Source organism: Scyliorhinus canicula, chromosome 7 (assembly GCF_902713615.1).
Source record: "Scyliorhinus canicula chromosome 7, sScyCan1.1, whole genome shotgun sequence".
Taxonomy (NCBI): domain Eukaryota; kingdom Metazoa; phylum Chordata; class Chondrichthyes; order Carcharhiniformes; family Scyliorhinidae; genus Scyliorhinus; species Scyliorhinus canicula.
The window spans coordinates 173,274,252-173,562,609 of record NC_052152.1 but is presented as its reverse complement, the minus strand read 5'-3'; the positions used below and the strand labels follow the sequence as shown (position 1 = coordinate 173,562,609).

Below are 288,358 nucleotides of genomic sequence, written 5' to 3'. Positions count from 1 at the left end.
CCATTCCCGTATGCCCTGAGGCCAAATGTAGATGCTGAATTGGATCAGCTGGAGTGTTTGGGCATCATACGTGCCATTCAGTTCTCGGAGTGGGCTGACCCGGTCATCCCTGTGATGAAGGCTGATGGCTTTGTGCGCCTGTGCAGCGATTGTAAAATGACAGTGAACCGGATCTCTTGTTTGGACCATTATCTGCTCCCTCACATCGAGGACTTATATGTGAAGCTCAGTAGTGGTTGCACGTTCACAAAGCTGGACATGAGTCACGAATACCTCCAGTTGGTCTTTACCCTGACTCATGGCGTTTCTAAAAGGTTGACTTGCACTGGGGCCTGTACAAGTACACACACTTGCCGTTCAGGGTCTCCTAGGCATGCACCATTTTTCAACGGGTTATGGAGAACATCCTGCGCGGTTTTACCGGGTTACGGTTTATCTCGACAATGTCCTGATCATGAGCTCCTCTGACCAGAAACATTTACACTATTTGAGTGAAGTTTTGTTGTGATTCCAGGAAGCCGGCATCTGCCCATGATGGGAGAAATGCGTCTTCAACCCTCTTCTTCACTGTTTACCATCCTATCAACAATCTTGGTGTCCTCTGCAAAGTTACTTATTGTTCTCCCTACGTTCTCGTCTATATCATTTATATATAACAAACAATAACAATTTAGCGCTCCCAAATCCGTTCTGTTATTCAATTGGATCATGACTAATCTGATTGTGGCCTTAAATCCACTTTCTTGTCTGCTCCCCATAATCTTGACTCTCTTCTATTGATGAAAAATCTCTTTGGGGGCCATGTGACAAAGACACATGAGTGGCTGCGTTTACATGAATGTTCTTGTTACTCAGTTTTAAAACATTTTTTTTATCCTATTGCACAACCCATAATTATTTGATCCTGATGTTTATGATCTGCACTATGTTCTTGAAAGACCCTGGTTACATTTTGGCAATGGGCAGTTGAGTTAAGTCAATAAAATCCTTGATTGATTGAGGTAGTGGGAGGTGGCTGAGGTAGAGCCCATTTCGCTGTGGCTGCTTCGCTGGTGAGTGGATGTACTCTTCGGTCATGCCATTGTCTTCAAAATGATGGCTGCCATTGTGAGGGAATCTGTGGACGGTGGTCTTGGCTCTCTGGCACAGATTATTGGTGCTCATTTTGATGAACTGCAATATATCCTGAAATGAATGGATGAAACGGAGAAGAGAATCCTGCCAATCATTGGGCAGTTTCCTTGGCGAGAGCTCGCCGTTAATCCTTGAAATCCTGCTGAATGGTATATCGAACGTCCTGGTTGATTCGAGGACATGGGGCCGGAGAAGGAATATCCATCCTCCTAATGTCTCGAGGGGAGCTGGGGTGAATTCCTAGCACTGGCTGCCATGCTTTCACAATCCTGATTTGAAGGCTGGGTGTTTCGAGATCAATGGAGCACATTGTACCCGGTCTTCGAGTCCTGGTGTCGGCCAGAGACGACGACGACTGGACTTACGTTTTCTTGTCCTCAGTGTTCACCCAATATGCCAGATCTTCACCAACCGCCGGGGTCTAGATGTTTCTATACCAGGGCTTCTGGACAATGACATGGCGAAGGTGCAGGGGCTTCGGTGCCCTGTCTCTGGCTGGATGCTGGTTATTGTTCGATGACATGGCTTTGGCCTTTCCAAGTTCCGAGGATGGTTATATTATCCTGCAGTTCATCACTAATCCTGAACTTTGTTCCCTTGTGATTATACTCCTGATTTCATGTTATTGCCTTTTATTCTGACAAGGGTGTATTTACATATCAGCACAGACCCATTTGTCATCTGTTATCCTGTTATACTGTGAAAATCGTGCTGAGATGGTTTTATGACATAAAGGTTGTGCAGTATTTACCTAGTGTTTTTTATGTGCTGTAATCCATCCTTTTACGCTGAGGGAGTACATTTGTCGGTATCCTTCACTTTAGTTATAGATGAGTAACGCCACAGCAGGGTAGGTGGTTTGGTGTAGAGGCGGTTGGCACGGTCATATAAGTCCTCATTGTGGGTGAGAAAGACCGCAATTAGAGCTATTGATATTGTGTTTTTCTTTTGCACTTTCGTTATTTTGGAAGTAAGCATTCCTTGCTTGTCTCCTGTGAAAGTACAGACAGATCATGTATCCTGGAAAAGACCGGGTTCCTTTTGTTTCTGTTATTGGCGCCTTGGTGTTGTCGGAGTAGGGGGAAATATGTACTAGCACACACCCAGGTGCGGTTTGTTAATCCTGGGGTAACTTGCCCCTTCTTGGGTTGGTCTTTTATATTCACTTGGCTGCACAGGCAGTGACAGTGGTTACTTGTAAATCCTAATGGGTGGGGTCAGAACGTGGGAGGGACATTTGGTTCCCATTCTTATTCTGGCATATCTTACCTCCTCTTTTCTGAGGTGTATGCGTTGTTGCCCTGTGGAGGAGGACAGGCACCATAATGTCACGTGCTTTATACTGGCATCCTGCTATCCTGACATCCCTTAATCCTTTCGGTATCCTTTCATCCTTTCACTTTCCATATGGACGGAGATGCCAACCACGATTACAATCCAATAGTATGAATATTTGCTGATCTTTTCCGTATTTGAATGTGGAATAATGATCACTCTGTACTGTACTTGATTTGGGAGACTTCTTGTGTCTTGTCTCTTGTCTCTCCGAAATGGAGGCAGAGTGTCCGCGCCGTCGTGAACGCCATCGCGTTTCACGATGGCGCAAAACGGGGCGAACACCACCGATTCTGGCCCCCATAGGGGGCCAGCAAGGCGCTGGAGTGGTTCACGCCACTCCAGCCTCCCTCCTGCGCCAACTGGGTGCCGCGCCAACTGGGCGCCACGCCAACCTGCGCATACGCAGTGGCATCACGCAAACCCGCGCATGCGCAGTGGCGCAGCGCCAACTCGCGCATGCGCTTGGGACTTCCTCCACATGCGGCCCCGACGCAGCATGGCAAGGGGGTTCAGGGGCCAGCCGTGTAACAAAATAGAGCCGGGGCTGTAGAGGCCGGCCCGTAGATTGGTGGGCCCCGATTGCGGGCCAGTCCCCATCGAAGGCCCCCCCCCGCTGAAGGAGCCCCCCTCCCCCCCACAGGCTGCCTCCCGACCATGCGCGCAGAGTTCCCGCCGGCTGCAAGCAGGTGTGGACGGTGCCGGCGGGACTCTGCCATTTCCGCACGCCCGCTCGGCCCATCAAGGCCGGAGAATCGGTGGCCCAGCCCTGGACAGCGGCCCGCAACCGCGCCGTGCCAAACACGCTGGTGCATATGGCGCCGATTCTCCGCTCCTCGTGGCGTGGTTGCGGTGATTCTCTGGCATGGGGCTCGGAGAATTCCGCCCAAGATATCCCCATATACCTAATGGGCTGGATTCTCCAGTCCCCCACTGCGTGTTTCTCGGCAGTGACCGATGGGATTCCTTCCTCCCGCCGCTTGTCAATGAAGCCACAACATGTTGCCGGGAAACCCACGGGTGGGGGGATGCTGCCAGGAAGAAAAGAGAACCCTAACGGTCAGATAGCTGTCTTTTCCTTTGTCCTGGTGTTAAGGAATTGATGATTGGCTCCTGAAAAGGTACAGGCAAGTCTTATATCCGAGAAAAAGACATTATAATGTATCACTGGTGCCTCTGGTACAATTGGAATCGGGGGTGGTATGTTTTGGTGAATGCCCGAACAGGGCGCAAAAATCTTCTCCTACCTTTCTCTCGGCTGTAATTGCTACATATGAAAGTGTGAACCTATTACCATCTTTTCATGGATTTACCCTTTTCTAACCTATTCTCTGTCTTATCCATTCACTGTTTGTTCCTGAATAATGACTAAGTTGAACCAAATCTCTTGGTGTTCTCCTGCACACATGTTTGTAGAAACATTTATGCTGCACTGTATCGGCTTTCAGGGTTTCTTTCATTATTTGTAACAATGAAAAACTCTAATATAAAAAATATATTTAAAAAAGTCTAACTCAGCCTTGAATATATTTTATGACCCAACCTCCAGTGCTGTCTGCAAAAGAGAATTCCACAGACTAACAATTCTCTGAGAGAAGAATTTTCTCCTCATCTCCGTCTTAAATGCAAGATCCCTTATTTTCAAACTGTGCTCCTTAGATTCCCCCACAAGGGGAAACATCCTTTTAGAATATACCCTGTCGCACTCCCTCAGAGTCTTGTATCTTACAGTAAGATCACCCCTCATTCCTCTAAATGCCAGTGAATATAGGCTCAACCTTTACTCATAAGACAGTCGCTACATCCCAGGAATTAGCCTAGAGCAGTGTTCTTCAAACTTTTTTTCCAGTGACCCATTTTTACCAACCGGCCAACCTTCGGGACCCAACCCGGCCGACCTTCGCAACCCATGCTGGCCGACCTGCGCAACCCACCATTTTCTCGGCGCAGGCTGGGAGGGCCGAAAGGCCTGTTCCTGTGCTGTAATTTTCTTTGTTTGCTGCTGATAAAAATGGAGGAAATGGTTTTGGGTCCCTTTGGCCCTCGTACACGCTCCTCCAATGGAACCTGTTGGATGAAGGTGAAGCCTTCTGGTGTCGGAAAGTATAGAGTCTCCATCTGTCTAAAGTTCTGAATTTTTTTCCTGTAAAATTTTATCAAATAAATCCCCCCCGAACTTGTAAAAAAAATAAAAATAAAATGAGTAAAATAAATGAAAAAAATGAATAAACCCCCCCCCCACTTGAAAAAAAATAAAATGAATAAAGTAAATGAAAAAAATATAAATTAAATGAATAAAATAAATGAATATATGAATAAAAACCACTACAGAACTTGTAAAATAAAAGGCTGCAACCGTTAAAAAAAATAGCGGCCGCACTGCGCATGCGCGCCGATCATCTTGCGCGCATGCGCAATGCAGCCAAATCTTTTTTACATGTTTGCGGAATGCGCATGCGCGCCGATCATCGTGTGCACATGCGCAATGCGGCTGATTATTTTTTTCCCACATGTTCGCGGCCGCTTGCAGCCGGCATTATGAAAAGCGGGCTGCTGCGCGGGGATTTGCGCGATCGGGAACGCCGCAGACAACGGCTCCACGACCCTCCCGACACCCACCCGCGACCCACCCGCCCCCGACTTTGAAGAACACTGGCCTAGAGAACATTCTTTGAAATGCTTCTTATGCAACTATATGCCTCCGTGAGTAAGGAGACCAAAACTGTACACAATACTCCAGGTACGGTCTCACCCGTGCACTGTACAGTTGTAGTATGATTTCCCTATTTTCATACTCAACACGCTGTACAAAAGAGGCCTTCATTCAAATTACCTTCCTAATTACATGTACAAGGACCATACCGTACCAGCCTCCTGAACAGGCGCCGGAATGTGGCGACTAGGGGCTTTTCACAGTAACTTAATTTGAAGCCTACTTGTGACAATAAGCAATTTTCATTTTCAGTACATTTCAAGGACATCCAAATCCCTTTGTAACACAAATTCCTTCAGCCTCTTTCATTTAATAAAATTCCGCTTTTTATTCTTCCTGCCAAAGTGGACAATCTCACACTTTCCCATATTATACTCTGTCGGCCAAATTTCTGCGAACCCCTTCACCTATCTACATCTCTTTGCAAACTCTTAGTTGCCTCTGAACAATTTGCTTTTGTACCTAATTTTGCAAATTTACGATTAGGGTAGTGGGGCCCTGAAGAGTCCAGCATAAGTTTGTTGAGTCAAACAGAAAGTAACCTTTATTTCCAACAATATTTATACAGGAAGAGTAGTTCACTATTGACCCTGTCTCTAGCCGGTACCATACAGGCCGGCTCTATTCAGACAGCTGGAAGGTTAAAGATTTCCCCGCCCCCTTATTGGGGGAGCTCACATTCCACATTCTCCGGGTGGCTGCAGGTTGTGTTTTTTATGTGCTCCTGTTTTCAGCAGCAAACTGCCTACAGGCCTAGTTTCTGTTTTCTGTCCCTTCTACTTCTTTGACCTGGAGTGAGGCAAGGCAATCGGGAGGTATTGGCTGGACTGCTACCGGACTGAAGAAAGGAGACTGGTGCTTCCTCAGTGCTAGAAGAAGAGGGAGAGGAGGAGTGACTCTGATACTATTGCAGTTACCAGGGGACTGTGTCTTCTGGCTGCAGAACTTTCTGCTTCTTTGACCCAGAGTGAGCCAATGGGAGGTATTGGCTGGCTTGCTACCTGAATAAAGAAGTAGGAGGGGCACCTTCTCCCTCCTTTGCTATGCTCTTTGTTGGTGTGGCTTTCGGTAATGATTATTGCTGCCTTGGGAATATGCTGCTGGAGCTGCCAGAGAGGGACAGAGAGGAAGAGTGCTGCTGCAAGTACCTGAGACTCTGGGCGCGATTCTCCCAGTCCCGCGCTGGGCCGGAGAATCGCCTCAACCCGGCACCGGCGCGCAATTCTCCGCCGCCCCCAGTCCACACCAGGATGTAAGGCTGGAATGGCGTGAACTGCTCCAGCGCTGTGCTGGCCCCCTCTGCCAGAACCCCTACTGCCCACGCCTGTTACGCGCCGTCGTGAAATGCGACGGTGTTCACGACGGCGCGGACACTTAGTCCCACGATCGGTGAATTGCTCCCTCTGTGTCTGCTCGCTGCTATCCCTTCTACTTCTTTGACCTGGAGTGAGGCAAGGGGAAGATTTGGCCAACCCTACTACCAGTCTGAAGATCTGAAGACTGGGGAGGGTCTGTTCTTGCAGTTTGCTGGTATTTTTGTTGTAACATTAATTGTTTATTGACTATTCACTACTTCATGTTTAGAAGTGTATGTTGTTTGCTACTGCCTCCATTATTCCTGTGGCCCGGGCGTTGGACTAGGTGGTGTCAGGTGACTGGATGCCGGTACAGCAGAGAGGAGGCACGGCTGCTCGATTCCACCGAACAACTTGAATGTTGTGTCGAGCTACCTTTGTAGACTACTGGTGACTTCATTGTGCTGGTGGCTATTTACTGCTCCTGATTTGGAAGCCGTGTTATTGCTGGTGCTTTTTTGTATTGTTGCCTGTTTACATTTCATGTTTGGAGGTTGTATGCTTGTTCTTGTATTGTTGTTGTTTACTATTTACTGCCTAGAGACTGTGGGCTTGTCTGCTGTGGCCCTTCTTCTGTGGCCTGGAGTTTCAGGAATCACGGCCAGTGCTGGAGAGGTAGTGGGGGTGATACTCTCTCTCCTGCCATGCTCTGTGTCAGTGTGACTTTTCTTGTGTATTGCTATGTTCACCCTAAGTGACTTTCCACTGATGCGGGTCTACCGCCTGGGAGAGGAGGAGAGGTTTTGTATTATTGATTGTGTATTGTTTGAAATCTGGAGGCCATGAGTTTGTCAGTTGCTGCCCCTTTTATCTCTTCCACTATGCCCCGTGGCCGGGTGCTGTGGGAGGGGAGGGAGTTGATTTAAGTGCTGGTATCCTTATTGTACTGTTAACTCCACTGTTACTATTTAGAGGCCGTGTGCTTATCAGCTACAGCCCCTTTCATCTGTGGCCTGGCTCCCATTGGGGGGTCTCTTGCTCTTCCATCTATCCTCCATGACAGTGTAACTTCCCGGTGTATCATCACGTCACCCCCAAGGGGCTTTCCACTGAAGAGAGTCTGCTGTTGGGAGCTGCGGGTTTGGGGGTGGGGGCGGTGGGATGATTTGGATGCTGGTAACTTCATTATACTATTACCTGTTTTCTTGTTCATGTCAGTATTCTGTCGTTTGTTTTGTCACCTTTGTAAAGGTGATACGTTGGTAACTCCCTTATATTGTTACCTCTTTACTGTTTCATGTCATTGTTCTGCAATCTGCTTTGTTTTTTTTTGTACAGTGGAACTGTCACTAAACTAAAACAATATCTGTGAGCTAACCAATTTTCCCTACCCAATGGGATCCAGGCAGATTACCACAGTCTGCGATTTCACAGCTCTCCAGTGGTGAACTGGTTACTGTTCTCTGTTTGCTGTCCCTTCTGCTTCTTTGACCTGGAGTGGGTCAGCAGAGCTCTTTGCCCTACTATCGAACAGAAGATGAGAGAGGGCTGTCTTTCTCAGCGCTAGAGAAAATGGTCGAGGAGGAGTGACTCGAATACTACTGCAGCTACCTGGAGGCTGTGTGTTTGCTTACTGTTCTGCTGCCCAATCACTGTTTCCCGTTACTGTTCTGTGAATTGGTTTGTCTCCTTTATAATGGTGATATGTTGGGAACTTTATTATATTGTTACCTGGTTACTGTTTTATGTTATTGTTTTATAATTTGCTTTATCTTTTTGCATAAAGGAACTGTCAATAAACTAAAATAAAGTCCAAGGGTAACCAATTGCCCCTACCCAATAGGATCCAGGCAGGTTAGAACTGTCTGTTCTGTTCATCCAAGTAATTAATCTAAATGAGAAACAGTTGAGGCCTCAGCGCTCATCTCTGTAGAATTCCACTAGTGACAGATTGGCAAGTTAAAAATTACCCATCTATCCTAACTCTCTGTTTCCTGTTAGTTAGACAATCCTTTATCCATGCTAATATATCACCCCCCACACCATGAACTCTTATCTTGTGTGTAACCTTTTATGTTACACCTCATTGAATATCTTTTGGAAATCCAAATACACTTCATAATCTGGTTCCCCTTTATGATTCCTGTTTGTTATATCAAAGAACTCTAAGAAATATGTCAAACACAATTTCCCTTTCACAGAACCATGTTGACTCTGCCTAATTGTATAATCATTTTCTAAGTATCCTGTTCTACTTCCTTAAAAAGGATTCTAGCAATTTCCCAATTGCAGATGTTAGGCTATAGTTTCCTGATTTTTGTCTTTGTTCTTTCTCTTTTGAGTAGAAGGGTTACAACTGCAGTTCGGTAGAATTTTAGGAGATGCATCCTGGATCTCTGTGGTCACTTCTTTTAAGATCCTTGAATGCAGGCCATCAGGTTCAGGGCACTTGTCAACTTTTGTGTCATTAGTTTACCAAGTGGTTTTTCTCTGTGATTCTGATTGTCTTAAGTGCTCTCTCTCTTTTGCCTGCTGAATTTCTGATAAACGTGGGGTGCTGTTTGTCACTTCTACTGTGACGAGAGGTTCAAAATACTTGTTCAAAGTCTCTGCCATTAACTTGCTTTCGATTATTAAATCTCCAGCCTTGTCCTGTAAGGGACTGATACTTGTTTTTAATATTCTTTTCTTTTTCACATACTTGTCAAAACCATTATTGGTTGTCTCATATTTCTTGCTAGTTTTCTCTCATACTCTAATTTGTCTCTTTTTGCTTTTGTCATTAGAACCATGGAATTCCAACAGTGCAGAAGAAGACCATTCATACAATCGAGTCTGCGCCCAACCTCTGAAAGAACTCCCTAGCCTCGTAACCCTGTAACCCCACCTAACCTGCTGGACACTAAGGGGCAATTTTAGCCTGGCCATTCCACCTAACTTGCACAAAGATCACAGATCATAGAATTTACAGTGCAGAAGAGGGCCATTTGGCCCATCAAATCTGCATCGGCCCATGGAAAGATCACCCTACCTCAGCCCCCACCTCCACCCTTTCCCCGTAACCCAGTAACCCCATCTAACCTTTTTGGACACTGAGGGCAATTTACCCTGGCCAATTCACCTAACCTGCACATCTTTCAACTGTGGGAGGAAACCAGAGCACCCAGAGAAAACCCACGCAGACACCGACAGAGCGTGCAGACTCCGCGCAAATAGTGACCCAAGCCGGGAATCGAACCTGGGACTCTGGAGCTGTGAAGTAACTGTGCTAACCACTGTGCTACCGTGCCTCCACTTCTTTGGACTGTGGGAGGAAACCGGAGCACCCTGAGGAAAACTATGCAGACACAGGGCGAACGTGCAGACTCCGCACAGCCAGTCACCCAAGGCAGGAATTGAACCCGGGTCCCTGGAGCTGTGAGGGCAGCAGTGCTAACCACCCTGATCGCCGGTTTGTAAATATTTCCCAATCTTCTGGTCCATCACTAATCTTCACAGCATTGTACACCTTTTCTTACAATTTGATATCATCTTTCACTTCCGTAGTTAGCCACAGATGATCTATCTTTCTCATACTATTTATTTTTTTAATGGAATGTATTTTTTTAGGGTGATGAAGAATCTCCTTAAAGATTTGTCACTGCTTCTTTCCCGTCTTGCTTTTTAACCTATTTTGCCAGTCCACGTTAGTCAACTTTGTCTTCCTATTCTTATAATTGCCTTTATTTAAGTTTGAAGCACTGATTTTAGACTCAACGTCTTACTCTCAAACAGAATGTGAAGTTCTTTTTATGTTGTAATCGCTCTTGCCTGGAGGATCATTTACTATTATGTCATTAATTAATCATATCACATCACACATTACCTGGTCAAATATGGTCTGTTCCCTAGTTGGTTTCAGAACATATTGTTCCAAGAAACTCCCGAATACATTCTATGAACTCTTCCTCAAGGCAACCTTTTTAGGTGTACAGATCACCAACAGCCTGTCTTGGTCCCCCCATGCCGACACTATAGTTAAGAAAGCCCACCAATGACTCTACTTTCTTAGAAGGCTAAGGAAATGTGGCATATCAGCTACGACCCTCAGCAACTTCTACAGATGCACCATAGAAAGTAGTCTTTCTGGTTGTATCACGGCTTGGTATAGAGCCTGCTCTGCGCAAGACCGCAGGGAACTACAAAAGGTTGTGAATGTAGCCCAGTCTATCACGCAAAGCAGCCTCCCATCCATTGACTCTATCTATAATTCCCGCTGCCTCAGAAAGGCAGCCAGCATAATTAAGGACCCTACGCACCCCTCTTCCACCTTCTTCCATCAGGAAAAAGATACCAAAGTTTGAGGTCACGTACCAACCGACTCAAGGACAGTTTCTTCCCTACTGCGATCAGACTTTTGAATGGACCTACCTGGTATTAAGTTGATCTTTTCTCCACACCTTGCTATAACTGTAACATTATAATCTGCAGTCTCTCCTTCCTTCCCTATGTATGGTATGCATTGTTTGTACAGCATGCAAGAAACAATACTTTTCACTGTATACTAATGCATGTGACAATAATAAACTAAATCAAATCAAAAGACCTTTGCCAATTTGATTCCTTCAATCTAGGTGAAGATTAAAATTGCCCACAATTATTGCAGTAGCTTTCTTACATCTGATATTTATTGGTTGATACTTTCCACATTTCCAGCATGGATCATTGGATGGTGATCAGGAATGGTGATCACGGATACTGGCCCAAGGACGCTCATACCAGCTGTAGCACCCCACTACCATTGTGCAATTAAGAATTTATGTAGCAATGGACATAAAGAACTTTGCACCACCATACCTCGGCCCTACCCTGGGAACACAACCTGCTGCTCCAAGAATGGGGATTTTAGTCTGGTTCCAAGAGGTTTTACCCTGCAAGAGCTAGGCCTAATCATGGGGGACTTCAATATGTAGGTGGACTGTGAAATTCAGATTGGTAGTGGATCCCAAAAAAAGGCATCTGCGGACAGTTTAAGAGATGTTTTTGTTTTGGAGCAGTTTGTGGTAGAGCCCACTAGGGAACAGGCAATTCTGGATTTGGTGATGTGTAATGAGGCAGATTTGATTAGGGATCTTAAGGTGAAGGAACCCTGAGGGAGCAGTGACCACAATATGATACAGTTTACCCTGCAGTGTGAGAGGGAGAATCTGGAGAAAGATGTAACGGTTGTACAATTGAGTAAAGGTAACTACAAAGACATGAAAGAGGAGCTGGCCAGATTTGATTGGAAAAGGAGATGAGCACAGAAGACAGTGGAACAGCAATGGCTGGAGTTTTTAGGGGTTATTCGGGAGGCACAGCAGAAATTCAACGCAAGGAGGAGGAAACATGCTAAGGCCAGGATAAGGCATCCACGGCTGACGAGGGATGTCAAGGGCAGCATAAAAGCAAAAGAAAAAGCATACAAAGTGGCTCGGGTGAATGTGCTAAATTGGGGGAAGGCTAATTATAACCATATTAGGTGGGAACTGAAGAACATAGATTTGGGGCAGATGTTTGAGGGTAAATCGATATCTGACATGTGGGAGGCTTTCAAATGTCAGTTGAAAGGAATTCAGGACCGGCATGTTCCTGTGAGGAGGAAGAATAAATATGGCAAATTTCGGGAACCTTGGATAATGAGAGATAATGTTGGTCTCGTCAAAACGAAAAAGGAGGCATTTGTCAGGGCTAGAAGGATGGGAACAGACAAAGCCTGTGTGGAGCATAAGGAAAGTAGGAAGGAGCTTAAGCAAGGAGTCAGGAGGGCTAAAAGGGGTCACAAAAAGTCATTGGCAAATAGGGTTAAGGAAAATCCCAAGGCTTTTTACACGTACATATAAAGCAAGAGGGTAGCCAGGGAAAGGGTTGGCCCGCTGAAGGACAGGAAACAGAATCTATGTGTGGAGCCAGAGGAAATGGGCAAGGTACGAAATGAATACATTGCATCAGTATTCACCAAAGAGAAGGAATTGGTGGATGTTAAGTCTGGAGAAGGTTGTGTAGATAGCCTGGGCCACATTGAGATCCAAAAAGACGACGTGTTGGGCATCTTAAAAAATATTAAGGTGGATAAGTCTCCAGGGCCTGGTGGGATCTACCCCAGAATACTGAAGGACGCAAGAGAGGAAATTGCTGAAGCCTTGACAGAAATCTTTGGATCCTCACTGTCTTCAGGTGATGTCCTGGAGGACTGGTGAATAGTCAATGTTGTTTCTTTGTTTAAGAAGGGTAGCAAGGATAATCCAGGGAACTACAGGCTGGTGAGCCTTACGTCAATGGGAGGGAAATTACTGGAGAGAATTCTTCGAGACAGGATCTACTCCCATTTGGAAGCAAGTGGTCATATTAGCGAGAGGCAGCATGGTTTTGTGAAGGGAAGGTCGTGTCTCATTAATTTGATAGAGTTTTTCGAGGAGGTCACAAAGATGATTGATGCAGGTAGTGTAGTGGATGTTGTCTATATGGACTTCAGTAAGACCTTTGACAAGGTCCTTCATGGCAGACTGGTACAAAAGGTGAAGTCACACGTGATCAGAGGTGAGCTGGCAAGGTGGATACAGAACTGGCTAGGTCATAGAAGGCAGAGAGTAGCAATGGAAGGGTGCTTTTCTGATTGGAGGTCTGTGACTAGTGGTGTTCTGTATGGAATAGTGCTGGGACCTTTGCTGTTACTAGTATATGTAAATGATTTGGAGGAAAATGTAACTGGTCAGATTAGTAAGTTTGCGGACGACACAAAGGTTGGTGGAATTGCGGATAGCGATGAGGACTATCAGAGGATACAGCAGAATTTAGATCGTTTGGAGACTTGGGCGGAGAGATGGCACGTGGAGTTTAATCTGGAGAAATTAGAGTTAATGCCTTTTGGATGGTCAAATACAGGTAGGGAATAAACAGTGAATGGTAGAACCCTCAAGAGTATTGATAGTCAGACATATCTTGGTTTCCCGGCCCACAAGTCACTGAAAGGGGCAACACAGGTGGAGAAGGTAGTCAAGAAGGCAGATGGCATACTTGCCTTCATTGGCCAGGGCATTGATTATAAAAAATGGCAAGTCATGTTGCAGCTGTATAGAACCTTATTTAGGCCACACATGGAGTATAGTGTTCAATTCTAGTCGCCACACTATCAGAAGGATGTGGAGGCTTTAGAGAGGGTGTAGAAGAGATTTACCAGGATGTTGCCTGGTATGGAGGGCATTAGCTATGAGGAGAGGTTGAATAAACTTGGTTTGTTCTCACTGGAACGAAGGAGGTTGAGGGGCGACCTGATAGAGGTCTAAAACAATTATGAGGGGCGTAGACCGAGTGGATAGTCAGAGACATTTTCCCAGGGTAGAGGGGTCAATCACTCGGGGGCATAGGTTTAGAGAAGATGTACGAGGCAAGTATTTTACACAGAGGGTAGTGGGTGCCTGGAACTCGCTGCCAGAGGAGATGGTGGAAGCAGGGACGATAGTGACGTTTAAGTGGCATCTTGACAAATACATGAATAGAATGGGAATAGAGGGATACGGACCCAGGTAGTCTGGTAGATTTTAGTTTAGACGGGCAGCATGGTCGGTGCAGGCTTGGAGGGCCGAAGGGCATGTTCCAATGCTGTACTTTTCTTTGTTCTTTGTTCTTTGATTAGTGGGAAGCTAGAGGATTGGGAATCATTCAAAAGCGAGCAGAGGACAACTAAAAAAGCAGTAAGGGGAGAGAAGATGAAGTATGAGTGCAAGCTATCTAGTATTATAAAAGAAGATAGGAAGAGTTCTTTTCAATATATAAAAGGTAAGAGAGAAGCAAAGATAGACATTAGACCACTGGAAAACGTGGCTGGAAAAGTAATAATAGGAAACAAAGAAATGGCAGACGAACTGAATAGTTACTTTGCATCAGTCTTCACGGTGGAAGACACTAGTGGGATGCCAGAGCTCCAGGAGAATCAGGGGGCAGAGGTGAGTGCAGTGGCCATCACTAAACAGTGGCCATCACTAAGGAGAAGGTTCTGGGGAAACTGAAAGGTCTGAAGGTGGATAGGTCACCTGGACCAGACGGACTATAGCTGAGGAGATGGTGGGGGCATTGATGGCAATCTTTCTGGAATCACTGAAGGCAGGCAGGGTCCCAGAGGACTGGAAAGTGGCTAATGTAACACCACTGTTTAAGAAGGCAGAAGACAGGAAATTATAGGCCGGTTAGCCTGACTTCGGTCATTGGTAAGATTTTAGAGTCCGTTATTAAAGTTGAGGTAGCGACGTACTCAGAAGTGCTTGGCAAAATAGGACTGAGTCAGCACGGCTTTGTCAAAGGCAGGTCATGTCTGACAAACCTGTTAGAGTTCTTTGAGGAGGTAACAAGGATGTTAGACAAAGAAGAACCAGTGGAGGTGATTTATTTAGACTTCCAAAAGGCCTTTGACAAGGCACCAGATAAGAGATTGTTAAATAAGTTAAGAGCAAGATCCTGGCATGGATAGAGGATTGGCTGACTGGCAGAAGGCAGAGAGTGGGGATAAAGGGGTCTTTTTCAGGATGGCAGCCGGTGGCTAGTGGTGTGCCTCAGGGGTCTGTGCTGGGACCACAACTTTTCACAATATACATTAATGATCTGGAAGAAGGAACTGAAGGCACCGTTGCTAAGTTTGCAGATGATACAAAGGTCTGTAGAGGAACAGGTAGTATTGAGGAAGCAAGGGGGCTGCAGAAGGAGAGTTGGCAATGAAATGGCAAATTAATACAATGTGGAAATGTGTGAGGTCATGCACTTTGGAAGGAGGAAATTAGGCATAGACTATTTTCTAAATGGGGAAATGCTTAGGAAATCAGAAGCACAAAGGGACTTTGGGAGTCATGTTCATGATTCTCTTCAGGTTAACGTGCAGGTTCAGTCGGCAGTTAGGAAAGCAAATGCAATGTTAGAATTCATGTCAAGAGGGCTCGAATACAGATCTAGACCCAGCAGGGTCGGAGAATCGCCTGGGGCCGCCGAAAATCCCGCCCCCGCCGTGGCAGAGATTCTCCTCCACCCGGGAATTGGCAGGGGCGGGAATCACGCCACTCCGATCCGCGAGGCCCCTGCGGCGATTCTCCGGCCTGGATGGGCCGAAGTCCCGCCGCTGGGAGGCCTCTCCCGCCGCCGAGGTTTGAACCACCTCTGGTGGCGGCGGGATCGGTGGCGCGAGTGAGCCCCTGGGGTCCTGGGGGGAGCGCGGGGTGATCGGACCCCGGGGGGTGCCCCCACGGTGGCCAGGCCCGCGATCGGGGCCCCCCGCTCAGACTCCGGGCCAGTGCCCTGGGTGCACTCTTTTCCTCCGCCGCCGCCACGGCCTCCGCCATGGAGGAAGCGGAAGAGAAACCCACATCGCGCATGCGCCGACCGGCGAAAGCCTTTTTGCGCCAGTCATCTGGTGCCAACTGCTCCGGCGCGGGGCTAGCCCCCAGAGGTGCGGAGAATTCCCCACCTTTGGGGAGGCCCGACCCCGGAGTGGTTGGCGCCACTCCCCTACGCCGGGACCCCCCGTCACGCCGGGTAGGGGAGAATCCCACCCCCTATTTGGAGTATTGTGAGCAGTTTTGGGCCCGCATCTAAGGAGAGATGTCCTGGCCTTGGAAAGGGTCCAGTGGAGGTTCACAAGAATGATCCATGGAATGAACAGCTTGTTGTATGAGGAACGGTTGAGGACCCTGGGTCTGTACTTGTTGGAGGTTAAAAGGATGAGGGGGGATCTTATTGAAATTTACAGGATACTGCGAGGCCTGGATAGAGTGGACGTGGAGAGGATGTTTCCACTTGTAGGAAAACCTAGAACCAGAGGACACAATCTCAAACTAAAGGGGTGATCCTTTAAAACAGAGATGAGGAGAAATTTCTTCAGCCAGAGGGTGGTGAATCTGTGGAACTCTTTGCACAGAAGGCTGTGGAGGCCAATTCACTGAGTGTCTTTGAGACAGAGGTAGATAGGTTCTTGATTAATAAGGCGAACAGGGGTTATGGGGAGAAGGCAGCAGAATGGTGATGAGAAAAATATCAGCAATGATTGAATGGCGGAGAAGACTTGATGGGCCTAGTGGCCAAATTCTGCTTCTATGTCTTATGGTCTTATGGAAGGAGATGGTGAGGAGAGGATGATGCCCCCTGCAGCATGCAGGTCTCCACTTGGGATAGGGAATAATTAGCAGGTAGCAGAACCTCATCTACCATCTGTCAAATGTATAAATTCCTCAGTCAGCATTAACCCCCTCTGGCTGTCAGTGTTTTCTCTCCACTTCCAGTCAGCCTGAGTGACGGCCTCTGTATTTGAGTTTAAATCCTGTCAGGCTTCCATGGATTGGCCACCACACTCTGCAAACCAGAGCACTGTACCTCACTAGACAATTCTGGTGGGGGCTCCATATTTGGCTGGAAATCCAAGGCATGGGTATTGGATATTATTCCACCCTTACCTGTCGCTGAAATCAAGTAACTCAAAACTAATCACCAATAAGGCCTGACACCCTCCCAATTTGTATAATTATGCTTCACATTGTATCTGGTGAGATGCTGAGGGAGCTCAATAAAATTGATCTTGAACATTTTTAAAATATTAATGCCACTCAAGTACATTTAATGATTACTGATGATCAGTTTTTGCAGTTTCAAAAATGTGTCGAAAGAGGAACAAAAGCAATTTTTTTTATTGGATGCATATCCCTAAAAAATGTGTTTTAATAGTTATTTTTAAAATTTAAAGTACCAAATTCTTTTTTTCCCAAGTAAGGGGCAATTTAGCGTGGCCAATTCACCTTCCCTGCATATCTTTGGGTTGCGGGGGGTGAGACCCACGTAGACACGGGAGAATGTGCAAACTCCACACAGACAGAGACCCAGGGCCGAGATCGAACCAGGGCCCTCAGTCCCACGAGGCAGCAGTACTAACCACTGTGCCACCATGCCACCAGGTGTTTTGATGTTAAGTGAAAGGATTCTGTCACGACCATATGGAAATACTTTAATTGACTTAGGTAGTTCTCATTACAGCTATGCACAGCTTAGTTAAAGTTCAACACCTGAGAAAAATAATTCTGGACCACAATAGTAGTCAAACAAGTATTTTTAAAATTAGATCCTACTGCACTGTGAGAATATCCACAGAGAACGTTCATTCAAGGAAAGAGATACGGACCACTTAGGAGTTGACATGGACTGAGTTCCGAACTGCACCTGAACTATGTTATACCCTTCCAGGAGAGCTTTATATTATTACTTGGTGAAAAGAGAAAAGAATGTTTCATTTCTGAACCATATCATTCATCATTTTGACAAGCATGAAATTCATTCCCCCGAAAATCAATACCTAAATAAATAAAAATAAAAATTACCTTTGCTGAGAAAGGGCATTAGTTGAAGGCCAATCAATTACTTCTAGATATCCAAGCTTTATCCATGGAAAATTGATGGATTCCTCTTAAGACTGAGAGCCCCTGAAATGTAGTAGGTGATATACTTCCAGGATTCTTATCTGACCACTGAACAAAGTGACAATTTGAGCACCAATGGACTGCGATATGAAGGTTGGGTTCGATGAATCTTTAAAGGAGCCTCTTTTTTAAAATTTCATTTCCAGCGGACCCAATAATGTTCATTGGAACGCAACTTAAAACCTTTCATAAATGAGGGGATTAACATGTTGGATTATATTGAAGTTAGGAGGATTCTAACGTATGAAGCAAATGAAATGTAGCTAGCTTTCTATGTCGAGTTATGTGGGTGAAATACCTTTCTTAATAGAAACATTTCTATTTTTCTCTGTAACGAATGGCCTGCTGACTAAATTGCATTCTCAGGAACCACACATTTAATTGCTGGAATTTCCTGTGACTTTGTGGGTTGTACTTGTGAATAATAGCACACATTCTATCATTCTGTGTTTCAAAAATAATCACCCTATTATTGTCACTGAGCTTACTTGCTATGTGATCTTTTAAGTAAAGCTAGCTTTTAGTGGTAACTGAAGTCAGTTTGCATGTATTCTAGTTAATGCCACAGAGGCATTATATAAGGTGAAATCCAAAGTATAAAAGATATACACAGTAACCTTGTGGCAAAGCAACACTAAGGCGGGGTAAAACAGTTTTTCGTTAGTACAGTAATGTGATTGATTTTCTTCGAGACCATTTTACTTTACTGGGGAAGACAAATTTCACCTTCTATTTAACTTGTAATACTTGCTAGATGTTGGCTCTGTTTGAGGTCAAATGTCGGGGGCCTGCCAAGGAAATGATGCACATTCAAAGTGGAGAATGGACTGTGGCAGTGGGTGATTTGCGGAATCCTTTGCAGTTGCAGGAAATTTATATTCTCACCAGAGCAACAAAGGTATTCTACCTGCTCCCCCGACCCGGTATTGTATTCTCTTTATATGTGTGACACTCCTTCATCCAAAAGCATCTGCTCTAGGGCTATATTGTAAAACCCTGAAGGAAGGAAATGCGACTTCCATTACAGCATGCCTTGTGTGAACAAGCCTTCCGATCTCATCCCGTCTTTCTCATCTTGATTTTTGTCCCTAAAAATAACCGGATCTGCCAAACTGTTGAACTGCTCTGTCCAGGCTCTGCTGCAGTACTCGTGTCTTCCCTTTCTCTCGCAGGGAAAGATGATGAGACTTTGCCTCTGTTCCCCTCATGATTGTCAGGAGCCATGTGGCTGAACGTTCGAATGGAGATGAAGGAGAAATAGTGACAGCTGTGGGTTTGTCTACACTAAGCAACTTATCTGTGCAATGGTTTGTGAACACAAACTCACCTAGGTTTTTAAAAATGTTTTTATTGGATATTATACAAGTTATACTTACAAATGTACACACAGAAAACAAAAAACAGAGGAAGTAAAAAATTCATAACACACAGCAGAAAAGGGAGTCTTTCTCCCCCCACCCCCCTTCTCTCTTTTTTTAACATTTCAAAAACAAACAAAACAAATCAGGGTGGAAGGGGCACCTGGGTGGTGCCTCTGATGCCATTTGCATTTCTTGGTCATTTTTTTTGTTTTTAGGTGGTGCTGCTGGCCATCAGTCGAGCAGGATTCTACAGTGGGTGGTCAGGGAGGCAAAGGCAAAAGCATCCACCCTCTCCCCATGAAGAGATCTGGCTGATCTGATACCCCAAAGACCGCCACTTTTGAGCATGGCTCCACCCTCATCCACACCACTTTAGACATTGCCTCAAAGAAGGCTGTCCAGTACCCAGCAAGTCTGGGGCAAGACCAGAACTTGTGGGTGTGGTTGGCCGGGCCTCCTTGGCACCGTTCACATTTGTCCTCCACCTCCGGGAAGAACCTACTCATTTGGATTCTTGTTAAGTAGGCTTATGTACTACTTTTAATTGTGTTAGGTTGAGTCTTCTACACGTGGAGGTGGAGTTGACCATATGTAGTGCTTCGCTCCAGAGTCCCCACCCTATTTTGAACCCCAAGTCTTCCTACCATTTCCTCTTCGGCACATCCAGTACAATGTCGGCCCTTTCTATCAGTTGTCCATTCATGCCGCTACAGTTCCCTCTGTCTAGAATGTCTGCGTCCAGTAGTTCTTCTAGTAGCATCCATTGCGGTGATCGTGGTTATGTCCTTGTCTCCTTCCGTAGGAAGTTTTTAAGCTGCAGGTATCTGAACTCGTTGCGTTTTGCAAGTTGGAATCTCTCTGTCAGTTCATCCAGTGTTGTGATCCTACCGTCAGTGTACAGGTCCCTGACAGCCAGTGTCCTCCTGTCCTTTCTCCACCTTTTAAAGGTGGCGTCAGTGTGTGCTGGCGTGAACCTATGGTTGTTGCAGATGAGGGCTTTGTCGGACATTTCGGTCAGGCTGAATTGTTGCTGTAATTGGGCAAACTCATTAGTAAGAGGCATGATCTTCAAGAGTTACAGAGGAACTGCATTAGAGTCATGTGACATTATAATATTACTTAATTTTCTTTCCTCTGGACGGTCTGAGGCAAGATATTGTTCAACAGGAAAAGGTGAGTGTTTATCACTTCTGTTCAAACAGCCACATCGCCATTTACACAAACAGCCACATCTCCATTTACACAATCAGTCCTTGCTGCCTAATGGGCAGTCTGCTGAAATTCTCACAAGTGAGGGGGTTTGAGGAGAACATAATTCCATCGAATTTGTCAGCATAAATTTTAAACAGGTATAACCAAGGAATCTGAGGTGAATAAGGAATTTAACAAAGGGAAGCAAAGCAGCAGAAATGAATCTACGACTCCAAAGCTTGCAGTCTCAGATCTTGGTCTTGCTCTGAAGGAAAGGATATTGGAGGATTGTTACATTTGGATGGGAGCACTGAGCGCCATCTTGGAGCTCCAGTGGTCTATGGCAAGAATCAGACAAAGTCCAATACCATCCTTAACATTTGAAAAAGATTCTAACCAATGCAGGGAATCGATCCCAGAAACTACGAACATCTGCAAAATTTCCCTGGGAGGACTACCTTTATTTTTACCAAAAGAGGTGAACAACAGTTCAGTGAACAGATGAGTTTTATGTTCGTTAATGCAATGCCGCATGATGCAGCAATGGCTGCAGCACTATCAAGTGGAAAGAAGGTAAACTACACCCGCATTTTCTCGGTTTGAAATGAAAAAGATTTGATTAAAATGATAATTATCAGTACACTTCTAGACTATTAGAACCAAGATGGATTTTAAAATTAAGTGTTTTAGATTAATAGTTAATATTAATATCTGTGCTTTTTGTGTTGTTGACATCAAATATTTTATTGGAAACAAATTTTTAAAATTCTGCTTGGTATGGTAGTTTATGAATTCATTTGAGGCACTTAGCCAGTTTAACGTTCTGTATGATATTTCCTTTGGTCTCTAAGAAGCATCTGCTCATATACATAACAGTTTCCGTTGAAAATGTTTCAAAAAAGCAAACCTTTTATTGAGAGGCAGAGTGCAAAGGATTTCATTCAGTCTCATAGGTGAAAGGATAGCACCACACAGTGGCACAACATACTGCTGCACTGTTCCATGGAATGCCAGTGCCTGCATTTCTCTATGCAACATCGTCCCTGTGTAGTTGTGTTACTTCCTCAAAGGGAGTTCAGGAATACTGACAAACATTGAAAACACTAGCAACAGCTCTGCTCCTAATGGCCCCGGGGAAATACTCAGGGAGTCCGGTAATAATAGCTTCATTGAAAATTTGGAGGCAGTTTCGCCAACACTTCGGGTTGGGGGCAGGGTCAAGGAAAATGCCGATTTGAGGGAACCACAGATTTGAGCCAGGGAAGTGGGATGGAAATTTTCGGAAATGGGAGGAGAAGGGAATTAAGACACTAAAAGATTTGTTTCTTAGGGGTCGGTTTGCAGGATTGAAGGAGCTGGAAGTGAAGTGTGGGCTGGAGCAGGGGGAAATGTTTAGATACATGCAGGTTTGAGATTTTGCCAGAAAGGAGATACAGAGCTTCCCGGTGGAGCCGGCATCCACATTGCTGGAGGATGTGCAGACGACAGGGGGACTAGAGAAGGGGGTAGTGTCGGTGGTTAACTGAGCTATTTTGGAAGAGGACAAGGCACCACTGGAAGGGATCAAAGCAAAGTAGGAGGAAGAGTTGGGAGAGGATATAGAGGAGGGGTTCTGGAGTGAGATGTACCGGAGAGTGAACGCCTCCACCACGTGCGCGAGGTTGGGGTTGATACAGCTGAACGTGGTATACAGAGCACACCTCACAAGCGCGAGGATGAGCCGATTCGTTGAAGGAGTAGAAGATGTGTGTGAACATTGCAGGGGGGGGGGGGGGCGCGAATCACATCCATATGTTTTGGTCCTGTCCAAAACTGGAGGATTGCTGGAAGGAGGTTTTTAGGGTAATTTCTAAAGTGGTGCATGTGAAACTGGACCCGGGCCCCCGGGAGGCCATATTCGGGGTGTCGGACCAGCCAGGGTTGGAAATGGGTGCGGAGGCAGCTGTAGCTTTTGCCTCGTTGATCGCCCGAAGACGGATCCTGATGGATTGGAGAGCAACCTCTCCACCCTGTGCCCTGGCGTGGTGGGGGGACCTGTTGGAATTCCTGACTCTTGAGAATGTTAAGTTTGAACTGAGGAGAAGGATGGAGGGGTTCTACAATTCATGGGCGTCATTCATTATGCACTTTCAAGAATTGGATAACATTGAACATTAGTTGGGTGGGGGTGGGTGGGAGGGTTGGGGGAGGGGGCTGTATGTGTTAACGGTGACTATGGGCGATTCCTGATTCCTTTTTGTCATTTGTTTGTGTGAACATGCGGGCTAATGTTTGGGATTTGGTGGGAGGATGGGATTGTTGTTAGTGATATGGGGATTGACATATTTGTTACTGTTTATTGTTTATTTGTTTATTGTTGGTGGGTGTAAATTTGGGAGAAAATGTGAAAAAAGAGGAGAATAAAAATATTTTTTTTAAAAAAGGAATACTGACAAACAAGAGGGTCAGTCTTTCATCACTCCTTAATCATCAATTCAGAAACAACTTTAACCAGACTTTTCACTGCAGAATGATGCCTGAAATGAGAAGATCTAAAAAGGAGGAATCAAAATAAAAATAGATTAAGAAACCATAGACTATAATATTGTTGGAAAATGTAAGAACTCAAAGTAATCAGCACTGTAATGTTTGCCGAATTGTTTCGCTGGCATATCTGTGATGTGGTCTTGAAAGTTTGGACCTTTTTCATTCAACCTATACACAATATGGAGTGATATGATCGAAGTATTTAAAATTCTGAAAGTGTGGGATAGAAGAGGTAGAAGCAGATTGATGCCAACTGAGGGTCCATAGATACCCATCACCTGGGTCCTGACATGGAAAGGTTTATGTTCCTGGCAGTATGAGGGAGATGAGTTAATGTACATGGGCTGTTAATGAACTCAAACCATGGCTCATAAGCCATAGACTATGATCAGCTCAGGCTATTAGGCTCGGAATGCATTGAAATCCAGGGGTTGCAGTAGTTGATGGACAGTAGAAGGAAGGATTTTGAGCACCATTTATGGGGAATAGTTGGAGTTAGAGGCCCAACCTTGACAGAGAAGGTAGGTTGGATGTCATATCGCTGCCAGTCACCAGGAGAAAGATTGTTTTATTACAAGGGCATCCACTGTTAATCACAGTGGATGATAGTCATATTACAGTTTAGCTCGTAATTTAAATCTTCCTTGTGACCTTATCGAGTCGTACAAATGGCTTGTGCACTATGTACGGATTGACCCATATAACTTGATACTGAAATGCAACTGCTGCATTTTTAAGTTGTTGCTCTTGGCAAAGCTTTTAAATTCAGTAATTAAGTTGTGCTAGTATTCCTAATAATATTATCAGTATTCATAATTCATATAAAAATACTCAAAGTAAGACAAATGGATGCAATAAAGTATAAAGTGTATTAATTGTTAATGTAACAATTTGAATTTTTCTAAAAGAAACCACGATGATGAGTTTAAGATTTATCCTGCCACTCCACACACTTTTATTTGAGTAATGGTTGTTCCTCGAACAGTGACTTCGTACTCACCAGATTCATTGACATCTCCCAGCACCTTGAACTGTGCTAAAACCCATACCTACCCAGATTCATGGGGGTGACTGTGAGAATCCAGCCTCCGGCAATGGATACCTAACCTAGTTGTGTTCTGGAAGTAAACTGGCTAAAAGGCAGCCCGTCTTAACAAAGATACCTCACTAGCCTTGGGAAACTTTGAGCAAAGTTTGGATTGTAACATTGTAATTGGCACCTCCTTAGTAGCAGCCAGGTTAAAGGTTAGGGACTTTTTTCATGAACATCCTTGAAAAACATGCTAATGATGCAAGATCCAACAATCGAGGCAACTATTAATGGAGTAGTTATTACTGGAAACAGCTTTGTGGGAGGCAGTTCGCTAGTCAAATCTCACAAGGGTCCTTGTTTGGGTTGTTGCTCATCAGCATTGATCAGGGAAATACTTCACAAGTTGGTTGATTATGAAGTTACAACCATAGTACGCAGGTGAATAGGCCCATGTGTGACAGATGTGAACACCAAAATGTGGTGTGACAAAGTAGATAGAACGTACAAGAAGGACGGAATTGGAATTAATACCGAATTAGGTGAGATCATAGAAAATACAAAGCAGTCTAAGATTTGTTTGGAACGCATTTTTGTAAATGCACAAAATGTGGATAATAAGGTTCATGTGTTGCAGGTACAAAAGCCACACGGCAATATGATGCGGTGGCAATAGCGTAAGACCTGGTTCAAAAAAGGGAAAGATTAGATGCTTCATATTCTTAGACGCAAAACATTCAGGAAATATAGAGTTGCATAAAAAAGGAGGGGGTAATGCTTTTGATTAATGAAAATATTGCACTCCTGGAAAAAGACAACATCCTTGAGGGGCCAAAGACAAAAACTCTTTCACTGGAGATAAACAATAGAGCAGCAATTTGTTTTATTTTATAGACTACACAATAGTGGGAAGAATACAGAGGAGCAGATTTGCAAGGAAATTACTGAGACGTGCATGGAATACAGAGTAGTGATTCGGGGAGACTTTGATTATGACCGTGTTCAGAGCAGCGGAGGGGAAGGAATTTCTGAAGCATGCTCAGGAAAAAGCTCTTGATCAGTATGTTTCCTGCCCATCAAGGAAGGAGGTCTTGCTGGATTAGTTCTGGGGAATGAAGTGGGTCAAGTTCTAATGGGGGAGCATCTTGGAATAGTGACATTAATATCATGGATTAGTTAGAGAGTAAGACAAGGAGTAATCTAAAATAAAAATATTTTTCTGGAGGTTGGTTAATTTCAGTGAATTGAGGAAGGATTTGTCCCAGGTAAATTGAAGTCAAAGACTGGCAGGCAGAAGTGTGATGGAACAATGGGTGGCCTTTAGGGAGGAGATAGTCTGGTAGAGGATGAACGCATCCACAAAAGGGGAAAAGGAAGGGTAACCAAAGTTAGAATTTTTTTGATGCCAAAAGATTTAGAGTAGATGAAGCAGAAAAAAGGGATTATGCGGCAGGTTTCTATTTGATAATACAAGGGAGAACATAGGAACTGTAGTGGAAAAATGTAAAAGGAAGTCAGGGTCAAAGTGATAGTATGATAAAAGATTGGGAACCAAAGTTCTTCCGTAGACATATTAACAGGAAAAAGATTGTCAGACGAGTAGTGGGGCTGCTTAAGGACCAAAATGGAAAACTATTTTTGGAAGCAAAAAGCAAGGTTGAGGGTGTAAATTAAAACTTTACCAAGGAAGATGGCTTTACCAAAGCTACAGTAAATGAGAAGGTTGTTGAGATGCTGGATAAGGACGAGGGCCTAAAAACACTGTTGCTATGTCATTGAATCATTTATAGCACAGAAGGAGGTCATTGAGCTGTAAAGTGATTTAAATCACCCAATACGGATGGGATGCATTCTAGAAACTATGGATATAACTTGTGGATGCACTGAACACTATTTTCCAATCCGTCTTAGATACAGGAGTGGTGTCAGAGGCCTGAAGGAGTGCAAATGTTTCAGCCTTATTCACAAAAGAGCGAAGGATAAGCCAAACAACTAGTTAAAATTTTGATCGTGGAGAAAACGTCCTGGAGAAAGTTAGCAGCCACTGGGACAAGCATGGACTAATTGTGGTATATTACAAGATCTAAGCATTTTGCTGTACCACTTTTTTGGTTAATATGTAAATAAAGTTAGTTCAATAAAGGGTGGCAAGGTGGCACTGTTGCCTCAGTGGCAGGGACCCGGGTTCAATTCCAGTCTTGGGTGACCGTCTGTGTGGAGTTTGCACTTTCCCTGCGTGTCTGCGTGGATTCCCTCCGGGCTTCTCCCACAGTCCAAAAGGTGTGCAGGTCAGGTGGTTTGGCCATAATTAAATTGCCCCTTGGTGTCTGGGTTAGATAGGATTACAGTGTTATGGGGATAGGGTGCGGAGTCGGGTAAGGTGCTCTTTCAGAGGATCTGGATGGGCCGAATGGCCTCCTTCTGCACTGTAGGGATTCTAAGTAAGTTCTAAAAAGCTGCCCAAAGTTGAGCGTCTTACTCTCTGAATACATAACAGAAAACTCATGACAAGGTAACTATCAGCCACTTAAATTCCTTCACTCCCAAAAGAACCTCAGGTGCAAAAATCACTGACATTTTGTAAAAGACGAATTATGTCACAAAAATAATTGTCTCTTGTAATTGCAGTCTTACATGAGTTTCAGCTGCACCCCTGGAACTTCAAGATCACCGTCAAACATTTCTGCCACACAGCCACAGATACCAGCAAATGACTCATATATATATATATTTTTTATAAATTTAGAGTACCAAATTATTTTTTCCAATTAAGGGGCAATTTAGTGTGGCCAATCGCCTACCCTGCGCATCTTTGGGTTGTGGGGGTGAAACCCATGCAGACACTGGGAGAATGTGCAAACTTCACACGGACAGTGAGCCAGGGCTGGGATTCGAACCCAGGTCCTCAGCGCCGAAGGCAGCAATGCTAACCACTGTGCCACTGTGCTGCCCAATTCTATATTTTTTTACCATTCCGCATTGAAATTTAATTTGATTAGTAAGGTAACTACCTATTGTATAAACTGAAAATGTTGCATGATTGAGTGTGTGTGAATGTGAGCTGCAACGGTTGAGATATAAGTTTACCTTGAATATTTGCTTGGGTACGATTTTTTAACTCAATACAAATTAACCACTTTTAGTTTTAAAATCAAGAAGCTTGCCTGACTAGTTTCTTCACAGTCAGCATGTAAATGGTTCAGCACAGACATTGAGTAAATACCTTTACCCTCTCTAAATTCACAAAAAACCTTTTTACAGTCAGACTTGGAGACATGCTTTTTTTTTACCCATCTCATGTGGCTGTGACAGAGGAAGGAGACCAAGTGATAAATTTGGTATCACAAGGCTGAAGTCAAAATAAAGGACAATGCCATGAATGACTGGCCTAAAGAGTGTGATGATGAGAAATTTCAGGAGTATTTCATAAGTAGAAATGAGCTGAGTCTAGACCAAGGCTGTCTCCTATGGGGTTTAAGAGTCATTATTCTGCCAAGGTTTCTAGATAGATTGTTAGATGAAGCTCATCATAAGCACACAGGCATAATCTGTATGAAAGCAGTAAAAAGCTATTTTTGGTACCCAAGGGTAGATGGGGAAATTGAGGAATCATAGAATCATAAAATCCCTACAGTGCAGAAGGAGGCCATTCAGCCCATTGAGACTACACTGACCCTCTGAAAGAACACCATACCTAGGCCCAAACCCCCCGCCCCATCCCAATAACCCCATAGCCTAACCTAATCTTTGGATACTGAGGGGCAATTTAGCATGGCCAACCCACCTAACCTGCGCTTCTTTGGACTGTGTGAGAAAACCTGGAGGAAACCCCTCCAGACACGGGGAGAATGTACAAACTCCACACAGTCAACCAAGGCCAGAATTGAACCCGGGTTCCTCACGTCAAGAGACAACAGTGCTAACCACTGCATCACAGTGCCGCCATAGTTAGTGAAAAGTTGTGAAGTGTGTCTCAGATCGAAAAATGATCTAACCAGGTTTCCTTTAATTTCATGGTCAAACATAAGAAAACTGGGGGAACTAATATGTGTCCATTTCCTTGAAATGGAAGTGGAAGAATACTTTGTTTTGTCGACAGCTGTAGTGAATGGATACCGGAGTCTATTCCCAATACCACAAGGGTTAAAGCTATTGAGGTTTTGAGAAGTTAGTTTGCAATTTATGGGTTGCCAGACGTGTTGGCGTCAGATAATGGCCCACAATTTATATCAGAAAAGTTTGAAAAATTTCTGAGTTGGAATAGAGTTGAACACAATCTAGTATCACCATATCATGCAGCATTGAATGGTGCTGCAGGATAAAGTGTATAGATTGTGAAGAGGTCTTTGAGGAAATGCTGGATGTCAGGCTAGGCAGTGTTTTCCATGTTCTTTTTCGAGACGGTCAGGATAATTTTCTATTCTCCGACAGAATAACCTCACAGTCTACAACAGGTTGCTCATCTTATAAGTTAGTATTTAAACACATGTCCCAAACAAGGTTTAGTTTGTTTAAGCCTGACGTCAATGGCAAAGTAAGAGAAAAATAAGAGAAAGTGAAAATGAGTCTTGGTACACAAGACTTGAAACTAGAGCATTCCAGACTGGTCAGAAGATCATGATGAAAAACCACCAAGGTAATAAAGAGAAGTATGTGTTTAGAGATGTAAAGAGACTCGCTGCATTCATATATCTAGTGACGATTGAAGATAAACCTTGTCAGTATCATATTGAAGAGGAAATCTGACAAAGCACGAGCAGAAGAAACCTCCTCCTACAGCCCAAAGCGAAGGTCAAAAAGAAAGTGAAGGTCAAAAAGAAACTAAATGTTGCCATTGCCACAGAATCCATCAGCAGAACAAAGTAAGACAGGCTATTTGATGAAGAGAAATCAATCAAAGTCCCAACTATTAAGTGCAGTTGGTAGTAAAAGTCAAAGTTCAGATTTGTCACAGTCAGAGACGTTGAGAGAGGAAATGGAAGGAGATACCCAGGCAGAAAGAGAAAGAAGCCAGGTAGGTTCAGTGAAAGTATGAAAGAAGGAAGAAAAAATAACTTGCTGTTCTCATTATTTCTTTTTCTTAAATATATTTTTATTCCAAAATGTAGCAAAAACAAAACAAAGACAATACAACTCATGAAGAACGGGTAAATGTAGTGCAGTTTGTCACTTTTTGGCTTGAAGAGTAAACAAAGCCTACACCCCACGCCCCCCAGCTACCATCCCCCGACCCCTCTCCTTGCCTCACTCCCTCCCGCCCCCTCCCTCCCTATCCCCTTCCTCTGACCCTCTGATAGCAAATTTGATTTTCTCCTATCTTAGGAATTCTGCCAGCCAGTCTGAGACCCGAGGTGGCATCACCGATCTTCACCCAAGCAGGACTCAACACTGCACTACCAGACAGGCGAAGGCCAAAACGTCAGCTCCCTCCCCTTCAAGCAGCTCCACGGTGGCCTGGCCCACGATCAGGGCCCACCGATCGGCGGGCGGGCCTGTGCCGTGGGGACACTCTTTTTCTTCCGCCTCACCATGGCCTTCACCATAGCGGAGGCAGAAGAGACCCCCTCCCCTGCGCATGCGCCGTTATGACGTCAGCAGCCGCTGACGCTCCGGCGCATGCGTGGACTTACGCCAGCTGGCGAAGTCCTTTTTGGCCCCGGTTAGTGTGGCGCCAAAGGCCGTTCATGCCAGCCGGCGGAGTGGGAACCACTCCGGCGTGGGCCTAGCCCCTGAATGTGAGGGCTTGGCCCCTAAAGGTGTGGAGAATTCCTCGCCGCGTAGCGGAGAATCCCGGCCCATGTCTCTAAACCTCACCATCCCCTTCTCCCTCTTTCAAGTTTTATCGGTGCTGTCCATTCCAGCTGGAATGAATCTGATAATAATAATAGCTTATTGTCACAAGTAGGCTTCAATGAGGTTCCTGTGAAATTCCCTGGTCGCCACATTCCGGCGCCTGTTCGGGAATCTTATGACTTCCCAAATTGGTGCCAAGACGGACATGCCCCACAACCTAAAATGCTGCCTGAATTGGTTCTGGGCTTTCAACGATGCTACCACCACCTGGTTTGTCCAGAACCTGGCCGGGGGAAATGGGAGAGGGGAAGCAGCCAACGCCAGCAAGGATGTCCCTCCATACGATGCTTCCTCCATCTGCACCCACCCTGCTCCTGGCTCCCCAAGCCAGCCCCACACCCTTTCCACATTCGCTGCCTATTAATAGTACATAACCTTTGGCAGTGCCAGACCTCACATGTGCCATGACCTCTGCAGGATGGTTCTATGAATCTTGGGGTTCTCCCCGAACCACACGAAGGCCGAGATCAATCTATCCACCTTGGTGAAGAATGATTTGGGGAGAATAATCGGCAGCGACCGAAACATGAACAGAAACCTTGATAGGACGTTCATTTTTATCGTCTGCATTCACCCCAATTGGGAGAGTGCGAGCGAGTCCCAACTTCGAAGGTCCCCTTTCTCCACTTCCACAAACTAGCCAGGTTCAATCTGCGCCCAGTCGTCGGCCATCTGGGTCCCCAAGTACCGAAACTAGGTTTGGAATAGCCTGAACAGCAGCGCTCCAAGCTCCGCCTCCTCTCATCGGCGGTTAATCGGGAAAATTTCACTTCTACTCAGGTTTAGGTTTTATAGGGCGAAGGCTACAAACTCCCTCAGGAGCTCAATTATCTTTCCCATGCTGGCTAAGGGGTCTGAGACCTAGACCAGCAGATTGCCCACATAGAGGGACACCCTATGCTCCCTGCCTCCTCTCTCGATGCCTCTTCACCCATCTGATGACCTGAATGCGATTGTCAATGCCTCAACAGTTGAAGTTACCCCTCCATGTTCAGTTGGTGGGAGTCGAGGTCAGGATTGCCATCAATGTTTTCTTGATAAACTCTGCATCATCCCATTTCGGGCTGTACATGTTCACCAATACCACCGGAGCCACTCCAAAGCCACACTCACCATTCTATAACGTTCCCCTGGGTCCGTTACCATGTTGGTCACTGTAAAGGTTACCCACTTATTCAACAAGATTGCCACCCCTCTCTTACATTCATGTCAAATTTGATTGATACTTTTGTCCCACCCAGCTCTTCCTTACCCTCATCTGATCCTTGGCATCAGATGTGTCTCTTATAAAAAGATTACATCAGCCCTCAGGCTTGTCTTGTGGCTTAGACTCAGGATCTTTTGACCAGATCGTTAAGCCCCCTCACATTCCAGGTACCATCCTGACTGAGGTTGACCATAACATGCCATTGCATGCCCAGGCTAGCCTTTTTCTCAGGGTGTCCAAGATGGCCACCGCCACCACCCTCGTTCAATCCATCCAACCATGAAACTTCTGGGGCCATCATTCTACGCCCCCCCCCCCCCCGAGACTACTCAGTGCCCCCACTTCCTCTCCCTTCCTCCTTTCGATTGGGCAGCCAACCAGCCCCCTCATCTACAGGCAACACCCCCGCCTTCCAAGTATTCTGGCTGATACCCCCAACCCTGCCAGATGCCACCGCCCTCCCTGGAGACCCATTGTAGCCCCCCCTCTCATTACTCCCGTTTGCTAGCATGTCCGCTAGCATGGTGCACCCCCACCCCCTGAAATGAAGCCCAACATCTCTGACCCGAACGATCTCCAACAGCTCTGTACACCCACTTTCCCCATTTAAAGTCACCCATGTTGGAAGGGGCACAAAATAAAAACCCAAAGAGGAGTTCCAAATTCTCCTTAGCCGAGATGGATCAACCCCAAACAGCAAAAACCAATGAGATCGCAAAGAGAAATAACAAAACTAACAGTTTGTTTACTCTGTCAAACACAGACGTTCCTGAATAAAGAACACCCATGACATTGTGTGCCCATGCTCAGTTCTTTCCCAATCCATTCTTCTGTACAAAGCCGTTTGTCTCCTCTGGCATGTTAAAGAAATGATCCCTGTCCTTGAAAGTGTCCCAAAGTTTTGCTGGGTATTACATGCCAAATCGAATTTTACTTTGGAATAGTGCCATTTTGGTCTTAATAAATTCCACTTGGTGTTTAGCCAGATCAATGTCCTGTTTTATATGAATGGAGTGTCCCTCCCAGTCGCACGTCCACGTCGCCATCATTCCTTGTCCTGGGACTTATGGAGACTTACTATTACAGCCCTCAGGTGATGGCTTCTGGCAAAGTGACCTGTGGGCCCGGTCCACCTCTGGGGTTTAGTGAAAACCCCCCTCCCCGACCAGCTTCTTGAGCATCTTCGAGAAGTACTCGGTTGTACTCTTGCCTTCTGTGCCCTCTGGTAGCCCGACAATCCAAAGGTTCTGGTGCCGAGATTGGTTCTCCTCGTCGTCAACTCCGGACTTCCGAGATATGTTGGCCTCTAATGACGCAATTTGCCTGGCCTGCTCCATGATCATCCTCTCCATGACCAGGATCGTCGCTCCTTGTGACTCCAGCTACCGCTCCACTCAATACATCGACCCACGGAGGGGGCGCCCCGCCACTTCGCTGGCCATCTGCATTGCCGACAACATTGCTTTTCTGTCTTGTGCTTTTGGAGTTCTACCGCAATGAACTCCATCTCTGTCGAGGACTGGGATGGCGTCGACGACCCTGCAGGATCCGCCATGTTCAACTTTGCGCTGCCACATGGGTCCACTCACTCCGACGCAGGGGCATCACTGTTTATTTTTATTCCCTTTGTCTCGTCTTGTAGCCTGCCAACATTCCCAACTGGCAGAGCTATTGACGAGGATCAGGTTTGTTTGCAATTTTCAATTTTGGTGCTCGTTGATCTGGTTAAAGAAGCCCCAAAACAGGTTTCCAGGCAGGAACCAACTTTAGTGCCGCAGCTTCGCTCATAGCCACCACCAGAAGTCTATTTTCTTTATTTCTTGTCCGATGATGATATTTTTGCGAAACACATGCCGGTGTTAAGGAGAAACATTTTTCAACATGCAAATTACTCTGACTGTATCATTCATATATATTTTGGTTGTGATTACAGTAAAAACAGAAGTGCAACCCAATGTGCTGAATATTCCACTATTGCTGATATTGGTTTAGTCATACTATATTCTGAAAACTTATATACATGTGCCATTTTACATTTTAAGTGGGGAAGGAGTGTAGTATATTGAAAGATCAGAGACTTTTGTTATATCCCCCTCCCCCTCTGCTGCCCTCTCTGTTGGGGAGGTGTAAATACAGTTAGTTCAATAATGGCTGCCTGCAGTTGAGCACGTGAAGCATGTGTTAGTCTTACTCAGTATAATACATAACACTAATAAAGGAGAGCCAGGATAGATTTGTTATGGGCAAATTATGTTTGACTGACTTGATTGAGTTTAATGATGAGGTGACAGAGATGATCATGGCATTGCAGATCACACAGGCGTTCAAAAGGCTTACGATTAAATATTGCACTCGGCTTCTTAACTCGAAGCCCGTTGAATAAAAGATGCTCAGGTAGTATGGATTCAAAATTCACGCAATGATAGAAAACAAAGAGTTGCCATGAATTGCTGTTTGCGGATCGGGCAATTGGAGTTCCCCAGGGTTCAGTACTTCTGGATATGATGTATCTTAATAACATGGACTTAAGTGGGTGCAGGGCACAATTTGGAGCATTAAAATTGGAAGTGTAGTGAACAATGAGGAATATAGTAATGCTTGTCAAGCAGACAAAGACATGACAGATAAACTTCAGTGCAGAAAAGTGTGAGATGATCCATTTTGGTAGAAAGAATAAGGACAGATAATACATGCTGAAAGGACACAATTTTATAGGGGGTGGAAGAAAAGATAGACCTTGGGATTTTGGTGTACATATCTTTGAAGATGGCAGAGATTAACAAAAAAGTTCATAAAGCTTATGGGGTTCTGAACCTCTGTAGTCCATTTGGTGTAGGTACACCCACAGTGCAGTGAGGGTGTTCCAGGATTTTGACCCAGTGACAGTGAAATGATGCTGATATAATTATAAGTCAGGATAGTGAGTGACTTGGAGGAAGCCTGCAGGGGGTGATGCTCCCATGTGCTCCACCCTGTTTTCTCGGCAAAGAGGTCACAGGCTTAGAGGGTGCTGTCACACAAGCCTTGGCAAGTTGCTGCAGAGTATCCTTTGGACAGTATACGCTGCAGCAACAGTGCACCAACGGTGGAGGGAGTGAATGTTTAAGGCAGTTGATGGGGTACCAACCAAGTGGGTTGTTTTGTCCTGGACAGTGTTGAGCTTCTTGAGTCGCATGCATCCAGGGATAATGGAGACCTTTCCATCACATTCTTGACTTGAGCCTTCAATATGGTGGAAAGGGTTTGGCGAGTCAGGAGGTGAGTTAGTCAGCTCAGAAAACCAACCTCTGATCTGCTCTTGTGGCCATGATTTTTATATAGGTGGTCCAGTTCAGTTTCTTGTCAATGGTGATCTTTGAATGTTGATGGTGGCGGATTCAGTAAAGGTAATCCTGTTAATTTCAGATCGAGGTGTTTTGACTCTCTCTTGTGAGAAAATTGTCGTCACTTGTGTGGCCTGATGTTGCTATCCACATGCCAGCCCAAGTTTAAATGCTGTCCAGGTATTGTTGAAAATAGGAATGGACGGCTTCAGAATCTGAGGGGTTACCGATGGAAATGAACACTGTGTGCAATCATCAGTTAACATCCCACTTCAGACGATACGATGGAGGGAAGATCATTGCTATAGCTGCTGAAGATATTTGGGCCGAGGGAACTGTCCTGTGGAACTCCTAAAGTGATGTCTTGAGCCTGAGGTGATAGGCCTCCAACAACAACAACCCATCATCCGTTAAGCAAGGTATGACTCTATCCACTGCAGTTTTTCACATGGTTTTTCATTGACTTCATTTTTACATGGGCTCCTTGATGCCACACTCTGCCTGGATGTTAGACGTTTGGCTGCTATTGTATAAAGAGTCAATGGTATTGTTCCTTTTACAAACCCTTTATTTCACTTTAACAGACTCTGCACAAAACAATATATTTGCATCACCTGACACAAAAGGCCACCTGAAGCCTCTTTATATAATCAGTGTCAATTATTGGATACTTAACATAAATGAGACAACTAATTGGAATGTCTCTTAACCCATTACTTAACAGTCTCCCCTTCCTTGGAAAAAATAAAATAATTAGGTGAAAACAAAATTACAAGAAACTCAAAAACACACACGCAATTTCCCCCCCCTTTTTTTTTCTTTTTTTTCTAAGAAAAAAACAGTCACAGAAACAGGTGCCCTTCATTAACAATATCTAAAAGTTTCTCTGAACAGCCCCTCTTTTTATAAAACAGTCTGACAATTAATAGCTCCTGTCGACCCATTTAATTTTTGCTATTTCCCCTCTGTCCAACATCTGCTTCAAACTTGCGATGTCTAACCTTAACCTTTTTTCATTGACACTTTTTGTTAAGTGAACATTTTCCCATAGGGATTTATTGTCAATGTGACATTTAATAGGTATATTACCCAAATCCCCTAATCCCAAAGTTTCTGTCAATATCTGAGATATATAAAAGGCCATATCCACCGCCTCTACAAGGTTTAACCTCTCAGCAGCCAAAGTGCTTTTGACCACTCTCCTTATTTCTTTGTTTCCCACACAAGAGGGCCACATTTAGCATTGTTCCCCAAAAGGAAAATTATAAAACCTCCTGCGCTTGAAACTCATCACATAAATTTGCATAGGACGCATCACTAAACTATGAGTTTCAAATGCCTGCATTTTTAGTTTGACCAATGCTTTATTTGCTCTTATTATGTTTTCCACTTTGGGATCATTAATTTTTGTACTCAACTCTAAGACATCAAAATTCACATCCGGTCTAGTCTGTCTACCTAACCAATTCAATTGCCCAATTAAACTTTGCATTGCTCTTTTTCCATCTTTGAAATCATTGCGTCTTTTTGTGAAACCCGGCCACGACTAATTGCTATTGGGCTGATGCATTCCTAATATGATTGCTGATGTAAAGTTGCCCCTAACGTAGTCTGTCCGATTTTCAGTCCAATGTATTTAAATGCACCGGGCGCCAGACTTCTAACCCTGAATTCTGTCCTCAAACCAGAGATTACAATAGCTTCAAAATCACTAGTCCCACCCCACAAAATATCATCTACATGCATCATAAAGATGCCAGAAAGATTTCCTTTATAGTGGCAGTAAAACATTGCTAGGTCTGCTTTCAGCTGGCAACAGCCTAATTTTAACAAAACTGACCTTACCGAAAAGTACCAGATCTAGACGCATCATTCAATCCATATACAGATTTGTTCAACTTCCAGAGTACCCCTTCTGTGTTAGCTGCCTCTTTAGGAGGACAGAGAAAAATGTCTCTCTGGAGCTGATACCCCTGCAAGAAGACAGCTTTTATACTGATAGATTTGCATTCCCATGCCTTTGTGGCTAATAGAGCCGAGAAGGTCTTTAAAATAACCATTCCTGCCGTAGGTGAATCTACCCTTAAATCCTGATCTTCTAAGTTTTCTTCAAATCCCCTTGCCACAAGCCTGGCCTTTGCCTTATAAGTTCCATCCAGAAGAACCTTTTCTCTGCAAATCCATCTGTGGGATAGAGCTCTTTGTCCCCTATCCGGTACCTCTGTGTATACCCCAAATTCACTCCAACTATGCAGTTATTGCTGTTTGGCATCTTTGATAACTTTCTCATCTAATTTATTGGAAGCCACCAAAATCTCACGTGCATGTGGGCTTCTACTATTAATATTTGTAGTCTTACTCATGTTCTGAGATCTTGATAAACAACGTCCCCGCTCCCGCCTGGTATCTTGTTCTGTACTGCTACTGCTAGATCTTTCCCTTCTGCTGTGGAATGTCCTTTCAATAGTTCTCGACCTTTTCCTGTTGACCTGTTCACTATCCGATGTATTATCTGAACTGGCACTGCATTTCTGTGCCCTCCATTTTTGAACTATGTGTTCCCAATCCATTGTCTTGACTCCTTCCCCCGAATGCTGTACATTCAACCAATGTTTATACTTTCCAGTGGCCTTCCCTGCTCTACTAATAACATTTGCATCCTTCCATTGACTCGACCCTTCAGGCAAGTATGTCACTTTTGTACCAACTTTTGGCAGTTCTCCTTTTGGGAAAATGGACTGTTCTAATTCATCAGAAGTGTTGTGGTTCTCTACAGAAACCCTGTCTATGTCAGTTAACTGGTCCTCATAGTTCTGTAACACATGCGGACCAGGTGACTCTGGTTCCTCGTCATGTCTGTCTGTTCTGTCTAAATTTGAAAGTTTGTAATCTGTACCCATTATCCTTGATGAATGTGCCCTAACAGTTTGATTGCCATGTTGCAAAATAATTGTTTTGCCATCTCTGCCTATGATCTTCCCTGAGCCTTTCCAGTCATTAAAATTGTCTCTCTTATAGTATACTATGTCTCCTTGCTGAAAAACGATATTTGATGGCCATACATTGTCTTAAAACTCTGCAAATTCTTTCAGAGACGTCTGCTTCCAAAAAAGCATTTCTACTGCTATGTAATGCATTTAAATGCTCAGCAAAGGCAGAGCTAATTGTAGTCCCTCCCCAAACTGGAGGCTGGTCATCTAAAATGGACAGAATTATAGGATTTCTATCAAACACTAATTGATAAGGTCTATAGCCCCCAACCATCTGCAATAAATTCTTTGCATGTACCGCCCATGCTAAAGCTGAATTTAGCGAGCAGTTTGGTTTATCTGCCAAGATTTTCCGGAGCATGTCATCTATTACTGCATGGTTTCTTTCACACACACCATTACTAAATGGGCTTTCCCCAGCCGTATTCATAACTGTAATATTCATGTTTTCCCACATATCCCTGAACTCATCATCAGCAAATTTTCCCCCATTGTCCGTAAGGAATTTTGCCGGTGGGCCCATTCCTGTCCCTATCCATTTTCCACAGTTCGACCCAGAATTACTCTCTTTTCTTTACTTCATACAATCGTTGATTGACTAAATCTGGTTGCTAAATCTACAAAATGCCAAATAAATATATTATTGGCTTTATCCCAGATCTTAAGGTCCATGGCCACAATGTTGTTAAAATCTCTGGCCAAAGGTAGGGTTACTATTGGTTGTGCTGGTGTCCTTCTGTACTTCTTACAAACTTCACAGTGATCACTAACCTGTTCTATCAGTTTAGTATAGGCTTCATCCCTTACCCCTGCATCATTCAATAAATTTTTCAGCCTACAAGGAGACGGTTGCGCAAATTGCCTATGCAGTTTTAATACAACAAGCTTTTTATCAGCTAAAGTCCCATTTTCAACTGCCATTAACACATCCTTAACAACTGTACTTGCAATGTTATTTGTCAGTAATGGAATACAATGGTGTCCCAACTGTGTACATTGTAAGTCCACCGTCTTTCCAAAAACTGTTGCCGTATCCTGTTCCATATCCAATTTCATGTGTACTTTCTTTATCGACAGTCTGCTCAGAAGCAAAAGTATCTAATTTGATACAACATCCGTGCCAATGAAATGATTTACTCTGGCATATTGCAAGGGATCACCACTCTTTTCAGCGACTTCAGAGTATTATCATCCCCAAACCTGAAACTTATGGAACTTTCAAATTCCTTAACCTCGTTACGATTTTCAGCCTTCAAGGAGTCCAGGTAACATTTTAACCAGTCAATTCCACACACAGTAGATGTGCAGCCACTGTCCAATACAGCACAATTGAAGGATTCTGCAACCAACACCCTCATTACCGGCATAAAACTGTTTGTTAATAGGACAATGCCTTCTTTCTGGTCACTATCTTTTTCCTCTACTGACTCTTCCGTGTCATGTGTCGCTGCTAATTAACAAGGTTGGATTTGTCTTATTTTTTTACAGACATTGTCAGGTTGATATCAGTCTCACAGCTGTATATAAACAGATTGCCGGAGATGCGGCCAGTTCTGGAGTACAAGTCTTCAGCACAATGATTGGGATATTGTTGGAGCCTTTAGCCTGTGCTGTATCCTGTGCACTTGGTATCATTTTTTATATCATGGAGTGAATTGAATTGACTAAAGGCTGGCATTCATGATTGCGAGGACTTCAGGAGGTTGAGTTGGATCAATAACTTGGCACTTTTGGTTTAAGACGGTTCCTTTGTCTTTTGTTCTTTGTTTCATGATCATTGAGGAAGGGGATATTCAAGGACCACCTCCTTCCATTAATTGTTCAATTGTTCACCACCATGCATGATGAGATGTGGCAGAATTCCAGAACTTTGATTTGATCCATTGGTTGTGGGGTTGCCGAGCTCTGTCAACAGCATGTGGCCTCCATTGTTTAGCATGCAAGTGGTGCTGTGCTGTAGCTTCAACGGTTGACATTCCATTTTTAGGTACTCCAGATGCTACTCTTGACATGCTTTCCTACCCTTCTCACTGAACCAGGGTTGGTCCCCTGCTTTGATGGTAATGGCAGTTCGTGAAGTTCTGGATTGCAGTGGAATACGTTGCAATTGACCCTGATAACACACAGCACCCCATTTATTCCAAACTTTGAACTGCTAGATCTGTTCTGAATCTACACATTTAGCATGCCGCAATGCTGTCCAGCACCATGGAGTGTGCATTGAGTCTGCACAAGGACTGTGCAGTGTTTACTGCTGCCAATACTGTCATGGAAATTTACAATCAGTACTCTGCATTTTGCAAACAGCCGAAGGGACATGATACAATCCGTCGGTCATTGAGATGTACCTAATATCACACCTGCACTGAAATTCATGTCACAGTTCTGTAACTGTGCTCAACCGGCCTGCGCATGCAAAACTTGTAGAGTTGTTCAAAACATAGAATCATAGAATTTACAGTGCAGAAGGAGGCCATTCGGCCCATTGAGTCTGCACCGGCCTTGAAAAGAGTACCCTATCCAAGCCCAAACCTCCACCTGCCTATTCCCGTAACCCAGTAACCCCACCTAACCTTTTTGGACACTGAGGGCAATTTATCATGGCCAATCCACCTAACCTGCACATCTTTGATCTGTGGGTGGAAACTGGAGCTCCCGGAGGAAACCCACACAGACACGGGGAGAACATGCAGACTCTACACGGACAGTGACCCAGCGGGGAATCGAACCTGGGACCCTGGAGCTGTGAAGCAACTGTGATAATCACTGTGCTACCGTGCCACTCAGAACATAGTATACAACATACAACACCTACTCATTAATCCTGATTGTGCTAAGAATTCGACATAGAACCGATGCAAGATTATCGGTTTGGCTCACAAAATGACTCACTGGAACGTACATCTATTCATACGCGGGACGCTGCCCTGTGCAAGCAGGACAGACATTGTGCCTTTTTCAATTAAATAAAAGCGTGGGGCAACTGATCCCTGGTGTATTCCCCATGGCAGTACTTCAACCAATTAGAGTCCACTTGCCAACTGATCAGCGCCCATTTCTCATGCAGTATGAATTGTTGTTCCCTTAGAAATTCAGTGTTCTTGCATCTGTCCTGATGAGTGCAAGATGAAAACTTTGATGGCATGTCTCTTCTTTTCAGCGATATTCAAGTGCTATACTACCAAGCGATTAATGAATAGTGTTAGGATCCACTGATACTCCTTCTGAGGCTGGTAAATAGGATTCTATTTCATATATACATGCAGCAAGTATTTCAGAGCGCAGTTGTGGTTTCTATCCACAAGGTGGCGGACTCTGGTAAAATCAGAAACCAGTGAGTATTTAATTGCTACGAATGGCTATCAAGGGGGTTTGTCAGGTTGTTATGGCGTATAGATGTCTCGGAGCAATCAAAGGAAAATGATTTTGCTCTAGTAAGTAATGCCTCAGTCAAACTGAGACTTTGTATGAGATATTAGAATGTCACAAGACTCCAGGGTAATTCATTTTTAACTGACTTACATAAGGCTTTTGGCCTGTACTGCCCCATGGCTTTGTGACCCCTTGGGCGCAATCCAATGGACACCCCGCACCGGAAAAACAGCTCGCCATGGCGCAGCGAGGCCGATGGCAGCCGGGAGACCTCGCACCCGAGATCTGCCCGGCTGCCCACGGCTCCAACGAGATCCAATCCAATCTCGGGAGGTATTGCGATGTAACTCCTGCCCATTGTGCGCGGGATCACATTTTGGCAAATCTGCAGATTCCTGAGGTACCTGAGGCTTTGGGATTCATCCCCCTCACCTCAGATACCTCAAGCAAGCGCCATTCAGCACAGTTCCCCACAAACAGGGACTGGCACTTGTAGAGGCCTCCCGTAGGGATCGGGGGGGGGGTGAGAATAGGGGGCGAGGAGTGGCCTTTGACGCCGTCGTGAAACACTCCGGGTTTCACGACGACGTAGGCCGTTGCGGAGAATTCCGCCCCTACTTCCTCAACCATTTCTTTGTTCCCTTTTATGAATTCTCCCATTTCTGACTGTAAGGGGCCTGCATTAGATTTTATCAATATTTTTCTCTTTACATACTTATAAAAACTTGTACAGTCAGTTTTTATGTTCCCTTCTAGTTTACTTTCAAATTGTATTTTCTCCTTAGTCAATGCCTTGGTGAATATTTTTGCTGAATATTAAATTGTTCCCAATCCTCAGGTCTATTGCTTTTTCTTGCTAATTTGTATGCCTCTTCTTTGAATCCAATACTATCTCTAATTTCCCTTGTAAGTCATGGTTTGGACACAGTTCCCTTTCTACCCCTTGCGCCAAATAGGAATAAACAACTTTTGGAGTTCACCTATTCGTTCCTTGAATACCTGCCATTGCCTGTCCCCTGTCCTTCCTTTCAGTAATGTTTCCCAGTCCGTCATAGCCAACTCATGCCTCATACCATCATAGTTTCCTTTATTGAGGGTCAAGACCCTGGCCTCAGATTTATTCACCATGATAAAGAATACTACCATATTATGGTCACTCATCCCCAAGGGTTCTCTCACAATTAGATTGCCAACTAATCATTTCTCATTGCACAACACCCAGTCCAAGATGGCCTGTTCCCTTGTTGGTTCCTCAACATACTGGCCTAGAAAACCACCCCGTATACACTCCAGGAATTCCTCCTCTATTGTACTGTGTCTAATTTGAGTCACCCAATCTATATGCAGATTGAAGTCACCCATAATCACAGATGTTCCGTTATCACATGTATCTCCGATTTCCTGTTTAATGCTATTCCCAACATTACCACTGCAACTTGGTAGTCGTTATACCACCCCTACGAATGTTTTTGCCCCTTGATGTTTCTTAGCTCGACCCAGACAGATTCCAAATAATCTGTACTGATATCTGTGATGATATGTAGTAACAGTGTATATAATAGTGTGTATGACAAGTGTATATAGCCTCTGACCGCTAGGTGTCATGCAAGATGAACAGGACACTGGAACTGGACAAAACCAGTCTTGGTCAGAGTTACAGAAGCTGTTAGTAACATGGTTAGAAGCTCTGCAGTTTGGTTGGCAATAGTTCAGTCTACCCACAGTTTTTTCAACATTAAATAACTAGTCTTGAACAAGATGTTCTGTTGTACACTGATTCATTTATTATCATAGTACACTAACATAATAACATCCTTCCGCGATATTGCATCAATATCTTCTTTAATCAACAATGCAAGAATGCAAAACCACCTTTTTCCTTCTTGTTTGTCCTTCCTAAAAACTGAATAGCCCTCAATGTTTAGTTCCCATCATTGATCACATTGGAGCCATGTCTCCGTAACCTCAACGATATCATATCCTTTTACATCCATTTGTGCAACTAATTCACCCACTTTATTTTGAATGCTGCCTGTGTTCAGGTATGAAACGTTAAGACTAGTCCTTTTAACTTTCCTTGTCCCGCCCCTACTATCTTTTACAGTGTCATTATCTGATACAGTCCCTTTATTTCCCTGCCTATTACTTATTTTATTCTCCTTTGTCCCTTTTTCTCTTGCTCATGATTCCTCTTGCTCTGAATCCTTACATAGGTTCCAATCCCCCTGCCACATTAGTTTAAATCCTCCCCAATTGCACTAGCACGCACCACCCAAGGACATCAGTCCCGGTCCTGCCCAGGTGTAACCCGTCCTGTTTGAGCAGGCCCCACCTCGCCAAGACCCAGTCCCAATGCCCCAGGAATCTGAAACCCTCCCCCTCACACCATCTCTTCAGCCACGTATTTATCCGATAATAAATTTTCATGGCATGGACTACGGAATTGCTTCCTGATTTGTGCTCCCAGGGGGACTGTAAATTTGTTGAAATTCTCCTCTAGTAGGAGAACATTGTCCTACAAATGGAGAATTCCACCCTCCATTTCTATGTTGTCATTCTAGGCAGTGTGAGAGTGCTCCCTGTTGGGGCCTCTGAGCCCAGCCGTGGGTTCCTCCCACACTGCCTCCGTCCCTTCCCTTGCCGATTCTTTTCCAGTTTTGATTTTGAATAATGTCACAACTTTGTCGTGTCTCAATATGACTGTGCTGCACTTTTACTTTCAGACCATAAGGCCATAGGCCGCAGAAGCAGAAGTAGCCCATTTGGCCCATCGACTCTGCTCCGCCATTCAATGAGATCTAATATAATCCTCAACTCAACTTATCCCTTAACCCTTGATTTCCTTACTGATTGAAGATCTGTCTATCTTAGCCTTGAACATACATAATGACCCAGCCTCTACAGCTCTCTGCGGTGAAGCATTCCACAGATCCACTACCCTCTAAGAGGAGAAGTTTCTCCTCATCTCTGTCTTTGATTATGCTGTCTGGTCCTAGACTCTCCCGCAATAAGAAACATCTTCTCAGCATTTACCCTGTCAAGCCCCTGAGAATCCTATGGCCGTGATTCTCCGCCTTGTTGTAATCTCGCTCGAGTGAAACAAAGTTGGTGAATAGCATGAGTGGCAGAAAATGAGAATGGTGGCAAGCGCTAAACAATTTGTGATGCAACCAACCCGCTCCCATAGGCAAAATCGGGATCTCACACCTGCATGGCGAGAAAGCAACTATCACACTTAAGCCCTATTTCCATACAATTAACAAGAGTCGTCCCTTATCCAATGGCCTCCCGTTATTCAGCAGCCTCTGCAGCAAGTGGTCATGCTGGCGCCGATTAGTACTCCTTTAAAAAAAAATGTGAAGTTGATGGAAGGACGTCTGGTGAGCCGAGGAGGTGAGCCATCTTTTCTCACAGGCAAAGAGCCCGGGAGTGCGGGGCCTGCCCAACCCAGTGCTTGGCGGGGTGTGGGGGACCCTCGGCTGGGGTTGGGGACCCTCTGCAGGGGTGGGCCGCCATAAGGGGGGTGGGGGAGGAGGCATTAGGGGTCAACCGTGGGCAATTGCGCATGGCACCAGCATTGTTCCTGCCCGTCTGCTCCACTGACCACCCATAACCCCCACAGACTGCCGAGGTCTCTGGCCGTGCGGCTGAAGGATATCGCTAATAGGGAATTGGAAATCGTGGTTAAGTGAGCACTTCACACAACTCAAGTGGCTTCCCGTGGATAGGCGGGCATGTAGCATGTGCAGCTCATTGCCTAATCAATCACACCTTGATGCTTGGGCACTGTGGTTGAACACTGCGTGAGGCAACACCACACACGCAGCAGGCAACATCTGAACCCCCAGGGGATGGGTTACAGCCCTGGAGAGTGGGTGAGTGCCACGGGGAGGGGGAGATGCCTGGAGAGAAGGACTAAGGATTCAGAGGTCAGCCCACATTGTGGACGAAAGTGACAGAGGCATCATACTGGCTGTGCACAAAGGTGCTTATTGTGTGGAACAATTCCGCCCTCTCCCGATGGTGCTGCACTCCCTCCCGCAACACGGCCGCACACCCTAACTACCCTCCCAACCCCTCCCCCTCCTCTGGTTTCCTCAATGTGCCTTGTCTTTCTAGCTCTACCACTATGTCTAGGCGTGCCCCCAGAAGGCACATCTGAGGTGGAGGCAGCCAGCTGCTTACCACATCCCATGGTTTTTGATGTCACTGGCCGGTGTCTTCTGGGGGGGTCTGGAGCCGGTGGGCCCCGGCTCACTTGTTGGTGGCACATGCACAGTCCCCCTCCTCCCGCTCGATGCCCATAGAGCCCTGGGATCCACCGTGGGACGGGGTGGCAACTGGTTCGCGCCCGGGCTGCCCCTGCATCACCTGGCTCAGCGAACCCTGGTGGTTCCCCGATATCTGCACAAAGGGGTGTTGCCCTCAGCGACGCTCCTCCGTGACTGGGCCACACTCTGCAGAGCCTCAGCAATGCCCACCTGCCACTGCGACAAGCTCCACAGCGGCTCAGCCATTCCCATCTGAGAGCGGGATATGGTCATCAAGGTCAACCTGGTACTGGGTCACATCGCACAGCGAGGCGGACATTCTGTCATGACACTCAGCCATGGCCATCACCGACTGCACGGCGCCTTGGACACCTTCAATAATTGTGCCGGCGTCATGCATCAGGCTCTCCACTGCAGCCGCCACCCTAGCAGTGTTAGCCTCGGTGCCATGCATTGCCAGCGATATCCCCGGCGCCCGTAGCCTCTGGAACTCCTCCATGCAGCTATGGACCTGCTGGAATGTTGTTGACATCTCCCTCTGAATGTCCCAGCTAATCCCTAACGTCTCCATCAGCTCCGGAATAGCCTGTTCCAGAGGCTCAGCATCAGGCTGGGACCCAGCTGGGTCCTGGGATCCAGCAGACCTCCGAGTGCTGTCTTGCATGGGTTTCCTGCCTCCACCTGATGTACACCAGCAGAGTGTGGTGCTCACCAGAGTGTCTATTCACTTGTGCTGCCCGATGTAGGTAGTTCAACTTTTTCCAGCACGGTGGCACAGTGGTTAGCACTGCTGCCTGACAGCTTCAGGGGCCCAGATTCAATTCCGTCCTCGATGTCTGTGTGGAGTTTGCACTTTCTCCCTGTGTCTGTGTGGATTTCCTTCTGGTGATCCAGTTTCCTCCCACAGTCCAAAGACTGCAGGTCAGGTGGATTGGCCATGCTAAATTGCCCATAGTGTCCAAAAAGGTTGAGTGGGGATACTGGGTTACGGGGATAGGGTGGAGGTCTGGGCTTAAGTAGGGTGCTCTCTCCAAGGGCTGGTGCAGACTCGATGGGCAGAATAGCATCCTTCAGCACTGTAAATTCTATGACTGATTCTATGGATACCAGCCATGCTGATCACACCCCCTGTGCTCACAGCCACTACCACCTCATCCCAGGCAGCACTGGCCGTTCTATGGCTGACCGTTCAGGACCCTGCTAGGAACAGGACAACCCTCCTGGCCTCCACTGCCTCTAGCAGCCACCCCAGGTCTGCGTCCCCGAATTCTGGGGCCAATCTCCCTGTTGCCCTCCAATATTTTTCTGCTCAGGTGCTTATCCAATTCCCTTTTGGATCTGACTCCACTAGACTCTCAGGCATTTCAGAGCTTAATATCACTGCATTAAAAACAATTCCTCGGAACACCATTCGTTCTTCTGCCATTCACCTTAAATCTGTGTCCTCTCCTTCTTGACCCTTCTGCCAATGAGAACAGCTTCTCTCTATCTACTCTGTCTAGGCCTCATGATTCTGGACAATTCAATAAAATGTCTTCTTAAGCTTCTCTTATGGGAACCACTCCAGCTTTTTCCAGTTTATCCATGTAACTGCTGTCCCTCATCCCCAGAATCACACTCTTAAAACCTTCACATTGGAAACAGGCTGGAATATTGCCCTACATTGCAGCTTTCAAATATGTTAAGCGTTAACTTCAGAATATCAGACAATATTGCTTATGCTGCAAAAGCAGAAAAGTCTGGAAATATACAGCATATCGCACTGCACCAGTAAAGAGAAAAGGCATGTTAAAATTTTGGGTGCAGCCCTTTGTCAGAACAATTTCTGTGAGGGGGTGACACCTGAAACATTAGGTTGTCTTTTCCTTTATATGTGCTGACTGACCTAATGTATACTTCCATCAGCCTGTTGTGTTTTTACTTTAGATTTCTGGCACCAACAGATGTTCTTTTCTTATTTTTAACAGCCAATGGCCATTAAATGTAAATGTATTTGATATTATTTGATGTAAATAGCTGCAACAAAGGGCTGGATTTTCCCAACACCATGGGAATGTGGTTGAAGCTGGTGGTTGGAAGAAGGGGAGAGGCAGGTAAATTGTGGGGGTACCACATTGGGATGGTTCCTTGACAGATTCCCATCTTTGGGGTACTTTCAGTGCAGACTGTGTACTGGGTCACATACCTGCTCTGCAGAGGCAGACAGCCAATTAGTCCAATTAGGGCTCACTTAGGGGCCATGTGGCACCGACACCTGTATTTTACCAAGGTCAGAGCGGCCATGCAATGATGTGGCTTCGGGAATGAAGGACCACAGCTCTGTCTGTGTTCATTTATAACTTCAATGCCGGCTGTGCGTGGGTTTCCTCCGGGTGCTCCGGTTTCCTCCCACAGTCCAAAGATGTGCGGGTTAGGTGGATTGGCCATGCTAAATTGCCCGTAGTGTCCTAAAAAGTAAGGTTAGGGGGCGGGGGGGGGGCACAACATGTGCTGTACTGTTCTATACCTATATCTATAACCGAGGGTGCCTCTATGTTGAGGTGGAATTGCGCTCGTCTGCCAGCCTCAGCAGCGCCCACCTCTCCCGGTGAGGCTGCCATTGTTGCGGGTCCTCTGATTGGGCTCCCCATGCTGCAGGCCCATCAAGGACAGCGAGCACAGAAGTGGGCATTGGGAGGCTGCCACCCGGAAGCTTGTGCGTCGATGCAATGGCTGTGCTTGGGACTTCCATATGGGCCTGACGTCGGGGTCCTGACACCCACCAGAAAATCCATCCCATTTTATCAGAAGATCAATTCCTCCTTTCGATTTATCCAGTATATTTCAAGGAAAATTCAGAAAATCAACAGGCTGAGATTAGCTAATCTCTTATTTTTATTTCCTGACCATTTCATTGTAACTAAACATTGCTCTTTCTCATTATCTTGCGGTGTTCTTTTTTATTGCTTCTCAAGAAAGTATAATGTTTATTTTTATGTTTGTTCTCAGAATGTGATATGGCAAGGTTGCAATTATTGCCCATTGCAAAGTCAGACATTAAGGTCCTTGAAAGGCGTGTTCATGTACATTTTCCACCAGATGGTTACCTGAACTGTTTCTGTCCATACATATCATGTTTTTTGTGAGATTGGGATCCAGTCATTGCATTGCGGTATAGGCTTTCCCAATTGGGGTTTCTGGAGTCTAGAAGGTTCATGTTGAAATCCCATATTATAGAATTTACAGTGCAGAGGGCGAGGTGGTGGCAGTAGAAAGAAGTGAGAATTCCCAAGACACGAAGCCATGGTGCAAGCCTCACATGAGTTAACTTTCTCCCATCATTTGTCCCACATTATGCACTAATGCCATCCCATTTCTTTTGCAGGCCAAAGTTCTACCAGCCCAGACCATCCTCGCCCCCTCTGGAGACCGCAGACCAGAGCAGCTCCGAGGGAGACATCTCAGAGACAAGCATTAAGGAGGCATCATAGCTGTCACCCGCACCCTCCACCAGCGCAGATACTCACACCTCGGTAGACTGAGCTTCTGGGTCACTCACTGGTGAGCACCTCACAGCTGAAGATCCACAGCAGGAGGATGAAGGGATGTCCCAGGGATCAGGCACTCAGGAGGGATTCCGGAGCCCAGAGCTCTGCTGAACACATGGCCGATGAGAGGCCCCAGGGTCCAGTCATTCCAGAGTTTCTGGAGCCACAACGGCAGAATCGTAAGCACAGGAAGGGATGACAGCATCCATCCTTGGACTGGAAGGTTGACTGGCGGAGCACCTTCGCTTTCTATCCGAGGAGATGGTGCCATCACTACAACGCAACAAAAGAAGTACTGCGAGGATGGCGCCCACAGTGCAGAACGTGATGCAAGATGTGCATTCTATGATGGGGGTGTGCACTCTATGGTTCAGCTCATGACCTCAGTGGCTGAGGACTTGAGCTCCAGGGTGCAAGCACGAGTGGAAATCCACGAGTGTCGGTGCCAGAAGACAGTGGGACTTTTAAATCTTACTCCAGCTGCCCCTAAGCCCAGGGGCCCAAGGCACCTTAATTAGAAGCTGATAGGCAAGAACCAAACCTCAACCTTCTATCCAGGAGGTCCTGGGGTTTTTCAGCCCCTCTCCCTGTGACCGACATACCTCCAGTCCTGCACACCGAGGAGGGCTGCACTGCAATCATGCAATCCGAAAGTAGGCCCAAATCCTCAAGGTCCAGGCCTCCCAGGGGACTCCAACCAAGGTCATCTCATGCAACAGGGCATGGAAGGCAGCAGGCCGCATCAACCTCAGGTGTGGATCCTGCGAATACATCTAGATGTAGCAGGGGAGTGAAGAAGAATAAGAAACTATACACACCTTGTGGGCACAGATCAATGAGGCACTAGTAGAGATAAGTCACTATTGTAATATTGTGTTAAATTCACTTTGTTCACCCTTACAGATCCTCCAGGCAGTCATATCATGGCGCCGTGCTCTGCTCAGATTGTCCAGAATCAAAAACTGAAAGGAAGAGAACATTAAAGTGAGCGATGAGGAGTCCTGATAATGCCCTGGTCCTCAGCCCTCTCAGGATCTGGGACATTCACTCATGCGTATCCCCCTATGTGAGCACCTTTCCACTGAACCTCACTGGCTTCTCTGTCACACTGAAAACTGAAAACTGAAAATCGCTTATTGTCACGAGTAGGCTTCAATTAAGTTACTGTGAAAAGCCCCTAGTCGCCACATTCCGGCGCCTGTCCGGGGAGGCTGGTACGGGAATAGCCACTTCCTCACAGTTGCACCTCTCAACTTCACCTGAATGAAGTGCTTCAACCCTTGAAAGCCTTAGCGGTCTATGTACCCTGCCCATGGGTGAGGAGTGAGGGCAGTTGAGTGTATTCAATGGACTTGCATTCTAACTTCACGGGGAACAAGACTCTGCCCCCTGTCATCCTCGAACAGGGTGACTGATGAGCAAATTCACCATAACGCCTTTCATTGAGGATCACATTTGTGTCATCTTTCTGTTATGTTGATGTATGAGCATGAGCCTTGGAATTTAGTGCTTTAGCTCAGCTTTCGGGCTGTTACAAAGTGGCCATCAATCAGTGGCCACTCATGCAGTGCAATGCTGACTAAATTGGCAAAACTGTCTTGTCAAAGAAGGGTCAGATACCTGATTAGGCAACTGGCTTCAACTTGTGCAGACAAGGCACACCTGATGCATGTGAAGGCTGAAATTGGCATGTCAACTTCACCCTTCGAGGGCACCTTCATTCTCCCAGCTCTCACGGGCTGTGGATTAAATGAGCCATCCAACATGAATCCCTGACAACCTGGCCGCCGCAGACAGTCGCCTTGTACTTCCTGCAGATCATGCCCCCTGGCTTTAAAGTGCTGCCTGAGTGTGGGGGTTAATTCTCCCTGTACCCGCCCTCCCCCTGTCCTTTGAGAGGGTCTTCAGGCCTCATGAGGCTGGAAAACAGCACTTGTCAGAGTCAGCCACTCTGCCCATGTAGCCTGGATCTAATGGGACCCCACCCAGGGACTTCACAGTGCTGAGCCTGTGAATTCATCACCTCACACCCATTTTCCAGCTGCCACTCTGGAAGGGCAATCCCTCAGCAGTGATACAGCCACAATCCCAGCGGGGAGGGCACAGGAAGTGAGGCCAAAAGCCAAAGATCTGCCATCTGGCACCCTTTTAAACCCACAGGTTTCGCAGCCATGAAGGGCCAGCAAGGCCTGTGAGCGATCCCACCTCCAGGATGTCGATACTGAATACTGAACTCCCCCCACCCCCCCGGCCCCGAGTCAAACTTATCTGGGTCCCTTGCATCCTCTCCGGGGTGTGTTCTGCAACTGGCACCCTAGTGGGTGATGGCGACCTAAGCGCTCAGCTCAAATATCCAATATCTCCTTCGGAGGTGATTTAAATCGCACTAGCGTGACGTCATGTCCCTAAAGGACATTATTGAACCAGATGGTTTTTTACAACAACTGTCAATGATTTTATGATCATCATTCGACTTTTAGTTCCAGATTTTACTTGAATTCAAATTTCACGAGGGCAGATGGTAAAATTTGAATTTAAAAAAAGAATAAAAAATTAAAAAGTCTAATGATGAGTATATATCCATTGTTGATTGTCGTAAAACCCACTTGGTTCACTAATGTCCTTTTGGGAAAGAAATCTGCCATCATTATCTGGTCTGTCCAAATGTGACTCCAGATCCACAGCAATGTGGTTGATCTTTAAATGCCCTGTTTAATAGGAACGGGCAATAAATGCTGCCCCAGCCAGCGATGCCCACATCCTGTGAACAAATTAGAAAAAAAAAAATCTGCTATAGTGGAATACGAACCTGGGTCCCCAGCAGATTTCCCTTGGTCTCTGAATTACTAGGCTAGTGACAATATCACTATACCACTCCCCCCCCCCCCCCCCCCCACCACCACCAATCCCCAGCGAGGGCAACTCTGCAGGGGTGGGGTAGGGAGTGGCCCAAGTACCTTTAAATATGTCACCCAGACATGATAACGGGTCAATTGACTTCCTGCCCGAATCGCCATGAAATTCGACATGAACGTTGCGTCTGCAAAATTAATTAACTAAGCATGGCATGATTCAGCAGGTTTACTGTTACACTGTACATCGAGATTCCCTCCAATACTTCACACTCGCCACAGGAAATATTCCTAGAGTGGCAGATTCCACCCAATGGAATTCTTAAAATAGACAAAATCTTCATTTATATCAATTTAATAGCACGTTATAATGAAAGCTCACTTATAAAGAAATTTGGCACAGCAAAAGTAAATTTAAATTTATAGTAAATATGAGTCCTGGATTTTTTTCCCAAGTTGGGGCCATTCAGTTATGTTGCCGTTATGAATACAATACATGTTAATTGTATTATCAATGTTAAGGACACACAAGTTAGGGGCATTGATTAATTTTGTATCTTGAGCACCACCCATTGTGGAGGGGAGTGGGAAGGGAGGAGGCACTCCTCGTAAGCCTGATCCTGGAATAAGCCAAGTTGGCCATCTACAGGTCCAGGCAGCGGGCGGTCCAGGGGACATCTGCCCCAACTGTCTGCCCTTCTATTATGGCTGTGCTCGCGGCCGGGAGGCGGGGGGGGGGGGGGGGGGGGGGGGGGGGGTGGAGACTGGGGAGGTAAATATACATTCGGGTGCCAGAGAAACAATTACAGTGGGTAATACTCAAATGGGTTTGGTGTTGGTGTTGTCGCTTGCTTATAGAATTTACAGTGCAGAAGGAGGCCATTCAGCCCATCGAGTCTGCACCGGCTCTTGGAAAGAGCACCCTATCCAATGTCAACAACTCCACCCTATCCCCTGGACGGATCTCGCTGCCGTTTCGCGCTCACCTCCGCTTCTGCCGTTCCTCCCGTCTTTCGTCTTTATTCTCCTCGTTCCCTACTCCTGGAGATGCCATGTTCGTTGGAGAGGGAGCACACAGTGTCCACCAGTACCCTTCAGGCCTTTCATGACTGGTGGGCGCAGCAGGGGCTGGGGTACATTATCACCCCAAGGAATGATATTTTGGTTCAGTTAGTTAAGTTTCTTTTGGGTGTTTAATTTTAGTTACATTGCCCCACCAGGGACTATCACCCCCCTCTCCTTAGTATAACTTTTGTTTCTTAAAAAGAGTATAGAGAAAGACATCTGGAAGACTGTATCCTGGTAGTTAGGAGGCCGACAAATGACATGTTGCTTCTGAAAATAGACCAAATATTAGGAAAAGGATTTGTGTCTAGTTTCATTTTTCACCATCTGGGATCCATTTCATAATACATTACCACCTACTGTGGCTAAGACTGATCTTCACAAAACCATGTTCAGCTTTCAAAAATACATTTCACTGGTAGCCATTCATATCCAACCTGAAAAGTAATTGGCTCTTTGATTTTTTTTAAATAAATGTTTTTTATTGGGCTTTTGAACAAAGTATATTTACCGTTATGGACAAAGGATAAGAAACATATATATATATATATATATACACATATATAGAAGAGAAGGGCCCACCCCAACATACCAAAGGAAATAAAATAGTGAAGAATAAAAAAAATACAATAAAAAATAAAATACAATAACGGGTAGGGTATTGTGCACCAGCTCAATAGCAGCAACTCTGTACACCTGACAAAATTATTTACAACACATAAGTAGGCAACTATTTGTGGCGGGGGAGGGGGGGGGGGGAGGGGGGAGTGGAGACTGGGGAGGTAAATATACATTCGGGTGCCAGAGAAACAATTACAGTGGGTAATACTCGAATGGGTTTGGTGTTGTCGCTTGCTTCTTCTGGACGGATCTCGCTGCCGTCTCGCGCTCACCTCCGCTTCTGCCGTTCCTCCCGTCTTTCGTCTTTATTCTCCTCGTTCCCTACTCCTGGAGATGCCATGTTCGTTATTGTAGCCCGTGCCTTCCTTCCGGCTCTCATTTCCCTGCTTCCCTCCTTCCTCCCTGGTTCTCCTCTGTTGTTCCCTGTCTCTTCCCCCCCCCCCCCCCCTCCTGTGGTTCGCCTTTCTTTCCTCTTAGGTTTAGCTGAACCCCCCCCCAGGTCTATCTCTCCCTCTCATGCTTTGGCCACATTCCCCTGATTCTTGGCTACCTGGCTATTCTTCCGCTTGTTCGTTGGCCACAAACAGGTCCCGGAACAATTGTGTGAATGGCTCCCACGTTCTGTGGAAGCCGTCATCTGACTCTCGGATGGCGAATTTGATTTTCTCCATTTGGAGAGATTCTGAGAGGTCGGACAGCCAGTCTACAGCTTTGGGTGGTGCTGCTGACCGCCAGCTGAACAGGTTTCTACAGATTCAGGATTCTACATTTAATTTATAAATTTGTTCTTTCCATCACAATCTTGTATATTCCAAACTGTTATGTTTATGAAAGCATTTGAAATGCCAATACATCCCCCAAATTCTTTTAAATTGCTGCTTGTTTTGAGCTACATGAAAATTAATTTATATTAGTTGTATGTCGTAACGGCAGCCAAAGAAATGTCAAACATTTGGGCGGCTTGGTGGCACAGTGGTTAGCACTGCTGGTTAGCCTCACAGCTCCAGGGTCCCAGGTTCAATTCCAGTCTCGGGTGACTGTGTGGAGTTTTCACTTTCTCCCTGTGTCTGCGTGGGTTTCCTCCGGGTGCTCCAGTTTCTTCCCACAGTCCAAAGGTGTGCAGGTTAGGTGGATTGGCCATGCTAAATTGCTCCTTAGTGTCCAAAAGGTTATATAGGGTGCATGAGTTACAGGGATAGACTGGAGGCTTGGGCTTAAGTAGGGTGCCCTTTCCAAGGGTCGGTGCAGACTCGATGGGCTGACTAGTCTCCTTCTGCACTGTTAATTCTATGATTAGGCAGCTTGATTTATTCAGAATGGAAAGATTAGAGAGAAACAAGATTAAAGACAGTAGTGAATTACTTATTTCTTATGTGCTCCCAGAATTAAAACTGTCATGGAGCCTCACATGCTGAGAGCACGGGATGAGAAATAACTCACGTGCGCATCCCTTGTTCTGTCATCTCCAAGGGAAAACTTTGTTACAGGCAACAATGCTAACACAACTCCATCTTCAGCCTGTCTGAAACAACCTGCCTCATATCGACTATAGACCTGACACAAGGATAACATCGGTCAAGGAACGCCTCTGAATTACATATTGAACATTGATGCTAAAGTAATGGAACATTTAAAAAATCTCATACAGTATCACTGCAGATTGTTAAGGATAATTAGTCATTGCCTGATACATTGCAGTTTTAATGAAATAACATTTCAGAAAATAACTGAGCAGGTAGAAAACATGTCAAAATTAGCAGGACTGGAAATAAATGCAGTTCTAGTTTCAATATTGCTAAACGTTTGAATATGTTTGATTTCAATATTTTGATGTGCTCTGTAAATTGGCTCAGTGCACCTACTGGCAAGACTAGTAGTATCAACTTCTTTTAAGGTTTAATTACATTTAGTTAAAGTAACATAAATTTTAAAAGACAACTGTGATAATTTATTGATACAGAATAGCTGCAGGGTAATGTACTTCATTAACCAGACTAAGCAACTTTCTGCCCTTTAGTAGCACATGATTTGTCAGTCTTTCAATATAGAAGCAAGAGCAACTTAGCTTGTGATGTGAAAAGATTTCATGCGTCATTTACTTTCAAGAAGCACAAAAATTTTGGCACAAGACATTGTAAAAATAAATATTACTTCTCTCGTTTTTTTTTTGCTCGCATTTACAAGTTTTATCACAAGCTACAAAACATGACATGTTTAATCCTGTGACAGTTGGTGCTCAGCAGAATTATTTTCGGGTTGGAAAACTGCTAATCTTGTGATCTGAAAGAGACTTCTCTGTCACTGAAGCGTGGCTCCAGTTCAGCTTCACCGCCCATAACCTCAACGTCAATGTGAGAGTCACAGAATAATGAAGAACATGTCCAACCACAAAAGAACAGGCTATCTTCTTCCGGTCAAACCGAACTAACCTAGAAACACAAAGTTATAAAGTTATATTGCATGACCACCCAATGTGCATCACAACCAATCTAATGCTTTTGGAAGTACAGCAAGCCCCTGTAAGTGAAATGAAAGTCACCAAAATCCCCGAGGACCAGAGGCTGCTCTCCTCCTTTGAGAGAGCGCTGACTGGTGGTGATTTAACCTGAGGGTCACCACACATGTGATGAGGGACAAGGTTGAGAAGGAAGGGTTTTAATGGATAATGTGAAGTAGTAAGTCGCAATATAACAGACAGATAATTTGTTTTAGACTTTGGTTGAGGGATGCAGTGTAGTGATATGCATGAACAAATGTATGTGTAAATAGGTATAGCCTCCAACCAGTAGGTTTCAGGCAAGTAATAGCATGTGACACTGTAACCTGGAGGGAGTCTGGAGGAGAAATCATCATGGTCAGTGGTGTTTGTATTAGTTCCAGTTTGATAACATTAGTTTCCTACCCACAGTATATTATACAATAGTAAAATTAACTAGTCTTGAACTAGATGTTCTTTAGTGCGCCGATTCAGTTATTGTCTCAGTTACAAGAATGTAACATGGTACCAAGGTGTGTGACAATTTGAAAGACACAGTTTTCAAATTTGGTGAAACGGTGCTACAAGGAAATCGTGAAACATCAAAGGTAATCTCGGAAAATGCAACACTAGTGCAAGAAGATGAATACTTTAAAAACTCCTGATCAACTTATAATAACTGGTAATATTGATGGCAATTGGTGCACATTTAAACAATATTCAGCAATAATAATCTCGGATCACTCTCCACACTACACGGATGTTAGGTTGGAGTCAGGCTGGGCCCAGCACCCCGCATGGAGGCATTCTGCAAAAGAAAGTCACAAGCCATCGCCAGGTATGTAACCCGCAACCAAAATGGGGAAGTCTCAACCTTCACATTCTGGGAGGCATTGAATGCGGCAATCGGGGGGGGGGGGGGGGGGGGGGGGGGGAGATAATAGGGACAGGGCTCTTAGAGACAGGAAGGAAATGGCGGCTAGGCAGCGGCTGATCGACTCCATATTGGAAGTGGATCAATGGTATCTACGGCCCCAACCAAGGAGCTGCCGACAGAGAGAAAAATACTACAAATGGAATCTGACCTGCTCTCCATGGGAAAAGCAGTGAACCAGCTCTGCCAGACCTGGGGGGCCTTCTATGAGCATGAGACAAGGCCAGCCATCTACTGGCATACCAGCTGAGGAAGTAGGCTGCCACACGAGAGATGGCACAGCTAAGGGAGGAGAACAGTAAGGTGGTCACAATTCCAGATGAGAGCAATGGAGCCTTCGCAACCTTTTATCGAGTACTGTAAACCTCTGAGCCTCCGCAGGGGGACTCATAGATTAAACAGTTCCTCAAAGGGCTGGATGTACCAATTGTGGGGGGGGGGGAAATAGACAGGGACTGGAAGCACTGCTAGGATTGGCAGGAATCATGGGATGCTTTAATTCCATCAAGTTAGGGAGTACACTGGGACTGGACGGGTTCCAAGTGGACTTCTGCAAGAAGTTCACAGCAGCACTGGCCCCGCACTTGTGGGAGATATTCAGTGACATGCTATTGAGACAGGTCCTGCCGCCCATGCTGGCTCAGGCCTCGATCCCACTGATCCCCAAGAAAGACAAAGACCCGACGGAGTGCGAGTCATACAGACCCATCTCACTCCTGAACACTGACATCAAAGTCTTAATGAAAGATCTGGCGAGGCAACTGGAGAGCTGCTTGCCAGAAGTAATCACAGAAAATCAGACTGGGTTTATCAAGGGCAGACAGCTAACGGCAAACATCAGATGCCTGCTGAACGGGATAATGACCCCACCCCGGGGACAGGTTACCAGAAGTGCTCATTATCCTGGAAGCTGTGAAGGCCTTTGATCGAGTAGAATGGAGGGAATTACTGGAGGTATTTGGATGGTTTGGGTTGGGGCCAGAGCTTGCCTCATGGGTGAAACTATTGTACAGCGCTCCCATGGTGAGCGTATAGACGAACACCACCAGCTCTGAATATTTCTAGCTGGACAGAGGCACGAGGCATGGATGCTGCCAGCAACACAACACACAAATGGCGTCATTTTGGTTGTGTATAATAAAATGATGCAATTTATTTATGTGGGTCCATTTATTGAGATTATCACATGGGAACATTTACACAGAGGTGCGTCAGCGCCATGCCCAATCTCATCTGCTGGGCTGGATTCTCCACTCCGCCGCACCACATTTCAGCCCCGACCCGCCGGCGGGATTCTCCGTTACGCCGGCCGGTCAATGGAGTTTCCCATTGTGGCGCAGCCCCATGCTGTCGGGAAAGCCCCGGGCACTGGCAAAACGGAGCATCCCGCCGGCGGAGAATCCGCCCACTGTTTTGCATCTTTCTGGGGTGCGGTACTCGGTGGGTATCCGTCACCTCAGGCTACAAAGGTATAGCTCTGACTCTATCTTGACCACACTGGTTATTACAATGTATATAGACCACCTTTCTTTTCTTTTGATCACGCTTTAACACAAGTGTAAATTTCAATCACATTTTGGTTGTGTATAATAAAAAGGATGCAATTTATTTATGTGGGTTCATTTATTGAGATTAGCACATGAGAACATTTACACAGAGGTATGGAACCTGGAGCCGCCAGAGCTGCAGAGGGCTATATGTAAGCTCTGCTGAAAAAGCTGAAGTAAAACCGAACATGGAACACATCAAACACTTCCTTTCCATTGACGTCATGTTGCAATTGCTTAAAGGCACATTACAGCACTGTGGGATCTTTTACATCCACTGAGAGAATAGTTGGAGCCTTGATTTAATGTTTCATCCAAAGGGCTGAAATATTTACCTATATACTGTTTGTTGATGAATGTGCAGCATTCAGTAATGTGCTGAGCAAGGAGGAAGATTAATATTAGAATCTTTGATTTAGCTTTTCAAAAAAGTGAAGGTTTTCTTCTTTCAATGTTGAACATTTAAAATAACTCCTTTCCTGCCCAAAGTGTTAATACTTGATTAAGTGGATTTAATTTTAGAAAGAAGTTTAATGTGGCCATTATAATATTTGTATCTTTAATACTAAGGAGGAGATAGATAGGTTTTTAATTAGTAATGGGATGAAGGGTTATGGGTAGCGGGCAGGAAAATGGAGATGAGGCGGAGGTGACATCAGCAATGATCATATTGAATGGCAGAGAAGGCACGAGGGGCTGAATTGCTTAATCCTGCTCCTAGTTATTACGTTCGTATTTAAAGTTAATAAGTTACCTTCTTGTTTTCAGAAGGAATTATTTTTAATTGGATCAAGTTACGCTCATTATAAAATGCGTTACGACAACTGATAATATTCAACTTATAGGGCACGATTTACTGGCCTTTATTTATTGATTATCCTGCTGGAATCGGGACAGGACATGGCTGGAAGATCCCGGGAGAGGCCTCTCCGGGATTCCCAATGGTCATTATGCCTTGTGAGATCCAATGAAATTTCACAAGATGTTGTGATCTGGTGGGTGGGACCCAGACTCACAGAGTTGAGTGAGTTTAAAACTTACTTAACTCTGCCGACACCAAATCGAACCAACTCCTGGGATCTACCGGCCTTGTCGAGGAGACTGCAGCTGGGCGCCGTTCAGCTCTGGTCCACACAAATGGGAACTAGGCACAAGGGTACTTGGGTTTCCCAGCCAATCGGAGGCCCCAGGATGGTTGGTCTCTTGACAAGGGGCACCCTGGCATTGCTAATGCCACTAAGGTACCTCAGCACTGCCAGTCTCGCACCCTGGCAGTGCCACCTGGTCACCCTGGTAGAACCACCTGGGTGCGAGCCTGGCACTGTCAGGCTGGCATGGGCACTGTCAGGATCCCAGGCTGGTAGCACCAAAGTGCCCAGTGGCTTTTTGCCCATGCTAGAGATCAGGTCCTGGGATGCCCTGCCTCTGTCCGTATGGGGTGGGGTGCATGGCACTCAAGGGCTTCCTCCAAAGGATGAGTTAGGGGTGTCTGGGGGTCACGTGGGGATCAAGAGATTTGGCGCCCTGCTCTCTTCCTACACTGAGGAGGTACGCTAGTCCGAACTTCTCAGTGAAAGAAATGAGGCTGAGTCCGGCCTTGGAGGGTCAATCCCCTTTGCGACCTGAAAAAGAACGAGTGCCATTAGATAATGGGGTCATTTCTGGTACTACAAGCGCTGGGAACGACCCCTCGATACCTGCCAGTACTTCCTGGGTTTATTTGTTAGATCGCGCCCATAGTTATTGAACTTTAATGTTCAGCAACGTGTTTGGTGTTAGGTTTTTATTTTAAGTTTTAATCCTGAACACTCCAAACTGCAACCATACAAACTGACTTTTAAAAAAATCATGATGAATACAATTAAGACTCCAAATGTTTTCACAGTGACGTTATTGCAGTGTTAATGTAAGCCTACTTGTGACAATAAAGAATATTATTTTTATTAAATGTAGTTACAACAAATAAATCTGATATGTGTGACAATCTAGAAGAAATACAAATGTAATCAGTGGCTACATAATTTATTTTCATCTTCACAAATAAAAAAAATATTCTATGGCTGTGGTTTATGGAAAAAAATAACTGAGAATGTTTCAGTATATTAATTCAGCATACTAACTGGCACAGAAATAGAGAGATCAGGAAGATAAACAGATGGCTGAAAGAGAGATACAGGAAAACAGGATCCCATTTCATTGGGCACTGGGACAAGGACCGGCACATGGAGGAGCAATATGACTGGAACGGACTACATCTAAGAACCAGTGTTCTGGTGGAAAGGGTAAAAAAGGTTACGGATAGATCATGGACTCTCAATTTACTCTGGGTCTAATTTGTACTTAAATATTCTCAATCTTTCTCAATTTGTGCTTAAGATTTTGCATTCTTTCGTGCTGCCTTGGCCAATTTTGGATGAGTTTCACTGAAAGAGGCAATTGAAAATTCTAGATCCATAACTATAAAATCCCATCACTTTATTTCAAACAATTACTGATAACACATGAAATTGCCCGCACAGCAATGTGCTCAGCATCTAACTAGAATGCAGAAACTGAAGGCAATTATTGGTACAAAAGAACAAAATGTAGCCAGGGTGACTGAAACATGAATACATAAAGAACAGGGAAAGGAAGAAGGGGTTGAGATAGCTGTACTAGTTAGATACCACATAATGACAATTGAATAAAGGAGCATAATGAACATTAAGATAGAAACAGTATCCACATGGATGGACATACATTAGTGGGAGTATTCTACAGAACACCTAATTGCAGAAGGGAAATGGATGAAGAGGTTTATGGAGAAAGCTATGAAATGAGTAAAAACATCATGCAAGATTTCAACCACCTCAAAATAAACTGGCAAGAAGAGATAGGGGGAAAAGGATTGGGATTTTGAATGGTGTGCTCAGTACTTTCCTACCCAACCACAGCACAATCGCTGCTAAATGTAGAAATAGGAAATGAAACAGGACAGATAACAGAAGTAAATTTTGTGGAGCACCTAAGCATCAGCAACCATAATGTAAAAAGGTTTTAAATATCTGAGCTCCCCAGTGTTGTATTTGTGGGTGAGAGTGGCAGGGGGATGGGGGGAGTGCACCATAGAGGCGTGGGTAATCACCTTTGAAAATTCCAAAGTTAGGTTTACATGGCAAATGCTCTGAAGTGACAACATCCCCTATCAAGCCAACCCCCAGCAGACCATACCTGTCCCAACCCAAGGCACTCCCTCCTCCTTCCCCCAACCTTCCCCTCACAAAAGGCCCTACTAGAATCGAAGGCCAACGCCCACCCCCTCACCTGCCCAACTTGACCAGAGAACTGACATCTCCCTTTCCCCTTGACCCGACAGCCTCTTTCTACATCTATCCCAGGCGCACAGTGGTAAGCACTGTTGCTTCACAGCGCCAGGGTCCCAGGTTCGATTCCCGGCTTGGATCACTACCTGTGTGGAGACTGCATGTTCTCCCCGTGTCTGTGTGGGTTTCCTCCCACAAGTCCTGAAAGACGTGCTGTTGGGTAATTTAGACATTCTGAATTCTCCCTCTGTGTGCCCGAACAGGCGCCGGAATGTGGCGACTATAGGCTTTCCACAGTAACTTCATTGCAGTGTTAATGCAAGCCTACTTGTGACAATAAAGATTATTATTATATACAGACCACAAGACAAATCAAAAGGTGCTTTAAATTGCAAGAGTAAAAGAAAAAAACTTCCAAAAGTGAAATTCAAATAATAAAATGTCGGCCTTTCGGCCAGTGTTTAAAAGCTGCTGCGCTCTCTGCTGGAGGGAAAAGTGGAAGGCAGCATAAATAGTAATTGATCTAGGTGTAGTTGGATGATGGACAACAGCAGTCGAGCTCCAGTAGATGTACGACGTTTCACAAGACATAGCCTGAAGCAAATACCCTGGCAGGAGTCGTTACAAACTGGACAGGAGGCAGAATATCTTTCCCAATATGACTTAGTAAACATAAATTTTATAGTTCTGTTTTCCATTCCAAACCTTTCTTCCAAACATTTCTGCACGTATAATTTGCCCAAACACCTATAGCAACGATTTATTTTGTCCATATCCACGTGTACTGTTATTTCACAATAACATTCTTGCAAAGGATTAAAAATGGGGAAAAACTGACTTTCTGAGCTTCAGAAAAATGATGCACACCACAGAGCTGGACATCTTGTCGTCTGGAACGGTTAACTGGATTTTATGCTGGTAAAAGAATGATTAGCATCAATGCATTGTGACTACCTACTTTTCATGCTCCCACTAATGAAATTGCACTCTACAAGATCACACCCATACAAACTGCTTGTTTCTGCCATTTTAGTACTGGATTGCGACCCATTTTGCAACAAGGTAGAAAATGTATCCTTTTAGTGAGCCGACCGCTTTTTGGAACATCTAATTTGGTGTGAAATTTTGATTCTCAATATTCATGCATTTCAAGAAGGGAATTTTTCACTTCCTGCTGAATATAACTGGGACCCAAAAACATTTCTTACCCTGTGCTGTAATATGATTTGTCTACATTTCTCAAAAGCGTTTAATGTTTTAAAGGTACAAATTATCAGTGATAATTTAATTCTAATCATCCATACTAGTCACAAAATCATTTTAGATGCACGCTCAGACAAGTATTCTTCATATTTTTGGTGGGTAATATTTAGTGTCATCAAGGTGACAGATGTTGGTTCTGTAAAATGAGACATTTTCCCTACATTTTTGGCATTGAGTGGTAGTAATAAACATGCTCATGTTAAGCAGACGCTGAGCCAAATGTAAGGAAAGCCTGTATCTGCTCTGCCTCAGCAATTTGGCTTAATCCCAACCTCAGCAGAACATTGTCACTATATCAATGTGAATGTTTAATTTCTCACATTCCCTATGTTTGTGAGTGAGACAAAGAATTATGTGCAATTGCTTTGTTGTAGAAACTGGCTTGAGACGACTTTCATACATCAATTTATTTCAGGAACCTTAAAGCCATTTGTGACAGACTCTGAGCTTATTAGGCAGATTCATAATGGATAATGTTAAAAATTCACTGTTTCACCCAGCGTTTGAAAACACTTTAATTTTTATTCCTAATACTAATATTAGTTCTTTTAGGATGAAAAGGAATAATGTTGATATGGTGATAATTACCTTTAAGCCTTTTCCACTGAATAGAATCTCCCTCTTCAAATGACTTGCTTTATTTCTGTAATGACCGAATCTAGCTAGAACAATTGGAAAGACAATTTGTAACATATACTTATTTTAATGTCTGGCTTCTACCAATATCACTGGGGCCAATACTGTTGTCCCACATAGCAGGACCTCTGCCTGTGCCCAAATTAACATATCTTGTTGAAATTATGCCTCATCTACTCATTTGACTATTTTAATGTTGCTCCCAGTGTGTTGGTTGTGATGTGTTGGGGTAGTCCCACAGTTTTCAGGGAAACATTACTTACAATACAAATAAAACATAAATAAAATGTTTAAGAAGAGACTGAGGATGGTGCCGGATCAAAATTGTCCTTTTCAGCCCCCACTGTGCTGCACCAGTTAAGACACGTTGTACGAGTCAAGGCCACCAAGTCATTGCACTGCTCATTTGCAATGGATGCCATCAGACAGATAAAACTTCTTATCTGCGCCAGTCTTTGTTATCGGGAGAAGGGCGCACTTATGTTGTACATTGCCCTTTGATCTTGTGCACAACTTGCACCCAGTTTTCAACCACCCTATACATTTCCACCTGCAATACTTCATGGAGCACAGAAAATGCTGAAAACCTTTCTGTTTGTTAACATGGTGTGCCAGATCTCAAAGCGGCATAACATTTTAATGCTGCAGGCTGCATTCGATTTTTGGTGTATAGATTTTCAATTCTCACTGAGGTTCAAAAAGGATTAGAAACACAGTTCTACAGTGTAGCCACCGAAGTTGGCCATTCCCTCAATACAAAATGGAGGAACGCAAAGCTTGCAGGTTAAAATGGACAATGTTTGCAGCACAAGCAGGCTGCACCAAGCCAATGTGTATTCTGTCTGCTAAGAGAGCAGACAGCACCGAAACGAACATTCCTCATACTAATGAAGCAATCTCCCGGACAGTTAACATAGCAATGGAACGATCCCAGGGACAATGGACACAAATAGAGAAGTGATTGCAACAGTGTATGGGAAACCAGACACCCCAGCACCAGTGGGGTTCAAAAACAAAGCACCTGAAGGCCCGCCCAGTAGCCGAGAGATAGCCTCAGTATTGGGGGGATTCAAACAAATTGATTGGGAAGAGACCCAATCGATTCCGAGCAGGTGAAGAGTCCGCCCAAAAGGGTGCAAAGCCCTAGGACCTATAAAAGACAGGTTCCACACTTAGTTCGCTCTTCTTGACCAGCCCTACTCTCTGGACCAGCCCCTCGACCAGCTTTTACCAAAAAAGACCTTGAACGAGAGAGTGGAGAGGTTTGGGACAGCAGCCGCCATCAAGTAAGTGTCTCACAATGATCGCTACCAGAGATAGACACTCCTGACCCCTTTTTAACTCGTACCAACCTGAAGTCTGCAGACCAGAGCAGAGCATGAGGCCTTGTCCCCTGATCCGGCAGTTCCCTTTGAGATAAGTATTGGTTTATTTAGCGGTAGGAATAGTTTAATCCTCTTAGCGTGCGCATGGGTAGTATTATAATTGTTTTTTAACAAACTCAGTTGTTCGAACTTACTAATTGGTGTATGGTTTTATTGCTTTGAACTTGACCTTGAAACTTGTGGCGGTATCTTAACGATACCTGGCGACTCCAGAGCTAAGTAACAAAACAGAGCCAAATTGAGTGTTAAGCACACTCACCCAGAACGAGCAACAACAGACATGAGCTCGCAAAAAGACTTAGGAAATGAAAAATGTCTTCTAAAACAAGTGAGACAATTAAACTGAAGTGGAAGCAAAACAACAAAAGTATTACGTAAATTTTTTGTCGTTTATATGCCAAGTCAACCTAAACCTTCTCTGTTCAATGAATGTGTGGAACAACTCAGAAAATGCAATTTATGTTAATTAATGCAAAAATAGTCAAAGATATTCTGACACCTGGGGCGGAATTCTCCGACCCCCCGCAGGGTCGGGGCATTGCCTGGGGCCGGCGAAAATCCTGCTCCCGCCGTGGCCGGAATTCTCCGCCACCCGGGAATCGGTGGGAGCGGGAATCACGCCCCGCCGATCGCCCCCTACGGTGATTCTCCAGCCCGCAATGGGCCGAAGTCCCGCCGCTGACAGGCCAATCCCACCGACGTGGTTTAAACCACCTCTGTGCCGGCGGGATTGGCGGCGCGAGCGGGCCCCGGTGTCCTGGGGGGGGCGCAGGGCGATCAGACCCGGGGGGTGCCCCCACCGTGGCCTGGCCTGCGATCGAGGCCCACCGATTGGCGGGCGGGCCAGTGCTGTGAGGGTACTCTTTTTCTTCCGCCACCGCCACGGCCTCCGCATTGGCAGAGGCGGAAGAGACCCCCTCCACCACGCATGCGCTGGTGGTGATGTCAGCGGCCGCTGGCGCACCGGCGCATGCGCGGACCGGTGAAGGCCTTTCGGCCAGCCCCGACACTGGGTCGCATAGTGCCAAAGGCCATTGCCGCCAGTTTTGGCGCCATCGGCGGAGCAGGAGCCACTCCGGCGCGGGCCTAGACCCAAAACATGCGGAGAATTGGGGAGGCCCGACGCCGGAGTGGTTGGCGCCACATTGCTACGTCGGGACCCCTCGCCCTGCCCGGTAGGGGAGAATTTTGCCCCTGGGGCGGAATTCTCCTACCCCCCCGCAGGGTCGGGGATTCGCCCGGGGCTGGGGTAAATCCCGCCCCCGCCGTGGCCGGAATTCTCCGCCACCCGGGAATCGGAGGGAGCGGGAATCACACCCTGCCGATCGGCGGGTCCCCCGCAGCGATTCTCCGGCCCGCGATGGGCCAAAGTCCCGCCACTGACAGGCCAATCCCGCCAACATGATTTAAACCACCTCTGTGCCCGTGGGATTGGTGGCACGAGCGGTCCCCCGGAGACCTGGGGGGGACGCGGGGCGATCGGACCCCGGGGGGTGCCCCCATGGTGGCCTGGCCCGCGATCAGGACCCACCGATCGGCCGGCGGGCCAGTGCCGTGGGGGCACTCTTTTTCTTCCGCCGCCGCCACGGCCAGTTTTGGCACCATCGGCGGAGCGGGAACAACTCCGGCGCGGGCCTAGGCCCTAAAGGTGCAGAGAATTCCGCACTTTTGGGGAGGCCCGACGCCAGAGTGGTTGGCGCCACTCCGCTACGCCGGGACTCCCCGCCCCGCCGGGTAGGAGAGAATTTCGCCCCTGGTTAGGATATATTTTTTTATTCATCTATGGAATGTGGACGTCACTGGCTGGGTCAGCATTTATTGCCCATCCCTAATTGCCCTTGGACTGAGTGGTTTGCTCGACCAATTAAGAGTCAATCTGTGTGTCTGGAGTCACATGTAGGCCAGACCAGGTAAGGATGACAGATTTCCTTCACGAAAGGGCATTACTGAACCAGGTGGGTTTCAGATGCTTTACTACGTTAGGTGTGGTGCATAAACACACATTGTCATTGTTGTTGATTCTTTTTTTGTAATGCAATCACTGCTATGCCACAAACATGCCAGCTATCTTTAAACAGACCCATAAAGTAAAAATTAATGAATATCCAGTTCATCTGATTGATAATGTTGGTTGAGAGATTGATGTTGTTTAAGGTACTTGCTGACATTCTTGCATTCATTTGAATCGTGCCATGAGTTATTTTGCATGTTCCCCGCGTAGATAACTTATTTATAACTTATTTACTGGAAATAGGCTCTGCTACAATGTAATGCTTCTCAGTACAGGAACAGAGGGACCTGGGAGTACATTTGCAACAATTTTTGTAGGTAACAGGATTTACAAATATAAAAATTAGAAGCAGGAGTAGGATATTGTAGTCCTTGAGCCTGCACTGCCATTCAATAAGATCATAGGAATTCTCCCATCTGTGGCCAAGTTCTCTGGAAAGGGTTTGGAACAGGGAATAGAACATAGAACATAGAAAAATACAGCACAGAACAGGCCCTTCAGCCCACGGTCTTGTGCCGAACTTTTGTCCTAGATTAAGAACAAATTAATCTACACCCCAACATTCTACCGTAATCCATGTACCTATCCAATAGCCACTTGAAGGTCCCTAATGTTTCCGACTCAACTACTTCCACAGGCAGTGCATTCCATGCCCCAACTACTCTCTGGGTAAAGAACGCACCTCTGACATCCCTCCTATATCTTCCACCATTCACCTTACATTTATGTCCCCCTGTAATGGATTGTTCCACCCGGGGAAAAAATCCTGACTGTCTACTCGATCTATTTCCCTGATCATCTTATAACCACAATCAAGTCGCCCCTCATCCTTTTCCATTCTAATGAAAAAAGGCCTAGCACCCTCAACCTTTCCTCGTTAGCTCTACTCTCCATTCCAGGCAACATCCTGATAAATCTCCTTTGCAGCTTTTCCAAAGCTTCCACATCCGTCCTAAAATGAGGCGACCAGAACTGCACACAGTACTCCAAATATGGCCTGACCAAGGTTTTGTACAGCTGCATCATCATCTCACGGCTCTTAAATTCAATCCCTCTGCTAATGAACACTAGCACACCATAGGCCTTCTTCACAGCTCTATCCACTTGAGTCGCAACTTTCAAAGATCTATGACCATAGACCCCAAGATCTCTCTGCTCCTCTACATTGCCAAGAACCCTACCGTTAACCCTGTATTCCGCATTCATATTTGTCCTTCCAAAAAGGACAACCTCACATTTTTCAGGGTTAAACTCCATCTGCCACTTCTCAGCCCAGCTCTGCATCCTATCTATGTCTCTTTGCAGCCGACAGCAGCCCTCCTCACTATCCACAACTCCACCAACCTTCGTATTGTCTGCAAATTTACTGACCCACTCTTCGACTCCCTCATCCAAGTCATTAATGAAAATCACAAACAGCAGAGGACCCAGAACTGATCCCTGCGGTACGCCACTGGTAACTGGGCTCCAAGCTGAATATTTGCCATCCACCACCACTCTCTGACTTCTATCAGAAGATCCCACAGGAAATTTACGCTGGACTAAAACTGATTTTTGGGCCTTCCACCAAATTCTTTACCTTCCCCGACTGTCATTAAACCCTCCATTGGGGGCACAGGAGAATTCCACCACATTGTTGGGCTGATTGTACTCCCTCCTACCCTGAATAATCTTTGACTCTCTTGTTAGTCAAGAATCCATTTACAATATAAAATGTTGAAAGTACTCAATGACCCTGCCTCTACCACTCTCTGGGGAAGTTAGTTCCAAAGGCTCATGACCCTGTGCCAGAAAACATGTCTCCTCATCTCTGTCTTAAATGGGAGTGTACTTATTTTAGACTGGGCCCTCTAGTTCTATTCTCTCACACGAGGATAGATATTCTTTCAGCCTCCAAACATCCTCTCAGCATCCAAAACTTATTTTCAGCATCCATATTGAGAGAGTGGTTAGCAAAGCTTAGGCCCTAGATTTCATAATTAGAGGCATTGAGAATAAAAGTAGGGAAGTTGTGCTGAACCTACATAGGTAAGGCCCCAACTAGAGTATGTCATCTAGTCTGATCACCGCACTATAGGAAAGATATCAAGGTCCTTGAGATGGTGCAGAGGAGATTTACCAGAATGGTTCCAGGAATATGAGTTAGAAGGCTAGGTTGGCCAGGCTAAGGTTATCCCCAAGGAGCAAAAAAGATTTAGGGGAGATTTGATAGAGGCATAGAAGATTATGACAGGCTTAGATAAGTTAGACAAGGAGAAACTCTCCCCATTAGTTGATTGTGCAAGGACTGGGGGGGCAAATATTTAAGATTTTGTGTAAGAGATGTGGGGGCACGGATATTGGATATGGACCATTTTTTTTTTTAAATTTAGATTACCCAATTATTTTTTCCAATTAAGGGGCAATTTAGCATGGCCAATCCACCTACTCTGCACATTTTTGGGTTGTGGGGGCGAAACCCACGCAGACACGGGGAGAATGTGCAAACTCCACACGGACAGTGACCCAGAGCCGGGATCGAACCTGGGACCTCAGCGCCGTGAGGTGGTTGTGCTAACCACTAGGCCACCGTACTGCCCTGGATATGGACCATTGATTAGAACCATAGAATTTCTACAGTGCAGAAGGAGGCCATTCAGCCCATCGAGTGTTTACTGAGCCTCTGAAAGAGCACTCAAGCTAGGCCCACCTTCCCGCTATATCCCCGTAACACCATAAGCCCACCCAACCTGCGCACCTTTGGACACTAAGGGGAAATTAGAATGGCCAATCCACCTAACCTGCACATCTTGGGACACTAAGGGACAATTTAGCGTGGTCAATCCACAAACCTGCACCTCCTTGGGCTGTGGCGGCTCCTGACACAAAGGACGCAATCTAATGACCCCGCCCAAATTTGAGCAGGCCTGTTACAGTGAAATCAAGAAGCACACCAAAGGCCGATTAGTTTTCGATCTAACCGCCCGCTCCCATTGGCGAGATAAAGAGCCCGCCGCAACGTGGCGAGAAACTGATAATCACCAATTGAGGCCAATCTCCATCCCATTAACGGGAAGGACGCCCTATCTAATGGTCTCCCATGATCTAAATGGCTCCCAGCGAGTGGTCACATGGGCGCACTTCAGTACACCTATTCATAATCACTTATTGTCACAAGTAGGCTTCAAATGAAGTTACTGTGAAAAGCCCCTAGTCGCCACATGCTCTTTCAGAGGGTCAGTACAGACTCGATGGGCTGAATGGCCTCCTTCTGCACTGTAGAAATTCTATGGTTCTATTCTATGGTCCTTATCCAATATCCCTGCCCCCACATCTCTTACCCAAAATCTTAAATATTTGCCCCCCCCCCCCCCCCCCCAGTCCTTGCACAATTAGCTAATGGGGAGAGTTTCTCCTTGTCTAAAGTATCTAAGCCTGTCATAAAAAGTGAGCAAAATGGCTGCTGTGGGGATCAGAGAAGGTGAGTAGCCATCTTGGTAAATCGGCAGTCAGCCCAGGGAGTTCCAACAGCCACTGGTGGGGGGTCGCCCCGAGGTTTGGGGCCGGGGATCAGTGGGAGGGTGGAGCACCCAGAGTTCCCAGATGCCATCCCCCGGATTGTGTATACCTGTACCAACTCTGCCTCTACATGTAGGCATGTATTCCCCAGGATGCACATCAGAGGTGAAGTCAGCCTGCTGGTTACTGCGCCCTGTGGCCTTTGAATTCAAGACGTCCTCTGGAGGACCTGGGGCCGGTGGGCCCCAGCCACCTTAGTGACAGCATATGCCTTGACGTGCCACCCTGTTCTGCCCACTGACCCCAAGACACACTATTGTCAGGAGGGGAGGATTCGGGAGAGCTGCTGAACACCGTTGCCTTCCTGTCGAGAGGCTACGGGTTGGCCGTCAGCATTCCCTCCTCCCATCGGTGCCCGTAGGGGCCTGGGGGTCACCTTGGGACAGAAGGGCAGCTGGATTGAGCTCCAGAGACCGCGGCATCATCTGGCTCTGCCAGTCTCGACTGCTTCCTTTTGTCCACACCATGTTGTCAATGCCCTCAGCGATGCCCCTCTGCGTCCAAGACACACATTGTAGTGCCTCAGCCATACCCACCTGCATCTGGGACACGGCTCTGAGACTGGGGAATGCTCCATAGTGTCTCGGCAATGCCCACATGAGACTCGCTCATGCTCCGCAGCGCCTTGGCAACGTCCACCTGCATCAGGGACACGTCATCCAGTGAATGGGACATGCCATCAAGGGCTCAACCATGGCTGTCATTGACTGAGCAACACCTTGGGCATCCACTTATGATGCTGATTTCAACCACCCTAGCAGTGTTGACCTCAGTGCCGCACAATGCCGGTGCCATCTCCTGCACCCATAGACTCCTCCAATCAGCTATGGGCCCGCCGGTGTGTCATTGAGATCCCCCTCTGAATATCTGCAACAGCTCCAGAGGCTCAGCATCTGAATGGGCCCCAGCTGGGTCGTGGAATCCAGCAGATCTTTGACTGCTGTTTCCCCTTGGATGTTCCTGCCTCCACCTGATGTACATCAGCAACTGTGCGGTGCTCACCAGATTGTGCCCAGATGCTTGTCCACTAATTTTGCCCATTGTGGTGTGTGTCTCTGTGCTGGTGGCAGATGACAGCTATGACACCTCAACTGTGCCATCTTCAGACCTCTCCTCCGAGGTGTTCTCATGGCTGCAAGTGGGGGTGGGGGTCATCCTGGATGGGGCAGCACCATCAGATGGCATGAACAACTCACATGTGACGGGTCGTCTGGGTGGAACCAGTGGATGCTCACCTCTGCGGTGCAGGCCAATCCCGACATTGATAACTGATCTGTTATCGTCCACCGCCACAACCTCCAGGACCTGTTTCTCATGGGGATCGAGGGCTCTGTTGCCCAGCACTCCATTATACATCTGGGCCCTTTCCCATCTGTTGTGGGCCAACTTCTCCTGATAGAGAGGGCATTGTGAGTCGCACACTTCTTGCATCACGGGGCGGGGGGTGGGAGAGTATGGTAGGGGTCAGGTGTGGGCACTGCTTCTGGGAATGAGTGGGGTGTACAAATGGATGCCAGGGTGTGCTGGGGCACAGGTATGGAATTGTGTTGGAGGGTGCCGCGAACCACTGGGCATTATGGTGTGGTGTTGGGGGGGTGGCAGCCAAGATTGGTGCCAGGGTGTCGATAAAAGTTATTTATTCATTTATTATTTTAGGATGCCATCCAGATAGATAACCATTTTCGGGGTGCCCTGGAAGAGATTCTCCATTGTGCGCTGGAAATGCGGCACAGGCCGAGGAAATGCCAAAAGGCAATCTGGTGTATTGAAACAGCCTTTGTGCGTGTTAATTGTCACAAACTTTCAGGAATCTTCATCCAGTTCTGGCTGCAAATAGGTATGACTTTGGTTTATGGGACACCCCTCCCCGCCAACTTTGCACAAAGGTCTTCAATGGGTATTTATCTACTTGGGCTACCTGGTTTATTGTAAGTGTGTAGTCCCTGCATATCCTAACAGATCGGCCCACCTTTAATACAGGAACGATGGGGCTGCCTATTCTGAAAATTGTACAGGTCTGATAATTCCCAGTTCTCCCAGACATTTAAGTTCAGCTTCCACTTTGTGATGCAAGGTGGAAGGGATCGGTCTTGCTCTGAAAAACTTTGGTGCTGAGTTGGGTCGACATAAATCCTGGCTTCTACTCCCTTTATTTGACCCAAATCATGCTGGTGCATGTCCTTATATCTGTACAAGACTTCCTGAAAGACACTGAACAAGACTTAACAAATTTCCAACCAGTTCAACTTGATTTGGCACAACAAATTCTGCCCCATCAGTCTTGGTCAATGTCCCTTGACAATGGTCATTGATATAACACTGCAGTCACCGTTGTTCCCAAAATGTTTTGGGTTTCCCCCCTATTTGTGTCCAATTTGGCTGTTGTCTCATTCAAGTCCAAAAACCGAATACCTCCTTGGAGATATTTAACGTTTGTTGACCCACACCGGTGGCCGACAGCTCGGAGTCGACATCCACCTTTAGATGTCTTCCATTTACCGCGAGGATGATCTCAAATGCGGCTGTTTTGCTCACTCTCACCATGTTTAATCTGTATGTTTCAGGTTCATCTGAATTCCTCTCCACTTTATTTACTGGAGCTATGGTTTACTGCTTTTTAAGATAAAATCAGCGCGCTCTGGCAGGCAAGGCAACGTGTCTGGATAAGGCCCTTCCTATTGCACCGAGAACAAATAAACTCTCTGCAGTGGCACAATTCCTGGAGGTAATCTGCTCCACACCGATAACAATCATCCTGACTCCTAGGCTGAAGGCCCAATTTTTTTCCAGCCAGTGACTACGATCATGTTCCTGAGATTGTGGCTGGACTTCCTCTGTGCCTGTTGACCTGGCTGCACAGCTTGCAGCCAGACCACCCCACAACTGGTTCACCGTGCCCTTCTGCCTGCTTTGAAGCTCTGGCCCTCCCCTCTCAGTGCACTCGTATCTTACTTCTTGAAGGACAAGGTAGGGTAAGAAGAGATTTTGAAGTTGTCCTTGGGATTTTAAGTCAGGTGCAGCCTATGACAACATGTGCAAAGAACAGAACTGGCTGGCTCCATTGCCTTTTCATTTCATGTATTGTCATGCTTTAAATCAAGTAATTAAAGTTGTTTAATACTTTGGTTAGAAACAAGGACAAAAAGGCATAAGTTAAAGAAATCATTTCTGGGTGATAGATATAATTGCATTTATTGTTTTCATAATAAATGTTTTTTGAACAATTTGAACAAAATCAAATTATAAACAGTTTAAGCTTTGTGTTTGCAATGTCCACATGTTACTGTGTTAAATGCAGTAATTGCTTTTCTATCAAAATAATGAACTTACTTGATGATATAAACATTAGCCTATGACTTCTTCAAATACCTAGCCTTCCATTAATATTTGAGAAATAACACCAACGTCCTCTAATTCCATTGTGCTGTGTATCATTGCCTTGGAAACAAAAATAGTCAGACCAAGTGATACAATATTATGTCATGTTATCCTACTTTAGGGGATTTATTTACGATTTTGTCTCAGCCATCAACATTTTTAAAGAGAAGGGAGAATATTTTTACACACATTATGTGAAGAAATCAGAAACCCACTTTGTACAAATGTTCTTTCCTGATGTCCGCATGTTCCAGTTGGACATTGACAAGCAGCCAGGATAGGATTGCAGTTGCAAGGGGTGAGGGGCAGGGGGTGTGTGGGTGGGTGAAATTCAGGGTCAGGAGACTTGGAAGAGCAGTTCTTCCAGGCCCTGCCAAATTTAATAGCAGAACCTAATTAACATTTCATGTCGCCCAGCCGCAGCTAGCCAGATTAAAAGGCCAGCCAGCTAGCTGTCAGCTGGTTAAGCTTTCGGCACAAGGCTACAGCCAGATGTGGAGAGCAGAGAGGAAGGGTTCATGAAGCCAGGAATAAGATTGGAATCTGAAATTGGGGTGCTGGGATGAAGATTAGTGGCTGGTGTTGGAGGAGGTGATGGAAATCCTGGCTTGGGATGTGATAATTGGGGGTCAGGGGGATGGGGGATTGGGGGGGGGGGGGGGGGGGGGGGGGGTTTCTGGTTACAGAAGATCGGAGCTTGTGAGGAGAATGGCCAAATGCAGTGAGGAACAGATTAACATTGGTGGGCCAGGTGGAGGCACACCTGCTCTCCCTGACTCACAAGCAGTGCTGAAAAGACCCTTCCATGAAGCAATCTTCACCTTCCTTTATCTGCCAGGTATCCAACTGCTGACAAAACTCACAGGTCAGGGTTAAACTTAAATGCATGTTTCTAAAAATTAATTCATGGAATGTGGGCAGCGTTTATTGCCAATTCCTAATTGTCCTTGAGAATGGGGTTCTAATAGTTGATACTGGGGGATTCAGTGATGTTGATGCCATTCAGTATCAGGCGGCGATTTCCTCTTGATGGCGATGACACTTTTGCAGAGTGAATGTTACTTGACTCTTGTCAGCCAAAGCCACGTTATTGTGCAGGTCTTCCTGCATTTGAACACGTGCCAAAAAATGTCATAAATCTGATACAACTGAAAAATTCCCAAGTCGGTTTCGGGAGCATTTAGCAGGGTGTTTCTTGGTGGTTGCAGTGCCGAGATTGACACCGCTTTGAATGGCACTTAGCCATCTTTTTGGACCTTGGGAATTTTCTCCCCGCCAAGGCCACACTGAGAAACATTTCCTGCACTGGGGAGCTGAGCTCGCCAGCACGGCCAGCTCCTCACAGATTGGGGTGCCATTCTGGAAAGCATCTCCGATCTCTAACCCTCCCCCCCTCCCCCCCTGCTCCCCAGAACCCCCTTTGCCCACCCCAATCTTTCTTTAGCCCCCTCAAACACCCCCTCACCCTCCCTCTCATGGGCATGGCCCCCAGACCTCAACCCTTGGCAGTGCCAACCTGGCACCTGAGCATCTTGGCAGTCCCAGCCTGGCACACTGGCAGTGCCAACTGGGCACAATGGCAGTGCCAGGTTGGCACTTTCAGAGTGCCCAGCTGGAACTGCCAGAGTGCTAGCCTGGCAGTGCCAAGGTGTCCTTGTGCCAGTCAACTGCCAAGTTACTACCCCGTCCGATCACCTGGAGGGCTCTCATGGCTCGTTTAAGTATCACGATCTGGATCATGCCCAGTGAGGGCATGATCCAAATCGTGCTGGGCGCCACGTGTCAGGTGACTCGTACGAGTTTTCAGATCCAGTTCCGAGCCCGATTTGGGGTTCTCCCGTGCAAGGCATGATGCATTGTGTGCTGAAGTGGGTGGTGACAGATGCACCATGAGCTATCAGTAAGAAGACACACTGTAACACTGGACAGTAGCCAATTGTCTTAAGACAAAAGTAAATTGCGTCCTGGTAATCTGCAAGGGCTGCTCTATATTGAAAGACTTAATCATACAGCCACTGAAATTGACAATGCAGAAGTAAATGTGTCTGTGCCAACGTTTTGCCAGAATAGTCCTTAAAACCTATTCTTTCCCTCAAGCCTTGTTTCATCCTCTGCTTCAAAGATCCACTTTCCTGTAATTGACTTCAATAATCTGCGTTATTTTCTTACATAACACAAATACATTCAAACCTAAAACAAGAATTTTCATATTTGTTCAATTAAAAAGAAATTATTTATTCCATGTGAATAAAAATACATGATTCACAATACCCACAAACTGAAGATACAACACGCTCTCTGCTTCTCCGCCACTTCCACTTTCTAATCATATTCTGCTTCACACAATCATATAGTTGATATTAAAATACTTGCAAATATTTCAAACTTTAACCAACAGTCTCTTCTCATGGTCTCCACCATGTGGGCTAACAATGGCATTGCAGGACATTTTGTTGCACAAAATATACAACTTCTGTGTCATAATTGATGATTAAATGATGTTGTAAACCTCCACCTTTTTAAAATATAAATTTAGAGTACCCAATTTCTTTTTTCCCAGTTAAGGGGCAATTTAGCAAGGCCAATCCACCTACCCTACACATCTTTGGGTTGTGGAGGCAAAACCCACGCAGACACGGGGAGAATGTGCAAACTCCACACAAACAGTGACCCAGGGTTGTGATCGAACCTGAAACCTCGGCGCCGTGAGGCAGCAGTGCTAACCACTGCCCCACCGTGCTGCCCATAAACTTCAATCTTACATTAAACTACAACTTGATTAGATTTCCTCTGCATTGAGTAAGAAAACAAAATCAGAAATTTGTTTTTTTTTACATATAGCGTATGGAGAATACCTTGCTCCAATAACCTTAAAATGAGTAGTTAGCAAGCACTTTATCAACAATTTCCAATTGTTTGTTGATTGGCAGATTGCCTAATGGAAGGATGGTAATATCATGCATGGCTGACACCATTTAAAGGCAGGCAGGCAGAAGTTTGTAAAGGGAGGATGTTGTTTGGCTGCCGGCAACTTTAAATGAAGATAACGGCCAATGGTTGGAATTAGGCCATTCCGAGACCGGGATCATCCCACTCTAAGATTTCAGATACTGCTATGATGGTTTTGGTAAAGAGGGGTATCTCCATCCACCTAGGGCAGGAACATACCCAGATAAATAACCACCACAAGTAGCCAGAGGTGCAGTACATGAGAAGTATCACCCCAGCACATGGCTGCAATATCGGAAATCATTCAATAATGTGACAAAATCTCTCATTATTCTCAGTTTAGACTTAAAATACTTTGCCTTGATTATCAGCACTCTCCTCTAATCACTGCGGCACTCTTCACTCGCCATCCTTTTGCTCCTATTCTAGCACCCAGCTGTGCATCTGCATCTCTCCTCACTATCACTTCCTTCATCTCCTTAACCCCTCTGCCAACTTTCACGCATCAGTACCGCTATTCTTCCCTAAAACCCATATCCTCAATACATCTCACTACATTAACACGATGATGCTGGAGGATGTGTGTTATAGGATTTTAAACCACTTTCCTCGCCTTCCCTTTCCAATTAATTCCTTCCTTCACACATAATAAGACCATAAGACATAGGAGCAGAATTAGGCCACTCGGCCCATCGAGTCTGCTCCGCCATTCAATCATGGCTGAAACACCCCGCTAAATGCATGTTAACCTTAAGAGAATCGTGAACAAGGACTCCCAAGTCCCTTTGTGCTTCTGATTTCCTAAGCATTTCCCCATTTAGAAAATAATCTATGCCTCCATTCCTTCTTCCAAAGTACATAACCTCACACTTTTCCACATTGTATTCCATCATTGCCCACTCTCCTAGCCTCTCCAAATCCTTCTGCAGCCCCCCTGCTTCTTCAATACTACCTGTCCCTCTATAGGGGAGGATGTTGGTGAAGAGTGATATATGAAGTGGTTACAGGTAGCTGTTGTAATATGCCTTTAAGGACACCATGGCATCATTAGCAGCATGGCATCACTAGAAGGGAAGTTTGTTGTGTGATCCAGTTTTACTTTCACTTTTGACAGCAGAGCTCTGATGTCTTCAAGCTTTCTACCTTTGACTCAAGTTCCCATGTGCCTGGTCTAAATGAATGAACCCACAATGTGTCTACCCAATTCCTTCTGAGTAAGTATTAGTATAACAACACAACATTAATCTCATCCACGATTGACATGATGGCAAGGTTGAGAGGGTGTAGAAATCACTGAGGGCGAACAGTTACTTGGTGCCAAAGCAGAGGAAGCAAAGCAGGAACAGTGTCACGGTTTAACGATTTTGGTGCGGTACTTGCGTGGGTGGTCAAGAACAAGGATTTTAAAGGGCAAGCAAGAAGGGTAGAACAAATGGGGTGGCACGGTGGCGCAGTGGTTAGCACTTCTGCCTCACAGCGCCAAGGACCCGGGTTCGACTCCGGCCCCAATTCACTTTCCGTGTGGAGTTTGCACATTCTCCCCGTGTCTGCGTGGGTCTCACCGTACAACCCAAATTGGCCACACTAAATTAGCCCTTATACGAAAAGAGAGAAGGGTAAAAAAGGTTGAGTTGCTCACAGGAGGAGAAGGTGCCAGAGGAGTAGGAAATAGACCAACATGTGATAAGAGGCAGACTGTCAAAGTGACACTTTGGTTGGGACAAATGCTGTTAAGTATAACCAGAAGGGGAGGCTTAATTAAGGAATGTGTTAGAGCAGGATTTTGTCAGAACCATGATGTTGATGCCATCATCCACAATAAACTTATTGACGGCAAGGACCTTGTTCACATTGAAGGGAAAGAAACACACGGAGTGGCGGTGTTAGCCAATCAGCTGTCACGTTGTCAGCATCAGGGTTGGAGCACCATGGGGGGGGGGGGGGGGGGGGGTTGGGGGCTGAGCCACCTTCCCAATTTCCTGGACCCAGATTTGGACTTACTTGATTCGCAAAGCCTCTGTTTAGATGGTTAGATACATTTCACGCTGGTGTTGAAGATTGGAACCAGTACGTAGAAAGGGTGTGTTACTTCTTCAGGGCCAACCACATCACTGAGAACGAGTGGAAGGAGGTTATACTGTTGACTGCATGCAAAGTAAACATGTTCGGGCTGATCGGAGTCCCACGTACTCGGTGGCTTCAGATAAGCAATCGTTTAACCAACTCATGGCACTTGTGGCGCAACACTTTAACCCGATCCTGTCGGTAATCATTCAAAGATATCGGTTTAATACGGTGGAGATGTCCCCCAGTGAGTCCGTCACCAAGTTTGTATCATGCCTATTGAAGACAGCCAGGTTTTGTGAGTATGGAACTGCTTTATCAGATATGCTCTGCGAACGTTTGGTCTACAATCAGCTGGCACGTTGTCAGCATCAGGGTTGGGGCACCATGGGGGGGGGGGGGGGGGGAGTTGGGGGAGAGGGGGGGGTGTTGGGGGAGAGCGGGGGGGGGGGGGGGGATAGCTGGGGTCAGGAGGATGTTGGAAAGACTAGCCCCCAATCGACAAACTGGGTGGAAAGGTCAGCAAGAAAGTAAGATGGGAATTTAGTGCCTTTGTTCCTAAGAAGGCAGTGATGAATTTTGCTTCGCGAACGTTTGGTCTACGGTATAAACAATATGGAAACACAAAATAAATCTCACTGACCTTTCAGCATACACTGCTGATCCCGTGTCCCGGGAAAGTGTGAAACCCGGCGTCCAAAGGGTGTAAGGGATGGAGGTGAATATTTTGGGGTGTCATGCCTCACATGGTACCCCCGTAGCCTGGACTGAACACCATGGTGACACCAGCTGCTGGGCAAAGAGCCAGCTACCGTGATGTGCAGTGTCACCAAACTCAGCTGAAGCCGAGACGTACTCACAGTCAGCAGGAAAGCCAGTGTCCAGGCGCCCAGCTTGCGGTAAGCGTCAGTCAGAGGTCCAGCGGGCAGTGGTCAAGATCCAGGTGGACCAGAGGCCCAACCTCGATACTTTTGTGTCCATCTGGTTCCTTACTCTTCAGTGGGGAAAGTAGAGTGCAAACGTCGATGTTTAGAGAGTTTGGGCATCATTAGGCTTGTGCGCTTCACCGAGTGGGCAGCGTCGGTGGTCCCCATAATGAAGCCAGATAGGTCAGACCGTCTCTGTGGAGACTATAAATTGGCAGTGAACACGGCTTCGAGGTTAGACCATTATCTTTTACCATGCATCGATGATCTGGATGCTACATTGGCCAGTGGCTGTACATTTATAAAATTAGACATGAGCAATGCTTACCTACAGCTGGAGCTCGATGAATCATCTTTTAAAAAAAATTTATATTACCCAATTATTTTTTCCAATTAAGGGGCAATTTAGCGTGGCCAATCCACCTACTCTGCACATTTTTGGATTGTGGAGACGAAACCCACGCAGACACGGGGAGAATGTGCAAACTCCACACGGACAGTGACCCAGAATCGAACCTGGGACCTCAGCGCCTTGAGGCAGCTGTGCTAACCACTAGGCCACCGTGCTGCCCACTCGATGAATCATCTTGACAGTATGTAACGATCAATACATACAAGGGACTCTATTAATATACCCGACTTCCGTTCGGAGTATTCTCAGTGTACACAGTGCTCTGGTGCGTCATAGAGAACATCCTGCATGGATTGCAGTTTACTTGGACTATGAGCTGCTCACCGGACCACAGAGCAAGAATATTTGCAGAACCTCGAGGCGGTATTAAAAAGTTTTTCGGAGTATGGGGTCCGCCTGGGCCATGCAAAGTGTTTCATACAAAGAAAGTGGTATATTTGGGGTATCAGGTGCACTGGGAAGGCCTACACCTGGTCATCGAGAAGGTGAGAGGCATTAAAATGGCCCCCGCCCCACAAAACGCCACCGAGCTTCACTCTGTTCTTGGATTAGTAAATTATTATGGTTCATTAATTTACAATTCAGCAACCATCCTGGTCCCCCTCAGGGAGAACCCAGCCATGGGAATGCAGCAAGGCCCAGAAAGGTGAAAAGGTGATTGTCAGCTTCGGGGTGCTGGCAGATTCTGACCCTTCAAAACCATTATACATCATCTGTGATGCCTCGCCATACAGGATTTGGGGCAGTTCTGTCTCATCAGTTGAACGATGGCCTTGAACGTCAAACCGCCTTTGCCTTCTGGACAATGGCTGCGGCTGAGAGAAAGTATGCCCAGATAGCGAAGGAAGACCTGGTGGTCGTGTGTGGGCTAAACAGTTTCATCAGTGCATCTATGGTTTCCATTTCTTTATCATCACGGATCACAAGCCATTGCTGGACCTCTTCCTTGAAGACCAGGCCATCCTGTGAACTTCATCTGTGAGGAGTCAGTGCTGTGCCTGCTCCTTGACTGCTTACGGATATTCTTTTAAATACCACCCAGGGACCAGATTGTGCACGCTGATGCGTTGAACTGGCTTCCCCTGCAGATTGATTCCGCAACCTCCTCTGAGACGGAAAAAGTAATGATGGCTCTGAATTTTATTGACTCCTTGTCCATCATTGCATCGTCTATTTGTGACTGGACACAGAGTGACCCCAACCTAGCCAAAGTGCAGCATTTGGTGCTATACGGTGGCAGCATCAACAGCTATAAGACCATAAGATATAGGAGCAGAATTAGGCCACTCGGCCCATCGAGGCTGCTCCGCCATTCAATCATGGCTGACATTTTCTCATCTCCTGAGATAGTGTCCTCTGTTCTAGTTTTTCCTACAAGTGGAAACATCCTCTCCACGTCCACTCTATCGAGACCTCACAGAATCCTGTAAGTTACAATAAGATCCCCCGTCACCCTTCTAAACTCCAATGAGTACAGGCCCAGAATCCTCAACCATTCCTCATACAACAAGCTCTTCATTCCAGGGGTCATTCTTTTAAACCTCCTCTGGACCCTTTCCAAGGCCAGCACCACCTTCCTTAGATACAGGGCCGCAAACTTCTCACAATACTCAAAATGGGGTCTGACCAGAGCCTTATACAGCGCCGGCCCTAGGATTGCTGGCGCCCCGGGCAAGCTGAACTTCGGCGCCCTTGGGGGGGGGGGGGGCGAGAGGGGGGGGGGGGCCGAGAGGGGGGGGGTGAGGGGGGGGCCAAGAGGGGGGGGGCGGGGCCAAGAGGGGGGGCCGAGGGTGGCGGGGCCGAGGGGGGCGAGGCGGGGGTTGCGGACCCGAGGGGGGGGCGGGGTGGGGGGGGCGGACCCGAGGGGGGGTCGGGGCGGGGGGGGGCGGACCCGAGGGGGGGGCGGGGGGACGGACCCGAGGCGGGGGGACGGACCCGAGGCGGGGGGGGGGAGTGGACCGAGCGGGGGGGCGGACCGGGAGGGGGCGGACCGAGGGGACGGACCGGGGGGGGGCCACCCTGGGGGAGTGCGGCCACCCTGGGGGAGTGCGGCCACCGCGCATGCGCTGGTTGGCGCCGGCCCAACTGCGCATGCGCGGGACCCGAGTCTGGCGCCCCCTAGCACATGGCGCCCCGGGCGACTGCCCGAGTTGCCGGTGCCTTGAGCCGGCCCTGGCCTTATACAACCTTAGAAGTACATCCCTGGTCTTGTATCCTATCCCTCTTGACATGAAAACTAACATTGCATTTGCCTTCCTAACTGCTGACTGAACCTGCACATTAACCTTAAAAGAATCATGAACTAGGACTCCGAAGACCCTTTGTGCTTCTGATTTCCTAAACATTTCCCCATTTAGAAAATAGTCTACACCTAAATTCCTCCTTCCAAATTGCATAACCTCACACTTTTCCACATTGTATTTCATCTGCCACTTCATTGCCCACTCTCCTAGCCTCTCCAAATCCTTCTGCAATCCCCTTGCTTCCTCAATACTACCTGTCCCTCTACAGATCTTTGTATCATCTGCAAACTTAGCAACAGTGCCTTCAGTTCCTTCTTCAAGATCATTAATGTGTAGTGTGAAAAGTTGTAGTCCCAGCACAGACCCCTGAGGCACACCACTAGTCACCGGCTGCCATCCTGAAAAAGACCCCTTTATCCCCACTCTCTGCCTTCTGCCAGTCAGCCAGTCCTCTATCCATGCCAGGATCTTACCCTTAACATCATGGGCTCTAAACTTATTTAACAGTTTCCTATGCGGCACCTTGTCAAAGGCCTTCTGGAAATCTAAATAAATCACATCCACTGGTTCTCCTTTGTCTAACTTCCTTGGTACCTCCTCAAAGAACTTCAACAGATTTGTCAGACACGACCTCCGTCTGTCAAAGCTAACAGGGTAGTTGAAAGCTTTCTCCTCCCAGCTCTCGGAGTTGACTGTAGAAGATGGTATCCTCCTGTGGGGCACCAGTGTTGTTGTTCCAACGAAGAACCAGTGTAGCCATCTGGAATGGCCACTTCCAGAATACAAAATGGATGTTTGCAAAGACTATTGGGAACTATGGACAATGCTAAGAAAGCAGGCAGGCACAGAGCCTGTATGTGTATTGGAACCTCAGCCCCCAGACGAGACTGAAACTGTCAGGCAATTAGCATATTGATGGCCCATCTCCGGGAACAAAGGAAAGACACTCAAGTAACCGATACTATTGCAGACAGCCCGGCGCCAGAAAGACACAGACAAAGCAAGGCCAACGGCCACCAAAGACACGCCCAGCCATCAGTGCACCCACCCCTTTATTCGTCAAGATCATACGAGTGATCAAGATACTGCCCAATTAATTGGGGCCAAGTTCAAGGCCCACCCAAAAGCGCGCGAAGCCCGTTCGGGAATAAGAAGAAGCCCCCGAGAGAGAATTGCTCTCTTGGACTCGGCTTTCGAAGCGGGGAGACCTGTCCACCAGCTGCACCAGAAGCAAGTAAGTCCAAGGTCAATGCTCGCCATCAGATGGACGACCTTAACTGTTCTCCTGTAACCTCTTCGTACCCAGCAGCCTCAGATCCGAACAACGGCCATTGTTCCTCTGACTGAGTGGGCACCCGACGTTAAGTATAGGCGTTAGCGTTAGAGATAGTTTAGTTTATGGTATTTTGTGCATGAGTAGATATTACTGTGTGTATAAATAAATAGTATTGACTTTGAACTAACTAACTGGTGCATTGGTTCTTTGATCAGTATACGGGTTCGAAACTTGTGGCGGTATCGAAAGATACCTGGTGACTCTAGAGCAAACATAATTAGGATTAAGGAAGGCGACCATATTGACCGCTGTATTTATAACCAGATAAACAACAACACCAGGCAATCGTGTTGAAGGACCTTCACAACGGCACCCCGGAGTGTCCAAAATGAAGGATGCTGGCGAGAAGCTATGTCTGGTGTTCGGGTTTGGAGAAGGATATCGAGGCTTGTGCCCAACAGAAGTCGAGAGCGGCAGAAACACCCTACGGTGGCATCCCTCTACCCTAGGAAGTGGACAGGGCACCCCTGGGCTCGCGTGCATGCCAATCTGACCGGTCCATTACTGTGATCGATGTTCCTCATGCTGCTGGATGCCCACTCGAAGTAGCTGGAGGTCACAAAATGGCGACGATCACCTCCCGTGCAACCGTTGAGAGCAATTACGCATTTCTGTTCCACTCGCGGAATATCTGAGGTGCTCGTGATAAATAACAGGGCCTCTTACACAAGAAGAATGTACCGTTTTTTTTTTAAAACACCAGGATTCGCCATTTCAGCACTCTTGCATATCATCCTTTTCATTCACCTGAGGAAGGAGCCGTGCTCTTAAAGCTAGTGTTTGAAACAAACCTGTTGGACTTTAACCTGGTGTTTTAAGACTTCTTACCATATCATCCAGCATTCAATGGCTCGGCAGAGACAGCCTTGCATATGGTCAAACGGAGGTTACAGAAATAGACTTTGGGCTCGATGGAAACCAGGTTGGCAAGATTTTTGTTCTCCTACAGGACCACACCGCACGGAGTAACGGGTGTCCCCCACTGAGACGTTAATGGGCATAGGCTTCATACACAACTGAGTTTCATTATCCCAGACATCGACAGAAAGGTGTGCCGTAACTAAGATTGGCAAGGGCATTCAGTTTGACGTCGATCTCTTCAACACTTCACACCTGATGATGCAGTGTTCATCCATAACATCAATGATGGTTCTCCTCAACACCGACATGCCCGACGACGTGTTATCTGACTCCAAACTGGAGGCGCAGATCTCTGAGATCTTGGATCCTGATCAGCCACCTCCCACTGATTGTCCATCACGGCGTTCTTGCCGCAGACAACATTCCCCAGAATGTATACACTGACCGAACCGGCGCATCATCTGAATGATGAATTGTCGGGGCCGAAAATAATCTTACATCCTCTGTCTGCTCCTCCCTCTCTGCCTCCTCAGTCATCAGGGGGGTCTTCAGGCTTTTGGGGGAGGAATATAATAGGCCGCATGGGGCCCAAGGAGTGGGAATGATTATCTTCCCTGTGATCCTTGCGGAGTACGAGCTCCCCCGTCACGGATGGGGGATCTCCATTAACCTCTGCGTAAAAGGCTGGCCAGTAAGGCACCAACCAGAGAGGAACCCGGTCGGGATCTACGGGACTGTGTATGGATTGTGCTGTAATGAAAAACTTTATTTCTTTATTTTGACCCGGTGTGGACTCCCCGTGTTCTTATTAAAAAGGAATAAAAGAAAGCAGTTCTCATGAAAAGTCACACGTGAACTCTTTCTCTCCACGGATGCTGCTGGACCAGTTGAATATTTCCAACATTTTCTGTTTTAATTCCAGATATCCAGAATCTGCAGTAATATTACTATTGAACTAAATAATGCATTATTTTTCACTCATTCATGGGGTGTGTGAGCTTCTTTGACAAGGCCACATTTAATGTCAATTCCTAATTGCTTTGGAGACGTTGGTGATGACCTGCCCCTTGAACCACCATTGTCCATATAATGCAAGTACTTCATCGCTGGTCAAATACCTCGAAATCCCACCTAACAGCAATATTGATGAAGGGACAGAGACGTGACATCAGGAATGAGGGGCCTGGGAGGGATAAAGAGTAAAAAAGGACAGATTTTTCTCTCCGCAAGCAGTGTGTGGGCATTTTACAGTGAAACACTTGCAAAACAAAGTAAAACTTGTTCCACAAGCACACCAGAAGCCTTAAATGGCTGACCAGAGGGTAATCTTAATGGAGGTGAGGAACCCTTTAATAACCACCTCTGACAGCTGACTATCAGTTATTCTCCTCGTGATTTGCTGGATTAAGGAAATAATGGTTCAGGAATGCACAGATGCTAAATTAAATAAACAGCAGAACTCTTATGAACAAATTTAAATGATGCCTAGATCAGTTCTAATCAGCCACCAGGGGTAGGTACGGAGGGCCTAAATACATTGTGCCTTGCACACCTAGTGGAGAACGCCTCGCAGAATTTTGGTGCCATTTCAGACTCTCAATATGTGCAAGTCACATCAGAATCTCTACCCCACAGTCTTACCAGCTACTCCCTTCCTACTTCGGCCATCCATTATCAATAGCTGATTTAGAATACACCTTCTGTTATTTGCCCCAGCAATATACCATCGCCCCCTTCAGTTGAGTCAACTTATAGCTAAGATCCACACACATGAGTACGGCCTCAACCGGGACCTTGGATTCATGTCACATTACATTCACCCCCTACCATCTGGCCTGGGCTTGCGAAATCTTACCAACTGTCCTGCCTTGAGAGAATTCACACCTCTTTAACCTGGGATTACCCCTCTCTCTGGATCTGTAAAGACTTAATTACCTGCAAATGCTCACATTCAAAGCACTGTCTTCCATCTTTGACTTTGTCGATATATATGTTTCTGGAACCCACCTCTTCATTCACCTGAGGAAGGAGCAGTGCTCCAAAAGCTAGTGATTCAAAACAAACCTGTTGGACTTTAACCTAGTGTTGTAAGACTTCCCAGTCCAATGCCGGAATCTCCACATCACCCGTTCAACTGAGTTTACGTGGCCATTTCGAACAAAGCCAAAGATGACTAAAAGCAAAGGTAACTTGGGCAAGCACATCAGCCCAGCTGATAATCCTACATATGATTTATGAATCACCATTCTTTGTGAATGCAGCAAAATTCATTCTTTATCAATTGCTTCATGTCCACTCATATGCTGGTATTTCAATTATTTGCTCTTTGCCCCAAGCTGTTCCCTCTGTGCCTGGCTAAATTAGACGATATCGAGTATCAGTGAGACCAGGAGCTTGCTTGAACGCAGCAATCATGCCAAAATTGGAATTACTGCTTCAGGTTAAAAATCAAATTAAATATTGCCATAAGGTTTTTGAAAAATCAGGTGGGATACTCTAGAGACTTGGGGGGGAAATGGTATCCTCTCAGCTAGAGACACCAGACCCAACCTGTGAGTTATACGAGGAATATCTAAGGTTTATATGTTTGACCATCTCACTAAGAATTTGTTTTGTGATAGAGCAAGAACGTGCAGTGAACAACCCCACAAAAGATGTGTGCCAAGTGAGTCACAGTGGTCTTCGCTTAAGGCAGAATTCTATAAACATGTACACAGTACGTCCTCAATCGCTCATTTTACGTTTACGTTTAGCAGCAAAGGTCAATTACCCCATCGTGACTTCATTTTAGCCTCACAATGGCAAATATTCTGCCAGACCTCCTGAGGTATATCTCCAAAGGAGATCAGAATAAGTCAAGCAGATAAAGAAGTAGTTTCTTGATGCAAATCTTTTTAAACAATTTACCATACATTTAATGCTTCATTTACAATTTGAACCAATATTCTAGCCTGATGTATCCAATGTACCATGGAGGAAATGTTGCATTGTCAGAGATGCCATCTGCTAGATGGCACATTGAACAGAACCTTTGCCTGTCTGTTCAGGTAAAATATCTCAGTACTATTTGAAGAAGATAAGGAATTCTCCTGCTGTCCTCGCCAACATTCCTCAAGCAATACCGCAAAAATAGACTGACTAGTTATGTATTCCTCTGCTGTTTGAAGGATCCTGCTATGCAGGAATTTGTTACCGACACAACAAGAATGATTACACTTCAAAAAGCATTATTTGTGGTGTTTTATAAATGGAAGTTCTTTATTTCTTTGATTTAAACAATAAAATCCAGTATCCGATTTTGAAACACAACTCATCTATCCATGTTTAGAAAGATTTCCAAACATTCATTAATCAAACATTTTAAGTACTCTTGTGAAATTAAGCATTATACAAATTCTACTTATGTGTAATTGCTGTAACCAAAACCTTTAAGTTCAATATTTAACTGTGACACTCAAACCTAATAGATCATCAGAGCTAAACATCAACATGCTAGCACATGAACATATGGATTAGGAGCAGGAGTAAGCCACTCAGCCCCTCAAGCCTGCTCCGCCATTCAATATGATCAAGGCTGAACTGATTTTAACCTCAACTCCACATTCCCGTCTACCCCCTGTAACCTTCCACCCCCTTTCTAATTAAGAACCTCTCTATCTCTGCCTTAAAAATATTTAAAGACTCTGCTTCCACTGCCTTTTAAGAAAGAGAGTTCCAGAGACACACGAGCGTCTGTGAGAAACAAAACCCCCCCTTCCTTGTTCTGAATGGGCAACACCTTATTTTTAAGCAGTGCTGGAAGAAACATTCTCTCCACATCAACCTTGTCAAGACCCATCAGGATATTACATGTTTGAGACTTCCGGTGACGGCAACGCGGAGCTAAGCCGCACATTCGGCAGCTCCCGCTGAAAACGAACTTTGGGGCTCTTTTCAGGGCCCCCAACGGAACTTTATCGGCAAACCCCGACGTGGGAAGAGGACAGGAGTCGACCCCTACGGTCCTATGGTCTGGACCAGGAGTGGGGTAAGGAGAAAAACGGTGGAAGCACCCCTGGAAAAGCGGGTGAAGAAAGACAAAATGGTGGCCGGCGGAGGCCCGGAGGACTGGAGGCAGTGGGCGCAGGAGCAGCAGGCGACTCTGCTGCACTGCTTCCAGGAGCTTAAGGTGGAGCTGCTGGAGTCGTTGAAGGTTACCACCAGAGAGCTGATGGAGACCCAGACAGCCCAGGGAGCCGCGATCCGGGAGCTGCAGAAGCAGGCCTCCAAAAGGTAGGATGAGGTCATGGCCGTCGTGGGGAAGGTGGAGATGCACGTGGCGCTCCACAAAAGATGGCAGGAGCGGTTCGAGGAGCTGGACAACCGGTCGAGGCGGAAGAATTTGCGGATCCTGGGCCTCACGGAGGGGCTGGAGGGGTCGGACCTGGCGGCCTATGTGGTTGTTATGTTGAACTCGCTGATGAGGGCTGGGTCCTCCCAGGGGCCCCTGGAGTTAGAGGGGGCCCACAGAATTCTGGCTAGGAGGCCCAAGCCGAACGAGCGGCCGCGGGCGGTGTTGGTGCGGTTTCATCGGTTCGTGGATCGTGAATGTGTGCTCCGGTGGGCCAAGAAGGAGCGGAGCAGCAAGTGGGAGTACACGGAGGTGCGGATCTTCCAGGACTGAAGTGCGGAGGTGGCGAATCGGAGGGCCGGGTTTAACCGGACGAAGGCGGTGTTCCACAGATGGAGCGTGAAGTTTGGCATGTTGCAGCCGGCGCGTCTGTGGGTCACCTAAAAGGATCGGCACCATTATTTTGAGTCCCCGGAGGAGGCGTGGGCCTTTGTGCAGGCCGAAAAATTGGACTCAAACTGAGGGTCTAAGTTGGGGGATGCTGTATAATACTGTACTTGTATTTGCTTGGTTTAATGTAAGATGTGGGTTGGCCTTAGGGTGGGTGGGGGGTGTCGTTATGTCTTCTTTTTTGTATGGGTTTTTTGTATGGGTCTGGTGGACGGGTTCGGGCAGGAGGGTAAACGGGGAGTTCGGGGAGCTGGTGGGGGGGGGGACTGACAATGGGAGTAGCCCTGGAGGAGGCGGGGCTGGGCAGGGCGAAAGGGCGGGCTTTTCCCGTGTTTCCCGCGCTGGGAGATGGTGGGGGCGGAGTCGGAGCTGTGATGCGCGGGCCGTTGCTGGCTGTTTTCTTTTCCCGCGCAAGAGCGGGGGGGGGGGGGAGGAGGACCCGTTGACGGGCACAATGGAGGAGGGGTAGTCCCATGTGGGGAGGAGTCGGAGGTAGGGCAGGAGTCGGCGGGGTCAGCAGAAGTTAGCTGGCTCACGGGAGTGCTATGGAGGGAGGGGCGTGGCTAGGAGGGGTCCTAGCCTGGGGGGGGGGGGGGGGGGGGGGGGGGGGGTGGCGGTACCAGGATGCTGCTGAAACGGTCAGGAAGGAGCTGGAGGCTGCAGGGGATGCTGGAGGGGCGGAGTTGCCTCCATGGGGAACTGGCAGAGCGGGGGATGCTGGCCGGTGGTGGGCAAGGGATGGGTTATGGCTAATCGGCAGGGGAGGGGGGCAGGGAGCCCTCTGATCCGGCTGATAACCTGGAATGTGAGGGGGCTGAATGGGCCGGTCAAACGGGCCCGCGTATTTGCGCACCTGAAGGGGCTGAAGGCGGACGTGGCTATGCTCCAGGAGACACACCTGAAAGTGGCGGACCAGGTTCGGCTGAGGAAGGGATGGGTGGGCCAAGTATTTCACTCAGGGCTGGGTGAGGATAGTCGGGGGTTTCCGGTGGAATTTTATAAAAGGTATGTGGACCTTTTGGGCCGCCTGTTGGTCCGGACCTTTAACGAGGCAAGGGAGGGGGGGGGGGCTTTGCCCCCAACTATGTCACGGGCGCTGATTTCCTTGATCCTGAAGCGGGACAAGGACCCTCTGCAGTGCGGGTCATATAGGCCAATTTTGTTGCTAAATGTCGACGCCAAGCTGCTGGCAAAGATCCTAGCCACAAGAATAGAGGATTGTGTGCCCGGGGTCATTCATGAGGACCAGACGGGGTTTGTGAGGGGAAGGCAGTTGAATACGAACATGCGAAGGCTCCTCAACATTATTATGATGCCGGCTGTGGAAGGGGAGGCGGAGATAGTGGTGGCATTGGATGCGGAGAAGGCCTTTGGTAGAGTTGAGTGGGAGTATCTGTGGGAGGTGTTGGAGAGGTTTGGGTTTGGGGAGGGGTTTATCCGTTGGGTGAGGCTGCTCTACGAGGCCCCGATGGCGAGTGTAACCACAAATAGGAGGAGGTCGGAGTGCTTTTGGCTGTACCCCCCCCCCCCAGGCTAGGACCCCTCCTAGCCACGCCACTCCCTCCATAGCACTCCCGTGAGCCAGCTAACTTCTGCTGACCCCGGCGACTCCCGCCCTACCTCCGACTCCTCCCCACATGGGACTACCCCTCCACCATCATGCCCGTCAACAGGTTCTCCTCCCCCCCCCCCCCCGCTGTTGCGCGGGAAAAGAATACAGCCAGCAACGGCCCGCGCATCTCAGCCCCGACTCCGCCCCCACCATCTCCCAGCGCGGGAAACACGGTACCCCCTGTCCCCCTTGCTCTTCGCGTTAGTGATTGAGCCCCTGGCCATGGCGTTGAGTGAGTCAGGGAACTGGAGGGGCCTGGTGCGGGGCGGGGAGGAGCATCGAGTGTCGCTTTATGCGGACGACTTGTTGCTGTATGTGGTCAACCCGGTGGGAGGGATGCCGGAGGTGATGAGGATTCTTAGTGAAATTGGGGGTTTCTCTGGGTATAAGCTGAACCTGGGCAAGAGCGAGTTGTTCGTAGTGCATCAGGAGGAGGGGATTGGTAGGCTCCCACTGAAGCAGGCAGGGAAGAGCTTCAGGAACCTAGCTGTCCAGGTGGCTGGGGGTTGGGGGGCCCTGCACAAGCTCAATCTCACAAGGTTGGTGGAGCAATTGGAGGAGGCGTTCAAGAGGTGGGATATGTTACCGCTGTCACTGGCGGGGAGGGTGCAGTCCGTTAAGGTGACGGTGCTCCCGAGGTTTTTGTTCCTGTTCCAGTGCCTCCCCATCCTTATCCCAAAGGCCTTTTTTAGGCGCGTCAACAGGAGCATCACGGGATTTGTGTGGGCGCATGGGACTCCGAGGGTGAGAAGAGTGTTGTTGGAACGGGGCAGGGATGGGGAGGGGGGCTGGCGCTGCTGAACCTCTATGGGTATTATTGGGCTGCCAACGCAACGATGGTGCATAAGTGGGTAATGGACGAGGAAGGGGCAGCTTGGAAGAGGATGGACGTGGCATCATGTGTGGGCACGAGCCTGGAGGCACTGGTAACGGCGCCGTTGCCGCTCCATTCAACGAGGTATACCACGAGCCCGGTGGTGGCGGTTACCCTCAAAATTTTGGGGCAATGGAGGCGGCATAGGGGAGAAGTGGGGGGCTCGATGGAGGCCCCGATACGGGGGAACCATTGGTTTGTCCCAGGGAGCATTGATGGCGGATTTCTGGGCTGGCACATGGTAGGGGTTAGGAGGTTGAGGGACCTGTTTGTGGAGGGGAGGTTCGTGAGCTTGGGGGAGTTTGAGGGGAAGTTTGGGCTTCCCCCAGGGAACATGTTTAGGTACATGCAGGTGAGGGCGTTTGCCAGGCGGCAGGTTGAGGGGTTCCCCTTGCTGCCCCCACGTGGGGTGCGGGACAGGGTGCTCTCGCGGGTGTGGGTTGGAGAAGGGAGGATTTCGGACATATACCGGGTGATGCAGGAGGTAGACGAAGCCTCGGTGGAGGAACTAAAGGGTAAATGGGAAGAGGAGCTGGGTAAGGAGATTGAGGAGGGGACATGGGCGGATGCCCTGGAGAGAGTGAATTCCTCCTCTTTCTGTGTGAGGCTTAGCCTCATACAGTTCAAGGTGCTGCATAGGGCCCACATGACTGGGACGAGGATGAGTAGGTTTTTTGGTGGCGAGGACAGGTGTGCTATAGGTGCTCGGGGGGCCCAGCGAACCACGCCCATATGTTTTGGGTGTGCCCAGCGCTGGGGGAGTTTTGGAATGGGGTAGCAAGGACGGTGTCGAGGGTGGTGGGATCTAGGGTCAAGCCAGGCTGGCGACTCGCAATTTTTGGGGTTGCAGTGGAGCTGGGAGTGTAGGAGGCGAAAGAGGCCGGTGTTCTGGCCTTTGCATCCCTAGTAGCCCGGCGGAGGATCTTGCTCCAATGGAAGGATGCGAGGCCCCCAAGCGTGGAGGCCTGGATCAATGATATGGCGGGGTTCATTAAATTGGAGAAGGTGAAATTTGCCCTGAGGAGATCAGTACAAGGGTTCTTTAGGCGGTGGCAGCCTTTCCTGGACTTCCTGGCGGAACGGTAGGGAAATAGGCCGGCAGCAGCAGCAACCCGGGGAGGGGGGGGGGTGGGGGGGAGGGAGGGAGGGAGGAGGGGGGGGGTTTGGTTAGGGGGGAGGGAGTACTGTGTACATGGGTTTGTGGGATGTGGCGGGTGTTATTTCTTTCCCTTTTGTTTGGGTGTTCTTTTGTTTTTTCTTTTGTTTGTAGTTGCTTTTGAAGTTGGGTGGGGGTTGTTACCGCGGTTGTTTTGTTAATATTGCTGTGATGTTTATATTTTGTAAAAATTTCAATAAACATTATTTTTTAAAAAAGGATATTACATGTTTCAATCTAGCCGCCTCTTACACTTCTAAACTCCAGCGGATACAAGCCTAGCTAGGCCAACCTTTCCTCATAAGACAATCCGTCCATTCCAGTTATTAGTCTAGTAAACCGTCTCTGAATTCTTCCAATACACTTACATCCTTCCTGAAATAGGGGGACCAGTACACTACACAATACTCAAGATGTGGTCTCACCAATGTCCTGTATGACTGAAGCATGACCTCCTCACAATTACATTCACAGAATGCCTACAGTGCAGAAGAAGGCCATTTGGCCCATCAGGTCAACACCAACCTTCTGAAAGAGCACCCTACCTAGGCCCACTCCTCGCCCTATCCCCACAACCCTACCCAACCTTTGGACATTAAAGGGGCAATTTAGCATGGCCGATCTACCTAAACTGCACCTCTTTGGTGTGGGAGGAAACCGGAGCACCAAGAGGAAACTGACTCAGACACAGGAAGAACTCCACACAGTCACCCAAAGCTGGAATTGAACACGGGTCCCGGGCGCTGTGAGGCAGTAGTGCCACTGTTTCACCCCATTCTATTAGCTTTCCTAATTACTTGCTGCACGTCCATACTAACCTGTTGCAATTCATGCACTGGGACACCCCATCCCGTTGTACCTCAGAGCTCCAAATTCTCTTACTATTTAAGTAATATGCTCCTTTTTAATTTTCCAGCCAGCACGGTAGCATTGTGGATAGCACAATCGCTTAACAGCTCCAGGGTCCCAGGTTCGATTCCGGCTTGGGTCACTGTCTGTGCGGAGTCTGCACATCCTCCCCGTGTGTGCGTGGGTTTCCTCCGAGTGCTCCGGTTTCCTCCCACAGTCCAAAGATGTGCAGGTTAGGTGGATTGGCCATGATAAATTGCCCTTAGTGTCCAAAATTGCCCTTAGTGTTGGGTGGGGTTACTGGGTTATGGGGATAGGGTGGAGGTGTTAACCTTGGGTAGGGTGCTCTTTCCAGGAGCCGGTGCAGACTTGATGGGCCAAATGGCCTCCTTCTGCACTGTAAATTCTATAAATGAAAATTTTGCACTTTCTGACATTTTAATCACTTTGCCAGGTCTTTACCTATTCACTTAACCTATCTATATATACCTTTGTAGTTTCCTAGTGTCCTCTTCACATCTTACTATCCTACCTATCTTTGCGTCATCACATTTCACAACCAATCATACCTTTTGCCTCTTCATCCAAGTCATGGATATAAATTGTAAAAGGTTGAGGCCAGCACTGATCCCTATGGCACGTCACTCATTTCATCTTGCTAACCAGAAAAATACCCATTTATGCCATTTAGCTAGCCAATCTGCAATAGGGGGCATCTTATCCCCTATGAGCTTTTATTTTCTGTAGTAATCTTTGACGTGGCACCTTCTCAAATGCCTTCTGGAAATCTAAGTACAGTGCCTCATTTACTCTCCCTTTAGCACACGTTACTTCTTCAGAGAACTCCAATAAATTGGTTAAGCATGATTTCTCTTCAGAAAACCATGTTGACTCTGTCTGATTACCCTGAATTTTTCAAAATGCCCTGTTGTAATGTCTTTAATAACAACTTTTAACATGTTCCCTCTGACAAATATTAAGCTAACTGGCCTGTAGTTTCCTACTTTCCCCCTCCCTTTTGTGAATAAAAGAGTTACATTCGCTATTTTCCAAACTGATGAAACCCTGCCTGAATCTAGGGAATTTTGGAAAATTAAAACAAACGCATTTAATGGCTACAATTTCCTTCATTTACTTGGGGTCATTACATCGTGCAGCAACAAATTTGCGGTTGATTAATCATGCAGTGATGATAATCATTGACATTTTGGGGACAGTATCAAGCTTGATGGTTGGTGAGTAAATTACTCATCCAGATTTTGTCAGAAAGTACTGATAGATTGATAACTCAGCCTTTTGTATAAAATATAATGGAACTGAGCTATGCAGACAGTGTCAGGTCCACACGATATGTACTGGTAAGGCATGAAGTGTTTTCACTTCCTCTTCGTTCACCAAAGAAAGCACTGAGCAGCTTTTGATGTGGTAAGAAGCTGTCAATCATAGCAAGAATGTTTAGAAACATTGTGGTTAGCATCAAAGCAGGGTTCTTAAGATGCATTCAAGCATGAAGAGAAAGATAGATAAAGAATACACCAAGCACCTGTCTTGGGACTAATAAAACTGTCAATCACTGGCTAGTGAAATGTATTCCTGTGTGAAATTGAATGCGAGTTTTGAATTTCAACGGCTGCAAAGGGATTTGAAGCCCTTTCGAGAGCCCTTTCGAGGAAGCTTCTGACACTTGTACCAGCTGCTGTTTTATCCACGTTTGCCTGAGGCAGCAGATGTTAGAGAAGGTAAGTGAAAATGCAGGGATCTTTCACTGTACTGCCTAGACCTCTCTTCAGATTTCAGGCTGGGGTGACAGATGGCTGTCTCTGATGGAGGTATCAGATGGGAGCACTTCATGGGGGTCTGATGAGGGGGTCTGATGGGGGGTCTGTTGGATGGTCTGATGAGGGTGTCTGATGGGGATCTGTTGGATGGTCTGATGAGGGGGTCCGATGGGGGGGGTCTGTTGGATGGTCTGATGAGGGGGTCTGATGGGGGGTCTGTTGGATGGTCTGATGAGGAGGTCTGTCGGATGGTTTGATGGGGGGCCTGATGGACTGTCTGATGGGGGGGCCTAATGGGGGTGTCTGATGGATGGTCTGATGAGGGGGTCTGATGGGGGGGTCTGATGGGGAGTCTGTTGGGTGGTCTTATGAGGGGGTCTGATGGGGGGGGGGTCTGATGAGGAGGTCTGATGTGAGTGACTGATGGGGAGGTCTGATGGAGTGTTTAGGGGCACACTCCATTCTCCGCCCCATTGGGAATCTCAATCACAGTGTCAGACAATGGAGAACCCACTGTTTTCAGTTTCTAACTCAAGATAGGAAGAAATCTGTTCAGCAGCACTGATACTGGCTGAAACAATAGGGCTACCGGGGCAGTCTTTTTGTGGATCTTAGGTCTTGGGAAGGAGGTAGAAGTGGAATGTTTGGAGTTGGGGGACTGTGAGGTTGGTGGCCATGGAGGGAAGACCTCCAGAACCCATAAAGTCCATGAGAGACAAGGGGATGATGGCTTGATGTTTGGTGGCAGAATCAGGTCCCTGCAGAGGTAGGAGGAAGTGTCAGGGATCTGACATTTGGCCATTGCAAGACAGAGAGGTCAATTAGTCAAAAAGTAGAAACTCCATCCTTGTCAGCAAGTGTGATGCCAATGTGCAGATTGGATGTCAGAAAATGGAATGCAGCAAGTGTTTTTTGAATATAAGCAAAATATTGCGATGCTTGAGATCTGAAATAAAGACGTTTGGTTGGCTGGATGTTCAGATATTTTGTAAATATTGAAAAATTAAATAATTAAACCATGTTCAAAATTGGCCAGTAAAATAGGAGCTATTGCAAATAGTTATTAATGCTTTAATTAGTGATTTCATTGGCAAAGGTACAATAATTGTGTTTTATATAAATAGGGCCCAGAGGAACAGGTTAGTTTACTATTTCCCAGTGATAATCTATACAATTGTTCAAATCATCGATTGCAGACAGCTGAGAGTTTATTTTGTGTGCTTCAGTTCTCTATGTGGATCCTCATTGGAAAGAAGGTTGGATTGGGAATCAAGACCATAAAATTATGATGTTGATTTTGTTGTGATTCACACTTGCATCTAGTGAGGTTCTACACAGGGAGTGGAGTCACATAAAATTAAAATTATGTTGAATACAAGAACAATTGTACCATAACTATGGTTGTTATTAAGAAACATTCAGGACCAGATGCCAGCTACTTAACTGGAATACAGCAGGGAAGGAAATGAGATACAATTTAGTGCACAAAGCTGTTTATTATTTTTTTTTCACAAAGCACTGATTAAATGGCAGCAAATAATTTGAGTTCATAGTGTTAAGTTGAAACTTCTTCATATGAAGATCGGTATCCCCTCGGGATTTATTCCTCTTTGTTTAATTTCTCGCTCACCAGAAAAGATTTGATGTAACTTGTTCTGTCATCGAGGTCCTAAATTTGTGCCGATTAATAATTGAAATTTTGTTGCACAATAAATCATATGGGGTAGAATTCTCCATTCCTGAGACTAAGCGTTGATGCCGGATCAGGATTCGTGGACGTCTACGACAGTAAAACTGGTGCTGTACCTGGACCAATTCAGCGACTGTTGAGGGGCTAGCACTGGCACCACATGGAACACAATCGATTCCAATGGTGCCAGATTCACTGGGTCCGTGATTGGCTGACAAACTGCAGCTGCATATATACATTACACTCCCCGTGCACACCATCCCAACCAACAAGATGGTACTGGTTGCGTTGGGAGCGCACCCATCCCGCTGATAAGTTGGCTGAGGCCAGAAGGCAGCTAGTCGGGATGGCCTGGCGAGACACCCATACAACCCATGGCACTAAGTCCCCAGTGGGCGGTATGAGAAGCTGCATGGCCGCCTTGCAGGTTGCGGCAATGGTGTTAAGTCCTCGTTCACCCCGACCCCACAGCCTACCTCCTGGCCACACCCCCCACTACTCCCCGCCCTGGCAGAAGCCCCCCGGCCAGCGGCGCAACTGTCAGCACACTATGGCGATGTTGGACACTTTCTGTACCCCCTCTCTACCCCTCAGCATCCACAGTGCCTGTTTCACGATTTTCGAAAACACAAGTGAACCTCGCTGTCGGGAATTCCCGCTGCTGGAGATGGAAAATTGCGGAGGCCCTGGAGAATACCGGGTCAGGCCAGCTAATGATATGCAAAAGGTGTTTACTGTATGCGCAGAGTGGAACGCATTGACTCCACTGTCGAGGCACTGGAGAATTGCGATTTGGTGTGAACCCAGCGCTTGCCACCATTTCGCTGTCAAAACCGATTCTCCGCCCAATTGCATTTCCCGATTTCAGCATCGGCCCATAATCTATACTGAGTGGGATGTTAGTTTTAGATCTTTCATGGGATATGGGCATACTGCCAAGGCCAAAATTACTTGTCCCTGCCTAATTTTTGTTGAAAGACAGTGATAAGCCACCTTCTTTGTCCATACTGCTCTTAAGAAGGGAATTCCAGGATTTTAATTCAGCAATAGTGAAGAAACAGTGAATTGTTTCAAGTCAGCATCCTGTGTGACTTGGTGAGTAAATTGCTGATGGTGGTATCCCATGAGTCTGCTGCTCTTGTTCTTCTAGACGATGGAGATAAACAGAACCACATTTGCTTGATGTCACATTGAAAGCTTGATGATAGGCAGAAGGACCTGGACAACGTCAAGTCTTGGGTGGACGTTTGGACCACACAAGTGCGAGATGGTAACCATCTCCCTTTGACATTCAATGGCATTACCACTGCTAAATCCCCCACTATCAGCATCCTGGGTGTTATCATTGACCAGAAACTGAATTAGACCAGCCATATAAATAATGTGGGTACAAGAGCAAGTCAGAGGCTGTGAATTCTGAGGTGAGTAAGTCACCTTCTGACTCCCCAACACCTGTCGACCATCTACAAGGCACAAGTCAGGAGTGTGATAGAATACTACCCATGTGCCTGGAAAAATGCAGCTACAACAACACTCAAGATGGAAGTTTGGAATGTGCTTTTGAAGGAGCCTTGGTGAGTTGTTGCAGTGGTTCATTTGTTGCTTCCACTGAGAATCGGTGGTGGAGGGAGTGAATGTTTAAGTTGGTGAATGGGATGCAAATCCAATAGGCTGCTTTGCCCTGGATTGTGTCAAGCTTCTTGAGAGTTGTTAGAGTCAAACTCGTCCAGGTAAGTGGAGAGGATTCCATCACACTCCTGACTTTGTCGATGGCCAACAAGCTTTCGGGAGATAGGAAGCGAGTTACTTGCCACAGAATTCCTAGCCTCTGACCTTCCCTTGTAGACATAATAATTATATGGCTGGTCCAGTTCAATTACTGGTCAATGTTACCTCCCAGGATGTTGATAGTAGGGGATTCAGCAATGGTCATGTCATGAAGATCATGGGACGATGATTAAATTCTCTCTTCTTGAAGATGATCACTGCCTGGCACTTGAGTGGCATGAATGATATTTTCTACTTATTAGCCTAAACCTGAATGCATTGTCCAGGTCTTGCTGCATGTCAAATGGCTTGCAATGTGCCATCAAGTAAATGTGGTCCTATTTACTTGTAAGAAATAAATGATATATTTGAATATAACTCTTCCAAAAATAGAATTTTGAAACATAGCTTGGTTATTCAGTATTAATGTGTCCATTTTCACTTCCACCAAATATACATTGGGCAGCACGGTAGCATTACGGATAACACAATTGCTTCACAGCTCCACGGTCCCAGGTTCGATTCCGGCTTGGGTCACTGTCTGTGTGGAGTCTGCACATCCTCCCCGTGTGTGCGTGCAGGGCCGGCTCAAGGCACCGGCAACTCGGGCAGTCGCCCGGGGCGCCATGTGCTAGGGGGCGCCAGACTCGGGTCCCGTGCATGCGCAGTTGGGCCGACGCCAACCAGCGCATGCGCGGTGGCCGCCCTCCCCCAGGGCGCCGCCCCCCCGCTCGGTCCGCCGCCCCGCTCGGTCCGCCCCCCCCGCCCACACCCCTCAGGCCCCCTGCCCCCCCCCTCGGGTCCCCGCCCCCCCTCGGGTCCGCCCCCCGCCCCCCCTCGGCCCCGCCCCCCGCCCCCCCTCGGCCCCGCCGCCTCTGCCCCGCCCCCTCGGCTCCGCGTCCCCCCCTCGGCCCCGCCCCCCCTCGGCCCCAGGGCGCCGAAGTTCAGCTTGCCCGGGGCGCCAGCAACCCTAGGGCCGGCGCTGTGTGCGTGGGTTTCCTCCGGGTGCTCCGGTTTCCTCCCACAGTCCAAAGATGCGCAGGTTAGGTGGATTGGCCATGATAAATTGCCCTCAGTGACCAAAATTGCCCTTAGTGTTGGGCGGGGTTACTGGGTTATGGGGATAGGGTGGCGGTGTTGACCTTGGGTAGGGTGCTCTTTCCAGGAGCCGGTGCAGACTCGATGGGCCGAATGGCCTCCTTCTGCACTGTAAATTCTATGATAATAAAAAAGAAAAACAAAATTTTATGAAAATCAATGTAGCACAATTGAAAAAACAACTCCAGTGTGAGAATAAAATTGGAACCAGTAACATACCTTCCTCTATTTATACGGACTGTCAAATACATTTAAGCCAATTAAATGTTTTCATAGACACGACACCTCTGCTGATAACGTAGCTATGCTCCCATAACAACGTGTCTCAGTTATTGCCTGGAAATGGGTCACAAGGTCACTTGAAATATGTCAAATTTAAGTAAAAATGATATGCTAGCTCCTGAATTCCAGAGACAGGACCCTACTCATTGAAAGAACTCCGTACTAAGATGGTAAACCTGCTCCCCTCTGCATAGGTCAGTTTCCTATCTAAGCCCACATCATTATGTCCTTATATTCTGAATGGTGCGACGAGGGATAGATATTTATTAAGATATTTGCTAAGTCCAGCTTTGTGCTTGCTTACACCATTTATTGGCACCCTTGCCAGACATAAAATTAACAGAATAGCAACTGAAATGTGCCTATTGGTATTCAAAATGCTGTGGAAACTTAAATAATAAAGATTAATTTTCTTAGCAAATAAAACTTATCCCGCAGTTCATTGTTTCTGCATTTCCCAAACATTAATATAAAAAAAAAGTGAGCCTTAAAAGTGATTCAGGAGAGATTTTATTACTGAATATGTACAAGCAAACTTGAATAACACATGGGACTGATTAGCACTGCTGCCTCATGGCGCCATGGTCATTGTTCCGATCCGGTCCCGGGTCACTGTCCGTGTGGAGTTTGCACATTCTCCCCGTGTTTGCGTGAGTTTCGCCCCCACAACCCAATGATGTGCAGCTTAGGTGGATTGGCCACACTAAATTGCACCTTAATTGGAAAAAAATGATTGGGTACTATAAATTTATTCTAAAAAAACACATGGGGCTGGATTCTCCGATTCTCAGGCTGTGTCCTGACGTTGGCACGGGAACGGTGGCCTTTTACGACAGAAAGTCTGGTGCAAAACGGCCACCCATCCTCCATTTGGCTGGGGGCTAGCAGGAAGGCAGTGTAGAACACCCGGCTCTAGCTGCCAATACAGCCGGAGAATTGCCGGGTCCGTGGCTGCGCATGAGCACAGCAGCAGTCTGCAGCGGCTGCACCGTGCAACATGGCGCTGGCCACGCGCGGCCCTGACCTGCAAAATAGTGCCTCCCCTTTTGCCAGCTCGCGAGCACAGGACAAACCCCAACAGTGCCCCCAGCCCCTGCCAAAGTCCCTCCTGCCCATGGACCAGCCCTCCCCCTACTGTGACGGCGCTGGACTGAGTCCGCAGCCGCCACGCCGAGTTCCCGACAGGTAAGACAATGAGAGACCCACGCCATCGGGAACTCGGCCAGTCAGGGGTGAAGCATCGGGGGGTGGGCCTTAGGCCATTGATACGGCATGCGGCATACCGCTTTGGAGGGGTTGGAGCATCGTGAATGCGGTGGCGCCCCCGATTTAATCAGAAACGGAGATTCTCCGGCCGATCGCCGAACGCGATTTTGGGATCGACGATCAGAGAATCCTGCCCATGATCTTCACAAACAGTTTCTGCTTAAAAGAAATAGCTTAGAATAAACAAGAACAGAGAATATTGGAAAATCTCAGCAGGTCTGGCAGCATCTGTAAGGAGAGAAAGCAGTCCTTATTGAGACCTTTTTGGCTCCTCATCAGAACGAAAGAAAGAAAGAATGTGTTGGATATTAAAATGTAGCTGTGAGAGATTGCAACAAGATGCTGCAACTTTAAGAACAAAAACAGATGGCCGGGTTTGGGAGCGGGTGGGGGTAGGGATTGCATTGAGGCAATACATGTAATGGGATATTTTCAAAAGGGGTTTAAAATGGAGGGGAAAGGTTACAAACTAAAGTTGCCAAACTCAACATTGAAACCTGAGGCTGCAACACGCCCAACCAGAAGATGAGATGCTGCTCCTCCAGCTTACACCAGGCTTCACTGGAGGATTGCAGCAGGTCAAGGACGGATATGTGGGCATGAGTCCAAAGAATAACAGTTATTATTCCTCATGCATTGTTTCTGTCTTTTTGTAAGGTGGTCATGGCAGTAAATACCATTATAATGTATTTACATAAATTGGTTACTTGCTTGAAATAAAATGATCTGAGAATGTAATCATTGGCTTGCTTCTAAGTTACTTTTTGGAAAAGGCAAAGAAAATCTCAAATCCTCACAGAATGAGGGAACACAATCTCGACCCTTAAACAATTGTTGATGTTTCAAGTATATGCTGGGAAATTCTGGAAGATGCATGCACTCAGACAGCACAGGCATGATGGAAAGCTCCCTCTTAATCTTTGTAAGGTAAAATGTCCAGTTATAGCAAAGATTTTTGAAATTGCCAAATGGGGCAAGATTCTCAGGCCTCCCATGACGTGTTTCACAATGGCGGGTGGCAGCCTGCCATTGGCCGGCAGTGGGATCTTCTGGTCCCACCACTGTCAATGGGATTTCCCATTGAATTCACTCTCTGCCACCAGGAACCCGTAGCAGGGGTCTGCTGTCGGCGGGACCGGATGAGCCCTCCGAATTAACAGCCAGAAGGTCTCGCCTATAAAGTCTTTAATGAGAGAGGCAAAAAAAATAAATGGATCAATTTAATTATGTTATTGTGGAATATCTATTAATTATTTTATTTATATTTTTATTTTGGACAATTGAATTTTCAGTTAGTGAAAAAAACAAATGGCACTTCAAAATTTTTCACATTAAGGTTAAAAATGTACTCCTCAACCACCACATCACCGGAGCACAAACCTGTGGGTCAATTCAAACCAATTGTTAATGGGAAATGTGACAGGGCCATGTGACAAAGAGCTAAGAGGCTCTAATGGGAAAACCTATTTAGCATCTACAAACATCACAATTAATTACAAGTGGAAGTTGGTATGAAACAATTAGCATTGAAAGTCTCATGAGGAATGTCAGGACATATTGATTTGAACAATATGCAGATTATTCCATCTGCTATGGTGTTGATTGTGAAGAGTTAAGACCAAATGTAGGAAAAGTAGAGATGGGGTCAGATGATAATTAGAACAGGGAATGCAAATATAACTTAGTTCTCAAATGTATTCTTAATGCATGTTCTTATTCTTAATTGCAGTAATTTGTTAAAAGAATAAAGCCACGAGATCCCATAGTTTATAACAGAAGAAATTTTACTATACAAGAGCCAATAAAGCAAACGTTAAATACTATCTGTCCTGAACCCCAACAAAATAATAATCTTTTACTGTCACAAGTATGACCTTACTGTGAAAACATCCAGAATTAACACATTAATAATTAATTAACAGTAAGATTGAGATTGAATATGAACTATAAATGACTCATTAACTAGCAGATACAACAGTGACAGGTCTTAAAAATGGTTCAGCCATCCACTTGGATTTTAGTAATCACAGTGAGTCACAAAGTCCTTCAAACTATGTCTTCCACATGAGCAATTTCAGCTCCTCTATTTCTGGGAGTTAGTCTGGTCCCAAGCTGACAGCAGCGCACAACCAATTTGAGTTCCATGGGCAGTGCCTTCACTACAAATGGTATACATTTGCAGAACTGCTTATTGGGGGTGGGGTAGACGGGCAAAGGTCATCTTCCAGCAACAGAAACAGTAATGGCAATTTAATCTGGGTTGACTTCTTCAGGCTCCTACAGCTTACCTATTGTGCATCAATAGGCCCAACAACTGCTACTTGCACTGATCTGTGTCCAGTTATATCTTTCAGCCAGGATTCAGTTTCACCTTCCAACCTCAGTTTGTTTCTGATTGTCTGAGCAATTAGGAAGTTCAGTTTCATTTTAGGCTTACCTTCCCTTCCAGCTCAGTTTCTGTTTCGAAAATCAAGCAATTCAAAAAATATGGATTCCCTCGCAACAAATGGACAATGTGTTACTGATTGTGGGGGTCCCCCCTCTTTTCCTTGCTTTATGCACAGCCAGGCTAGCATTGTGAAGGGGTAACCCATTGTAAACAAGTGAACACCCTACCTAAACGCCTCCTCGGCTCGAAGTATGAGCCCGCATTCAGACTGCATTTACGACATAGAGATGTTTGACAACAATGCATCACCAACATAAATAATTTCTTATAAAATGCTGTAAGTCTGAGTTTATGCGTAACTTGATTAATTCAGAACCATGGTTGATGCATGGAAGGATATAAGATGATTATTTTGCAGAAGCAAAGACGCGATGTAGAAACATCAAAACTTCTCAAAAGATGCACCTTAATTTGAGCAAGGCAGTCTGTGAATGAAGCAGTGATATTGCACTCGCATCTCGACAGACCTCGACCGCTTTGCGGCATGTGTTCTGGTTTTCCCGGAGTTGTGGTAAGCCTTCTGTCGTTAAGGGTGGAAACTTTTTTGCAGCATTTGTGTGAAAGCCAACTAGAAGATATTTTGAAAAAAAAATATGTATCTCTTCCACACGGTGGCGATGGGCGTCAGCGCGATCAATTAGAAGTGGTGTTTTAAACAATTGTTTAATAACTTTTTTTAAAAATTGCAGTTATTCTTCGGACCTTATTGCCTTGTTTCAGAAACACGCAACTGTGTTTAACTGAATCAGATCATACCAATGACTTTGTTTTCTGTTGTGTTTATGTTCTGTTGGTTACTATTGTTGCACATCAACGGAGTCGCGTGTCCGGGGAGATGAAACTAGAGTTTGCACCTTAATTACCCCACTCCTCTGATAAATGTTCAAACATTTCGTCGAATGACAGCCGACCGGACAAATATCAATTATTTTTCTCGATCTGCCTGCTAATTACAGGAAACGTACGCAACCTTAAAAAAACTGAATGCAAAGCACACGCGCATCATGCACATAGATTTATTCATGAGAGATTGGCGTTTCGACGTTGCAGACCACAGGCTGTGATAAATTGGAATGGCAAGATAGCCATATCGGTGCATGCAGCAGGCAATGTCGTTAGATTCACATTTGTCTGACATTCTGTTGTCACCACTGTTGCCTCCCTTAAGATCACAATGAAATGCAATTAGTGCTGGCTTCCAACATCACGAGACCTTGACTTGGGTGTAACGTTCGTCAACTGTGACAGTGCAGGATCCGTAACTGCAACCTGAACAATCAGCCACATCTCAGATAGTTAAGATTATTTCGGTCCGAGAGTGGATTTGGGTTTTTTTTGTCACAAAAATCAGTAAATCAGATCAACTAATTTTACCCTTGAAGTCATGGAAGCCAATTGTACTCAAATTTAGAAGCAGAAATTGTTGGAAGCGGCTGCCGGGTATTATTTGAACTGTTTTCTATTTGGTCTCACGGTGTATTAGTCTTGTGAAGTACTTGCAGCGAAGGCGATTTGGCCTAACTAGCCAATGCCATTCTGATATTCTGCCTGACCCACTTCTAAAAACTGCAGCTGCATGGTTTACTAATACGGACACGAGGGGCCGAATGGCCTCCTCCTCTGTTGCAATATTCAGTAGCCAAGCGAGGTTGCCGCTGGAACCCAAACGGCGCTCCAAAAACTTCTAAAAACAAGTTAACCCTGACATCCCTGCCCAGTCAGGGACATAGTTTCATGCTGTGGATGTTTATTCCTGACGATCACAATTATTTGATTCGCTATATGCAGCCGCATGCAACAAATGGATGAGTCATTTGACCTTTTCGTCTTTATCCCAGAACTTGGTGAATTTGTGTGGGGCCGTGTCCGGTTGATAGCCCGATGAAATTGATTGGTGAAATCGACATGCAATACTTCAGAGCCTTTGTCGGACGGTAGGATTGTTTTTTTTTAACGTGTTTAGATTAAGCCCAACTGACTGTATTGGCAGCTGCCGACCTTTTCTTCCAAACGTTTTAATCCTATTAATTAAAGCGTCCTCCTGATTGGGTAGACGGCATGTCCCAACAGGCGAGTCTCTGTAATAACCTGAAAGTGGCATAGAAAGTGAGTCACATCCCTCCCAGTGCCAGGACGCACACTGGAGGAGTCAGGAGCTGTCACACAAAGCTTCTGTGGACTTTCCTCCCCCCACCCCACCCCCCTTCAAAACGTCGTAGATTTAAAACTGAAGAAAGGCGAAGAGGGGTAATCCTTTTGATTCAAGTGACTGATTCTAAAAAATGAACGTTGCGGAAGGAGATCTATTTCACAGCACAGCGAGCATCTCTGTCAAAGGGAGGGATGAGTTAAATTCTATTGTCAATGACACATATATTGATCTGCCCCAACGCTACGGCCAATCTACTTATAGCTACAGTGGCGCTGGCCGAGGTGCTGAAACACGGGAGAGCTGGTCTGGACAAAGCTGTACACCATACACCATCAATAAGGACCCCAAAGCAACAGAAAGCAGTGAAGAGCAGACGGGAGACGAAGAGGACAGCGACGGTCGATCTGCCGGGAGCACAAGGAATCCAGGCAGTGACAGCGAGGGCAAACTAAAAAGTTCAAGTGGCAAGAAAGGCAAAGAACCGCGATCGCTGAGACTGAGCATTAACGCAAGGGAGAGGCGAAGGATGCACGACTTAAACGATGCACTGGACGGTCTGAGATCTGTGATTCCTTATGCCCATAGCCCATCGGTGAGAAAACTGTCCAAAATCGCCACTTTGCTTCTGGCGAAAAATTACATCTTGATGCAGGCTCAGGCTTTGGATGAAATGAGGCGGCTGGTCGCGTATTTGAACCAGGGCCAGGGACTGACAGGACCCGTTCCATCTGCAGCTGCATTGACCAACACTCTGAGCTCCTTTGGGCAGTCTGCCGTTTATCCATTTACAGGCACTTCCATTGCTGCTTGTCCGGACAAATGCGCTGTGTACACAGGAACACCCTCAAGTCTTTGCAAACATTGTAACGACAAGCCTTAAATCAACATGTCAACCCATTCATCCATCTGTCCATCCATTCACACATCTATTCTGTCGTGAGTTTTATAAGTATTTTTTTGCTCATTTGGTTTTTAGCCTGTGTATCTAATGAACCAGTTTGTTGCCCATCTACCTATGTCTCCAGGTAGTATTCGTTTCTTCGCCACTTGCCAACCCACCTACTGTGACCCTTACTTGTTTGTAGAATTGATCAATTGATATGAATCGATAGATGGATAAATGGCTCATGAAAGACTTATGTTCTGGAAGTTTTCAGAGTTACCTTTTCCTGTCTTATTTACGACTGCACTCGTTTGGGGCGCTCAACAATTGCTAACTATGCAACATCTCTACACCCAAGATCTACAAGAGACTGATTTCCCATTAAATCCGGCAACACAAACACATCTATTTGAGAAGACATGGCATTTATATTTGTGTTCCAAGTGAATGGGGAAAAGTCTTATATTTTATCAAATTAACATTTTGCGCACATTTGACATCGATGGAATCCATTCATGATCCTGTTCAAGTGATGAATGTGCGAAATCAGCCTTTTTAGGGAGAATGATTGTATATTAAATTTGATTAAATATCACTGACCCATGCACTAAATAGGAGGTGTTGAGGTGAAACAGTGTTTGAGCTGTTGTTATTCTCTAATGAATTAATTGAAAAGTTTGTTTTAAGAAAAATAGATTTCCAAAGTCAAGTGAACTTGTTCTACTCAACTATCAATTGCTTCTGCCATGTACAAGCCGTAACGGAATAAAGTCACAGGAAAGATCGATTTTGTGGGTTATATTATTTTCCGGCCTGACTTGCTCAAAATAACTAATACTCTCCATTCGATAATGATTCGTGTTCCTTATTCTAACAACATGGCCGGCTTTCTTCAATCTTCCCCGCGTTTTCAAACGGTGGTATCAAACGTGTTGCTGTGTAATGTGCAAAGTTTATCTTAACTGCTCAAGAAGGGGGCTCCGTGAATCAAATTTTCAGCAAAGATTGACTCCTCTTGCCTGAATTATAATGATCTATATTAATTAATTGGAAATTTTACATATGCATTTTGTAAGTCGTGTTTAAATTAGTGACTTTTACAATAAATCTTTGGCGAAATAATTGAGCATCATTCTGCAGAATGGGTTGAGAGCGTGATAGTCAACCCTCACCCCAGAACTATAAAATTCCTGGTCAGCATGAACTTCCATATAAATTGCAAACGTTTTCCTGCACTCATTTTCTGCAACTATTCTTTCCTACTGTAGGTTTTTATAGTCAGATTGGGAATTCCGGTCACACAGTTAAGTGAGTTCAGAATTGAATAACATTAACAAAGCTGAGTTATTTGAAAGGGAGACATGGGGCAGGTTTATTCGAATAAGAACAATTTCAGTACAACAACATTATCACTGCTCCTCTTGTGTTACCTTTGTTAAAATGTTCACTACTCACCTACAGATTTAAATTGTATGCAACCTGAAAGACTATGTGGTTAATGCTTCTGCTTTGACTCGTGTGTTTGTATAACATTGGACCATACTTGTTACGGCTAAACATTCGACATGCAATTGTATTCGATTCAAATTTAGATTAAATTGAGCCAAATCATAACTAATACTAAACAGTTACTTTGATGTGTGAAATGTCGATGTGGTGGTGGAGATAATAGAAAAGTAAACTGTTATGCAATGGAAATTATGATTTGACAGAGTTCAAGACCTTCCTAAAGTACACTCGGGACATCCTTGGGAATGTTCCATTGGCATGACCGACGCTTGGCGTCCCTCTATTTGGAGCCCGTATTTGTGTTGTTTACATTGCAGCCTATAGAGATTCAAAGTGGTAAGTTTGGAAACTGTGTGTGCATTCTGTAAATAAAGCGACCTTTTTGTACTGAAAGAGAGAGACCACATTACGCAGATTTTTATTTTTGCCATGGTCGAGACTTCTAATATGTGATTTTGCTACATGCTGGTATTAAGAAGTAAGTTTTAGAAGTTTAATGCGAAATGTTTTAAGTACTGAAAATTGTCCCAAAACATTTGAGAGATTACTATTGCATGCTGGTCAGTGTAAGAGTATCCCACTGTCGTGTCATTGGATTCTACAACTCCTGTGTAGTTTTATCTTTGGGAAGTCTCTCGTCAGGCTCCAAGCTTTCAGTCATTGTGATGCTGTTCGTCATAGCAATGAAAAGACTTTAATGACATTGCAGTAAAATAGCGGTCCAGCATTTTTCTGTGGCCGCTCTATGGAAATGTGTCTGATGTTTCATGTCGGCACTCTTATTTAGTTTTCGAATATTGGCGTCTGGAGGTAAAGCCTGACCAACCGCTTTATGGATTTATTAGATGGAATCACTTGAGTTAACCTCATACTCTAACGGCTCAAACATCACAGTCATGAAAATGTTGCTTCGGCATGCATGCTAGATTTTGGAACTCTTATCATATCTTGTGACACTTCTACTGTCATAATCTTACATTAAATGAATGCCTGAAAACTTCAATATATCAGCTGAGGTGTCCAAATTTTTGTTTGGAAATATGATCGGTAAGGATCATAAAACATGAGTTAAGTTACATAAAGTATGTCTGCATTTCTCGGAAAAAAAATGTTGGGAACTTTGGTTTGAAGGTGACTGGAGGATTAACGTGAGTGTAACAAGTTTGTACAGGAGCATTGTGCCAGTGCAAACGCCTAGCTTGGAACATGTAATGCACAACTTGTGTTGAAAATTTTAAAAAACAGAAAAGTAACATCTGGCACTTTTGAAATGTTTCAAATGGTAAGATCAAAAAATAACATTATTGAAAATGAGCAACAGAATAAAAATGCTGTAGTGGAATTATTTAACATATATAAAATAAATTCACCATCCATTTCCAAAATTAACAAAACCATTGGAGTTGTAGCAGAGCACTGATATAATTTAATCATGATAAGCAGTTAATATTGGATCCTTACAAGTTAATTACCTGAAATAAATGACAGTTATTAATACCAAAGCTAAACCCCAAGGAACAGTATAATTTCAACAGGACAGTTCTTGTAACTAAAGGCAAACTCATTTAGGCTAATGCTTAACAATTAGGGAGACTTTAACCCCCTCCATCCAACAGAACTGGTGTTGTAGTAGAGTTCAAATACTGCTGATGGACATTGGCCTCAGACCCATTCTATTGCCATCTTTTCCAAAGGCCTTGCACTTAACAGCTGGAGCATCCACCTGAATTGGGGAAGAGTATCATTAACCTATGAGAATTAAGGTTCTATACTCCCTAAATCCACCACGTAATGCTAACTGCATATTGGATGGCTTATGTACTGAGGATGTCCTGCTCAGTAAAGCCTGGTGGTATGGCAGAAAATTCAGAAAAGGTGAATGTTGATTTGTTCTTTAGTGGAGCCAAGATAAAGCAGGAGTGCTTGCATAAGAATTTCCCCCAACCCATATCATGATCTGCTATGACATGTGCTCACTAGACGAGGTGCATCAAAATGCAAAAGTGGCAACATAAGTCAATTTAAAATCAATAACCAATGATACAAGGGGCCTCACGGTAGCATGGTGGTTAGCATCAATGCTTCACAGCTCCAGGGTCCCAGGTTCGATTCCCGGCTGGGTCACTGTCTGTGTGGAGTCTGCACGTCCTCCCTGTGTGTGCGTGGGTTTCCTCCGGGTGCTCCGGTTTCCTCCCACAGTCCAAAGATGTGCGGGTTAGGTGGATTGGCCATGCTAAATTGCCCGTAGTGTAAGGTTAATGGGGGGATTGTTGGGTTACGGGTTACGTGGGTTTAAGTAGGGTGATCATTGCTCGGCACAACATCGAGGGCCGAAGGGCCTGTTCTGTGCTGTACTGTTCTATGTTCTATGTTCTATGATACATTTATCAGAGTTTACCAATCTAAGTCATTTTCTGATAAGGGTGAAACTTGTTGCTAAAGAAGCTTTTAGAAACATGATTTGAGTTCATTTTTAGAACTAGATTCTAAGTTGGTCATTTTTGTAGTTGTGCTTGTCAAGATCAGAGATACTAATATAGAGGAATGGGACACTTTCCATTTTGAGCAACTAGGATGAGCATCAAGCTCTTCATAGACAGATAGAGCTGCACACAAATCATTCTCTGCACTGCCCAACAGTGATCCTTAGCCCTAACTTTAAAAGAGCAAATCTCCACTACACTTGCATTCTATTTTTGTGTTTCCTAACCCTGCCATCACATGGCCTCACTGTGAGAGATTGGCAAATTGGTGACAAATTTTTGCACTATCACGCCTTACCCACTAAGAGCTGAACTGATGCTACCTGAACTTAATCTATGTAGGGTTTTTTGTTGAAAGGGTGAAAAGAGGCCATGCTGTACTAATGAGACATGCCTGTTTGGAACTCCAGTTTTCAGACACAGTTTTGGCCCTTACAGCTGATTACCAAGATTGAAACTTGCCAAAGTTCAAAATAGGAAATACCTGCAGGTTAACACACAACTTCTGATTAACCTCTGCAGGTCAACACTCAACTTCTGAATGATACCTGCAGGTTAACACTCAACATCTGCAACTTTCCTGGAGCAGCATATTTGATGCCACTCACGCAGAAGGTTGGAGTGGACCATCTGTCACACAACAGCCATTTTCAGAATGGCCGAGTGACCAAGTGCGAAGGTACACATGTTCACAAACTGGAATTAGAGGTTTTGATAGAGGAGCAATATCCTGTCCCTGCAAAGGAGTAGAAGTCCAACTTGGTTTCCTGTCCCTTTCATCTGCATCTGCTAATGCTGCTCTGCTCAACCTCATCGCCTCCTATTCCTCCTGACGACCCCCTGGTCAGATGCTAAGGACTAAACACTCCCTTTTGCCTGGTAACCTTCATAAGGTACAGTAGTACAACACTTACTTTTTTAGTAGGCCGTCCTCACATAATTTCTGGAATAAATGTTGATTGAGTGTTAGTAAAGTCTTGATAAGGTGTCACAGAAAATCTGCTCTTGTGTTTCAAAAGGTCTCCTGAAAACACAGCAGCAAGTGAACAGAAAATATGATATACCTTTGAGTTTTCTGCAGCAACTAGTTTGTTCCCATTAGCTGGTCGCTATTTTGGAACAGTATTAATTCAAATGTGACACATCAAATGCCATGCAGCCTCAGTAATGAGTGTAGGCAGGCAATATACTTGCCAATCAGCTGTTTAATGATCCTTGGGTCATCGTTTCTAAAGCAATCTTCTGTTTCTTTGCCATGATGGCACCATGTGCTAAATGCAGGCTAAACTGAACTTTCAGCTTATTACATCACCTTAGTCACCTTCGAGACTCTTTAGCACTGAAAACAGTTGAAAAAAATCACCCCACAGAGTTCGGGGCAAGACAACTAATTTCATTATCCTGGACTGGATTGGAACCCAGTTTCTAAATGCTAAAAGGTCATTGTGCCAACTCGGTTAATCAAACATCCAATAATTGTTGTTTTATACGTGAATAAATACTCTGAAGCAAAACAGCTATATAAATGGACAATGAGAAGGAGAAAATGCATTTGGAATTAGCAGAACCTTTTTTTGTGCATTCCAATTATCTTCACACAGTGTAGTGTGTAACAAAAGCATTGTATATTTTTAAAAGTAAATTTAGAGTACCAAATTCATTTTTTCCAATTAAGGGGCAATTTTAGTGTGTTCAATTCACCTACCTTGCACATCTTTGGGTTATGGGGGCGAAACCCACGCAAACACGGGGAGAATGTGCAAACTCCACACGGACAGTGACCCAGAGCCGGGATCGAACCTGGGACCTCGGCACCATGAGACTGCAGCGCTACCACTGCGCCACCGTGCTGCCCTAGCATTGTATATTCTTAACCTTAAACTAAGTTGACATTGTAGCACTTAGAACCAGGGTTTAAAGTTTGCTATTGCGATACTGTTTATTGCACACTTGAAAAGGCAGTTTATACCTTATACTCAGTTGACAATGTGTTTTTCCAAGGTTTAGGAAATCTAGATTGACATCCAGGATGGTTTGAAATCCCCATTCCTAGTTCAAGATGCCTTTCCATTATCAGCATCACTGCGAAAAACCAAATAAATAGGTTTTGACACGTTGATTTTCTGATTCGGTGGATTATTTGACTTTATTTAAATTACAGAACGCTCTTCTAACTGCATTTTAGAATATACAATACTGAAGTATTTCAAAGAAACTTTAATGAAGTCAGCAAGACTATCAACTCCACTCTGTCTGAACATGATGCAACTGCACACACAGGTAACTCATGCCTTAACTCCAGAACCTTTGGAGAGAGACCATAAAGAGCAAAACATTGTAGACAACACAAGATGTTTTAGAAATTGTTCACCTATCCCTTAAAGTAATCAAGCCAAACACCAGAAGCATCAATAGCCCATTAATAATCACTATTTCAATTAAATTTAAAAATAATTTTATAACTGGAAATATTCACCTGGAATTTACCTTGAAATTTACATCAATTTTCACTCCAGTTAGATACAGCAGATTTCCTGAGCATTCCATTAGGTTATACCAGGATGTAAAAACTGGAGTAGCACAAGCGGATATTGGCATAATCATTCATCCCTCGCAAAAAGTGTAACTTTGGCACAAAACTTCATTAAGGCAACTTTTGAGATGAAAATGAAAAATTGCAGCCATCAAAGCATCATTTATGCATATTAGGCACAGAAAATGAAATTGTGCAAGTTCTTTAAATGTTTAATGCAAATCCTTCTGGTGCCTTGACAATGCGGTCAACAATGCAGAATACACACTGTAGCTTGCAGTGAGAGGAATTTTAAATTGACTTAAATATTCGCATAAAAGGCAAAAAAAATAACTTAGTCCTATTACACCTAAAATTTTAGGAGTAAATTTGCAGACCATTAAAAGTTGATCTAAATTTAAGAATTTCACCTGAGCTGTACTTTTGCATGTGTGTGGATTATGGAGCTATGTGAATGCAATGGAGATAACTTTGGCAGCCGGATTCATGCAATCGGGGGTCGATAATCAAAGATATCAAACAAAGGGAAACAACGGGTCTAAGTGATTTACATCACAATTTATGCTGAACTTTGTACTGAAAGTTGGCACTCTGCCACACTAATGTCTTGTTTACACTGAAGTAGCTGCCTCAGGAAACTCCAGGCTGTTATTTTAACTCAGGTTGTTAAGTTTCTTCTTAAAGGATTGCCATGAATCTCATATCAAAGCTAATTCTTTGCCCAAGAAACTTATACGCATGCCCTTCCTGGCAGTGGCATCTTTCTTATCCATCTTGAATTATCTTTCCAACCAGGCTGAATCCAATCCCTTCATCATTTTAAAATCTTTAATCATGTCTGCCCTAAGCCTGTTTTTCTACAAAGCAGATAGCCCTAATTATCGAGGGCCTAACCTGGTAACTAAGAGACTTAAGATTGGTAGCTCTCCTCTATACTTTCACCCAAACCAAAATTCTTCACCGCGTGCAGGAACTATAAGGTTCCTTATATTAATCTTTCACAACATAATCTGAGACTTAAGCGTATTACAGATATTATCAAAACACCATACTGACTCTCAGACAATAATCAGCAGGAAAGACAAAATATAATTATCTTTACTGAAAAAGTGTCATGAAGAAAAATATACGTTGATTATAATGTAATGATGACTGTATGGATTTGGCTAATGCAGAAAGGCAAAAATAAAAATTAACACCAAAACTATTCCTAACTTTAGAAATCATTTGTTAATATTTGCTTAATTATTACTTACAAAGGGAATGATAGAGGAGGTACAGTTTATATGTAGGCAGAAACTCTCTTGTGACTTTGCAATCACCAGATATGCTTAATTTTGTCCACTTACTCCAGTTCCTGCTGTAACCATGACCCATGAAGTTGGGGGCTGAAATGGAAAGAAAACTATTCAGCCCTCTGCTGTGTGAAGTCCAAGAAATTTTAAACTCCTCTCTGCACAAGGCCTCTTCAGACTTCCACCTCATCCTGACAGGAAGCAGCAGACAGGCAGAAGCAGGATTTCAGGTGACAGGAAGCTCTCACTAATGTTCCAAAGCTACCATACCTTGCAATCAGGTAGATGATTTACAGGAGGGCATTACAGTCAGGGGAGAGTGAGGGAAGCAAACTGCAACAATCCTGCTGACTTCTAGATGGTGCCCTTTGTACCTGTTTAAACAAGTACGTTAAAATCACAGAGTCAAGGCAGCAGACTAAATAATGGTAATTTGTATGGGCCATTTTAACTGCCTGCCCAGCTCAGTTGTTCTGGTTAGGTAGGGTAAAAATCAACCCTTAAATGTTTATAAAACAAACCAAGAGGCAAAACACTGACTGTCTTTAGCGAGCTGATGTGGAAAGAAAAGTTCTGAATGTTTGCATTGACCACTATGTCAAACTAAATGCTGTTAAATTCAAGGGAAAATTAGGAGCATGTTAAAGGTCCCCATAATTATTTCAACCCAAAATGAAGGATTGTACTTGAATGGTCTAATCCATTTGCATTGAATTTAGATATCGTGAGTTATCAATTAAAGTATGCTGGTTGAGTAAAACTGTTTTTCAAGAACAGAAGAACATTTTGTTCCTGCTGCATTCAAGCAAATGAACAGTACTCCACTGTAAATATAATTAACTGTGTAACTGTAAGGGCAGCTTGCCTTTATATCGCATATTGCACCTCAGGTGGCCTCAAAGCACTTTACAGTCAATCAAGTACTTTTGAAGTGCAGTCACTTTTGTGATGTAGGAAACACATCAGCCAATTTGTGCATAGCAAGCTGGCCTGAGAACCTGTTTTTATGAAGTTCATTGAGGGATAAATATTTTCTAGGACATAGAATCACAGAATTGTTACAGGGTAGGAGGAATCCATTCGCCTCGTTGTGTCTGCGCTGGGTCTTTGAATGAGCATTTCACTTCGTGATATATTCCTGCCTTCTGTTCATAACCCTGTACAATTTTTCTTTTCAAAGATATCAAGGGATATACAGCATTGGATAAAGAGAAAAAGGGAGGCTCAGGGCAGATATCGAGCGTTCAAAATTGCAGAAGTCCTAGAGGAATATAGAATGTGCAACAAGGAACTTAAAAAGGAAATTAGGAGAGCAAAATGTAGACATGAAAGGATAGCAGCAGGTAAAATAAAGGAAAATCCTAATCACACCTGGAGTATTGTGGGCAGTTTTGGTGTCGTTATCTGAGGAAGGCTTTTCTTGCGATGGAAGCAGTGTAGCGAAGGTTTACCAGGCTGATTCCTGGGATGGCGGGACTGACATATGAGGAGGGACTAGGTCGGTTAGGATTATATTCATTAGAGTTTAGAAGAGCGAGAGGGGATCTTATAGAAACCTATAAAATTCTAACAGGAAGACAGGATAGATTCAGAAAGAATGTTCCCGACAATGGAGGAGTCTAGAACTAGGGGTCATAGTTTAACGATAAGGGGTAAACCTTTTACGACTGAAATGAGGAGAAATTTCTTCACCCAGAGAGTGTTGAATCTGTGAAACTCACTACCACAGAAAGTAGTTGAGGCCAAAATATTGTGTAGTTTCAAGAAGGAATTAGATATAGCTCTTGGAGCTAAAAGGGTCAAAGGATTTTGGGGAAAGGCGGGATAAGGGTATTGAACTTGATGATCAGCCATGATCATAATGAATAGTGGAGCAGGCTCGAAGGGCTGAATGGCCTCCTCCTGCTTCTATTTTATATGTTTCTATGTTAGTATATTAGGGGTAAAAGGATAACTAGGGAAAGAGTAGAGCACATTAAGGACCACAGTGGTAATTTGTGTGTGGAGCTAGAGAACATAGGTAGTGTTCTAAATGAATACTTTGTGTCAGTGTTCACCAGTGAGAGTGACGATGTGGGTGTAGAAATCAGGGAGAAGGACTGTGATGAAATTAAATAATTTAACATAGACAGAGAGGCGATGCTGAGTGGTCTGGAAGCCTTAAACGTAGACAAATTGCCAGGCCAGATGAAATGTATTCTGGTCTGTTGAGTGAGGCAAAGGAGGAACTAGCAGGGGTGTCACTAATAATTTACAATTCCACTTTGGCCACAGGAGAGGTGCTGGAGAACTGGAACTGGAGGATAGCCAATGTGGTTCCAATATTCAAGATGTAAGGAAAGAAAGGATAAACCAGGAAACTACAGGCCCGTCAGTGGTGGAGAAATTATTGGAAGCAATTCTGAGAAACCGAATTAATCTGCATTTGGAGTCCATGATGTGGAGATGCCGGCGTTGGACTGGGGTGAGCACAGTAAGAAGTCTTACAACACCAAGTTAAAGTCCAACAGGTTTGCTTTGAATCACTAGCTTTCGGAGCACAGCTCCTTCCTCAGGTGAATGTTCACAATTCCACTTTGGCCACAGGAGAGGTGCTGGAGAACTGGAACTGGAGGATAGCCAATGTGGTTCCAATATTCAAGATGTAAGGAAAGAAAGGATAAACCAGGAAACTGGTTCCGAAAGCTAATGATTTGAAATAAACCTGTTGGACTTTAACCTGGTGTTGTAAGACCTGTGCATTTGGAGAGGCAGGGATTAATCAAGAATAGTCAACATGGTTTTGTTAAGGGGAGGTATTATCTGACCAACTTGATTGAATGGAGGTAACCAGGTGTGTAAATAAGGGCAATGCATTTGATGTTGTCTACTTGGACTTCAGCAAGGCTTTTGATAAGATCCCACATGGGAGACTGATAGCGAAGGTAAGAACCCACAGGATCCAAGGAAATTTGGTAAATTGGATCCAGAATTGGCTGAATGATAGGAAGCAGAGGGTGATGGTCGGGGGGGGGGGGGGGGGGGGGGGGGGGGCTTTTCCGACTGGAAGCCTGTGTCCAGTTGTGTCCCATAGGGATCAGTGTTGGGGCATTTGCTGATTGAGGTTTATATAAATGATTTAGGGTGAGATACAGTGGGAATAATTCTAAATCCCCTTTCAGGCAGTTTTGCGAGGTGTTTCTCGGCGGCTGCAGCGCCGTGCTCAAGCCGCTAATCAACTGCACTTTCTCATTTTATTGGGCCTCAGGGAGTTCCACCCCATCGAGGCCGCATTTAGGCAGATGGTGAGGCGACCAGCTCCTTGCAGATCAGGGCACCATTTGGAATGATTGCCCTGATCTCTACACTGCCTTTTCAGGACCCCCCTTCATCCCAATCTTTTTTGGCCCCTCAAACCTCCCCTCATTCGCCTCTCATGGTGAGACCTCCCAGTGTCCGACCCTTAACAACGCCAACCTGGCACCTGGTCAATCTTGGCCAGCCAGCCAGGCACCCAGGCAGTGCCTCTGGCACCCTGGTAGTGCCACCTAGGGAGCCCGGAATGCACCAGCAGAGTGCCAGTCGGGCAGTGCAATGGTGTCGGGATAGTGTCAGTACTTCTTTGCCCTGTCCCTGACCACCCAGGGACTCTAATGGCTTGCAAGACCTCCCGTGGTACCATCACACCTGGTCCATGTTTGCGGAAACCAGTGATAAATGACGCCCGCTTCATGTCCCGCAGGCGTGGTCGTTAACTCCTGGGCACATACGGTGTCCGGGTATTTAAATAAGCCTAATGGCTCACTTAAATGTCATTATCTGGGTCACGCCCAAGGAGGGTGTGACCCAGACTGTGCTGGGCGAAACGAGTCTGGTGACTTGCGATCGGCTAGATGCGGACACTGGTTTGGGGGTCTCACGGGATTCACCCGTTGCACTTAGCTCCACACCGGGCACAACGCGGTGCCTGAATCCAGCCTTAGACATGAATTTAGGATGGTTGATCACAAAGTTTCCGGATGATAAGAAAATTAGTGGTCGGTAAATAGTGAGGAGGGTAGCCTTACATTACAGGAGGATATAGACAGGAAGGTCAATGGTCTGATCAGTGGCAAATTGAATTCAATCCGGATAAGTGTGAGGTGAAGCACTTGGACAGGACAAACAAGGCAAAGGAACATATGATAAATGGCAGGGCCCTCAGAAGCACTGGGGATCAAAGGGACCTTGGTGTTCATGTACCCTCGCCTCTTAAGGTAGCAATGCAGGTGGATAAAGTGGTTAATAACACATATGGTATACGTGCCTTTATTAGCTGAGGCATAGAGTTTAAGAGCAGGGAAGTTATGCTGGAACTGTGTAAAACATTGTTTAGGCCACAGCTAGAGTATTGTGTGAAGTTCTGAAATCCACATTATAGGAGAGGTGTGATCGCACTGGAAAGGGTGCAGAGGAGATTTACCATGATGTTGCCTGGGCTGGAGAGTTTTAGTTATGAAGACAGATTGGATAGATTGGGGTTGTTTTCTTTGGGGCAGAGGAGAGTGAGGGGGGACATAATTGAGATGTATAAAACTATGAGGAGCATAGATAGTGTCGGAAGATGTGCAGGTTCGGTGGGATTATGTGTTTACGGGGATAGGGCGGGCGAGTGGGTCTGGCTAGGGTGCTCTGTCAGAGGGTTGGTACAGACCCAATGGGCTGAATGGCCTCTTTCTGCACTGTAGGAAATCTATGATCCTATGATTCTATTTAAAGTAAGGGCAGGAAGGTTAGAGTGGATGTGTGGGAAAAAATATTTTCACCCAGAGGGTGGTGGGAGCCTGGAATTTATTAGCTGAAAGGGTGGTGAAGGCAGTGACCCTGATAACATTCAAGAAGTATTTAGACATGCACTTGCGATGCCAAGGTATACAAGGCTATGAGCCAAGTGCTGGAAAATGGGAATAGGTGGTTGTTTTTGACTGGCGCAGGCTCAATGGGCTGAAGGGCCCTTTCTGTGCTGTAGATCCCTATGGCTCTAAATAAGCATCTAATCCCCTCTTGACCATCTAATCGCCTCGACTGAACTTGCCTCCACCACACTCTCCGGCATTGCATTCCAGACCCTAATCACTCACTGCGTGAGAAAAGTTTTTCTCAGATACGTTTTGCTTCTTCTATCAAATACTTTGCATCTGTGATGACAATAATCTGGATTGTTGGGGATGATTCCCTGCTCTTCTTCCAAAGAGTGTCATGAAATCTTTGAGGTCCACCAGAGAGGGCAGGCAGGGCTTCCACTTAACATCTTATCTGAATAATCTCTGATAGTGCAGCACTCCCTGAGTACCTATGTTCAAATCCTAGATCGGGGGTTGATCCTACAATCTGGGCACTCAGAGGCAAGAATGCTATCAACTGAGCCAAGGTTAACAAACTCAAAAGCTTTCTGAAGTTGCAACAGGCAAAATGAACCAAAGTATCTCAAGAGCAAAGCGCATTTGGCGCAGATTTGGTTAAGATTATTTTATAATCAGCATAGTGAATAATTTAATAAAATGAAAATAGGATACTAATTTTATAGTTTTTTTCCATATTAACGTTGGACTCCTGTGATAACAAACGAAGGATAATTCCAAAGTTCATTTTTTTATATATATCATATTAATTTAAGTTAAATATATAAATATGTCTCTATAAAAACTGAAGGTGCCTATCACTTCCTCGACAAGTGGGAACAATTAATGTTTCAAAATTGTTAATGTAGATCATACAGGAGACATTTATCTGTTAATGCAAAAAAAGTACTCGATCAGAAAAAAGATTTTTTCACCTAGTATTACCAGATCAAAAGATGAATCTCAGTACAAAATAGATATAATGCGAAACTGTCAATTCCCGTATCACGGAGATTGAAAACAAGATTAGGGAAATTCAGCTCTAGAAAACCATTCCCAACTGTGTGGTGAATAGTCTTCTGAATGGAATGGAATTCTTAACTATCAGGAATGACAACCAGCAAATCAAGGTCAATAGGAAAAATCTACATATATCTGAGTTCTCAGAAAAGTTGGAGTAAAGAATACCCTGGAGTTACTTTCATTGTGAGTCTCTTTATTGTCTCTTTCTGTCTTTTTTTTCTCAGCTCTCATTCTTTTCAATTGAATCCCATTCATTTCAGATTTTCCTGAATTTGTCGTTTTGTAGTTCCTATTATGGGGGGATAAACTTTTTCAGAGTGCTGTTCTCAAGAATGCCAAGTCTCTGTGACTTACTATTTCACATTTTAAAATATAATGAGAATCCAACATAGCACAGCAACCGTATTAAGGAAAAAAGGTGCTACCAGGCTCAAAATATAGTGGTTATTGTGAAACTTACCAACTGCAAGCAAGTTCAACAATGTCTGGGCGTTTCAATATGTGCGAAGATTTTGGATTACCAGTTAGGACAGACCAGATTGCCAATTCAATCTCATGTAGTTGTATTCAAGTACAAGCCCTTATGACAGATTAAAACTGTAGTAAGGGATTCACTACAAATTTGAGCTAAAAAAAATAAGTACATTATATCCCTCTCTTCATTTCTAAACATTAGAAATAGCTAGCAAGGTTCCATCATTATTGCCAAAGAAGAATTTTAAATTAAGTGGTATGATAAAGCTGAACTTCAACATATTTGCTAACCTAAGGCAGCCTTTATCGTTTGACAAGTTATCCCCCACTTTAATTTATCTAAAATGTTAAAAACATTTCAAGCTAACATTGGCTGCAATAGAATTTTGACCTCAATCACATAAGCAGGATGATTGCTCTTTCCAATCTAAAGCCAAAGTTTGCTGGGGACATAAGAGCAATGATGGTGGATTTCCAAGGAGCTTTGGAATAACAGTGACACTCAGTAGCAGACCAGATATTCACACGGGTCAGTTTCACTTCACAACTGTGTGGGTATTGCTCAATGGAGAACAGTGATTAACAGCAAAGAATACTTTGTGCAAAGAATTGGGTGGTCTCAGATCAAATAAAATACATGTTCACTTTTAAGAGTATACAATTGCTTTTAAAACATCTATTGTTATTGAATTATAATTAATATTATTTAAAAATTGTCAAATTCTTATTAAGCTTCTGTTGACTTGTGGTTGGAAGAGTTGTGGTCATTCTCATTAACCAGTAAGTTACCCATGGTACAGAATGCAATATAATTTACTTAACATGATATCCAATATTGAAGTAAAGTTAAGAGTTCACAGTGATCTTAACTCTGACCTGTTGTTATGCTTTCTAATTATTAGTGTCATTCTGTAATGGTCTAAATGGCCGATGAAATGTTAGAGGGTAGGCATTTCCTAGCCTCCTCCAATTTTCATGAAGTCAGGCTAGCTTGTCAATGACTCGTGGTTCACGGCTCCTCAGGGGAGGCATCAACTATAATCTGGATTTGAAAACCATATATTTTTTAAGTTCATTTCCGGGATGTTGACATCGCTGGCTAGGCCAGCATTTATTGCCCATCCCTTTGCTTAATTGACATCTTTAAGAGGTTATAATATGTTATTCTTTCTCTGATCTCCTTTGTCAATATTTCAATGTTGATTGAGAAAAGATTTAGGTTTGTGTAAATGTTTGAAATAGCTGTCATTGATACTTTAATGAACTGTCTGATTGACACTTTTATAGTGCTGGAGGAACAGATTTGTGAATGAGTGGTTTATTAAAACTCTCTCAGCAGTATTGCCATTGTTATAATATGGATCATCTGTTGTCTGCATAGTGTCACCAGTTGCATGGGCATGGAAAGGACATGAGTTGGCAAAGAGAATATAAGGAGCCATGAGGTTGAGGGGGAGTGAGGGGTCAGGACTGCAGGGCCTAACTGATTTTATTGTATAATTGGGATGAAGCCCCAGAGAACTTAGGTGAACCTTCTAACCAGCCTGTCTTGGCACCCACCTATCCCTGTGGCTTCCTAAGATCAGCCTCTGGGTTGGTGGCCCTGACTCCACCCTGCACCCACCTTTAGGAAATTCTGATCCATTGCATCCTTCATGATTATCTCAGTGACTGTTTTGAGACCTTGCCAGTGAGAAAGACTATTTTTAATTACAATTAACAGTAAACTAATCAGATAATTGAGCAATTCAACTGATTTGAAAGCATATCAGTTTTAAATTTTGTTTACTCATTCACATTTCTATGTAATGTGCAAGCTGGCAATGTTTTCTTCATGCACATTTCACTTGAGGCTCAGTGGGCGTATCAAGATTATTTCTCTGAGAAAGAATACAGGCTGTTGGAATGGGGCCTTGCTGTTGTCACATATAAGGAGGCCCTCAAAGACTCACACATCGGCAGACTCAACATCAGAGTCCAAAGACGTGCAGGTTGGGTGGATTGGCAATGCTAAATTGCCCTTAGTGTCCAAAAGGTTAGGAGGGGTTATTGGGTTACGGGGATAAGGTGGAAGTGAGGGCTTAAGTGGGTCAGTGCAGACTCGATGGGCTGAATGGCCTCCTGCTGCACTGTATGTTCTATGTTCTATGCTCAGAGATGGAAGCTGCTGATGTAGATAGGACACCTCAACATGGAGGCACTCTCTGAAGACTTTTGAAAAACTTTAAAAACAAAAAGTGGCCACAGCTACATGATCACCATTATAGAGGAGGAGTCCTTCCACAGGATGACGCAGCAATAGGCACTTCAATGTTTTTGCTGTGTGGGATGGGAGGGTTAGGGGTTTTAAATGATGCTGGAGTCCTGGCCAACCAGAGGCTGGGCCAGAGACAGGAAGAGGCACTTTGTTCTCTGATGCCAATCTTCCAGCCTTTCCACCTCCAGGTACATCTTCAATCATTCAAAACTTCTGCCTCTATCCATCTCAAAGCACAATTCACACTTTCATTCACATAGAAATTATTTTGTCAGACTTCAAGCCAATCTCATGCTCATGAGCCAGTAACAACTGAACGGATACAGAATATATGAGGAAAGCATCTGGCTAATCCTCCCATGAGGAACTCTAAAGAACATTGGAAAGTAAAGAATCAAACATGACCAGTAAGTAAAATCGAAGTAAAATCTTTGTTTTAAATGAACCAATCAAATTGCTCCTAATGTTGAATTTTCACTGAGGAGAACTAACAACTGAAAATAAGGCTTACGTCATGGTAAAGTTGTACAATGTTAAAATGCACATGAAAAGTATCAAAATATCTTTGTACAGGTAGTTAATTTAATGTGTTTAAAATAGCTGTAGCAATGTTTTACATCAGAGACCTGTGCCTATGTGAGGAACCTGAGCCTTAAGCTTGTGGAGATTTGCAGACCATTCACTGGTAGCTAAGACAACTCTAGCTAAAAGATTAAATCCATGCATTGAATTTCTGGAAATGTTCATGAATGACAGCATGACTGACACATTTCTATGTGACAAGCAAAACAAAAAACTTACATTCAGGGGAAGAATTGCAGTAATTTTCTTGTTTCATCTGACCTCAAGCTGAGCTGAAGATCTGCCTAGAATTGTTCCTCAATAATTGATCTCAGCAAAGCAGAACCCTGTGGCACTTTAACAGCAGAATATTATATTGTTTGTGTATTATATAGTAAACTATTCTCACATTTCTAAACTTTAAATATGAATGTTAATCAATTAGTCTTTTTCACCCATTGTAGTTCTGTCAAATTTGCAATTTCTATTTGGGCTTATTCTTCTTAATCATTCATTTGTCCTGTTTGAATGTTGTTGTCCAGAAAGCTTAGACATATGTGTGTGTGTGTGTGTGTGTGTGGTGGTGGTGGGGGGCGGGGGGGGGGGGGGGGGGGGGGGGGTGGTATTGATCAAATCAAAAAGTGTTCTTTGTCTGTTCAAATTATTATTCAGAACTTGGGATCGATATAGGCCATTCAACTCCCTCAAGCATGTTCTGAAATTCAGTTCAAACATGGCTGATTGGTATCATAACTCCATAACTCCAATTATTAAGCTTAATTTTGAAACGTATACTTGACCCTCATTCATGCCTCTTTGCCTCTAGAGTTGGCCATTCCAATGCACTCCTGGTTGATCTCCCACAGTCTTGTCATTTTTAAACTTAACATCATGTAAAACTCTGGTCCCTGTGTCTTAACTACCTCCATATCCTGTACACCAATCACCCCTGTATTGGTTCCCAGTCAAGGAATGTTTTGATTTAAAAATTCTCGTCCTTGTTTTCAAATCTTTCCATGGCCTCACTCCTCCTTATCTCTGCAATCTTCTCCAGCCCCACAACCCTACAAGTGCTCTTCTAATTCTGGCTTCTTGAGCATTCTCTGGAATATTCTCCCTCTGCCTCTCTGCCTCATTAACTCACTTTCCTCCGTTAACACACTCCTGGGACTTACCTCCGATAATGTTTTTGGTCATCTGACCTATTATGTAGCTCAGTGTCACATTTTGATTTTTAAAGTTCCTGTGAAGCACTTTGGAATGTTTTATTACTTTAAAGGCACTAGAAATTATAAACTGTTGTTAATCCTCAAGAGTTTTCGAAAAGGAAAGTTCCCAATTTCCACTCCATTTCAGATGAAAAAGTGCTTCCTGACATCACCCCTGAACAGCCCAGCTCTAATTTCATGATTATTCTTCCTTGTTCTAGATTCCCTCACCAGAGGAAATAGTTCCACTCTATCAATCCTATCAAATCTTTTAATCATCTTAAACACTTTAATGCTATTATCCTTTAATCTATTACACAAAAGGGAATATAGCCTGGTCGATGCAACATTTCCTCAGCATGTTAATCTTTTAACCTGACGAATATGCACTGCACCCCCTCGAAGATCCATAGATATGAATTAACCAGAGCTTCATATAATTGTCGCATAACACCCAGCCCTTTTGTATTTCAACCCCCTCGAGATGAACGTTAACACTCCATTAGCCTTTTGTAAAGCGCTATATTTTAACTGTTCACCAGCTTTTCGTGATTTCTATTTCTATATATGAATCCCTAAATCTTTTTAATATAAAAGCAAATCACTGCAGATGCTGAAGTCGCAAACAAAAATAGAAAATACTGGAGAATCTGAGCAGGTCTGACAGCATCTGTGGAGAGAAAAGGGAGCTAACGTTTTGAATCTGGACGATTGTTTGTCAACGCTAGAGAGAACCGGAAATGGGGTCAGATTGCTACTGTGGTGGAGGGTGTAGAGTGGTAGGGCTGGATTGGGAGCCAGTGATAGGCAGAGATTGACAAAGATGTCGTGGACAGAGATAAAAAGGAATGAATATGGGGTGATTCAGGGCTACGAAGGGTGCTGATAGTGGCACATAAAGAGATTAGAATGTATGAATGGCAGAACAAAGCTGAGCAGTGTGATAATGGGCAACTAGGAACCGGCCCTTTGGTTGATCCCATCTTTCTTTGGTCGAGTGCGAGATCTTAAAGCAAATATGATGCACAGTTCATACATTGTGAAATTTGCACGGAAATTCTATTTCACCTGAGTTATCCCATCATTGAGCAATGTAAATGGTACACCAAAATCCGTTTGGTTTTATTTAGGATTAAGAAGTATAACCCCTGAGTAAAATAATGATTTCTGAAAAAGAATTTGGCTTTAAGCTCTTTTGGGTATAAGAATCCACAAAATTCATTTTATTTTTATTGAACATCCTCCTATATCTTGGGTGGAGAATCTATGATGAGATAATCCACATATACACATTTGCCTTCCACCTTTGGATCAAATCTCCTGGTTTGTAAATTTGGCAGCTAAACAATATTATTCAGAATTTCTATGTATTCCTTTGCATTGACAGTAAGGAATGCTGCTTTAACCTCATTGTGCTTTGTAACCGAGGAAGCAACCAATGTGTTCCGAAGTGTAACACAATGTACAGACACATGCTCACAAAGCAGTTTCAGAGCTCAAGATAAGGCAAAAGTTACCTGTCCTCCTCTCAAAAATAGCGCTAAATGGTCATACTAAATTTGCTATACGTTTATTATGCAATCTGCAAAAGGATTAAAATTTCTTTCAAATGTTTAATCAACCGGGTAGGATCGTCAGCTTTTTCAGAATTTTCAGAATGCATTAAAACTGAATCAGTGTAAAGCAATTTTATTACACACCGTGCTGCCACTATAATAATCTGAACTTTTACCAGAGGCATGAGTAAGGAATCTCACTCTGCTTCAGTTTACGGTGTCGATGGTAGCCATGATGTGGAGATGCCGGCGTTGGACTGAGGTGAGCACAGCAAGAAGTCTTACAACACCAGGTTAAAGTCCAACAGGTGTGTTTCAAACACTAGCTTTCGGAGCACTGCTCCTTCCTCAGGTGAATGAATGAATTCACCTGAGGAAGGAGCAGTGCTCCAAAAGCTAGTGTTTGAAACAAACCTGTTGGACTTTAACATGGTGTTGTAAGACTTCTTACTGTGCTTCAGTTTAGGTTCCCACACTCAATTTACACCTTCAAATTTAGCACTGGTAAAAAGCTAAAACTATTGGGGTGAAAACGATGGGAAAATTGGGCAGTGCCGCCTCACCCTCGCCAATAGAATTCCTTTCCCCAAACCCCATCAAAACTGTTGCTTGCGTCTTTCCTGCCCACCACACATGTAAATAGTGTTTAAGGTGGCGTCCAGGTCCCAGCAGATTCTACCTGTTCACCCATGCTACTGCTATTTGCCATGGCTGTCATGCAAACAATGCTAGTGGGTCCTTGGAAGTACTGTTAACTGCCCTGAGGAGCCCCTTGGAGGAAGTGACCCTTGCAGTGATCTCTGCTCCCTCCAGACTTATGTGTTGAAAGCCCCACTGTCCACTGAGCCCTCCAGTGGTCTTCATTTTAAACCTTTGAGGAGCTTCTCATTTATGCTCCCTTGCAGAATCTTCTGGTGTTGCAGTGCCAATGGAGCTTCCAGTGTTGCACTGGCAAGCTCCCCCTTGACAGCAGAAATTCTGCCAGATTCCTCTGTATATAATTTGTGAATACCAACCCATGTTCGTATAATGTGGGTTGGGATCAGGGCAGATGTGGACAGATGGACAGAAGGCCTGGCCTCTCAGAACTCTGGCCAAAGAAGGAGAACCACTCCATAACTTTGCCATGAAATGCTTAGTACAATAGCGTTTAGACTAGTGTGCTGCTATTCTATAGTTACCAATTGCAATGAGTTGGATTTTGTGATCAGTAGTAATGTAGTGACCCCCACTGCTGACCTTGATGAAACCTTGCTGAGAGAACGTGTGGTCGCCATGGCGAGAAATTTAACTCTCTGACTGTTATCTAAGAAACGAAAAGCAGTAATAATCAATGCACATTTTTAAAATTTATAGCAAATGAAATAAAGATTGGAATATACACATAGGTTTATCACAGAATATCGTGAGAAAATGGTAACAAAATATTATCGTAAAAATCTAGTAATTAATTATGTTGTAGACATTGGAGAATATTCCACAAAAATAAATTATTTTTCTAGGGCCTGATTGCATGTTCAAAAGTAATTATTACTTAGATTGACTTGAAAAATCCAGGGCTGGATTCTCCGTCGGCTGACACCGAAAACGAGAAAGGTAATTGGGCAGAGAATCGGTCATGAAGCCAATATCGTGGCGGGCGCTAGGCGCCCGACGGAATGCCATGCTCCAGTGCCTTGAAAGCGGCATCAATGCGTTCTACTCTACACAAACAGAAAACGGCATTCGCATATCATTAGCAGGCCTGACCTGGTATTCTCTAGGGCCTCCGCGATGCTCCGCCTCCACCGGGAGGAATTATTGATGGCGAGTTTCACTTGCGGTTTCAAAAATCGGGAAATAGAGGACGTGGCTGATGATGGAGAGAGAGGCAGTAGGCCACACAGAGGCTTGACAGTGGGCTGCTGGTCCTGCTGCTGGCAGGGCTGGCATGGGGGGAGGTGGACCTCTGCCAGACCAAGGATGAGCAGCGAGGGATGATGGGGGGGGTGACCAGGGAATGGGCTGTAGGGTCGGGGTGACTCCCCCATGGGACCGGAGTGTCCTGACCCGGACCGCCATTGCCGCAGCCTGCAAGGCAGCGATCTTGCTGTGCACCCCACTCACTGCCGTCTGTGGCCCGTGGTTATGCAGAGTGACACCGGCTGTATGGGTGCTGCCCATACGGCCGGTGTCCAACTCCACGTCCCCCCTCCCAACCGGCAACATGTGCCTTGCCCAAGTCCAGTGGCCAGAGTAGCCCATCCAGTGTTCCGTTTAGTAGTAATGTTGGACTGTACACTTTCGAAAATCTGGCTGTCAAATTATGTCGGGAGAATTAATCCCAAGCAGTTAGTTTCAGTTTACACCTCACTTTCCTAATTATTTGCAATATTTCTGGGCTTGTCTTTGCTCTGGTGGTTTGAGTGCTCTGTACTCACACATGCAAGTCTCTGAGGTTGCCATGACAGATTATGTTCCTGCTCCAATTTATTTCCCTTGTGTAAAGGAGCTCAACAATAAGGTTTTTGCAAGTAATTTGTACTAATTAATTCCTTATTCATTTATTACTGACCAAAACACGTGAAACCAACCCCCAGAAAATTCAATTGGCATAAAATAGAATTATCTGACACTGAATAGGAAATGTCGGTAGATTACTGAATATTATTAATTATTCCGAGACAAATTAATTGCAGACATTGATTGCCTCCCTTGATGCTGTGAAGAAGTATTTAACCTCTTTTGGCAGGGCTTTTCATTTGCACAACCATTAAAGCTTAATCTAAGAAATAATTTCTTTCTCTTATTTTGAACTATTTTATTGTAAACCCCTTGCTAGGTTTGTGGGCAGCATGATCAGATCTTCAGCTGTGATTCACTGGTAGCCGACTCTCAATCCTCTGCCAATGCTGCTGCTAAACCAATTTCTGACAAGTGCATTGAAATGGCCTTTGTAGCCTCATACATCAGGGACAGGACTTTGAGAGTTGTGGGTCGGGACAGAAAGAGATCCCAACTGCACACTGTGGGAAACAGCCACCCTGGAATGATTCTTCCTGAATTGGCCAATTAATGGTGAAATAACACACTTGCTATCCAATTCAGCACAGTGGCTGGGTTATAGAAGCTGGAGGGTCAACAGGAGGCCTTCCAACTCTAAAGGAGCTGGAAACTGCCATTGCAGGGAAAGAGAGTGCATCTCTATCTTGGTGGGTCCACTCAGCAACTTTAAATTAACCACAAGAAAAAATGGCTACAGCTACCAGGCCACTAACGTGAAGGGAGAACTCCTCCACAAGGAGGCAGGAAGGAAGCCTCAGAGTCAGTTTGTTGCTGGAAGGCTGTCTGCAGGCAACTAGCCTCATTCTAATGCCATGGGCAGCCCACAGGCAGATTTCATCAGCCTCTGAAAATTGGTCTCTAATTCACCTACACTGGCTACCTGCCATTTGTGGGCAAGTAGCCCTCCTGCTTTCCAATCCTGCTCCCAAGGGTATGGGATGTATTGGCAAACTGGTACGCTGCCAATTCGAAATTATGACCCAGCCGCCTTCATTCTCGTCCATGTGTCGGAGCAAACTGTCCCGGGATTCTATTTGCCAGCTCTCTATGTTGAAGGTGGAGACCAGGAGCTGATGTGAACCCATTTCTGGCAGCACACATTCAATGATTCGCCATCCATTGCAGTGTGTTGGGTTTTAAAATCAGATTGAAAAACTGTCTCCAAAAACCATTATTGCTTTTAACTCGACAACCTCTTTTCCAAATACTGTAACCATGCCAAGATTGCTTCTCATCTCATCTGTCGTATTTACTTTAAAAAAAGACCCTCTGGCAGATTTATTTAACTCGTCCCCAAAGCAAACAAAATGCAAATGTAGATGAATAAGATCAACAGTATGTCAACAGTTTATTGCTTCACTTACTACTTCTAACGAATTGTTCCTAACGTTCTTTGAATGTTAAATTATTTCCATGGAAATGTAATGAAATGAGAAAATGTTTTATTAGGTTGCACAAAAGAAGTGATAATCACCCCAAGAATTTATTGGAAAACTTTCCACTTAAACGCCCTTGGCATTAAGCTGCAATGTCAAAAGTACATAAGTGGAAAGTTAACCCATTAATTTGTACTGGAATAAGAACATGCAAATAGTTGGAGATATTTATTTACCCTTTTAACAAAAGGTGGTGACATTTTACAATGCTTTTTCAAGTAATATTCTCATGAAATCAAGAAAAGGGAGCATTAGAATCAAATCTTTGGTGAATCTGTTAAAGAAACAACAAGTATAGTAATATTAGAATCTTCATTAGTGTCACAAGTAGGCTGACATTAACACTGCAATGAAGTTACTGTGAAAATCCCCTTGTTGCCACACTATGGCGCCTGGTCGGGTACACTGAGGGAGAACTCAGAATGTCCAAATCACCTAACAGCACATCTTTCGGGACTTGTGGGAAGAAACCGGAGCACTCAGAGAAAACCCACGCTGACACGGGGAGAACGTGCAGACTCCGCACAGACAATGCCCCAAGCCGGGAATCAAACCCAGGCCGCTGGCACTGTGAAGCCACATTGCTGACCACTGTGCACAAGAGTATTCCTGCCGATTGTGAACAACAACTCACCCTCATCAGACTCCACCCTACCATTTTCTTCCAGTCCTTAACTCAGAAACAACTACCGTACTTTGCAACCTTAGCTAAAAAAAGTATCTGCTGTAATGTCTACCCAACGCAGAAGAAAAATACTCTTCATCACTTTCACAAGGATAGAATTAGGCTCAGACCTAGTTTGACATCTTTCTTTCAGTGACAGAGATGTTGTGTTACCCAAACCTCGTCCATCCATTGTCCCCCACGCCCCACCCTTCTTTTCCAAACCATTCTTTTTTGCTATCCTCTTTTATCCACCATTATTCAGCCCTTATATTTTCCCCATCCCTGTTTATCCTCTTCTACCATGTGTGTGGGGTCACACTGCATTGATGACTTCTTTTGCTCCTTCTTGAATGGCAGAGCCAGCTCAATGAGCCAAAGTGGCTTAATCTGCTCCTATTACTTATGTTCTGATCCACCACTTACTCTTCTTCCCCCCTCCACTTTCCTTCTTCCCATCCTTGTCCCCCACATACCTCTTTCTCTGCCTCTCTCTCTCTCTCTCTCTCTCCTCTACTTCCGATCCATCTCCTGTCCCCTCCATGATCACATCTACAATCTGCATTCAGTTATTCTATCATCTTCTAGCTACTTGACCTAAATAGTAAGCTTGGTCTTGACTATGTGGATAATTCTAACTTTGGGACGACCACTGGCAAAGCTGATTCATCTTAACTACCAATCATAGTTCAGGCACAATGCACACCCTGACCTTTGATACCTCAAAATGGCTCCAGTGTCCTAAGTAACTGTGACACTCTAACTTCTAATGAGCCTCTTACCTGAAACAGGCAGGCACCCTAAGGTCAATCTTAGGTAGACCTCAAACAAAATGGTGGCAGGCAGATTGGGTGCAGGAACGAGCTCTTAAGTTCTTCACCGTTATATTTAGTAATGAATGTTCCATCCAGCAGGGTCCATGAAAATCGATCCTTATGTGTGACACTAGGGACTCTGATTATATTGAAATTAGTACGTTTTCTCACTTGTCAATATAGCATGTGAATTTTTCAATGCTTAATTTGTCAATGTATCTGATTACAATATAGTTGGCATGGCTTTGTCAGGGGGAGATCATGTCTAACAAATTTGAATTTTTCAAGGAGGTGACTAGGTGTGTAGCTGAGGGCAGTGGAGTTGATGTAGTCTACATGGACTTCAGTAAGGCTTTTGACAAGGCCCTGCACTGGAGAATGATCAAGAAGGTAAGAACCCACGCAATCTAAATTGGATCCAAATTGACTTAGTAGCAGGAGGCAGAGGGTAAGGGTGAAAGCTTGCTTTTGTGACTGGAAGCCTGTGTCCATAGGTGTACCATAGTGATCGATACTGGGTCCCTTGCTGTTAGCATTATACATTATCTAGACGTGAATGTGGGTGGTTTGATCAGTAAGTTCACAGATGGCAAGACAATTAGCAGTTTGGTAAACAGCAAGGAAGGAAGTTTTAATGTACAGGAAGATATAGACAGGCTGGTCTGATGAACAGAACAGTGGCAAATGAAATTTAACCCTGAAAAGTGCAGGGTGATGTATTTTGGGAGTACTAACAAGGCAAGGGAATATCCAATGAATGGTGGGGCCCTAGGAAGTACAGAGAACCTTGAGGTGCATGTCCAAATATCCTTGAAGGCAGCAGCACAGGTGCCTAAGGTGGTTAATCAGGCATGAGGGATACTTGCCTTTATTAGCTGAGGCATAGAATATAAGAGCAGAGGAGTTATGATGGAGCTGTATAAAACACTCTTTAGGCCATAACTGGAGTACTGTGTACAGTTCTGGTCGCCACAATATAAGAAAGATGTGATTGCACCAGAAAGGGTGCGGAGGTGATTCATCCGGATGTTGCCTGTGCTGAAGCATTCCAGCTATGAAGAGGTTGGAAATGCTGGAGTTGATTTCCTTCGAGGAGAAAAGGCTGAGGGGGGATCTCACTGAGGCATTCAAAACTATGAAGGATATAGATAGGGCAGATAGGTAGGTGGGGTCAATAACCAGAGACACACATTTAAGGTAAGCAGCAGGAAATTTAGAGGGGATTTAAGGAAAAATGTTTTCACCCAAAGGGTGGTGGGAATCTGGGCCGGGATTCTCCCCTACCCGGCGGGGCGGGGGGCCCCGGCATGTTGGAGTGGTGTGAACCACTCCGGCATCGGGTCGCCCCAAAGGTGCGGAATTCTCCGCACCTTTAGGGGCCAAGCCCCCACATTGAGGGGCTAGGCCCGCGCCGGAGTGGTTCCCACTCCGCCGGCTGGTGTGAACGTCCTTTGGCGCCACGCCAGCCAGGGCCGAAAGGACTTCGCCGGCTGGCGTAAGTCCGCGCATGCGCCGGAGCGTCAGCGGCTGCTGACGTCATACTGCCACATGCGCAGGGGAGGGGGTCTCTTCCGCCTCCGCCATGGTGAAGACCATGGCGAAGGCGGAAGAAAAAGAGTGCCCCCACGGCACAGGCCCGCCCGCCGATCGGTGGGCCCCGATCGTGGGCCAGGCCACCGTGGGGGCACCCCCCGGGGTCAGATCGCCCCGTGCCCCCCCCTCCCAGGACCCCGGAGCCCGCCTGCACCGCCAATCCGCCGGTCAGGTAGGTGGTTTAATCCACGCCGGCGGGAGAGGCTAGTCAGCGGCAGGACTTCGGCCCATCACGGGCCGGAGAATCGCCGCGGGGGGCCCGCCGACTGGCATGGCGCGATTCCCGTCCCCGCCAAATCTCGGGGGCGGAGGATTCGGGACACGGCGGGGGCGGGATTGACGCTGGCCCTGAGCGATTCTCTGACCCGGCGGGGGGTTGGAAAATCCCGCCCCTGGAACTCACTGCCTGAAAGAGTGGCAGAAGTGGGATACCTCACAACATTTAAGAAGCATTTAGATGAGCACTTGAAACACCGTAATATAGAAGGCAATGGACTAAGTGCTGGAAAATGGGATTAGAATAGATAGGTGCTGATGGCTATCACAGACATGATGGGTCAAAGGGCCTCTTTCTGTGCTGTAAAACCCTATGACACTATGACTGTAATTTGTGACACCTGTAGATGGAATTGTAGTATTTATCCCATCTGGAGCACAAAGTCCTTTGTCACAAATTTTTTGTCACAAATTGTGTGGCTATCTAATAAGAAGCTTAGTTTGAGTCTGCCTGCAGTTTCACATGGTGGCCTATGGGTGACTCTGCAGTAATTCAGTCTTCAATCCGAGTTTCTTCCCATTGTAGCTGCAGTGAGCAGCAGAACAAAGCTCTACATAAGGAGCTGGCATTCAGCTTGGTACTCAAGTCTAATATGAATGGAGTATGCTTGTTAATTCTCATTGCAAGGAATTATGAGTCAGGCTAAAAGCTTGTCCACGTGAACAGGAGGGACCTTTGATAGAAATGAGCCAGATTGTGACCTACTGCAGGTAAAGATGTTGAGAAAATGGTTTGCCCTGGGATGAAGTTAGACATAGACGAGAACAGATACCATCAATATTTCCATACATCCTGATGGTAACATATATTTGTCCATAATTTGCTGTCAAAATATAAATGCAACATTGTGCAAATGTACAGATTTCTCACTGAAACCTTAGCTAGTAGAAATATGTTGTGTATATAATAAACAAAGGGGCAGCACGGTAGTATTCTGGATAGCAAAATTGCTTCACAGCTCCAGGGTCCCAGGTTCGATTCCGGCTTGGGTCACTGTCTGTGCGGAGTCTGCACATCCTCCCCGTGTGTGCGTGGGTTTCCACCGGTTGCTCTGGTTTCCTCCCACAGTCCAAAGATGTGCATGTTAGGTGGATTGGCCATGATAAATTGCCCTTAGTGTCCAAAATTGCCCTTAATGTTGGGTGGGGTTACTGGGTAATGGGGATAAGGTGGAGGTGTTGACCTTGGGTAGGGTGCTCTTTCTAAGAGCCAGTGCGGACTCGATGGGCCGAGTGGCCTCCTTCTGCACTGTAAATTCTATGATAAACCTCCTGTATTTATACAAGCTCAGATTCCAGTGAGATGAGTCAGCCATTTCAACTCATTACCTAATTAACTACCGTACAGGTTTTCCTAGAGAGGAACTTTTCTTTTCACTGACTGAGACTGAAATAAACTACAATTTTGTGCCACAGTTAAGTTAAATGTAAACTTAACTAGATTTTGGAAACAGATCAACCCTTAAAACACACTCACAAACCAAATTCCCAGATTTAAACACTCGGTCTCGCTGCACTCGGTTTCCAACTGCACCTTTGCGTGACTTATTTCTTGTTTGTGCTAAACCTCCTGTAAGCTGCATGAAGGTGCGGCCATGGACTGAACAGGGCCTACAGACCATCTTCAATGGGGGTGGTGCTGGAACCTGACACCAAGGTAAATGGAAGAGGATTTTAATGGAGGCCAGGCTATTATGCCCTGGCAAGAGGCTGGGAAGGGACAAAATTTTACAGACCTGGGTGGAGGGCAAAGGGGGAAGGGTGAACTTGTAGGTGGGTGCCTTTGATGTTTAAAGGGAACTGACAAAGGAGGTTTGGCTCTCTGCCCTTTTCCAATATCAGCCCGCTCAGCTAAATCTGTCAGGCCTCCTATGTGGCATTGTCCTCCCTCCTGCTACAGGTAAAATAGCAGCAGGGACGGATGAGGCCCTTAAATTGTCACCAAGGGCCTCAACAGGCCCAAAGACTGCACAATGCTTCTGCCACAACCCCACCCACCCTGTACAATTTCATTGGGTGCAGGTGGGTAGGCTACGGGAAGGTCACATGCTGGATTTTGAGAGTGCGCCTTTTGGAAGGACAGGAAGAAAGGAAAAGTAGTTGGGGTGGCTCTATTAATCAAAGATGTGATCAGTACAGTGATGAGAAATGACCTTGGTTCAGAGATCAAAATGTAGAATCGATTTAGCTGGAAATAAGGAATAATAAATGCAGCATTATGTCCCTCAATGGATGAAGAAGATTTTTTTTTTTAATAAATTTAGAGTACCCAATTATTTTTTTCCAATTAAGGGGCAATTTAGTGTGGCCAATCCACCTATCTTGCACATCTTTGGGTTGTGGGGGTGAAATCCACGCAGACAGGGGGAGAATGTGCAAACTCCTCACGGACAGTGACCCAGAGCCGGGATTCGAACCCGGGTCCTCAGCGCCGTAGGCAGCAATGCTAACCACTGTGCCACCGTGCTGCCCCATGAAGAAGATATTTTCATTTGATTTGATTGTCACATGTATTAGTACACAGTGAAAAGTATTGTTTCTTGCATGCTGTACAAACAATGCATACCATACACAGGGAAGGGAGGAGAGACTGCAGGATATAATGTTATAGCAAGGTGTAGAGAAAAGATCAACTTAATACGAGGTGGGTCCATTCAAAAGCCTGATGGCGGTAGGGAAGAAGCTGTTCTTGAGTCGGTTGGTACGTGACCTCAAACTGTGGTATCTTTTTCCTGACGGAAGAAGGTGGAAGAGAGTATGTCCGGGATGCGAAGGGTCCATAATTATGCTGGCTGCCTTTCTGAGGCAGCGGGAATTATAGGTAGAGTCAATGGATGGGAGGCTGGTTTGCGTGATGGACTGGGCTACATTCACAACCTTTTGTAGTTCCCTGCGGTCTCGGGCAGAGCAGGCTCCATACCAAGCTGTGATACAACCAGAAATAATGCATTCTATGGTACATCTGTAGAAGTTGGTGAGGGTCGTAGCTGACATGCTAAATTTCCTTACTCTTCTGAGAAAGTAGAGTCATTGGTGGGCTTTCCTGGTGTCGGAATGGGGGGACCAGGACAGGCTGTTGGTGATCTGTACACCTAAAGTAATTGAGAAATAATAAATGAAATAAGTTATATGCCCCCCCTGACAGTAACTACAATGTCATTATAACACAATTGCTCATCCCAAAGGCCGGCCCTTGGCATATTTTCTGCTGATGCTTCAGTTTGAGCCAATTCCTGGGCCGATTTTATTGTGGTGATTTGCATTGCTTTCCACTTTCAGGGACAGGGCGAGGAGACAGGTATCAACTCTTTACTGTTGGCATTATTCGGAACCACACACTAGTCATCTAGTGAATAAGCTAATTGGCCCCCACTATACTATAGAACAGAATATACATCAAGGCATAAGGGAGCCTGTAAGAAAGGTACTGAAGTAATTGTTGGAGATTGTAATGTTCTTATAGATTAGTGAAGAGAGCCTGCAGGATGTGTTCATAGTGTATTCAGGACTATTTCTTAGAGCAATAAATTCTGGAACTAACCAGGGGAAAGACCTGTTAATGAGTATTGAGATAGGATTAATAAATGATCTCATGGTAAACGATCCTTCAGGAAAGAGTGATCAAAACATGATATAATTTCACATTCATTTTGGGGGTGAAATTAGTGTCCTAAATGTAAATAAAGGCAATTGCAAGGGTAGGAAGGCAGAGTTGGCCATGTGGACTGGAAAAATAGATTAAAAGGTCAGATTAAAGAGACAGTGGCAGGAATTTAAGGAAATATTTCAGAACTCTCAATAAAAATATAAAAAAGGGAGAAATTAGAGTATGAGACAAAACTAGTCAGAAACCACCTTCCAGCTCTTGGTCTGTCGCCTTTCAAACACAAATCTGGTGTTCTTGATTAGTAAAGGGATTTCTTAATTAATAAAGGGATCACGGGGTTATGGGGAGAAGGCAGAAGAATGGGGATGGGAAATATATCAGCTATGATCAAATGGTGGAGCCGACTCAATGGGCCGAATGGCCTAATTCTGCTCCTATATCTTACGGTATTATGGCCTAAATATAAAAACAGACAATGGAAACTTCTGCAAGGATATAAAAAGGGAAAGGAATAACAACAATGAGCATTGGTCTCTTTGAGGGTTATGCTAGAAAATTGATAATGGGAAAAAAGGAAGTGGCAGGTACTTTGAACAAGAATTTTGTATATCAAGAATTTTGTACATGATACAAGACAGAAAAAGCGTCCCAAGAACAAACAAAAACAGGGGGAAAAAGGGAGATTGGAACTTAAAACAATCACAATCACCAGAGAAAAAGTATTAGGAAAACTAACAAGTCCCCTGGACCTGGTGGCCTGCATCATAGGGTCTTAAAAGAAGTGGCTCCAGAGATAGTGCATGCATTCACCATGATCTTCCAAAAAAATCCTAGATCCTGGAAAGATTCCAGCGGATTGAAAAGTCGCAAATGTAATATCACTATTCCAGAAAGAAAGTCCCGAAAGATGTGCTGTTAGGTGAATTGGACATTCTGAATCCTCCCGAATTCTGAATTGTCCCAAACAGGCGCCAGAGTGTGGTGACTATGGGATTTTTACAGTAACTTCATTGCAGTGTTAATATAAACCTATTTGTGACAATAATAAAAATTATTATTATTAAAAGAAAGAGAACAGGAAACAATAAGCCAGTCAATCTAGTATCTGTCATTGGGAAAATGCTAGAATCTATTATTAACAAAGTCATCACAGGACATTTAGAAAATCATAATACAATCAGGCAGAGTCAACATGGCTTTGTGAAAGGGAAATTGTGTCTGACAAATGTGTTCGAGTTCTTTGAGTAACAAGCAGGGTGGATAAAGTGTAACCAATCAATGCAATATATTTGGATTTCAAAAACGCATTCGATAAGTTGTTATATAAAAGGTTACTGCTGAAGATACTAGCTCATGGTGTTAGGGGTGAGTACAAAAAAAAGCACAGTATTCATTCCATTCATTTCTCCTCAGACAAAGAAGACAATATCTACATGTAGAAAGACCTAGATAACGTTCAACCTGGGGCTTATAAGTGGCAAGTAACATTCACACCACACAACCACCAGGCAATGACTACTTCTTGACATTCAAAATGTTACCACCACCGAATCTTCCACCATCATAATCCTGGGGGTTTTCATTGAACAAAAACTTAACTGGAGGAGCCATGTAAATATTGTGACTATAAGAGTAGGTCAGAAGTTGTATATTCTGTGGTCAGAGCCATAAGCTCTGGGTTCAATTTCCACCGAGGGCTTTATGGCCAAGGAAGGTGCACTCATGATGCGGTTAAACAGGCTGAGTATCAACCTGAAAATCCTTCCGACACACATCAATGGTACGTGGTAAGAGTGGGAGAGATCCATGATCAGCCATATGATGGAAAGACTGTTGTAGCCATACCCTCACCATCCATTGCTCCAGAACATGCATGTAAAGGTGCATGTTCCCACAGCAATTTAGACTATTTCAATGAACTGTGATGCACCATTCCCACATAGCTTGCTATTTAAATATGCAGTGAAGGGACCCTTAAACAGTTGGTCCAACATTGTGTTTAATGTTAGCAGCAATACCAAGGTCACTGCATATTCTGCCGACAAATGCACTAAAGATGAGCTTACACTGTCTTTAGCACAATTCTGTAGATGGCAGCCCATGGTTGACAGTAGGGCAGTTATGTTAGTTCACATATCAGCTAATTAAAGTCCCATTTTTGTATGCAGTACTCCCCTTCTGAGTTGCTCATTTGTATTTATCTGAATGTGTTGTTGTCAGGGGTGAGATAGTGGTTCAGTGAATGTCATAGGGCTGGTAATTCTGAGGTTAATGCCCTTGGGATGTGCGTTGTTATCCACCATGGGAATTGGTGGAATTTAAATTCAGCTAATAGATTTGAAATGTAAAGGTGATCTCAGGGATAGCGACACTGACAACGAACATCGATTTTTCACAAATGCCCTGTAGGTGGGGAAACCTGTTCTGGTCTATGTATGTGACTCCAGACCCACAGCAATGTGGGTGACTCTGAACTGCCCTAGGAAACTACTCAGTTAAGGATGAGCAACAAATGCTGGCCTTGCCACAATGTCTGTTTCCCATGAAAGAATAAATGAAAAAATATGTAAGCTGAATACTGAGTTTAGTGCAATGAACAATGGGGAGGCGGTGGCATAGTGGTATTGTCACTGGACTAGTCAACCAGAAATCCAGGGTAATGCTCTGGGATCCTGGGATGGTGAGTACATAGTGAAATTTGAATTCAATTTTTAAAAATCTGAAATTAAACGTCTAATGATTACCATGAAACCATTGCCATCTGGTTCACTAATGTCCTTCAGGGAAGGAAACCTGCTATCCTTACCTGGTCTGGCCTACATGTGACTCCAGACCCACAGCAATGTGGTTGACTCTTAACTGCCCCCTCAAGGGCAATTAGGTATGGGCACTAAATGCTGGCACAGCCTGCAATGCCCATGAACTAAAAAAAAAACTGGAAAGAACAAGATCTCACAAAGGTGTCGTTTGTAATAACAATTATAAGCATTGTGCAGTAAACAAAGATATTCAATTAAAAGTTGCGTAAGATTCCTAGAATTAAAAAACACATAAAAGAACAAAGATGAAACACATAGGAGGCTTCAAGTTACATATATTTTTCTTTTATTCATTTTTTATGGCTTTGCTGGCTAGGCCAGCATTTGTTGCCCATCCCTAATTGCCCTTGAGAAGATGGTGGTCTTCTTGAACCGCTGCAGTCCACGTGGTGTCGGGATACCTATATCAGAATATACTGTGTTAAATTAAAAAAGAAGAGACAGAAACAAATCTTCAGCTGGCACAGGTTATCAATCTGATAACTATTTTTGTTCTTGCTGGTCATTTTCACAATATTTATTGTAACATTTTTAGACTTGTTCTCGCTGTGCCACATCCTATTGCTGTCTGAAGCGAGTTTCGGGTTGTGCAAGTATGAATGTCTTCTGCTCCACTTACTGCACCAAACTGACTCTTGAGCTAAGATTTGTCAGGGAGCCCAGCATTAACTGCCACCATGCAATATCACAGCAGCCAGCAAGAAGATTCAAATTTGGCCTCAGGACAAATGGCCCGTCCATGGGCATTTATGTTACAAGGTCTCACTGCAACTACTGAGAGCTATTAAACCAATTTCCATGACAATCTCTAATGCTATATTAATTTTGAAACAATCGTACGTAGATTACATTCGTTCATGGAATAAGCCTCTAATTAGTGCAATTAATTGTCAACATAATGATTGATGAATTTCGCTGTACTTTCAGAGTGTGAAAACATATAATTTCCTGTGCTCTGCTAATAATCGTGCGCCTGCTGAAAATGTACATTCTTTACATCCAACAGCAGTACATAATAGACCATTTTTCATCTCACCTGTGCTATATTTTTTTACAAAGGCGTAAACTCACCAATTCCATGCCTCCATTGGGAAGCAGCATATGGAAGGATCACTGGTTGGAGGATCAGGGTATGTGTTATAACAATATCTCTGTAAACGCTCATTTCAAGAGGGCCTATTCTAAGGTATATATTCATCTCAGGATATATGCATCGCTGGTAAGTTCAGCATTTATTGCCTATCTTCAATTTTCCTCATTGAGAAGGTTGTGAAGCTTAGCTGTGTCATTCCTGTTTCAATTTGCATTCATATTAATTTAGCAGTTAAACTAATTTAATTCAGATTTACTTTTCCATATTTTACTTTGGAAGTATGTTGGGCAGGTTTCGCGAGCGTATTTAGCTGCCATGTGTTTCCTGGTGCTCGCAACACCAGGTAACACAATGCTATTGAATGGCACTAGGGTTAGATAGGGGGCCTCAGCAGTGAATGGGTGGCCGAGGCCGCACAAAGCTCCTTCTTTGGCACTGAGGATCTCCATTTGCCAGAACCCCCTGGTGTAGCGAGAGATTGGGACAGCATTTTAAAAATGGCGTCCCGATCTCTGGAGCCCCAGATGCGACCCCTGATGCTCTCCCAGCCCCTACTCACTATCAGGAGGTATCCCCGGGCCACCGCCGCCCCCCCCCCCCCTCCCCAACACCCGCGCAGGGCACCCCATCCCGATTGCCATGATGCAAAAAATGCCAACTTGGCACCTTGGCAGTGCGAACCTGGTACACTGACAGTGCCTCTACCAGTTGGCAGTACCACATGGGCACCTTGGCAGTGCCACCTTGGCACCTTGACAGTGCTAGGCTGACACCCAGGTGGCACTGCCTGGGTGCCAGGTTGGCACTGTCAGGGTGCCCGGTTGGCAGCTCCAGGGTGCGCAGGTGGTACCAGCAGTGCCAGGGCACAACCCTGCCCAGAGGGCATGCACATGGGGGAATCCAATCCCCTGGGAGGCCCCCACGAGTGCCGTTCCGTCTGGTCCCTGTTTGTGGAGACCAGTATTGAAAAGCGCTCTTCAGAGTTCTCCGAGGCAAAGGGGATAAATCCCAATGCCTCAGATGCCTCGGGAAACTGCATATTACAGTGAGCTGTAATATGCAGATCTGACAAAAAGTAATCCTGCCCACAATGAACGGGATCGCACCATCTCGCGAGATCGCTTTAAATATCACGAGGCATTGTGAGCCGGGTAGATCCCAGAAGCGTGGTCTCCCGACTTCTATCGACCATGTTGCACTGCGGCACGCTGCCTTTCAGTTGCAGCGTGGCCGTTTGATTGCGCCCGTTATGTCACTGGAGGGCTGATTTTCAATTGTTTCGTCTGGTGACAATGGCCTCAAAAAGGGATCCTTCACATTGACATTTTGTCAGAGGCTGACTACAGAGCACTGAAATACCTGCCATGGCAGGGGGTAGGCCCATTACCACAGGTTCAGCATCTTTGGAGGACAGTGGTCAGTGAACACACTGTGCATTCTCCAATCAATTTCAGATGTAATGAAATCCCACAGAAAATAATCTGCTTTGCTGCAACCTTGGAAACCATGTCAGCAATTGTGACCTCCTCGCCCTGCACTTATGCCGATGTTAGCAAGGTTTAATCTGGCGAATTATAGCAGGATGTTGATTTAGTATCCACAGTATGCCAGCTCAGTTTAACTGAGGCCTCAGAATTGCAGAAACCTCTTTGCTGTGATTCTGGTGTCCAGCCAGCGCACTCCATTGATTCATCATTTAAATGTCACAATGGGCCCTTAGGTTGACAATAACAAATAGGAGGTAGAAATATAAGGACGGAAAGATGGAAAATATTTACATATTTTTCAACATATCTATCCTTGTGGCGTGCTGCCTGCATTGCAATCAATAGGTTGCAACATGCTTCCCGTGTACATTTCTGAACCTTATCTAATTTTTCTCTAAATATGTTTGTTCCTTTTTCATTTAGTTGTGATCCAGTCTTTACAAGTCATTATCACCTTACCATGAGCAATCCTGTAATGCTTTTGCAAGCAGGGGAGACACTGCAGGACTTAGGGCTCAAGTTTACTGGCCCTGAGATAGTGGGCTTGGAGGCGGAGGGATCGGTATGGGAGAGCTGTGTTGTGCTGGCTTCCTGATGTGTTCCCGCTGCCAGGAAAGTGGAATGGAATAGCAGCCTTCTCGATGTTTGCAGGAAGCCAATTAAGGCCCCAATTAAGGGTGATTTATGCCACATATCTTCCCCTCCTGCTCCCCACACAAGCCCAACGCATGTGGACATTGTCATGATATACACACAAGTATATGATGGTGCAGAGACACACCTGACTGACACACTGAACGACCAATCAACGCACACAACACAGCAGCCAATCACCAGTTAGGGCACGGTCACTATAAAACCAGAGGGCACTAGTTTTCCCGCTCATTCGGGATGCAGCCTCTGAGACAGACAGAGCCCGCAGTCAGTAGCACGAACATTTACCATGTGCTAGCAGTATAGTCTGGTCAGGTTAGCCATAGGTCTTCAGTCAACCTAACATAGATCCCTGAAAGTTGCCACCCAGGTTGATAGGGTTGTGAAGAAAGCCTATGGTGTGTTGGCCTTTATTGGTAGAGGGATTGAGTTCCGGAGCCATGAGGTCATGTTGCAGTTGTACAAAACTCTAGTACGGCCGCATTTGGAGTATTGCGTACAGTTCTGATCGCCTCATTATAGGAAGGACGTGGAAGCTTTGGAACGGGTGCAGAGGAGATTTACCAGGATGTTGCCTGGTATGGAGGGAAAATCTTATGAGGAAAGGCTGATGGACTTGAGGTTGTTTTCGTTAGAGAGAAGAAGGTTAAGAGGTGACTTAATAGAGGCATACAAAATGATCAGAGGGTTAGATAGGGTGGACAGCGAGAGCCTTCTCCCGCGGATGGAGGTGGCTAGCACGAGGGGACATAGCCTTAAATTGAGGGGTAATAGATATAGGACAGAGGTCAGAGGTGGGTTTTTTACGCAAAGAGTGGTGAGGCCGTGGAATGCCCTACCTGCAACAGTAGTGAACTCGCCAACATTGAGGGCATTTAAAAGTTTATTGGATAAGCATATGGATGATAAGGGCACAGTGTAGGTTAGATGGCCTTTAGTTTTTTTTCCATGTCGGTGCAACATCGAGGGCCGAAGGGCCTGTACTGCGCTGTATCGTTCTATGTTCTATGTTCTATAGTGTCGACCCACAGTGCAAGTATGTTTAACAGCTCATAGTTAAATAAAATAGAGTTGTACTTCTACAAGTGTTGGTAGCCTGTCTCTTCTACTGCTCTGGTAAACGCAGTCATCACAGACCCAGCATACCCAACACATCAGACACAGCATTCTCAATGAAGACAGCCTCCCTGCAGCAGACAGGTTCATCCCAGAACCAGAGATTCCACGCCCCATTGACAAGGCCACAGGCAGGAAAGGCCACACCCAAAACCCAAATGATTCCACCAGAAAGGTTTTGCCTCCTCTTTGAGGAGACTTTGTCCCTCTGGATCTTTCTTTTAAATCTTTGCCTCCCAAGGGGCCTGAATATTGATGCACCCTCATTGTCTCTTCTCTGCCTCAATCCCAGTGCGGGCCTTCTGATAGGGCCAACATCATCTGGAGCCTGCCTGCTATCTTTAATAGGATGGGAAGCGCGGAAATAATCAATTCGGAAGCTGCCTTTGGGAAGGTTGTGTTAGGGGGCAGAATTCTCCCATTGTCCTATCTGCGGGTTCAATGATAGGTGTGGGGAAGGGAGAATTTGGTGTGAGTCCAAAGATCTATTTATACTGGCGTGAAATTCCTGAAGAATCTTTCCCGCCAAGGTGGATTGGGAAACCTGCTGGAGGCCGCTTGGCGTGAAACTGATTTGCATCCTGCTAATGGGATGCAGATTAAGGCCCAACCACACATGCACAATTCCTTATGACACCTTGGGGGGAAACAGGCTGGTCCAGAACACATCTGGAACAACATGATGTGCAGAAGTCAGGACTCAACTGAACAATGCCTGGAGCTGCCTTTGGAGTTTGGGATGGAGGCCAGCAACTGTGAACTCTGCTACACCACAGCAGTGGATGGAATGGAACACCTGCAGCTGGATATTCACGAATTGATGTCATCAAGGAGGTCTATCTTCCATTCTTAAATTGTTCCTGGAGTTCCATCTTCTTTTACAGGAGGTCCATCTTTTTCTACAACGATAGGTTAATGATGTTGGGGAACTTTTCAATATGGCGCTCGGATATAATGGTGGGATTCGCACCACCAAGTCCATCTCGCCACAGAAAACAGTGCTGAACCTCTGGATACATAATTAATGAGGTCAGAGCAGGAAGAGTTGGTTTCCCAAAGATCTCCTGCCAGCCTCCACAACGGGAAACACTCCCTGTTCCCACCCCCGCCACGGGATTTAGTCCCGGATGGGAGAATTCCACCCAAGGTCTTGCTGCCAGGAAATGTAGGCTAGGTATGGCCATATGGTCCAGATATTGGCATCCCGAATCCCAGAGAAAATCCAGACCTATTTAAATATCTAAAAAATAGGTAGCTTAAGATCATCAAAGCCTAGAAATTCCTGAACTCACAAATTGAAAATAAACCACTGTGACAAAAGACTTTTTCTGGCACACTTATATAGCAGCGTACTGAAGATATTCAGGATTTGAGTACATTATACTTTCTCTGAGTTCTCAGCATACGGTGCCTGAGGAGAGAGATTGCCTGAGTAACACATCTGATAGAGAAATTTAGAAAGCTTCAACAACCATTTGAAAACCTGCATTATCAGCAAGGGAAGGGCTAAATTGACAATTCCCTACACGATAGAGGAGTATGACCTGTTCACACCCAGGTTAATTTAAGTCCTGCTGGAACTCGCTCCAGGAAGTGGGGAAAAGGAGATCTGTCTTCTTAATGCACTGTAGGACTTCACAGGAAAACAGTTTTGTCAGGCGATAGTGCATGGGGTGAATGCAGTTCTATTCTATTTCAACCAACAGAGTGACATTGATTCCTCAAATTTAGCAAAATTCTCTAACTGCAGCCTAATTAAGGTATTGTATAAGGTCCAGATTACCTTCCTGCTTTTCTATTCTACTGGCTAAATATTTAATGGTTTCAGTTTCAGGTGTAGCAGCTATAAATTGCGAGCAACCTGTGCCTGGTTCTGTTGAGGCAAACAACATACAAACGACATGCTGCCTCCTCATTTCCATACTGTAGTTTTCCATTGAGTATGACCCACACTTTGGACGATCCGAACATTCAACAGGAGGCGGGGAGTTTCTCCTGATTGTCTGTGGTGTCAGTATCTGCAAAGGAAGCTAAACATAGCAAGTACCAGGGAAGAGAAATGGTCTGAGGTTCACGATGCAGCGCTGAGAGCCTCTGTGAAAGTGCCAATAAGGAAGAGAGAGGTCATGTTTCTGCAGGAAATGAAAAATGAAATGAAATGAAAATCGCTTATTGTCACAAGTAGGCTTCAAATGAAGTTACTGTGAAAAGCCCCTAGTTGCCACATTCCGGCGCCTGTTCGGGGAGGCTGGTACGGGAATTGAACCGTGCTGCTGGCCTGCTTTAGCCCAGTGTGCTAAACCAGCTCCTCAGGCCAGGAGGTCTCCAAAAGTACCCTCTGAAACAAATGGGCCAAGACGGTCAATGTCTGGACTCTGGCTCTGCGACATGGGAACAGTTTTGTAAGAGGTTTAATGGCCTCATGAAGATGATCAATATTAGTGAATCCATCTTCAAGGGACATTGCATACCTAACACACCACCAACCTCTTATCCTGCTCAATGCACCATACCCAATTACTCATCTATCAGCAGCACCTTAGAGTCAGGCCTCGAGCCTAACATTCAGATACTCCAACTTCCGATGATGCAAGCATCATACCCACCTCTTGCATCCTCCACATGCATGTGGTTATTCAGCTCGGGCAGGAATATCACTCAAACACAGAGCAACACAATCAGTGACATTCTTTCCTCTGTCTTGCAGGACAGGTCCACACACAATCATGGGGCAGAGCAGATCCAGTGGGGAATGGGCACACAGGGGACTGAGGCGAAGACAGACCTCCATAATACAGGAACACCTGCGCACAACACATTGTACCAATTGCCACCAAGAGCATTTATGATGACAGTGTGTTCCGGCTTTATGCCCATTCTCAACGTTCACTCCACCATCATCCTGCTGTTTGGTGTGCAGTACAAGTTTTGATGGTGTGACCCGCCTCACTATTTCCCTCTTGCCAACACCCTCCACTTTCTGATTTTCTGCTTTAAGGCACTGAAGAGCTGCTGCCTACCCAGCCACAGCAGTCTCAGAGGAAAGGCAAGAGCAACAGCTCACCAATGATGAAGAAACACCAACATTTAAACTGGCACTCAGCCACCAGCTCAGTTACTGGCACTGCAAATTTTAGAGGTTAGAATAGGGTTTACATCTGCATGTGGTGAGTTCCCAGGCATGAGTAGGCTACAGTCATGCCAGGGGATAAGTTAGTTCTTATGCTAGTGGACAAGAAGTTCAGATTGCAGACAAATTCTGCTTTAAGAGAGTAAGATGAGAGGCGGGATTCTCCGAACCCCACCGGGTCGGAGCAGCCCTGGGGGGCGGCGCAAATCCTGCCACGTCCCGCGATCGGGGCCCACCGATCTGCGGGCAGGCCTGTGCCATGGGGGCACTCCTTCCTTCCACGCCGACCCCTGTAGGGCTCCGCCATGGCTGGCGCAGAGAAGACACCCCCTGCGCATGCACCAGAATACGCCAGCCAGTCTGCACATGGGCTAAACCACGCCGGCGGTTCTGCGCATGCACTAACTCGCGCAGTGAGTTTGGCACCGGCTGGCGTGGCGCCAACCCCTCCGGCGCCGGCCGAGCCCCCAGAAGTGCGCAGAATTCCGCATCTTCCGGTTGGACCGTCGCCGGAGTGGTTCACGCCGTTCTTGGCACCAGCATCGGGCCAATTCGCCAATTGCGGTGAATCCAGCCCCATAACTTTGATTGGGAAGCCAATAGTAGGTTGCACATGCACATTGAGATGCTTGGTTCAGTGTTAGGCCTGCCAGGCACACATTTGTCACTGTTAAAAAGTTGCATGCAGAATTGTCTTTTAATTTTTCCAATGAAGGAGCAATTTAGTGTGGCCAATCCACCTACCTTGCACATCTTTTGGTTGTGGGGATGAAACCCACACAGACACAGGGAAAATGTGCAAACTCCACATGGACAGTGACCCAGGGCCGGGATCGAACCCGGGTCCTCGGTGTCATGAGGCAGTAATGCTAACCGCTGTGCCACCTTGCTGCCCCATTTGCATGCAGAACTTGATGCCATCCTTTCCACTACAGAAGTGGTTGCTGTTATATTACAGAAAGCCAGTTGACGAACAGGGTGGAACTGGTCCCAACCTTTACATATTTTTAGAAGCATTTATTCACAGGAGTTGCTTATTACAAGCATGCACTCCTTAACTCAACACCCACAGTTTCAGCCCATGTGTATTTATAGGAGCGCAAGTCAAATACCAGTTAATGCCCGACACTTTCATATAATGATACATGATTAATATACAACCATGCCTGCTCTGCCCAAGACCGCAGGAAACTACAAAAGGTCGTGAATGTAGCCCAGTCCATCACGCAAACCAGCCTCCCATCCATTGGCCGGGATTCTCCCCTACCCAGCGGGACGAGGGGTCCCGGCATGATGGAGTGGCGTGAACCACTCCGGCGTCGGGCCGCCCCAAAGGTGCAAATTTTTCCGCACCGTTAGGGGCCAAGCCTTAACCTTGCGGGACTAGGCCACGCCAGAGTGGTTGACGCCCCGCCGGCCGGCGGTAAAGGCCTTTGGCGAAATGCCAGCCAGGGCCGAAAGGACTTTGCCGGCTGGCGGAAGTCTGCGCATGCGCCGGAGCGTCAGCGGCTGCTGACGTCATCCCTGCGCATGCGCAGGGGAGGGGGGTCACTTCGGCATCCGCCATCATGAAGACTATGGAGAACGCGGAAGGAAAAGAGTGCCTCCATGGCATGGGCCCACCGGCCGATCGGGTGGACCCCAATCGCGGGCCAGGCCAACATGGGGGAACCCCCCGGGGCCAGATCGCCCCATGCTCCCCCCAGGACCCCGGAGCCTGCCCATGCCGCGTGGTCCGCCGGTAAGGTTGGTGGTTTGATTCACGCCGGCATGACAGCGGCGGGACTTCGGCCCATCGTGGGCTGGAGAATCACTGGGCAGGGGGCCCGCTGATAGGCACGGCGCGATTCCCGCCCTTGCTGAATCTCTGGTACCGGAGACTTCGGGAGACGGCGAGGGCGGGATTCATGCTGGCCCCCGGCGATTCTCCGATCCGGCGGGGGGTCGGAGAATCCCGCCAATTGACTCTGTCTATAATTCCCGCTGCCTCAGAAAGGCAGCAAACATAATTAAGGACCCTACGCACCCCGGACATACTCTCTTCCACCTTCTTCCGTCAGGAAAAAGATACCAAGGTTTGAGGTCACGTGCCAACCGACTCAAGAACAGCTTCTTCCCAACTTCCATCAGTGTTTTGAATGGACCTACCTCGTATTAAGTTGATCTTTTCTCTACACCTTGCTATAACTGTAACATTATATTCTGCAGTCTCTCCTTCCTTCCCTATGTACAGTATGCATTGTTTGTATAGCATACAAGAAACAATACTTTTCATTGTATACTAATACATGTGACAATAATAAATCAAATCAAATCAAATAGTAGCCAATTTTATGGTGGCACTTGCAGACCTAACATTGATACAATGCCTGGTGGCTTCTGTTTCAACTTCCACAGTAGCAGAGCCAGAAGTCACCTAAAGTCTTTTTGCAGCAATGGAAGCTCAGATGGAGGTCAAGAGATGCAACCCTACTGTCCTCTCTCAGGATAGCATTCATGTTCCCATACTGCCCTTGCTATCAGCTAGCCCACGACGACTGCTGCTGCCCTCATAATAGCATAGTTCAGTCTGAAGCCATAACTTCAAGTCTCAGAGCTGCTGCAGACATCCGACAAGACCATTGGAAGTATCTTCCATTGAGGGTCATCAGCCTTCCACCAGCCAGGCTGCTGCCAATAAGGTAGTTTTGAGTATAAGCACTGCGATATTATCCAAATGTTCAGCATGTGAAGAGTTAATGTTATATTAAGCCTCGGCACGAGAGGGAGCTAAGGGACAGTACTATAAATTGCACTGGCTCTTGGGCTTGGGGGAGGAGATTAGATTGGAGCTGAAGAAGACAAGATTCATAGTGTACTGCAGAGCTAGTTAAAATATAATAGTTATAGTTAGTAAATAGAGATAGTGTTAGTGAGAGTAGGTTAATTCTTAGATGTATGTTTGCTATTTTGAATAAGTGTCGGACTCAAATTTAGTACTGTTAATAAAATTGGTTTAGTTCTTCAAAAGAGCTTTGTATGTCATTGTGATCATTACACCTTCCATTCTAAAAACCCCTCACAAAGATCACTACAAGCACTAGGTTAAGCAAAAGCAGGGGACAGGATTCTCTGTCAGCCAACGGCAGAATCGCGAAACGCGATTGGGTGAAGAATCGGTTCCGATGCCAAAATCACGGTGGGTGCCGATTTCACGCCAAATCATAATTCCCCTTCCCCTCAACAGCAGCGTCAATGCATTTTAGAATGCACGTACAGTAAACGCCGTTCTTAGCGGGTCCGACCCGGTATTCTCCAGGACCTCCGCAATTCTCTGCCTCCGATGGGCCGAATTCCCGATGGTGAGGTTCACCTGTGCTTTTAAAAATCGTGAAACCGGTGTCCAAGCTAATGAGGAAGGGTGAGGGGGTACGGAATGTAAACCAGCAGACCAGAATGGCAGTCAGCGGTGTGAAATTCAGAACTGCCTCTGTAATTACCCTCACCTGGAGCCATTACTGTTCAAAAAGGACATTTTATTGTGTTGCTGGAATGGTGGTAAAAGGTATCCAGACCTGAGATTATAATGGCTATTTTGTATCCATCTGGAGGAACCAGATTGTCTCTAGACATCTCCAAAACTGTTTTGAAGCTGGAGTGTAAACCAGGGAAGTTTTCATTATTCATACTGGTTCTCCAGATCAAAGAAGCTTAACTAAACTGGTAAACAATGCGGCTAGGATTTTTTCTCCGCCACCTACTGCAACTCCCAACCCTCCCCCCAGAGGGTTCTGTGGTGAGTGGGGTGCATGAAATTGCCTGGATGTGAATTTGCTCCTGGTTCTCACCCACCCAGACCTAGATGCGATGTTACCGTGGGGTGGGCAGGGGCTCGAATGGGGAATCTGCCCTTGGCCTAGTGGCTGCTAAAAAGCCTTTTCCCAGCCAGTGTCAACTTTTAGGCTGGCGGATGGGGAGGGGTGAGCGCGAGGTGGAGGCGGAAAAAAAACAACATTCGATCTTTGGCAGGAATGAGGGGCTCCCTCAGAAGACCTTTTTTGACTGGGGTGCCTTCCCCTTAAGACCCAGTGACCCCCGCAGTTTCTTATCCCAACCTTAGCCGACCACCCAAAAATCCAATTGCCCCCAGCACAAACCCGGAATATTCCTTACCCTCCCCGCGCTGGGAACGATGCCACTTACCTGCCCTCAAGGTCCCGGAACTTTAGTTTTTGGCAACTCTTCTGGTCCACAAGAGTGCTGCGCCTGGAGGGACTGGACAGGTAATCTGGATTAGAATTTACATGTTTCTAACATATGGGGGGAGGGGAATTTTCTGCCCCCGTTTGCCACAAGTGCAAACGGCAACACGGTTTAAAATACCACAAGAGTCGGGAAACAAGATTCTTGCCGACTAGATCTCGTTTCCCAATTTTCCCCGCCTCTCGCTAGTGACATAACCACAAAGGGCAGGAATCACATTTCCATATAATTTAACACATTTACATCTAATTAAAGGGCTTCCCAGCCACTAAATATTCATACCTTGCATCATGTCAGCGAGGATTGCACCAGATATATACAAACGGGAATCTGTCGAGGGGAACCCACCAGGGACGCCGAGGTAAGTATAGCCCAGAGGGGAGAGAGGGACATGCCCTGAAATTACCCATGGCACAGGTGGTACCACCCCGGCACAGGTTGGTACCACCCCGGCACAGGTTGGTACTGCCCCGGCACAGGTTGATTGTGTCCCTGGCACAGAGTGACACTGCCCGCAATATAGGTTTGTACTGCCCCTGGTGCAGGTTGGCACTGCACCTAGTGGATTCAATTCCAGGTTGGCAGTGCCATTGGGTGGGTCCTCTGGTGAGTCCCATGGGGCGGATTCCGTTTATGTGTACTGGAATGGAGGGCTGAAGCCCTGATACTTGCGTGGTTGAGGGCAGGAGAGCCCCTGATACTTGTGTATTTAAGGAGAGTGGGCAAAGAGTGCCCGATACCTCCATCCTGAAGGGAAGATCACCCGAATCCTTGTAGGAGGGGTCCTCCATGTCCATGGAGGGGGCAGTTAGGGTGAAGTATATTTTTAACGCAGATCGGGCCACCCTATAAAGATGTGGTCCTAATCTCTGTGGAGCCTGCCTTGCCGGCTCTGTCAGGTTCCACCAGAGTGAGAGCAGAAACCATGCCCCCAGAATTTCTGTACACTAGGTGGCAGAAAATCTGGTCTGAAAACTCGGCTGTGCATCTGAAGAGATATAAGCTAGTTTTAGCCTTAGCCTGACACACTGAAAAATTTGGTAAAGTTCTGCCCATAGTGCTTTCTTTATTTAATTCTTGTTCAGTATAAACTTTTGTTTAAAACATGGATCTTTGGACATTCTTCTTTCAGTAAATAACTGGGCATTCTAGGCCAGGATTCTCTGTTTCGAGTCTGCCCTGATGCCATTGCTAGCGAGGACAGAGAATTTCGCACTCAACCAAATCTCCCATTCACTGCAGCGGGACTGGAGAATCCTGCTTCCATGAACAGACGGAGAATCCAGAGGATAGCTAATTAGCATTTCTACCTGGATGCAAGGCCGATGTGAGTCATGCTGCCATGGAGATAAGCATTGAGATGTGAAAAATTCATGGGAAGCCATTGTAGGATTGCGTTGCAGGTTTTCTTAAGATGTTCCTGAACAGACAGGTTGAGTCTGAAAGAATCCGAGAGAGAGCAGAGAGATCGAAGCAACCAGTTTCTATTGTTCACCATGCAGAATGAAAGGTGGAGCTTATGCTTAGATTGAAGATAGTAAGTTCCTGAGGGTGTAAACGAGACTGGAAGGTTCACCTAGCTTCTATTAGAGTTGGGAATCTCCAGGGTAACCCTCAAGTCAGTTTGGAGATTAAAAGTTATCTGGCTAGAAATGGGAAAAGGAAGCAAAACATTGGAAGTTGTGAATAGCTTTCGAAAGGTTCCTGGAGAATGAATGGACAGAGGAACAGAGGAAAGCATAACTGGCGGAGGATTTTAAAAAGTCAAATGGCAGATCTTTACTGTTATTTAGAGCATAAGTTGCGGACTGAATAGCGTTGAGACAATGTTGCTTTTAGTTTGTTCATGACAATAAAAATAATTTGTTTCATTTTTCATGGGATCTGAGCGTCACTGGCAAGACCAGTATTTGTTGCCCATCCATAATTTCCCTTAAACCAAGCAGTTTGCTAGGCCATTTCAGAGGGCAGCTAAGAGTCAACCTGATTGCTGTGGATCTGGAGTCACATGTAGGCCAGACTGGTGTTGCTCGTTATGCTCTCTCCTTAATTTGCTCTGTTTTAATTACGCTAGCTCAAGAGTTGCCAGGTATCTTTTTGATACCGCCACAAGGTTCAAAACCAAATACTGATCAAAAACTCAATACACCAGTTAGTAAGTTTGAAATCAATGCACATTTATTTACACACACAGTCAATTATACTCATGCACAAACTCTACTCACTAAACTATCTCTACTACTAAAGCCTATACTTAGCTTTGGGTGCCCACTCAGTCAGAGGAACAATGGCCGTTGTCCGGTTCTGAGGCTTCTGGCATCGAACTGGTATAGAATAGTAGCTAGTAGCACCTATCTCGTAGCGTGCGTTGACTTTAGACTTACTTGTCTGGTGCTTGGCGGGTCTCTCGTTGCTGAGGGCCAAGGCCAAGATGATGAAGATGAAAAAGAGCGATCTGTCTTGGTGGCTCCTTTTTATACCCCAAAGGGGCTTTGCGCTCTTTTCGGCGGTCCTTGAACTTGGCCCCACTTAATTGGACCATGTCCTAATCATCTGTATTGATTTTCTCCAATAAAGAGGTGGTTGCTTGATCACTGGGTGGGTCCTAGGTGACCGTTGGCCTGCTTTTGTTTTGACTCCACTGGCGCCGGGAAGTCTGCTCTGGAATCGTTTGCTTAAATGTTTCTCTTTTGTCCCCGGAGATAGCTTATTACTATGCTAATGGATTGTAGTATCGGTCTTGTCTGGGAGCTGCAAACTCCAATCCACAGACAAACCTTGCACCTGCTTGTTTTCTTAGCATTGTCCAATTTACCCTTTACTCTTTGCAAGTGTCCATTTTGAAATCGGGACGTGGCCACCCCAGGTGGCTACACTGGGTAAGGACGGCCGATTTCCTTCCCTAACGGACAATAATGGACCAGATGGGTTTTTGCAACCATCAATGGCATTTGTCACCATTTCTGAGACTGGATTTCAATTCCAGATTTTATTAAATTGAATTTAAATTCAACCAGCTGTTGTGGTGGGATTTGGATCCATGAGCACAAAGCATTAGCCTGGGCCCCTGGATTACTGATCCAGTGGCATTACCACAAAGTTAACATCTCCCCTTACGTAAAACCTGACATCTTGTTGCGTGATCTTTTCAGCCAGTCACTGGAAATCAAATATCTTTTTAAAAAATTATTAGTCTCTACGGGGATTGTGACAGTAAAGCTTTTATTACAGTAATACATCACTGACTGTGGCTTTGTAGTTTAGTTACAAAATCATATGTATGATAGAATGCCATTTTGAAAGGTAATCACTGGTTTTATGCTTACATAGGCAGCTAAATATGCCAGAGCAGGCAATAACCCGGCCCCTCCGAGAGAGGAAATATGAGGAAGAGCCATTGATTTTTGACAGTGATCTTAGAATAGAAGCCAGAATGTCACTCCTGGCCATCAAGACTGACAAATTCATATACTATGAAATTTTACATCATGCAAAGAACTTGCACATGAGAAAAATCTGAATACAGCATGAAAGTAGGAAGATGGACGTCTGTAAAAAAAAAACCTGAACCAGCTGTACATCATATTTTTTAAAGCCTGTAGCAATTTGACATGTTTACGGTATTGGTGTTGTTTGACATTTGTTGCAATCTTCCAACTTCCTTATGCTAAAAAAAATACTTTCAGTGTCGAAAAGTGCCCTCTGAACATGCGAATGACTGAAACTTAACAACTTCCAACCTCACTTGTTTTGGGTATTTTCCAGTAATAGAACAATCATTGGGGGTTTTTAACCAGAGCCTCTCATTTCTGAGCAATTTTGTGCACAAGTGAGATACAGTAGCACCAAATTGCACTTGGATATTATAGGATCCCATCAGGTCCACCAATTTCCTTGAGGCCATCCTTACCTGGCCTGGCCTATGTGTGACTCCAGATCCACAACAATGAAATTGATTCTTAACTGCCCTTTGAAATAACCTAGCCAGTCACTTGGGCAATTAGGGATGGACAACAAATGCTGGCCTTGCCAGCAATGCCCATATCCCATGCAAGATTAAAAAAGGCTTTTAATGTAATAAACTTACTGGCATCAAGTAACAATTTAAACCTTGCTATCCTTGTGGATAGCACAATTGCTTCACAGCTCCAGGGTCCCAGGTTCGATTCCGGCGTGGGTCACTGTCTGTGTGGAGTCTGCACATTCTCCCCATGTGTGCGTGGGGTTCCTCCGGGTGCTCCGGTTTCCTCCCACAGTCCAAAGATGTGCGGGTTAGGTGGATTGGCCATGATAAATTGCCCTTAGTGTCCAAAATTGCCCTTAGTGTTGTGTGGGGTTGTTAGGTTATGGGGATAAGGTGGAGATGGTAACCTTGGGTAGGGTGCTCTTTCCAAGAGCAGGTGCAGACTTGATGGGCCGAATGGCCTCCTTCTGCACTGTAAATTCTATGATATCTCAAAATCAAATAGAATGGAAATGCTTTGGACATTTATAAAAAATGAATAAATTATGGGTAAACACAGAAATCCTAATTGGTCTCCGATTCTGCCATTATTTTGAGTTTAGCACCAACAAACTTTGGCAGTTCCTTGGCATGTGCAATGTTATCCCCTTATGTTTATTTATTTTTTGTGCCGCGATCTTCTTCGATGGTTTACACTTATTTATTTTTTTATCCTTGCTCCACAATAAGACTACGTATCTTGCTCTTCCAATGCTTTCAGCTTTTTTCTGGATGAAAGGAGAAGGATACCGAACTGCCTGTATCACTGCAATGTTAGCATCCTAATCTGATCTTTTTAGAATGAGAGGGCAGAATTTTCCCAAAATTGCACAGAGTGCTGGGTCAGGCAAAAAGTTCTGTTTGAAACTTGTTGGCTTCACATATGCCTTTTCTCGCCTGATTAATCAGCACTCTGTGCAATTTCAAAGTGATGCCGAGGATCAGACAGCCAGTGCAGGGGAGGGGGGGGGGGGGGGGGGGGCGGTGCTAAACATGCTGGCAACACCTGAATTCTGAGATCAGAGCACTTTTATTAAAGGGCTCTCTGCGTTAAAGTTACATTAAAGGCCCCATTCCCCCCCCTCAGGGAGATCGGGACACAATCTCAAGGAAATCAGGACTGCCCCCCCCCCCCCCCCCACCCCCAAGGTGATTGGACACCTCGGCGGACAAGGGGAACATCCCCCAACCCCCACAGACAGGAGGGCAACCACAGCCCCTGTCACACAAATGAGTCATCCCTCCCCCACACCACACAAACATTGCGGTGACCTTAATTGCCCCACCCCGCCCCTCTGGTATTGAGGCATTGCCCTCCTCACTGGCACCAACCTCTTGTTCCCCCCCCCCCCCCATGGTCTCTGGCCCCCACAAATCCCAATGCAGGTATAACGCCCCTCCCAATAATCATCTTGTCGTCGTCCCCGACACATAAGGGGGATCCTTTGAGGCTTCCCAGACAGCAAAATTGAAGATTTTGGAGGAAACAGTAGCTCCGAGTTGAGTTGGCAATATTTGGCATGTCGGAGGATCCGGGAGTGCAGGTCAGGAGAAAGGCTGATGTATTGGCCTTTGCCTCTCTGATAGCCTGGAGACGGAGTTTGTTGTGCTGGGGGGACTTAGAGCTGCTGAGTTCAGGGGTGTGAGTGAGCGATTTGGCAGGGTTCTTGCACTTAGAGAAAATGAAGTTCGCCATCCGAGGTGCAGAGGAGGGGTTCACCTCGAGGTGGAAGCTGTTCATCGACTTCTTTAAGGAGTATTGAGTCATCAGCGGGCAGGGGCATGGGGAGGGTGGCGGGGTAAATTTTCTGTTTGGGCTGGGTGCCTGGGTTAAAAGTTAAAAAGGGGGGGGCAGGCATCGGAGTGGCAGCAGGTAGAGTTGGGGGGGTATAAGGACATTCTGGCTGTTTTCTGCAGCCAAAGTTGTTTTTTGTTTTTCTTCTTTGTTATGCACATATTTGAAAATTCCTCCAACAAAATATTTCTTGAAAAAGAGTCTCACTGGCCCTGTGGAATAATTTTAGATTTGTTAAATGTCAAATTTCTCCATCGTTATAAGAAATTCCACATATATTTTGAAATAATATAATTTTAAAGCATGTTCATGATATTTTAGCTTTTACCTCAATCCCGCGTATGAGTCAAAATCATTTATTTCACTATATGTGGAAGTTAAAAATTAAAAGTGAAGTTATTCAATGGTTTATACTTCCTGGTTTGCTGTCTGTGGGAATACTTTAATATGATTGCTTACTCTGTTTGATGAAATCACTACTGCTAGATGCCTGGAGATCCCCTTGACTTGGTGTCAAATTAAAAATAATATTGGCAAACAAGTATCTGATACAGAGATCATTGCCTGACCTTTGTGGGCAACTTTCTTGGATGTCAGCTACTAGTGCCATAGCTTCACTGCTCACAGCAAAATTATTTCAATGTTTTAAGTAATGTTAAGCCAATTTAATCAACAATAGAAACTAAGTTGTTGTCCAACACTGCCACAATAGGCTTAGGAAATCCTTTACTAGAGTCCAATCGCTATTCATTTATTTCTAATACACCAGTGAAATTACTTATTGATCTTCAGCTCTGTGGTAATGAATTCCTCAAAATAAGAATAAAAATAAACCCAACAACTATGGCTAACCCAAACATAAGTATAAATATCACATAAGATTTTGTTTGATGTATGAATCCAAAACATTACCTTGATCATCTAGTCATTCAAACCAAGGGATATGTGAGGAGACTGCCATGAACAAAGGTATTAAGCATCAACATTGAACTGTTTTGACTGCTGGGTTTTGTCTTTTCACCAGCTTGAAACTCAAAGAGCTTACATGTTTTGGTCCCAGAGTGAGCTAAATATCAAAACAAAGCAGTAACCCTGACAATCAAAAAATGAGTGAATCTTTCAACAAAATACTTAGCTCCCTCAGCGGTTGTGATTTTAAGTACAAGTTTGTGGTGACGAACTTGTAGGAAAGTTTCAGTCTCCAGCAGTACAATGGGCTCCGAGCACATAACACCACTATAATGGATCTGAAGCACGAACTCTATATTCCAGAACAGAATAAGTGACCATACCATTAAAATACATTTCCACGTGCTGCAAAATGTAAAGAAAAATATTGAGTGGGATTCTCCGTCCCGCCAGCCCAATTTTCCAGCGCGACCCCCCCCCCCCCCCCCCCCCCTCCCCCCCCAGCAGCGGGTTTGTCTGTTCCCGCAGCCAGCCAATTGGGTTTCCCATTGTGGGTCACCCCCCTTCATCGGGAAACGCGCGGGTGTGGTTGTGCTGCCGGCAGGGTGGCCGTTCTTGCTGATGGAGAATCCCGCAGATTAGAGTTGAAGGAGAGAAATCTAAATATATTTTACCAATTAAAATAATATGGCCGGAATTCTCTGCTCGTTGGGTTTCTCTTTTCCGCTGGCATCACAACCCCACCCAAGGATTTGCAGGTGGCGTGGGATGGCTTCAATGGGAAATCCCATTGACAAGCGATTAGGAAGGTAGAATCGCACCGCTAGCAAACGGTGCGCCGCTGTGAATCACGTGGTTGGGGGACCGAAGAATCCTGTCCATTATATATTTATGGCAGGAACATTTATTGCAACATCCACCTCGAGCCAACTAACTGCCAACACATTCAGTTTAACAAACATGCCTTACAATTCTTATCCAATACCTGTTTGGCGTGAATTGCACAAATGCAGAGTTTCATAGACCTTAAATTAAATGCTTGGTGAGATAATAGTATAAGAACATAAAAAAAGAATAGTGCATATTCAGTGCAGTTTTATGGCTTCTCCCTATTAGCCATCAAATTGCACTGAAATTATCCAGTTAACATCTTATATTAATGGACAGCAATCAAAGTCAACAGCATCAGGAGAGCTGACATCAGCTAGTACCATCCTCAGGGATAAGTTGGCAGTTCTGACTTGTCTTGTACATATAAAGGGCACTATAATAGAGCCAGCAGCTTCAATATATAGGACAATTAAAGTGAAACATACCTTTTATTTCTGCATTTTTCAATTATGGCGTACCAGTACCTGTAATAACAGTGGTACACAGATTTGCCATAAATTTGTATAGTTATACTTTGGTAGGAAGAATAGAGGCAAATACTATTTTCTAAATAGTTAAAAGGTTCTGAAATCTGAAACACCAAGGGACTTATGAGTCCTAGTTTAGGATTCTCTTAAGGTTAACATGCGGGTTCAGTTGGCAGTCAGGAAAACAATTGCAAACTTAGCACTCATTTCGAGAGAGCTAGAATACAAGAGCAGGGATGTAGTGCTAAGGTTGTCGAAGTCTTAGTCAGACCCCATTTGGAATACTGTTATTAGCTTTGGGCCACGTGGGGCAGCATGGTGGAGCAGTGGGTTAGCATTGCTGCCTCACAGCGCTGAGGTCTCAGGTGCGATCCCGGCTCTGGGTCACTGTCCATGTGGAGTTTGCACATTCTTCCTGTGTTTGCGTGGGTTTTGCCCCCAGAACCCAAAGATGTGCAGGTTAGGTGGATTGGCCACACTAAATTGCCCCTTAATTGGAAAAAATGAATTGGTACTCTAAATTTTTTATTTATTTTTAATCTTTGGGTCCCATATCTAAGGAAAGATGTGCTGGCATTGGAGGGGGTCCAGAGGAGGTACACAAGAATAATCCCAGGAATTAAGGGCTTGTGATATGAGGAGTGAACATAGAACATAGAACATACAGTGCAGAAGGAGGCCATTCAGCCCATCGAGTCTGCACCAACCCACTTTAAGACGTCACTTGCACCCTATCCCCGTAACCCAACAACTCCTCCTAACATTTTTGTTACACTAAGGGCAATTTAGCATGTACGCTCCACCTAACCTGCACGTCTTTGGACTGTGGGAGGAAACTGGAGCACACGGAGGAAACCCACGTAGACACAGGGAGAACGTGCAGACTCCGCACAGACAGTGACCCAAGCCGGAATCGAACCTGGGACCCTGGTGCTGTGAAGCCACAGTGCTACCCCGCGGTTGAGGACTCTGGGTCTGTACATGATAGAGTTTAGAAGGATGAGGGGGGAATCTCATTGAAACTTACAGAATACTGAGAGGCATAGATAGAGTGCATGTGGAGGAGATATTTCCACTGGTAGGATTGACTAGAAACTGAGGGCATAGCTTCAGACTGAAGGGACGATCCGTTAAAACTGTGATCTGGAGGAATATCTTCAGCCAGAGGGTGGTGAATCTGTGAAAATCATTGCCGCACACAGATGTGGAGGCCAAGTCACTGAGTGTCTTTTAGACAGAGATAGATGGCTTCTTGATTAATAAGGGGATCAGGGGCTACGGGGAGAAGGCAGGTGAATGGGCATGAGAAATATGGGGTGGTATTCTCTAATAATAGGGCTATGACCCCATGCCCATGAGAAAACGGGCATGAATCACTCCGGACGTTTTTGTGGAACGTCCGGGGTGATTCTCCATTTTTAAGTAGGCTTGCAGGGCCCCAGAGTGATCCATACAGCTCTGGCTGCCGATACGGGGCCCTGCACCTCCGGCCGCCGGTCTGTGCATGCGCACAGCGGCCGCCTTTGACGCCTGCCCCGCATGGCACGGCGGACCCACAAAGTGGGCCGGCACCGAAGAAGTAGGCCCCCCCCCCCCCCCCCCAAATCACGCGCAGCCACCGATCAGTGGCCTCTGATCGCGGACCTGGCCATCGTGGAGGCCCCCCCCCCCCGGTGACCAATCCCCCCAACAGGACAGCAACCGTAGTCGCGACTCCGAGCTCCCGTTAGGCAGAACCATACGTGAACTACGCCAGTGGGATCTCGGTCGGTCGTCCGTGGAGAATCGCCGCGGGGGCCTCTTTCAACGGCTCCCATACAGCACCGCGTCGACCGCGTGCGCGCAACTGGCGGCGATTCTCCAGTCCCCGGAGAATGGCGGGAAGGCGTCGCAGGTCCGACGCCCCATTCTCCGCCCAGGCACGATCGCAGCGCGGAAGCTCTGAGAATCCTGGCCTTAATCAGCCATGATTGAATGGAGGAGCACGGCCGATGGGCCGAATGACCTAATTCTGTTCCTATATCTTAAAGTCTTATGGTCTTACACTAAACAGTTCTTATGTTCCCATATATACATCCACTCACATCAGAAAGGTGAAAGTGTCAAAGTGAATGTGTTGATTAATCCCATGCTAGCAAAATCACGTTGGGCGGGATTCTCTGATCCTGAGGCTGCTGGCCCCTCATCGGTCAGAGGATCGGTGCGTTTCCCAACGGCATCAACATGGCCTCAGGATCAGCAATTGACCCTTGCCACTCCAGCTGCTGATCCTGGCGCGTAAACTGGACGCTGTGGGGTCCACGCATGCGCAGTGGCACCGGGGCCAACGCGCGCATGCGCAGTGAGTCCCTTCTCCGCGCCGGCCCCGACGCAACATGGCGTACGGCTGCAGTGGCCAGCGCGACGAAAGGAGGCCCCCAGCCCGAGAAGCCAGCCCGCCGATTGGTGGGCCCCGATCACCAGGCCACAATGGAGGACCCCCCCCGGGTCGGACCCCACCTTTGCCCCCCTCCCCCACATGCCGCCCCCAGACCCTTTCACACCGAGGTCCCGCCTGCTAGGAGCAGGTTAGAAAGGCCCTGGCGGGACTCAGGATTTTTGTTACAGCCGCTCGGCCCATCCTGTGTCGAAAATCGGCGGGGGGGGGGTTCCGTAGAGCGGCCCCCGACCGGTGCGCGGCGTCCACAGCGGCGCCAATGGTGACGATTCTCCGCTCTGCGGGGAATCACGTCCCGGCGTCGGGGCGGCGTGGCGCAATTCGCACCAGTCGCCACGATTCTCCGGCCCGGCCCCGGGCTGAGAGAATCCCACCCATTGATTTTAATTTATGTCTCTTTGAGTTAATTAATGGCCTTTAGGGAAGAAAATCCTTTCATGGAGGAAATTTGTCCTCCTTACCTTGTCTGGCCTACATGTGGCTCTAGATCCACAGCAACGTGGTTGACTCTTAAATGCCCTCAGGGATGGGCAGTAAATGTTGGCCCAGCCAGCGATGCCCACATCCCATGAACGAATAAAAAAAAAGTTGATTTTCCTGTTGACAGTATGGAAAGCCTCCCTTTTCAGCCTTGCTCTTCAAATCTTTACCAGTGCCGTCATCCTGGCAAAAGAATTTCTCTACGTTGAGTCGGATGTGAGTGGGGGCTAAATAGCACACGACTTACGGGGCTGAGCTTGTAAGCCAAATGGGAGTTTCCACTCAGTGAGGTTACATGTAGCTGCCTTACCTAACATGCCTTTCATAAAACCGGAGAGTAGATTAATGGGACAATAGCAGCAAAATGTTTTGGGAACATTCGTTTTGTTGTATGTACATACATATAACAGTTTTATTGTGCTGAGGACAGCGGTGATACCAGAACAGGTAGTATTTCTGTTATTAACTGAGGTGGCCAGCCATACCCAATCTCACAATTTTCTGCATTGTTGGGAAGATACCAGTGTTTCAGTAATACTAGAGCATCTCAGCTCGGGCTTGAATCATCCACTCATTACAAACATTTCCGCCTGGACTTTTACACTGATGTGCTGGGTTCCACCATCATTAATGTGCAGATGGTTGTGGAGCTTCCTTCTGTTAGGTGCTTAATTGACTGCCACCTTTCGCGAGTGGATGTGACACATGATTTGTTGGTTTTGCGATCGTTCAGCTATGAATAGAACATACTACGTATGTTGTTCAGCACGTTTGCAGCCCTGTGAGCTTCACCAGATTAGTACTTCATTTTTGTGTACACTTGGTGCTCAGTGTTGTTTTTCTCTTTTGATGGAATGAGGGATGTCACAAACTATGGTGCAGTACACTTCTGATGTTGCTGATTGGCCCACAGAAACTCATGGGTGTCCAGGTTTAGGCTTCTAGATCTGTTCTGAATCTATCTAATTTAGCACAGTGGTAATGCCACACAGTAGGTTGACGGGTGTCCTCGGTGAAGATGGGGCTTCATCTGAACAAGGACTGTGTAGTGTTCACTCCCACCAGTACTGTCATGGACAGGCGCATCGACAATAGGTACATTGGTCAGGATGAGATCAAGCAAAATGTTTCTCTTGTGATTGTTCTCTCACAAACTTGCTGTAAACCCAGACTGGTGCATGTGTCCTTCAACACTCCGCCTGCTCTGTCACAGTGGTACTAAAAAAGCAAACTTGTGATGGACACTGAAGTCTCTCATCCAGAATACATATTTTTTCCCTTGCTATCTTCAGCTCCAATACAAATGATGTTCAACATAGAGGAGTATGATTCATTAGCTGAAAGGGCGGTAGATGGTAATTTGCAGAAGGATTGTTTCCTTTGCAGTATCAATGCCCGGATCAATGCCAGATGATTATTTTATTTTATTACTTGACTATTCTTTAGTGGTTTTATCCAATGGAATGAGTTCTTGGAATAGTCAGCCACTTTTCTGCGGATCTGGATTTACATGTAAGCCAGACCAGGTAAAGATGGCAGATTTCCTCTTCTAAAAGACATTAATGGAAGAAAAATGTATTTTTTTTAAAAACGACAACCTGGTAGTTTCATGGTCAACATTTCTTCAACGAGCATTTATTCCAGATTAATTAAATTATTGATTTCAAATTCCTCCAACTGTCATGGTGGGATTTGAGCTCATGTTTCCAGAGCATTGCTCCAGATCTCTGGATTACCAGTCCAGGGACTGGATTCTCCAATTTCGGGGCAATGTCAGGAGGATCCGTGACGTTTTACGTAGGCAAAATCGGCGAGGGCCCAGCACCGATCCTCTGACCGATGAGGGGCCAGCAGCCGCGCCACGTAAAACGCACGTCCTTCCCAATATAAACGGCCTGAGAATTGCAGGGTCCTTGGCCGTGCATGCGCATGGCGATGACCTGCAGCAGTCGCGCCGTACAACATGGCGGTGGACGTGAGCGGACCCGACCTGCCAGATAGTGCCACCTGGGCACGAACTCACCATCCCTGGACCACCCCCACCAGTTCCCCCCAGCCCTCGCTGAAGCCCCCCTGGCCAGCAGCATGGCTCCCGCCAGACTGTTGGCGGCGCTGGACACAATCCACAGCCGCCACGCCGGGTTGGCGACCGCTGAGTCCACGTGTCAACTGCGTGGTCGGGAACTTGGCCCATCGGGGGCGGAGCATCAGGGGAGGGCCTTCAGGTAACATCCTGAGTCCGTCCTAATGGCGTGCGGCGTGCTCCTCGACGACACTATTTTGGAGGGGCGGAGCGTTCGAAAACTAGCGCCGCCCCCGATTTCATCATAAAAAAGGATCCTCCGCCCGATGTGCGATGACGGAATCGGCATTGGGGCACAGAGAAGCTCTCCCCAGTATTTTTACCAATATCTTAACATACCCTGCTCCCTCCTTCCTTCGGGATGGCTGGCAAAATTGACCCTGGTACAGGAGGCAGTTCACGTATCGGGGGTGGGGTGGGGGTGGCGACGGCAGTGAATGGGGATGAAAAAGAATGTGATGGGTGGAAGGGGGGTAGAATAGTTAAGGGAATAGATCTTGTTCTCTGCAGCAGCCAGGAATCCTGTAGGTTGCGTTAGTTGCTGTTGCCAAAGTTAAGGGCATCTCCTAACAGTTGGAAAGAAACTTGGAGCATGAGGAGAATGAATCAGTTGTGGTCATTCACATAGGAAGCAACAGCATAGGTAGTGCGAGGAATTAGGTTCCGCTGAGGGGTTTGAAGAGTTGGGAGCCCAAATGAATCAGCAAAGGTAATAATCTCTGGATTACTACTTACAAATTGGCACGGGATCAAACAGATCAGAGCACAATTTGTGGCTTCAAAGGTGGTTTGGAGGCCGGGGTTTCAAATCATGGGGCAATAGCACTGGGGACAAAGAGAGCTGTTGTGGTAGGAACAACTCCATTTAACATAGCCTGGGAACAGTGTCCGGACAAATCAAATAGCTAGGGTTATAGATTAGGCTGTAAACTAAAAAGGATGTGGGAGGGTTCAAGTTAGCGAAAAATTTATAACTTGAAGAGAAATCTCAAAGCCATTGGAAGTATAGCAATTTGGGTGAAAATGGGCAGAGTGTGACAGTACGGGACAGTTTAATGGTAACAATGCATTGGTCAACTGGGGCGTTTTATGACTCCAAAATCGGCACAGAACCCTCACTGATTCCGGGACCAGTGAGGGACTAGCAGTGGCGGCGCGTAAAACTCTCGGTTCCTGCGCATACAAATGGCTGGAGAATGGCCAGGTCCATGTCTGCGCACCACAATGACCTGCAGCGGTTGCGCCATACAACATAGTGCCAGCCATGCACGGACCTGACCTGCCAAATATGGCCTCACAGGACAACACCTGGCACCCCTTGGCTACCCCCCACCAGTCCCCTCAGCCCTTGCGGAAGACCCCCCAGCCAGCAGCACGACTCCCGGCCGACTGTGGCAGCACTGGACACAGTCTGCGGCCGCCACACTGGTTCCCCGATCGCTCAGACTACACGTCAAATGCGCGGTCGGGAACTGGGCCCATCAGGGGCGGAGCATAGGGGGCGGGCTTTCCGATGAAGTGACAACACTGTTCCAACGGCAAGCGGCACGCGACGAGATGACGCCATTTCAGAGGGGGCGGAGACTAGAAAATCGGCATCGAACGGCGCCGCCCCCGATTTGGGCGTTGGAAGGGATTCTCCGATTATGATATCGGCGCCGGGAATGGAGAATGCCGCCCTGTATTCTCCCGCCAGAGCTGAATTGCACCTGATTTACGCTCTTGTTGGGAGTACAAATCAGGAAGCAATTCCCAATCCTTTGCCATGCACATTTGTGCATGGCAGGGATTATGAGGGATTCCCTGCGGAATAACATTATAAGGGCTCCACTTTGAGCGGACGGCCTGATATCGAGGTCCTGTGGCTGGGTCGCCCTCCCCCTTGCAATGCAATTCAGCCACCAAGCATGCAATTCAGCACCCTTCTCCTGGAATTCTCTGGGTAATTTCCCCCTTCCCCTGCAGTACAGGGGTGACCCTCCCCCTCCCCCCAACCCTACCCCTCCCCCCAACCCTACCACACCAGAGATCCCCTCGATAAAGAGATCCCCCCAGAAACCCCCTAAATAAAGAGAGCCCCCACAGAGACCCCATAAAAACAGGTTGTGTTGAGGAGGCAGGGAGGCTGCAGAAGGACTTGGACAGGCTGAGAGAGTGGGCAAAGAAGTGGAAGATGGAATACAATGTGGAAAAGTAAGAGGTTATGCACCTTTGACGCCTGTCGGTTCGCGCATGCGCCGGTGCATCCGCATGCGCGCTGGGGGATTCTCCGCCATGGTGGAGGCCGTGGCGGCAGCGGAAGAAAAAGAGTGCCCCCACGGCACTGGCCGCCCGCCGATCGGTGGGCCCCGATCGCGGGCCAGGCCACCGTGATGGGCACCCCCTGGGGTCCGATCGCCCCGCGCCCCCCCAGGACCCCGGGAGCCCGCTCATGCCGCCAATCCCGCCGCCACCAGAGGTGGTTGAAACCGCGGCAGCGGGAGAGGCCTCTCAGCGGAGGGACTTTGGCCCATCGCGGGCCGGAGAATCGCCACCGGGGGCTCGCCGATCGGCGCAGAGGGCACGTCGGTCGGCGGGGTGTGATTTCCGCCCCCGCCAATTCCCGGGTGGCGGAGACTTTCTGCCACGGCGGGGGCGGGATTTGCGCCGGCCTCGGGGGGTCGGAGAACTTCGTCCCAGAATCATAAAGGGACTTAGGTGTCCCAGTTCAGGATTCTCTGAAGGTTAACATGCAGATTCAGTTGGCAGTTAGGAAGGCAAATACAATGTTAGCACTCATGTCGCGAGAGCTAGAATACAAGAGCACGGATGTATTATTGAGGCTGTATAAGGCTCTGGTGAGACCTCTGATGCACGATCAATTGTACAAAGGCTAAGGTTGGATACAACAGTGGCTTTATTGTAGTAAGATGTGTGGCCTCCCACCGCAGCTGGCGAAATGGCTGCCGAATAGAGGACACGCTCCTCCTACTGGGCGGAGCCAGCAGGCAGGGGCTACTGGCGAACCTGTAGTACAGGTCCTACCTTACATCACCTAATACAGGTGTAACAGTGGTTTACCCCAACCCCATTTGGAATATTGTGAGTAGTTTTAGACCCTATATCTAAGGAAGGATGTGCTGGCTTGGGGATGGTCCAGAAGAGGTTCACAAGATTGATCCCTGGAATGAAGGACTTCAGAGCGTTTAAGGACTCTGCGTCTGTACTTGATGGAGTTTAAAAGGAGGACGGGTGATCTCATTGAAGCTTACAGAATACTGAGAGGCCTGGATACAGCGAATGTGGAGAAGATGTTTCCACTGGTAGAAGAAACTAGAATCCGAGGGCACAACCTCAGACTGAAGGGACGATCCTTTAAAACGGAGATGAGGAGGAATTTCTTCAGCCAGAGGATGTTGAATCTGTGCAACTCATTGCCACAGAAGGCTGTGGAGGCCAAATCACTGAGTATCTTTAAAACAGAGATAAAACTTGATGCCACAGAAGGCTGTGGAGACCAAGTCATTAAGAGTCTTTAAGACAGAGATAGATAAGTTCTTGATTAATAAGGGGAGGGGTTATGGGGAGGAGGCAAGAGAATGGGAATGAAAAACTTATCAGCCATGATTGTATAGCGGAGCAGACCCGATGGGCCGAATGGCCTAATTCTTTTCCTACATCTTATGGTCTTGTGGTAAATAAAGTGACCCCTCACAGAGACCCCCTAAATAAAGAGACCTCCCCACATTCACCCCAGAAGAGCGACCCCAGTCTGAAAACCCCTGAGAAGAGAGAACCCTGTAAGGAGGTCCCCCAAAAGTGAGCCCTGTCTGGAAGCGAGAGAGCAGTCCACACAGAGGCAGTGAAAAATATCATTGTTTCTAAGCTCATCAGAGCAATGAACCTGCTGGTTCTGGCAGAGGAAGCCGGTGGAATTTCTGGAAAGAGAAAACCAGTCAGCTGGGTTTAAACCACCTCAAATCTTTGATCTGCAAGCCTTTCATTCATTTCTCTTTGATATTGATTGATTTTATTAGGCTGTGATTGATAGCTTCCGCACACACCCAGTTGTCAATATTGTTCCAGGCTGATGAAGAAAAAAATAATAGAATGGGAGCTAACGTTTTGAATCTGGGTGACTTCCTCAAAGCGTCATCAAGACAAAGAGTCATCCAGACTTGAAACGTTAGCTCCCTTCTCTCTCTACAGATGCTGTCAGATCTGCTGCGTTGTCTCAGTATTTTCTGTTTTTGTTTCAGATTGCAGCCCCTGCAATAATTTGCTTTTATTGTAGTCTGTGAGACAGTTCTCTCAACTTGACACAAGGCCACAGATGTTAGTAAGGAGGACTTTGCAGCGTTGACAGGGCTGAATTTGTTGTTTTGAGTGCTTAGGTTGATGCCTTCTGGTTTCATTCCTTTTTTGTGTTTTCATCGCAGTCAAATACAACTGAGTGGTTTGCTCGGCCATTTCAGAGTCAGACACATTGCTGCGGGTCTAAAGTCAAACGTAGGCCAGACCAGATAAGGAGGGCAGATTTCCTTCCCTAAGGGCATTAGTGAACCCGATGGGTTTTTCCGACAAGTGACAATTGTTTCATCATCAGCCTTATGTTTTATTGAGTTTAAATTCCACCATCTGCCTTGGTGGGGTTCAAACGGGAGTCCCCATATCATTACCTTGGGTCTCTGGATTACTAGTCCAGTAACAATACCACTACGCCACCACCTCCCCACGTCACACATGTCCCTGCTCGAGCTCTGGAACGACCCGGTGAAGTATAAATTAAGGGCTAGTGTGACCAGTGAATTGGAGAAGGAGAGAGACCAATAATCAGTCAGATCTTCCATTCCGGGACCCTAAAATCCCCCAAGGACCCTCCCCCCCCCCCCCCCCCCCCCCCCCTCGCCCGCCTCCAAACCTTATCATGACTGTTCCGCCTTCTCTCAGAGTGCCATCCAGCTAGCCAGTTGTGCTGGCAAACTTCACTCTGCACACTCGCTCCCAGCTAGATCAGGAGCTCCTAGACCCCAGACCTCTGCCAGCAACATTAGGGAGGTCGTACTCAGCGAAGGCTCATCCAGACACTTATCGTTTGACCGTGAGAGGGTCCTCAGTGGTGAACCCCTGCTCTTTACTCTTTTCGTGTTGGCAGCCACCTCTATGGTGCTGATGCACTTAGAGTTCAGGCACAGTATACAGTCATCAAAGAACAAAGGTTGCAGGACATCCAGTCCACAAATCATCCTCTCAGACAGGCCACCTGTTCCTTCCAGGAGGCATTTGAGAGTTCAGGAGCAGGAAGTTCTATCACAACTAACAAGGCTAATCCCTCCTTTCAGATAGCCTTCAGCTGTGAAGCTAGAGATTGCTCACAGTCAAAGGGGGTGAAATTGACTTTCATGACAGAGGTTGCATCCTGGCTGTGTCCCAGGAGAATGTGGTAGGACAATGTAGCTCCTGTATTGGGTCTTCACAATATCTAAAGATGGTTTGAAGGCGTCACAGAGGAGTTTTTTTTTGCAGAGGAGTACTAAATGATGCCCATGTAACTTCTCGCTGGGGGAACGGGTGACTCCTGGCCCTTGCATTTTGCTTCAATCTCGCTAATGGGATTGAAATTAATGCAAATTATGCTTAATGAACTTCTCGCCATTTTTGGGCGAGATCCAGATCTCGACATCGGTAGCGGGCTGAGTGAATGGCAACGTGGTTCGCGTCCGACACAAATCTTATTTTTGACCTTACTCGCTATTCACCCGGTGCAGCGGTCTCTAGACCTCCCTCCTTCCCTGGCCACTCTTCTGACACCCCAGTTGCTCCCTTTGCTGACCCCCAGGCCTTACCTACCCTCCCCATCCTAGGACCCTGTAAACCTATCTTGCTCTCTGGTCCCGAGACCTGAGCTCAGGCACCTTCCTAAAGTTCCTCTTCAGTTCACTGCAGTTCCTGTCACTGCAGGGCCGGTGCTAGGAATTGCGGGCCCAATTAGAAAAGTGATGGCGGGGCCCCTACTCTACAAAAGTAAAAATTTATGTATGTTTATATTTCGTGTAGTATGCTCGTCTTTAACCCAAAAAAAACATTAAATGCTTGATATACTAAAATTTTGAAACTTACTTACCCGGGCGGAAGGATTTGGCGGCGCAGGGCTGAAGGATTTGTCGACGGTAATGCGGTGCGTTCCCCAAAAGTAAAAACTACCCTATAGTTCCTCTTAGAATACAGAAAAGGCTTCAAACGGTAACTCTGTCGCCGCTGGCGCGGGGCCCCCTTAAGGTGCGGGGCCCAATTTGATGAAATTGGTCAAATAGGCTTAAAACCGGCCCTGGTCACTGCCGGAGCTGGGGAGCAGCCCATCAATCAGATGGGCCGGCAGCTCTTTAAGGTGGAACGTCCTCCCGAGTGAGAGGTGGAGATCCTGCCAGCGGTCAATTGACACCAACTCTTCAGATGGTAGCCATGATGTGGAGATGCCGGCGTTGGACTGGGGTGAGCACAGTAAGAAGTCTTACAACACCAGGTTAAAGTCCAACAGGTTTGTTTCAAACACGAGCTTTCGGAGCACGGCTCCTTCTTCAGATTCACCTGAAGAAGGAGCCGTGCTCCGAAAGCTCGTGTTTGAAACAAACCTGTTGGACTTTAACCTGGTGTTGTAAGACTTCTTACTTCAGATGGTAGGAAGAGAAAGCTGCAAAATTCAGGCATATATCTCTGTTCTGCCTGGCCGGCCTCCTCTCCGATCTCTATGTCATTGCCCTTTCGGCTTCAACTTCCACTTTGCTGTTTCTGTCTTTGCTGATTTTGATTCTTTGTCTTTTTAGTTTTCAACTTCCATCTCCTTGCCTCTGGTCCTATGAAATATGAGCATTTAATGAAGTACTTTTGGCACTTTAACAAAATTAAATTCAGGCTAATTAATTTGGGTAAGGGAAATGTAACCAGGAGCATTTTAAAAAAAAATTATCTTCAGCAAAGCTTTCGCGACTGAAGTGTCAGAGAACCCTAGATTAGTACAGCACAGAGAAAGGATAAGAGATCCTTTAAGTCTGTGTTGGCTCTTTCAAAATGTAATCCAGTTAATCCCAATCCCATGTTTTGATTCCATATCCCTGCAGCCGTTTCCCCTTTAAGTTTTTATCCAATTCTCTTTTAAAGGCTGCCATGATGTGGAGATGCCGGTGTTGGGCTGGGGTGCGCACAGTAAGAAGTCTTACAACACCAGGTTAAAGTTCAACAGGTTTGTTTCAAACATGAGCTTTCGGAGCACTGCTCCTTCCTCAGGTGTGTCACCTGAGGAAGGAGCAGTGCTCCAAAAAGCTCGTGTTTGAAACAAACCTGTTGGACTTTAACCTGGTGTTGTAAGACTTCTTACTTTTAAAGGCTGTTATTGAACCTGTTTTCATCACCCAATCGAAGAGTCCTTACGTCTTCAGAACCTGTAACATTCTGTACCCCAATTGGCCTTCTGAGGTCACATACACCACACACACGCACCCTCCCTGGCCACTGGTAAAACAGCGATGGGAGCAGCGGCAAGTGGGTGACATTAAACTTAACAAAGTTATCAGATGAGTCTCTGTTTGCAACTGGATAGATAAGAATGGAGGCAGGCAAATGCAGTCCCACCCAACTGAATGAAAATGGAGAGGGATTGGAGGAGGAGGATCATTTGGTCGACCATGTCTGAAGTTGCAGGCAAGACAAGGCGAATAGTTTTGTTTTGCGACAGTCATGTGGGGTATACTTTGTGGCACTAATGGGTGCTGATTAGGGTAGATGACAGGGGCAGAAACATAATAAGAAAGATTCAAACATAGAGCTCTTGGAAAGAATGTCACAGATTTTCCTGGTGACCATATGCAGTCGGACTTTGTTGTGAGCACTTTTGGGCCCCGTATCTAAGGAAGGATGTGCTGACCTTTGAAAGGGTCCAGAGGAGGTTCACAGGAATGATCCCTGGAATGAAGAACTTATCGTATGAGGAACGCTTGAGGACTCTGGGTCTATACTTGTTGACGTTTAGAAGGATGAGGGGGGATGTTATTGAAATTTACAGGATACTGCGAGGCCTGGATAGAGTGGGCGTGGAGAGAATGTTTCCACTTGTAGGAAAAACTAGAACCAGTGGACACCATCTTAGACTGAAGGGACAATTCTTTAAAACAGAGATGAGAAGGAATTTCTTCAGCCAGGGTGGTGAATCTGTGGAACTCTTTGCCACAGAAGGTTGTGGAGGCCAACCACGGAGTGTCTTTAAGACAGAGATAGATAGGTTCTTGATTAATAAGGGGATCAGGGGTTATGGGGAGAAGGCAGGAGAATGGGGATGAGAAATTATCAGCCATGATTGAATGGTGGAGCAGATTTATTGGGCCGAGAGGCCTAATTCTGCTGCTATGTCTTATGGTCTTATGGACTTTGGAAAGGAAAAGGTGGTTGGGGATGGAGTGCAAATTGGCAAGGATAGAGGTTGTTTCTTTTGAAGAGAAGGGTGATGACTTCAGAATTGGAAGAGAAGGGGAAGTACCTGAGGAGAGAAAGTATCAGCCAACACGGGAGCCAGGAAGAGAAGTTGGGTGGTTAGCAGTGTAGTGGGAATAGCTGGAGAGCGCAGGAGATATATCACATTGACAAGATGAGCTCACAGAGGGCATGAGGTGAGATGGAAGATAAATGAGAAAATATACAAATTCAGGGCTGAGGGGGGGGGGGGGGGGGGGGTGGTATCATATAACGTGTTTGGCCTGGTTGGTTAAGGGAAACAAGGTAAGCAGCAGAGGCAGTTGACCAGATGGTTTAGATCATTGTGACAAAGAAAGCCATTAGCTACTTACACTTATTGCTGAAGGTGAGGGTGAAGAAGGCAGGGGAGAGGGTTTAGCTGGAGAGAAACGTGGCTTTGGGTTATCTTCAATCTTCAAGGTAATGAGTTATTTTTGCAGGAGGAACTAGGCCCCAATAGTGCTTTCTGCATCAGGGGAGATCCTCAGGTGACGTCCTGAGGCCGTCCATACGGCGTGACGCCGTTTTTGTGGGGGCGGAGCATCGCAAAAACAGCGCTGCCCCCGATTCCGGCATAAACGTGGATTCTCCAGCCGATTGCTGAACGCGATTTCGGCAATCGGAGAATGCAGCCCTAAGACTTTTGAAGAAATGGTAACCTTAGGAGCACAACACTTCACCCCTAAACCGTTCGTTATAGTGCAGAGATACAATTTTAAAAGTCTGAGAGGACCCCAAGAGAGTCAGTAACTGAGTTCCAAATTTTGTGAATACAGAAATTCTCTTTCCAAAATGCTGCGAGACCACGTGATCTGTGGCGTCAATAACATGGCTACCAAAAAGAAGCTGCAAACCAAACCGTCTCTAGAACTTCAACAGGATGTGTAAATTTTGCTTTCCTGGGAAAGCGCTGAAACACCCCAGGTTACACCCCTTCCCGGCGAACACGACCCGCCCAAGACTGAAATGCCACCCTGGACCGAGTACCGTAGAGGGCAGGTTCCTTGATTTAGGATACCTCTCCGGAGTCTAAATAGGGTTGTAGGGCACGTGGGCACAGGTGCCAGAATGAGTGAAAGGTACAAGTCAGCCAGCAACCCCGGTGCCCCTGTGCCAACCAAGGGCTCGGACTTTCCACCTGGACCAGCAAGAGGAGGAGTGCATGCAGCTGCATTGCATTGCAGCGCCCCAAGTGACTCCCATCAAGATAAGCGTGCAGGTTAATGGTCATCCATTAGACATGCAACTTGACACAGGAGCTGCGATTTCAGTTATTAGAAAGCAAACCTTCGACAGGATAAAGACAGGATAAAGAGGGGTGCAACAGGTAGATCTGCAGGACAGAATGGATGGGCAGGCACCAAGGGGCATAGGTTTAAGGTACAAGGAAGGGCTAAGGGTTTTTGCAAAGGTTGGTATCATGACCTCTACAGGCTCGGAGGACCGAAGGGCCTGTTCCTGTGCTGTATTCTTTGTTCTTTGACATCGACACAATGTTAGTGACGTATACCGGCGAACCATTAGCCATTGCGGGAAACACAATGGTGCCTGTAGTTTATGGACAGCAGTTGGTACAACCCTTGTTGGTCATAGTAAAGGGACATGGCCCCAGCCTACTAGACTACAATTGGTTAAAGCGCCTACACCTGGACTGGCAGCAAATGTTTTAAGTGGGGTCTGTGGGCCGATACAAAGTGCTCGGGAAATGCCCTGAGGTTTTCCAGCCAGAGTACTTACCAGAGTACTTAGGGCTCGCCCGGTCCCTTACGCCTTGTTAGCAAAGGTTGAGGCCGAACTAAGCCCGCTTGAAGAATCATTAAACCAGTGCGTTTTGCTGACTGGGAGGCGTCGGTGATCCTGGTACTCAAACCAGATAAGACGGTCAAACTGTGTGGGTTCTGCAAGTTAACAGTCAACTTCCTGGCTGGTCCTGGGGGCCCTGGTAATGGCGCCGTGGCCGCTCCCTCCTACGAGGTATACCACGAGTCCGGTGGTGGCGGCTACCCTCAAGATTTGGGGGCAGTGGAGGCAACATAGGGGAGAAGTGGCGGGCTCGATGGAGGCTCCGTTAAGGGGGAACCATCGGTTCGTCCCAGGGAACATTGATGGGGGGTTCCAGGGTTGGCACAGAGCGGGCATCAGACAGCTGAGGGACCTGTTTATTGATGGGAGGTTTGCGAGCCTATGGGAGTTGGAGGAGAAATGTGGGCTCCCCCCGGGAAACATGTTCAGGTATCTGCAGGTAAAGGCGTTTGCTAGGCGGCAGGTGGAGGGATTCCCTTCGCTTCCCGTGAGGGGGGTGAGTGACAGGGTGCTTACGGGGGTCTGGGTTGGGGAGGGGAAACAGATCTGATATCTACAAGGTAATGCAGGAGGTCGAGGAGGCGTCAGTAGAGGAGCTGAAAGCTAAGTGGGAGGGGGAACTGGGGGAACATCGAAGATGGGACATGGGCTGATGCCCTGGAGAGGGTTAACTCTTCCTCCTCATGTGCGCGACTTAGCCTCATCCAATTCAAGGTGCTGCACCGGGCCCACATGTCAGGGTCTAGGATGAGTAAGTTCTTTGGGGGCGAAGACAGGTGTGTCAGGTGTTTGGGGAGTCCAGCGAACCATGCCCATATGTTCTGGGCATGCCCGGCACTGGAGGAGTTCTGGAAGGGAGTGGCGAGGTCGGTGTCGAGGGTAGTAGGATCCAGGGTCAAGCCAGGCTGGGGACTCGCGATTTTTGGGGTTGGGGTGGAGCCGGGAGTGCAGGAGGCGAAAGAGGCCGGTGTGTTCGCCTTTGCGTCCCTAGTAGCCCGGCGGAGGATCTTGCTACAGTGGAAGGATGCGAGACCCCCAAGCGTGGAGACCTGGATCAACGACATGGCGGGTTTTATTAAGCTAGAGAAGGTCAAATTCGCCCTGAGAGGATCGGTACAAGGGTTCTTTAGGCGGTGGCAACCTTTCCTCGACTTTCTGGCTCAACGATAGGGTACGGGGCCAGCAGCAGCAGCAGCAACCTGGGGGGACGGGGGAAAGAGGGGGGGAAAGGGGGGGGGAAGAGGGGGGGAGGAGGAGGGGGGGAAGGAGGGGGGAAGGGGAGGGGAGAAAGGGGGGGGAAAGGGGGGTGGGACGATGACTATGTTTGTTTATTTAATTTTAATTTATTTTTAAGTTTTCTTGTTGTTTACTGGGTTTGGGGGGGTGGGGGGGTGATACATGCGTTGATACGGTCTTGGGGGTGTTACAGTTATTATGGGGTTATATTGTTGCTTTTCATTGTTGTTATATTTTCTGTAAAAAATTCCAATAAAAATTATATATTTTTTTTAACTTCCCGGCTGGATCGTTATCCGATGCCCCTCATCGAGGGTCGATACGCAAAACTGGCCACTCATTTAATAATAATAATCGCTTATTGTCACAAGTGGGCTTCAATGAAGTTACTGTGAAAAGCCCCTAGTCGCCACATTCCGGCACCTGTTCGGGTAGGTTGGTACAGGAATTGAACCCACGCTGCTGGCCTTGTCCTGTATTACAAGTCAGCTGTTTAGTCCACTGTGCTAAACCTAATCTAGAAGCTTGATATGAGCCATGCATACTTGCAGTTATAGTTGGAAGATACAATTATAGTAGGTCCAATTCAATAACCTCTGACACCAGAAAACACCACAGAATTATCTTCTTTCTTGGGATTGGTGAACTATCACAAAAGATTTATTCCAGGTCCAGTGACCATGTTGACCCTCCGACACCTCCTCTTAAAAAAGAACCAAGAATGGGCGTGGAAAGATCAACAGGAAGAAGCGTTCACACAAGTAAAACAATAATTGACTTCCTCAGGATTGTTAACGCACTACAATCACAACAAACAACTAGTCTTCACGTATGCCGTGTCGCCGTACGGCATTGGCACTTTTTTATCACATGGTAAATGACAGAGAGAAGTTGATTGCTTTTGCCTCCTGGACACTAGCCATGGCTGAGTGTAATTATGCGTAAAATGAGAAAGAGGATCTTTGCCATGAAGAAATTCTGCCAATATGTGTACGGTCGACCGTTCATGATCATCATGGATCGCAAACCGCTGCTGGGTCTTCTCAATGAAGACAAGCTGATTCCGCCCATCACCTCCGCCAGGATACAGTGTCGGGCCCTCCTGCTGGCTGCATATGAGTACTCACTCAAGCATTGTCCACATTCCCAGATTGCAAATGCGGATGCGTTAAACCGACTGCCTTTGCCGACATGCCCTCCATCTCCTCCCAGGGCTGACGAGGTAGTGGCCACACTCAATTATATGGAATCATTGCCCATTACAGATTCCCAAATCCACCAGTGGACACAAACCTTTTGAAAGTTCGTCGCATCGTCCTGTATGGGAGTCAGCATAGAAGACTGCCTGACGAGTTACAGGAATTCTCGACAAAAATGTCCGTGTTTAGCATGGAAGGTGGCATTCTTTTGTGGGGGATGCATGTCGTCGTCTTGTGTAAGGGCCAAGACTCACTTTTTATGGCTCTGCATGATGGGCAGCCGGGGAAAATGTTCGCCCGCAGCTTTGTTTGGTGGCCAGGCCTGGATGCAGACATACACAGGGTAGTCCAGCAGTACAGAATTTGTCAGGAGCAACAGAAGCTTCTGCCAGCCATGCCTCTTCACCCATGGGAATGGCCGGGACGACCATGGGTGCGGTCCCACACCAACTTTGCTGGTCCCTTTCAAGGCTCGATGTTCTTTCTTCTGATAGACGTCCACTCTGAAGTCCATAGAATGTCGCCGACCACCTCGAAGGTGGCCATTGAGAAATTGTCCATGTCTTTCAGTACGCACGGTATCCCAGAGGTGTTGGTGACTGACAATGGAACACCCTTCACAAATGAGAAATTCACGGGATTCATGAAGACGAACGAGGTGCGACACATCCGTATGGCCCCTTATCACCCGGCTTCCAACAGGCTGGCAGAAAGGTTGGTACAGACATTCAAATGAGGGCTGAAAAAGCAGACTTCAGGATCAATTGACACAAGACTGGCCAGATTCTTGTTCTGTTATCGGACCACTCCACATGCTGCAACCAGGGTAGCACCGGCTGATTTGCTAATGGACTGGAGGTTTCAAACCTGTCTTCATCTTGCTTTCCCTGATATTGGCAGGAAAGTGCGCCACAGCCAGGAGCAGCAAGGCTTTGCCCAGACAGACGAAAGCCAGCCTGACTGTTTGTACCAGGTGACGCAGTCTATGTTTGCAACTTTGCAGATGGCACCCAGTGGATCTCAAGAACAATCGTCTGCCAGATAGGGCCGGTATCATATCAAGGTCAGGGTGCAGTTGGGAGCAGCAAAAGCATTATAGTGAATGGAGGATTGTAGTTGAGACAGCTGGAATTTTGAAACTGCAATTGTAAATTAATTGAAGGTTTTTCCCAAGGATGGACATAGAAAGAAGTTGGGTTGTGAAGGAGTGGCAGATATGAGTGGAGAATGTTACAAAGATGTGATTGTGGATTGCATTGATGGAATGATGGGAGTAGTGAAGTCATACGAGGTAGCAGGAAGAAGGGGGTGGAAATCAATATAGTTGGAGTTGCCATGGATGAAGATATTACGAGAAGATAAGAAGGCAGTGTACTCAAAGAAAGAGAGTATGATAATTTGGGATAGATGAGGATGAGAAGTGGCTTTTAGCAGGATTCCACCAGGAACAGGATGCTAAAGGTGACCTTAAGCGCGATCTGATGGAAATGTTTCTAAGTGTCATTTGTTGCAGGTTTTCCTGGGAGTTTCCTGAGTTCCCCATCACTGTCTAACCAAATGTAGTCACTTTTTTGAGCTCTGGGGAGTTTCTCACTGGTTTAGCCCACACTTAGGGTGCAATCTACCCAATAGGCGGGATTCACATCATGACATCTCATGAGATCGCGTTGATGCACGATCAATTGCACAAAGACTCAGATTGGGTACAACTGTGGCTTTATTGCAGTCAGATGTGTGGCCTCCTACTGCAGCTGGCGAAATGGCTGATCAATGGAGGACACGCATATTTATACAGCTCCTAGTGGGTGGAGCCAGCCGGCAGGGGCTACCGGCGAACCTGTAGTACAGGTCCTACCTTACATCCCCTAATACAGGTGTACACAGTGGTTCACCACACGCGTTAGATCTCGTGAGGCATGGCGAGCCGGTTAGATCATGGAAGTGGGATTTTCTGGTATCTACTGATCGCGTTTGCTGCGTCGTGCTGCGCTACACCATGCTGGACTGCGCTGTTTTCTGGGCACAATGCAACTGTTAGATCCTGCCCTTAAAATTATTTTCATCACTGGGGAGCTGAACTCACTGGAAAGACCAGTTCCTAAGAAATCGGTCCACCATTTTGAAATGGTGCCCTGACCTCAAAGTGATTTTGTGGATTCCCCACAGTTCACCATGGGCAATGTCAGCCCCCACACACATGGGCAGTACCCAACACGCCCCCAAATGGGGATACCTGCGATGGGTTGCTGAGTGCCCCCCTTTTCCGGTCTTCCCACGGCTCCATTTGGGCCTGCCTCCCTTGCAGGACCACCACTCTTCACCCCCACCAACCTTCCAAAGGCTCCTTTATACCAACTTTGCACCCCTCCATCCTTCATATTCCCGCTACACTCCTTTCATGGGACATGGCCCCCCCTCTGGCCCTGACCCTTGGCAGTGCCGCCCTGGCAGCTGGGAATTTTGGGACTGCCACCTTGGTACCCTGGGAGTTCTCGTGCTGGCTTTGCAGTGTCACCTGGTGACCTTGGCAGTGCTAGTGTGGCAGTGACAAGGTGACAGCTGGGCAATGTCAAGGTGCCCATGTTCCATGAGGAGAGCCAGGGGCCACCCTGCACCATCCCTGGCCAGCTAGGGGCCTCAGATGGCCCAGGTGACCCCCAGGTGCCATCCCGCCTGGTCCACATTTCTGCGGACTAGTTCTGAATAGTGCCCAGCTGGGGATCCCTGGGGAGGCCATTAGATGCCAAGAGGCTGGTATATCCTGGGTGCGTAGGCTTAAGTAGGTTTAAAACCTACTTTAGATTGCGCGGCTTTGTCACACCCGTTGTGGGCGGGATTCTGGTCGCCCCACCTCGTGGAACCTGGGTAGATACCGCGAGGCTTTGTGGCTGTCGGGAAGCCCGTGCGAGGCCTCACCGGCATCTACCAATCGCACCCGTGAACCTTTAAGGGTCTCCTACTTTGTTACTTGGGGCCTGTTTAGCTCAGTTGGCTGGACAGCTGGTTTATGATGCAGATGAAGGCTAACAGCACTGGTTCAATTCCTGTACCGGCTGAGGTTATTCGTGAACGCTCTGCCTTCTCTACCTTGCCCCACGCCTGAGGTGTGGTGATTCTCAGGTTAAATCACCACCGGTCAGCTCTCCTCCTCAAAGGGGAAAGCAGCCTGTGATCATTTGGGCTATCTTTATTTACTTCATTATTACTGGAAAGCATGGGTCAAAATTCCCTGTTTAGTATGGACGCAAACAATCTTCAAGCAATAAAAGAAAGAAAGCCAGCCAGTGACCTGGGCCCTGAAGTTTACAAGAAGCAGCAAACAGTTCCTCTTTCTAGTTTAGAGAAATGTCTTTATAATGCACAATCAATGGACACGAAACGTAGGTGAAGTCCGAATCGAAAGGCTTTAATCAGCAAGAAGTGAGTCCGGCAGCAGGAGTACAGAAATGGCCTGGCTGCTGGGGAACACGGGTTCTTATACCCTGCCTCATAGGTGGAGCTACCTTCCTCTTAACCAATGAACATACAGAAAACACGATACTTGGGCCAATGGGCAGTGAGCCCTCTGCACCAATGGCAGCTCACACTCCCAGGTACCTTAATACCACTAGTCATACTATCACACTTTAAAAACGGGAAATCAGGAACAAAACATTAAACCATACCTAAGAATCAATTGTCCACAGCAGAGCCCCTGATGGACTTTTAAAAACAAGTTAATTTTCTTTGTGAAGCTGATTTTTCACTATTAAACAGCCAGGGGCTGGATTCTCCGAGCCTCCGCCCCGAAATCACGTTTGCCGCGGGGTCGGAGAATGGTACACCAAACCGGAAATTGGGACCGGCGCCGCTCCCGGTCAACACAATGTGGGTAGGAGGACCCCCCCCCCCCCCCCCCCCCCCCCCGCGATTCACCAAGTGCAGTGGCCGAGTTCCTGATGGCGTGGTTCCAACCACCTTCCGGTCGTCGGGAACCTCGGATGGCGCGGTCCGCGGCCGCCCTGGTGGCAGACAGGTTAATCTATCATTGGAAGGGGGGGCTCACGCAAGGCCAGGCTAGCGATCGGGGGCCAACGATCCGCGGGCCTACGCCGTGCGCGGACTCCTGACCAGAAGTGCAAGGCCGCGTATAGGCAGCCAGAACTGTGAGGAGTTCTCCGAGTACCCCGTCAGGTAGGAGGATCACTCTGGACTTTCTTCAGGAAAATCCAGAGTGAACCATCTGAGTTTTGACGCTGGAGTGGGGACATAGCCCCAATAATTGGAGAATCCCAGCCCAAGTCTTTCTCATTCATGACAGTAGTTCTAGATTTCGCAGCTCAGCCTTTCTGTAGATCGCTTTGTAATTATTTTTTTAAATATGTTTATTAATATACCCAAAATACTAATACATACCATGCCCACCATTTTTCTTTCCAAAGGAGTTTGCTTCTTCCGGCCCAGCAAAATAATAGTCCTTATCCTCAAAAATCCCTCTTAGCTGCGCTGGGTACAGCACCCCAAACAGGACTCCACTTTGGTACAGGCCAGCCTTGGTTTTGTTGAATGCAGCCCTCTTCTTTGCCAGCTCTGCTCCCACACACGTGTAGAACCTGATGGTGTGGCCTTCCCATTTGTAGTCGTGGTACTCCCTCACCTATCTCAGAACCCACTCTTTCTCTTCCAAGCTATAGAAATTCACTATTACCACACGCAGCTGTTCCTCAGGGTGAGGCTTCTGCCGGAGTGTACAGTGGGTTCGGTCCAACTCAGGAGGGAATGTGAATCTACCCTACCCCACCACCTTTGCAAACATCTCCACAAAATACTCTGTGGGAGTCGGGCCTTCCATTTCCCCTGACAGCCCCACAATTTGGCCCTTTTGCTTCCTGGAACGATTCTTCAAGTAATTCTCCTTGACCCTCAGCGATTTATTTGCTGCAGCCACCAGAGATATCTCCGCTTCCAGTGAGGCAATCTGGTCACTATGCCTCAAAAGGGCCACTCCCAAGCCTTTTATCGTGGTTCCATGGGCCTTCATCGTTTTGTTGGTCCTCTTCAAAGCCATTCAGTTGGAGATCAAAGCCTCTTCCATCGATTTGTAGAGGTCCCCCGACACAACCATAAGCATCTCAGCCGCTAGTGGAATGGCCAGAGCCCCAGAGGCTTCTTCTGCCATCTTTCCGCCGACACGCCCCGATAGGTCTTCGACTCTGTCGACGAACATCTACTTTCTGCCGTTTCTCCCCTGAATTTCCTGGGCAGTTCACCTGCATAGGATCATTTTCCCATTAAATATGTGGATTTTCAAAAGAAAATACCCCCTGGAACTAAAAGAAAAGGGCTAAAAGTGCAGTACTCTAGTGGGAACTGCATCCTGCAAGCCTTCCTCCTACATAATGCCACGGGAAGTCCTTTGTAATTCTTTTTAACTTGTAAAGCATATATATCAAAAAAGGAACTCCTCAGAAATCTGCATTGGCCGATCTGCTTATTGGTGTATCAGAAGCTGTTATATTCTGTAAGGTACATGCCTTGTCTAAAACCTTTCTGCAATTTACTAATTATTTTCTGATAACCTGCATTAATGAGATCACAAAGGATTTTAGTATCCTCTGTGATTGGAAAGATCATGGACTGTGACTGTTCTGCATTTAATTACTTGTCAGCATTTTATGTGAATTAGAGACTCGCTGTATAGTACAATTGATATGCAATGATTTAATTCTATGTAATTTAATCTACCACAACTGTCTTTGAATTGTACAGTGAATGTTAATTTTCTACCACAGGAGAGTGGCAAATATCTCACAATTTTCTCCATGAATAACTCTAAACATTATCCTGCTAAATATAAGAAAAATGATAGAAAAAAGTCTTCCATCATTTACTTTAAATATAAAACACAATTACGGATTAAATATTTTCATGCAATACTGTTTGTTGTTATTTGATTAATCTCACTTTTCTATGAATTAATTGATGGTGGCATGGTAGCACAGTGGTTAGCAGTGCTGCTCACAGTGCCAGGAACGTGGGTTCAATTCCAGGCTTGGGTCAACGCCTGTGTGCAGTCAACACGTTCTCCCCGTGTCTGCGTGGTGCTCCGGTTTGCTCCCACAAGTCCAGCAAAACATGCTTGTTAGGTGAATTGGACATTCTGATTTCTCCTCAGTGTCCCTGAACAGCTGCCGTAGGGTGACGACGAGGGGATTTTCACAGTAACTTCATTGCAGTGTTAATGTAAGCCGAGTGTGACACTAATAAGGATTATTAAATATGATTATTAATCCTTGTAACTAAATGAAATTTTAAAAAGGAAAACAGAATTATTGGGGCTTTATATTCCTGCAGGATCGTAGCTCTGGGCAACTTGGCAGCGCAATGAATTAAAGCCAGTCCTTTCACTTCTAGGGCCTGTATTTGAATGCAAAGCCGACAAATCAGATGAAGGAGTCTTTTCTCGTATTTAGTCATTTGGTGACTGAAATAAAATGAGCTAATGAATTTGCAAAGTAGTTTCCAGTGGACAAAATAGTATAAAACAAATATACTTGTAATTCTGAATTAACAGAGCAAGCCATAAAAATACATAATGCAGGCAGTGAGAAAATCATATTGTTGAAGTACAGATATTTTTTTACTGGGTAGCTTTGAAGGAGATTACTGGGCGGATCCTCAAATTCTCTGCCTGTGATGTACCTAGTCTGAGAGTACTTTACACAGTCACTGGATGCACAGAGAAACATTGTTATTTGCATGTTTGCAGTATTGCACTTCACATTTTGGAGGACGATGTTCAAACTTGCATACGAAGATGCAAACATACAAAATAGCGGAGGTAGGAGCAGAGGTAGGCCATTCAGCCCCATGAGCCTGATTCACCATTCAATAACATCATGGCTGATCTGTTTGTGGTGAGTTCCACATTCCCCCATCGATCCCCGATAACCTTTGGTTTTCTTGCCCAACAAGAATCTCCTCACCACTGCCTTAAAAATATTCAGTGATTTCAATTCCTCCACGTTCTGAGGCAGAGAGCTCCAAAGTCGCAAGGTTCTCTGAGAGAGGAAATTTCTCCTCACCTCTGTCCTATAAGGGTGACCCCACATTTCAAAACAGTGTCCCCTAATTCTGGACTCACCCACAAGAGGAATCATACGTTCCACGTCTACCTTGGCAATACCATTCAGGATCTCATAATCAACACACCCCTCACTCTACTAAACTCCAATAGAAACAAGCCTAGCCTTTCCAACCTTTCCACATAAACGTACTCATTCCAGGGGCAGAATTTTCTAAAATTAGCACAGGGTGCTGGATCAGGTGAAAGAAGCCGCGTGAAACTCGCCGGCTTCACATATGCCTTTTTTCGCCTGACTTAATAGCACTCTGCGCAATTTCAAAGTGCTGGCAAGGATCATACAGCCAGCTGGGGGAGAGGGGGGCCCTAAACACGGCAGCAAAGCAGGGATTCTGAGGTCAAAGATCTCTCCGATCCCTAAGTAACATATAAGGCCCGCCACAGACAATGGGACCCCCACCTTTGCAGAGATTGGAACACCATGGGGGTGGGGGGTGATGTTTAGTGATATCATGGTTGTGTTGTAATTCACTGACTGACCATTAGGTATATAAGTGAATGTTAGAGTCATGTGAGCCCCTTAGATTGGCTGGAAGAAGCTGGAGAGAGGTTGTTTGTGCTTGACCTTACTGTTATTCATCTGTTTTTTTGTATATAGTTTACACACACTTAATGTTAATAAATCATTTATAGTTTAGCTACACATGTTCTTGTAATATAAATCAGGCCATCCGACTAGAACATTACACGGGGGGGGGGAGGGGAGACCGTGGGTGGACACTACGGTGTAAAACTATTTAATTGCATAAAAATGTATTAAAATTCATGGAAATCAGACACACGCCCTGGCTGGGCATGAAACCAATCACATCACCGGCGGGGGCCAGGGAAGGTCTCAAACCTTCCCTGGTAGGTCATGCCTCACAAACCTTATTGAGTTCTTTGAGAAGGTGACTGAACAGGTGGACGAGGGTAGAGCAGTTGATGTGGTGTATATGGATTTCAGTAAAGCGTTTGATAAGGTTCCCCACGGTCGTCTATTGCAGAAAATACGGAGGCTGGGGATTGAGGGTGATTTAGAGATGGGATCAGAAATTGGCTAGTTGAAAGAAGACAGAGGGTGGTGGTTGATGGCAAATGTTCAGAATGGAGTTCAGTTACGAGTGGCATACCACAAGGATCTGTTCTGGGGCCGTTGCTGTTTGTCATTTTTATAAATGACCTAGAGGAGGGCACAGAAGGTTGGGTGAATAAATTTGCAGACGACACTAAAGTCGGTGGAGTTGTAGACAGTGTGGAAGGATTTTGCAGGTTACAGAGGGACATAGATAAGCTGCAGAGCTGGGCTGAGAGGTGGCAAATGGAGTTTAATGTAGAGAAGTGTGAGGTGATTCACTTTGGAAAGAATAACAGGAACGTGGAATATTTGGCTAATGGTAAAATTCTTAGCAGTGTGGATGAGCAGAGGGATCTCGGTGTCCATGTACATAGATCCCTGAAAGTTGCCACCCAGGTTGATAGGGTTGTGAAGAAGGCCTATGGTGTGTTGGCCTTTATTGGTAGAGGGATTGAGTTCCGGAGCCATGAGGTCATGTTGCAGTTGTACAAAACTCTAGTACGGCCGCATTTGGAGTATTGCGTACAGTTCTGGTCGCCTCATTATAGGAAGGACGTGGAAGCTTTGGAACAGGTGCAGAGGAGATTTACCAGGATGTTGCCTGGTATGGAGGGAAAATCTTATGAGGAAAGGCTGATGGACTTGAGGTTGTTTTCGTTAGAGAGAAGAAGGTTAAGAGGTGACTTAATAGAGGCATACAAGATGATCAGAGGGTTAGATAGGGTGGACAGTGAGAGCCTTCTCCCGCGGATGGAGGTGGCTAGCACGAGGGGACATAGCCTTAAATTGAGGGGTAATAGATATAGGACAGACGTCAGAGGTAGGTTTTTTACGCAAAGAGTGGTGAGGCCGTGGAATGCCCTACCTGCAACAGTAGTGAACTCGCCAACATTGAGGGCATTTAAAAGTTTATTGGATAAGCATATGGATGATAATGGCATAGTGTAGGTTAGATGGCCTTTAGTTTTTGACTTCCCATGTCGGTGCAACATCGTGGGCCGAAGGGCCTGTACTGTGCTGTATCGTTCTATGTTCTATGTTCTATGTTCTATAAACCAAGATCCCTTGTGAGATTTAGCGGTCATAATGGGGTTTGCAACCGCATCCAAGGGGGCAGCTAAATCTCACCCCGCTATCAATCTAGTATACCTCCTCACAACACCCAACGGAGTTGCCGATTGCTACTCTGCAGCACACCAGGAACCCACCCCAAGGTGTCCGCACGTAACCTTACTCCATATATCGTAACGGTGAGACATCTGGGTGCCAGAAAGTCTAATTTTAATCCACAAGAAATGATCCACTTGAATTGGGCCGATTATCTCCTGATGTCCTGTCTACATGGGCAGGCCCAGATTTGTCCCGACTATCTGTCTCTGCTCAGTGGATTCAAACTTGGGTGTTTGAATTCCCAACAGGCTTGCCTGTGGGCTGACTGTGGTTTAATTTAAAATGTCCAATTCTTAACTTAAAGTGTCCAAATGTACATCGGGCCTAAATTTCAGGCTGTTGTCCATTTTACCGCACTAGTAAACTGGTTAGACATGACTTCGCTTTCATAAAACAATGCTGATTCTTCCCAATTACCTTGAACTTGTCTAAGTGCCCAGCTACAACCTCTTTAATGATCAATTGTAACACCTTCTGTGTGACAGATCTCAGTTTATAATTACCTGTTTTTTGTCTCCCTCCTTTCTGGATTAGAGGGGTCACATCTGTGTCTTTCAAGTCTGATGGAATCATTCCAGAATCTAACGATTTTTGGAAAATTAACACCAGCATAAAATATGGCAAAGTATCTCACATATGTGAAACTGATTTGAACACTATTGCTGTAAAATAATGAAGTTAGATCCCATTATTGCTTCCCCCTCCCCCTTCAGAAAAAAAATGTAAATTTATTTCTACATTTAAATTCAGGATTCTCTTTTCCCCATAACTTTTTTAAAGAAAACATTATCAAAGCAGATTTTATTATTTTGTTTTCTTGGTGCTAAGTGATTTTTCCCCCATCTTACAAATATAAGGGAGAAAATGTATATGCTTTCCTCTGCCTCTAAATGGAAAGATATGAACCGTAGTTCAGTGTGTGACATCACTACAGTTCTTCTTCTAAGCCTGCCATTGTCTAAAGAGATGAAGCTTTAGTCTGTTGGGTCCAAATGGTGTTGTGATTTACTGTGACGTACAGTGAATATGTGCAAATCCATTTGGACTGCATTCGTTATTTTAATGAGACAGAGGCAAATCTAGGTTTTGGCCGCAAACCCTACAAGTATCTGCAAAGCAGCCTGTTTGTCGATTGCCACAAGGCACCTGACACCACAGATTTTAATCGCGAATGCTGTGTGGCGAAGCCTTGCCAGGCCCGAAAATGGCTGAGTGCAGCCTTCTCGCTGCAAGCTACGATGTTGACAATTGTCAAGCGAGCCAAAGCTCTTCAAGCTTCCATCCAAAACGCTTCAATACCATTCCAAATGTCAAAGGGTTATCAAATCTAGCAGCATTCATAAACATGCGGCAAAGCAAAACAAGAAGCAGCGCAGTTGCCTGGCAAAAAGGTCACATTCTATTGGGCGACAGCACCTCTGGAAGCTCACCAGCCACCCTTTTGATGTAGTATCAGAAATGACAATAAGGCAGACACATCTTACACAAATAATAATCATAGTAATGGTGTTCCCAGGAATGTGCTGGTGGTTGGCTTTTGCAGGTATTTGCATTTACAATCCCTGCAGTACCAGCTGAAAGCAGAAGGTAATTTTGTCTTCCAGCAACCAGGATGCTAATCAGTAAATGACAGAAATAATGACTCTGTTCATTAATAACCAAAACAATGCAAAAAGCAAATGGACGGATGGGAAATGGCGGAGCGCAAATTGAACATCTTTGGATGGCGAAGATTCGAAACAAAATGTAACTAGCCTGAAGAACAGAGGTTTTCCCTGACAGAAAATCTATTTATATGTGGGTCAAATCAGTGAGGGGCTTGTATAAGATTTGCAAATATTTGACTGATCCCGTTGAAATCCATGCTTTATTATTACTAGCAGTGGAATACAATAAAACAACCAAAAACATTATTTAGCAGATAAAAGACCAATTTCACTATTAGAAATCAAAATGTAATCTGGATTCAGAAGATTCTACTGAGCCTCTTATAAATATGTAGAAATCCTATCAGTTGAAGATCATTCAATTAATGAATGAAATCAAAATCTTCAATGCACAATTTCTTACTTATAATTGTAAAGGAATATTTCTCACAATGTAAACCCTTTCCTTTTGCTTCCATGTTGTGAATTTCTGAAATATGTGATAAAGGAAATAGACAGCATGTGATTTGGGTTTTAAACCTGTCCCAAAATGTAAATGGAACAAAAAAATCTATTCAAGAATTTTCTGCACACTGGTCCAGTGACACAAATGAACTTCATTAATGCGGATTGAATTAGTTTTGAAATATAATTATTATTTATGTGTATTGGCTTAAGTTTAAGTAGAACTGAGTGTAGTTCAATCTCCACCAGCTCTAATTTGAACTGTATTCACATCATAATGCATAAAACAATTCAGAAGAATCATTTTATCAATTACACCTCCCTATCCCACCCCAGGAGCCCCGCCTCTATTGCCACGAATATCACTAATGTTTGCATTAATCATTTTCTGAATAAAGAAAATCTAGGTCATATATCCTGTTTCAGCCAACATGATTGTGATTTATTACTGTTCCTCCTCAAGTGAACATTTCGAAACACTTGCTAATGATATCAATAATGTTTCCAAAATCTTCAGAGACTTTTACAAATAAATTACACTCATGTGTATATTTGTAGTTGTACATATTAGGGGCACTGCTCATAGTAGGCCATGTGTTACACTGTTAATTAATGACAAAATTGTTATACTGTGTAATCGGCAGAATATTGGCCCAAATATTACTATGGCAGACAGCAAACAGTGTCACAAAAACAGAAAATACTGGACAATCACAGCAAGCCTGACAAAGAGTCATCCAGACTCAAAATGTTAGCGCCCTTCTCTCTCCACAGATGTTGTCAAACCTGCTGTGATTGTCCAACATTTTCTGTTTTTGTTTTAGATTCCAGCATCCGCAGTAATTTGCTTTTACCAGCAAACCATGTCCACCTCGAGTTATACTTGCCATTTTCTTTTTAACCTCCATGGTGTTTCTCCCTGTCAGTTCCTGAAATGCATGGACAAAATGGTGCAGCATCATCTACAGGACATAAGGGCTCTGACTGAACAAAGCAAGCAACAGTGTATTGTCTTAACGGACTTACAAAGTATGAACTTAACATTAAAGGCCTGATAAAAGAAATATATATTTTTTAAATTTAGAGTACCCAATTCATTTTTCCAATTAAGGGGCAATTTAGTATGGCCAATCCACCTAACCTGCACATCTTTTGGGCTGTGGGGGCGAAACCAAGGCAATCACGGGGAGAATGTGCAAACTCCACACGGACAGTGATCCAGAGGTGGGGTCAAACCTGGAACCTCAGCGCCATGAGGTTGCAGGGCTAATCCACTGTGCCACCGTGCTGCCCACTGATAAAATAAATATAAGTTAGAGTGTAATCAAAGTCAACTAAGGGGCAGTAGGAGTCTTAAAGAGAGGGAAAGAAATATTAGATTAAGAATAAGAATTTTTACAATACAGAAAGGGCTATTTGGCCCATCCAGTCTGCACCAATCCTCCAACCTAGGTCAACTCTGCTGCACTATTCAGATAAACCCATAACACTCTCTAACCTACACATCTTTGGACACTAAGGGGCAATTTAGCATGGCCAATCCACCTAACCTGCACTTTTGTGGACTGTGGGAAGAAACTGGACCACCCGGAGGAAACCCATTTAGACACGGGAAGAAAAAGAAACAAAAAGAGAACGACATTTTTGGAAATGATATTATTGGAAATTATCCAAAAATGATAACCTGAAGGAAGAGACTCCACATCTGTAGTGGGTAATTTTCAGTGCCAGAGAGGTTAGCTGTCAGTAATTAACTCTTATCATCTATTAAAAGGGTACATGGATGACATGATCAAATTTGTGAAAAATGTACTTCATATCTATTGCGGTGCTCAATGTATCTGAATATGGAGCCAATAGGTGAAATGCCTCTTTTGAAAATATAGTGGCAGAGTTAGAGCATTTCTAAAGGTAAATTCTTGATTCTCCATTTAACAAAGATGTGCATTTGCCCTCTCATGAAGTTGCTTTGAGATTTGTATTTCTGTAACGGTGAGTATAATTAGCCTCTCCATGATTTTTCCTGCAGCTTTTGGACTATTACTTTGCAGCTAACGTATGACTGCCTATGAAGATAATTTTGAGGTCAATTGCTGGTCGCAAAAGACGTTTGCAGACTGGCAGGTATTTGTGAGTTTCCAAATCAAAGACAGAGTAATCTATTTGTGCTCGTTACCTCTCTTTTTAAAAAATATACTTTGACACTTTGAAGTGTAAGGAACTCAAAACAAATCCAAAAATGATTGCTCGCAAGCAATGCTAACTACGCTATCTCCATACTACTTTTAATACTTTGGGCTGGTTACAGGTACATGCTTCTTTAGCTCAAAATGTTCTAAATCAACATTACCATTGCAGAATTTTACATAAAGGTCATACATGTTAAGTAATGTTTTAATTCATAAAATTGGAACATATATATTCCAGAAATTATTACAATGTGATTTAAGATCTTACATTGTTTGAGGGGCTATATAGGCACAAACCACCTACATATAGTCAAGATGAAATCTATGAAGGAAAGTGTAAACCTTTGTTTTTTATTCTAGCCGATGTGTTGTGTTATATAAATTCTGCTTGTAAACCTAAACAGCATATTACAATGGATATGGATATTTTGTTAGTAAAGGGCAGTAGTGGTGTGGTAATGAGGTTTTAGAGGGTACTGTGTTTGGACACAGTAAGGCAGTGAAGAAATTCAGCTCCATTAATCATCTTGTTAGAAGAACCATTATATCTTTAAGTGTCTCAATTTGAAATGCTAGTCGATTAATTATTTATCTACCAATTAAGGCAGCCATGATGCAAACTATATGCATTAAGCATTCTTAAAAATCCCTTGGACCATATTTAGGAATATGTCAAAATATATTTTATTCGATGCTACATCAGCATTGCATGTATTCTTCCAATGTGTACTTGTCTAATAAGTGTGTAAGATATTTTGGATAGTGAATTCCTCACTGTGCAGGACTGTGTAGTATTCAAATGGGAATGGTATTTATCTGCAACTCCATATAATTCAAAAGGTTACAATGGGCGATAATTTGCATATTCCCCATCCTTCTGCTTTGAAGCTGTTGGTCAGAGAAAACATCACAATTCCCCGTTCAGCAACATCATGCAGTTCCACCCTGACTGTGAATGAGATTTGCTGCTCATATTTCACTATTTTTAGTCATGATTTTACTGAAGCAAAATTTCACAATGCCACTGAATGGGAGGGATTCTAAACACAATTTCTTCCCCCAGGAAATCTTCGGTCATGAATCAAAGAGACTTATTTTCTGCTCTGTGCTCAGTGTAGTCCAGGGCATTTGACTTGATGAAGGTGGTTCATTTCATGGTGAACATTCCCCTCTTTGCAATATCTTGGCTGGCAATTGAAAACCTTGTTACAGTTATCTTGAAACAAACCCTGCAATTATTCAACCTAGCCTACACAAAAAGTGAAAGATTTTGGGATGACTTTTACTGGAGGTCGTACTGCTCGCCCCCACCCCAACCCCACTGCTAGGAAAGTTGGTCATTTTAAAAAGGCTGTCCTGCAGGGATAATACACAATGGGCGGCCTTAACAAGTTCAGTGTGGGACTTCCGTCCCTCAGTGGAAGTGAGTCCTGACCTCGAGATCGGTTGGCTTTTCTTGCAGTCCTCAGACAACCCAAAGGAAGTGACCCACTTTCTTCCTGCTTTTTCACCAGAGCTTGTGAAAAGGCAACTTTCCCACTCTCATCCATCTCCCACTGCCAACCGTATTATGGCAGCCGAGGTAGGTGTAGTTCAACCCTTAATTACCCCATAACTAGGCAGTTAAGTGCCTCACTAAGCCTAAGGGAAGGCAGACTAGCCTTACCCACCCATCGTATTATGCGGAAGAGATCGAAGTGGGCAGGAAGGTGGGCAGGTAGCTACTTGTCATGTTTTATGTGCCAACACCCGTCAAAAACTCACCCAGCAGGGTATTGTAAAATTCAGCCCTTTTAGTCTAACACATCTGTCATGCCTCAAAGTTTGGCACTTATACATGAATATATCATGCATGAAGAATATATTTCATATTTCCACTTAGTTGGCTTTTAAACAATAATTGTCACTAGTAAATAATCATTAGAAGAATGTATTGTACAAATAAGGGGAATAAAGGTTGGTAACTACATGCTGATTGCATTGTCTCCCTATAAGGAAAGGAGCTGGGGATTTACTACAGTTAATCTCCAATTGTCCTCAGGATTTATTTATTTAGAGCACTTTTATCACAGGCAGCAGTTAGCAGTAGCCTTAAAGTGATAGTTCCATCTTACCAATTGAACATCATAACCATGGTTATAATCTGAGATTTAGCCATAAGCAATGTGTAGACGAACACCAAATTGTAGACAAATTGAAGCTTTGCGCAAGTGAAAGAAACACAGCCGGAGTGAGACTCATCCAGAGTGGGAATTTAGAACTTGGTAATTTGGTGCAGTGAAGTAATTCAGTGCAGTGGGAGAAGGTGCTATTTCCCTACTGTTTTGTTCTCTCTCTTTCTTCTGGCCTGTAACTTTTAATCTGCAGGGAGAGAACCAGAGAGCATCTGAGAATCTGGAAATGTAAGTGATTTTTATTTATTACCTTTTCAAATTGTGTGTGTGTGGGGGGGGGGGACTGAAGTGACATCATAGTAAAGCTGTGACCTGATTGGCTGGTTGGGAAGCTACACTAAGTTTAAAAATTAAGCATTGTTAAACTAATTAAACATAATTACTTATTACTTAATTATAATTTAGAGGGTTATCTAAGCCAGAGATCGGAGAGTACTGTATTTAGCTTTCACATTTGTAGTAGAAATCTAGTGCTAGGAAACATAGTTAACAGTAACTTTTTTAAAAAAAATTAAATTAAATTAACTAATTAATTGGCGCAATGTCAATTAGAGGGGTGCAGTGCTCTGACTGTGAGATGTGGCAGGTCTGGGAGGCTTCCAGTGTCTGGATGGCTTCATCTGCAGAAAGTGCACCCAACTGGAGCTCCTCACAGACCTCATGGTTCGGTTGGAGCAGCAGTTGGACGCACTTAGGAGCATGCAAGTGGTGGAAAGCAACACAGAAAGCAGTTATATAAATGTGGTCACACCCAAGGTGCAGGCAGAGAAATGGGGGACCACCAGAAAGGGCAGGCAGTCAGTACAGGAATCCCCTGTGGTTGTCCCCCTCTCGAACAGGTATACCCCTTTGGATACAGTCGGGGGGATAGCCTATCAGGGGAAAACAGCAGCAGCCAGAGCTGTGGCACCACGGCTGGCTCTGATGTTCAGAAGGGAGGGTCAATGCGCAGAAGAGCAATAGTCATAGGGCACTCTATAGTCAGGGGCACAGATAGGCACTTCTGTGGACGTGAAAGAGACTCCAGGATGGTATCTTGCCTCCCTGGTGCCAGGGTCCAGGATGTCTCCGAACGAGTAGCGGGCATCCTGAAGGGGGAGGGCAAACAGGCAGAGGTCGTTGTACATATTGGTACTAACGACATAGGCAGGAAGGGGCATGAGGTCCTGCAGCAGGGGTTCAGGGAGCTAGGCAGAATGTTAAAAGACAGGACCTCTAGGGTTGTAATCTCGGAATTACTCCCAGTGCCACGTGCCAGTGAGGCTAGAAATAGGAAGATAGAGCAGCTAAACACATGGCTAAACAACTGATGCAGGAGGGAGGGTTCCATTATCAGGACCACTGGGAGCTCTTCCGGGGCAGGTGTGACCTGTATAAGAAGGACGGGTTGCATGTAAACTGGAGAGGCATAAATATCCTGGCCGTGAGGTTTGCTAGTGTCACACGGGAGGGTTTAAACTAGTATGGCAGGGGGTTGGGCACCGGGGCAATAGGTCAGAAGGTGAAAGCATTGAGGAAGAACTAGGGAATAGGGCCAGTATGGCTCTGAGGCAGAGCAGACAGGGAGATGTTGCTGAACACAGCGGGTCTGGTGGCCTGAAGTGCATATGTTTTAATGCAAGAAGTATTACGGGTAAGGCAGATGAACCTAGAGCTTGGATTAGTACTTGGAACTATGATGTTGTTGCCATTACAGAGACCTGGTTGAGGGAAGGACAGGATTGGCAGCTAAACGTTCCAGGATTTAGATATTTCAAGCGGGATAGAGGGTGATTTAAAAAGGGTGGAGGAGTTGCGCTACTGGTTAGGGAGAATATCACAGCTGTACTATGGGAGGACACCTCAGGGCAATGAGGCTATGTGGGTAGAGATCAGGAATAAGAAGGGTGCAGTCACAATGTTGGGGGTTTACTACAGGCCTCCCAACAGCCAGCGGGAGATAGAGGAGCAGATAGGTAGACAGATTTTGGAAAAGAGTAAAAACAACAGGGTTGTGATGGGAGACTTCAACTTCCCCAATATTGACTGGGACTCACTTAGTGCTGGGGGCTTAGACGGGGCAGACTTTGTAAGGAGCATCCAGGAGGGCTTCTTAAAACAATATGTAGACAGTCCAACTAGTGAAGGGGCTGTACTGGACCTGGTATTCGGGAATGAGCCCGGCCAGGTGGTAGAAGTTTCAGTAGGGGAGCATTTCGGGAACAGTGACCACAATTCAGTAAGTATTAAAGTGCTGATGGACAAGGATAAGAGTGGTCCTAGGGTGAATGTGCTAAATTGGGCGAAGGCTAATTATAACAATATTAGGCGGAAACTGAAGAACCTAGATTGGTGGTGGATGTTTGAGGGTAAATCAACATCTGACATGTGGGAGGCTTTCAAGTGTCAGTTGAAAGGAATTTTGAGAGGAAGAAGGATAAATACAGCAAATTTCAGGAACCTTGGATAACGAGAGATATTGTAGGCCTCGTCAAAAAGGAAAAGGAGGCATTTGTCAGGGCTAGAAGGATGGGAACAGCCGAAGCCTGTGTGGAATATAAGGAAAGTAGGAAGGAACTTAAGCAATGAGTCAGGAGGGCTAGAAGGGGTCACAAAAAGTCATTGGCAAATAGGGTTAAGGAAAATCCCAAGGCTTCTTACACGTACATAAAAATCAAGAGGGTAGCCAGGGAAAGGGTTGGCCCACTGAAGGATAGGCCAGGGAATCTCTGTGTGGAGCCAGAGGAAATGGGCGAGGTGCTAAATGAATACTTTGCATCAGTATTCACCAAAGAGAAGGAATTGGTGGACGTTGAGTCTGGAGAAGGGTGTGTAGATCGCCTGGGTCACATTGAGATCCAGAAAAATGAGGTGTTGGGTGACTTGAAAAATATTAAGGTAGATAATTTGGGCAGCACAGTGGCACAGTGGTTAGCATTGCTGCCTACGGCGCTGAGGACCCGGGTTCGAATCCCGGCCCTGGGTCACTGTCCATGTGGAGTTTGCACATTCTCCCCGTGTTTGCGTGGGTTTCACCCCCACAACCCAAAAAGATGTGCAGGATAGGTGGATTGGCCACGCTAAATTGCCCCTTAATTGGAAAAAATAATTGGGTACTCTAAATTTATTATGGGCAGCACGGTAGCATGGTGGTTAGCATAAATGCTTCACAGCTCCAGGGTCCCAGTTTCAATTCCTGACTGGGTCACTGTCTGTGCGGAGTCTGCACGTCCTCCCCGTGTGTGCGTGGGTTTCCTCCGGGTGCTCCGGTTTCCTCCCACAGTCCAAAGATGTGCGGGTTAGGTGGATTGGCCATGCTAAATTGCCCGTAGTGTCCTAAAATGTAAGGTTAAGGGGGGGGTTGTTGGGTTACGGGTATAGGGTGGATACGTGAGTTTGAGTAGGGTGATCATTGCTCGGCACTACATCAAGGGCCGAAGGGCCTGTTCTGTGCTGTACTGTTCTATGTTCTATGTTCTATAAGTCCCCAGGGCCTGATGGGATCTACCCCAGAATACTGAAGGAAATTGCTGAGGCCTTGACAAAAATCTTTGGATCCTCACTGTCTTCAGGTGATGTCCCGGAGGACTGGAGAATAGCCAATGTTGTTCCTTTGTTTAAGAAGGGTAGCAAGGATAATCCAGGGAACTACATGCCGGTGAACCTTACGTCAGTGGTAGGGAAATTACTGGAGGGAATTCCTTGAGACAGGATCTACTCCCATTTGGAAGCAAATGGACGTATTAGTGAGAGGCAGCATGATCTTGTGAAGGGGAGGTTGTGTCTCACTAATTTGATAGAGTTTTTCGAAGAGGTGACAAAGATGACTGACGCAGGTAGGGCAGTGGATGTTGTCTATATGGACATCAGTAAGGCCTTTGACAAGGTTCCTCATGGTAGACTGGTACAAAAGATGAAGTCACACGGGATCAGGGGTGAGATGGCAAGGTGGATACAGAACTGGCTAGGTCATAGAAGGCAGAGAGTAGCAATGGAAGGGCGCTTTTCTAATTGGAGGGCTGTGACTAGTGGTGTTCTGCAGGGATCAGTGCTGGGACTTTTGCTGTTCGTAGTATATATAAATGATTTGGAGGAATCTGTAACTGGTCTGATTAGTAAGTTTGCAGACGACACAAAGTTTGGTGGAATTGCGGATAGCGATGAGGACTGTCAGAGGATACAGCAGGATTTAGATCATTTGGAGACTTGGGCGGAGAGATGGCAGATGGAGTTTAATCCGGAAAAATGTGAGGTAATGCATTTTGGAAGGTCTAATGCAGGTAGGGAATATACAATGAATGGTAGAACCCTCAAGAGTATTGAAAGTCAGAGAGATCTAGGTGTACAGGTCCACAGGTCACTGAAAGGTGCAACACAAGTGGAGAAGTTAGTCAAGAAGGCATACGGCATGCTTGCCTTCATTGGCCGGGGCATTGAGTATAAGAATTGGCAAGTCATGTCGCAGCTATATAGAACCTTAGTTAGGCCACACTTGGAGTATAGTGTTCAATTCTGGTCGCCACACTACCAGAAGGATATGGAGGCTTTAGAGAGGGTGCAGAAGAGATTTACCAGGATGTTGCTTGGTATGAAGGGCATTAGCTATGAGGAGCGGTTGAATAAACTCGGTTTGTTCTCACTGGAACGACGGAGGTTGAGGGGCGACCTGATAGAGGTCTACAAAATTATGAAGGGCATAGACAGAGTGGATAGTCAGAGGCTTTTCCCCAGGGTAGAGATGTCAATTATTAGGGGACATAGTTTTAAGGTGCGAGGGGCAATGTTTAGAGTAGATGTACAAGGCAAGTTTTTTACAGAGGGTAGTGGGTGCCTGGAACTCGCTGCCGGAGGAGGTGGTGAAAGCAGGGACGATAATGACATTTAAGGGGCATCTTGACAAATACATGAATAAGATGGGAATAGAGGGATATGGACCCAGGAAGTGTAGAAGATTGTAGTTTAGTCAGGCAGCATGGTCGACACGGGCTTGGAGGGCTGAAGGGCCTGTTCCTGTGCTGTACTTTTTTTTGTTCTTTGTTCTTTGTAAAAGTAGGATATCCTATGGTCTCCCAGAGAGATTCTTAAAATATGTTTCAATCAGATTACTGTTAAACCATATAAAACAAAATAAGCTTGTTTCTGCTGCAATACTTATAATTCAAACTAGCAAAAATAGTCCAAATGTGATACAGAATACTGTCATGAACTCTCTGTTATAAATCGGAGACGCTAGCATTTGGAGTTTCCTCTGCACTTGCACCCAGACACACCCATACACTGGTTTAACCAAATTGCATATTTCAAAAGATTGCGGAATATTGGTGGTGAGTTCGGTCTGTATAATACGGGCAACTCTCCTCCATCTTTTACACCTGCCCATCTAATTTTCCATTGGAACAGAACTCTGCTCAGAAAACTGGGCACATCTCAAATCAGGTATTCTGGTGCAACATGAAACATAGGCCTGGATGGAAACCTCCTCGAACGTCAATGGACATTTTGCTTTGGTCACCAAATTTTTTAAGTTGCATTTTTAAGTATTTATTCTCACTGAGAATATTTGCCGTTCCTCTTTATGAACAGAGTATAATTCATATTAAATATTGGAAAGCTTCCTAGTCGCAAGTTCTCAAACATGGCTGCTTGATGTACATGAATGATGGCTAAATGAGTCAAAGCATGAATTTTAAGATTCAAAGAAATCATGCGGGTTCAGTATTTCTTTGGTACCAAAGTATTTTTGCTGTTTTATGCCTATTTATACCAGCTTTTCTCATGAGAAAGCTTTTTGACTGTGGCAAAATGGACAAAGGGCTTTGCGGTTATGCCCACAGCGGAAGCATCAAAGGTGGGCATTTGTGCAATTTTTATTCAAATAGAATATTTTTTGTAGTGCATTTTTTAGCCATTAAGGCTCCATGAGGAAAACCTGGCCTGATTGCTGCATATAGCAACATAAACAAATACAAAGAGAATTTCCTGGTTGATACTTTGAAGAGAAATCATAAATGTGTTTCAATTCCAGGGGATAGCTTAATGGCGCTACACAGGGTAATCAGAAGAAACCATTGTTTCTGATGACCTTGGTCACTCTGTAGAGTTGGACCCTTCCCAGAAATCACTTCAGCTATGTGGAGTAAATATGAGAAAGGGAAGTGTTGCTACATGTTCAGTACCTGACAGTATAAATGGGGTCAGAAAGGAAAGCTTTATCACTGGAAGGAGCCTAGAGTGGTCGAGGTTTTTTTTTTTAAATGTTGTATATTGTGTTATGGGCCAGGGTTTAGAGAACCCCAAAGTGTATCATGGAGTTCACCTGACCCACACCATGTAATAGATTGTGGTTATGGGGAGCACACAGGCCTACTTGACAGGTGTGGTGCTACAGAGAGTTAAAGTATTTTTAAATTAAAACAATGTTTATTTATGAAACCAGTTAACACTTTATAAACCCACAGTAAACAACTATCAACACCAATCATCCCCACAGATACAATATTCTATAAGTAACCCTTAATCGTTCCTTGCAACATCCATAAGATAAATACCCTTTTTAACACAGAGATCAGGTTTAAATTCTCTACTGAGAGCAGTTAGCACTTTGAAATCACCCAAACGATCTGGAGACAGTCTTTAGATTGCAGAGAGATCCTTATACAGCTGCTTGCTTTTCCTGCAGCTATCCAGCTCTGAAAACAAAAATAAAAACGGCCTGTAGCTGCCAGCCCAAAGCGAAAGTGAAAGTCAGACAGTCCAGCTCCACCCACACTCTGATATCACTGCAGCTATTCGATAAACACCCATTTCCTAACGGTACATCCACTACAGCTATTTAATAAACACCCAGTTCTGAAAGGTTCTGTCAGATGACAATTGTGCTAATTTTAGTACCTAATTATGAACCGGTTTTATGATTTTAGCAACAGGATAATTTCACTTTTAAAATAATTAAGATTGATAGTTAATCACAGCTTCTGGATTAAAAAAATAATGGTTTTGGTGGGGAAACATTCAAAGTAATCTCTTAACGTCAGGAATGGAAAGGGCAAGTTTAAAAAGGAAAGTGAATGTGTGACTAAAAGAAAATGTCTTTCTGCTTTTTCTCCTATATCTGAAACACATATCTTTTTAAGTTGCAAAAATTCAGATGAATCCCACTCATTTTATTGAAAATTAGAATAACTCATTAGAGACAATTTACCTGACACATAGTAATTGTATCCTGTTAGGTCTAGATAGAGGATCTCTTTCCTGGCGATATTCAAAGTGATTTCTTCTGGGCTTCTGCTCTCATTTTGTGTAAATGCCACTTAGGCATGAAGATTGTACAGTGGTGAAGCAGGAGAAATCCGATGGAATTTCACTTGTGTTTAAAATGCTAAGGAAAGTTCACATAGTAGATACTGTAGTGTCTCTGCAAGTTACTCCATTGTTTTTAAAACAGAACCTGTTTTAGTTATCTACAACAAATAGTTCCTGTATTTCAATCACAAAAACATGAGATTCTCATCTGAATAGACTGTCCTTAATGTTCAAAACCTTCAGTCAGGCGATACTGTTTTCAGAAGACACCGTTGCCTTTTGTCCTCAACTGTTGAAATTCTGTTTACTTTATTTTTTCAAAGATTGACATTTGTATTAAAGGAATCCAATATATATAATGCCAGTTCTGATGATGATTGATGATTTAGATGAAAACATAGAACATATGATAAATACATGAGTATACATAATGAAAACATAAACATAGACAGCAGGTGAAGTCATAGAATCATAGAATTTACAGTACAAAAGGAGGCCATTCGGCTCATCGAGTCTGCACCGGCTCTTGGAACGAACACACTACCCTCCACCCCACCCCCGTAACCCAGTAACCCCACCCAAACTTTTTTGGACACTAAGGGCAATTTAGCATGGCCAATCCACCTAACCTACACATCTTTCGACTGTGGGAGGAAACTGGAGAACCCGAAGGAAACCCACGCACACGGGGAGGATGTGCAGATTCCGCACAGACAGTGACCTAAGCCGGGAATCGAATCTGGGACCCTAGCGCTGTGAAGCAAATGTGCTAACCACTGTGCTGCCCGTTATACGGTATGTTCTCTGTTCTATGTAATGCTACAACTGTAGAGATGATGCATAGGAAGATCAGCTCAATCCATAAAATCAGTTCAGATCCTAAGAGGGTCATTCAGAAATCTGGTAACAGCGGGGAAGAAGCTGTTTTTGAATCTATTGTTGCGTGTTCTCAACTTTTGTATCTTCTGCCCGATGGAAGACTTTGGAAGAGAGAATAACCCAGGTGGGAGGGGTCTTTGATTATGCTGCCCGCTTTCTCAAGGTAGTGGGAGATGCAGACAGAGTCAATGGATGGGAGGCGGGCTTGCGTGATAGACTGGGCTGTGTTCACGACTCTCTGTAGATTCTTGCGGTCTTGGACTGAACAGTTGCCAGCCCAAACTGTAATGCAGCCAGATTGGATGCTTTCTATGGTACATCTAGTAAGAGTCGTTGTGGGAATGTCGAATTTCCTTAATTTTTGGTGACTATTTTTTTAGTTCTTACATTGTCTAATAAACATACAGGAGCATAAAACTCTGGAACGGAGGGGAGCACGGTGGCGCAGTGGGTTAGCGCTGCGGCCTCACGGCACCGAGGTCCCAGGTTCGATCCTGGCTCTGGGTCACTGCCCGTGTGGAGTTTGCACATTCTCCTCATGTTTGCGTGGGTTTCGCCCCCACAACCCAAAAGATGTACAGGTTAGGTGGATTGGCCACGCTAAATTTCCCCATAATTGGAAAAAAAATGAATTGGGTATTCCAAATTTATTTAAAAAAATAAAACTCTGCAAAGCTATGACTCACATATTTCTCATTTATGTCTGTATCTGAAAGACCCCCTCAAGATTCTATCCATTTTCCAAAATTAGGAGAAGAGTTACTTACTTCAGATAAGAAATAAATCCATTACAAGAAACTGTAAGAAAATCTGCCCAGTGTTAAATATGGAAAGCTTAATGTTTGAAAGCGGACAATCAATCATTTGTATCTCGAACAATTGACATACATGTTGTGTTTAGTTTTTGTAAAACATCTACTTATACTAAACTGCTAAGAAATTTTAACCTTCCAGAAGTATTTGACACATTTCATTTTCAGATTAATATGAAAGACTGTGGAATTCTACATAAATTGCAGTCTTCAGTTTTACTGCTGAATATCGCATTTTTTACTCCTGGTCTGCTCTAACTCGTTACTTACATTACAGCAGCAACTATTCATCAGAAGTACTTCAATGGCGTAAATCATTTTGAGATGTTCTAAGATCATGAGAGGTGCTATATAAATGCATGTTCTTTCTACTTCCTTTCTTTGTGACAGATAGTGAAAGGTGCATTTATTGATATAATTGTCAGGATATTTACACAAGTACACGGTCTTGAAAAATTTCAAATCATAACAATTGCTGTCTCTGGTTAAGAAATATTGGGCTCATGTTTCTCGGCAGCGCCGTTCGCTAGTGTTCCCATTGCTTGTCAATGGGTTTGCCCATTGTAGCCACCTCATGGCAGCATGGTAGCATAGTGGATAGCACAATCGCTTCACAGCTCCAGGGTCCCAGGTTCGATTCCGGCTTGGGTCACTGTCTGTGTGGAGTCTGCACATCCTCCCCGTGTGTGCATGGGTTCCTTCCAGGTACTCCGGTTTCCTCCCACAGTCCAAAGATGTGCAGGTTAGGTGGATTGGCCATGCTAAATTTGCCCTTAGTGTCCAAAATTGCCCTTAGTGTTGGGTGGGGTTACTGGGTTATAGGGATAGGGTGGAGGTGTTGACCTTGGATAGGATGCTCTTTCCAAGAGCCGGTGCAGACTCGATGGGCCGAATGGCCTCCTTCTGCACTGTAAATTCTATGTCTATGCCATGGGGAAAGCCACGGGTGCGGTGCACTGCTAGCCGGGACAGAGAATCCCGATGGTGGAGATTTCTGGCTATTAGCTCCAAGATTAAACAATATCCATATTTTGACACAATTTAATTCAGTTTAGTGAAGAATCCTGCTTCTGACACCGTGAAGTAGGCTTCCAGTCTGGAGTATGTTAACAGAAAGTATTTTTTAACAACCCGTAGCTATGTACATGTTTACAGTTAAAGACATGGGAATGGAGCAGACTCCAATCTCGGTCTCACCCCAACTGTGCCAATCTCCAGGCTGACCCTGGCTCTGGGGCAGGTGACTTCTTGCATCACTCTGTGGGTGGTATCATACATGATCGCATGATAACCCTTTATGTGCCAGACCCTTTACTACACTTAGCAATCTAATTCACAAGTTACATTAGCATGACTGTTGCATAAGATGAAAAAAAATCCATTGGTGCTATTCTGCATTTGGCCAATTATATAAATGATCTAGGAATGCATGTTCTCATGTGCTGTGTCAAAAGGAATGGTTTCCTACTTAGCATTGCTTGCATAATGTGTCATAATGAGCACAAAAATTCAGGAAAAAATATAAGGGAGAGGGCCCTAGCCAGATACTTAAACAACGCTTTACCATGGAGAATTATTCATCGGAAATCACAGTTAGGAAAAGAATCGCTGGCCGAATGGATGGGGCAGATTTAACAAATTCATCCCAGACTGATGAGATAAGAGCCTTTCAGAGAATTGCAGAATCACACAGTACAGAAGTTATGTAGTTTAGCCCAGCACGGTGGCACTGTGTTTAGCACTGTTGCCTCACAAAGCCATGGACCCAGGTTCGATTCTGGCCTTGGGTGACTCTGTATGGAGTTTGCTTGTTCTCCGCGTGTCTGTGCGGATTTTCTCTGTGTGCTCCGAGTTTCCTCCCACAGTCCAAAGGTGTTAGGTGGATTGGCCATGCTAAAATTGCCCCTTCGTATCCAAAAGTGTGCAGGCTAAGTGGGTTCACAGGGATAGGGTGGGGGCGTGGGCCTAGGTAGGGTACTCTTTCCACGGGTCGGTGCAGACTCGCTGGGCCAAATGGCCTCCTTCTGCATTGTAGTGATTCTATGGAAACCAGTTTTTCCCCATTTACCTAATCAAAACCTTTCTTCTCCGTAAGGATCCTGCATGATTTTGTATTTCCCATTAGTTATACTGTAGTTGCATAGTGTAGAGGTGTCTCAGATTTACTAAACAGCAAATTCACTCAGAGGCCACAAGAATGGTTGATGTGATTTGTCACACTGGTGCTGCAAGGGAAACATAAATAAGTATTATGAAGGCACATTATCCAAACATTGCTGTATTGATAATGATAAGGCTATCAGGACTAATTGTTATTTTGGGGTCAATCAGACAGCAGGCTCTGGTATTCACACTGTGAAGTTAAACGCAGAAATCCCAAAGTTGCTACACTGCACTGTCACGTTCGCTGCTGAAATCCTCACTAACCTGAAATGCCTATATTGACATAAGCTTGCTGTATTTGCAAATTATTTCCTAACTTAAGATGGTTGAAAAAGGGCTGATGCATTTAAAAGTAAGAGAGATGGTGACATAGTGATAATGTCATTGAATTTGTAATGCAGAGGCCTGGGCTATTGCTCTGGGGACATTGGTTCAAATTCCACTCTGGCAACTGGTGGAATTTAAATTAAATTAATAAATCTGGAATATAAATCTAGTCGCAGCAATAGTGATCATGGCAGCCATCATCAATGCTAAAAAGTCATCTGGTTCACTAATGTCCTTTAGGGATGGGTACGAACCAAGTGCTGGAAAATGGGATTAGCATAGATTGGCGCTTGATGGTCTGCATAGACACGATGGGCCAAAGGGCCTCTTTCTGCGCTGTAAATCTCTTCGACTCGATGAAATCTTCCATCCTCACCTGGTCTGGCCTTCATGTGACTCCAGACCCATAACAACCCGGTTGACTTTTAATTGCCCTCTGAAATCGTCCACCAAGGCAAGCAACAAATGGCCTTTCCAGAGATGCCCACATCCCATGACTGAATTAAAAAAATTAAGCGAGTTTTATGTTATAAGCTATGTTATAAGAGGTGATTACTTTCAAATAACCTTCCTGGTCCCGAAAAAAATCTTACAAATTATGAATCTCATTTCCCCAGAGGAAAATCACTGTTGATGTTTTATTAAAAATTAGACGTTTTAAAACATTTTCTTTCTGTCACTTTTATTTTCTTAATTAAACCCGATCAGCATTCCATAATCTTTATTTCAATTTCTGTGTATCATTCCATAGAATTTCTACAGTTCCAAAAAGAGGCCTTTCGGCCCATTGAGTCTGCACCGACTGACCATACCTAGGCCCATTCCCCTGCGCTAGGCCCATTTCCCTGCGCTAGGCCCATAACCCCACCTAACCTGCAGTTTAATTTATATTTCCTCCTTTACACTTTCTGGTTTGGGCTTTCTGTGGTTCAGTTAAGATTCTTCAATCTGATAGCTCCTTGCTATTTCTTGTCCTGCTCACAGACACCACAGAACATTTGTAGATGTGCTAAAATAAACCTCCACTCTAAAGCCGTTCAAACTTTTCTGGACATCAGCCAGCGAGGCAAAGGGGCAAGTGCCATTTCTTTGTCACTGTCAACAAAATTTGGGCAATTGTTAGGGCAGAGCATATATGAAGTATTTCCTGCTGAGTACCCAGGTTCGATCCTGGCCTCAGGCCACTGTCCATGTGGAGTTTGCACATTCTCCCCATGTTTGCGTGGGTCTCACCCCCACAACCCAGAGATGTGCAGGGTAGGTGGATTGGCCACGCTAAATTGGCCCTTAATTGGAAAACAATAATTGGGCACTATCAGTTTATATTAAAAAATAATGGGTGGGATACTCTGACCCGACCCCCCCCCCCCCCCCCCCCCCCCCCGGGTTGGAGAATCGGCGGGGACCGGCGGCAATCCTGCCCCCGTCATCTCCCAAAGTCTCCGGCACCAGAGATTCAGCGGGGGCGGGAATTGCGCTGCGCTGGTCGGCGCCCCCCCCCCCCGCCCCATGATTCTCCGGCTCGCGATGGGCCGAAGTCCCGCCGCTGTCATGCCTCTCCCGCCGGTGTAGATCAAACCACCTACCTTACCGGCAGAACCAGGCAGCGCGGACGGGCTCCGGGTTCTGGGGGGGCGCGGGGCGATCTGGCCCCGTGGGGTGCCCCCACGGGTGGCCTGGCCTGCGATCGGGGCCCACCAATCGGCGGGCGGGTCTGTGCCGTGGGGACACTCTTTTCCTTCCGCCTTCACCATAGTCTTCACCATGGCGGAGGCAGAAGTGACCCCCTCCCGTGCGCATGCGCGGGGATGATGTCAGCAGCCGCTGACGCTCCGGCGCATGCGTGGACTTCCGCCGGCCGGCGAAGTCCCTTCGCCCCCGGCTGGCCTGGCGCCAAAGGCCGTTCCCGCCGGCCGGCAGGGCGCCAACCACTCCGGCACAGGCCTAGCCCCTCAATGTTAGGGCTTGGCCCCTAAAGGTGCGGAGACCTCCGCACCTTTGGGGCAGCCCGACACCGGAGTGGTTCATGACACTCCATCCCGCCGGGACCCCCCGCCCCACCGGGTAGGGGAGAATCCCGCCCAATGTCTTTCCTTCTCGTTAGGCTGCACTGGCATGGGAGTGATTTCAGATGATCGAAGCAGAATAGTTGTTCCAGATGGAAATCCTTTTCAGCTTTGAGGATGAATTGCACTAAAACATTAATCTCCCTTTTCTCTTTCATGCTCATGGACTGCTGTTTATTGCCACCATTTTATGCTTTAGGTTTCCGGCATTCAATTTCATCATCCTTCACCCTGGTCATAATAAAATTTGTGAAAGCAATATTGTTTATTGGCTCCTAATAAGAACACACTTGCATTATTCATAAAATACTGCTTTTCATTTCAGGTTTGAACTTCTTCAATTATTGTAGTCATGCTTTAGATATGTTGGATGCAATTACATACATTGTGCCAGCTCTTCCAACTAATGATCACGTATTTCTTAAGATGCTAGAATCGGCAAACCATTGAAATATGGGTAAAGCATTGGATTCTCATGAAGAGGGAGGGAACAAAGAGAGAAGGAAAGAAAGAGAGAGCCTCAGTCAAATTCTGCTCTTTGACCTTGGTTCTCCCTATGTTTGAACTTGACCAGGTTTCACCCAAGCATCTTGGACGCATGACTTTTCATAGTACATCGTGACAGAATGCTGAGCGTCACAGAGACAAATTCACAGGGAAACCAAAGTATCCTGTGAAGCAAGTTGACTATGTAGTGATACTGACTGCTGCTGGTGGATGCTGCAAAGGCATTATATGGATTTGGCTGAATGAGCACAAACATAGATAAAATAAGTTTATTTAAAATACAGTAAATGTCATAAGTCATGATCCTGAAAAAGTATTTTCTTCAAATCTATAATTTGTTTATCAATGAAACACTGTATGGGTCAGAAGCTTACATCGTTTGAGCAGGCGCGCGCCCAGCCCAACAGTGCATGCAATTGCACAAGATGGCAGGCGTGTGTTCCAATGACATCATCCACTCACTCTATTTCACTCAATGGGCACGTACAGAAGTCGGACGCGTGCCCGCTGACAATTAAGCAGGTAATTAAGCCTATTAATGAGTAAATTGAAAGCGATTTTACGTGGCCTGTCCACTTTTGCGATTGGTGTACAGGCCAAGTGACCCAGTGGCCTTCAGGTTTTTACTACAGCGCAATCAAGGGAGGAATGAAATAGCCAGAGTGAAGTATAATATAAAAAGATGTTTGGGGGCTGACGGTTTTCGAGCTCTGTATGTGCAGAATGTGCTGCATGGGCAAAGTTTGCTGAATTGTTTTCATCTTATCTAATTTGTACAGGTCTGTAGCTTCCTGAGGCAGCTCCACAGCAACTGTCCACCTTCAGGGAATGGGGTAGTGGTGCCTGCCCGTACTTTCACTCTCCTAAGCACCTGCCCTCTTCCTGCCCACCCCCCCTCCCCACTCCCATCCCGGTTACACTGATCATTTCTCTGCTTGTATTTCATGCTGTCTGCCCGTTAATTGGCCAGCCAGCGTGAAATCGCATTCGGGGACTGTTCATGGCTGGAAGCACATTTCACGTCTGCTTTCAGGCCTGCCGATCACCCGCACTCGATTCAGGCCACGGTTTTATGTAATACCTCACTTTTTAAAAATACATTCTTGGGATGTGGGCTTCACTTTCTAGGCCAGCTTGAGGCGTGATTTAAGGAAGTGGCTGTAAAGTGTTGGGTAGAAATTACTGCAATTACCAAAAATAGGAAGAAGAGCAAAAATGCCGAGGACTAATATTAACAATGAAAATTTTTCATTCTCATTGGATAGAAATGGACATAAACCATTGTTACAGTTTAGAGATCATTATAGTCGTTGAAATTATGTAATGTCCTCATGTTCGTTTACCAATGTTTAACAGCCAAGTGATTCATAATGACGTGTTTGATTAAATCATCATATTGCTATCCATAATGCAATAATTCTCAGCACTTTAGTTAATGCACGGCGCAGCACAGTCATAATCTGGGGGGTACAGTGACAGTCCAAACAGATTTTGATGCAGTCACTTCTTGAAATCGAGCTTGTCTGAAAAGTGTCTGAAGATGTGATTGTTTTGGTTCTTTCCTATTTAATTTTGAATTTTTTTATTGCAACTATTTCTATTGAAGTAATGAATACCGGCACTATCACTGAAGGAAAGTGGCATTGTTGAGTACAACGATATCAGGGGGATTTATTTAATTACCATTAAGAAGTAGGGATCCGTGACAGCTCAACCTAGCCCAGCCTCCTGGACAGACACACTCCTGACTTCACCTGAGCCTGAAGGAAGCTGCCTGTGACTAAAGTTCACACTCCTATTTTGAGTAATATTAATTTTTAATGATTAACTCTACGCTTCAGTGCTTATCATCATTTCAACAGTGTGTGCTAGTTCTGCTCTCCTGCTTTGCCGGGTTAAGTAGTTTTGTTCAGCTAGTTCACCCAATGGTATCAGCAGCCTCAATTGTCAAACCAAAGAAAAAATATCCAAATGTGTTTAACAAGAATAGGTCAAATAGGTATTAAAGGGGACTGATGGCGAGACCACTGTTGCTGAATATAAACAAACAGTGGGTATTCTTTTATTCAAGCCCAATCACCCATTTATTATCATATCCTTGCTTGTTGTGAATGAGAATCTAAAGCAAACATGGGAATTCTTCTCATTCATTCAGATAAGATAGTTCATGCAACTCCTAACAGAACTGAATTATTATTTAAGTACAATGATTGACACATAGAACCAGATCCAAGCAGGAGTGAAGCTTTGCACTTATGTGTATTTGCAATTGAATTCTTGCTACTACAGTGGAAGCTAACACATTTTTCCAGTGAACTTATTTGTACTCAATAGTAATATACTAGGTGACTGTACGACGAGACAGCACAATAAATGTGACATATTTGTGATGTTTTCAGCAGTGAATTGGTTAACATGATCATTGTTCACATGTTGTAAATACAGTGCGCAACATTCATCTTTTATCTTAGCTTTAATCTGTGTTCACTTTAGATTAGTTCCACACAAGCTGTGGCTGCATACATCCTGAAGAAAATTAAATGTCCCAGCTCAAATCTGCTATAACCAAAAAATGATAAGTGCAACCACCCTGTCATCTATTCCATGAGGTAAAGGATCATTTTGACTGAACTAAGGAACCTGAGGGATAAGCACTACGTCAACATTCTGTGTAAATAAATCTGGTGCAGTTCCAAAGAGGAAAAATCAACATTACCCAAACCCATTTTTAAATTAACAAATAAAGCACTTTTTAAAAATCCATAATTCATATGCTGATATAATACTCAGTGATAAAATGCTCGGGCATCCTGTCGTAAATATAGTGATGAGGTTAAAAGCAAATTGAGAGCAACTTCTGGTAAGCATGCACACTTAGACATGAAAAGCTAGAAGCTGCTGCCTGGGATTCCCTGCTTCGCCAAAAGCATCTTGAAAATTGTGTTAGAATCAAGTTAACAGGGCCGAACTGACTACTCTCATTGTCCTACTTTTGAACTGGCTATAACAAGTTTGAAGTTAAAAGTGAGGCGATTTTGCCATTTTAATATATATTTAAACATGATTGCTTGGTGGAATAAAAAGAAACACCAGATTCCTTACGTTAACAAGTACAACTTTACTTTGAATGATAAAGCTCACTGAGGTAAAAATGCTGAAATTCTTAACCAAAGCTTTACAATGTACAAATATGCCCAACTACCACTAATGCAAAAACAACACCCACAATCTTCCCTCGCACCATCATCCCACCCTCACAATAAAAAAATAAAAGCAGGTAACAAGAAAAGTCAGAAGAAATTATATTCATAGATTGTCCGGATGCTTCTTACAGCTGGAGGGCCCCTTTCCACAGTGCCTGATTGTATTTGGGATTCCCCACTGGAGGCAATGGTGTTGATTTGGAATTCTCCTTTACAAACTCCCAATTGCAGCAATGAGGTCTTCTGGTGTGTTGTTCCAATCTCAAGGAGCTCAGTATTGTGATGGTTTCAGAAGAAGGAGAGATGGGATAAGGTTGTTGCCCCGGTGGCAGACTCTATCTTACTATATTACAATTTTTACACTGAAAAACTGGATCTCATAACCTCTTCCTGAGAGCTCCATAGACTATGTGGCCAAATTCTTCAATCCTCGTTCGTGGCTGGGATTGTCCAATGCCATTGAAAGTGAATGGAATTTCCATTCTCGCTTGCAATGCGTCCCACTATGGGCGGCACTGGAGAATCCCGCCCTGTGATTCCATAACAGCCTGTGTCCTTTTCAAATAGAATATCGCAGATACTGTAAACCATTATCCTTTGTTTAGGAAAAATATTATTTTCAATAAGTTCATAAATATAGGTATGTCCAATTGATGACATAATAAAGTAATATATGACCAGTTAACGGCATTATAAATTAATATTTTATATGAAACACCTTTATAATCTGTTGAAGAATGTCAAATTGATGTACTTAACTCATTGATATGTACTAAACTTCCCCCATAAAGTTAAGGTTTGTTATTTCCAGTCTAAGTCCACATTTAGCAACATGGTAAGTCTTGATTACAGTAACCTCTCAAAATTAACGTTATTTTTTAAACAAATATGGAGTCTCATTCTTTCAGCTTTTAATCATTATTGGAGATTTTTTTCAATAGATTAATCTTTTTTCTTCTCTTTCGTCTCATTTATAAATGCGATATTTGTTTTCATATAGTACCTTTCATGAACCCAGGTTGTCCCAAAGCAGTTCACAGCCATTGAAGTACATATGAAGTGTTTCAATGCTGTAATGTAAGAAATGTGGTTGTCAACTTGTAAGGCATCACAAGTCGGAATGTGGTAATGATCAGGTCATCTTTTCTTCTGCCGATGTTGATTGAAGGATAAATATTGGCCAAGATACCTAGGATAACTCTCCTCTCAGGTCCCAGATGTCCTGTAAAGGATGCTCTGCTTTTTAAATGATTCGCTGGCAGTAACATGCCATATAAAAGCCCACAGAAAGCCTATGGCAAACGTAAGTGTAGCAAATGGCTGATGCTGTTCATTCACTGCTCGCAGAAAAATCCGGCCTTTATTTAATTTTATGTATGCAAATAAATGAGGCCATCTCTTTAGTGTTAAATGAATATTGAGTTTTTGCATAGAGAAAGGCTAGTTTAGCACTTTAAGTGTAGAGCCGTCATCAGAAGTAGAAACTGAAAGGTGAGCCAAACCTTTAATAGATTGGAAAAGAAACAAAAGGGCACTGGAAAATATATTTAAATTGAAGTTAAGAGCAAGGAATGCTGGAAGTTGTATTATGTGGAGCCTTGAACTTGCTTTTTACAAGATTGAACTCAGTGTGAACATTATTATGTCAAATATGTACTAATTTTTCTTTTGATTTATAACTTTCTCACTTTCTTTAATTGAGGTAATACTCAGCCCAATTTTTGGATCAATTGCTCTTATCAGTAAAATTTAGTTTGAGAACTGAAATAACAGTGAAGTAGTTAGTCAACTTGCTGTGGTATGGAGTGAATGTCCGATGGGAACAGTCTGATTTTCATTTCCACTGAAACCATCCACAAGCACCAGTTTTACAACCAGGCAGCAATTTCAAAATCTGTCCCAGTATCATGAGCTGAGGTAGTTCTGGGAGACCAACTCTTTTTTTAAAAAAAATTGTTATTGAGATTTTCACAAAATATCAAAAACAGAAAATATCAACAAGAAAACAGTATTAACAATCAAAAAAGAAAAAAAACACAATAACCCCCAAAACCAAACCCCACCCCCCAGTAACTACAAAAAGAAGAAATAGATTAGCACCTGGCCTACTAAATAAACACAGGTACACATTTCTCCCCCCCACCGAAACAGCACCCCCCCCCCCCCCCCCCCCCCACTCCCCTCCCCGGGTTGCTGTTGCTGCCGGCCTATTTTCCTACCGTTCTGCCAGGAAGTCCAGGAAAGGCTGCCACCGCCTAAAAAACCCCTGTACTGATACCCTCAGGGCAAATTTCACCCTCTCCAATTTGATGAACCCCGCCATATAATTGACCCAGGCGTCCACGCTTGGGGGCCTCGCATCCTTCCATTGAAGCAAAATCCTCCGCCGGGCTACAAGGGATGCAAAGGCCAGAACACCGGCCTCTTTCGCCTCCTGCACTCCCGGCTCCACTGCAACCCCAAAAATTGCGAGTCCCTGAGAGACCAACTCTTAAGGATACCTAAATGTTGTTGACAGCCTTTCATCTTCTGAAATCATGTTTCTCACGTTGGTGGTTAACTATTTGTTGAACACCTCCTGGTGTGGCTCAAGAGCCCCAGTCTAGCCTGGCAGTCTGTGCCACATCTGCTGCAGAGGAAGACAGTGAGCTGAGAAGGTACAGGATTCTCCACCCTCTGTTTTCTCTGAGCACCTAGATATGATGGCAGGACACACTCCAAGCATGCCCACTCTGCCACGGATTATGGCGCTAAACCCCCGGGTTCATACTTAATGAGGGTGGTGCCAGAACATATGCCATCGCTTCCTGCTAGCCTCCACAGCAGGAAACACTTCCTGCTCCCACCCCCATCATGAGACTTAGATCCAGATGAGAGTATTCTGCCCTTTGTCATTGCTGACTTATATCTGCATGTATGTACTCTACGCAGGCTATAGATATGTTGACAGAGCTGATTTTGGTTGTATTAATTCCATGAGATGCTCATTCAGTTGTGCCATTGGATCATCGAACAACAAAATCAAAATTTAAGTATAGAAGATGGAGGCCATTCAATCCTTCCAGATAATTCCTACAAAAAATGCTACAGTTCCTCTAACATAGTATTGAGTAACCTTTTAAGCAATTACAGACATTTTCCTTCCATGGCACTTACCCACACTTTGGACAAGGTGAAGTGGTGCTTCCTGACATCAATCTTGAATTTGCATTTTACTAGTTTGAAATGATGGGATGAAGAGCATTTTTGAAAATAAGTAGAAGATTTGTGTGATAAATAATTCTGCTATATTACAACTGGAGTCCTGTGATTGATTCAACATCAACCTATCTGTGAGCATTTCAGAATTAGTTTAAGTTACGTACGTACAAGCGGGATATTTTCCGTGCCGACCCCCCACCTCCGTATTCCCTCGCCATTGACCGCTGGTGGAATCTTCCAGTCTCTCTGATGACATTTTGCCACCGGGAAACCTGCCGCGGATGGTAGCCTTCAGTGGGACCATAAAATTCTGCCGGCGGGAAGGGCCAAGCACCTTGCCCATAGATTTCACAGATTACACATAAATTGCTACATTATGGGCATGATTCAACAGACTTTCAGCAGTTAAAGTCAAGGGGTGACGAGGCCGCTGAATCATGCCCTATATTTTTAGTTAACGCAGAAATATAAGTAAATGCTTTAAAGTTCAAATGTCTTAATCTATTACAGTAGCCCTAATGAACGAGTTGTAGTGAGTTGTAATCAGAATGTTGAGGTAAAGGTAACACCGGTTTAGAAATCTGTGCAAGAGTTTGAATGTTTAATAAAACCTCTGGTAGTTTTCATATATAATCTCTTATATGTATAGAATTGCAAGTTTACTTTCTGCAATACTTTTGCAAGGGCATCAAACAACACAATGCGAACACTGTCGGAAGAACTTGTCTCCCGTAAGAAATTATATGCAGTGAGAAAGTGAATGAAAGGTAAGATTAATAGCATTTATCATGCCAGTTAGACTTGCAGTTTGCTAATTAAAGATGTTAAGACATGGAGCCGGCTAAAGATCAGTGGATTTTAATGAGTACTTGTAGGCTGATTTAGATCTAATTTTCTGCTTAATAAGGATGGTTTAAAACTAATTTTGGGGAGATGTGACTACACTAAATCTGTTCATTATTACTGATGCAACTTCACTTTACTACTTCAGGAAATGTTATGTTTAATTAGTAGAGCTTTAACTGACAGATAAGATGACAGTTGTAAAAAGATGAAGAACTTTCAAGGACATTCATTTCATTAAGTAGCAGTACTACAAAACTAAATAACTAGCAAAATTATCCATATTGAAAGTTGATAGCTTTTATCTCCTCAATTTTCTCCCCTAAAGGCACAATAATGGATTAGGATGTCTTTCAGCATCTCACCCGAATATCTGTTCCTCACCTATGGCCGTGGTAGCATCTGGCTGTATAGCTATGGACACACCACAGCTAAGCTTGTTCCAGGTTTCGTGCGATATCCACGCATAGGGAATTAATTCCAAAGCAAAAGAATGATATTCCCTTCACTCCTGCAAAGGTAGTACAGTTAATTATAACAAACAAACTAGTATCAGCCAACACATTACCAATAACTGACTTTTTGTTTGGTGTGGCTCAATACCACATGATCAGCAGGTCTTTTTGTATTTTTGTTAAGATACAAGCTACAGTAAGGCAATATTTATTGCCTCTCACTAATTGCTCTGAGGCGTCTATCAGATAGCGAAGACTGGAATCACATTCAGGACAGACCAGGTAGTGGTGCCAATTTATTTCTTGAAGGACATTAATGAACAAGTTGGGTTTTTAAAAATAATCCAACAACTTTCATGGTTATTGGAAAGACCTCTCCCCTCGGATGCGCACAATAGAAAGCAACACAATATTCAAAGAGACAGAGTAGATGGAGGGAAACTGTTCAAACAGAGGAATTAGAGCAGGGGTGTCAAACTCAAATACACCGTGGGCCAAAATTAAAAAATCGGGACAAGCCGAGTGCCGGACTGGTTCAATGTTTTTTTGCAAAACTTATTGAAATGAACTTATTGAACCTGGAACTAATAAAGCTTAGGTTATTGCCTATAAAAACAACATTAAATATTAAATAAATAAAAAAATTAGTTGCATTTATTTCTTATTGCTTTATCTGGAGCTTTTCCAGAGTAATTTCTAATGAAAACATTTTTCCACAGGCCAACACTTTGTGATTCACACTATACTTGAATAAACTCGGCATCAGCCATATCATACGCCATAGGCGCTTCAATTGCTGGGGCCAGCTTTAATAGTAATTAGATATTATTAGGGCAGCACGGTGGCCTAGTGGTGAGCACAACCGCCTCACGGCGCTGAGGTCCCAGGTTCGATCCCGGCTCTGGGTCACTGTCCGTGTGGAGTTTGCACGTTCTCCCCGTGTCTGCGTGGGTTTCGCCCCCACAACCCAAAAATGTGCAGAGTAGATGGATTGGCCACGCTAAATTGCCCCTTAATTGGAAAAAATAATTGGCTAATCTAAATTTTTTTTTTAAAGTAATTAGATATTATCTCGCGGGCCAAAGATAATTCCACCGCAGGCCGGATTTGGCCCGCGGGCCTTGAGTTTGACATATATGAATTAGAGTGAAACTGTTCGCATTGACAGAAAGGTCAAGAGCAGAATATGTAGATTTAAGGCCATTTACAAAAAGAACCAGAGCAATGTAAGGAAAACAAATTAGACAGAAAGCTTCAAGGAGCAGATTCAATCCTGAATCCCTTTTCAAAGGGAATTGGATAAGCACCTGAATAAAACATATCTGCAGGGTTATGGGGAAAGGGGGTAGGAGTGGGACTAGTTAAATTGCCTCTTGCAGAGATCTAGCATGGGTATAATGGGTTGAATGGTCGCTTTCTGTGCTCTAAGCATTCTAAGGTCCTATGCTTCTATTCAGAGCAGAGGAGCTCTACTGGCGATTTGGCCTACAATTAACCATCAACCAACATCACAAAAAATGTTCAATTCCTCATTTATTTCATTTCTGCCTGTGAAATCTTGCAGTGTGCAACTTGACTGGAGCATTTACTTACATTACAACAGAACTGAACAGGCTGTGAGGTACTTTGGGTTGTCCTGAGGTCATGTAAGTGCTTAAATAATGCAAGTTCTTTGCTCCAGCCCATAAATGACCAGATTTATTTCATTCAAATTCACCACATAACTTAGCTGTGCTGTGACACCTAGCACTGGCAAAATAGCTGTTTTCAGCACAGTAGACAATTTTTATCAAATAATTATGGATAAGTTTACATGTGCAGCAAACCCTGATGGTTTCACATTCGAGAAGGAAGGAAGTTGGAGAAGAGATACTAAGACCGCAATATTTCAATCATGTATAGATGTACAAATTGTGGTGGAGACCAGAAGGCAACCAATTGGCCAAGAAGGGAGGGAAGGATTAAACTAGGTAACTGTAGACCAGGTAGTCTAAATGCTTAAAATCTGTAAGTCAAGTTCAAATCAGTAAGCATTTGCAGATGTCAAGATGATCAAGGACAGTCAGCATAGATTTGATAAAGCCAAAACGTGTTTGGCAAATGTAATTGAGGGGCTGATTCAATGGGACAAAAACAGAGTCCCTTTTTGGATGTGCTTAGCAGGGTCACCAAGAGCGACACCGCTATTTAACAATACTCTGCCGTTTTTTTTGGCCTATGCAAGGACCATCCCGCCGATGTCACACTTACATCATACTCATCCCCCCTCAGACCCGCCTCAGCCAATCCACTGCAGCCTCCAGACCCTCCACACAGCACCCAATTACCTCTTATGGGGTCTTCGAATCCGCCACTCACTCCACCTCTTAAGGGCAAAGCACCCCGGGCTGGATAGCTGGCATGGGCAACTTGGCACCCAGACACCTTGGCACTTCCAGCCTGGCACGCTGGCCAGAGTGCGCATATGGCATGACGAAGATGCCAGGCTCAGCGGGTGCGCGAGCCTACTGCTCTGTCCAGAGTCCAACCACCCAGGGATCTCTAATGGCCTGAGTGATCCCCCACTCTTGATGCCAATATGCCTGGTCCACGTTTGTGGAAACCTGGGGCTGGATTCTCCGCCCCACCGCGCCACATTTATGCCCCGACCCGCCAGCGGGATTCTCTGTTACACATCCGGTCAATGGGGTTTCCCATTGTGGGGCAGCACCACACCGTCGGGAAATCCCTGGGCACCGGCAAAACAGAGAATCAGGCCGATGGAGAATCCTGCCCAGTTCTAAAAGGTGCACTGGTGAGGTCTCCCAGGTGAGTCCCTGGGAGAATACAGCACAGACATATTTAAATGAACCTAATGGCTCACTTAAATATGTTAATCTCGGTTTCGCCCAGTGAGGGCGAGATCTAGATCGCGACGTCTCACGAGATTTAGTTAAATATCGAAGGCATTTAGAGCGTCTCGAATCTCAAGAGAAACTTCTCGCGAGATTCAATGGCCTCATCACGTCATCAGGTTGGGTATGACAAGGCCATGAAATTGTACCTGAGATTTGTTTTGAAAAAGTGACGTATTGTATTTCCTTTGTACAATCAATGTTTTTTAGGAGTTATTGGGTAAGATGTCCACAGTAGATATATAACATAAATTCAGGCGTGCTGTATAAAAAGGAATACAGCAGTAGTAGAAAATTGAGTAAGTAGTGTTTCTCCAATTGGAGGTGAGGAGCTGTTTGACCTCTCTACCATGACCTTGGGAGGGCAAGTGGGAGTGGATGAGAGGGGTGGAGGGTTAAAGATAAAATACATAACAGTGAAAAATGTGAATGCAAGGTAAAGAATAAGATTGAGTGGATCAATCAAAGAGGGAGAGATTGAGCAAGCATGTGCGTGGGTGATAAAAAGGGACTGGATAGCAGACAGGCTATAGGTTAGGGCATGTGAGGGGAGCAAATATGTGGAGGAAAGGAAAAGTGATCCCCAGACAGGAGCCACATTGTACTCATAATAGCTAACACATCTGCAGCCTACAGTCATAGGTGACTCCTTCCTTCTACCATAACACACTATCTACCACTCATTACCTCACATCCAATTGCGAATGAAAGACAGGGAGAGAAAGTGATGATGATAGAGAGAAGCACATGAGGAATCAAAGAAAAAGAAGCAGGAAAGAAGTGAAAGAGTAAAACACATGCAGAAAAGCAGAAACGGAGAGAAGAAGCAGCCACCTGCTTACTGTTAGGCTGCTTTCCCAGTGCATCACACTATTTTCTCTACACTTACTTCAGAACCTCCTTGGTCTCCAAAGCTATGCTCAACTATTATTTCTTACATCTCGTTAAGTTTTGAGACACTGACATTGCCATTTTCCATCATGGTTGTGTAGGCTTCGCTTGTGTAGAGCATGGTGGTGGCACTGGGCACACATGTGTCAAAAGGTGGGCATATAATAACATGGCACTGAGGCACGCCAGGATATTGTTCATGATAATTGAAATAATGTAGAGATGCTGGTGTTGGACTGGGGTGAGCACAGCAAGAAGTTTAACAACACCAGGTTAAAGTCCAACAGGTTTGTTTCAAACACGAGCTTTCGGAGCACTGCTCCTTCCTCAGGTGAGGAAGGAGCAGTGCTCCGAAAGCTCGTGTTTGAAACAAACCTGTTGGACTTTAACCTGGTGTTGTAAAACTTCTTACTATGATAATTGAAGATAGATGTGCCCTAAATTGTTTACGTGCAAAGCACCAAAACGTAGACCTTCACAGACAATGGAGAAAAGGAATGTTAAACTTGACTGCAAGAAAGCAAGCAATTGCATCTATTGATCACCCTTTTTCCTTGAATTTCTTTCCCTCATCTAGTCATGATTTTATTACTTCCTGTCTTTTAAGCAATTACATACGACCTTTAAACAGTAAGGTTGATGCTCATTCTGCCTCTTCTTGGAGACAGATTGCGCCATGGTTCCATCTTTTGGTGATTTACACTGTAGTCTTATCAGCTAAGTCTCTTTGACCAACATGGAATCTTATTCATCAAGAGTGAATATTAGAGAATTATTGACCAGGTAATCATCAGCACCTCAGACCTGCTGCGGGATTCTCCGTTGGCGAGATCCACTGTTTCGCCCCAGCGCACTCGTGCCTGTGGGTTTCCTGACGGCGTGGGGGTGCCCACAATGGGAAAACCCATTGGTTGGCTGCCGATATGGAGAAATCCATCCGGCAAGGGCACGCCGCAACAGAAAATGGGTGCGGCAGGATGAAGGATACCGCCCCGGATACATTGGCCTGTATGCTTGCTTCTCTGTATATTCTTCCATTGGCTAGGATTTGCATTGGACCCAGCGACACGTTTAACGAACAAATTTCTAAGTTTCATTTTAGGTGCGTTTGGTGAGGTGTTTCTCGACTGCCGCATTGGCGAGCTAACGGTCCGTATTTAATGGCTCTTGGTGCCGAAAATGAGCCCCATGAGTATCTTGCCGTTACTGTCTCGCCATCTGATTCGCTGGACTCACACTTCAGCAACTCGCTGCTAACAAGAGGGAGCTGCTTTTAAATGCTCTCTCACCACTCACTCCCAGTCAACACACAAGCATGGCAGCAACAGACCTGTTCCTCGCTTTGGGGGTGCTGGCCTGGACAGGCTTCTTAACACTGTGTATGAGAGACAGGACTCCCTGAGGGGGTCGGAGGACCAGCAGCAGGGCCACCAATATCACCTGGAAAGCAGTGGCAGTGACAGCGGCTGTCAGTGCGGAGAGCATGACCAGGAGGACAGACGTCCAATGTTGCATCGGAAGACCGACAACCTCATTGAACTGCAAGAATAGGTTACCACTTCTCTCTTGGCATCAGTTCCAGCTGCCACACCTAAAATTTCCAACCCTCTTTCCCACACATCACTGGTTGCCTTCGGGACTCCTACAATTGGCTATGCACTCGCTGGAACCTCGCACCCACCCCACATCTGGGGCGAAATTCTCCCCTACCCGGCGGGGCGGGGGGTCTGGGCATAGCGGAATGGCGCCAACCACTCCGGCGTCGGGCCACCCCAAAGGTGCGGAATTCTCCGCACCTTTAGGGGCCAAGCCCTCACATTGAGGGGCTAGGCCCGCGCCGGAGTGGTTGGCACCACACCGACTGGCGCCAAAACTGGCAACAACGGCCTTTGACGCCCGCCGCCCGCCGCCGGGGCTGGCCGAAAGGCCTTCGCCGGTTCGCGCATGCGCTGGTGCGTCAGCTGCCGCTGATGTCACCACTGGCGCATGCGCGCAGGGGGTGCATGCTGGGGGATTCTCTTCCGCCTCCGCCATAGTGGAGGCCGTGGCGGCGGCCCGCCCGCCGATCGGTGGGCCCCGATCGCGGGCCTGGCCACCGTGGGGGCACCCCCCCCGGGGTCCGATCGCCCCGCGCCCCCCAGGACCCCGGGGTCCCGCTCGTGCCGCCAATCCCGCCGGCACAGAGGTGGTTCAAACCACGGCGGCGGGAGAGGCCTCTCAGCAGCGGGACTTCGGCCCATCCGTGCCGGAGAATAACGGCAGCACAGAAACCCGTAGCCTCCCGCAGGCCCCCGCCATTCTCCGAGGCGGGCGGCGAGATTGGCGGCACGCCGACTTTTTGCGGGTGGGAGAATTCTGAACATGGCGGGAATTTGACATGACAGCCCCGGGCGATTCTCCGACCCTGACCTTTGTGCTTGCTCAAGGTGGGGGGGGGGGGGGGGGGGGGGGGGGGGGGGGGTGAAGTGCCAGGATCTTCATCTGATGGGGCCAGGCCATCTGGAGTAATTGCCCCCCTCCCCTGATGTAGACCATATTCAGAGGATGGGTATGAGTGCGCTGTCAGCAGAAAGACAGGAGTCAGACGTTCGCATGAACTGAGGAGCACCAGAGCTAACCTCACAGCGAATTATCATCACTCTCCTGCCTTGTATATTGACCCACTGACAGTGCCCGCACAGGCCCATCACCCTCCGGTGATGTTATATAGATCCTCGGAGGGTGGAACAGGAAGTTGGGGGGGGGGGGGGGTGATTGGGGAATGTGGGCGGAGTAAGGAAAGAGGAAACTGTGGGAAGGAGGTGAATGGGAGGATGGAGGAGAATGGGAGGAAGGAAGTGAATGTGAGCAGAATGGGGGGAATGGGGGGGGGGGGGGGGGGGGGAAGAGGGTGTGATGACAAAGCAGGATCCTATGAGAATAGGATGAGGATGAGACCCTCCTTGGTCTGCCTGCTGCATCCCGATAGTAGAAACATGTATAACAATAGCCAGCAGTCGATCACTGGCTACTGGAGCCCAACATTCTGACCCCTGGTATTATGAATGACACGACTGGAGCACCATAAAATTAATCAAGTGAGTTGACCTTGCAGAATCTGGCGCTGTTATCATTCCTGCAGTGTGTTAGGAAATAACTCTCACAGTTGCCCATTAATTGACATTAACAGGCAATAGGAGGGAGATTGCTGCCAATTGCTGTTACACAGCAAAGCTTGTGCCAAAAAGATGCGAGCAGTTTCTTTTCTTCAAAAACAATGACATTTAAGGTCTTATTAAAAACAAAGACTGATTGCAGCTTTCAGCTTCAGGATTAATGCAAGCTTGGTGACTTATATAACCGTTACTACTCCATCCATATCTCTATAGCATGTTTCCAGGTACAGAATTTTGCGGGATAAATTTAATTTTCCTTCATTCCTAGCAGACTGCAAAATGGTATTTTTCCCTCTTCCTCCTCTGTGCAAATGGATGAGAAGAACTAATTTAGTAAGTTTGCCCTTCCATTAGTATTCACTATAGTCTTGCAAGCTGTTATAACCCCTAAGTATCTTAAAGGGTGGGTACCTTAATCTATTAATCTTTAATTTTCCAATGAGCCTTGCAGAATATGACCTCCCCCGTTAAGAGGGCAGGAGAACTTCTGAACAACGTATAGTTGGATGATATATATAATGCTGACCCGTTAGGCATCGGAAAGGCAAACCCAGTTGGGATCTACGGTGTGATGTATATAATAGTTATTGTCAATAAACCAAGTTTATTTAAACTACTCGGCGTGGACTTATTTGTGGCGTTATAAAGCAAGCATATGTCTTAAATGGGTTGACGACATTTTAAAAATCATTTTGCTTTTCTCACTTTCTTTTCAAGGGCCGCACAGTAGCACAGTGGTTAGCACCATTTATTCACAGTGCCAGGGTCCCAGGTTCAATTCCCGGCTTGGGTCACTGTCCGTGCGGAGACTGCACATTCTCCCCGTATCTGCGTGGGTTTCCGCTGGGTGCTCCGGTTTCCTCCCACAAGTCCCGAAAGACGTGCTGTTAGGAAATTTGGGCATTCTGAACAGGCGCCGGAATGCAGCGACTAGGGGCTTTTCACAGTAACTTCATTGCAGTGTTAATGCAAGCCTCATTGTGACAATAAAGGTTATTATTATTAGAATTAGAGAAGTGCATGAATGCTGAAGCATGAAGTTTAATGTGGAGCCCTGTTCTGGAATGTTCTTTTCAAACTGTGGTGAGCTGGCTATGAAGCGTTAATTCCAGCCTGGCTGTTCAGACCCCTCGCCCCTTACTGCTGTCATTTTGACAGTAACAGTGTAACAGACGTGAATGATCATTTGCTTATGGTTAATAATTATTACTGTTTCGTAGTAATTATTCCTGAGTTCATCTGAAGGTCACTTGCACGGGAAACTTCAGAATTTATTGGACTGTAATGAAACACTGGTGAAAGGGATGTGACATTATGACTGGGGAGTAGAAATATTGATGAAGATGTGTTTGACTCAGATGAAGAATGGCCAGTTGGGTTGGATTCCACTCTCCTCCTACTCCCACAACCCAACTACAATACAATGCCACATGGTTCTGCATTCTGATGAGTGATCATTTTTGTGCAGTTAAAATAAAGTTCACTCCCACAGCCGATAATTCATCAAGAGATCTCCTTAAATCAAAGTAAGCTTTGTATGTCAATGACAGAATTATGCATTTCTTATGGTAATGAATGACCAGAGTTTAATTAACTATTTCCATTCAGGCAGATCAACATCATATTTTAACTGATACCACCATCAACTTAAAAGTGTGAGATTAAAAGTAAGAATGTTTAGAATATGGTAGGTGAATGCATATATTGCTTGGAATTGGATATATACGTAAAAAGAAAAACATTACAGGGCTACGGGGGAAGACCAGGAGGTGAAACTAATTAGATTCTCTTTCAAAGAGCCATCACAGGCAGGAAGGCTTGAATGGCCTCCTTCTGTACAGTATGATTCTATGTAGATCAGACTTTCTTGTTGACTGAATGTGCACAAGTGAGAAAGAACTTGCTCTTGCACGATATCTCTACACATGCATGTATTCAGGATTTTCCATATAACTTCACAACCAATGAGGTACCTTTCAAGTTACTTTTCACAACTGACCACTTCAAAGTCACTCAACTGTGAAGGGAGATGAATGGAACAATGCTGACAGCTGTGTGTGTGTGGAAGGTGTCAATCACAGCCTAGTAAAATTAATATCAAAGAAAATGAATGAATGGCTTGCAGATCAAAGATCTGAGGGGGTTTAAACCCATCTGACTGGTTTTCTCTTTATACGAATTGACAGGTGCGGCTTCCTGTGTCTGAGCCAGCAGGTGTATTGCCCAGGTGAGTGTTAAAGAAGTGACTCTTTTCACTGCCTCTGTCTGGACTGCTCTCTAGCTTCAAGACAGGGGTCTCCCTTCTGGGGGCTTCTTGACAGGGATCTTTCTTCTGGTGGGCCTTCTGACAGGAGTCTTTCATCTGTGGAGGGGATCTTCCTGTCAGGGGTCTCTCTTCTGGGGCTTCTGTGGGGGGGGGGGGGGGTTTCTCCTTATTTACATGGTCGCTGTGGAGGGGTGTCTTTATTTAGGGGTCTCTGTGAAGGGGCTCTATTTAGGGGGTCTCTGTGGGAGATCTCTTTATTTCAGGGGGTCTCTGGTGTGTCTCTTTACTTAGAGGGTCTCTCAGGGGTCTCCTTATTGAGGGGGTCAGTGGAGGGTTTCTTTCTTTATTTAGGGGGCCTCTCAGGGCTTTCTTTATTAAGAGGGTCTCTGGTTGGGGGGTGGTGGTGGGCTGGTCTTGCTACCTTGTGAGGGAGAGGATGGCCCTCTGATGGACTTTGGGGTAACTACCTCAAAAGAGTTACACCCTTGGCTCACCGCAAGGTCCACCGCACCTGGTGTACGCTTGTCAGAACCAGCACCAATTCTCAACCTACAGGGTTCCCGGCCCAGAGCACATGAGAATCATGAGGGTCTGGAGAACATGTGCCCGGTACGGGATGCAAACCTCAATCCCGACGCCAGTGAGGAGCTGGAGTATCCCCTTTTCACTCCGATGCTGAAACTCTGCTAGCGGTAGCGCGAGCCTATTGACTCAGATACTAGCAATGTCTGCACTTCAAAGTAATGCAATGTATGTGGACACTTTAGGATGTTTATGAGAGATATGATAAAGTCAAATTCTTTGGTTACATTCTGCCTTCTAAATGACCTTAAATATAGGTAGTTTACAGGAGCTAAATTATACCAAAAACCATATTTACATTTTGAATTTAAGCAGTTAAATACATGGACCTGAGGGTATATCTCAATAAAATGCAACTAAACTGAACAAAATCTATCAGACCGGTTACATTACACAAATATGCGATGTGGAGCATTTTATAGTAAGGGAGACTGGACACAGTAGGTTACCTTAATATAAATCTTCTACCCTGCAATGCACATCATATGTAATCAAAACAAAAGTCTGTTCTTTAATCTGAAGGGGCAAGAGGGATTCAATGTTCATTACTTCAGCGCAATTCTCATTTGTTCTTGTAATATCAATGAACAAAGGGATTTCAGAAATGAAATGAATGTTCTGGTATTAAGTGAGGAGCCAAACAAAGTGAATAATGATTAGTATATTTAACAATATCATTTGCTATTGGCAGTGGTGATGTTTTTGAGTCTATTTTGAGACCTTTTAATGAAGTTTATTCACAGTGGATATAAGTTATACTGGAGGATGGGTTTTGCTGGGCTCAACATTGAGCTCACAAGCACTTCAAGGCTGCATTAAAACAGAAATTTTGGTGCTCAGCCATGGTGCTCATTTTGCACCCCATTAGCACTGCACATGTTTCTCACATTCCCAAATTAGCTCCGTGACTTTGCAGGAGAAATCTGTTAGCCATTTCTAGTGGTGCTGTACAGACTTGTTTGATTCCTCAGGGGCAGGCTGCACCACAGGCTCAGCACCACCTCCTCAAGGTCCATTAAGGGTGGGAAATAAATGCTGGCCTAGCCAATGATACCCACATCCATGAATGAATGAATACAAAGTTGTTCAGCCTGTGCAAGTTTCCTCATTGATACCATTGAAGAAAATGCCTGTCCTTGGGGAATCAATGTACCCTGCATAGCTGCTAGAAATGGTGCAATGTGAATCTATTTCTCCCCTTTTCTGCCGAGGGAAGGGAAAGGGGGCTTATGTGCGATGAATGGGCTACGTTCCTATTTAGATCCATTGTCAATGGGATTCAGTGGAGGTCTCAGTGTCATGGTCACTATTTTGCTTTCCTTGCCCCGTATCCCCATTTAAGTTGAGTATGGTGAGGAAGACAAATTACTGTTTTGAAAAACATCTACAAGTGAAGCCAATTAATACAGAGGTAGCAAACAGCTGCTGCAAAACAGCAATCAATAAAGCAACTGCAATGATAAACTATTTAGCCAAAACAGTGCATTACAAGGTGAAAGAATTTACACTTAAGCTTTACAAATGTTCTTGTCAGACCACATCCAGAGTATTGCATCTCGTTCTAGTAACAGACACTCAAACCCTGGAGATATTACAGAAACACTGAAAGACTTTGGGCATCTGAGAGGGGATTGCATTCAAGCTTATAAAATAGTACATGGAAAGACCTGGAAGAATTATGCAGATTAACTGTTATAGTAGGTCAGTTGGGCAGAGGTTTACACTGGCAAAAGGTACATTTTATGCAATAAGCTCTTCACACAATCCACAATCAATACCTGAATTAGATTTCCAGGTTTAATAATGGAGGGGGGAAAGCAGGATTCAATTTTTTAAAAGTGCTGGATGCTGAGATAGGAAAAATGTAGATTATCTCTGGGTGGGTGAGATCAGATGGGCGACAGGACGGTAAGTCACAGGGCAATATTCTGATTTAGGGGATCCAAAAGATTATAAAGCACCGGAGAGACGCTCAGTAAGTTTATTTTCTGAACTCCAAAACTAGAATATTATCACAAATTGTTGGGCATACTGTATGTTTTGTAGGGTTTACATTTTATGCCTCTCTATAATTTTGAAAGAACAGCTATGACCAATGATGAATTCACTTCAGGTTTTTTTCACTCATTCACAGTGTGTGAACATTACTGGCAAGGACAGTAATTATTGCTGCACCAATGGCTTGCCTGGTCATTCCAAAGGGCAGTTAAGACTCAATCGCTATTTTGTGAGTCTGAGCTCAATAATAAGGGTCAGACAGGGTAAGGGTGTTAGACTTCCTTCCTAAAACGGCATTATTGTACCAGATTGCATTTATAACAATCCAGTGAACATTACTGATACTAGCTCCATATTCCACATTTTTACTTATTAACTAAATTCAAATGCTGTGGCATCCATGGTGGGATTCGAAGACAGGTCTCCAGCCATTTAGCCCAAGGCTCTGGATTACTAGTTAAGTAACGTAACTGCGCTGCCACCATAGCCATTTTGCTCAATCCTTATCAAGGTTGAGTTATAGGGTGGGATTTTGCAGCCTCCCCCCCCCACCCCATGCCCCATGTTTTGTGGCGGAGGTGACTCGCCGAGCGGATTGCAGACAATGTGGGAAGAAGCACAACAGGACTTTTTAACATTTTTTTTCTCTTATTTTCCTTTCCTGTTCATTTTAACTGCAGCTATTAACAAATCGGTTCGGTGACAATATTCAGCCCCAGGACAATACCACAAGCCGAACAGAAAAACACTGGCTTCCACATTTAAGCTGAAGATTAGAAATTTCACCACATATTACTATCATAGCGTAGGCAATACAGTAATAGGTGCATTAATTTGCCTCTGGGTTAAATGTTGTGCATGGCAGAATTTCGTACAGTTAAATGAGAGAGGACCATCACCAGATCAGTCTGGGGTCGCTTTTTATAATAAAGACTTGTATTTGAAAATTAGGCCTGTAGTCCATTTGAATAAAAGATGACAACATTTAAAAGGAATATCATAATTTAATGGCATCAGGGAAACAGAACACAATAAACACATTTAAAATTTTAGGCCAGATTATAGTGAAGATGCTGCAAATGTATGTTTCCATACACCAAGATGAGATTTCTTTCATGTAGTTGTATGAAAAGTGCATTAAATTGCACTGAGAATAGAATTAAAACCATTTACTAAGCACAGTAAAATCACGGTGTGTCAAGCTTAATGAGATATGTCTCCTTTAGGCAGCAGAATACTGATTAGAATCAGTCTCAGAACAGTTAATACAAATTTAATAGTGAACTTAACTGGCATAATAGGAAATTAAACATCATCATCTGGCAATAGTAATTATGCTACAGGGACAAGTGATGTACACCAGAGTGTATTTCATATAATCATTAAAGTGAGGAAGACAGGAAGTAAACTTGGAGTATCGCTTATTGTGTACGCCAACTGCTGCAGTAGTTTTATTTACCTGTGATACATTTTAATGCTAGTAGGAACTTAGTGGAGTATCATTATCATTTGGAAAATTCTTTGATAAGTTTACTTCAGAATGAAGCCACAATGAACAGCCTGTTCAAATTACACCTTTGATTTCCAACTCAAAATGTTCGACCTGCCGCAGAATGTTGCCGGGTAAAAAATTATGAAATTGCACCGACCCCCCTCCCTGCTCCATCCCCCTCATCATCACTCTGGGTGCACCAACCAACACTGCATGGACTCAAGAGGCAGCACACCACCTTCTTTTCAAGGACAATTGGGGATGGGAAATAAATAGTGGTCTTGCTCCCATTCCAAGGAGGAATAAGGAAACATACTCTCTGCATTTTCTCGTTAACCTTTTCAATGAAAAACAAATATTACTGCTAGGAAATGGAACTGTCCTAATTTAAGATAATCATAAAAACCCATCAGGTTCACTAATGTCCGTTAGGGAAATCTGCAGTCCTTTCTTGCTCTGCCAGGTATATGCGACTCCAGAACCATTGCAATGTATTTGACTGCCCTCTGAAACGGTCTAAAAGCCACTCAGTTCAAGGGCAATTAACGATGGGGAACAAATGCTGGCCCAATCAGCAGCACACACATCCCATGAAAGAATAAAAAAATATAATGCAAGGCTTTGGGTCTGTTTGTCTGATCACACACATTTTACACAGGATCCTATAATGCTGGCCTGGATGTGAACCTAAAGTTTCAGAATGAAAAGCAATGCCTATTTCACTGCACCAACCAGAGCCTCAGATGTAATTGGTGATGCATGTGTTTGCAGAACTGCAGATGTGTCTTTAATACTCAACAATATCCTTTGAAGTCCAATGATCTCTTACGCCTACTACATATAAACGCTTAAGTTGTAATTCAGCTGTGCTAGTTTTCCCACACTTCACTTATAACTCTTTACGATGATGAAAGTGTGCATCCTGATGCACAGCTAGATAAGTTATGTGTTAGCTCATATGTAAAATGAATAAATCTAAATTGAGCATCACATCCATGTTAGAATAAAGTGCCTGGGTCACCTGTTTTGAGGGTTGTGAAGTATTGTACTGAAATGTTATGGGTCCTGGTCTATTTTAACTGTATTTATCAATGTAGAAATAAGTTGTGTGAGGTGAGGTGCTCAACATAGGCCTTGCTCTGTAGGCCTGCTTCCAAGATAAATGTAAAGGGTGAAAAGCCAAACTGTCACAATAATAGGGAAGGAAGTTTCCAAAGACAAAGAAAGCTAACAGCAGTCGATTAAGTGCATTTGTGCTGGAGGGAAAGATAAAGGATTAACAGGGATGAAACTTAGAACTGTTAAATTATTTTGCTCACAAACCATTACATGCCTGTGGAAATATAACATAGCAAAGATGAAACTGTGATCTCTGAGATGCCTGTGGCAGCTCAATACAGTGACATTAGAACAGAAAGCGGAAAGCAATAAGCATATTATACGGAGGCAATCCGGAGCTTTATTACTATTATATCTTGAGAAAGACCCATTTTAATCCTGTGATTAATCAATCAGATTTTGAAGAATTCAAGAAATGTCCTTGGGTGGTTAGGAAGTATAGCTCTGTCTCTGGGTAAACAATATTGTGTACTTCAGCTACCCTATATTTGAAGCTCGGTTTACAGTAGCAAGAGCTATAGAGACCAGGGAGCAGTAGAATTTGCAGGCAACCTCAGGAAGAGTAAATGGGGCAAGTACAGAATTAATATTTTTACTTTAATTCACTCACTTAAGTATTTCAAACCCTCGGAATTATTCAATATGTTTATTTTGAGTCTCTGAGCTAATTTGAGCTGGTAATAAATGTAAAAATACATAGGTAGATGGAATAATTAGCTTGTTCACTAATTAGAACATAGAACATAGAACAGTACAGCACAGAACAGGCCCTTCGGCCCTCGATGTTGTGCCGAGCAATAATCACCCTACTCAAACCCACGTATCCACCCTATACCCGTAACCCAACAACTCCCCTTAACCTTACTTTTTTAGGACACTACGGGCAATTTAGCATGGCCAATCCACCTAACCCGCACATCTTTGGACTGTGGGAGGAAACCGGAGCACCCGGAGGAAACCCACGCACACACGGGGAGGACGTGCAGACTCCGCACAGACAGTGACCCAGCCGGGAATCGAACCTGGGACCCTGGAGCTGTGAAGCATTTATGCTAACCACCATGCTACCGTGCTTTCTTATTTTGCAGTTGTGCCATTATAAAAATTAGTAGAATATAGTTAGAAGTTATTAACTATTTAAACTTTAGCACATTGACAGTGCTAGCAGTGTACTGAGGATATGATAAATTGCCACAGATGCCAGTTGCAAGATTCAGCACTGCAGTGCCCATTTTATCTGTGCGGCAGGTACCGTTTTGAGTGTAAAAGGACATCTGCACTACATGTTCACACTTCTGGTGTGGGCTGCGCCAGACATCATTTTGCTGAGAGCATTAGGGTAGTGTTTGACACTTGCACTAACATGATGCAGAGTTGAAAGATTGTGACATCAATCAGCGTTTAACCCCGGTTTGACTCAAGCGGTGAAATTTTTACCCCCAAAACTCCAGCGAATGTCCACTCTTAAAATTGCACAGCAGGAAGGACACCACTTGCCCCCCCCCCCCCCCAAAGTCCCTCCTTGTGCTCTTTAAAGGACTCATCAACCATTATCAGGTTAGTTGCTGATTGATTGGCTGCTACTGAGTTTATGGAAGTGCTTTGAGTTTTCAGCTGCACCATAAAATGATTTAAAACTGACAGAGTGGTGTTGCACGAGGTGGAGGTCATGGATCTTACTTATGGAACGCTGCTCAGACAACTTGCACCTCACGTGAACTGTGATTACTTTTCCCTTGGCCTGTGGAATGTCAGAGGGACTGGGAAGATGTAAGACAGAGGAACAATTGCTCAAGGAGGGAGGATGAGGACTTGGGCTCTCAGTAGGAGATCATGGGCAGGATTCTCTGACCCCCCCCCCCCCGGCCGGGTCGGAAAATCACCGGGGGCCGGCGTCAATCCCGCCCCCGCCATGACCCGAATTCTCCGCCACCAGGGATCTGGCAGGGGCGGTAATCGCAGCGCGCGGGTTGGTGCCCCCCCCCCCCCCCCCCCCCCCCCCCCCCGGCGATTCTCCGCCCCACGGTGGGCCGCATTCCCGCCGCTGTAAACCCTCCCCCGCCGGCGTGGATCAAACCACCTACCTTACTGGTGGGAGCAGGCGGCGCAGGAGGGCTCCGGGGTCCTGGGAGGGAAGGGCACGGGGCGATCTGGCCCCGGGGGTGCCCCCACGGTGGCCTGGCCCGAGATCGGGGTCCACCGATCGGCGGGTGGGCCTGTGCCATGGGGGCACTCTTTTCCTTCCGCCTTCGCCATGGTCTTCACCATGGCGGAGGCGGAAGTGACCTCCTCCCCTACGCATGCGCGGGGTGACGTCAGCAGCCGCTGACGCTCCAGTGCATGCGCAGAAGTCCCTTCGGCCCCGGCTGGGCTGGCACCAAAGGCCTTCCACGCCCGCCGGCGGGACGGGAACCACTACGGTGCGAGCCTAGCCCCTCAAGGTGAGGGCTTGGCCCCTAAAGGTGCGGAGACGCCGGAGTGGGTCACGCCACTCCATCACGCCAGGACCCCCCCGCCCCGCTGGGTAGGGGAGAATCCCGGCCCATATCTACCCAGGCTCTTCAGGGAACAATCCTCTTTTATTTTATTCATTCATGTGATGTGAGCATAACTGGCTGAGTCAGCATTTATTGTCAATTCTAACTTTCGAAAGCAAAAAGCACTTTGCCTTTTATCTAAACTGTTGATGCCTGTCCACACCACCCCCACCCCCACCGCCCTCCCCCCACTCTGAGCTGAATGGTTTTGTTAATCTCAAACCACAAGTTTCACTTGAAATATGATTAAGTTATTCAAGAATATTTCAGCTATTTGCATTTCCCTTCATTCCTCGCTGATTTGCTCTGGCTATTGGGGCTACTTGGAACTTGCATTCCAGAAGGCCTCCACACCTACTTCTTATTCTTTAGCAGTCATCCTTGACACAGACTGCATCTAGGCTTTTTCATATCAAACAGGCACTGTTCATCACTGGTCTCAGCTGTTCTCTCCCTCATCCATTCTAAACTCAACATCTTTTCCCTTAAAAGTTAAATAAGATCAAATACAACTGACCTTTACCTCAAATATGAGTTCAGTCCAATTGCAGCTCAAAGGCTGAATTAGTCACTCTATTGGCCTTACACTGCAATGGCCTCTTACTACTCGAGAACAAATTCATTATGGGGAGCACGGTGGCACAGTGTTTGGCACTGCAGTCTCACGGCGCCGAGGTCCCAGGTTCGATCCTGGCTCTGGGACACTGTCCGTGTGGAGTTTGCACATTCTCCCCGTGTTTGCATGGGTTTCGCCCCCACAACCCAAAGATGTGCAGAGTAGGTGAATTGGCCACGCTAAATTTCCTCTTAATTGGATAAAATGAATTGGGTACACTCAATTTATTTTTTAAGAAAGAAAAAAAAAGAACAAATCCATTAGAAATGTAGCAGCCAATTTTCACACAGCAAAGTCCGCAAAAAGTAAATTACTCCATGAGCACGATCCATTATTGGTACAATTGGCGGAGGGATTAATGCTTGTCAAATTAGTATCTGAGCCAAAGTCATGACCATTTGGGGAGGTGATGTTGGTGGTTTACTTAAGCAAGGTGTTCACCTATTGATTTTCATTCTTGATTCACCTCAAGAAATTGCACATTCAGTTAACTTGACTATTTCAAGTTCTGAAAATTGTCACCTGGGAATGTCAAGCCAGTCAGTAGCATCCTAACTCTTGCCGCTTTTATCTTTCCTCTAGTTCCTTTTCAGCGTTTAGACCCTGAAGAAGTGCGGATATTTGAGAAAGACGATACTCCCAATGTTGGACTCACTTCATCATTCCAAAGCACCAGCACTGAAAATAAAGTTCAGGTACGTTTGTGTGGCTCGACCATCTGGAATTTTATTAAATATAAAACCCAAAAAACTTAATGGGCATAAATACTGCAAACAACAAACAAACTATGGTAAAGGGTTCTTCAAAATAAGCCAATACCAAAACCAATACACTGGGACATTATCATCTCAAAGACAAAACAGTGGCCATCAGACAATCCAATGAAAGAAACTGGGAGACCATCAGAGGTGCTGGCCCCAGAAAACAGCATCAACAGACAAGCATCAACAGCAGCTTAGGAGAAATAGACTTTATCACATACATATCAATTTGGGAGCCAGAGACATCACACCTGAATGGGACCCATCATGTCAGTCATGGAAACAACAGTGCGATTAATAGGTTATATGAACTAAGGCAAGAGCCAAGCTAAAAGCGATTGAAAGGTGCTGAACACTAACCATCCAAACTGGATACGTGTTAAATAGCGGCCTCGTCATGCCTTACTGGTGTCGGGACGACAGCATTGAATCTCACGGGATTTACGTGCTCGAAACGCATCACGGGATTTAAGTACTTCTCATGAGACATCATGATCTGGATTTTGCCCTCACTGGACTTGATCCAGATCTGCAAATTTAATTGAGCCATTAGGCTCATTAGGACCTAACGGTCGCATCTGGGAGGCCTCGCTAGGGCGCCGTTTGTACTAGTTTCCACAAACGTGGACCAGTCGTAATTATATCTGGGGAGGTCTCCCAGGCCATTAGAGACCCCTGGGTGGCTAGAGGCAGGTCAAGGTGGCACCCTCGCACTCTCTCTGGCACCCAGGAACCTTGGCGCTGCCAGCCTGGCACACTCGCCGTGCCACCCTAGGACTGCCATGGTGGCACTTCGAGGACACCAGGCTGGCATACCAGGGTGCCAGGCTGTCACTGCCTGGGCTTGCCAGCAGGTAATGACACAAGTGCAGCTTCAGCGGAGAGAATCTTCCCGAGGCCAAATAAAATGGCAAAGTGCCGTTGAATAGTGGGTTGTTTCTCAGTGCTGCAGCCAGCGATAAACACCCAGCTAAAAGAGCCCAAAACCTGACATCGTTTTTTTTCCGTTGTCTCCAAGGAAATGTTTTGATAACTTTGTTTAAGTTTTGTAATTAAAAATACAAGACAGTTGAGTCTTGGACTGCAGTCATGAAAGAGGGTCAGGAACAGTCACCTTGATTCATGGCGTATAGTTCCTACCGGAAGGACCAACCGTGTGGAGTTGTAAGTACCAGCCAGATCCAAGTAATATTGGGGCTGAGATTTAAAGTTGGTTTAAAGGTGTCAACTAAATCCTGAGGGGGTTTGATTTGAGGTTTAGGCAGAAACATGGGGTTTTCCTGTTGTTTTTCGTGGAAGCTTTTAAGAATAAGTCGTTGTTTAGCGAATTGTGCAGCATCATTACACTAGTTTCAAGCTTTCGTATGAGGAAGTAAGAGATTTTTTTCTGTTCCTAAATATATTTGTGGTTCAGCGTAAAAGCCTGGGTGGGATTCTCTCAGTCCACGCTGGGCCGGGCGCGAATCGTGCGATGCCACCCCGACACGGTCTGCCAATTCTCCAGCGAGCGGAGAAACCGGTCGGGGGCCGCTCTACATGGCCCTCCCCCGGTGATTCTCCGCCCAGGATTGGCTGAGTGGCCGCAAAGAAAATCTGAGTCCCGCCGGCGCCGTCCACGTGTGGTCTTACCCGGCGGGCCTCAGCGCGCATCCTTTCGGGAGCAGCCTGGTAGAGGGAAGGGGTGTCCGACCCCAGGGTGGGGGGGGCCTCCACTGTGCCTGGCCCGCGATCGGGGCCTACCGATCGGGCTGGGGGCCTCTTTTGTACCACGCCGGCCCCTGTAGCCCTACGCTATGTTGCGTTGGGGTCGGCGCAGAGAAGGACGCCACCGCGCATGCGCGCAATCGCGTTGGGCGCAGCACGCATGCGCAGATCCACGGCGCACATTTGAGGCCGGTATCGGCAGCTGGAGCAGCATGGGCCGCTCCAGGGCTCTTAATTGCTGCTCCTGGTGTTCACGACGGCTTCAACACTTAGCCTCAGGATCAGAGAATCCCGCTCGCTGTGCCTGTGTAAGTTTGTCTTTCATAAAGAACTAAAGTGAAAAACTGACAGTAAGAGTAAACAGGAATGTTTGCCTCTCCCATTTGAATGAGGAGATCTGCACGTGAACATAGAACGTAGAACATACAGTGCAGAAGGAGGCCATTCGGCCCATCGTGGATGCACCGACCAACTTAAGCCCTCACTTCCACCCTATCCCCATAACCCAATAACCCCTCCTAACCTTTTTGGTCACTAAGGGAATTCATCATGGCCAATCCACCTAACCTGCACATCTTTGGACTACGGGAGGAAACCGGAGCACCCGGAGGAAAACCACGCAGACACGGGGAGAACGTGCAGACTCTGCACAGACATTGACCCAGTGGGGAATCGAACCTGGGACCCTGGCACTGTGAAGCCACAGTGCTATCCACTTGTGCTACTGTGCTGCCGTACTGTGGTGTAGCACCCAGGGCCATTTCTAAAGAGGTACATGTGGAAGACCAACCTATACTCATGATTGTAATGATATGTATATAGGTATACCAGTGATGGGTTAATTATTACATCTCAGTGTAATTCAAACACTAGAGGGCACCATCAGTTTCCAGTATAAATATTAGACCTCAGGGAACCTTGGGTAGTGTTAGCAGAGAAGAGAGATTGATCACTGCTCAAGGACTAGTTTAGATTAGACAGAAGTAGCACGAGGACATCATTGTCCACTGTACTTACTTCTAGATTAATGTTTAACAGACTCAATCTTACTTTATCAATAGTTATAGCTCTGTAGAGTGTGCAAACTCTATTTAATTTAATCGTTATTCAATAAATCAGTTTTGCTTCAAGTTAAAGATTGGTGGTTTCTTTATCATCAACTCACCAAACCATTCTGGATCACAAAGCAAAGAGTAACGACATATTAACCACAAAGTGTAATATAACAATGATCTGACCTAGAATGGATCTGAACCATGTGAATGAACTTTACCCCTTGATTGTATTATTTATGGTATAGAGTATGGGAATATGGATGAATATTGTTCCAGCCTACTCCATATAATATTAAGAAAAAATATCCCAAAGCTGATGTGGCTCTGTCAGCAAATCACATCCACAAAGATTTCACAAGGTTTGCAATAATCAATAATCTTAAAAGACAATAATCTTAGAAAAGAGCAAAAGTGATACACTGATAGATAAGAAAGTGTGCATTTTGTGCTTTCTCACACCCAGGTGAACACTCAACACATGGGAAAAGCAAATGCATGCTCAGCAAATGGCAATAGAGCATGCAACTTGATTTTATTAATGCCAATAAATTGAATGTGCAGTTCTCATTTTAAAAAATTTTCATTTAATGCCCTGACTTCATTTGACATCATTAACCCCTCTTGCAACAAGGAGATTTTCTGGAACTAAGTGAAAATATATGTTCACCATGAGTATTACAATGGTCCTTAACCAGTCAGAATCTTGCTTTATCCCTATCCATCATCTAATAAATACCAATTCTTATAAAACACTCTCTGAATGGATTTCATCAATAGTCGGTGTTTGTTTTATGTTGAGTAGTGGATGTAACCATTCTTTGTATCATGTACCAAGTGCAGTGAAATGTATGCCAGCGGAATTCGCATGGGTGCTTTTGATCTGTGAGCTTTCATATCAACATCAACATCCATTTTTCCAATTTTATATTCAATATAGATAGTGGATTTAATATTCATATTATGATGTAAAATCAGGTTAAAGTCACAGATTAACATCAATAACTGTAATGAGAACAGATGTTTATATCCATTTGTGAAGTAGCTTTAATATGTTCAGTTTATAGATTATCCTGTGCATCTTAATCATCAGATGTTTAGCAGTACCAATCTATTGAAAAATTTGGGATTAAGCAGAGCCTGCAGAGAGGGTATGATCTATATTAAATCTCACTAAAATGAAAATTGCAAAGATTTATTTGGGATTATTAGAAAGGGAATTTAATCATGACCTCTAGCATCCTGCCCCACAGTCTTCAATTTGATAATATATATGTCATGTATGGGATTATAGATGGCTTCCTATTAAGCATTATGCTTTTCTCATGAGCTTTGACAATCATTGCTCCAAAGAAAACACTGCCTGAAACTGTGTGAACAACCTAAAAAAACAATATTATATTAATCACACTGGAGCAGAAAGTTTACAGATCTGAATATATTGGGATAGTCCATTTTTATCTATTTTCTCCAGTCTCTCAATCCATGCCATCCCTCTTCAGTTTGAAAATAATATGAATACCTCATGTCACACAGTGGGGTTAATTTGGAATGGCCCTAGCTTTGTGTTATCGAGCCTGGAACAAACTGAAAATGGAGTCTGTGCCCCTACAATCCCTTAACACGGCTTCATTCTAAAAGGACTCTTCCACCGGGCATTCACAATGCCTACTTGGTTCAACTGTTGAACCCTTTTTGTTCTGAAAATTGGTATCCTAGGACTTCAGATTTTTAGGTAGGGAACTACTCAGAGCCTGTGCACCCCTGCTCAGTTCCATGGATGATGGAAGAGAAATAAATTCTTTGAAGGTAAAAAAAAAAATCTATTTTCTTTTTTATTTGTTTGTGGGATATGGGCATTACTGGCTGGGCCAGTATTTATTGCCCATTCCTGAGGGCATTTAACAGCATTGCTGTGGATCTGGAGTCACATATAGACCAGACCAGGTAAGGATGGCAGATTTCCTTCCCTAAAGAACACTACTGAACCAGATGGGTTTTTATGACATGGCCACCATTAAACTTTTAATTCCAGATTTTTATTGAATTTATATTTTACCATCTCCCATGGTGGGATTCCAACCCTGGCTCCCCAGAGCATTATTACCCTGGGTCTCTGGATTACTAGTCCAGCGACAATACAACTATGCCACTACATCCCCCAGATTTATGGACTGTAATATCTGGAGCAATGTCGCCAGATGACACCCTCCCTCTGCAACCTCTCTCAACCCACAATATACCTTGCAAGTAGCAGTCTGGCTTATAATTAGGCTTCCATCTGTGTTGTTAGGACACTTTTGTTTATTTATTCATGGGACGTGGGCGCCTCAGGCTGGGCCAGCATTTATTGGCCATCCCTAATTGTCCTTGAGGGGTCAGTTAAGAGTCAACCACTTTGCTGTGGACCTGGAGTCACATGTAGGCCAGAACAGGTAAGGATGGTAGATTTCCTCCCCTAAAGAACATTAGTGACCAGATGTGTTTTTACAACAATCAACAATAGTTTCCTGGCTATCGTTAGCCTACTTTTAATTCCAGATTTTTACTGAATTCAAATTTCACCATCTGCAGTGGCGGGATTTGCACCTGGGTCCCCAGAGCATTACTCTGGTTCTCTGGTTTACTAGTCCGATGACAATACCACTATGTCACTGCCTCCTATATCTAGGGTGGGATTCTGCGGGAATCGGCGGGGCGGGCAACTCTGGCGCAAAGGAGTGGTGTGAACCACTCTGGCGTTGGGCCGCTCCAAAGGTGCGGAATCCTCCGCACCTTCAGGGGCTAGGCCGGCGCAGAAGGGGCTTGGCGCCATGCCAACCGGCACTGAATGGCTTCGGCCGGCTGGCGCGAGTTGACGCATGCGCGGGAGCGCCAGCGTGTGCTGGCGTCATCCCAGCACATGCGCAGGGGGGTTCCTCTCTGCGTCGGCCATCGCGGAGGTCCACGCAGCCGACGCAGAGGAATAGAGTACACCCACAGCACAGGCCCGCCCGCGGATCGGTGGGCCCCGATCATGGGCCAGGCCACAGTGCCCCCCCCCCCCCCCCCCCCCGGGGCCATATACCCGCACGCCCCCCCGAGGACCCCGGAGGCCGCCCTCATGGCCAGGTCCCGCCAGTAAGTATCTGTTGTAATTTACGCTGGTAGAACCAGCCATAAACGGGCGGCTGCTCGGCCCATCGCAGGCCAGAGAATCGCCAGGAAGGGGCCGCTGCCAACGGCCCCCAACCGGCGCGGCGCGATTCCTGCCCCTGTCAAATCCCCGCCGCCGGAGAAAGCGGTAGCCGGCGGGAGCGGTATTCATGCCGCCTCCCCTTCCCCCCCCCTCCCCCAACCCGGCAATTCTTCAACTCGGCGGGGGGTTCGGAGAATCCTGCCCAGACTCTGAAAATGAAAGGGGCCCCTTCACTGTCGAACGTGCATTTATCTGTCCACAGCCACTCAAATGTCAAAAATTAGGGGGTGAATTCTCTGACCCCCCGGGGCGTCGGAGAATCGCCCGGGGCTGGCGTCAATCCTGCCCCTGCCGTGTCCTGAATTCCCCGCCCCCCAAGATTCGGCGGGGGCGGGAATTGAGCCCTGCCAGTCGCCGGGCCCCCGCGGCGATTCTCCGGCCCGCGATGGGCCGAAGTCCCGCCGCTGACAGGCCTTTGCAGCCAGCGTGGTTTAAACCACCTCTGGTACCGGCGGGATTGGCGGTGCGGGCGGGCTCTGGGGTCCTCGGGGGGGGTGCAGGGTGATCTGACCCCGGGGGGTGCCCCCACGGTGGCCTGGTCCGCGATCGGGGCCCACCGATCGGCGGGCGGGCCTGCGCCATGGGGGCACTCTTTTTCTTCCGCGAAAGAGACCCCCTCCCCTGCGCGTGTGCCGGTATGACATCAGCAGCTGCTGATGCACCGGTGCATGCGCGGACTTCCGCCAGCCGGCGAAGGCCTTTCGGCCCCGTCTGGCGGGGCGGCAAAGGCCGTTCGTGCCAGCCGGCGGAGTGGGAGCCACTCTGGCGCGGGCCTAGCCCCTCAATGTGAGGGCTTGGCACCTAAAGGTGCGGAGAAGTCCGTACTTTTGGGGAGGCCCGACGCCGGAGTGGTTCACGCCACTCCATCCCGCCGGGACCCCCCGCCCCGCCGGGTAGGGGAGAATCCCGGTCCAGAGATCTGCATTTGAAGGAACCAGAGCAGCAGCTTCAGTCTTCATCAAATGGGGAAGACTGGGGTAGCAACAGAAGACGAGCTACCTCAATAACTTGCAATGAGAAATGTGAGACATCAGCCTGTTGCTGTGACTTACTGACCTTCATTTTCCCTGACCTACACACGTACATGTTTAATGATCCTCAGTATCAATTTTACCACTCCCTTCATCTTGCATTAAAGGATATTCAAACCATTCAGACAACTTATCTCTCATTCACATGTTGATGTATAGACACTGAAGCTGCCATTGAGCCACATTGTAGAAATCTGATAAAAGTGACTAATGGTAAACATCATAATTACCTTTGACTGACTTTCCACCTAAGCAGTGTTTCTCTTTAAAACAGGGTATTTTCCCTCTCCTACACTAGGGCGTCCCCTTGGTGGTCTCAGCACAGATGGTGTAAGATTACTGTTGGGACCCTTGTGATTTCTGTGATCAGCGGCTTTTGTGTACGGGAGCCTGTGACAAGCCAGTGACAGACTGCTAAACTTCAGCTGCTGCCAAGGAAATCTGATCCAGCTGACTTGAGAGTGTGGTGAAGGGACCAACATTTTCACATCCCTGAGAGAGGGCCACCTGGGTTGCTGTCATTGTGCCCCTGCATTGGACGAGACCTCATCACTCCCACTCGTGTGTGGGAGAGTAAGTTTGCGGAGTATTCTCATTCCTTCAAAGCCCTTGTCAATTTGTTCTGCTCGGTGGAGGGTGATGACAGTCATGACTCCCTAATGCCTGGAGTACTGAGCCCTAACCCTGACAATTATGTGCTGATTTGTTTTGCAGAAAGCGAAGGAGAGAACTAGTGAAAATCTTTAAAAATCCATTAAAGATGTTTCAGGTTTGTGTATGTAATTCATATGCGAGGGATAGTAAAGAGTTCAGATGAAATGAAAACGTAGAGCTGATGAATGTAAAATGTTGTGTGTATAGTATGAAGTAAGAAGTGCTGGGACAAGTTGGTGATGGTTGTACTTAGATGCAAGAAGGGTAGAGTGAGGACACCAAAGGAAGAGTTGAGTGTTTTTTGAATGAAAAAGCGGAGTTTTGAAATACATTCAAACCGATGAACAGGAAATGCCAATGGATCCAAAAAGCCTCTCCCTATAGAGTGTGAACTTATGATTTTATGCTGAAGGATGTGGTGGAAGGGATGGAATTGTTGAAAGAGCTGAGGCTGAGAGTGAGTGTTTTAAAGTACTGTTAGCATGAGATATTCTCATATCTTTTATTCATTCATTAATCTTCTTCCTGCAATGAAGCCAGGTCCTGAGGGAGATGCTACTAATTCCAATCTGGTCACAAGACCTCTGCCCAGCCCTGCTTTATCATGGCCTTGCAGATGGTCCTACATCTGTTCAGGAGGAGGAATTCCCTCCTTGCCTGACTTTATCCAATGGGACCCCCAGGGAACCGACATAAAATCAAGGGGAGCAGCCTTTCAGCTTCTTCCTGCTCGAAAAATTTGTTCCATCAACCAAACATGAAAGCTCTGACTGAAACCACGCTTTTTAAGCAGAGCATCCTCAGACCCCTGGGATTATTGCGGAAATTGCACGTGACCTGAATCCTGACATGATTGGGAGAGCCACCCATCAGTCAAATGAATATCGCTTATTGTCACAGGTAGGCTTCAAATGAAGTTACTGTGAAAAGCCCCTAGTCGCCACCTTCTGGCATCTGTTCGGGGAGGATGGTACAGGAATCGAACCGTGCTGCTGGCCTGCCTTGGTCTGCTAAACAATCCCAGTTGCACGAGGTCTGGGTGTTGGAATTGCCTGGCTTCAGGCTGCCCAAATCATGGGGGGCTTCCTCCTCACCCCTTTACTCTCATTTACAATTGAGTTAAAATAAGGGCTTATGCTTTAGTTTTGATGTTGATGTAACTTTTTCACCAATTTGGGCAGCACGGTAGCACAAGTGGATAGCACTGTGGCTTCACAGTGCCAGGGTCCCAGGTTCGATTCCTCGCTGGGTCACTGTCTGCGTGGAGTCTGCACGTTCTCCCCGTGTGTGCGTGGGTTTCCTCCGGGTGCTCCGGTTTCCTCCCACAGTCCAAAGACATGCAGGTTAGGTGGATTGGTCACGCTAAATTACCCTTAGTGTCGAAAAAGTTTAGGAGGGGTTATTGGGTTACGCGGATAGGGTGGAAGTGAGGGCTTAAAGTGGGTCGGTGCAGACTCAATGGGGCGAATGTCCTCCTTCTGCACTGTATGTTTTATATTGTAAGTTAACTTTTTATTAGGAATCTAGCCCTCTAAATAGGTCAACAAGTAGCTATCTTGAACTTTGGAACCTTATGTACAGTGACAAAGATTTGCAGAGCAAAGACTATCAGGCATAATTTTGCAGCCTGTGCCACCGGCGGGATCTTCCAGTCCCGGCAGAGCCTGTGGACTTTTGAATGGGCTTGCCACATTTTCCGTCCCTGCTCCCCAGGTCCTGACTGAGCCCAACAAATGGGAACCCTTCAGCATCAAATTCCTCCTTCAGCTACAATCCCGAACCATCCCCAGCATCATTGCCCTTGTTGGTGGAGTTTCTGTCCCTTTGAAGACCGATCAGCAAATTCCATGGCACGTTTCAGGGCAAGAACAGCTTTGCCAGTTCCTGATGAGTTGAGCCAGAGTTGCGGCAGGCATTTGGCTGAACCTATTAAGAAATGCATTGCACAGTTTAAATCCAGAGCCAGGGGGAGACCTGCCTCTGGAGAGGAGTGATGTGTTGCGATCTTAGATCGCCTGGGCACAGGACCGCAAATTACCATCCAATATTAATTAATTAATTAACAATAATCTGCTTAATAATATTAATAAACTGCATAACCAAAATATATCACTTTTAATTGTAATGGGAAGATCAATTGGAAATATAATTACAAATTAACCTTTACCAAAGTATCTAAATAAAAAATAAATTGCAAAATCCTATTTTATAATTCCAGGAATTGTTTCAATTTGAAGTTTCTGTCACAGCCCAAATTATCTCATGCCTTGTTTCTTCGAGTTGTAACCTGGCAGATTTTCTCTCTACAGATCTTCACCTACATATCATCCCTGTGTCTCATCATCCTTGTGACACTATCCCTTCTCCGATTATGTTGGATTAATCTTTTTTGCAATTAGAAAGGAAGTTATGTCAATTATTTCCTATCAGGCAAGGGCATAAATTAGATAAATCCCCTAACACAGAAATTTGAGGACCCAATGGAATATACGTTTTGTTGATTTCAAAGTGATGCTTGTTATTTCTTTAAAAAAAAAATGAACCACCATAGGACACTCCCGAAGCAAATGAATTAATGAACTCATTTCTTTTTGAATCTCCAACATTCATGAGATGATCTAATATCCGTGCCGACCGTTCTACAGGGGCTGGAGTACATTCTATTAATTATTTTTAAATGTGTCAGATGAAGTTTAGTGTTCGGAGTTGCCATTTTAATACTTTTTCAGGCTCTGCTCCCTCTCTTGAATAATAACTTATTTCATATTATTTTTCCAGAGTCTAAGAGCCGTTTTTTTAAAAAAGATTCTCTTGAGGCAGCCGATAATTTATGTGGCATTTAAACTGCAGCATTAAGCCCTAAATCTAAAACCAATAGCTACATTTTAGCATCTGACCAGTTAGTACCATAGAGTTTGGCTGCATTTCAATTCCTCTAAATACATGAAGTTACAGACCTGGACCCAGCTGCTCAACCAGAAGTTAGGACGAAAACGTTCAGGCAGAGGTGTTGGTGTGCATTAATTGCAGGTGGGCTTAAAAAGTGTCCAGACGATCTATGATCGCAACACATCACTCCTCTCCAGAGTCAGGTCTTCCCCTGCCTCTGGATTTAAACTGTGCAATGCATTTCTTACTAGGTTCAGCCAAATGCCTGCCGCAACTCTGGCTCAACTCATCAGGAACTGGCAAAGCTGTTCTTGCCCTGAAACGTGCCATGGAATTTGCTGATCAGTCTTCAAAGGGACAGAAACTCCACCACCAAGGCCAATGATGCCGGGGATGGTTCGGGATTGTAGCTGGAGGAGGAATTTGATGCTGAAGGGTTCCCATTTGTTGGGCTCAGTCAGGACCTGGCACATTATGAGAGATTAGTGTCACAAGTTAGATGGTGGAGTGGGGGGGGGGGGGGGGGGGGGGTATTCTCCGTCCCCTGTCGTCAGTAGCGGACTTCCTATGACTGGGATTTGTTGCCAAAGTTCTGGTACCCCGCTGGCAGCGACATTGAGGTTTGCACCCCATGCAAGAGGGAGGATGAAACAAAGTCAAAATGACCCATTTGCATCCTATTAATGGGCTGGGCACTGAACCATCCACATCTTCATGATTCCCCGACACTCTGGTCCCGATTCTTGCGGACGTGGATTTGTACAAATATTTGCCAAGGTCTACCTGATGCAGTGGACCAAATGGTGGGTCAAGAGGGTGTATATTTTGTTATGTAATGCTTCTTCATGTAGCATAAGCTGCTTCTTTGATGTATACTCTGACAAAGGAAGGTTCAGACTTGGAGATAGGTTTAACACATTTATTGAACAATTAACAATTGTCCTACTTGAGTTCGACTCTCCTGCTAATCTTACTATAGTAACTCGATCTAACTAACCAGTCTGCTCTAATCCATGCGGTGGGTGTGATGCTTCCTGATCTGCCCCTGTCTCTCTGAGTGTCGCCTGTGGAAAAGAGAAAGAGCATGTGTGCCCTGTCCTTTTATATGGGTAGCCCCCTTGTGGTAGTGTCACCTCTGGGTGTGTCTTGACTGCCCATTGGTCGTGTCCTATCTTACTGACCTATTGGTTGAATGTCTGTGTGTCATGATGTCTCTGGTGCTCCCTCTAGTGTTTACTTAGTTGCAGTGTACCTACATTGACCCCTTGTGAATTTACAGTGGTCCATATCACCACATATTTAAGATAGGTGCCCCCAAAATCCATTGGAGGGCCCCCCTTTCTCACAATGCAAATCCAACCCACTCCAACCCCCAGCCACCCATCAGATTCCGCCCCAGGGACACCCCCACAGACCCCTCCAGAGACCTTGAGACCCATCCAGAGACCCCCACGAGAGATCCCCTCTTTACAGGGAACCACCCCCCACATAGCAGAGAACCACCTCCCCCATCAATCACCCCTGCCTGGAAGCTAAAGAGTAGTCCAGGCAGAAACCATGAAACAATCACTACCTTTTCATTCACCTATGTCTTACACTTGCTGCCTCAGGTAGATGTCTGGAAAGTAGCAGTTGTAACATCATATAAAGCGAAAACAACATGGCAACGTTTTAAACCCCTCAGATTTTTTAACAGCAAGACTTCACTTCAAAGAGAAATAGTTTTAGTTGCCTATAATTGAAAACTTCCAGCCAGATGTCTGGATTATTTATTTTTGTTTCCCTTCATGCTTGAATGGATTTCAAGTAGCCTGCTGTGAACCTAACCACAATGTTTCTAAACATCTAGAAGTTAATGCTTTCACTTCCTCGATTTCCCAGTAGAAAGCATTTAACTGCTTTTGATGTGGCCATGAGCTTTCAATCATAGCTAGATGTTTATAAACATTGTAGTTAGTGGGAAGGATGCCCAACTTGTCAGGAGGGGGATTTGTGTTGCCAGGGGGGAGGGAGGGGTTGCCAGGTGCCTGACCTCGCTATGGACCACCTGCTCAAAATGACGGCCTGATTGCAGGATTGGTGGCAAAATTCCCTTGTGATCCCCGCCATGCATAAATGTGCATGCCAAGCAAGGGTTAATCGCTTCTGGGCGCCACTCCCAGCGCAAGTGCGAAACAGAAGCGATTCAGCTCCAGCAGGCGCACATGGGGCTCTACTCTCCGCCATCAGGATTCTCTGTTTTTCCGGCAGCCCAGGGGCTTCCGGATGGCGTGGAACTGCCCCACAATGGAAAATCCCATTGACCAAGCGGCGAAACAGAAAATCCCAACGGCATGCTGGGATGGAGATACCTGCCCATAGTCTCCTGAACAGAGAATCCAGCTCGTGGTATACTAATCACCACATGTGTAACTGGTGCACTATGGAGACAGGACAGAAAGAACTTTGATAGGAGACTAACAAAAAAAGCTGAATTATAGATTCCCATTGAGGTATAATGCTTAATCCATGAAATATTGAATAAAGGTTTGTTAGGGATGCTGTTAAAGGATTAAAAATTGTAAATGTTATATTCTTGTTCAAAAAGAGTGTAAGTATAAACCCAACATCTACTGGCCAGTGTGTTTAACCGGGCTTTCAGAAGCGAATAGACAAGGCAAATCTAATAGGCACTTAGAAAAATGTGGATTAATTAAGGAGAGCCAGCAAGTATTTTTTGAGGGCAAAGCCTATTTAACTGAGTTTTTCAATGAGGTAACAGCAAGGACTAATGAGGTTAACACAGTGGATGTGGTGTATATGGCCTTCAAAAGGTATTTAAATCAATGAAAGCCTTAACTGCAAAGTTGACGGGAAACAGAGTTCTGGTGAACAGTTACTTTTTGAAATGGAGAAAGAAATACAGTTGGAGTTCTCCAGGGGTCAGTATTAGGACCACTAGTTTTCGGTACTAGCCTTGGGTGTGCAGAGCACAGTTTCAAAAGGTGTAGTTGACACAAAACTTGGGGGTATTGTGAAGTATGAGGAAGATAATCATGGACTTCAAGAGGACATATGGACAAGAGGGATGGACGATCACACGTCAAATGAAATTTAATGAAGAGAAGTATAAAGTAATATACTTTGGTAGAAAGAATGAGGAAAAGCAAAGCAAAATAAAGGATACAATTCTAAAGGGGGTGCAGGAGCAGAGGGATGTAGGTGACAAATAGCAGGGCAGATTGAGAAAGCTGTTAATAACGGGATTCTAGACATTGTAAATAGAGGCACAGTGTACAATAGCAAGGAAATTACAGTGAACCTTTATAAGACACTTGTTCAACCTCAACTGGAGTATTGTGTCCAATTGTGGGCACCATACTTTAGGAAGGAAGTGAAGGAATTGGAGAGGTTGTAGAAAAGATTTGCAAGATTGTTCCAGGGATGGATTGGTGAAGCCTCTGGGAACAGAAGATTGAGAGGAGAGTTAATAAAGACGTTCAAAATCATTAGGGGGAAACTGTTCCCATTGATGGGAGGACTGCACGGGCAGCATGGTAGCATTGTGGCTAGCACAATTGCTTCACAGCTCCAGGGTCCTAGGTTCGATTCCGGCTTGGGTCAGTGTCTGTGCGGAATCTGCACATCCTCCCCGTGTGTGCGTGGGTTTCCTCCGGGTGCTCCGGTTTCCTCCCACAGTCCAAAGATGTGCAGATTAGGTAAATTGGCCATGATAAATTGCCCTTAGTGTCCAAAATTACCCTTAGTGTTGGGTGGGGTTACTGGCTTATGGGGATAGGGTGGAGGTGTTGACCTTGGGTAGGGTGCCCTTTCCAGGAGCTGGTGCAGACTCGATGGGCCGAATAGCCTTCTGCACTGTAAATTCTATGATGACTGAGAACCAGGAAATATCGATTTGAAGGTTTTTTTTTAGAACATACAGTGCAGAAGGAGGCCATTCGGCCCATTGAGTCTGCACCGACCCACTTAAACCCTCTCTTCCACCCTATCCCCGTAACCCAATAACCCCTCCTTTGGTCACTAGGGGCAATTTATCTAACCTGCGCGTCTTTGGACTGTGGGAGGAAACCGGAGCACCCGGAGGAAAGCCACGCAGACACGGGAGGACGTGCAGACTCCACACAGACAGTGACCCAGCAGGGAATCGAACCTGGGACCCTGGCGCTGTGAAGGCACAGTGCTAGCCACTTGTGCTACCGTGCTGCCCCAGATGTTTGACAAAACAACAACCACATTTTGAGGAAAATATTTCTTTAATGTAGCAAGTGGTTAGGATCTGGAATACAATGCTGAAAAATGTGAAATATTCAATTGTCACTTCCAAGAGGAAATTGGACAATTATCTGAATAGAAAACGTGTGCAGGGCTATGGGTAAAAAGCCAGGCAAATGGGACAAGCAGAGTTGCCCTTGGAGAGAGTTAGCACAGGCACACTGGTCCAAATGGCTTCCTTCTTTGCTGTAACCAGTTCGGTGAATGTGCGACTCGAATTACAGAACCAAATTTGGTGGTTCAAAAATATAACAATCCTGATTGGCTGGATTGTAGTCCTTAACATTAACAGGTTTGGACTGAACCAAAATCTTACAAATAAAGTCTATTCTACCTTCCATCTTGATTTTGATCAGTTAATTTTCCCAGTCTATGAAAAATGGACGCTTTATAGTCTTTACTGAATTACAAGAGCATAAATTACCTTCAGCAAACATACTGTTAACTTATCATACATGTATCAGTTGTTATGACACCCTGGGCTAGTGCACAGTCAGTTCCAGCCCCACTTGACCTGGAGTCACAATGCAAGTGAATTATCCAATAATTCTTCAAAAAAAAATATCTGAACTCTTAGGTCCTTGGCTGCCCAATAATTACAGTCAACAGGTTTGTACGTTTAAATGCAATCACTTTTTATTTATAACCAAAATGATAAATACAACTGGTTAACTATTATCTAACTCCTAATTCCCCACTTTAACTTTCCTAGATCCTCTATGCACACATAAGATAGACAAACACAGAGGGGAAGAAAGGGCTAAAAATCATAAATAAAAGGGAACACGTATGTTTGTTCCAGATGGTGGTTTTTAGCACCTTGTTCCTCTTCAAATTTTGCTTTTTGTTTGCGGTTTTACTGTAGATAACCTCAGGTCTTTATGGTTACAGAAATACAGCACTCTCAGCCTTCCTGGGGAGATACACGGAGGAAAGAGAATGAGTAGTTCCTTGACTTTGTTTGCAGCATGTAATGGGTTGCCTGTAGCTTAATTCATTCAGGTTCTCTGCTTTAGGAATACAACACTCACAGCCTTTCTGGAGAAAAACACTGAGGAGAGAGAATGAGTAGGTCCTTGTCTCTGTGTGCCTAGGACTCAACTGTTCCCTTAGATCTCTGAGAACCATCCCACTGGGATAGCATCCAATCACCACCTGTTACCCAGCAGAGTACTGCCTTTTGGCCAATTCAATGGCTACCAGCCAGCCAATCAAACCGAGTCCCACACCATCTCTTTCTCCGGTGCCGAACGGTCTGAGGTCTCCTGTTCAAACAAGCAGAGTGTTCTCTTCTGTAACTTCTAAATTCACCATGTCCAAGGTGCACTGTATTTTAGTCTGTAACTGAACCAGTCTCCATGGTTTTAGTCGAGACAAATGTGGCTTCATTGGTTCAGAGTCTCTTGTATCTACATAATGATTAGTTATTGGAGTGCCCCTGATGGTTCCTACAACTCTGTCAAAGGAGTATCTTTATTGTATATTTTGTTCTCTCTGGGGACAGCCATTAGCACTCTTTCCCTTTGGTTTCTGTGGCCATTAGCACCCGGTTTCCCTGGGTTTCTGTGTCTATGACTTATCTTTCATTCTCACTCCACAGTATAATATTTCCCACTTTCTCTGTCTGTTAGCTTTGACAAAGAGTCATCGGATTCACAACGTTAGCTCTTTTCTCTCTATAGATGCTGCCAGACCTGCTGAGATTTTCCAGCATTTTCTCTTTTGTTTCAGATTCCAGAATCCACAGTAATTTGCTTTTATCTTTATTACATCTTCTCACTGTCCTTTCTCTGTTGATAGGTTCACATTTTTTGTTTAAGAACTCCCTCTGATATCTTCAAACAGTGCATTCACTCTATTCTTCAAAATTAAAGACAACGTACTTCCCTTTGTCAGGTTCTGGCTATCCAAATTAGAGGACAACGGCATAAGTTTCTTCTGTCTCTTTCTGCCTCTCGTGTAATGCAGCCAGACTTTTCTGATTGTCCCATGAATGTTTATCCAAATTTCAAGGATCATTTGCAGCCAAACTACAAGCAGTATTGTCAATGCAGAGGGTAATATTTGGTTCATTTTTAATCAGTTAACACCCCCAACCCCTCCAGCTTTATACTCTCTTTTCCTTCACATGGTTACTTTCAGTGACAAGTAAAGCTTAGGTTTCAATCTTCGCAGAGTTTGTTGGCTCTATATGCACTATTCTTTGTTTTACAACTTTTACCCCTTCATCAGAGTCTTCACAGTCACAGATTTTATCACCCTTTAGCAATATGGACTTAAACAATTTGTGCTTCCCAGATTTCAACTGTTCTTCTTTACTTTCAGAGTCAGAGAATGGCACGTTATTGGCTCCATTAACTTTCTGCTTGCAGGGCAGGACAATGGTGCAGTGATTAGCACTGTGGCCTCACGGCGCCGAGGTCCCAGGTTCGATCCCAGCTCTGGGTCACTGTCCGTGTGGAGTTTGCATATTCTCCCAGTGTTTGCGTGGGTTTCGCCCCCACAACCCAAAGATGTGCAGGGTGGGTGGATTGGCCACACTAAATTGCCCCTTAATTGGAAAATATTAATTGGGTACCCTCATTTTTAAAAATAAAATAAACTTTCTGGTTGTTTGTGGTGAATGTATTCACCATAATGCATGCCTGATACCATAACCTGTGACCTATGACCTGGAAGTGGTGATACGAACTGCTTCCTGGTACTGTGCTGTAACCCCGTTATGGCTCCGGCTCTGGCTCCACTCACACCGGGGCCATATATAGGCCGGCCTCTTGTGGGTGGCATTCATCTGTACTACTGACTCTGGCTAGCAAGTTCATGACTAATAAAGCTTACTGTTTACTTGATCTCTCTGCCTCACTGTGAATTGAAGGTATATTATTGCTGTTAATAGATGTGATTGCAGAATCACTACACGGTTCTCCATCCACCTACCTCTTTTCAAAAGGAATTGATTACTAATTATTTCATCTTTGCTATTTCCTTACTTTACCTTAAAGAGGTACTTTCATTTTACCTTCATTTTTCATTTCATTTTTCATTTCATTTCAAGAGGCACTGTGGACCTTGAAATGGATGTGCTTACTCAGCTGTTTGCTTGGTGTCACTTCACACTCCTTTCTGTCCTCGTGCTGAATAACTGATGCCATGCTATCACGTATATTTTCCTTCAAAACAGGCATGCGCTGGGAAATATTTTCACCTGAAGAGGATGGAAATGGGTTTCGTGCAAGAGGCTGCAACAAGTTACTTTTAGAAAAGTCCAATTTGCTTTCTTATTCCGATTTGCTGTCTTCTTTCCTAGCTTTGAAATAATTACTTGCCATTGGTTCGAGATGACTTAGTGACAGATCTATTCGGTAGCAGTTGTTTATCATTTCTTAATAATCAGAACCAAAATCGGATTCAGAACTCCAGTCTGACTCTTCATCACTGTTATTACTATTAGATTCAGACTCCTCTTTCTTAGGGTCACCTTCAGTCTTCACCTTCAGGAGTTCTCAGAATCTGGTTCTCTACTAGATTTTTCCCAAATTTCAGTGAGGAATCATTTTCGTGGAGATAATTTCATCAGTGTCAGCAGAATCAGATTCACTAACCTTGACACTTGATATGTGATTAGTGTCTTTCAACATTTCTTTCTTTGAGCCATTTAATGCCCAATAGGTTTTTCTAATTCTCACATGTGCTAGCTGCAATACATCCCTCAGACTCTCCGTAACCATGGGTGAAGCTACAACCTTCATTCCTGTCAAAACATTTCCAAAAAGTAGGTCTACTCAGTCCACTGGGAACCTCTTAGCCACTCTGACAACTACTGGACTGATCACAATTGGAGTACACTCCAATTGTACTTTGTACAATGGAACTGAGATAAACTTCCACTTATCCCATCCACTGATACCTTAGCTTTCATTGAGCTCTCTGGAGGAAAAACCAAATCCTTCTCCAGTTAGAGTTTGAGTCCCTTTAGATAGTTATGGGTTTGGCTACTTCAGTTGATGAAATGGGGTAATCTTCCCCTTAGATAAAAACCCTGCATATCTCTCCTCTACCACACTCATCACACCTGCTCCCACAGCACTGTTTACCTCAAGTCTCTGAAGTCCAGTTAAACTTACAGGGCGCGTTTCTCCGCCCCCCACAACGGGTCGGAGAATAGCGGGAGGGCCTTCCCGACATTTTTCCCGACCTCCCGCTATTCTCCCCCCCCCCCCCCGCCCCCCCCCCCCCCCCCCCCCCACGGCCGCCCCATGACACGAATTGCTGCTCGCCGTTTTTTACGGCGAGCAGCGATTCTCCCCTAGCCGATGGGCCGATTTCCCAGGCCTTTCCAGCCGTTTTCACGAACTCCAACACACCTGCTCTCACAGTGCGTGAAAACGGCCGCAAAGTGCCGTTCTGGAGAACCATGCCACCGATAGGCACGGCCGCACCAGCGGGTCCGAACCCCGCGCACTCTTTGTTCCTCCGCCGCCCCGCTGGATCAGTCCGCGGGGCGGCTGAGGGGCATAACGGCCCGCGCATGCATGGGTTTCACGCATATGCGTGATGACGTCATGCGCGGATTGGAGCCGTCCAATCCGTGCATGCGCGGCTGACGTCATCGTTTGCATCAGCCGCCGTTAACCTTGGCACGCGGGCTTAGCGACGTTCGCTAAGCCTGCGATACCGAGGTTCACGGGGCCCCGCTGCTAGCCCCGACCGGGGAGCAGAATCGGGTCCCGGGAGGGGGCGTGGAGGCTGCCGTGAAACACGGCCAGTTTCACGGCAGCCTTCACGACTCTCAGCATTTGCGGAGAATCGCGCCCACAGTCTGCCCTGCAGTATTCTCCACTTTTGTCCCCTTTTCAGAATCCTCCTTATGAACTCCCACAATTCCCAGGAGCTTTTCTTGCAACTTCCAACATGCTGAATGAACGTGTCCCTCAGCTTCCGAGTCTCACGTTCACCCGTGGTACCTTCCTTCCTGGTCTGAGGAGGAGATCGCGGAGCATTCCTAACTTCCCATTCTTTACCTTGGCTACCTGAGTTCCTTTCACTCTCCCACTTACTATCCTTTTCAAAATTATGGGGGTGATGGAACAAAGGTGTAAATGTATGGATTAACTCATAATCGTCCGCCATGATTGCTGCATGTCTAGCTGTTTTCACCCTATGGTCTTTAACATAGATTCTTATCTTAGAAGGTAGGGAATTCGTAAATTCATCTCAGAGCCTCATAGGTTGCTGTAACTCCCAATGCTCGTACTGATCTATCATAATTGTTCTGCTTAACCCTTTTGAATTAGGCATACGCCTGTCCCAGCTGTCTCCTTAAATTCCAAAACTGTTGCCCGTATGCTTCGGGAACCAATTCCAATTCACCCAGAACAGCCATTTTACCTCCTCATAATTCTTAGACACCCCCTCTGACAGGGAAGCATAAACATCCTGCACCCGCCCCATCAATTTACTCGGCATGGGTAATGTCCACTTCCCTTTTGGCCACTCCATTAGGGTTGGTATTTTCTCAAAAGCCCTAAAAAAAGGTTTTTACCTCCTTCTCTTCGATTTTTGAGAGGGCCTGAATAAATGTAAACATATTGCCACTGGGTTCCGATCAAAGATTACAAGTTCCCCTCTAATTTTTGACAGCTCTCCACTAATTTCCAGTGCCCTTGCCCTACATCGGAACTCTGTATCTTTTTCTTGTTCCTCTCTCTCTTTTGCTTTTTCCTCTCTTTAATTCTAACTTCCTCATTTCCACCTCCATTTCTTTTTCTTTTAGCTTCATCTCCATATCTTTTTGCTGCATCTCCCTTTCATGCTCAAACCACAACCAAATTCTCTCCTGCTCAATGTCCCCACCAGAAAATGTCCTTGATGTTACACTACTTCCTGGGTCCTCCTGTGTTCTTAGCATCTCTTCCAAATATAAATGTTGAGCAATCATGTCATGTATCTCCATCATTTTAGCTCTAGCTGGTACCTCTATTTGTATTTCCTCTGACAATTCGAATAGCTTAACTTTTCAAAGCTCTTTTAAATACACCAGAGCCAAATTGTCCACTTGAAGATAAATCTGAGCAGTTTCCAGAGATTTCCTGTTACGTAGTTCAAACTTTGTGTCTCTTTTTAATTTATCTTGTAACCCAAATGTCAGCATCTACCGTTCTACTGTTGGATCACATCTTCCGGTTACGCATGCTACAGCCTTCCGGTCTCAACATCGAATTCAACAACTTCAGATGATTAGCTCTACCCCACCTCTACCCCTTTGTTTTCATCCCAATTCATTTTAACTGTCTTTTACCATTTCTTTCTTTTTGTCTTTCTTTATGTATATTTAACTACCCCCTATCTTATACCCCTTTCCTTAACTTTTCTCCCCTTTGCTTCCCCTTTCCCCTCCCCCCACATCTACATCTGTCACAGTTTATTCTCTGATGTTAGCTTCTCTGCTGTTTTGCCTTTCACATCTTTTGTTCTCTCTGGGGATTGCCATTAGCACACCTTGGTTTCTGTGCCTATTAGCACCCTGTTCCCTTGGTTTCTGTGGCTATGACTCATCTTTCATTCTCTCACTCCACAGTATAAATATTTTCCACTTCTCAGTCTTTCAGCTTTGATAAAGGGTCATCAGGACTCGAAACGTTAGCTCTTTTCTCTCCCTAAAGATGCTGCAGACTTGTTGAGATTTTCCCGTAGCTTCTCTTTGGTTTCAGATTCCAGCATCCACAGTAATTTGCTTTTTTCCAGTGAGACCAGCAAAATGTTCTCTCCTGTAACTTCTGGAATTTCTCATTCTCTCTGCCGTTTGACTTAAAGACACAAGTCCATTAATCATCCATGGATCAAAATGATAATGGCACAAAAAAACAAAAGAAAGAGGAAACAAGGGAATAAACATATTTTCTCAATATAGCAGTATTGCAGCCAATATATTGGAAATTTGTTACTTTACTGTCAGAATTCAGGATTTAAACCCTTTTTCAGTGTCATGTTGTTGGAGGTTCCTCCCTTAAATAAGACATTGTAGAACATGACATTGAATACTTCTTGTTGCAATATGTGAGTGGTGATTGTCGCCTTAAGACCAGGCTTGCTCAGTGTGATACCGTAAATTCGCTGTGAGACCGTGAGAATGAGTGAACATTAGGCTTTAATATCCATGAACTCGCCTGCCAGAGTCGGCTGTTCAAATGAGTGCCACCCACAGGTGGCCGGACTATATATGGCCCCGGTGAGGGAGAGCCAGAGGCGGAGTCCACCGGGGTTCCAGTACAATACCTGGAAGTAGCCCGTATCATCACTTCCAGGTCATGGGTCACATTATTATACAGGCAGTACAGACAGCTCATACATCAGGTAAAGTACATTCACCACACCCAGTATGGGTTATGTGGTCTGAACAACCAATCAACACTTAGCATGGGAAATCTCTCCTTTCCCAGTTGGAAAGAGTGTGGAATGGACTAGCTTGCCGCATGCTTCTAATGATCTGGGGCTGAATTCTCCACACCCCGACGTCGAAATCATGTCCAGCGCCGGGGCAGAGAATCCAGTTCCACGCATGGAATCGGGACAGGCGCCCCTTCCTCGATTCTCTGGCCCCCGTAAAGTGGCTTACTCGGGGTGTACGTCACGTATCCCCCCCTGCGGCCATTGCCAAAGGCCTGCCCCGCTATTCTCCGCCCCCGACCAACCAAAGTCCCGATGTGTATCTAATCTGGTCCTGCCATTCGGAATACTCGCGTGGCGGCTGCTGACTCAGTTCACGACCACCATGGTCGAGGGTGGGCCGATCGGAGGGCATGGGGGGCCTCATATAGGACCGGGGTATTTTTGAGTGGGCGTTCCGGGTCGTGTGCGCGACCAATCGGGGATACTATTTCCATGGTCCAGCTCTGCGGTCTGAGTCCGCCATGGAGCGCGGCCTCTGACCAAGAAGTGTGGGGGGCTGTATCTGCAGCTGGAGCTGTGAGCTTCACGATGGCTCCCTGCAGGGCTGTGAATATGTAGCATCTTGACACCAGTTTTTCTGGCGTAAAAGGCCACAGTTTTCACGATGGCGTGGGGACATAGTTCCTGAAACGGAGAATCCAGCCCCTGATATTGTAAATAGAGTTGTTATTTCATCTTGAGGAGCTATTGGAGTACACCTTTATGTCTGGTGACGAGGATAAATGATCCTGACACTGCCTCGAGCCCTACATCTGTGAGTATCGGATTTTAAACGAAGACTGAGAAAAGAATACTCACCAGACTGCCTCTCTTCTGGCGAATAGACCCATTCAACCTCCACGGAGAACTGGAGTCAATACATCAAGTGCCTCGGGTTTTATTTCCAGGCAAACAAAATAAGGAAGGAGACAATGCACAAAGCAATTCTCCCAAGAATTTGTGGAAATCAGACCTAATGGGGGCGATTTATAGCCAGCACAGCCAGCGACAAGGCCGGCCTGTGCGGAAAGAATGGGGAAACGTGACATCATAGGTTCATACCCACAAAGGCCGTGAACCTCATTTGAATAGATTTTAATGCATTAAATAAAATCAACAGGCCCTCCACCACATGACACCCCCCCCCCCCCCTCACCAAATATTCATACCTCGCCGACATGATATTAATTTGATGAGATTTACAAAGGGCTTGGCCAAATGAATCAGTCAAGGGGATTTCTTCAGGGGTGCAGAGTGAATATGGCCCCCATGAGGGTGGTTGGCACAATGCCAACCTGTGCCAGAGGGCAGTGCCGGGGTGGGCTGTAGTGGAAGCCCATGGGGACTTCATTTTTGTGTGGGGGCGGGAGAGCGGGCACTGGGGGAGACACTTTGCAGTGTTGGTGGGGGGGTGGAATGCTGCCAATGAATGATGGTGGGGTGGGGGGATTTTACCCCAACAGCTCCGTGGCTTGTGGATTTAATGAAGGATAGTTTTCAAACCAAACCTTCAGTTATACCCCAGAGATTCAAATTTATTTTGAGGGTTAGAACCCCAGGCGAATCGATCAAGACTTACATTGCTGAACTAAAGCAATTATCAGCACATTGTGATTTTGGAGCGACCTTCAATGACATGCTGTGGGATTAGTTAGTTTGTGGCATGGGCAACAATATCATAAAGTCGTGATTGCAAGCAGAAGTGGACATAAATTTCAAACAAGCAATGGAGATGGTGTTGGCCATCATAAGGATGAGGGGGGATCTTATAGAAACATTTAAAATTATGAAGGGAATAGATAGGATAGATGTGGGCAGGTTGTTTCCACTGGCGGGTGACAGCAGAACTAGGGGACATAGCCTCAAAATAAGGGGAAGTAGATTTAGGACTGAGTTTAGGAGGAAATTCTTCACCCAAAGGGTTGTGAATCTATGGAATTCCTTGCCCAGTGAAGCAGTTGAGGCTCCTTCATTACATGTTTTTAAGGTAAAGATAGATAGTTTTTTGAAGAATAAAGGGATTAAGGGTTATGGTGTTCGGGCCGGAAAGTGGAGCTGAGTCCACAAAAGATCAGCCATGATCTAATTGAATGGCGGAGCAGGCTCGAGGGGCCAGATGGCCTACTCCTGCTCCTAGTTCTTATAAGCGCTGAAATAATTCTCAGGAGCTGCAGAGTAATCAAAATGGTGCTGTTTCCCAATTAGGGTGGGAACCTGCAGCCAGCCATGGTGCCAAAACCATCAAAGCAGCTATGAAGTGGAAATCAATTCCAGTCACCCACAGAACAAAAAGATACAGTGGACGCTATCAGATAATTGTTTTTAAGATGTAATGTTATCGATGTGGGGTAACCATGCTCCTGAAGCATGTAGGTTTTTAACATTTGATAAAACAGTGCAGAGTTAAGTCAGACTGTTGAGCAACCAATCAGTTAAGATGTTACAAGTACACAATGTAAAAGAGCCTGACCCATTGATTCTAATATTCACTCTTTTTTTAAACTTAAATTAGTTAAAGCCAACCCTATTACTGTAACACTTTGTGTAGTGGAAAGCCTCTAAGTATGAAAGTGCAGAGGCAACAGCCACTGTGATAGGTGAGCACACATTTCAGTAGCTAAGAGAGGGAACCCAACCATTGAACTTGGAGAGCATTTTTGTCAAATTGAAGATATACATGGGAGAAGTAAAGAAAACAATAGGCACCACAAGAGTATCTGTGCACTATTGGCAGCAGTGTGCCCAGCTCCTGGTAATGATAGTGATGGGTAAAGGACCATGCCTCCTGAACCATGATTGGAAATCAAGTTTAATTGGTCTGGGTTCTTTCAAATGCGGGCAAGAGGACTGGAAAATCTACTATAGGGGCTACCTCGGGTATCTTGCAAATTTTAGAAGAGGTGTTAGAGAGGTTTCAGGAGGCTGGAGTCCACCTCAAGAAAGAGAATGCACCTTCCAAACCACTGAAGTGACCTACCTGAGGCACTGTGTGGATGCGCAAGGATTACACCCCGTGGAAGAGGAAGTCAAGGAAATGCAAGAGGTGCCTTCCCCTACAAGCATAACCAAATTCGAACCATTTTTGGGGGACAGAAAACCAGTATGGTGATTTTTAACAAACTTATCGACTGTACTGTCCCCTTGCATATACTGCTAAAGAAAAACCATCATTGGTCTTAGGAGGTTCCCCAGGAGGAGGCCTTCAACAGGGTGAAAGCAATTCCTGTCTTCCTCAAACCTGTCTGCACTTTAGCCCACCTAAAGAACTGATACTAACCACAATGCTGTTCCACATGGTGGTGGTGCAGTGTTGCCCCATGAGATGGACAATGACTCAGAAAGGCCAACAGGTTATGTGTCAAGGACCCTCTCAGATGGTATTCAGAAATCACAAAGGAAGAAGTATTAATAATCTTCAGCATCAAGAAATTCCACCAGTACTTACCAGGTAGACACATTACCATAGTTTCTAACCACAAACTGCTTTTAGGCATTTTCAAAGAGGACAGGTCTACGCTGCCGATAGCCTCGGCAAGAATTCTGTGATGGCCATTAATTCTGTCATCTACGAATACATTTTTAAAATAGACCTGGAAAGTAGATAGTAAGTGTGGATGCCCCTAGCCACCTATCCTTGCAAGGAGTGTCACACATACCCGTCTACCCCAATAAATCATCTTGGCATTAAATTTTACGGGCACATTACCAGTATATGTGAAGCAGGTCAGGAACTAAACCAATCGCGATCCGCTTCTGTCCAAATTGAGATAAGATACTGATGGGGTGGGCAAATCAGCCAGTTTCTGAGGAATTTAAACCATTCTTTACCTGCAAAGTCAATTGAGTTGTCAGGGTGCCATTATACTCTGGGGAGCAAGAGTAGTCATTCCAGTACTAGGCAGAGAGCTGCTCCTAACTGAATTACACAGCACTCATCCTGGCACCTCTAAAGGTGAAGATGCGTACCAGGAGGTACATGTGCTGATCTGGCATTGATTCAGATGTCGAAAAGCTAATTAAGCACTGTCCATAGTGCCAACTGCAACAAACGTTGCCTGCTGGAGCCTCACTAAACCCTTGGGAATGGCCTGGTTGGCCATGGGTTTGCATCTACATCAACTCCCTTGGTCCATTCCTGGACACTGTTTTGCTCGTGATTCTTGCAAACTCTAAATGGACAGAGATTTTTGAGGTGAAGTCACTTGCATCGCACACTACCATCAAAAGATTACGCTAATTTCAAAACTTCACGACTACCATCAAAAGATTCCGCTAATTTTAAAACTTCACTAGTCTCACGATATTAAACAACTCAGAACTGCGCCTTATCAGCCAGTATCAAATGGACTAGTCTGGCCTAAGGAAATTGTCAGGAGGAACCTTGGAGACCAAAATCTCACAGTTGCTCCTTAGGTAGCGTACCATTCCACATACTGTACAACAATGGGAGTTCCACGAGCAGAACTGCTAATGAAACAAGGCATCAGAATGAGACTGAGTCTCATGGTTCCAAATTTGACAGGAAGGGTAGACACCAGCCAAGATAATCAGAAAACAAGCCATATTTCATGCAGTAGAACATAGAAACTTTTGGTAAATGAAGCCATATATGTGGGAAACCTAGGTGCTGAAGCATGTTGGACCCTAGGAACTATTCTCTCCGAGACTAGACCGCTTTCTTGCCAAGTAGACATGGAGGGACAAATCATTCATAAGCACCCGGACCCACTTGAGGAGTTGAGAGATACTCCAGCCATCATAGAATTTACAGTGCAGAAGGAGGCCATTCGGCCCATCGAGTCTGCACCGGGTCTTGGAAAGAGCATCCTACCCAAGGTCAACACCTCCACCCTATCCCCATAACCCAGTAACCCCACCCAACACTAAGGACAATTTTGGACACTAAAGGCAACTTAGCATGGCCAATCCACCTAACCCGCACATCTTTGGACTTTGGGAGGAAACCGGAGTACCCGGAGGAAACCCACGCACACACGGGGAGGACGTGCAGACTCCACACAGACAGTGACCCAAGCCGGAATCGAACCTGGGACCCTGGAGCTGTGAAGCGATTGTGCTATCCACAATGCTACCGTGCTGCCCATTGTTGCCATCAAGAAATGTTTTCAAAGCCATATTTTAAGAAGCCTCTGTGAGTACATCTTTGCAATGTGTGAAAGGGGGGGGGGGGGGGGGGGGGTTCTGAGAGACCATGGAACCCCACCCTGTTTCCAGACAAAGATACGTCTAAAACCTACAGAAAGGAATTGTCATCTCTAGTGCAGACAATGGGACATAATGGGAGATAAGGATCGTCTTATGGGTGGCAAGGAGGCACAGTAGTTAGCACTGCTGCCTCACAGCACCAGGGTCCCAGGTTCAATTCCGGTTTTGGGTAACTGTGTGAAGTTTGCATGTTCTCCACCCCCATGTCTACGTGGGTTTCCTCCGGGTGCCCCAGTTTCTTTCCACTGTCCAAAGATGTGCAGGTTGGGTGGATTGCCTATGCTAAATTGCCCCTTAATGTCCAAAGATATGCAGGTTAGGTGGGGTTACAAGGTTGCGGGGATAGGGCAGGGGAATGGCCTCGGTAGGATACATTCGGAGGGTTTCTGCAGAATTGATGGGCCAAATGGCCTCCTTCTGCACTGTGTGGATTCTATGGATTCTATCAAGAAATATACTGTGAGTAATGTCCAGATGGATTTGTGGATTCTGCCTTCTAGGAATATACAAAATCTGGGATAAAAGCCAGCTGAAAGCTGTTCAAGTATGTATGTGTGGATGTATGTGTATGTGTGTGTGAGAGAGATAGAACCAGTTCTCAGGTGTTGGAGAGTGTGTGCAAAACAATATCTGATTCGCCAGATTCGGGATTGAGACTCAAGAGATTGACGAGCTGTAGCCGCACTTCGCTCCCCACACACATCATGGCAGCCAACAAGATGGCAGCAAGGAGAATGGCACCATGGTTCACCTGCCAAGCTGGAGACCCCACTAGATGCAGTGGAGGAGAGGTGGGCCACCCTGAACCCCACGGTTGCCACCCGCTGCCGTGCACTGGGCGTGGGCGCAGGTGGGAGAGGTTGTGAGCGCCCTGGGCAATGCTGCTAGAACCGGCCGACAGTGCAGCAAGAAACTGCATGACCACCTCAGGGCAGCCAGGGTGAGTAGGCAGCACTCTGCCCCGGCACCAGCCTCCCCGGACAGGCGCCGGAATGTGGCGACTAGGGGATTTTCACAGTAACTTCATTGAAGCCTACTCGTGACAATAAGCGATTTTCATTTCATTTTCACTAAGCCCTGACCCACATACCGTAACCCTAACCCCCTCCCCCTTTCGGGGGGTAACCGAACCCCCAAATGTAAGCACCCATACAGGTCACCATAGCTTGGTGCCCTGGCCATAGGGGCCACCACCCACCCACGCTGCATGCGTCCGACTATCTAACCCTGTTCACTTTTCTGTCTGCCTCCCCCCCCCCCCCCCCATGCCCCCAATTGCCTCCGCAGGAGAAGGTGGCACACAACTTCCAGGAGAGTGAGAAAACCAGAGGGGAACCGCCGGACCAGTGGCTCCTCACCGCAGCAGAGCAGCAGGCACTGGACCTGATCGGTGGACCCGGAGAGTGGGTAGTCGCCAAGGCTGCGGTCGGCATCGACCACCCACACTGCCCTGTCCACCACCACCTGCCACCCCAATCATGCATCTTGTCTTGTGTCTTGCACTATCTGTTGCGCACCATACACGTGTCGTGGTACACCAGATGGAGGTAGACACCTTCCGATGGGTGGAGGGTTGGAGGGTGGCACGACCCATGGGATTAGCTGCCGTCTGGACGGGTTTTGGACTTCTGGAAAGGGCGGTCCCATCGATAGTGGATAGTGGAGATGCATGGATTACATGAGGGGCACTCAGCAACCATCTAACACTTGCAGGTGCAGTTCCAGAAGTCCAACTGCCTGCAGGGGCAGCAGATGGTGCCACCCTAGCCAACACTACACATGTGGCGTCCATGGTAGGGGCGAAGGTTTCTGACATGCGTCAAGATGTCCAAGAACTGGGGAACTCTATACAGTAGGTGGACAAGGCCCAGGACAGGATTGCCCTCTCACAGACAGCCATGTGCCAGGGCCACCTGGACACTGCAGTGGCGCTCCAGAGCATAGCCCAGTAACAGCGGGTCTTGGTTGAGAGCGTGATGGCATTGCCCAGGTACTGCAGTTCAGGCAGTGCTCACAGTTCCAGTGTTCCACCTACAACCCTCCACCCTGCCCCGCCCCACCCCACCATCCCCAGCTCCTCCACCCCGGGACTCAATGGGACCGTGTGATGAAATGGCCAGCTCGCATGCAGGGATCACCCAGGTGGACGATGGAGAGTGCTACCATGGGCAGGGGTCAGATGTTGTTGAACGTTGCAGAGCCGCAGAGCTCATCTCAGAATGGGGTGTCATCATCCTCCATCCCATGGGCCAGACCCGCCATTACTGCCAACCATACCCCTTAGGCAGGTAGGTATCACGCAGGGGGTAGCAAGGGAGGATGGGGAGAGGAGAGTTGCGCAAGGAGAGTATTCATGGGTGGAGGTGAGATGTCCATGCCACTGGTCAGTCCCCCTAGTCGGTGAACATGGAGGCAAACAGAGGGTCCTGGCAGCGGGGCCCTGGCACGCACTTTGTGCAGCCTCTCTTGCTTACCCGGGCACAATATCCTGTCCATCCTCATCCACCCCCGCATCTTACTTGTTGGGTGAGGACTGGCATTCATCCTCTGCTAGCACATCGCCCCTCTGCTGCACAAAGTTGTGGAGCACGCAGCAGGCCACCACAATGTGGGAGACTCTCCTAGTGCCATACTAGATGGCCCTTCCAGAGCGGTCCCGGCACCTGAACCTCATCTTCAGGATGTCGAAGCACCACTCAGCCACATGGCACACTGCCCATCCCTGGTCGCGGCATGGGCTTCGGTCTGTGGCCTCCGGATGGGAGACATCAGCCATGACCGCAGTGGGTAACTCCTGTCACCGAGGAACCAACCCTTCAGCTGTGGGTGGGAGGGACATCGAACAGGTCAGGAACCGTTGAGTGTGTAAGGATGAAGCCGTCGTGCACACTGCCCATGGTCACATATCAGCTGCGCGTTCATCGAGTGGAACTCCTTTCAGTTTGTGTAGAGCAGCCTATCATGGGCTGGTGCTCGAAGGCGGACATGCATCTCATCGATCACCCCCAGTACCTGGGGCGGCTCGGCGATGATGGCAAACCCTGCTGCCCAGGCATCCTATTGGGCTCAGTCCACATTGAATTTGATGTATTGTGGCAACCAGGCATATAGGACATCTGTGGCGGTGCGGATGCACCTGTGCAACGAGGTCTGCGAGATTCCGGACAAGACCCCACTCAGTGTCTGGGAGGACCCTGTTGTGTAAAGGTTCAGGGTGACTGTCACCTTGACTGCCACTGGGGGCGGGTGTCCTCCCCCATTCCCCCGCAGTGCCAGATGCGCCATGATCTGGAAGATATAGCGCACTGTCCCCCTGCTCAGCCGGAGTAATCATTGGCATGCCTGGTAGCGGCACTGCCGGTACACACAAGGCCTCATGCGGCACCTCCCTTGCACCTCCTCTTTCTCGGCCTGTTGGGCGGCTAGCTCTCAATCCTCAGCGACTGCCTCCTGATTCTCTGGGGCGAGGTCCACCTCGAGCAGCTCCATCTTGTACAGTCTCAGTGCATCCCCCAAGGCCTGGAGCTCATCCTTGCTGCCAGAGGTACCAGTGGTTGGCGCCACCTATGCCAGCAGTATGCTCTGCGGCTCCTGTCCAGCACGCTCATGAAGGGGCTACTGAGGGTGTTACCCTTGGGTGGGTCATGTGCTACCCCGCAGGCAGGTGCCGGCCTGTTGGGGTGGGGGGGTTATTGGGTTGTGGGGGGTGGTGAGGTGCGGGCACCCATACGGCTGGGGTCACTCTGCACAACCAGGGGCCACGATGGGCGGTTAGTGGGGTGCACAGTGAGCTGGCTGCCTTGCAGTGCACGGCAATGGCAGTGTCCAGCTAATGATATGTAAATGGCATTTACTGTACGTGCGGAGTTCTATGCATTGACACTGCTGTCAAGGCAGCGGAGCATTGAAAATTGGCGTGTGCCCGGCGCCCACCACGATTTTGGCTTCACGACCGATTCTCTGCCCAATCGCCTTTTCTGATTTTGCCGTTGGCTTACGAAGAATCAATCCCGCCCCACAGCTGCAAAGGAAACCAGAAGCTTCACCTTGAGAAGTTGCAGTACACTGGAATCTCAAGACTGACTATTTGCCTGCTGAAGTCAACACTACCGCAACAAACTCAGCATTCAATCATCCACTTCTCATACGTCAAGGATTGTTTCGTATGCCATTTTTTAACTCACTTACTTTGGACTCAATTCGCACTTTTAATCTTTATGAATGTATATTCATGGGTTTTAACATTTTTGTGCCTTTAGTAGTTAATAAACTCTACCTTTAAATGAAGGAAACCTGGTTAAATTGCCTCCTTTTGAAACATTAATATTAAGACTGGGAAACAGAATCCAGAAAGGGGAGGATCCTCTGTTTTTGTTTAAACTTGTAACCAGCACACAATTGGATAAGCAAAGGGAGTCAGTTCATCCCTCCTTACTCAGGGCATTACAATTTGGGGAGTATTCCTGCTGAATGGTAACAAATTGAGGGATCCTGCCTGGATTAACATATTTGGCGAACCTATCTTAGGGGTGGTCGTAACATTAGTCAATGTTCTTCCTTTGATCAATACTACGAAAAGAAAATTAAGCTGCCATTCATCATCATGATAATACAGATTTAGATTTGCCATGTTCAGAATGGCTGCTATAGTCTAACAATAATAACAATAATCTTTATTAGTCTCACAAGTAGGCTTACGTTAACATGGCAATTAAGTTAATGTGAAATTCCCCTAGTCGCCACATTCCGGCACCTGTTCGGGTACACTGAGGGAGAATTCAGAATGTCCAAATCACCTAACAAGCATTTATGGGAGGAAACAGGAGCATCCGGAGGAAACCCATGCACACACGGGGAGACATGCAGACTCCGCACAGACAGTGACCTGAGCTGGGAATCGATCCCGGGTTTCTGGCACTGTGAAGCAACAGTGCTAACCACTGTGCTATATTTACATGCATGTTAATAGTCACAGCACTTCCAAATAGCAGAACATATGTGAATTGCGTTGAACAGCTTCTGAAAGGTAAGTGCTACATATATCTAAATTTCTTTATCTTTTTTCTCTCCTGTTCTTTAAAATGTAATTGTTATCTGCTGTTAAAGAAGGAAAGAATGTTCTCCAAAGTACAGATAAAACTCAAGTCATAAGTATGTTCACTGAGGCTCATTCAAAAAAGATATCCAATTTCCTACTTTTCAAATTTTGAGGAGGAGCTTGATCATATAGGAAGCTACTTTTGCCCTAAGTATAAATCTATTTCTTTCATCATGGCAATAGTTGAAAGCAGTAGGGTGGTGCAGTGGTTAGCTCTGCTGTGTCACGACACTGAGTACCCGGGTTCGATTCTAGCCCTGGCTGTGTGGAGCTTTCACATTCTCCCCGTGTCTACGTGAGCCTCACCCTCACAACCCAAAGGTATGCAGTGGAGGTGGATTGGCCCCTTTAAATTACCACTAATTGGGAAAATAAATCATGGCAATAGTTTCAAATTGCTCTGTGAGTTGATCCAGAACTTTCTGGAAAGCAACATTACCGATAAAGAATGTATTGCACATGGCTATTACTCTATTTAACTTTATAACGAGGTAACCATTGTAGGAATCAATCATAGAATCCCTATAGTGCAGAAAGAAGCCATTCGGCCCATTGAGTCTGCACCAACGCTCGAAAAGAACAAGCCAACTAGGCGCTTGCCCTTTCTCTGCAACCCGTGTAACCCTACCTAACTCACAAAACCCTGGACACTGAAGGGAAATTTAACATGGCCAATCCACCTAACCTGCACATCTTTGGACTGTGGGAGGAAACTGGAGCACCCGGAGGAAACCCACTCAGACACGGGGAGAATGTCTATGTGGAGTTTGCACCGTCATCCAAGACTGGAATTGAACCCAGGTCCATGGTGCTGTGAGGCAGCAGAGCTAACCACTGTGCCACCATGCCGCTCCAACAATATAACCCACTCAACATAGAGAAACATTCACGGCGCCGAGGACCCTGGTTCGATCCCAGCTTCTGGTCACTGTCTGTGTGGAGTTTGCACATTCTCCCCGTGTCTGCGTGAGTCCCATCCCCACAACCCAAAAAGATGTGCAGGGTAGGTCAATTGGCCACGCTAAATTGCCCCTTTATTGGAAAAAAAAGAATCGGGTACTCTAAATTTATTTTTGATAAGTATGGAGGAACATACAAACGTAAATTTCAACCAAGGTACAAACGAACAGCTGACATTGACTTCTACACTCAAGCACAATTGCAGGCTGTGTATGAAGGAACTGAACGATAGGCCATTTGGACTAATGTATGGTCAACGCTTTAAAGTCATCAGTTAAATGACACAACTAATTAACCAAAAGCAGTACTTAGCTTCACCAATTTAGTCAAGTTCTATTTGACGTAGACAGTTGTGGTTGATATTAAAGTGGCCATGTTCTGCTAACTTGTCATGCAAGGGCCAATTTGTTATACAATTGTGTTTGTTTTGAATTGATTATGTTAAGTAATGGATGTTAATTTTTTCAGAGGAAGAAGCATTTTTCATTTGTCCAAGAGTAGCATTTTATATTCACGAGAAACCAAAAAATAGAGCAGGAGTAGGCCACCAGACCCGCCATTTAATACAATCAAGTTAAGTCTAATACATGCACTATGGATTATTCTTTTAAATATATTCTACCTGGTAAAAAATTTAAGACTCACATTCATTCATTCACAATGAATGTGGATCTTATATAAGTTTATTTATGAGCTATGAATAAGAAATGTTGGGCGGGATTCTCTATTTTTGAGACTAAGGGCGGGATTCACCATTCCCCAACTCCCATTTCGTAATTTCGGCGAAAGAGCAGAGAATCCCTTTTGACACCCAAATCGGGGGCGGCCCCGGTTTGGCGCCATTTTTGTATCCTCCACCCCCTCCGAAATGGCGTCATCACGTCATGTGCCACACGCCATTGGAATGGCATTGGTGCGTCACCTGAATGCTCTGCCCCCGATTGTCTGAATTCCTGATCGCGCGGTTGACGTGTGGTCTTAGCGGTTGGGAACCCAGCATGGCAGCCGCGGAGTGCGTCCAGCGCTGCCACAGTTGGGCGGGAGCATGCTGCTGGGCGGGGGGCTTCTGCGGGGACTAGTGGGAGGTGGTCAGAGGATTGCAAGGGGGGCACTATTTGCAAGACGGGTCCACGCAGGGCCAGCAATATCAAATCTAACCATGGTCTGATTTGGCAGTTTCACTCTGTGCCTTACCAGTTGGAAATGGCAACTGTGGAAGAGCTAACTATGGAACACAATCGATTCCAATGAAAACCGGTGTGGGATTCGCTGGTTCCGTGATTGATACCCGGGAGGCTGACAAGCTGCAGTCACATATATACATTACAATCCCCACACACAGTCATCCCAACTAACAAGATGGCACTGGTTGTGCTGGAGTGCGCCCCTACAACTGATGGGTCAGTTGAGGACACCGAGTGGGCTGGCCTGGGGGGACACCTATATGACCCGTGGTCCTAAGTTCACAGTTGGATGTTAACGGCATGTGCAGCTGCATGGCTGCGTTTCCAGTTGCGGCAATGGTGTTCTATGCTGGTCTACTTCCACTCCATAGCCCACCTCCTGGCCACTCCTCGCTACTCCTCCTGCCCTTTGCCCAACTTTCAGCAAACTATGGCGATGTTGGACATTTTCTGTCACCACTCACTGCCCCTCAGCAGCCATGGCACCTGTTTCTCAATTTCTTTTTTTTTTAATAAACATTTTATCGAGGTATTTTTGGTTTTATTACAACACGCAATAAACAATGCACATGAAACTATAAACATAGTGCAAAAGTTGTCTCCCTCCCTTACAGGTCCCACCTTTATTAATCCCCCCAAACCCCTGGGAGACCCCCGGAACACTCCCGCAACCTATTTCCAACTGGTAAGGCACAGAGTGAAACTGCCAAATCAGACCATGGTTAGATCTGATATTGGCCGTCTGCAAGAGCACTCAAGTCAACACTATATGGACTTTGTGATGACCCACTCACATTTACACAAAACAAAACAAGACCATGCTATGAATATGTAGCTAACTTCCAGTGACACATGGTCAACTTTGTACCAGAATGAAGGACAGACTCCATAATGGGCAGACAAGAGTGTTTCAGAGGATAATGGATCTTGATTGAATCACCCTGGCTGAACAGGAGTATCCTGTTTATTCCCATTAACTAGTTTAAGCCTGGATGAGACAATGGAACTCAGGCCAGTTGTGGACGTACACCTATGACTCAGTGATAGCAGAACCGGTGTAAAAGAAGGAACATTTGGAACAGATCCTCAATGATAACCTGAGAGTCCCCAGACACAACCATTGCAAGAAGAAGGGACCCTGGGTTTCGAAGCTCAGAGAAGATATCCACATCAAGTGATCATAGCTTGGCCAGCCTCCTTCACTAAGTGCAGGTAATAACTAGAGCTCAGCTGTGAGCCATATTTTGTGTGAGTTAGAGAATTGTGAATGAAATTGGATTAAACCACGTTTGTTCATCTCACGAACAAGCCCTGATTTTACCTCTAAAAAAAATTGCTTTCAGATTGTTTATTTTAATTATCACAAGAATTCCTGTTGAATCTCAGAACGTGTTCAAAAGAGGAAAAAATGAATAAAAACAAAAGTTTGGGTAATTGCGATTGCTTGGCATGACAGTACAACAATGTCACATCGTCACATATAGACCAGAATTCTCCGGCCGTTGAGGTTCTCTGTTCCCACCTGCAGCGCACCCGAGGGCGTGGGTTGGCTTCAATGGGAAATCCCATTGACAAGGGGTGGAAGTATAAAGTCCCATAGCCAGCAGACGGCACGACGCGGAGAACCATGCGGAACCAGAGAATCCAGCCCATAATATATATTCCAGAATTTTCTAGAAAATGTACACAGTTCCTCACAGATATTTCAGAAACATTTCTAGGAATCAGTTGAATATATTATTCTATCAACGTAATACGCGCGCCAAAAAGGTTTATAATTCAAAGGTGCTCTATCTTGCACATCAACATTTGTTAAGACCCAGCCAATCGGTGTAATCACTTGACCAGACAATTTAAACAACACATGCCAACATTCCAAACACCACCTAATGTATTCCATCACAGTAATTGAAATTCGCACTTGCAGCAGCACACATTTTCATTACCTTTTGATTAACAGACCAGAAAATGTTATCCAGATTAACATCAGTCTGGAGTGATGATGTCTCATAATTGTCAGCTTAAAGGTTGATTGTGACCTTCAGGTATGGTACAAGACACAGTCAGAATCCAATGACAGGGCGTTAGTAATAAGTATGACATGGACTGACATGGACTTGCCATCGAGTTCGAATGCATGGAGAAAGAGTGCTTGTCAGTACATATCCAGAAGCATTGCAGCTATTTTTCAACATGTCTTCCAATTAACAAAACCAGCAGCCCACAGCAAACCTCAGGGCAGTGGAAAATCTATTAAAAGGAAGAATACAAGGTCACTGAATAGAAAAAAAAAATCCCTTATCTGGTACCGTCAATACTTCATTGTGATTTACTGCATTATGTTCAACTATAAAGCTTGAGTTCAGGTGCTTTTATTGGGTACACATATATAATGATAGTATTACTGGCTCTTCTCTGTATCTTTTTTATTGGTGGTGATTATAAATGCCCTTTCCTCATGAATAAATTGAATTTAACTGCCTTAATGACACAGTGTTACTGGCTCGTAGATGCAAAGCTTCAAGGTTTTTAAGAAATAGGTGTGATAAAATGTCTAGCAAAGCAAGATTTTTCCCTTAGCCACATAAATGGCAAACAGGTACAAAGGCTAAAGTCTTCAATTTGTTAAACGGTAAAAATACAGAGACTAGCTTCATCGGCACGGTCCACTGACATGTCCTACTGATCACACTTAATTTCTGCTGTTATTAAAGTCATCCTCTGATTTATTGCCATGGCTCTTCATGTTAATTTTCAGCATTGTCAGTAAGTAGTTCTGTCTTCGGCTGGAAAGGTGTTAGATTATTGACTGGATTCTTGTGAACCAATTGAGTAGCATTTCTGCTCCAAAATGAAATATAAATAAGAATCATGAATTATTCAAATTAATAAATTCTCTCCACATACAAATGGCTATTTTTAATTTATACATTGCTTATCAGTTTTACTTAAATATTTTTGAAGATGTGATTGATAAAGGTACCTATTTTGAAATATAATGTGCAAAGAATTCAATAGCCTTCCAAAAAGGGTAGGGATCGTGACGTATGATTAACCCACGGCCTTTGAAAATAATGCAGGTATCACGCAACCTTCATGCAGGCTGCTAGTTTAGCCCAGTGCTAAATATGCTGTTGTGACTGCACGCCTCAATAGTGAGCCCAAGTTCACGTGAGGCTAGCACCACTTAGAGCTAGCCTGGACTATTTAAAGCTCGCCCAGGGCGCCGTCAGTGGGAGCACTTCTGGAAACCAGACCCGTGCGGAGTCCCAGGCAGATAAAGAGCCTCTGGAGTCGTCCATCCGTTGGCCTCGGATCTCTTTGCCCCTGCCAGCTCCTCACATGAGTATGATGTGCCCTCATCACCATGCACTACCCACAGAGCCAACAACATAATGACCCCCCCACCACCACCCCGACATGTGAGCACCTCCCCTTTAAGAGTTTTCGGCTAGCTTTAAGTAATCCAGTTTTGCCCACATGGCGAGCTGAAAATTGCATGGGCAGCACATTGTGGCTTGTTAATGGCCTAAATTGGTCCCTAATTATCTGCAGGCGCCAACCTCAAAACTGGACGCATCTGCGCCATTTACATTCATCTGGGTCAGTCGTGCACCCAACCCCGAATGTAAAATTCTGGCCAGAGTCAGCTGAAGGTGATTCAGGCAGCAGTTTATTCAATACAAGTATGCATAAAGGGGACAGCACCCTCAGATTGCTCCGATAGGCTACTCAAAATTACACTTTCTTCAATATATTTACACAATCCTTTTGGTATTTACATCATTGACTCATATTGTTCTATCTCATGTGTCTCGTTCCATAATTACAGAAGAAGTCACAAAAATTAATGGAATAAACTGACCTTTAACACAAACGGGGCTTGCTGTTTATTCCAAAACATGAACTTGTCTTATCTAGCCTGAAGGTTTGCCGACATTGTCCTGTCATCCATTTATCTTAGCCCCTCTGAGGTCAGGCAGCACCAATGCGCTCTTGGCGTGATCTGGACTGATGGAGCTGACTGCCAATCTGATCGGTCAGCAGCTCCCAAGGGCACGGGTTCTTCTTTAATGAGGACCGAGTGTCCCGCACTTTCCCAAATTAGCCCACCCACATTGCTTTATGACTGGATTGGGTCAGTTCCACTCCAACTTTGCTTCTGAGTTGGGTAAGCCATCTGCCCTAAGACCCACAATGACCACCGGGGGATCGTTGATTAATCTCCCTGGTGGAGTATGAGTTCCTGTGTTGAGCAGGAGGCAGCCCAGCCAATAGAGACTTGCTAGGTGGGCTTTAAATACTGACCCCGACCCGGACCAGGGAGTTTTCCGGTGGTCCCGGGCTGGAACACCTGACCTGTAGCTGCAGCTACGGCTTTACTTCTGTCGTGGAATAAACCTTCTGACCTTCTAACTTGGGTTCATCTGGAATTATTACATTGGCGATGAGGATCAAGCATGAGATTCTGAGCAACTCTTAAAGTACAGAAAACAGCTCCGGTAAGAAATAAAAACTTCTTTGAAATGCACTTCTTTGGCAAACTCGAGTTGTACAATGCATGCTTAGAAGGTTGGGCCCAGTATGCGGAGCACAGGCGCTATTTCTTTTGCACCTACGATATTGAAGGGGATGGAAGTCCAGGAGGTAATGCTCCTGACAGCAAGTTGGACCTCAACATTCAGCATTATAAAAGGTCTAACTGAAGCACTGTAGCCTCATGGCACCGAGGTCCCAGGTTCAATCCTGGCTCTGGGTCACTGTCCGCGTGGAGTTTGCACATTCTCCCCATGTTTGCGTGGGTTTCGCCCCCATAACCCAAAGATGTGCAGGGTGGGTGGATCGGTCAAGCTAAATTGCCCCTTAATTGGAAAAATGAATTGGGTACTCGAAAAAAAAAATTTAAATTTTAAAATATAAGGTCTAACTTTCCCAGCAGACCTGACACTAAAATGTTCAATGAGCTCATAGACTTAGTCTGAAATCATTATGTCTCAAAGCCTTCCATCATACTCTAATGCAACTGCTTCAACATGGTTTGGAGAACCCCGAGAGGGTCCGTTATGGAATTCATTCGTAGGTTACGGGAGTTGGCAGAGTATGAAAAATTTGGTTCGCCCCCTGACCGAGATGCTACACAATAGACTAGTGTCTGGGATTATCAACATCACAACCCAAAAAGAAATACTGGCAGAAGCCAACCTACACCTGAAAAAGGCCATTGAGATAGCCATGTCCCTGGAGAATACCGAAAAAGGGGTTCAAGAACTTCAAAGGATGCAGGACAGAGGCTTCGTCAGGTAGGGGAGAGGGTACTCACATAGAGAAGCCTGGATTTCCGGAGAAGGCACCCGCATGCACCGCCCACCATCAACCCAACATTCCATAAGCATGTCCTGGTTTCTAAGAAACGGTAAGGTAACCCCATAAGTACCCGGGAAACTGCTGCGGAGGAAGACAAGTATCTTCCACTGGACTGTTGTAAGTGTGCTACAGAAGGCACAACCTGGACAAGGCTGCTGGCGTTGGCAATATGCGTATCACTCAAGTAGGAACCCAAAGCCACCTCAGGCCCATGTTTTACAGGTGTACCAGACCTCAGGGAGGAAACAATGCAGTTGAACTGCATTGTCACAATGAAGGTCACCCCGATAAGGATAAGGCTGCTCGGCAATGGTTATTCGTTAGAGATAGAGGTCGACATGGGAACTGCCATCTTCTTCATAGGGCAGCAGATATTCTATCACCTTCAGACGGGTATTCTGCCCTTGAGCCTAACGGGCAGACTAGCCATGTATACCGGAAAACCTTTGAAAATTACAGGGACCACCACGACCATCGCACATAGTCATCTGAGGGTCAGGACGAAGTCTCATGAGCAGGGATTGGCTCCAGAAGATCCGACTGGACTGCTGTAAATTCTTTAATTGGGGACTGGTGGATTATACAAGAATATTAGTAAATGCCCTAGAGTATTCAAAGAGGGCCATTGTAAAATAAAAGGTGCAAGGGTCAAAATTTACATTGACCCTGATGCTCTGCCAAAATAATTCAGGGTATGGCCAGTCCCATACTTAATGTGTGAGAAGGTGGAAGCTGAGATGGAGCAGTTGGAAAACCTAGGGAAATATGGCCAGTGGAATTTGCGGAGTGAGTTACACCCATAGTTCCCATCCCTAAACCTGATAAGTTTATCTGCCTTTGCGGGGATTATAAACTTGCAATCAACAAGGTCTCACGACATGACCGGTACCCCATGCCATGCATGGAGGATTTATATGCCAAATTAGCAGGTGGTCGAACCTTCACAAAACTTGGCATGAGCCACACCAAACTCCAGCTCGAATGAAGCCCAGAAAGTACGTCATGTTTAACACCCATGAGAGCCTGTGCAAATATGCAAGCCAGAGGGTGGCACGGTGGCGCAGTGGTTAGCACTTCTTTTTTTAAACAAAATATTTTATTAAGGCATTTGTGATTTTATAACAGTAACATTAAACCGTATACAAACAACTATAAACATAGTGCAACAATCCTCTACCTCCCTCACACGTCCCACCTTCCTAAAACTGTAATCTAGTGGTTAGCACTTCTGCCTGATGGTGTTGAGGACCCAGGTTCTATCCCAGCTCCGGGTCACTGTCCGTGTGGAGTTTGCACGTCTCCCTATGTCTGCATGTGTCTCACCCCCACAAACCCAAAGATGGGCAGCATAGGTAGGTTGGCCATACTAAATTGTCCCTTAATTGGAAAAATAAGAAAAAAGATCTATGCATGGAGGAAAACCCAAGGCTGACTAATGACCGTGTATTGGCTGTAAACCTCAATTTTCAGAGAGTGAAATGACTGTCTTCATTGGCACCTTGTTAAATAAACTTGGTGGCTTTTACTTGCCTCCATCTGATTCTACTTGCCTCTTCCACGCCAGAAATCCACCCAGAACAATTTTGACCCCGATGAAGCATGATCTGTGGTGTGTTGGCCATGGTCAGTGTGAAACTAACAGAAAGCATTTAACTCTCTTTGATGTGGTCCAGGAGCTGTCAATCATAGCTTGATGTTTATAAACATTGCTGTTAGTGTCATAGCTGACTACTTCAGAGTCTCTCAGGTGTGACGGGAGATGAATGAAACAATGCTGACAGTCGGGTGTATGTGGAAGCTGTCAATCACAGCCTAGTAAAATCAATATCACCGAGAAATGAATTAAAGGCTGGCGGATCAAAGATCTGAGGGGGTTTAAACACATTTGACTGGTTTTCTCTTTCCAGGAATTGACAGACTGGTTATTTCTTTCCAAGAATGGAGAGGTGCTGTTTCCTTTGTCTGAGCCAGCAGATGTGTTGCACAAGTGAGTTTTAAAGCAATGATGTTTCACTGCCTCTATCTGGACTGCTCTCTAGCTTCTAGACAGGAGTCTCTCTTCTGGGGAGTCTAAGGTGAGGGTTTCTTTAATTGGGGGGTCTCTAATGTGGTTCTCTTTAGTTAGGGTGTCTAGTGGGTTGTCTCTTGAGGAGGGTCTGGTGGGGGTGAGGTGGGCAGGTTTTGCATTGTGGGTGGCCCTCCGATAGAATTTAAGAGTTACCCCCTTGGTCCACTGCAAGGTTCACCATGTCAGGGCCACGCTTGTTAAGACCTGCACCAATTCTCACCCACATGATTCACAGCCCAGAGTACCAGAGAATCATGAGGGACCAGAGAATCATGAGGGGCCAGAGAATATGGCGGCCATCTGGGTAATAGGATGCAAATGGCATAATGGGTGAACCTCAATTCCAGTGGGGAATCAGAGCATTGGAATGAGATTGACGCTCATTTTCTACCTGACACTGGATTCACACTGCCATTAGCAGAGTTCCCGATACGGCAGAGAATCCAGCCCATTGGCAACAGTGACTCGTGCAGCTTTTGCTCTGTAAGATGCATTGGTCCTGAAAGAAGGGCAACACCCAGTCTAACTTCAGCAGGTGAGCAGTAACCCCTATATGGAAAAGGTCTAATTGGCTGATAGTCCTACACCCTCCCAGAGCTCAGCAATCCTCCAATTCTGGCTTCTTGCATATCTTCAATTTTCATCACTCCAACAGTGAAGTGGTCCGAATGTTATGAGGAACCTGGAAATCAGGATTATCCTGCATGCCATGGAGATTTAACTGATGTCACTGATCACTTCCCTGCCCAAAAGCCAGTCTGATAGGCAGGTTTGACTTCCAGTCAGGTAACAAACAGATCATGAAGGCCACAGGCAGATATGTCTGTGCTGGTGTTGGGGGAGGGAAGGAATCGGAGGTGAGGGATAAGACCCAACTGGGATGGAGGGAGGATTGTATTAAAGGTCAGCAACTTTGGGGTGAGGGATCAGAGGTCTCATGGCAAGGAGGTTGGGGTCTGATGGGGAAGGGTGTGGGGGGTGGTGATTGGAATGCTGTGGAACATGTCAATGGCTTGAGGGGGGGAATGGGAATCCTGGTGCAGAGATGATTGGACGCCTTGGGCAGGGGTTGGGACTGGAGGACTGGTGTGGAATGTCCGGGGGGCCAAGATGCCCAATCATGTGGCTTGCTCAAGCACGCACACTGAATCCTAGTATCTTCAACAGAGCTAGAGGCAGGCTCCTCGCTTCACCTGCGCTGATAACTCTATAGCACACGTCCACTGGCTTTTGAAGCCCATGAAGGCCCCTCTGAAGGTCCATCTCTGCTGGAACAACTTGGTTAACAGTTCAGGAGGTAGAATGTGCAGCTCTGTCTGAGAACTGGGGTAGGCTGTGGAACAAAGTATGAGAAGTGTGAACACCATGTAAAGAGAACCCATTTTCATTTGTACTTTACCCATCATCCATCTTCCCTCCCCTGGTCCACCCACACTTCCTTGCAAGCAAAATACTGGAGAACACTTTTCTACATGTCACTGAGTTATTCAACAACCAAGAAGGATTGTCCTCCAACCAGATTGAGTCTGCAGATCATAGGTGAGGGTCAGCATGCACACACTTGTCTGATTCTCCATGCAGGGCGCCACTCTTTCCATGAAGGTGGACATCAGGACAAATGTCTAAGGTGCCATTGCACTCATGGTTGAGACAGATTCCTCCAATCTCTCTCCAGGAGTGTGTGTGTGCCCCCCCCCCCACCCCCTCAGCCCAAGGCTTTAGACGTATATCCAGTTAAACAAAGCTTCGTTTGTCCTCTGACAGGGAATTTCCACCTCTTTCCCTGTCTCCAGCACATGCTTCTGCTCAACTTGTGATGTTCACCTCACCTTTGGCAACCTGGCTAACCCACACCAGGTGTGTAATTCAGCACTACTGCTATACATGTATCCTGTAATGGTTCTCTCAGAGTTCATGTTGTCCTTTGAGGATTTCTCGGCTCTCTCACATTCAGCTACTCCATCACACTTGAAGTACCTGCAGAAGATGAAAGACATGACTTAGATCATAGATCATAGAATTTACAATGCAGAAGGAGGACATTCAGCCCATCGAGTCTGCACCAGCTCTTGGAAAGAGCACCCAACCCAAGCCCACACCTCCACCCTATCCCCATAACCCAGTAGCCCCACTCAACACTAAGAGCAATTTTGGACACTAAGGGCAATTTAACATGGCCAATCCACCTAACCTGCACATCTTTGGACTGTGGCTTAGAACCGGCATGGGAAAAATGGTCAAAGTCTACACGGTGCAAATTTTAACATTTCAGTTCTTGGTGACAACTCAACATGTGGTGACTGTTGCATGTCAAGAAGCAGTGTGGTAGCTAATTCCGTCATGCGGCACGTGGAATCTTTCCATCTCCAACTCCCATTGATTGTGCCAATCTGGCAGTCTCCAAAGTCTTCTTCACCACAGCAAGCAGATGCTTGTGGGGAATCTCCTAATTCTCACCCTCGCCCTGGAGTTGTGTTCTCTCTTTTCCTGTGAGGAGAGAAATCAGAACATAAATGTGAGACATTAAATGTGAGGACGGGATGAAATGGCAGCATTGTTGCAGTGTGATGGAGTAATGGGTGTGAAAATGCACGAAGGTGAAGGTGAGTCTGAGTATTAGCAGTTCAGAAGAGAATATGAGGAGGTCCCTCAAATTAGATAAATGATTGAAGCTGCAAGCTATGTTGTTCTGAGTGGTGTCATGCAAGAGAATGTTGGGGAAGTCAAAGTGTGGGGTTAGCATCTGACAGTTAGGTGCCAGTTACTTTTCCTGCCCTTACGAGGGTCCTCTTGCTATGAAATGAAAATGAAAGTCACCATAGTCTGCTCTCCTTTTTTGAGAGAGAGCTGACTGACTTCAGCTGAGGGGCAAGGCTGAGAAGGCACAGATCATGGATGATCTTAGCCATTAGAGGAATTGAATCTGCACTGGTGGTATCTCTCGGATCATGACCCAGCCATCCAGCCAACTGAGCTAACCAGTACGATACCCATGCCCTAGTGACAAGAAACCTATGAATGGCTATTTCTGCACCTACCAGCCACATCTATTTAGTTTATGTGACCGGTCTCTTCCTCCTGTCTGTGGGAAACAGTACTATTCTGTGGGCTTTCACTATCTCCTTAACCAGAGTTGGGGTGTGGGAGGGTCAGGTGGGGTAGGAGGGGAGATAGCGATGGCAGCCTTCCTGATTCTCACTTCCATTGTTTTCAATACAGGACTTTTCCGATCCAGTGCAGGATTCAGTCGATCTGACCCCTACCCAAGTCCCTTCATATGGAGATCCTTCCATTGGATAAAAGCAAATGACTGCGGATGCTGGAATCTGAAACGAAAGAGAAAATGCTGGAAAATCTCAGCAGGTCTGGCAGCATCTGGAGGGAGAGAAAAGAGCTAACGTTTCGAGTCCAATGACTCTTTGTCAAAGCATAGATCCTTCCATTGTTGGGTGTAGATTTTCCTGATGCCCACATCCTGTCAGGAAGCCCAAAGGTGGGATACTATTGCCATGGCTGAATTAAACAGTCACAGAGCAAAGTCTGTGGCTGTAATGATCATGTTCCTGACTTGCTGTCGGTTCTCTCCGCACCCCCCCCCCCCTCCCCCATTCCACCCATCAGCGAGACCCCTGCTGTGAGCTGGTAGGTTCCTTTGAAATTCCTCCCATGCAGTCACACAGCATTATTCATCCAATCGATAACATTTTGGGGAATGACTATTGAAACAATTAACATAAGTAGACTCAAGAGCAAAATTGATTGTTTATTGAATGAGGAAATGCTCCAGGGATACACTGAGATGACAGAACCAGGGAGGTGCGATTGAATTGAAACAGAACATGAGCCAAATGGCCTCTGTGCGTTCCAAAAAGAGTCCTTTTATTTCAAGAATATTTCTTGGAATTGTGAGAGGGTTGCTATGATGCACTGCAAGGGGCGTTTAATAAACAACTGGAAGCATCCCAAAGTAAATCTTTCAAGCAATCTTTTTAAACTAGCACAAAATATATGAACACATTCAACACAACTGGAGAAAGCTATACATCATTAAATGCACAGCTGAATTCATAATGTCCATGACTATTTTACTGCAATTACAGTTCTTTAAACATCATACTGGGCTCAACAGCATGGAGACCACCCTCCAGAAAATTCAACTTAGTTGGGCAGGCCAAGTCTCCAGCATGGATGAAACAGAATCCTCAAGCAAATCTTCTGTGGGGAGTTACCTCATGGCAAACAACATCAAGGTAGTCAGTACATACAATATAAGAACACCTTTAAAAAGAGCCTTATAGACTTCTGCATTGTAAACCATCTCTCTTGGGAAAACACAGCAGTAGACTGGCCAAAGTGGAGACAAACATTGGAATTGAGTCCAGTGTGTTTCAAGGACCATCCATGCTAAGTTTGCAACATCTAACATGCCCGGAGGAAGGTCAGAGGTGGCACAGCTACAGAAGTTCGTCCAAGCACCAACAATGACAATATGAAAGGCCAGCTCTGTGAACATCCCTGCCGATCCCACATTGAACTTCTCAGTTGTGAGAGGACCAAGAGAACCCAATAACATAATCTGCAACTTGGACACACTCGAACAACGAGGCGTCGGCCACAATTATGTTTGATGTCTACAATTAATATACTAGATAGAACAGTGCAGAAGGAGGCCATTCAGCCCATCGAGTCTGCACCGACCCACTTAAGCCCTCACTTCCACCCTATTCCCGTAACCCAATAACCCCTTTTAACCTTTTTGGCCACTAAGGGCAATTTATCATGGCCAATTCACCTAACCTGCACGTCTTTGGACTGTGGGAGGAAACAGGAGCACCCGGAGGAAACCCACGCAGACAAGGGGAGAACGTGCAGACTCCGCACAGACAGTGACCCAGCGGGGAATCGAACCTGGGACCCTGGCCCTGTGAAGCCAAAGTGCTAGCCACTTGTGCTACTGTGCAGTATAAATACAAATTATCCACTTAACGAGCTGCATTATATTCTATAAGGACATAATTTGCACGTTTAACCTTGGAAAATGGCCCAAAATACTTCATCAAAAAAACATTGGATGCCGATGAAACAAATAATAAATTAGACGTGATGACTAACAACTTGGTCAAAGAGTTAGATTTTTAAAAGGTTGTTAAAAGGAGAAGAGGGAGATAGGACAAAGATAGGTTTATGGAGGGAATTAGTGGAATAGTTGCAGCCAAAGACATGACCACCAATGGTGGGGCAAAGAATGGAAGAGATGGCGTCCAAGAAAGAGAGTATTCAGTGGTGTGGGGGAGGGGTTATAGGTCTGGAGAAAGTGATGGATTGTTAAGGTGTTGAAGGGAATTAAACATGGGAATTAGAATTTTAAGCTTAATTGTTGTTTGGTCAAGAACGTTATGGATTAGAATCTACTTATCAGTTTGAGATTGCAACTGAAACATTCAGTACTTTAAGATCATTTGGCTTCTGGAACCAAGTGTGATAGCTGTCATGTGATGTCTGGAGTGTGACTTTTGCAATATGTTGACTGGACTCTGATATCTGGTGTGCGATTTAACAGCCTCATCGTGCCTGGCGAGAGTCCATGAGAGCTGGTTATGTCATGGGAGTGGGCTAAATCGGGAACCGCGCCTGGCACCAAGCAGTTTGAAATCTAACTGGCTCGTTCCTGTTCGCGGATACTTGATCTCATCTAGGTGCGGCACAAAACCAATAATCACCAATTAAGGCCAATCTCTGTCTCATTAACAGGATCGCTGCAGGGGCCTCCTGGGATCTAACTGGCTCGCCAGCGAGAGGCCCCATGAGTGACGATCAGTACTGGCCTACACAAACGTGGACCAGGCGGAACAGCACCTGGGGGGTTAGGCCATTGGAGACCCCTGGGTGGTCAGGGTGGCACTGCCACGGGTGAGCGCCTGAGGGGAACCATGTCCACGAAAGGAAGGGTGGGGGGGGGGCGAAGGGTGGGCATGAGAGTTCTCTGGAAGGTTGAGGGAGTTCTCACAGGGGATCAGAGGCCCTTGCGTTTGCCTCCAGGCTGGGTGGCACCCTGGCAATACTGGTGCCACCTGGGAACCTTCACACTGCAAGCCTGGCATTGCCAGGTTGGCTGAGGCACTGCGGGGATGCCAGACTGACAGTGCTAAGGTGCTAGACTGGCATTTTGCACATGCCGGGGCTCGGGCCTGGAGATGCCCTGCCCATGTGGAGTCTGTGGGGTTCCGAGGACCTCCTTATAGATGAGTTGGGGCAATGAGGGAGGATCCGGAGGGTCACTGGAGTGGAGAGATTGTGGCGCCATTTAAAAATGGTATCCTGATCTCCTCCTGCACTGAGGAATTCTGCTGGTGAGCAGAGCACCTCAGTGCAGGAAGTGGCTTTGAGGGCAGAGGGGCTTTTCCCGCTGGCCTACCAAAGAAAAAGAGAGTGCCATTATATAGCAGGGTCATTCCAGTTGTTTGAAGTGCCAGGAACAACCCTTTGATTCCCGCCCAGAACGGACTGGTTTTTTTTAATGCCCTTAGTCATTTTTCTGGTAATTGTGGAGCTTCCTCCCGGTAAATCCACATTTTATTTCTATAACGGAGAACTGAACTCGCCGGCATTCACGGCTCCTGAAAGGGAGCCGCTCTGAAAGGTTGCCCCAATCTCAAAGTGAGGTTGGAGATCGCCCCCCCCCCTTCCATGCCACACCCACAGACATTGCAACACCCTCCCCCCTCTCCCTGTAGAGATGGGCAACACCCTCAAATCCTGAAGGGCAACCTCCCTCATCACTCAAAGTTAGCATGAGCTCCCCCGCCCGCCCCCCCCCCCCCCCCCCCACCACCACCACCATCACCCAGACATGAGGGTGACCCTGCCCCACACCCATCCACCTTTGTGGGCATCAAGGCATTGCCAGCCCCCCCAAATAGGCACATCCCACTCACTTTCAGTCCCACTCTTTCAGCGCCCCTCCTTTCAGGACCATGTCCTTCAACCCCCACCCTCATGACCCCTACTTTGCTCCCCCCTTTCATGTGAATGGCGCACTCAGGCCTCTGGCAACCTAGCAATGCGAATTTGGCACCCTATTGGTGCCAGGTTGGCACTATCAGGGTGTCAGGTTGGCAATGCCAGGGCACCTGGGTGCCAGGTTGGCACTGCCAGGATGCCAGGGGCAGTACTTGAGCACTGACCTGCCCGGTCCCTGACCACTTGGAGCGCTCCAATGGCCTCCGAGCCCCCCTGCATGGCAATCACGCCTATTCTCAGTCTGTGGCAACCAGTACCAATCCGAGCTCAAGTGAGACCTCGTTGGTCTGCCCAGTGAGGGCGTGATCCAGATCACGCAAGGCATAGCAAGTCAGGTGACTTGCAATCCACACGGCATCCGGCAAAAATCTCATTTTGGGCCTCCCCCACAATGCAACGGACGCAACAGGATCAGCGCCGGGTGCAATGCGGTGGTAAAATCACACCCACAGTATTTTGATCTATTAATATAGATGGATATATACTATAAAACAGCTAGCATAGTGGTTAGCACAATTGCTTCACAGCTCCAGGGTCCCAGGTTCGATTCCCGGTTTGGGCCACTGTCTGTGCGGAGTCTGCATGTTCTCCCCGTGTGTGCGTGGGTTTCCTCCGGGTGCTCCGGTTTCCTCCCACAGTCCAAAGATGTGCAGGTTAGGTGAATTGGCCCTGTTAAATTGCCCTTAATGTCCAAAATTGCCCTTAGTGTTGAGTGGGGTTACTGGGTTACGGGGATAGGGTGGAGGTGTTGACCTTGGGTCGGTGCTCTTTCCAAGAGCCGGTGCAGACTTGATGGGCCGAATGGCCTCCTTCTGCACTGTAAATTCTATGAAAACAATATGTAATGGATAAATATAATAAACACCAGTGTAAAACTAAACCAAAACCACGTGAGATACACTCTTCATAAAAATCTTTCACATATGGTGCAGGTTATGAGCTCTAATAGAACATAGAACATAGAACAGTACAGCACAGAACAGGCCCTTCGGCCCTCAATGTTGTGCCGAGCAATGATCACCCTACTCAAACCCACGTATCCACCCTATACTCGTAACCCAACAACCCCCCCCTAACCTTACTTTTCAGGACACTACGGGCAATTTAGCATTGCCAATCCACCTAACCCGCACATCTTTGGACTGTGGGAGGAAACCGGAGCACCCGGAGGAAACCCACGCACACACGGGGAGGACGTGCAGACTCTGCACAGACAGTGACCCAGCCGGGAACCGAACCTTGGACCCTGGAGCTGTGAAGCATTTATGCTAACCACCATGCTACCGTGCTGCCCCAATAATGTTTTGAAGTGGAATACCATTAATTTTCACAAGTATCTTATATCATATCACATTTCTGGACAGTAATATCTCAGTGCTTGAAATGTATCAGATGATTCAATTTTAATGAATTTAAGGAGTTAGAAAAGAATTATGTACACAGAGGGCGATATGGAATTCTCTGTCATAAATTGTTGCTGAGCAGTTTATAAATTACTTTAAAAGATAATTATGTAATTGTTTGAAAAAAGTGGAATATTAAAAAGCACAGAAAAGATTAAAGTGGATTAAAGTAGGTGGCTCCATGTGGAGAAAAATATCTGCACAATCTTGATGGGCTGAGTGGAGTGCTGTCATAATCTTTCAGCTTCCTTACCTATAAAATACAATGAAACACCGCATTCGCAGCGACTTATTCAATTCAACCAGCGAGTAGCTAAAGCAAACAGGATCTGGAAAATTCCAGGTTCAATCCCTAGTCCATGTGACACAGCTGATCTCAGCTGGGGTGATGGTAGGAGCTGTACAATGAGCCTCAGGGTCATGGAGGTAAATGTCAGTCTGTGTTCCCATTCATAATTGCAATAAAGTAATCTCTGCTGAGAAAGCACATCGGATGAGGACAGGATCAGGCTTGGTTGTAATTTTCGAAGAGCCCCCCCAACGCTCACTGCCAAAGCCCACACATAAATAATGACAATTTGGATGAGGCACCAGAGTCATCACTTCCGGGAGAGCAGACGAGGGGAGAAAAAGTGGCAAAAAGAAGCTGGTGAGAAAAAGGGAAAAAATGATAAAATTCCACGGTATGGCACAGGAAATTGTGCCACAATGGGCCCTCCAGATATATGATCCAATTTGTTCATACTAACTGATTAAATGGGCAATGTCCCATGGTGACTCCCTCAGGTCTAATGAAAACAACTATAGTCATGATTCCTCAAGCCAGAACATTGGCTATCAATTATACTGTGCTGCAGAGGAAGAATACAATGATATAATGTTCATGGAAGCAAGAGATGGTGGTGCAAAAATAACATTTGACAAATCTTCCAGTTTGTAGTTCACCACACACAGACATATATAAACTCTCAGCAGTGGGGTCAGATTCATTAATTTAAAAGATTTATTTATCATATTAAAGATACTTAACAGCCATGCATTGAAGGGAAATCCAGGCTTATTTAAGACTTAACAGTTTAAAATAAATGACAAACGAAAGAAAGAAAAACGTATAAACACCAACTGGTAAATAAATCCTAAATCGAACCCATGAAGACTCGCAAAAATTTATACTTGAAACAATTAAAATCATATCAAAGTCTTTTAACGACTAAAATTAAAGCGAGGACTTGTCTTGTTTAATAATTGACACGTTTAAATAAATTATAAGCCAATGAAAGAAAGATAAACATCAGCTGGTGGATAACTCAAGTTCAACCAACGAAGACACTCAAAAGTTTCCAGTTGACGTGATCAAAATTTGGAACACTTACCTAAGCTGTTCTGGTTGCACAAAGGCTGGTCCACTGACAATGTTCAGTTGTATTTTAGCCGTAAAAAAAATTAACACACTTGCCGTGTTGTTGTGGGTAAATACAAGGTAACAGATGGCCCATCTGTCTGAAGATATGGTCCGACTGAACGTATGCAAATGTTCATATAAAACAGCCCAGGATGTTCTTTAATAGATACTACAGCCTTAGGACACATTTCCAAATCCTCATTTACTATCAGCCAGTGCTTTTTATCAGCCAACTGCCTTGAGCATTATGTCAGCATGGACATCTGGGTGAATATTTGAACATTTTCATTTGTTAAAATATTTAGTGGGACATGCAGGCATTAAGCAGGGAACAGCAGGTCACTGAACATATGATTAAACAACCTGTTTATATGCAGCAAATAGACAATTGCTGATGATCTCAGATTGAAGTAACTCAGAAATCATGATTTTTCTTCCTCACAAAAACAGCCTTATTCATGATAAAATGCATAAAAAACCCTGATCCTCCCCTCAGATCAAACAATAGCGCAGCACGGATGCACAATGGTTCGCACTGCTGCCTCACAGCGACAGGGAACTGGGTTCAATTCTGGCCGTGGGTCGCTGCCTGTGTAGAGTTTGTATGTTCTCCATGTGTCTACATGGGTTTCCTCTGCGTGCTCTGGTTTCCTCCCACGTTCCAAAGATGTGCAGGTGCTAAATTGGCCTTGCTAAATTGTCCCTTAGTGACCAAAGTTTAGGTGGAGTTACAGGACTAGGCCGGGGCCAGGTCGGGCACTCTTTCAGAGAGTCGGTGCAGACACGATGGGCCAAATGGTCTGCTTCTGCACTGTAGGATTCTATGATTCTAGGAATAGTCTGAAGGAATAAACCACAGTGACCATCAATTTGGACAAAACACACATGCATTTAAATCAGTTATGTAAACAGGGTTGCATTCTTTGGTAGTACAGGAAAATAAATACAAATTTTACAATAGCGCGAAAGTAATATTTAGTTCTAATATTGCCCTTCCAGTTTGTTGCAAATTGTCAAGCGTAAGATTCAAGTGTTCACTTACAGAATTTAGAGACCTCTCCTTGGTTGCATGGATAATTCCAAGGCCATCTTCAGCACAGCCCCCACCAGAGAGGGTACAATGAAGCCTTAGACTTCACTATTTTCTCATCATTGAGAATAATTACTGATGAGCTTATCCAAATGATGCATGAGATGAGACAGGCTTCCATGATGTAATTGAAGCCTCAGGCCTGTGCATTTTTTCTTTACATTCATTCTTGGGATGTGAATATCGCCAGCATTTATTGCCCATCCCTAATTGCCCTCGAGACAGTACCGGCGAGTCACCTTCTTGACCTGCTGCAGTCCATGTGGTTTAGGTGCACCCATAGAGCGGGATTCTACGGCCGTTCCCTCTGACGGTGACCCCCTCCATGGCGATGGAGGATGCAAACAACGGGAATCATAGAATCATAAAATCGTAGAATTTACAGTGCAGAAGGAGGACATTCGGCCCATGGAGTCTACACCAGCTCTTTTTTGAAAGAGCACCCTACCCAAGCCCACAGCTCCACCCTATCCCCATAACCCAGTAACCCCACTCAGCACGAAGGGCAATTTTGGACTCTAAGGGCAATTTAGCACGGCCAATCCACCTTGCCTGCACATCTTTGGACTGTGGGAGGAAACCGGAGCACCTGTAGGAAACCCACGCACACCCGGGGAGAACGTGCAGACTCCGCACAGACAGTGATCCAAGCCGTGAATCGAACCTGGGACCCTGGAGCTGTGAAGCAATTGTGCTAACCACCATGCTACCGTGCTGCCCAATTGGCGGGAGTCCCGTTGACAGTGGCGGCACCGGAAGATCCTGCCGCTGATCAATTGCGGGCTGCCTCCGCTACTACAAAACACGCTGCTGATGGGGGTGGGGTGGGAGGGGGGAGGATATCCCGCATGTAGTGTTTATTATATAGTGGTTTGGTTCACTGAGTAGCTTGCTTCACCATTTCACAGGACAGCTGAGAGTCAACAACACTGCTTTTGATCTGGTGCCACGTGCAGGCCAGACTAGGTACGAATGACAGATATACTCCACTGCAGGACATGAGCAAATGAGATAGATTTTCAAGGCAATTCAGCAGTTTCCTAATCATTATTCATAGGATTAGCATTTTACTCCAGATTAATTAGTTAATCGAATTTAATTTCCCTCAGCTGAGTGTGGTGGGATTTGAACACATAACCGGGCTTTAAATTCTGTTGCTTAAGTGCCACATCCTGGCCCGAAATATTCCCAGACACACCCACATCGTCTGCTAAATTAATGGCGGATTTTCTGTACAATCAGGGATGGAAAGTAGGCTCCCGACATTGGAGGACTAATGGGAGGCCTGCCAGGATTCAGTGATCTGCAGCCTCACTGGCCGAAGTGGGAGCAGC

The 288,358-nt window shown here is 45.7% G+C and overlaps 1 protein-coding gene and 2 long non-coding RNA genes across 5 annotated transcripts; 1 reads left to right on the top strand and 2 right to left on the bottom strand.

The window, feature by feature from the left end:
* Positions 1–54,437: 54,437 nt before the first annotated feature.
* LOC119969554 lies at positions 54,438–286,265 on the bottom strand. Of its 3 annotated transcripts, XR_005461405.1 has the most exons (6): positions 285,906–286,265; positions 277,939–278,086; positions 277,253–277,442; positions 270,624–271,518; positions 215,560–215,686; positions 54,438–55,560 (listed from the first exon to the last, which is right to left on the bottom strand). It is a non-coding gene; the product is annotated as an uncharacterized LOC119969554 (long non-coding RNA). The 3 variants fall into 3 exon arrangements; XR_005461403.1 differs by lacking the exons at positions 54,438–55,560; positions 215,560–215,686 and having other exon boundaries at positions 267,649–271,518; XR_005461404.1 differs by lacking the exons at positions 54,438–55,560; positions 215,560–215,686 and having other exon boundaries at positions 267,649–271,518; positions 277,303–277,442.
* On the top strand, positions 106,170–108,950 carry bhlhe23 (basic helix-loop-helix family, member e23). The gene has a single exon (XM_038803314.1). The coding sequence runs from the start codon at positions 106,296–106,298 to the stop codon at positions 107,043–107,045; it is 750 nt and encodes a 249-aa protein (XP_038659242.1). The 5' UTR covers positions 106,170–106,295; the 3' UTR covers positions 107,046–108,950.
* LOC119969555 lies at positions 111,964–114,939 on the bottom strand. Its single transcript, XR_005461406.1, has 3 exons — positions 114,923–114,939; positions 113,010–113,122; positions 111,964–111,983 (listed from the first exon to the last, which is right to left on the bottom strand). It is a non-coding gene; the product is annotated as an uncharacterized LOC119969555 (long non-coding RNA).
* Positions 286,266–288,358: the final 2,093 nt, after the last annotated feature.

Bases quoted from the DNA above. Each gene is read 5' to 3' on its own strand.
- bhlhe23 (XM_038803314.1), top strand. From the start codon at position 106,296: ATGAACGTTGCGGAAGGAGATCTATTTCACAGCACAGCGAGCATCTCT.